A 246,265-nucleotide genomic window follows, 5' to 3' on the forward strand; every position below is an offset into this window, starting at 1 on the left:
AATATTCTTCCCCTGGCCAAAATGTTCACTAATGGTAGCATTTGGATCATGCACACGAAGTTTATGCATATTAATCTTACTAAAAAAATTCGTGAAATTCTGTCTTTAGGATTGTGAGTTATGGCCTTCGGCCGAAACACGTTAGTGTTAACCTTTGAAAAACAAGTGATTTTTCCCATGGCCCAAAATTTCTCTAGTGCTAGCATCAGGATCTTTGCACATTAAGTTTGTTAATATTAAAATTATAAAAAAATGTTTCTATATTTTTTTGCCATCGGCAAGAATTTTCGTGAGCTATAGCCTTCGTCCAAAACACTTGAATATGAACCGTTTGAAAAAATGTTAGATTTTTTCCTTGGGCCTAAAATTTTACTAGTATTAATATTGGGATCTTTGCACATTAATGTTCACAATATTACAATCTAGATAGAAAATTTTCATCATTTTTTGCCACCGGCCTAAACTCTCTTGAGCGATTGCATTCGGCCAAAACCAGTGAGTGTTATCCTTTCAAAAACACATTATTTTTCCTCTGATTTCCACTACGGTTAACATAAGGATCATTGCGCATGAAGTTTGTGAATTCATGAAATTTTGCATCCAGGTTTATCAATTCTGAGTTACAACCTTCAACCAAAAACACGTGAGTATTAACCTTTGGAAAGAGAGGCATGATTTTTTTTCCTCAAGCCAAACTTTTGCTACTATTACAACTATGATATTTGTGCATTAAATTTGTGAATATTAACAACAAAATAAACAATTTGGAGAGTTATAGCCTTTGGCCAAAACATGAGATTATCAACCTTTGGAAAAAACCTAATGATTTTTTCACGGGCCCAAAATTTTACTAGTATTTGTATCATGATCTTTTGCAGATGAAGTCTGTGAATATTAACATTGTGATAAAAAAAATTCTTATTTTTCGCCATCGGCCAAAAATGTCGTGAGTTATAGCCTTCGACCAAAACCTGTGAATGTTAACCTTTGAAAAATAAGTGTTTTCCCCATGACCCAAAATTTCACTAATGTTAGCATCATGATCTAACACTCACGTGTTTGATTGTAATGTTTTTATTGTAATGTTAATATTACAATTTTGTTAATTACAATAAAAATTTTCTGTGGTTTTTTGTCATCGGCCAGAATTTTTGAGACATAGAGTTCGGCCAAAACACGAGAGTGTTTACCTCTTAAAAAAGCATGAATATTTTTCCTCAAGTAAAATTTCCACTAGTAGTAGCATTAGGGTCATTGCACATCCAGTTTTTGAATATTAACATTGGTACAAAAAAATTTCATGAAATTTGCCTCCATGTTAAAAAAAATTGTGAGTTATTGCCTTCGGGTGTTTTCCCCATGGCCCAAAATTTTTCTAGTGTTAGCATCAGGGTCTTTGCACATTAATTTTGTTAATATTAACATCACAATAAAAAGTTTTCGTGGTTTTTTGTTACCGGCCAGAATTTTTGTTAGCTATAGCCTTCGGCCAAAACCCGAGAGTAGTAACCTTTTAAAAGAGCATGTATATTTTTCCTCTGGCCAAAAGATACATTAGTGGTAGCATCAGGACCATTGCACATGGATTTTTTGAATGTTAACATTGGCACAAAAATTTTATGAAATTTTCCTCCATGTTAAAAAAATGTGAGGTATAGCCTTCGATCAAAACACATCTACTGTAAGCATCAGGATCTTTGCACATTAAGTTTGATAATAATAACATTAAAATAAAAAGGTTTTATGGTTTTTTTTCATCGGCCAAAATTTTTGTGAGCTATAGCCTTTGGCCAAAACCCGAGAGTATTAACCTTTGAAAAAAGCATGAATATTTTTCCTCAGGCCAAAATTTTCACTAGTGTTAGCATTAGTATTGTTGCGCATGAAGTTTATGCATATTATTCTTACTAAAAAATTTAGTGGAATTTTTTGCCTCTAGGCTATAAAATTGTGAGTTAAGGCCTTCGTGCAAAACATGAGTATTAACCATTGAAAAAGTCGATGATTTTTTTCTTGGGCCAAAAATTTTGTCAGTGTTAGTATTGGGATCTTTGCACATTAATTTTGACAAAATTAACATTTAGATAGAAAATTTCTTATTTTTCAACTGTCCAGCCTTCAGCCAAAACACGTTACTGTTAACCTTTGAAAAACAAGTGATTTTTGCCATGGCCCAAAGATTCTCAAGTGCTATCATCAGGATCTTTGCACATTAAGTATGTTAGTATTAACATTACAATCAAATGCTTCTGGTTGTTTCTCATCAGCAAGAATTTTCATGAGCTATAGCCTTCGGCCAAAACCCGTGGTGATTTTTTACCTGGCCCAAAATTTCACTAGTGTTATCATCAGGATCATTGCATATGAAATTTATGCAAATTAATCGTACTACCGAAAATTTTGTGAAATCAGTGTGTGTGAAGTTTTCGAATATTAACACTGGTAAAAAAATTGTGATATTTGCCTCCAAGTTAAAAAATTGTGAGTCATAGCCTTCGGGCAAAACACGTGAGTGTTAACCCTTGGAAAAGAATACATGTATTTTTTTCCAGACCCAACATTTCACTATTGTTATCATCAAGATCGTTGCACATGAAATTTATTCATATTAATCGTACTACCAAAAATTTTGTGAAATTTAGTCTCTAGGCTATAAAATTGTGAGCTAGAGCCTTCAGCCGAAACACGTGAATATTAACCATTGAATAAAAATTTTAGATTTTTTTCCTCGGGCCTAAAATTTTACTAGTGTTAATATTGTGATCTTTGCACATTAATTCTGAGAATATTACAATTCAGATAGAAAAATTTCATGATATTTTGCCATCGGCTTAAACTCTCGTGAGCTATAGCATTCCGCCAAAACCAGTGAGCTATAGCCTTAGGCCAAAACATGAGAGTGCTAACCTTTGGGAAAAAAAAACCTCATGATTTTTATCGGGCCCAAAAATTTATTAGTATTAGTGTCAAGATCTTTGCGCTTGAAGTTTGTGAATATTAACATTGTGATAAAAATTTTCATGATTTTTGCCATCAGCCAAAAATTTCGTGAGCTATATAGCCTTTGCCAAAACCGGTGAGTGTTAAACTTTGAAAAACAAGTGTTTTTTACCATGGCCCAAAATTTCTCTAGTGTTAGCATCAGGATCTTTGCACATTAAGTTTGATAATTTTGACATTACAATAAAAAGTTTCTGTGGTTTTTTGCTATCGGCCATAATTTTCGTGAGCTATAGCCTTCAAACGAAACCCGAGAGTGTTAACCTTTGAAAAAAAGCATGAATATTTTTCCTTGGGAAAAATTTTCACAAGTGGTAGCATTAGGATCATTGCACATGGAGTTTTTGAATATTAACATTGGTACAAAAAGATTTCATAAGTTATATCCTTCGGCCAAAACATGTGATTGTTAACTTCAGGAAAAAAACGCATGTATTTTTTCCCTCAGGCCAAAACTTTTGCTAGTATTAGAATCGAGATCTTTGAAAATAAAGTTTGTGAATATCAACATACCAAAAAAATTGTCAAGACTTTTTGCCATCGGCCAAAATTTTCGTAAGCTATAGCCTTCGGCCAAACCACGTGAGTCTTAAACATTGAAAAAACGAGTGATTGTTCCCCATGGCCCAAAATTTCTTCACTATTGTTAGCATCAAGATCTTTGCACATTAAGTTTGTGAATATTAACATTACAATAAAAAAATTTCGTGGTTTTTTGCTATCAGCCAAAATTTCATGAGCTATAGCCTTCGGCTGAAACTGCCTCTAAGTGTTAAACTTTGAAAAAACACGTGATTTTTTTACCTGGCCCAAATTTTCACTAGGGTTAGCATCAGGATCATTGCACATGAAGTTTATGCATATTAATCTTACTACAAAAAAATTCTTGAAATTTTCCCTCTAGGCTATAAAATCATGAGTTATGGCCTTCGGCCAAAACACGCGAGTGTAAACCATTGGAAAAGGTGCAAGATTTTTTTCTCAGGCCCAAAAGTTTACTAGTTTTAGTATCAGGACTTTGCACATTAATTTTAATAATATTAACATTAAGAGAAAAATTTCGTGATCTTTTGCCATTGGCCAAAAATTTCGTAAGGTATAGCCTTTGGCCAAAACATGTGAGAGTCAACCTTTAAGAAACTAGTGTTTTTCCCATGGCCCAAAATTTCTCTAGTGTTAGCATCAAGATCTTTGCACATTAAGTTTGTTAATATTAACATTATAATAATAATTTTATGTGGCTTTTTGTCATCAGCCAAAATTTTCGTGAGCTATAGCCTTCGGCCAAAACCCGAAAGTGTTAACCTTTGAAGAAAGCACGAGTATTTTCCTCTGGCCAAAATTTTTCACCCGTGGTAGACTGGTAGCATCAGGATCATTGCGCATGAAGTTTTTGAACATCAGCATTGGTAAAAAGATTTCGTGAAATTTGCCTCCAGGTTAAAAAAATGTCAGTTATAGCCTTCGGCTAAAACATGTGAGTGAACCATTGGAAAAAATAGATGTATTTTTTCCTCTGGCCAAAAACTTTGCTAGTATTAGATTTGAGATGTTTGAAAATTAAGTTTGTGAACATTGACATAACAAAAAAATGTCATGATTTTTTTCCATCGGTCAAAAAATTTGTTAGCTATAGCCTTAGGTCAAAACTCGTGAGTATTAGCCTATGAAAAAACGCGTGATATTTTTTACCTGGCCCAAAATTTCATTAGTGTTAGAATCAGTATCTTTGCACATGAAGCTAATGTATAACAATATTACTACAAAAAATCATGAAATTTTGCCTCTAGGCTATAAAATTGTGAGTTATAGCCTTCGGCCGAAACACGTGAATATTAACCATTAAAAATTGCAAGAGTTTTTTTTTCTGGGGCCCAATCTTACTATTATTATTAGTACCAGGATCTTTGTGCACTAATTTTGAGAATATTAACATTCAAATAGAAGATCTTCATGATTTTTGCTATCAACATAAAATTTCGTGAGCTATAGCATTCGGCCAAAACCCGTGAGTTTCATCCTTTGGAAATGCATGATTTTTTCACTCTTGCCAAAATTTTCACTAGTGTTAGAATAAGAATAAATGCGTGTGAACTTTCTATATTAACGTTAGCACACAAAATTTCGTGAAATTTTGCCTCCCTGTTAAAAAATTGTGAGTAATAGGCTTCTGCCAAAACACGTGAGTATTAACCTTTGGAAAAAAGTATGAGTTTTTTTCACAGGCCCAAATATCTTCAAGTATTAGCATCGGGATCTTTGTGCATTAAATTTGTGAATATTAACATTACTATAAAAATTATTCATGGTTATTTGTCATTGGCCAAAAATTATGTGAGCTACAGACTTCGGCCAAAATACACGAGTGTTAACTTTTGAAAAAAGGAGTCGTTTTTCCCCTGGTGTTACCATCAGGATCTTTGCACATTAAGTTTGTGAATATTAGCATTATGATAAACAATTTTTGTGGTTTTTTGCCATTGACAAATATTTTTGTGGCCTATAGTCTTCGACCAAAACCCGTGAGTGTTAACCTTTGAAAAAAACATGATTTTTATTATCTGGCCAAAAGTTTCAATAGTGTTAGCATCAAGATAGTTGCACATGAAGTTTGTGAATATTAATTTACAACAAAAAAAAATTCATGAAATTTTGCTTCCAGGTTAAAAAAATTGTGAATTATAGCCTTCGACCGAAACACGTGAGTATAAACCAATTGAAAAAGGCAAGACATGTTACCTAAGGCCCAAAATTTTACTAGTTTTACTATCAGGATCTTTGCACATTAATTTTGAGAATATTAACATTAACACAGAAAAAATTTGTGATTTTTGCCATCGACCAATGATTTCGTCAATTATAGCCATCCGCCAAAACACGTAAGTGTTAACCTTTCAAAAAAGCGTGAAACTTTTTTCCTCTACCTAAAATTTTCACTAGTGGTAGCATCAGGATCATTACACATGAAGTTTGTGAATATTAATGTTGGCATTTCTCACGATCACATATAAATCTACAAGAGCACGGAATACCATTGTACCAATTCCCCTTAGAGTATTCCAAAGGTATCGAACACGAGGAATGTGTGTGTACTATCTACGATCAAGATTCGATCCAAGGACAAAAACTAGGATAAATAGTCTAGAGAGGATTCCTTGGTGAACACTGACTTACTGAAGACCAGAATGGACCAATGTGACATTGACTCAAGAAGGTAGACAAAAAGGCCAACTATAGAAAAGCCAAGCTGACTGAATGAAATACCGCAGTTCACTCTGACTCCGGTTCTTCTAAAAGGCCTACTGACCTACCGGTGAAAAGCTCAAAAACAGAGTAGTTTATACACTCCAACAAGGGACCTTGCAATTGCACATCCATGCCAAATCCTATGTGGGTTGCCAATTACACCGTACAGATACTTGTGAGCAAGCCAATGATACAAGGTCCATGCCACAAAATCAATTCCAAGAACATAATAATAAGAACCCGATTTCTACTGATTTCTTAGCAACGGACCAAATTGATTATTCCTCATTCTCAAAAAAAGAAAAAAACTTCTTCCCCCCACCGCGCTTACGGCTCTATACTGGTCCCCTTCGGTCAAGTGCTTGTGCGTGCTCTTACCTACCGTAGGACCTCCGTCCTATCTCTTTTAATTAGTTAATTAAGTTAAAGGTAAGACTATATCGAATGCTTCGGGCACCAGCCCTCCCTTGGTCTGTCAGGCTGAGTCCGGCCTTGAGCTCTATGATGTACCCGAACATGGAGGGATACGAAGGACAGACAGGGCTGTCACCACTTGCCGTCTACCTCATTTTTCGTGGAGCACACAAAAAATAAAGGTAATTTCTAACCTAGACACCATGCCTAAGTTATTAATTATTACTCTAGTTTTGCGCAAGAATTTTCTTCTTTATGCAGAGTCCTAGTACTAGAGCACTCAACTGCACACTAAGCAACGAATCTGCACTGATGAGAACATATCTCACTTGAATAAACAAATTAAAGAACATAAAGAAACTCGAACACTTACTTTGATAAAGGAAGCATCCGCCGAGGTACAAGCGAGAGAAGAAAGCCGACAATCCCGGCTTTCTCTCGAACTCCGTTGGAAGAATATGCCGACACTCCGGCACTCCTCCGAAAAAAATTCTCAGAAAAGTTCTTCTGCATATGTGCAGAATGAAAGATCCTTTGAAACAAATAGTTTTTGTTTGGTTACAAACTTTGTAATAAGGCTTTTTCAGGTACGATTGAGTGCAGATTAAATCAGTGGATCAGTTTGATAGGACAATAGTCAAATATATGAGTCTTAATTGGTTCCAAGTAGACTTGAATTTATAACAGTAGTACAGTGCAGAGTTAGCGTCAAACTCTTATAATACAGTCCACCCCTAGAGAGTGTAACCATGGTGATGACAATATACAGTAGGTGCAATGGAGGACAACACTTGGGCTGTGGATACACAACTGTTGGTGTGTTGTAGGTTACAAGTGAACTGCATTATCAGATACAAAGTATTGTATTTCTGGTATTGTCTTCATGATATCTCAGTACATCAATGGATGCGTACCATATTGAGATTAATCTTTATTATTCACATTGGAGTAATCTCTCTAACGTGTTTTTAAAGAACTAGTAGTAGTAGATTATATGTACGTATACAAAAAGAGTCACCGCATTAGTTTTTCCATCACCCCTTTTGACAAGCCACATATATCTCATCTCATCAGCAATTAATTTTGATGCTTGTGAATGATGTATATTTCAATTCATCTTCAGAAAGCTCAGGGGAGAGGAGGCCTTGTGAGGCCGCTTTGTCAGATCTTCAAATAGGCGCATTGCTTCGCAGTCAAGTCCTCCAGCAAACTATACACCATGCAAACAAACAGTATTATAGCACATGAAATGTCATGATCATCCATCAGCTTGGTATACGTTGTTGATAAGTACTCCATTAATTACCTGGTGAACCCTGTAGGCGAAATGCACAGTTTGAGCAAGGAGAGCCTCACCCCCTGTTTCCCTGTCTAGTTCCTTGAGGGCTCTCTTCACGTACACCTTTGCAAGCTTGAGTGATGCCAGCCTCATCTGCTTGGGATTTCATGCCTTGTGCCTTAATAAAGAAAGAAACGAAGCGAAATGAGAACATGGCTAGTACCTTGGAAGCAATCCCTGAATCAAGCATCCAGTCAGTGGGTATCCTCAATTCTTTGTATGACGGCATCGCCAAGCTCCTCAGATTCACCAATCTGCTCATGCTCTTCTCCAGCCTGACATCCATTTCACAAGCATGTCAATTTCACAAGCAAGCAGATGAGAAGTGACATATCTCATCATAATGACATCTTGCAGAGCTTTTTTGATGTAGTGTATACTTATGTTGCAAGGCTGATGTCTTGGTGAGAATAGCCTCACAGGAAGTAAGGGTGGGGTCGTCATTGGGAGGGTACTTAGAGATCTGTGTGAGAAGAGAGTTGAGATGGCCTGGAGTGCATCGGCTTTTCTCTCTGGCCAGCTGAAGTGCTTCAATACAGCTGTCTCGTCAGACTGAAATGGATCGATCGTTAATCAATAATAAGAGGAGCAAACAAGCAAAGGATGAAAAGAATTTATAAGAAGGAAGGAAGAAAGAAAGAAATGTAGTCCACTTACCAGAGTTGATAGTTGTTGGTCAAGCCAATCCACAAAGGTGAGCACTTGGTCCACATCGGCGAATGTAATTTGTTGGAGTTTAGCGATGAGATGGTTAATCAACCCTGCTTTTGCTTGTACGTCTGCTTTGATCTGCAATGCATGCCCCAGCCACCGGAAACAAGGCAAGTAATAATCCTCTAATTAGGCAATGGAGGTCTATCAATCTTCGGTAATGGAAATCTGATCACACATAATGACTGACCGCTAACAAGTGTGTGGATCGGTTCTGCAGTTCGCCAACAATGCCGGAGGCAGCGATGTTGGTGTTGAAGGAGTTGTACATGTTGACCAGCGCCGTCGCCTTGGAAGGCCCTTGCTGATTTCTTCTACTGCTTTTACTGTTACCATTAGTATTAGGAGGTGGTGGCGGCGGAGGTGGCACAGGCACTCCCTGGGGAATTACGGTAGCACTAGTAGGAGGAAGAGGAGGCGGCGGTGCTGGGGCTGGCTTGGGGGGAATACTCGGCGCTTGGGAGTTTTTGGCTGCTGCTACCTGCTGCTGCTGCTGCCAGAGCTGAGCCACCGTGCGGTGCGCGAGGGCGAGCTGCTGCTCCAGCTCCTCGTTGCGCCGTCGTAGCCTATCCACCTCCCGCCTCAGGGCCTCCGATTCCGACTCCGATTTCTTCTCATCCTTGCTGTTGCCGCTCGCTCTCACAGGACTCCTTGCCACGGCTGGCCTAGTCTTAGCCGGTGGCGCTGCCGCTGCCGCTGCTCTGGAGGACCTGGAGGCACCACCGCTGCCGCCGAGCAGCTGATATCTTTGGTTGATCTGCATACATGAATTGGTGCTTTGGTTGGCATTGGCAATGCATGGAAGACAGTCTTCTCTCCTACTCTACTCTGGCAATTATTTTTTTCTTTCATGCAATCAACATTGCAATCATATACTCTAGCTAGCATTGGATGCTAAAGCCCACTATAATACCACTAGTTACTACTCCCTCCGTTTTACAATGTAAGTCATTCTAGCATTTCTCACATTCATATTGATGCTAATGAATCTATAGATATATATGTCTAAAATCATTAGTATCAATATAAATGTGGAAAATGCTAGAATAACTTATATTGCGAAACGAAAGAAGTACAAGCAAAGCTATTGTCTAAAAAAAGATTGACTAATTAGATTTTGGCAGGACGTTTGACAAACATGACAAACAGGCTGGAGTAGCTGGAAGACTAGTATACGTAGTCTTCTAGGCCATGTGAGATCAACCACCTAAGCAATTAACCAGCTGAATTTACTACTGCTACAGTACTGCGTAATTAGAAGCAAGAAAATTGAAAAGGTAAGGGAGGAGAAAGTAGCCAATGTCTAGTTTTTATGACAGCTACAATAACAAACAAAAAATGGCAAAAGATCCTACTGAACATTTTGACGACTATCAGTTGGAATATAATTTGAATTGTACAGGTCAAGTTAGCAAAGCAAAGTTGTACTCCCTCCGTTTCGAAATGTTTGACACCATTGACTTTTTAGCACATGTTTGACCATTTGTCTTATTCAAAAACTTTTATGAAATATGTAAAATTATATGCCTACATAAAAGTATATTTAACAATAAATTAAATGATAGAAAAAGAATTAATAATTACTTGAATTTTTTGAATAAGACGAATACTCAAACATGTGCTAAAAAGTCAACGGCGTCAAACATTTTGAAACGGAGGGAGTAACTATTATCGGTTGATAATGATAATTGTTTGCCCAGTATTGCTGAATGCTGGCCTTGAATGCCATCTTTATTCTCTTTCCTTGATAGCTGACTGAATCAATCTTGTCAATTAATTTTGTACTTTAAGCAATGGCACAATCATGAAGTACAATTGTTCAGCTGCCTTGCACTAAACAAAGTCGAAGTTAACTGACGAGAATAGTAGAGGGAAATAAATCATCCAAGAAAGAAGACATATTCGATAAAGATCACAACCAAACCATCATAAAAAAATTGCAGCATGGAAACACAAGAAAAAAAAGGGGCAAATACTTACAGGAGATCATATTAATATTCCCAGAAACATGGAGAAAAGGAAGCACCTGAATTTCGCAGGATGCAAGACGAGCATCTCCGATCCAAAGGAAATTGGTCTGAGACCAGAAGAGTGGAGAGGTGCTGCTACTTATAGCTAAAGAGAACTAATTGCTGGAGGCTGAAGCAGTGGAGCTGGACAGTGGGAATGTAGGTAGCACATTTGGATCCTTTAAAGTGAGGCCGAACAATTCAATACAACAATCTCGTATTTATGGAAAATAATGCTAAGCTAGCTAGCTCTTGGTGGAGTGTCCCAATACCCTACCTTCACATCACTTGCAACCAACCCAACCCAAGGTTCCAAAAGGACCAAGTGTCACGCTACAGATTCTTTAACTAGTAATTCACTTCTTTTCTGATCAAAAATTATAATTTCTTTTCTGATAAAAGTATACAGAGCCTTTCATGTTCAAAATATTAAGTGCTGGCCTTCAATTTGTTCTGGACCTACTGCAGCTAACCCTGAGATCCAAATAGTTTCTGAACATGACACGACCGTTTACTTTTCCAAAACTGACCAGCAGAATTTTCGTTTAACTGAACATTTGCAGCTTGCTAGATTCCTATATATCCAATTGATGTGCGACCAGTATTGACTTATATGGAATTGAACTTATTCGTAGTATAGAATCAAACTACTGAACAAGTATTGGGTTAACAATTAACAAATCTGATGTGGAGAGTCCATTGCAGTCAGCCTTGGACGTTTGGCAAGAACAATACTCAGTAGATACATGGAAAACAGGGTAGGTTGGTCAGTACTAGTAGGTATGGTGAGTGGGGCAAGTAAGCAAGTGCAAGCAAACACAAGACTGGTAGTATATATATTGAGAGGATCCCTTATATGCCACTCTAAATTAACCGGCTCCCTTATATGCCACTTCAAATTGGCTTCTCCCTTCTATGTCACCGGTTTAAGTTTCTCCTCCCTTTTATGCCATTGCCGTCGGTCCACCGTCAGTTGACCGTTAACTTCATTGTAAAAAAGACGCATTTGCCCTTTAGAATTAGTATACAACCAATAATAGGTATTTTAGTACTAATATAGCTACTGGATACAACATATGAAAATTGATTTTTTCTGCATCACATGCAATTTTAGCCATTACCATCACAAATAAATTTTCAATGTAAGCATGAAACATGCAGTTTTCCAACAATATTTTTAATATAAAGAGCATTTTTCACTGGTTCTGACAAAATTTTGTTCACTCAAAAAGGATTTAAAATAAATTAGTTATGATTTTTTGAAGTTTACACATTTTTTAGTTGAGAGGGCATATTGGTCATTTACGAAAAAACTAACCTTTGACTAGTGGTGGGAGTGGCATAAAATGGTGGAAAAACTTAACTAGTGGCATATAAGGGAGAAGCCAATTTTGAGTGGCATATAAGGTAACTGGTCAAATTCTAGTGGCATATAAGGGATTCTCTCATATATATTTGTCTTGATGTTGAGAGCTTTGCTTAATTAAATCTCAATCATCTGAAACAATCTCACTCGTGTGACTTGAATTTGGCTCTTTTGATTCGGGCGCCTGTATTGCTCCTATGGCTAAGATGCCTCATGCCTTCCAATTCCATGCCACTCAACTTTGTCTTGAACTTCTGCGCTTCCATGCTATCTACTGCTCCCGCACCATATCACGCAACCACATCCGGCAATACAGCCGGCAACAGGGGCTCAAAAGTCAAAAAGAGGCATTTTTTTTCTCTTTCTTTCTTCGGTCACTCAAGGAAGAAGGGTCCCCTCGGCCCTCGCACGCACTGCAACAGCTATTGACCGGTCATCTATCAAGCTAGTTTAGCTAGTTTAGTTTCTACTACTACCGTTTCTGGTTATAAGACTTTATAGCATTGTCTGTATTCATATAGATGTTAATGAAGACACACATATATATCAAAATTCATTAGAATGTGGACAATGTTAGAAAGTCTTATAATATGAAATGGAGGAAGTATTTCCTAGTTCCGGCCCAACCTGCGCGCCATACAACTTGGCCGAGTGAATTCCCTAGCTCTTTACATCGTTTTAATCACTCTGTTTCCAAAATTGTTCCTTTCATCATGTATGCCCATGCAAGCATTGAAAACGAAGCTGCCAAGGACCAGCCATTGGGGGAGATTGAACGCCAAGAATTGCTCGTGGCTGGAATGTCTGAACCAAACTCAGAACTACTGGCGGAGCCTGAGCCATCCGGGTTCAGCACTGATGGACCTGAACCAGATAACGTAGTAGGAGTAATAGTGGATGATGCCGTAGGAGTTGTCAATGCAGGATTGTACCCAGACACGGAGCTGCAAGAGTAAACACAACATTTCATTGTTTTTAGACTTAAGGGCTTTTCAGCCTCAACTCTCAAACTCTCTTAATAATATATATTAAAAGGGCACGGTCAAGCACTAGAGTGTTCATGTTTTCAGAGTTGAAATGATTTTCACCTTGATGGTAACGACATTGACGATGCCAAAACACAGCTTCCTGAGCCTGCAAAGGAAATATACACGCATAACATGATCTTTACAACACCAACATAATGACATTGAAATGAGAGGAGATCAATCCTTACTGGGATTGACATTGACAAGAATTGCCGTCCCCCCAAAATCGCAGCTGGAGGTTGCAGGGCTCCTCTGGTAATAGCTGTTAAAAGCATAGGATGCATGCGCACCTAAGGTATTTGGATAATAACAAGTGCCTGATGGTTGTATTGCTAAGCAATCTGCTCCTCCAATGCCGCATGCGTAGTCCAGTGCATTCTGAAGTGCAATATCTGCTGAGTCAGCCTTGGCCACACACCATAGTTGCTGCCCAGAAAGACCTGGGGCAGTGGGTGGAGTTGTGGTGAGAGCAGGAGGTGGCATGCTGATAGCAGGCGTCATTGGGTTTGATGTTGGGTTGGTTAATGATGCAGAAGGAGGAGAGGTTGAAGGCGTCGGTAGCGGGTATGCCGCAGGTGCAGGTGAGGTGGAAGGATTCACCATTGAGGGGGCAGTAATGGGTGTAGGGAGAGGATTCAAGGAAGGAATTGTGATGGTAGGGTTTGTGGAAGGAACAGTGATGATAATTGGTGCTGGGTTTGTAGATGGGACTGTGATTGGCATCGTTGGATTAGTTGCCTGTTCTGGATTCAGGTCATCGTGGGCAGTTTGTTTGCCTGCAGTTTTAACTAACAAATAATTAATTAGTCATTGAGTGTCATCATTAGCAAACCAAAGGCTTTTATTATGTCCTGATAAAGCTCAGGTCAGCCTTCTAAGATGTACTAGTACAGTAGTACTTAATCAAAGAGTAGTCGTTTTTTATTAAAAAAATCAGGACATAATTTGTAATACCCATGAGTAGGAAACGGTCGTGATTCAGGCAATTAAAAAGGACTAATGATCCATTAGGTGGGATGTGGGATTGAACATAGATAAATTAGATTTCCTTTCCATGCTCTTGTACTATTCTACTAATAGTAAGAAAAGAGATGAAATAGTGTTATGTCGTGGTTCCCCCATTTCATTGGATGGTATATTATCAAATTTCTCTTTCAAACAAGACCAAATTGTTAATTTGGTCAAATCCAATCCCTCGTCACGCTAAGCTCTTGCAACCAAACAGGAATGTACAAGTCGAAATACATCTAAAACTGGTGTAGGATTAAAGGAATGATGAAAAACCCTAGTCATATGCTAGCCAAATGGAAAAGGGAAAAACATGGGAACAGAAATGAAGATCTGGCCTTGTGGACGCCAGCAGCAACTGTACAACACTGATAGTTCATACACACTGAACTGAAGTCTGAAGGTGCAGATGGAAGCAGAGGAACAAGCACACAGACCTGAGCAGCAGGGAAGCGCGTGGGAGATGATGCAGGAGCAGGAGAGGAGGAGGAGGAGGAGGAGGGGGAGAAAGAAGAAGAGACCCCATCTCCTGGCCATATTTGTGCTGTGTTGCTGGGAAGCTCAAGAAATACGATTTGGGAGTGGAGAAAGGGAGATAGGGGGGTGGGGAACCGGCGTCGGGCAGGTGATATGACTGAGAGTGTGTGCGTGCTTGCTACCGTTGGTTGCCCTTTCGGCCAGGGAAAGTGCAAAGGGTTGGTCAGTCTGCAGTCTCCACTCTGGACTGGAGTTGCAGCCTTGCAGGCGTCCAAGCCAGGATTTTTTTAAAAAATATGTTATTATTTCACTGGTTTTATATGAATACACACGATTGAAAAGAATTAGGAAAGGCAGTGCGCACAATCGCTCGACGGGGACGCGAACTCGCTGGCCCCGGAATCTTTTTTATATTTTAGACCATTTAAATAAATAATTTTAATAATATACTCCAAGAAATTATTTTAAAAAATGAACATTTTCGCCACGCCACCTGTGATGGCGTGACTAAACTGAGCTGCCAAGTGATTGGTAGTGGCATGGCAAAAGGTGCCCCGTGGCAGTCGTTGCCGTTGACAAGGTTAATCGGAGCCGACGTGGCAGGCGGGCGGTGGTTGGGCTTGCCATGCCAAGCTCGGTGGCATAACACCGCCACGCCATCCCGCCTGGCGTGGTGGGGGGAAATATCTCCCGATCGCCGCCGCTGCCCCTTTCTTCCTCCTTCCTCGCTTCTTCTCCTCCCCACTGTTCTCTCTCTCCTAGCGACGAAGAAACCAGTGCCCCCTCCCCAAATCCATCCAAATCTACTCAAAATCCGGTGTTTTTGCTCCGATTTGAAGCTCTTTTGAGTGGGAGCCCATCCCGTAAGGTATACCTCCTTTTTATCGTTTTCTCTTATTTTTTGCATGTATCTATAATGTTTAGTGTTGAATGTAATGTGATTGAAATATGTGGTAATGAGATTCATGGGGATGGATCGGAGTAGATCGAGGTGTATTTTGGAGTAGTACTCGTTTCTGTTAGAGTTATTTATGTGAAAATACGGTTTTTTATGATATGGTTAAAAGTGGGGTTAGACATGGGATAGCACGAACACGATATTTTTAGGTTTTTGTGATTATGTAGCATGTTGTGCTTATTTTGGTGTAGAAATAGTTGTATTCCGCCGTTGTATTGTTCCATAACTAGTGCTAATTGTGAATATTTAATATTCGCCGTCGTTGATTCATTGCCACAGACAAACCCGTATCGTTCATTTATACGATGATTTAGCTTTATTATCGTATGCTCCTAATGGTTTTTGCTATTGTATGGTTCACGAATCGAAAAATAATGGATCTATTTCATTTTTATTAATAAAGTTGCTTTCGCATCCTACTACATTTTCTTCCTTCTACTTGCGTTCTTACTTCTCCATCCTATCACGACATTGTTCCAACTAGCATTCAAGTGATTGCTTTGTGATGCCTGATTTAGTCATTTCCATCCCTGCAAATTGCAGTGAAAATAGGGAATAAGGAATCGACAATGCTTGAACCATTCATATCTTCAAAACATAAATCAAGTCCATCAAAACCGCACAAAGTTTTCTAGGAATACCTCACAAATACCGCAGATACTTTATCCGATCTTTACCCATTTAGTACCAATTTTCTAAATACAAACTTGGCACGTTTATCATAAACAACAATGGTCATGATATTAATAAAAATATTCCTAACACATGAAATTTTCTTATCATATTTTTTTTCTTGAGAAATATAAAATAGTTGTGCCTTTTGCCCTGCCATGCCAACAAGGCGGGCATGGAAGTAGCCACGTCAGCGCCCGATTGGCCTTGTCAACGGCAACGACTGCCATAGGGCAACCTTTGCCACGCCACAACCAATGGCGTGGCAGCTCAGATTGGCCATGCCGTTTACAATGGCGTGGCGAAAAGGTTTATTTTTAAAAATAAGTTCATGAAAGGTCTATTATTAAAATTATTTATTTAAAAGTTCTAAAACAAAAAAAATCTCTGGCCCCGCGCGAGTTCGCTTGGCTGGACAGCGAAATGCCTACTAAATTAAATGTTGACAATGAATTTGTTGTTCATTAAATGCTAATAACACTAGAAATAACCACCAACTAATTAATTTCTAGTGATGCTAATTAATTATTTAATCATGCAATCCACAGTGTCACGAATTCGCATCCAACCAATTTTCTCCGTGCGAAGTCGCGCGCTTCGCGCGAATTTGTGATGATATCATGAACACATTATGGGTTCACGCACTCACCGTGCAAACTCACTGCGTGTAACATCCTGGCCCAATTACGATTTGGCCTGTATGGCCCATGAGAATTGGGTGCTCATGTTGCTAGTTTAGCAAGGCTGGAACCAACTTATAAGGCATTGTCCCTCCAACCATGTCACTCTCGGTTAACCATTTTATACAAAGCTAGGACGAAAGTGTAAATGGGGTGGTATGTGTAAGTGGGCTTGCCCATCGGATGGGCTGGCTACGCGGTTCTGGAGGGAGGGGCTGCGAATTCACACCCCTGTTTTCGGGGAGCGTGCCTTTGTTCATAGCATAGCCTCTAGGTAAATCTAGAGTGTATCGGCTATTGCTCCGATACATTTTTATACTAAGATATCATTATAAGTTAAATATATTAAACAAGAATCAATCTATTATTAGGATAACCTAAGTAGATCGATATCGAGCTTAGTGAGATCTTAATATAAATGGCAGATTTAGCACATCAAGTAAATAGATAAAGAACAAGATAGCTAAACTAGGTAAGATCGGCTGAAACTCCGATGCTATCTCTATTAGCAATCATGAGACATGTTAGAGATTGTAGTTCTAAATATTACTTAATATATCAAACTTAACTGATGCAACATTAAGTATAAAGAGAAACATAAGATCTAAACAAACCAATAAAAGCCTTTTCAAGATGGTGGATATACTCCCTCCGTCCCAGAAAGAAGCGATTTCTGGGAGGGGGAGGATTTATCCCACAAAGAAGCGATTTCAGCAAAAAAAACAGATACTCCCTCCGTCCCATAATGCTGGACGTCCTAGGATAGTTAGGCCAAATTAGTGTTGTGTGAAAATGACTATTTTGCCCTCAATTTATGGGATCGGTGCTAATCATTTGGATGCTTAAGTAGGAGTACAACTAGTATTAGTACACTGCCACAACTGTTAAAAAAGAATATTTGAAGCATCCAATTAATGCTGGGTGCTAGCATCAATACTACAGCTTGGAGTATACACCTAATTTGAGTGATATGGCAGTGTGTGTTTTTCTAGGAGTTCGCTAGTGCGTGCTGTTGGCAGAGGACAGCGTCAAGAATTATGAGACTTTTGCTTAGGAGCAGAATGACCTCCTTTCAGGGACGAAGGGAGTATTTTATCTGTGTTGCATCTACTCCATGTGGGCCATAGTACTGGGCGGCGATCTCTCTCTCCTCTCACACCACAGAAACCTTATCTCTTCCCCTTCCTGGAATCGCCGCCTCTCTCTCGCTTATTCCTCTCTCTCTCTCTTTCTCGTTCTATCTCGTCTCTCTCTCTCTGTCGAGGGAAGACCCTCAATAGCGGGAGGTCGTGAGACCCCCCTTTCGTGAGTTCGGCTGGGGGAAGAAGCTCACCTCTCGAAACCACGTATCCGTCCCTAGGGCTACTAGTTAGCTTGCACACAATCGAATTATACAGGTTCGGGCCACTGAGAAGCATAATACCCTACTCCTGTATTTGGGATTATGGTTAAGTGTTACAAGGGTTCCTCAACTCCGGAGAGCACTCTCACTCTTCTTCTCCTAGAGTTTAGGCCTACTGAGAGTCGTCCTCTTTCTCGGTGAGCAAGGTCCTCCTTTTATATCTCAAGGGGATACCACATGCACTGCCTCTACCTACCCTTCTTTCGAGTGGGGACCCACCCTATCTTGACCGGAACTTGACCCGTGCCTTCGCCTGGAAGCTAAGCCACAGCTTGTCCTTGAGTGGGGCCCAGCGCCGTCCCTCACCTGATACGGGGGACAGCCCTGTCATTCCCTCATTAATGGGTGAAGACTTGTGGTGGCCGCCGTCCGAATGACCCTCCGATGGGACGGGTCATACCTACCTCCACTCCGCCGGAAGCAGACGCGACGTGGGAGCACGGTTGTCGGTCCAGTCAGATGTGACCGGCGTCAGGCCGGTCACAGACCGGTCATTCTTTGATTATGGCGTGTCAGTTTAGCACGCCGCACGTCTACCTCACTGCATTAAATGAGACAGGGGGCAGTTGGGGCGTTGCGCGCATTAATGGAGGCTCAGCCTGGGCCCCCTCCTCGCTCGCTCCCCCCGCCAAATGGCGGCTGGGCGAGGGCCTCGGGGCAAAGCGGTGCAAGGGCCCAAGGGGCATGACGTGGCACCCCGAGGCCCCGACCCCCCCGGCCGCTCCAGCGGTTCGCGGACTGCGGGGGCAGGACCAGGCTGTAGGGACACAAGACAGGATAGGAAGGTAGATTCCCCATACTTCGCATACCCTCGGGCCTATATCTCCGACACTCTCGTTCCCAAATCTTCCCCTCCGCACCTCCAGATGCCAAATCGAAGTCGCTTGGATGCAGCCTCTAGGATGTGGTGGCAGACGGCGATGGTGGAGGCGACGGGTGGACGCAGCATCGGCGTCGGCGTCGGCGGCGGCGGTGGCGGCGTTGGCGACAGGTGGATGCGGCCTTTGGCGTCGGCGTTGGTGACGGGTGGATGCGGCGGAGGCTGAGGCGACGAGTGGACGCGGTGTCAGAGGTGGTGGGATGCGGCTCCATCAGCGTCTGCGGCGGCAGAGGTGACTCCTGGATGCGGCTCCATCGGCGGCAGAGGCGATGAGTGCTTGTGGTTGTGAAGGCAAACTACACTGCATACCTTTTTTTTCTAAGCTGTGTTCTTGCTATGTTCCTGCTTGTGAATTTAGAGAATTTGTTTTCTCAATTGGAGAAATGTTCTAGAATTTGCTTTTGGCAAGTGAAAAATTTCAAATATTTTTGCATTTTTTATCTTGCCACAGATGCCTTTGCCTTGGGTGAGAGAAACGACAATGATAAATAATGCAGTTGCTGAGGGTATTTTCGTCTTTTCACAGTAGTACTAAACCTTCATCAGGGACCCAGGAATCGTCTCTTTCTGGGACGGAGGGAGTACTATATAATCTAACTCGGCGATATTATCTAACTCTATCGGCTGATTCTTACTGAAAAAAGCTAGCCGACAGGATCGGATAGTAAGGTCGATCTAGATTATATAGCATATATGATACCTCGACGATTCACATAAACAAGATTAGAGTGTCATAAAGATGTAAGCACTAATTCCAATAACGCAAGCCGTCATAACAAGCTTTACCTCTCATCGGAGATCGAAACCGATGCAGCTCAACTCGAAAGCAAGAACTCGTCGAAACAATGAAAGTAGAAAAAGGTGGCGATGCGCCGAAAGTGTTATTGAACAGGTGTTAATTATTTACAAGGTATCGGGGTCATATTTATACCCAAAATACATAATATGTCCACATCGGACACGACTCCACTTCTATTACAACTCTAAAATACGAACAAGTCCCTCAGGCAGACTCTTACCAAAAATACCTATAAGGAAACTACTAGAATATCCTAATTAATATATACAATTGCCTCCTTCGGACTAAATCCATGCCTGGCAATACTTTTACAATGTCTCAATCGATTCCGACAATAATTCCAAAGTCATCTTGCTAGAATCAGCTACATCGGCTTCTCCCTATCCAATTCGGTATAAGCCGATGCAGACGGTAGCCGATACGTGCTCCGCTTCCGATAATCACGAAATCTTTCCAAATCCGCTTCGGCTTTGACTCCAAATCCAATCTATGGTTTACCAAATTTGGTCGTTAACACAATGGTATACTTATGCCAATTTCTACTAAACATGTATATAACTTTTTTCTTCAAGGCAGCAGGTGTCTGCCTAAAAGCATAGAGTAAAGCAGCGTTTTTAATAATTACTTCAACGGACGTCCACTCGGTTATCATATATCAACTAAATAATGTAGGGTTTAGGGTTTATAAAAAAATCAAAAAATGATACGGTAAATTAATATGTAATATATTGCTCAACAAACAAGTATAAATTGTAATAAAAATAATAATTTTGACTGTGAATATACATATACCAATTAAAGTTTATTTTGTTATTGTTGTTACAACTTGTAGAAATCGAATTTGACCATACATGTTTATGGACTGATATATTACATATTAATCAATTTTTTTCATAACAATTTAGTTGACATGCGATAAACGGGTGGACGTCCACCCGAATGATTAGAATCCCTCTCCACTCTTAGGGTCTGTGACATTCCGGCCTAGGGCTTAATAGGATTAATAGAATACTCATATCAACAAGTTGCAACTTCTTTTTCGAAAGCCGATCTCTAAAGAACTCTGAGATTAAGCATGCTTGGCCTAGAGCAATTTAGGGATGAGTGACCGACCGGGAAATTCTTCTCAGGTGCACACGAGCGAGGACAAAGTATGCAGAAAAGACTTGTGTTGGTCTGTGAGGGCAGTCTATGACCTATGAGAGCTGCCAGATTTAAGCGGGCCCGGCCTGGGAGAGGGTCCATGTTTCGAAGGGGAAAAGTCGAAAACCGTAAAATTTTGAGATTTCAAGCAGGGACATAATCACGTTTCGAGGCAAATTTTGAATATATTTTGAGAAATTCAAATTTAAAATAGTAAATTTTAACAAAATTCCATTGGAATTTGCTAAAAAAAATGATGGAAATTGAGGTACCACCAGTGTCAGTATCCGCCCACCCATGGGAAAGGTAAACTCTCACACTTCTAGAGAATGCTAGCGGTAGAGAGACAATGTTGTGGTTTTGGTCATTTTTGTTTATTCACTTTTACTATGCTAATATTTTATGGACTTAGAAATTTTATGGGTGTGTTTTAAAACATTATAAATTTTATGGACTTTTATAGCAATTGGTTTATTTTTTATAGGATTAGAAGAATTCCCAAGTTCCATATGAGCCCTTAATACTTTATGATTTTCATGACACCCTACCTGTCCACAATATTTTGCCTTTGCTTTACTAGTATGAAGGCATATCAATCCTACTTTTAATCATACACACTTCTTAATATGAGTACACTGGTCCAAAAGTTCAAGTAAATACACATGGAAAAAGATATGTATCTATTATGTGTCATCCATGCAAATGTGTGATAGTTAAAAAAGAAAAAAAAGAAGGGAAAGCTCTATTTCTATCTCTTAATTAGAGTAAAAAAAACTATATTTACAACATGAAAAATGGGTATTTTGTAAAATTTTAGGAATTTAACATGTTTGAGTATACAATTATGATTATCCCTTGGATTTCTTGGTACATCTTTTTCTCAACCCCTTTGCTAACTTTCTTAGTATATTTTAGAAAACCCTATATTTTATTGTCAGTGTGGTAGAAAATCACAGGTATGGTCACTTGTCGCATATAACCACGGGTTTTATGGTCTCAATTTTGTAAACCCCATCTTTATTTAAATCTTGATTAATTTAACCATATTTGAAACGATATCTTTCAAAGTAGCAAACAGTTAAACTACCAACCTTAGTAAAGAACTCAATAATTAAAAAAAATTCAAAAAAACTATGTTTTAAAGTTTTATAACTAATTCGCTCAACATGCATAAGAGTAAGGTTTGTGAAACTTTACAACCATAATACATGGGGTTATGTGCCACCGGTCATAATATCTAGGGTTTTATGCAACTTTGAAATAAAACATGGGGTTTGCTAAGTTTTACTCCTTTTAAATTGGTTTGTTTCTTTTTCTCATCAAATGATTCGACCAAAGGTTCATTAACAACTTTCTAAATACTAGCTAATGCCCGTGCTTTGCTACGGATAAAAGGAAAAATATCACAATATTTTCTAAAATAAATCAATCATATTGTACATGAAATGTGTTACCCACAATTTTCCTATAGGATATAGGGCTATCCATTTTTTTGACTGAATAGGGCTATCCATTTAGATTCAATTGTTATGTAATATTAAGAAGTAGGAGGGGTGGTAGGTTCAATGCCACCACCATTGGAGTGAGTATAGAATCTTGGTGTGCCCACTTGTATATGTATGTATATGTGCCAAAGGAATGAAGCATGTCATATGCCACTTGTATGCTATTTATCGCCTTTGGAAGTTGAGCTTGGAGATGCTGAGACCAAAAAGGATGGCAAACAAGGTGGGAAACATGGCCAAAATTATGGCTGCTAGTGGCAGTAGGTCACGGTGGAAACCGAAGTAGTCCTTGATGAAGGCGGCCACAGATTTAGTCTCTCCAAATACAGAAATCTCCTTCTCATGCTCATCCCCAAATTGTGTGGTGAAGAAAACGTTGAGTGTCCATGACAATGGGGAAGTGTAGTACAGCCATATCCATCATCTCGGAATTTGCTGCCATATCAGTAAACCATATATTTATGCATTTTTTTAATGCTATGTATACATACTTATATTATTAAGCAATAATTATTCAGGTGAGATGATGGTTTTGCTTACTGGTGCAGGAACGATGAAGCCAGACATGAGGTTCTGCAGGGTGTAGAACATGGATGCCAATATAGATGCCACTTGGATATTTGGGGTGAGTGCCACTATCATCATTCCCAAGTAGAGGAACACTACTACAGATCCGGGCTTCAGTGACGGGTCATCTGTGACGGGCCAACGCAACTCGTCAAAGATGAGTCATCTCTGACGGGCCAAAAAAATATCCTCTTCAATATATGGCTACCAGGGAGGACCCGTCACAGATGTGAAGTCATCTGTGACAGCTTGCACTTGTAACCCATCACAAATCGTCTGTGACGGGTCACAACCATGGCTCGTCACAAATGACATGTCATCTATGACGGGTGTAATATTATGAACCATCACAAAAGAGACCACTCATCTCTAACGGGTCTTTAACTAACACGTCACAGATAACGTTATCTCTGACGGGTGGTAGTTATGACCCGTCAGTGATGAGTGAAAATTCAAATTTTTAAATTTTGCAAAAAACCTCGGATTGAAACATGTCCTATATAAAAGTTGTAGCTCTCAATGATATCCACAACTTTATAACTAAAAACATTTCTATTAGAGATCGTTTACATCCCCGAACATGCATTACAAGTGATCAGATCTACTTTTAAAAACAAAATTTTGAGTTTTTTTTCAAATGACATGGATGGATACATGCCCCGTATCAAAGTCATAGAACTCAACCAGACCTACAACATTATAATTGAAAATATTTTCATTTCACAAAATTTACATGTTATAAAGTGAGATATATTTTGAAAAATGAAATTTTGAATTCGTCAAACAACATCGGATGAAGATATTTTCTATGTAAAAGTTATAAAACACGATGAGATCTATAACTATTTAGTTGATAATATTTTCATTTGAAGTCATTTAGGGTGTTAAATATATGTTAAATGATTCAGACAAGCATAGACAAAATAATAACATTGGGTGAGTAGTCAATATGTGTTGAGTAGGTGAGTTGGTAAGGGAGCTCTATATGGAGGTTGAGGTCTTGAGTTTGAATCTCACGTGTAGCATGCAAGTTATATTGCGTGAAAAATTGTGAATTTGTAGGTAGTGATGTGTAACCATGTATAGGATGGCTAGTAAAATTCAAAATATTTTTTTTAGGTTTTTTGTTGCATTTAAAATTCAAAAATTGTATTTCTTGCTTTGTCATCAGTAACGGGTCGTAAGTTACAACCCATCAGAGATGAGTCATCAGTGACGGTCAGGTAGTTACGACACGTCACTGATGACTCATCTGTGACGGGTGACAAGTTTTAACCCGTCAGAGATGACTTATATACCGGTCAGAGATGGGTTATCTGTGACGGGTGTTTCATCCGTCACAGGTGATTTTGTCATCAGTGACCACTAATCACTGACCAAGACCAAACCCGTCAAAGGTGAGGGTTTGGGCCCGTCAGAGATGACCTGGTCCGGCGTAGTGGAAGTACAGCAGCGTGCACGCTATGGTGTACATGAACCAAAAGAACTTAGCTGCAGTCCATGCATACCCTATCATCGGATAAGCTATGAACATGATCAACAGTATTTGCACCAACACATAAGGGATCTCCATTGCAACCTACTCCAGCCAGCCCCAAGATGCAAATGAACAACAAATAGAAAGTCATATTAAGCCCAAGCATAATACAACTAAGTCTTGTACATATAAGGTTAAGGTCTTGAGGATATGAGATACCTGTGCCAAGGAGTAGGCCCAAGGAGAGTACATTCCTGCAAACCTCTCCCTATAAACGATAGAGCGCTCAATGGAGACAAACGGCATCACCGATTGGCAGTTATTGATGCCAGTAAAAAGAGTGGTGCCGTACAGGCACCCTAGTATGGTGAATAGACCTTGTTGGTCATTTCTACCCACCAATGAAACAAAAAAAGAAATTAAAAAAAAGGATCAATACAAATCATATCAATTATATGCATATGAACATGCTTCCTCTATATATGTTTATCAAGGATGGACATAGCGATGGTTCACAATACATACATGTGGTTGATGTCGCCTTGCTACCAGAACAATGCACCGAAGACAATGCAGGAGATTGTTATGAATACAATTCGCACTAGGTTGTAGGAAGGACTTCTCCAATATGACAAACACTGCTTCCAGATGCAAGCTTTTAGTTGCTCCCCAAACCTCTGTGGAAACCGTGTTGGGAAATGGAGATCACTCGTGCCTAGAGCTGGTTTGCTCAAACTCTTCACTAGAGCATCCTTGTCCCTTCAATAACCAATTACTTACATCATACCAAGTTTGTTTTTCCCACAGGTGAGAGTATTGTTAATTATACAAGTGGCGTGATGACACTCTTAAGTATCATTTGGTCAATTATTTTATCAAGACAGCTCTTGTTAATTATGTGTAACTTGTTTTGGATATGTAAACGGCGCTAGATCCAAATGTGATGGGTTTTTAAAAACTTACTTGCACATGGTTGATTCCCTGTAAATTTGGGCAAATTCTACTCCCAATTGAGCTTCCATAGATGCACAAGTAACTTCGAGCATCCATGTTGATGGGTTGTAGTTATCCTTGATCTTGGGTACCCCAGGAATTGTCTGGAAAATCAAAGAGAAAAGGTTAGGTACTCGATAGTGAAAAGATATATTCTTATTCCATGGTTCAAAAGAAGTGTGTTTATGATTATATTGCACGTCCCATCATCTACTACAGACATTAGAAATCATGGCATCCAAAGAATAGATTTTTATATGACACGCAATATATATGTAATGTGCAATGTACATTGGAAATAGTGATGCTTGGAGAAGGGAATTGTAAGAATAATGTGACATAAATAAAATACTTCTTGAAAATACAAAAAAAATATATATTTATTAAGGAAATCAAAAGATTCACATTGCTTGCCTCATCATATGCAATGTACATTGGAAATGCAACATCTGGATAATGGATTTATACGAACAACTCGCTCTACATATACAATGCCTACTATACCCAATTATATATATAGATAGAGAGAGTTGAGGGTGATAATATGTTCACCCACGCCCATTTAAAAACCTTTATGGCTGTAAAAATGTAGGAATACGTGTATTGTTGTAAAACTTTTGTAGGAAAGTATTGCATCTTTGCATATGTATATACATTTGTGGTCAACTTGCCTCATAATTATGCACACATATTAAGGATTTAATGAAATATAATTTTGTAGTTTAGACTTAATATATATTAGTTTGGATCCGTTGTTGGACATGCACACGACGCTAGATAGAAAATAATGGACTGGAAATGTAGAGAAAAATCATAACTAGTGATTAGTCTGTAACTTCTTGAAAACATAGGTCATGAAAATAATGAAAACAGATGTAGGTAGCTAGGTCAACTTTAATTGGTTTTCATCACATATATATGAATGGTGATACGAATCAAATTTTATTTAGCTAGATACTTTTATACAAGCAATATACAAATGAACAAGTTCAAGTTGTCAATTGATACCTCGAAATAGTGGATGACGTTACATGAATGGAATCCAAGAGGCCCAGCATATATCAACTCTCCACCCCTTTTCATTAGCAAAAGCTAAATGTATATTTAAGCTAATTAGTTATAAGGTATTTCACTTTTATTTTACTCATGCAAACTAAAGAATTTTAATATCACTAATGCACATAAATATACACAAAATATCTCCCGTTATTATTGAAAAAATATGGAAACTTCATGCTTAACTTCTCCAACACCATGAATAGTTAAAAAGGTTATAGTTGTATGCTCTTGGCCCATCTATCTACTATAGCAAATTAAGAAACTTTTGGTAATGAAGACATGTAGAGTTATCAACATGATGTTTTTTTGTCTAGAAAAGTAAATGAATACTCCATAGAAGTTGTAACTTGAAATACCCCTAGATTATAATCATCTTACATGTATTGTTGATGTAGTAAGTTTATGTACAAATATGTATCATATTTTTTTTCTTCATATCTAATATAGTAATAGAGGGCATGTGTAGTTGAACAAGTCTGCTAAAATTCCTATGAATAATTAATGTAATGTATGACCACTTTAAAGCGTATTTTTTTAATTCCATGAGAGCTATTCTTTACACTTCATAGTTAGTCCTAGATAAGACTATTGAGCTATGTATGCAACACAATAACTTGAAAGTACCTCATCAAAGGCCTCAAATATTTCAATACTTGGTTGGTGAATGGTGCACACAACTGTTCGACCTGTGTCTGCGACATTCTTCACCTTGTGCATGACAATAGCAGCTGCTCGTGCATCCAAGCATGAATATGACTGAAGGATTGGACACAAGCTCCACTGCAAATAGTGAGACGTTTCCTTTGCTCTGTAGATAGCCCACTTACCCCCGGTAGTCCTACTAAAGCATCTCTAATATCATCCAACTCAATTGTTTGAATAACTTCATTAACAAATTCCTATGATGGCAAAAAAAATATGTGTTAGCTCATAGTTCCATCTCAATTATGCAATATTACATTGCAATAATATTTTTATATTGATTTACACATGTATATTTCATTTTTTATATATTTTGTTTTAACAATGAAATAACTCACTCTTCTTGTTTTTGAATCGACTTCTGTTGGTAGCCGCAACCAAGCTGAATATGCAACTGACTCCTCCACTGTGATTTGTGGGGAATGAACATTGGTTTGTTCACAATAGCCTGATATCCTTGCAAAAGTTTGTTGAATTTTAGGATAACCTCCTACTCGTATATCTCCTTCAATAACACCACCAGTTTTCCTTCCAGCAAGAACATCAAGTAGAGTTGTTTTTCCTGCTCCAGTAACTCCCATGAGTGCTGATAGAACCCCTGGTTGGAAAGCTCCTGTGATGTTGTGCAGTAGTTGTAACTTTCACTCCTTGTAACCTTGCTCCCTCATTTCCTAAATTGAGAATACACTCAACATTGATTTCAGCCTATTATACTTCTAAATATATGACTAGCCATGAAGCACATGCTAATAGAACAAGTGAATATATTGCTCTCTTTGACTACTGAAATTCATAACAGTCAACAACTAAGCATGATTTTCTTCCACTAGTAATTGTCTTGACTATTAGGAGTTTAGAATTACCACGGGGGTGTCTACATAGTAGTTCACATCTTGAAATGATATTGTAAGTGGTGTGAAAGGTAACACCATTGTCCCTGCACAAGATCACATTATTGATGTATTTAATATGAGATGCATTTAGTCATAGAATGTATAGATTGAACTAACCAGTCTTGTTAGGTGCCAAAGCATTTCCTACTTGTAACTTAGGCATCCTATTGTCCATGTCCTTGGACATGTCTTTGCTTCTTCGATCAAATGTGGCAAACTTATCACGAGATATAATTGCTCGGGAAGTTCCTGGAGCTGAGGTCCATATGGTATCAGAATAATGCTTGAGAGAATGGAACTATTTAAAAACATCAACAGGGGCATATGCTTTGATAAATATGGATAGTGAAATGCTCCGGATGTATTATTTAATGTTATTTCACATATCATACTTACGTTTCATAATGGTCAAGCCAATGGCATAACCTACATTAAGCAACAAAATAAACCCAACCAATGCACCGACGGAAATCCAATAAAAGTAGCTAGAGAAGTCTAGTCCTCGATCCATTATTACCCTCCTTCCAAGTGTTACACCAGACGTTGTGGTCTAATAACATAGAAAAAAAACAGTCTTTTCATGTTGGAATCTAAGTAGAAGGTACTCACCTTATCTAAAAGATAGGCTAAGGATGCAACAACACGTACCTTTAGCCATCGTGGTGCCAAAAACTCATTTACTGTTAACCCTATCTCAGCATATGACAATGGAGAGATCCAAAATCCCCATTTTAGCCAATTAGGCATAGATGCTGTAAAATATGGCACACACGGTGTTAATTAGCAATGATTGTTTAATACATAACCATGTACACAAGAATTAGTAGAAATTCCAAATGATGTCTTGTTAGCATAGTAGGGCTTATGGAAAAGAGACAGTGGCTTACGTCGAGGAATGATAAAGCCCCCAAATAGAAGGATGACTAGAAATGACATGGTACCACCAACTGAACCAACCACCATTGTTTGACAGTATGAGGCGACACATCGAAACAATGATAATGATCCAGTGTGGACGAGGAATAGAATGAGGAGCTGGCGGAAAAATCTAAACACAAGAATTGAGTATGTTAACACACAACATAGTCATTGCATCTTAAAGATGAGGTAATATGAATAAACACTAAAATAGAGTCTAGATAGTTTTATATAAGGAAATCCTGTAGTCTTATTTTGGTAGCCAACATTATTGAAACCCTAATAGTAAAAATAAATACACCTATGCATATCTTGAATAGACTGAAAAAATGTTTGCCCTATATATGGTGGCCGTAATGTTTAGGTGACAGGTGACCTCGTAGGTATGAAAGGTTCACACATAAGAACAACCGAAAAGAGTTGATAATACAGTGCAATCGAATACATACTTCATGTGTACAAGACTTTTACAATAGAGTGTAATTTAACCTGGATGCTTCTGGAGTATAGCCAATGAGGTAGTAAGATATTGATGTCCAAGTTATTGACTCAACTAAAGAAACTGGAATCTTTAGTATAAAAGCAGGTATTGCATAAGCCCACGCCGGATAGAAATAGTAGTCTCTTTGTTTGTAAAAGACGGGAAGTCTGGTAACTGCCATAGCCAACTCAGGGAAACCATTAACTAAAAGAAGGAGGAGCGCATAGAAGAGGGAACCCATATAATAGTCAGCATGGGCCCTATCGACCCCCATATGTGTCCGTAGAAACACTGTCCCAGTAATAACAGCAAGTAATCCAAGCTGAAAAGAACATGTAATATGTTAATTTGTTGAGAAAATGCAAAAACTAAAGTTTTGGCTCATCCAAATTTTAAACAACTATATTATATACTACTCCGTCCCAAAAAAGACCAATCCTAGCTACGAACCTGGACACACATGTTTCTAGGTTCATAGCTAGGATTGGATTTTTGTGAAATGGAGGGCGTATTATGTAAGATATACTCTTCTAACAAAAACCTCAATTCCTTGAAAAAATAATAATGCCAAAGTTAATGTAATTCATGTGTCAATTGAAATATAGGAAGAATTTTAAATAAATCAAATTTCAACTAGAAACCTTGATATATTACAACCTCCATTGTTTTTGGTGTTGATATAGTACTATATGTAGCCTAAATTGTGCATAGTAAACATGAGAAAACATAGCTACGTAACATTGGGTGTAACATCATAAATCAGGTGTCAAAAACTGGATGTTTTGTATCATAGAATGTATTCATCTATACTCAAAACTATGAACATTTGAACTGCAATTTTCTCCAAAAGAGATATTTCTACTTCCTTACTTGAACAGTTTTTGTTATGTAGATGAAGGCATTTCTTCTCATGAGAAGGATTTCCCTTGCAAAACATGCCTTGAGGAGATCCCACTTGGTTAGTGAGTAGATATTTAAGGACAATGCATTATTGTGTCCTTCTGATTTATCAAAGCAAGCTCTTCAACAAGATTTTGACCAACTTGAGATGCTTTAAATTTCTCACAGAAGTGATCAACAGTAACAAAGTTGTATGTTTCCTCAGTATGACTCCAGTATTGTTGTTGGTCTTTCTTAGACAAAACCTATACGTAAGTTTAGAAGATAAATAATAATCGGAAAGTCAAAGACACATCATACTAACCAATACTCAACTGCTTAATATTAAAGAGTTGTATCTTGAACTTGTACCAACATTATAAGTACATTATACAAGATGCAGAGACTAATTAAAAAAGCATGTCTCTATAAACAATGGCTATTTGGAATACTATAGAACCTAAAATGTCCAATTTAGTTTATCCATATTGCATCGGACGAAATCCCTAAGTAGGACAAATGACATGGCAGATTATATTAGAATTATGGAAGCTCAAATATCCACTTCTTATCATGCCTAACTAATTATTTAGATAAAATGCATGGCCCAAGTGTCTTGTATTCCTCCTTTTCTTTCTCCAATATCTTATCAAATAAACCATTAACTCTTGTTGTTTCAAGTTGGGGAGCTATACACACCAACTCAAATACACACACTTAAACTTCAAGTCATTAATTTCCAACAAGTACTTGATGCTGATAGTGTTCATTTTAAACAATCTTCGCTGATTAGTAAGACTTTTTGAACTAATTGTACTTTTATCATGTACCTCCTGTAGAAAATCAGCTGCTCTTTTTCTTTCCAGGCACTTGAACCCGCATGATTCAAAAAAATTCATAATGCAACTCTTAGACCCATGGTATGCAATTTTTCCTTCAGCCATCAAGATAATATCATTAAAAAGATCATAAGTCTCTGGTGCTGGTTGAAGGAGAGAGACCAGTATGGTAGACTCTGAGATATGAGCCACTTGTTGGAGGCAAGAAACAATTTGGAAGGTGGTAGAGCTGTCCAACCCGGTTGATATTTCATCCATGAAAAGTGCTCTTGAAGGTCCAACTATCATCTCCCCTGGTTCCAAGACGATGTTTCAATATAAATAAAACGAAAAAACAAGCATCTTGCATTGAATTAACAACTTGACTTGTCCCAAAAAAAACATTGAGCTTGTATGGCATAAATGAAGATAACCCTATTCCTTTTGTTTTTTGTTTGGAAAAAACTTGCTGGCATGATACCTTTAGTTTGGTGGCTAGCATACATGTTTTTATGAATAGAAAGTATACACTGCATGTATTTGTTTTTTTATTGGAACACTACATGTATTTGTTGGTTAGCTAGAGTGTAGTTATATATATAGTACTATTATGTTTAGCATTGGAATTTACAAGGGTGTAGATCCTCCCATACATAATTGCGGAATTTTAGTTGTTGAATTGAGTGTTTTAATTTAATTACTACTATATTTCAATTGAGAGATACAAACGCCATCCTGGCATTGGTATATATATACGGTTAAATCACCTGTGGTTAGTCTCTTCTTTTCACCACCTGAAATACCTCTTCTCATTATATCTCCGACTATTATGTCAGCGCAAATGTCAAGTCCCATAATCTATTAAGCAAGAGATACATTATACATAAGGTTAAAAGTTATGTATTAAGATCCATGAGCATTGATCATTGGACTGAGCATTCTTCATTGGACCAGTTACCTTCATAATGTAATCTGTCTGCATGCTCCTTTCTAAGCCTTCCACAGATATTGCCTACAAAAATACCTAATTGAATTGTAATGGTAAAGCTTATGCCATTTAGATTACAAATGGCTAAACACCAAACTATTTTTTCCAACGCCAAACTGTATGAGGAAAATGAGACAAGTTTTCACTGTTGTTTAGATACACTATCCAAATACCAATGTGTTGCAATGAAATTTAAAAAGTATATTATAAGTTTTAAATTTGAAATGTCTTATAAAATTCCTAAACAAATATCAGTTCATAACATATTAAGCAACACACACAACTATGTATTTGTCCTCAAAAGGTCCCTTCAACTCGAGAGGTGGTGGGAGTGGCAGAGTCACCACCATCATTATTAGCTTCTTTTACACAATAGAGATTACAAAAGAAAGCATTCCTATAACAGAGACAAGGAGAAAGAAAAAAACAGGAATACATGAATGGGTGGTTAGTGTTTACCTTCATATATGTATCTATGTCAGGGTCAGGGGTAATCCCTGCCTCCTTCTCCCTCCTAATGACTTCCTTCATGATCTCTAGTTTGCACAAGAAAAATAACGACACTTGGTTAAGTTGAGTAAGTAAACAAACATGAGACAGATAATTAAATGTGTTATATGTACCTGCTCTAGTGCCAACACCCTGAAACCTTGCAGAGAAGTCAAGTGTCTCTCTGACAGTCATCTCAGGGACATGAAGATCATACTGAGAAATATAAGCTGATGTCTTCTCTGGAACAAAGGTATTCAGATTGGTCCCATTATACTCAACTTCGCCGGTCACCTGCAATGCAAAATGCATTATGCAATGCGGTGATAATACAGTGAGTAGCCGATTATTGATGATCAAAATATGTAGCTGCTGGTAGGCTGGTTACTTGTGATTAGATACTTAATTGGTGGAAGAATCACATGCAATTGGCTGGGAATGAAGAAGTAAATAACCTTGAGATTTTTGTCGAGCTTTCCTGCAAGGGCGAGCAGGAGGGTGGTTTTGCCGCAGCCGGGAGGCCCAAGGAGGAGGGTCAGCCTGCACGCAACACATACATCTGGATGGATCGATCACCTCGCCATGACCATGAGAGGCTTGAGGAATACAAGTATATATACGACGACATATATACCTGGAAGGCTTGAGGATTCCGGTGACGTCGTTGAGAATGGGGATCCTTGCGTGCCGGCGGCTCAACCCCCCGCGCGGTGGAGAGCACGGTGTTGAGGAGCGTGGGCAGCGGCTTGCCGGAAACCACTTGGCAGTCCGCCTCCACGCGCACGTTGCGCCACCGCACCTCCACCGTCGGCTGCCGGACGCCCACCCTCTCCATCCTCCGCCGCTGCTTCCGGAGCAGCCTCAGGTTGTCGCGCTGGATGTCGGCCACCAGTCTCTCCACCAACACCCGCCGCTCCGCCGCCCCCAGCCGCCGCACGTCCACCGCCTCCGACGACAGCACCGACGTGCGCATCCTGTCCAAGGTGGGTAGCCTCTCGATGGCCGCCCATGTCAGCTCAGCTTCCTCTTCGCCGTCCCCACGATGATCCCAGCGCAACGACGACGACAAGGACGACAGGCTCCTGGTTGCCGCAGCTCGCAACGATGAAGGCACTACTGATGCTTCTGCTTCTGCTTCTTCTCGTTGTTGCTGCTGCTTCTTCTTGTCCTCCATCTCAACCACCTCTAATTGGCTCATCTTAATTTCTGGATGCTGCTGCCGCTCAACGTTGAGGAGACTGAAATTTCAGTTGCACAGAATTAGTTATACTGATGATTGTTGTTGTCTTGTTGACAGCCAGCATCGATCGACGTCATCCAACTATACATAAAAAAACACGTTTTGCCCGCAGCTGGTCTGCGCTTTGCTTGCTCCAGAGCAACTTCCATTTTCTTCCTTCTTTGTTGACAAAACGACAATTAATTGATAACATAATTATTATGGGCATATACATATTGTGTGGACAAAATACAAACCACTCGATCGATCGATTTGTATGATGGGGCTACAGGTCAAATTAACAAGTTGTGTCGTCGTCATGACACTCATCTGGATGTGTGTTCCTGGATTTTTCTAATCGATGCTATTGCTAAGCTAAGCAATGACGCCATCCGCACATGCATGACTCCTACTACGAAGTATTTCCATATATATACCGTATATTTCAGGACCAGCTAGATGCATGCATGATCTAAGCCTAGATCCATGCGGTCATATATCTCAAATTAGCACATGCATGCACGCCTTGCATTGTTCGTTCCTGAAAATTAAATCAAACTTATGAGATCAGTGGACTTTTCAAAACTAGCTACTTAATAATATATAAAACATACACATATATACATGGATGCCATTTTCCAAGTTGAAGTCAAGCACTGTACTGTATGTACAAGCAAGCTTACATGTGAAGGAAAATGGTTGGGTTGCACTTGAAGACTTGATAAGAGTGATCGCCAGCTCGGACAAAGCTCTTTGGAAATTTAAACTCTAAAATTCTCTGTATCCTGCTTTGAAAATGAGTGATCTATATTCTCCTTAATTTGCCTCACAAATTTAGGTGGGATAATTAAGTTCGGTATGAAACTTTTCTCCTCCTTGTAACACTTCATTCACATCAATCAATATACAGTATATAAAACACATAATTGTAATTTCTAATCATAGTAATATATATACATGCATATATTATTGACGCCCGAGGTAAAAGCAGATCTCCACGGAGGAGTTGGTCAACCGAATGTCTTCTCGCTGCTGTAGCACAAGTAGAGGAAGCCATCGCCCTCATCTTTGTATGACTCATACACACTGCCCATCAGCTGAGCTGCAGCCACAACAAAATTGTATGTCTGAAGCTTCAACAGAGGATCAAGCGGGACCCAAAAAACACTACTTCATATGCAAAACTCACCAGTCTGGGGCAAAGTGTTGTTGACAAACACAAACAACGCTGTCCCTGGAGACAAATGTAGCCTGGAACGAAGTATGAAAATAAACTGCCCAACTGGCATGTTACATGGAACCAGGTACCTGCAATTACCACTGCTTTTTAGGCTTCCAAATTCAACCAGCTTCTAAGAACAGGAGACTGGCTACTTACTTGCGCTTCTCCATTTCTGGAAGATTACTCCTCGAAAATTTCTCAACAATGACCTGCCAACATAGATACTAGCATGTTAGCATAAAATTCAAGCAACACATAGACAAACTAAATAAGGGTTAATTGGATCCATGCCATTAAAAATATGTTGATTTCAAAATATACTACTAGTATTCACGTATTTGGAACTGTGCCATTATAATTTTACACATATTTGAGATATACCACTAATTACCCCTTGGATTCATTTATGAAAAAAATTGAACCAACCTGCCCTTTTCCCCTTCTTTCCCTTTCTCCTTCCTCCTCTCTTCCATGGCGTGAGAGACAGGCGATAGTTCGGCAATGGCAGCGGCAAGCGTGACCAACAATGGACATGGCCACCGCAGCCACCATCTCCTCCCTCTCCGGTGCTCCTTCAGCCGGGATGTCCATGTCTCCCTCCACCTCGTGCCACCGCTGGTGTCCTCCTGCGCGGAGCTCCACACTGACGACAACGTTGCCATGGGGCCCACGGTCCCCACCGCCAACGGCATCTTCCTCCAACTACCCCGACAATGCAGCTCCTCCCTCCCCTAGTCCCTCTCTGCTGCTGGCAAGGTGGAAATGGGGAAGATGGAGGCCGACGCTTGATGGAGATGGTGACGATGGTGTCCTAGATCCGTCCGCCTCTCCTCGCAGCGAGGAGCCCTGGGCGGTGGCGACGACAATGCCAAAGCAGCAAAGGACCAAGGAAAGAGCGGCGAAGAGTGGCCACTTCTCCTCTCCGGCGAGCTCCTGCACCTCCCTCACCACGCTCGCAGCTGCCCGATGCGCCATCATCGCCTCCTCCAGTCCAGCAACTGCCTCCTCCACCTCATCACCGATGACCACCTCGACGCCCGACGCAGCAAGGACGGCCTTCGTGAAGAGCACCGGTGGACCTGCACGGTGTTGTCTAGCGTCACGAGCTCCGGCGGCGAACGCAGATGGGTCGACCCAATCGGAGAGCAGCAGGGAAGCATCGCCAACAACGGGATTTGGGTCTAAGAGGAGCATGAGCAGAGAAAGAGGAGAGGACAAGGGAAGAGAGAAGTAGAAGATGAGGGCATTTTTGTCTAATACATGCAAAAATACGTATCTTAGTGGCATCACTGAGATTACAAACAAGCAACAATGGCATCGTTACAAATACGTAAATAGTAATGGTATATTTTAAAACCGACAAATTTTTAATGGTACAGATGTAATTAACCCAAATAAGGAATATGGCCTTCAATTAAGGGCAGAACGAAAAGTAGTCGGTGATTTAGTCTCACATCTCATCAGTTTCAGTGTATTTCCATGGAATTCAATGATTCATAAGGTCCATCTAGTACTTAACAAACCAATTCACAACAGAGTTGACTGAAGCTAACTTTGCTGAAAAAAAAGGCTGGCAGTGAAACTTAAACTATTTATATCTAGGAATACCGCAAGAATGGTGTTCCATATATATGATTTTGACCCTGAATCCTGATTCACTGTAACATAAAACAGCTAAGAAATATAATGGCCAAGGTCAACAACTCGCAAATAATAGAAGCCACCTACCTACCCTTTTTCATTTTGTACAATGGTATCAAAATAGAAAGTGTGTGATCACAGCCTTGTTGGTAGATGAATAAAAATAGAATATGTAATGAAACAGCACCTCCATCCTCTTATTACAAGCTAGATAATATTACCCAAAACCATGGATCGCATATACGCTCTGCCATGAAACTGCCACACGCAAATGTGCACTTGTGTTGGCAAGAACTACTGGCTGACACAAAGGAGAACCATATACAATGTCTGATTTTTGAGCAATCATCATCAGTACGGTACGGGTAAAGCTCCTATCCTGAGTTTCTTGTGCCGCTCAGGAGAAACTTGAACGAATTTGAATAACATCTAGAACAATCACATGATTATATGATGCACTATTGTGACACAATGATGAGTCTCATACTCCAATGATATGTTTATAGAAGTGCATGTGAAGAAGAAAACATACAACAAAAGAATCACATGCCGCCATAGCAGTCGGCTGGCACGGGTGAAGGGAATAATCGGGTGTTGTGTGTGTGTTTTTCTGTATGTTGGGGTAGCAGCAAGCAGGAGGAATTTGCAGTGAAAATTGATAGCAGTGATGAAGCATCAAAGCATAGGAGAAGAAATAGTACAGGGATCCTGTCGGGGTAGGAGGCGATCATGGCGGCCGACTCCTTGGCCCTCTCCTCTGTAAACAAGAATTCGATCTGAGTCAATACTATCCATGAACATGAATAGTAAATCTGAAAGGAAGGAATTGAGGAGTAGTAGCTAGGAACTAACCCAAGGTGAACTCCTCCTTGAAGGGCCTGGGCTTCATCTCTATCTCTAATTCAAATGAGCCTCTCTCGTCTTCTTCCTTGATGCGAATCTCTCTGTAGCTAGGGTTCGCTGGTTGCTTGCGTGCTGGTTTGGCTTTGGATTGAACAATTCGGTGGATAGACGTGTAGACTCCAGAAGAAGAGGAAAGGACGAGAAGAAGAAGAAAAGAAGAGCAAAATAAAGCCCAAAACAAAAAGGAAGAAGAGCCCAGCCCATGTCGTGTCGTCTTCCCCGGTCCGCACCCAACCCAAACAAGGAAGAGAAAGCAACTCCGCCTTCCGCCGCCGCCGCCGCAACACCAAGAAGATGGCGGCGGACTCGCTGGACATGTCCCTCGACGACCTCATCACCAACAAGTACAAGCGCCGCTCCCGTCCAGATCCAGCGCCCTCTGCCCGCCGCTTCCACTCCCGCGCCGCCACCCGCGCTGCTGCCGCTCCCTATCACGCCATCACCTTTCAGGTATAGTTTCTCTTTCTTTTTCTTGATTTGTCGCCCGACCCGACGACCACGATCTACTCACTAGGGTTTCTGCCTAGGCGCCGCCCACGGCCTACACCCACCCGACGCCCGTCGAGACCGGCACCAAGCTCCACATCTCCAACCTCGACTACGCCGTCTCCAATGAGGACATCAAGGTACCACCACCCGCTCCTCCTTTTTCTTTTTCTTTCCCCCCCCCCCCAAAAAAAAAAATTTACTATAATCTCAACTCACCGTACCTGGATAGCTGCATTTACCTTTACTCTTATTGAATTGTCATCTTTATATTCCTCAGCTCCCCCATCTTTTCATTTCACCAAACCAATTTTGCTTATTATTTAGGGTACACCCCTACACACACTCACAACTGAACCCTTTTCTTATGGAAAGGAAAACCACAGCTTTCTTCATTATTATACTCTTAAGCCCACCTACAATCCTCAGCTTTGTATCTTTCCAGACATTTAGAGCACTCATTAACCTTTTTCACAATTTATTTATTGTCTCATTCTCACTAAATTGCTCTACAATTTGCTGCTTACTTTACTCAGGAACTCTTCTCTGAGGTTGGCGATGTCAAGCGTTACTCTATTAACTATGACAAGAGTGGAAGATCCAAGGTTCCAAACCCCCACCTTTCCTTTTTCTTTCACTTAATATGTGTCACTCTTTTTATGTTAAAATGCTCATTATTCATACCCTGTTTTGCCAGGGAACTGCAGAGGTTGTATTTTCCAGAAAATCTGATGCCCTGGCTGCTGTTAAGAGATACAACAATGTGCAGCTGGATGGCAAACCTATGAAACTTGAGCTCATTGGTATAAATATTGAGCCACCACCACCTGCTATGTTTGGTTTCGCTGCACCAGCTGGATACTTCGATTTTCCTCCCAAAAGGTTAGTAGCTTCCATATACAGCATTGTTTTTCTCTCCCCATGAAACAATTAACTCTCAAAATTAACTGCTAAGGCCTTGTTTGGCACAGCTCTAGACAGTAGATTTGAAGTTTGTATGATAAATTATAGTGGTTTAAAATTTTAAAATTCATCCAAAATGTGAAAAAAATGATTTAACTAAATGTTATCAATGTAATCGTAGATCCATGAATTTGTGAAGCTAGGAATACCCAACTTCTAGAAATCTTGGATCCTGAGCTGTGCCAATGAGGGCCTAAGATAAACCTGCTCTGCTTTGTAGGCATAGTCTGTAGTAGTACATAGTTTGATTATTACCTGCACAAATAAGTACCAGCTGATAATGTCTGCCAGACAGAGCTTCCCCGGTCACCAGTAAAGTTTGTACAATGGGGTTCTGACAAGACTGAACTTCAAAAGCGGTTCTTCTTGGAAAATCTTGCCGTACTTTTGAGACAAAATTTGAGTTTATGCCAAGATCTGATGGAAATATAGAAAATTTTAGACGAAGTAGATTCTCCTGGGACTCAAACTTGTGAGCTCGCATTCAGCATGATACCACCAATCTGCGTTAGATCTTGCAATATGGTTTGTTTGTTAAATTACTCAAACTACCTATAAATCCTGAAGTAACTAGCCAGGTCTTCTTCTTAGGTAGTCTTGAATTCAAGATAACCAAATTTTACCGAAACTAGGGGATATTTCGAACCTTGGATACAGTGCCACTAGACTGCCTTAAAAGTCCAAGCAGGATAGGATCACCTGAGACATGTATCCCTTGTATTTATTAAGAATCACCTGGAAACCTTGTTTCTTGCCTCAATGTTACCTGCAGATAGTATGCCCTGGCCCTATTACAGTTTCTATCAAATGTGGAGTGAGACTGAACTTGAGTATATCCAAATACCATTTTAAACTGTTTACTTTTCCAGGGAACCATTTAAAATTGTTTTGTTATATGATATTATGAATCAACAGAATTTGCACTGTGTTTTTTTAAGCCTAGTTTGTCAGGAAGATTCTGAGTAAAACATGTCCAGTGCTGAAATTTTCAGTGGACCTGGCAGGGGTGGAAGAGGATGGCCTCGGGGCAGGGGTGGATTTGGTGGGCGTGGTCGGGGTCATGTGGGTCGTGGGCGAGGGAGGGGAGACCGTGGAAGTCGGAAGATTTCTGCTGAAGACCTGGATGCTGACTTGGACAAGTACCATGCGGAAGGAATGCAAATGAGCTAGATGACCCTCATGCTTTGTTGCCTTGCCTTGATTGCATTAGGTAGAGACAGGGGGACAAACTAGTAGGCCTTCCTTGGTCTCCTTGTTAGTATTTTGTAGGGATAGATGCAGACCAACATATGTATACTTTGTTTAGATGGTGTCATAATTTTGAGCAGGGAATGGCTAAGCTTAACCTGGTAGGTAGAAGCTAGCTCATAATATGTAACACGGAGGGAGCACAACTTTGAACTTTTATAGCTAGTGTTGAACTTTTAGCTAGTGTGGGACTGTGGGTTGATGGACACACAAGCAAAGCAAGCATGCAGCTTGGCAGCCTGGCAAGAGGATTGAATTGATTATGTGCTGTTGTAGACAAACAGAATAGAGAGGTACAGTAGAGTAGATGCTAATGAGCGAGGAGTATGAGGTCGAGCATGTAGGCCTCCAGCTGGAGGGCCTCCTTGGCCATCTCTCCCATGCAGAACCCAATGGAAGCCAATGCTAATGCTACTCCTTGATCTTGCTGCTGCTGCTGCTGTGACAGGAACGACCGCACCAGCATCTCTGGTGCATCCTCGTCGTCACAGCAACAGGTGTCACTGCCGCTGCTGACCCGGATGCCGGCCTCCAGGTCCTCCTCGTCTCTGCTGCTGCTGCTGCTGATACGACTGAGTCGGAGGAGGAGGTCGGCGCTTCGCTCCAGGGATGCGGAGACGAGGCAGTGGAAGCGCTGCGTTGCATCCTCGTCTGCTGCTGGTATTGGAGTTGGATGTGCCTGTGTGTAGAGGTAGAGCAGCTGCGCCATCCTGCCAAGGCTCCCCGCCACCTTGTGGTAGCAGCTCGCCGGGAACGGCGGCGACCACGGGAAATGGGGCTCGCCGGCAGCCTCTGCCACGCATCTCTCCAGCAGGGCCACCTGCTCCTGCACCGCCTTCACCTTCACTTTGGTCGTCGTCTGTCGTCCCCGACTGAAGCAGCCTTTGAGTGCGGCGAGGCAGCGGTCGAGCTGTGCCGTGGCCTTGGTGGACGGCCTGGCGGCGGGCTGGAAGACGAGGTCGGCCACGATGATGCAGGCGAGGCCTATGAAGGTCTCCACCAGGCGTGCGACGGTGAAGGCCATGGGCGGCTCGTCGTAGCGGCGGCCAACGATGATGATGCCAGACACCGCAGCTGCTACACCCCCAGCGCCAGCGGGGCCGTAGGCACGACTGCGCTTGAGGAAGCCGGCAGTGAGGATGAGCCAGGGGAGCAGGGCGAGGAAGCGCAGCTCCATGCGATCGATGACAAGGCAGGCCAGCGCGCCATATACGGATCCGAGAGCGGTGCCGTGAGCACGCGCAATGGCGAGAGCCCAGGTCCACTCGCGGCCGGTGGCCATGGTGGTGGCCACGACGAGCCCCGACCAGAAGCCGTGGTCGCTGCTGAAGAGCAGGCCGAGCAGGACGGCGAGGCCCAGCGAGAAGCTGCACTTGGCCGCGGCCACCAGCCTCCTCCTCATGGTGCTTCTTGTCGTTTGCCGAGGGCACTGGTGTTTCTTCTTCCTCGTCTGCTCCGGTTGCTCTTCATCGTCGTCTTTTGTTGTTGCTGCTGGGATCACCTTCACTTGGGAGGCAGCAGCGTCTGAGTGTGCAGACACAGACAGCAGCAGCTTAGGTGGACGTTGGGGCGCCGGATGAGATCCTTGGAGGAGGAGATCCAAGCATAAGAAGAAGAGGAAAGGAGCCAGCTGCTGCTGCTGCTCCAGAGCACCAACAGAGACCGGCGCTAGTTTGGCCATCTCCATGCTGCCTGTGCCTGTGTTGCTGCAGCTGGGAATGCGTTTTGTGAGCAAAGCCAGGCGTACATGGTCGGTAGCGTGCTGCAGCCATGTTGGTGTCGTGCAGATGCTGCTGATAGTGTTAGTGTTAGGCCAACATGGCTGCTGCAGCATGTGGGTGCAGGCCATCTCCATCCCTCGCAGAGGCATCTCGATCAACTCGTGCAGCCGCGCACAAGCTTGTTCGTCGTCGTCATCCCACCTGCTGCTGCACCACCGTTTCAGCAGCGCCGGCATTCGCTCCCACTGCAAGTCACCCTGCGCATATGCATATAGTTACTTAGTTAATACTAATTAATTTTAGTATAATTAACTTGTAATTAATCCTACTAGCTGGGTATCGGTATCCTAGCTAGTGCGGTTGCTGACGCTTGCTTTCTGACTGCGCCGGATTCCTTGGCTTCTAGTGGATTCAATTCATTCTAGATTTCTAGTACGTCCTAGTTGGTGGCTTGCAGCTCGTGGGGTCACTCACTGCACTAACTAGCTAGTGTGACTCGCATCTCTTTTCGGCAAGGGCCATGGGGTAAGATCTCCTCATATAGTATCACTCGATCATCATATCTCATATGTAACTAATTAGCACTACTAGATTCCGACGACTCTTCTTCGATCGGGCCATCTGCATGCATGCATCTACTATCTGGAGTATACTGATTTGCTGAACGCATATAGTATACATACTTGTGCGGAGCTTATGCGGCGGAGGAGGAGGGCGCCGGCGGAGGCTGCGCGGTCGGCCTGCGACATGATGCACGCGGCCACGCACTGCCGCCGCCGTCTGCGGCAACGACAAGATGATGCTCTCTCCTCATCATCACCTGCAGCCTCGTCGCTGGAGAAGTGCAACTGGAAGGCGTCGGCCAGCAGCCTGACCCTCTCCGCCGCCACCTCCAAGTAGGCGAGCCTCTTGTCCGTGGCGTCGCGCGTGGCCAGCCTCGGGCAGGGGAGCAGCACGCCCAGCAGCGCCGCCACCACCCCGAGCGCCGTGCACGCCACCACGTTTGCCGGATGCAGCAGCACCGCCTCCGACCGCATTCTCTCCTCCCTGAACCTCGCCACGTATATGATGATGATCTGCCCCAGCGCGATCCGCTTCGCCACCGTCCCCGCCGACCCCGCCACCGCCACCGCGAACGTGCTCAGCGCCACCACCGCCGTCGTCGCCAGCACCGACTCCCCGGCGCCGGTGCGGTGCGCCAGCCAGAGTGGCAGCACCGATGGAACTGCGCCCATGGCCGTGGCGTGGACCGCGCTGAGGGCGCCGCGCAGGGAGCTGCCCAGCGTGGCGTCGGTGACTACGATGACGGTGACTACGTAAGAGAAGGCCGGGAAGGTGAGGTGGCGGCGGATGACGAGCGGAGCGTAGATGGAGGCCACGCCGACGATGGTGCAGGCCAGGGCCGAGCGGAAGCCCGTGGCGAGCGAGGACCGCCACCGCCGGCGGGGCTGCAGTACGTCTGGAAGATTATTGATCTGCCTCTCCGACTCGGGCGGCATGATAATTGGTTTATGGACGGCGCCGCCGGTGGTGGCCGCCGACGACGGTGGCATTCTTTCTGATTCTAACTATATATTAGTCGCTTGGCTTGTCTGGCTTATTAGTTACTTATTGGCCCATGCATGCAATGCAATGCATCGTTTGCATCGTACGTATATATATAGGATCGGTGCGCGTCAGCTGCAACTGCATGCATGCCATCTTATTGATCGACCTGTTACTGCTAGGTCTCTGCACGTATCGATCTGTGCTCCAAATCAATTTATAAATTGTAAAATGGAAATCAGCCCGCAGCGTATATAAATAAATTAACAAGAGTAAAGTAGGAGTTTGTTTCTTTCAACCATAATTAGTGGCCACTCTTGCCACTCCACTGCTTTTGGAGCTAGCTAGCTGAGCTCATCGATCCTCTATGACATGTATGCATGCATCCATATTGATGTCGATCGGTCATCTCCGTATACTTTATTTTGTGTAGTGTATGAATTACAAGGAAATTAACCGTGCAGTGCCTTCCACCTGGACGCGCACGGCCGGAAAGAAAAGAAAAGAAACGCACGTGTGGATGCTAGCAGCAGGTCATGCACGATACATATATGGTACTTCTATAGTGTAGTGCGCAACTGCGATGCGGCGAAAAGATCGCCGATCAATACAGTATAATCCAAACAAGAAGACCACTGGAACATTGTAAGAGACCATGCATCTCTGACTCCTGAGGATCAATGCACGGCCGCAGGAGGGCATGAAAGGTTGAAATGGTATATATGCATCTCACACAGTCGTACTCCACCATGCATTAATTATCAAATCTTGCAAGGTTAATTAAAGAGCTAGCGCTAGACCTGCTTAATTAATTACAGCATTTTTAAGGGTCAATAAAAAAATACTCAAGTATCATCTCAGTCCCCTAGCTCACAGAGTCAGTCGTCATCTCTCCCCGATCCCTCGGCGTGCTCTGTGGTATATATAGTGACCACAATCTCACGGTGAGAAAAGTGACCGAGCAATATCATCTACTGAATGTTCCACTATATATCCTAGCTAGCCGTACGTGCAGCAGTAGTGCGTGGTGTAGTACCCCTGCAAGTAGTACGTACGTTACGGTCGATCGGTGACGGATGGCCCTAGCTGCAGCCGGAACGGCATGGACAGCATCGATCGATCGCACGTACGTACGTATAGGCAGCTTACTTTGGCCCTTCAAGTGCGTGGAAGGGGCAGGGCATGCTTTGTGAATGCCCAATTCGTTGGTACCTAATTTCTTCCACTGCATCATCTACACTACATATACTTGTTTTTGCACGCATGTTGGCCGGCATACCTAGAACAAAAGTTGGTTAAAGCTATTTATCGATCGATCGAGCATCGATTCCATGAATTTTACACACACCCACACACATATATACGAGCAGCTGCTAGTTTTGTTACCATAGTGCAACTTGCACACAAAATGCTAGCTCCACACTTTTAGTGCAAATCCCATAGACATGTTAATTGTGGCTAGCTCTGCTGATCTCATCGCAATTTAATTTGCAGCGTGTTTAGGCCATCTTTGTTTAGACTTAGCCTTATTGGCTTAGACTTTTAAGTCAGCTTATTGGCTTATATATATGATTTATAAACCGGGAGATTTAATGTCCTAAGTTTAATGGTGGAGTCATACATCTACCTCACATAAGCAAAAAAAAAACTTCTCTAACCTAGCTTTTGGCTTAATAGTATTAGAGTGACTTATGGCTTAAAAAAAGTCAAACGAATAAGCTGCTTGTTTGTTTAAGCTTAGACTTTTCAGCTTATAAGTTGGCTTGTAAGCCTAAATAAAGAGGGCCTTAGAGTTATAGACTATTCATTATTTATCATGCACTAATCACTTAGGTATATACATATGAACTCTTTTAATTTCAATCCAGCTTAACTGTTTAAAAAACAATTAGTTATAAATACGAGCACTGTTCGAGCACTGCCCAATCCGTTTGTCCATGGACCATCCCAACGCCTAACGTGTCGGCACCGCACGGCATCAACCAACGGTCTCAAGCACTGATGACCGAGCAAAGATAAGAGATGGCGATGTAGCATCAGCCATTGGTGTAGGAATAGAGCACGAGGAGCTTATTGGCGATGAGCGCGGAGGCCAACATAGTCATTAACAAGGAGGGAGAGGCGGTGTGGTCACTAACGAGGAGGAAGAGGCCACAGAGTATGTAGGAGACTGTTAAGCACGCAGGTGGCAACGACGACATATGCAGGAGGAAGCAGAGCATATCCTAACCAGACCTTAACCCTAGTCCTTAACCCTAGTCATCTCCGACTGTCTGTGCGAGCACTTTTTTCTTATTCTTTTCTTTTTTGAACTGTTTGAGCCATATATAAGGTTAATGGACTAATGATCCCTTCTGGCCCATGTGCCTAAAATAGACCCATGCTAGCACGACACAACCCGTCTTCTTACTAGGCCATGCCTAGGCTCCGACCACGGGTCATGGGCTAGCACAACACAACCCATTTCATTAGCAGTACAAAAAGAACCCATATAGTGTTAGGCCAGCCTGTTAGTTTTTCCACCTAGTATGGAAAAAGGGTGTTAATTTTAAAAGGAAAAAGTACGAATTACCCCCCTCCCCGGAACTATTGCGGTAGTACGATTTACCCCCTAAACTACAATAACGGACATTTGACACCCCAAACTCTTAAAACTGGACGAATTACCACCCTAACTCGATTCGAAGCAGTTTTTATCCTACATGGCACACATGTGGCGATACAGTCAGCAAAAACAAATAAAAATCGGTGGGGCCCACCTGTCAGCGCTTTATTTTTTCTCTCCTTCTCTGCCCCCCTCTCCCTCTCTCTCTCGATGTGAAAAGAGGAAGCAGCTGGCGGGCGGTGGGCAAGGAGCCAGGCTGGGGCGGGTGGGGGCGGAGGCGGGTGCCGGCGGCTGGCGGGCTGCGGGCGGCGACGAAGGCGGGCAGGGGCAGAGGCAACTGGCGGGCGGAGGGCGCGGCGGAGGCGGCTACCGGGGGCGGAGGCGGCTGCAAGCGATGGGCGAGGAGCCGAGGCTGACGGCGGGCGAGGAGCCGAGGCTAGCGGTGGGCTGAGTAGGCTGCGCCGATCTCCATCCCCGTGAGCTGAGTAGGGGGTGCCACCGTCGTCTGCTTCCGCCGCATCCAGGTGAGCACCCATTCACCACGCACACCCTCCTCATCTCGCAACAACGACTCCCGACAACTCCGGCTATCTCCCAGAGTTCGCCGCTCCCGCCTCCGTTTCCCGCGCCGGTTCGTCGAACTTCGGCTAGGACGGTCCATATCTTCGCTGTCGGGCCACGTGTCTATCCACAGAAGCCTTAGTTCATTTTTCCTAGCGTGCCACGTGGCCTAAAATACTATGAGCCACCAGCAAAGAATTATCTTCGCTGGTGGCCGACCTAAGGCTACCGCAAGCGGAGATACTTCTTTATTGGCGGTTGCGTTAAGTCCGCCGCCAGCAAAGACATGTCTTCTCTGGCTGCCGTCCTAAGGCTACCGCCAGCAAAGAGTTCTCTTTGCTGGCGGGCGTTCCTTTCTCGGCCGCCAGCGAAGATGCGTTTTGGCTGACGGTAAATAACTGCTGGCGAAGATCTCGACATTTTCACTAGCCTTTGCTTTGTGGCGGCTGCGATTTCCGCCAGCGGAAACCGAAAATGGCCGCCACGAAAGATGGTTTTCGTAGTAGTGCTGTGTTCTGCCCCAACTTGGCCTCTGCGGCATGCAGCCGCCGCCTGGCAAAGCCCTCCACCACCGGCCACAGGTGCCGACGCGGCGCCTGCTCCAGCCCACCGCCGCCCGTCCTCGCGCCGCCGCCCACCTCCCCGCCCATGCGCACTGCCCCGTGAGAGAGAGAAGAGAGAGGAGAGAGAGAGGAAGAGGGGAGAGGAGTATGACAGATGGGACCCACATTTTCTTTAATAAATAAAATGCTGACTGGATTGCCACGCGTACGCCAAGTAGGACAAAACCGCTCCGGATTGGGTCGAGGTGGGTAATTCGTCCTGTATTGAAAGTTCGGGGTGAGTAATGTCTTGTTTTCGGGTTTAGGTGGATAATTCGGTCGACCGCGATAGTTCAGGGGGTAATTCGTAATTTTTCCATTTTAAAATTTAGGACCTTAACTAGCTTAAGGTCTAGCTGGTTAGTGGCTTACTTTATTGTAAGTATGACAAGGCATATAGAGTGTAGCTAGGCAAAACCTTAATCAAGAAACTTTGGCTCAATTTGACCGACATGTGGGACAATGATCAAACAAGACTAAGTCTAAAAGTCAATAGCATTATATATTTTTTTAAAAGGATATATGTAGTATAGTAAAGACATACATGCTAGTAAGTATAGCAGCTAGCTAGCCATATTATATAGTAGGTAGGTGATCACTATGATGTTTGCTTGCCGCAATGGATGGTGTCGTCGTGCTTGGCCTTGCGCTCCGCCTCGAAAGACGTACTTAAGTCGTGGTCCTGCACATGTGAAGCGGAGGTGGGGGATGTCCTGTGGTGGAGCCAGTCGATGATGTCGCGGAAGACGGCATCGATGTTGTGAGGGAGTTCGCCGGAGGTGAGGGCGTGCCACATGCCGGTGTAGAGGTGGAAGGTCTTGTCGGTGGTGGAGGCGGAGCGGTAGAGGAGGTCGCTGACGGAGGGGTCGGTGACCCGGTCGGCGGCGCCGTGGAGGATGAGGAAGGGGAGGGAGACGTGGGGGAGGATGGTGGACTCGATGAGGATGCTGACGCGGAGCAGCTCGTAGGCGGTCTTGAGGCGGGGCCTGCCCTTGTAGCACAGTGGGTTCCCTCGGATCTCGTCTCGCTTCCCCTGCATCCTGTATGCCAGGTCGATCACGTCATTCGTCGGCACCACCCGCCACGTCGGTATGATGCTTGTCATCACCTTCAGCACGCTCACCACCATCGGGTGCGGCCGCATCTCCTCCGCGATCTGCAACCACGCATTTTACTAGTATTCAACCACATGCATCCATGATATTTGAGGCAGTCAGAAACGTTTCCTTGCGTTGCGTTAAAAGAAGATAATAATCTGAAAGTGGCCGGCCGGTAGGTAGCTTAGAAAATGAGAAAGAGACAGCCTGTTCTGTTATGTAGTATAATCTAAATATCTAATCTAATCTTGGGGACGCATATGTAGACTGAATGATTCGTGGATGGCATGCATGTGGCGGGCAAAAAGAAAAAGGAAAAGTCAGAGTCAAAGGTTAAGATGGAGTTGAACGGACCTTGCACATGGGGGCGACGAGAATGGCGCCGGTCCAGAAGTCGGGGCGCAAGCGGTGGAGAAGAAGGGCGACGGCGCCGCCCATGGACTCGCCGAGGAGGAATCTGCGGCGGGGGAAGGAGGCGGTGGCGGTGGAGAAGAAGGAGTCGCAGTCGCGGACGAGGGCGTCGAGGTCGGGGACGTAGCCCTGGAGGCCGTCGGAGTGGCCGTGGCCCTCGTAGTCGATGCCGTGGACGGCGTAGCCCGCCCTGGCCAGCCGCTCCGCCGTGCCGCGCATCGTCACGCTGCACTCCACCGCGTACCCATGGCACAGGCAAACCACGCCTCTACTGCTCTCCTTGGGAATCCACGCGCAGGTGAAGAGCCGCATCCCTCGCGAATTCACCACCCAATCCTCCGAGTAATTGTACCCACCCCCATCGCCGCCGCTGCTGCTGCTCATCGATCGATAGATATTCCTGCCCTGGCTACTACTGCTACTACCACCACGGCACCACCTGGACCTGCACCTGGCTTAGCAACTTAATTAGCAGATGCAGCTGTAGAGGGCAGAAGTGCTACCAAGGAAGGAAGGAAGGATTTAAAGGCAGGCAGCTAGCAGCCACGGCCGAGCCGAGGATTGAACAACGAATTTGAAACAGAGTAATTATAATAATCTACAATCCTTCGTTGAACCCGCCCGCGCGCGCGCGGATAATCAATTAATTAATTGATCGTTTTAGAACGTGCACGTAACACGTCGCGTGCAACATGTGGACACGTACGTTTTGGGGGCGACGACCGATCCATATATAATTCCCTCAAATTAATCAACGACTTCTATATATTATCGATCTCGCTCTTTATTGGTATTTCTTCTTCTTACTTCCTTAATTAACTTAATTTGGCCCTCAGAAAATTACATTACATACAGAAACAATCTATACTCCACAAAACTATAGGACGGACGTATTATAGTATGGCAAAATCTAAATCAAAAGGCCTCTCGTTTTAGTGCTAACGAGAGACCTACCTAGATATTAACTGTAGTACTAGTCCCCATCAAGTAAGTATAAAATATATTTCTATCACCTATGTTTTAAATAAAATTTTCTTTTAAACTATTCATCCGATTTATGATCCGATTACACGCGGTTGTGTTTGTAAGAATTAAATCTTTACAACAAGATCTCACATGATTATATTTTGATGAAAAATTACAAATTACTTTTATAGTATATCTAAATTACTTTTTAGACATATAAAAGTAATTTCAGTAAAACTTAAAAGTAATTTACATATATTATAGAAGTAACTTAAGACAAAAAGGAAGTAACTTTGTCATGACATTAAAAGTAGTTCCATTATGGAGGTAAAAACGTGAGTCAATCTAAAAATTAAATTTAATCAGTACAAAATATGGAATTGACTAAAAAAAGATAATAAAATAAACAACTCACAACATTATGATTGTATAATAAGTAATTTAATCAAATCGAAAAGTAATTTATATATATGATAAAAGTAACTTACATATATAATAAAAGTAATTTACAACATATATATTTTTTTATCAAAATATAGTCATGTAAGATCTTATTGTAAAGATTTAATTGCAATGAATACAATGGTGTAATCGGATTATAAATTGGATAAATAATTTAAAAGAAAAATCTATAAGAAGAAAAAAACATATATCATTTGGTGTATTAGTATGCAATCATGTCTAAGATGAGTATCTGGTTAAGAAAATATAGCATACATCAGACTGCTTGATGCATCTCTCATGCATTCATTTATGACACGTCTCTATACTTAAACTTTCTACTATACCTGCCTATCAACATCGATCGCCCGCCGGCCTGTATATGGTTGATACGTATCTTCCACAACAGAAAATCAAATCCACGTCTCGTTCTTCCAACCGCACAATAGTAGCACGAGCACACACAAGAGGGGTCCGTCCGATGGCTCAATGGATTGTATGCTTAAGGGCATGTATAAATGTAGAGTCTAATATAAGCTCTCTATATTAATTAATGTTACTATAGACTATTCTCCTACAATGGTAGAGACAATAAGATTTCTAAACTACTCTATTAATGAACTAAATATTTTTAGAGTAAACTGCATATTGGGTCACTATTTTTACCACTCTTTCAGCTTGGACCAGGGGTATATCTACATTTTCGTATTTGGACTAGGTAAATTTACAAAAGTTTCACCTTGGGGCTGTTCTCAGACCTACAGCTCCCTCTCTCCTCTTTGTGCTCTCTCACTCTCTTTATTCCCTCATTGGATGCTGGGTGGGCTCAAGATGCAGTGTAGCATGAAGCTGTCGGTCGAGCTCGACTTAAGTGAGGCACTAGAGCTATTTGGACTAAGGTCGAGAGTTGAGTTGGGCTCAAGGCTGAGCGCGGCACTGACGACAGCGCGACAGTGCTCAAGGTCATGGTCAAACGCGTAGTGACGCCAGTGTGGCTTGGTGGACGCTTCCAGCCAATGCCGATGCTGATCCATCCATTCACCGACGGACTAACCATCCATTCATTTGTCTCGGACAAATTGACCTCCACGCTGTTGGGTACATGGCAGGCTTGCTGATCACCTTCCTAATGGAGAGGATCAGCCGATCAAGCCGTTTGCTAGCCGGTTCGTCACATTCCTAATGGGGCAGCCAGTGCAGTTCGGTGATGGTTAATTTGGGATATGGAGAATAGGAAGGAGAGCTAGAGATAGAAGAACCAGCCCAAAGTGAAGCAATGGGTAAACATAAGTGGTCCAAAGTGAAATTATTTGTTTACCCCTAGTCCAACTTGCAACAATAGTAAAAAAAAAGAGGCCCAAGATGCAATTCACTCATATTTTTATATTATACTTCTTTCCTTTTCTACACCCCATGCAACAAACTTTTCGTTAATAAATGCTAAGAGTCTACTCTAAGCCGTTGTCATGCATAGCAACGATGTTTCTCATTAATTCCCTCTCTTTCTTCCACTTTACCAAAATTACTTGCATGATAACGAAGAGAGCCCGTCATTAGACACCATTGTACATGCCCTAACACCCCCAGCTTGCTCACAAAATTTTAGCACAAAAGAAAACAATCTATAAAATATGCATCACCTATCGACTTTACTGGGGTGTTTGCACACGCCATGAGCAAGTTGAATGCCTCTCCCTGAAAACAAATTACCCTAAAATCAATTACTACTATACAAATGATTTTTGCAAACAACTAAAACATATTTTCGCAAACGGCTAAGTGGCCCGCCCCTCCTATGTGTTTGTAAAAATTAGCATTTTCCTAATCGGATAGCGCACTCTCACGTGAAAATCCATGTTCGCATGCGTATCTGAGACCGCATCCGAAAATCTATTTATGCAAACAGACAGGTTAGAATGCCCAAGTGCAAACTTTTTCAAAAAATAAATAATTCTATACTTAATTAAAAAAATGCTTAAGCTTTCCGTATCCCGTAATTATTTTGGTCGTCTCTTTTTCTTCGCCACTTTTCTCTTTTTTTCGCCTCTTGTTTTTTTCGCCGCTTTTTCCTTTTTCTGTTCCCCTCGCTTTTTTTTCTTCGCCTTAATTTTCTCCATCCGCCCTTTTTCTGTCCGTGGTTTTTTCGTTTTTTCTGTTTTTTTTTCGTTTTCTTTTTTTGGCCTTACTTCTTTTTTTTCCATCACTCTACATTGTTTTTTTACACGTGGGTAAGGATTCATTTTTGATGGTTTTTTTTGCCGGACGAAACACTAGCACCCGTGCGGCCACAACAATCTTTCTACCCATACGTTGCCTCCTTCAATTGATTGCAAAAATGATTCCCCACTACCCCTCACTATTTCCCATGATTTTATTTTTTACTTTCAATTCCGCTTTTATTTACTAGATTGATTCTGTATTTAAAAGTCACCTTTTTGTCCCGTGTTTGATAGATTCGCTCCAATTTTGATAAAAACGGAAAGAGCATATTGACTATATAAAAACTCTCAACCAATTTTGGGAGATCGAGAAAGATTCAATCAGATTTGATGGAAGGATCGATTCTAGCATTTTACGGGCACGAGACGTCTTCCGAGATTGAAGACGGCAGTCAACTATGCGAGTTGGGTCTACATTTTCACTTGTAGGCTAGGTCAAAGAGAGACGGGCTAAGCAGAGGGAGGTAACGGGTTGGGCTAAGACTGAAAAAGGAAGGAGGTAGCGGCCGGGCTGGTCTGGGACTGAAAAGAAAGGAAAAAAATTGAGCTTTTAGGCTTTTAGCCCAAAACAAAGTGAGACTGAAAAGGAAGGAGGTAGTGTGGCTGGGCTGGTCTGGGCTGAAAAGTAAGGAAATGGACTTTTAGCCCAAACCAAAGAGTATAATGTATGTGATTCAAAAATGGTTTTACCCGTTGCAACGTATGGCCATTTTTTCTAGTAAACACAAATGATTGAAAAACGCAAGCCACCTCCATCACCGCACGAATAACAACATCGTAGAAATTCCAAACATTATAACAACATCGAGGTACTATATTTATTAACGAGGTTAAGTCGAAACGTATATTTCTAGGACATTGATTAAGAACACTCCTCCCCCGATCCAATATAACTATAGTGTATCAGGGTGTTAATGAACCCTCGATCAGGCCGGCATCCAGTCGTCCCTCGACTATGCTACTATCGTCATGCAGTTAGAAAAGCTAGTGTGCCTCTCTATTTAAGAGAGCATAGAACAAAGTCCAACTCTGATTCATTCTATTCTACGCATGTTACCCATGGTGCTGGTGTCCTTGACCGAGGGCGCATAGAGTGCAAAACCAGTGGCCTCCAACGGCGATGTGCCGAAGCCTGAAAACACCTGGAGCCACATCGTATCGGGTGGTGAGGGTGAAGATGATTGCGTCGATGCCGATCGAAACCCTGTACGTGAAGATACACCCCTAATGCCCAACCCAAAAGGTTGAACCAAGTTCCCATCTTTACCTCCAAAGGAAAAAGTCCACCGCCTTGCTGCCACTAAGAGGACTTGAAGAGTGGGGGGCGGGGGGGTGTAGTGGGATAGAGAAGGAAGGAGGGAGAGAGGTGGGAGGATGGTTTGTAGGCCCCACTCTATTTGTTTAAAAGAGAAATTATGACTGGGCTACCATGTGGATGCCATGTTAACAAATGCAACTGTCAATACTGCCCTGATTCACAAAGGAAAAAATCTATTTTAACTCGTTGGGTATGATTCGTATTCATCAACCGTAAACCTGGTATAACGACTACTCCCAATTGGTTGGATCGTAGGGCAATGATTTACTTCACGGGCGAGGTCTCTAGTTCAAGTCCAGGCGTTCTCCCTCCATTAAACATAGGAACTTTAACCCCAATCCAGGGTCAAACAAAGATACTTGTTAGCCTAATCCCATGTGTACCCGTAGCCAAACTGGGAATGAATTTTTTGCTTTTTCACTGAAGTACTCTTGCTTTTGAACTCAGCAAATCCCTCCTTTTCCCGCAACAAAGTTCTTTAGTAATCCGGGCTAACTTTTGTCCATAAACCCCGCGTAAGAAGTAAAATGACAAGGGAGGACAATTCTTATAATATACTAGTGGACAAGCTCCAGGGGAATAATCTCTTTCTTATTTCTTTCCCATGAAGACCAGGAACGGGCAAATCAAGAATTTTACTTCGAATTCCGGACCTCAACATCCTGCTACTCATGGTGTTTCATGCTAATTATTAAAATCGGTGCAAAATGACTCACATGGCAGTATTGACTCTCATTGTTTCTAAACGTGCACACGTCACGTGCAACATGTGGACATGCGATCCATCCATGTCAACTCAAACCCCTAATTCAGTTCTCTCAAATTAATCAACTACTCCTCCCATATACAACATTATCAGTATCCCGATCCATCTTTTGATACTACAAGCGAAACGATACTGATCCCACCTAGTATCCGAATTTTCATACTATCTTGATCTTACTATTGATTTTCACATGATCTTACGAAATTTTAGGTAGTATCCCAAAACTACGATCACTATAATCCCACCAAATATTATTTAAAATAAGGTCGATTAAAAATAATATGAATAAATATGCTCAAGTTTACATAAAAACCAATTAAATTTATCAAAATCAATATTATATGCTTTAATTTATAAACATATTATCTATAGATATTATGTAAAAAATATGCACTTTCTAAAATCTGATAATCTGATAGTATTCCGATCCTCGATAAGATGATATTACAAATAAAAAAACAATTCTACCTAGCTAATATCTCCATACTTATTACCTTGCTGGTTCTCACCAGAAAAACAAACAAACAAACTATACATATTCTAGTATGCATATTGCACCATCCCAACATGTACGTCCCTAACCGCCTAATATAACGTCGACCTGTCACACTATAGAGCTAACACTTGATGCATCTCTCATCCATAAACATCTCTATACATAAACTACCTCTGTTATATATGCCTATCAACATCGATCGCCTGTCGGCCTGTATATAATTATAATTAAGAAAAAATGTCCATTATATTTTTTCAAACTTTTTCACCGAAACACTTAACCACCTACACAATTTCATGGTTCATTTTTACCCCCATATTGTTAAAAATGGTTTACCTTACTCCCTAATGATATTTATCTTGTTTCGTTTCTCTTTATATATGTCATATTTTACAATGGAATTTCGTGAGATTGATACATATGCATTATAACTTATCTCTCAGCATTTTCTAGAATCTTTTAATCGTTGTTTACATAGGTTGGAAGCTTTGAGACCATTTTAAACATAGAGATTTTAAATTTTAAGCAAATAGTTAAGAAAAATTTTCAAACTATTTTAGAACTTTGATAATGGTCTCATGTATGGCTGTACAACATTTAAGCAACAAAGAAAAGAAAAATAATTAACCAGTAAAGTGAAAAAAATTAATAGTTTAGAAATAAAATGAACCAAAAAATAGTTTAGGGTTAAGTGATCCAATGAAATAGTTCAGTGTAAATTAGATTTTTTTCTATAATTAACATGGTATTATCTTCATAAAAATTCTACAACAATAGAAAGTCAAATCGACATCTCGTTATTCCAACCGTTGAAGCTACGGTTACATGACCACAGAAAAAATTAGAAAACAACCTATCTAGCCACCCCCCACTAGAGTGTTTGTAAGGCACCATGACCAAGATTGAACTTTGAATATATTTGTCCCATTGCTTCGGACAGATCAGCCACGGCTGTGGCTAGAAGAGAAAGATACATGTCAAACTAGTCCAGTGCCCCTGTTTGGAAGATTAGCCCAGGGCTAATTTTAAGAGCTAATGTTTAGTCTTAAATTAGTAGCCTAGGGTGATATGCTTGGATCCATAGGCTAATTGAGGGCTAAAAGGTGGAGAGAGAGTAAAGAGAGAGGAGAGAGAGAGAGAGAGGGAGATATGGCTATTTTTTATGGTCCCCACAAAAAATTAGCCCCATTAGCACCCCTTGGAGGGGCTAATATTTTGAGGAGGGCTAATTCACTTTAGCCCCAAATTAGCCCATATGTTTGGATCCTTAGGGGCTAATTTAGAGCTAAAAGGTAGGGGCTAATAATTAGCCCATGGAACCAAACAGGGCCCAGGTCCTAGCTGTCAAAAGCTAGGTATCTAACCATAGATGGCCATCTGGGCCGCCCGGCACGGCACGGCCCAAGCCCGGCGGTGCCTGGGCCGAGGCTTGTCGGGCCGGCACGGCCCGACCGATGCACCGGGCCGTGCCGTGCCAGCCCACGGGCGGCATACACGGCCCAGGCATGGCCCAATACTAGTCGGGCCGTGCCGGGCCGGCCCGAAGGCACGATGGGCTATTGTGCTGCCTCACAGAAAGAGTCTATTTTTGATCCCTCAACTCTGTGGGCTGTGTTTAAATGGCTGGAAATAAGTCTATTTTTGATCCCTCAACTCTGTGGGTTGTGTTTAAATGGCTGGAAATAAGTCTATTTTTGGTCCCTCAACTCTGTGGGTTGTGTTTAAATGGCTGGAAAATAAGTCTATTTTGTATACCTATTTTCTTGGGCCATGCCTTATACGATTATATAAGTCTATTTTTTGTCCCTATATTTTTTTTATTTGATCGGGCCGTGCCGGGCCGGCCCACCGTGCCGAGGGTGCAGCCCAGGCACGGCCCGGCTGTCGGGCCGGGCCGGCACGGGCACGACCCTAGTCGGGCCGGGCCGTGCTTGGGCCGGGCCAAAATTGCGGGCTTCGTGCCGGGCCGTGGGCCTCGGGCCATATGGCCATCTATATATCTAACCAACTGCATCCTAAAACTCAAAATATTAAAAAAACCATACCATCATCCATTAGCAATTATTACATCATAATTCTCATGCAAACATGCTATGTCATCTATATTTTAATATATTCTAAAGCTTTAAAATACAAGCATGTTAAATTATCATCCCACATAATTTACACAATATTTCAACACACATTACTTTCAATTTTGAATTACATATCAATCTATATACTATTTAAATTATCATAAACCACATCAACTTAAGTGGTTTATAGCCTTTCCAATGATCAATCATAAATACAAATTCTATAAGCTTACATCATCTAGTTATATTACACGTTATTTCTACTATTATCATATTAAACTCTTGCAACAACCCATGGGGTTTCATCTAGTATATCAAATGAGCGTCTTAAAAGAATTTTGTCCCCCACTAGAATTTTGTCAACTGAAATACTAAACCCTGGGGGTGTGACTGTTAGAACCAAATCAATCTACTTCTTTGGCTAGTTTGTGCAACAGTTTTATTTGACGTGACATGTTGACTTGACCACCATAGCTAATGTGGTACAATTTTATTTAAAAAATGATCGTGGGGCCCATATGTGAGTGAGGGTTCTGTTTCCTCTCTCCCTCTGCAGTAGTGAGGCAAACAAAAAATGCCATTTGTCATACATGTCAGATGGGCCTCTTCTAGGGCTAAGGCAGCGCGAGGTTGCCGGTGGTATCGAGGGGGGCTAGTGAGGGTACCGTCGGGGTAGAGAAAGATTATGGAGAGAGAGAGGGGAAGGGATCCTAGACCCTGAACCGGTAACGACCGCTCATCGTTGTTATGGGGGCTGCCATGGCTTGGCATTGGAGAATGAGTAGTTGTTGCCTAAGCTCCACATGATAATCAGGGAGATGTGAGCGGCCACAGCTACACGAGGAAGGGCTCCAATGCCCTCTGTGTTGCCCCGTCTCGGTCCTCTCAGTATCAATCTGAGTACCCAGCCGTCTCCCCAAGATTAATCTTCTTAGGTAGCGTCAATCTGAGCGCCCAACTGCCTCCTCGATATCAATATGCTTGGCCCGATGTCGATTTGCATGCCTAGCGTCCTCTCATCACTGGTCTATGCTATGGCAATGTTACAACAGTATGATAAAACCATGGTCGAAACTGTACGGGGATGCAAAGTGAACTGGTTTTAACAATTAAGGAAAGCTTCAGAACCATATATTGATGCCCGGTTCTATATCAGTGGGACTTACCATTTTTGGCCGTGCCATTCGGGCTATACTCTCTTTTCTAGTCTAGTTTTCTGGCCGTACGATCCGCGCGAGATGATTTTTTTCATGGCTGATGCGCAATCAACCGTGTTGGTGAGTGATGTGCGAACGACTTTGATGCCCGGTTCTATACCAGTGGGACTTACCATTTTGGCCATGCCATTCGGGCCATACTCTCTTTTCTAGTCTAGTTTTCTGGCCGTACGATCCGCGCGAGATGATTTTCTGGCCGTGCGATCCACACGAGATTTGAAAAAAAAATCTGTACGCGTGTGCTTGCAGGGGCTCGAACCCAGGGTCTCCATCCTGGAAGCCATGCGTGCTAGTCACTTGATCTGCTGCATGTATTTGAAAAGTTAAATGAGTTACATTTTAGTTATACTCCAGTTACACCCTAGTTACAACTACAGTGTAACTACATTGTAACTATTGTGTGACTGCACTGTAACTATATTATCATCTCTATATAATTTAGATATAATGTTACATATATTATTTTAATACTTATATATGAGTTACATTATAGCTATAGTGAAATTATATTGTAATTATACTATCGTTAAATTTGAAAGTTTTCTCCTTAAAAAACCTTCGACAGTTCTCTATATAGTACCTTTTTTTCTATAGCATGCCGAATCCAACGGGGACAGCCCAGACCCTTGGGCCTTGTAGCACACATGCACGTTTGTTTCATTATTCCAAATTGCATTTTTGTTTGTTTCAAATTCATATATACAAACTATAAAATTTATGTATGCAAAGTTTCCTCAGAAAATTGATTCTTCTCAAAATTATATATTTATATAAACGTTTTGGTGTAATAAAATATATGTATAATGGGAAAAAAATAGGGTTAGCTTATGGGCTGATGGCCCGTAGAACAGGAAAACACAAGTGGGCCATTCTTTTTCTCTAGATGGGCTCACGGGCTCACTGGGAAGAGGTAATTAATAAATAACCTAATAGTGCTCTTGTGGAGCCCCACCTTTATTTTATTTTAATCCTAATAGATGATAACAAGTCAACATCTCGAGAGACTGATTTTGATTCACTACTAGGGCATGTTCAAAGGTAGCCTATGATATATATAGACTCTTAGTTTATTTGGATATATACTATTCTCTCTTACAACGGTTGAGAGGACAAAATACTCTAATAATTAATGCACCGAAATAAATTTTATTATTTTTCTTTCCTTTTCTCTATCCTGAATTAGCAAAGTTTCATTTTATAAATGCTAAGAATTTAAACCATTTCATACATAAGAATAATGTTAATTTCTCTCTCTTTCCCCTCTCTCTCATGACTCATGTTAGTCAGTAAACTTATTTGGTTAAGAACTTTAATAGTCTACTATTAATCATTATTGTATATGCCCTTACAACTCCTTTTAAGTAACGGCAATTAAGAATCAGTCTCATACAGAGAATAAAATATGACTATTTAGCAATCGATGTGTTGACAATTCAATGTAATCTGGGTAGTCAAAACGAAATAATTAAGAGTCCAACAATGAAGGAGTCCTGTTGCTACTTCTTTTTTGCTTCAGACGGTTGAATTGGTAACTGAAATGGGAAGAAAACTCCTAGCTTAATTAATTAGCTTGTTGACTGAAAACCACAAAGGAGCTAGTAATTCAGTTAGTACAATCTATAGGCTTATTTTCAACCCTGATTGTGAGAACAAGCGAAGCATTATGTTACGTAGGGTAGCATATCCTATGCACACAAACTCTCACGTGTACACACGTGCACACCAACTAAAAAATATCACGAAAAAATCTAGAAAAATTCATACATGTACTTTCAATAGTATTATACCTAAGGATAAAATCTTAACCTCAAATTCATTATATTTTAGCTGTAACAAAAAAACAAAAAATCTAATAGTTTTAGGGTTGTAATTCTGTCAGAATTTTGTCTTTTTTATTACTCTCTATGTAGAATACATTTGAAGATCCGACTTTACACGTAGATGTAATACTATTGGAAGTATATGTGTATGAATTTTTCTAGAATTTTTTTGATAATTTTTAGTTGGTGTACACGGTGTGTACACGCGAGGGCATGTGTACATAGGATACGCCCCTTTACGTAGTACAGTTATCGTCATTGCAACAACCACAAGGAAATTAATGTTATAGCGGTACACAATATAATTAGGAGTACAAATATGATGGTTCGTTCTGCTTATATTAATAATGTTACTAGCTAGTACAATGAGGTAAGTAGGAGTAATAATAACAGAGCACAATCATGCATCATCATATATATGAAATCAAAATTAGTTTGCTAGCTACGCTACTCCAGAAACTAACTGATGCAAGACAAGACTCAAGAAGAGTCAGCATGAGCTAGGCGTTGCAATAATCCCGCCGAAGAGTGCGGCGATGATGGCGTTGACGTCCCCCGGCGTCAGCCGCAGCGTTGCCCCGTGCCGGCGGTACAACATCCTGTACTTGGGTACCACCGCCGCTGTCGCCGCCGCCCTCAGCACCTGACCCATCTCCTCGTCTGCCGCCACCCACTTCTCCTGCTTCGCCACCGCCTGCATCACAGCCTCCTCCACCTCCACGCCGTCCGCCGCAGCGATTGCCTTGAGCACCTTGCCCCACGCCGCGCGCACGTACGCCTCCACGTGCCGCCGCGCCGCATCTTGGGCTTCACCGTCGTCGTCCCCGAGAGATGGAATTTTGGCCACTTTCCTGGCCACGTAGTGCGTGTTGTTCGCCATGAAGAGGTGCCTCAGCGCCGCCTCTCGGTAGCTCCCCGCCTTGGCCTCAATTTTGCGCATCAGGACCTGCACCAACCAACCGATGGACCACGATCTCTCCGGCGATCCCTGTTGCTGGTTTATGCGGTCAAGGGCTCCCTCGTAGTCGGCCAGGAAGACGAGGTAATTCATCACGTAGCGCGTCAGCGGGTGCACTCCGCCGCCGGCCACCGTGGCCTTGGACGGCTCCTTCTCGATGGCCACCTCCAAGTTGGCCAGCGCTCCCCGCGCCGCCTCACCGGCTTTGAACAGAGCAGAGCAGCCACGCTTCGCCACCTCTGACCTGTCACCGAACACCGACATGATTTCGGGCAGGATCTCGGTGAGAGCGTCGTGCACGTCCAGCACACGGAACAGCCGCTCCGGCGCGCGGCGCGCTCGCGCCACCGCGGCCTCAGCGACGTCCAGGAGATTTGCTGCCTGGTTGTTGGCCACGTCCTCGAACACCGCGTCGCCGACGGAGGCGTCACCGGCGAATACAGTGTCGCAGAGCTCCTTCTCCGCGGGGAAGACGGACGAGAAGGCGATTCGTGCCGCGGCGAGCCAGGACTGTATGTTGTCGTCGACCTGCTCCCAGGTAAGCTTGCTGAGCTGCACCTGCACGGTGGTGTGTTGGCGGCGGAGCGTGGCGGCCAGCGCTGCGCGGCGATGCTCCTTGAAGGTGGAGATGCACTCCTTGCCATAGCCGGCGGACATCATGGTGTCGGCGAGCGCACGGAGGCGGTCCCGACTGCCTGCAGGTGGTGGTGCGAGGAGTCGTGGGAGCTCGAGCTGAAGCCTCCGCATGGCCGTGTCGAGGAGATGATGGGCCTGGACGAGGCCGTGGCCGTTGTGGGCGTTGGTGGGGTCGGAGGCGAAGAAGAGCATGGCTCGGTGGAGGTCGGCGGCGGCGCGGAGGAAGTGGTCGGCCTCCGGGGAGGAGGCATGGAGGAAGAGAGAGGAGTGGTGGTCATCAGGATGCCACTTGGAAACCAGCGTGGCCGCAGCGGCGATGGTTTCCTCGACGACGGTGGTGGACAGCGTGCGGCGGTGGCGCTGCATATCGCCGATCAATCGACTCATCATCTGCTCCGTTGTTGTGGCGGCTACCAGAGCTATATACTCGACTCGAGATAGACAGGTACTCCCTCGCTAGCAAGCGTGTTTGCAGTCAGCAAATTTGTTTCTTGCAAGTAGCCCCTCTTGTTATCTTGGTCTTGTTGTTTGATCGGGTCAAGCTCAAGAATTTTATTTTCCTATGTGGCCGGCAACGGCAAGAACGTACACAACCTAACAAACAATCAGCGAAGGATCATTCTTTCCGATGCTGCTACTTGGTGTTTTTTTTTCTTTCTTAATTACTAATTCTTGTTTATTTACGACAAAAATATATTACACAGTATGATGAATGAAAGAGTTGAGTTGGTTGATAAGCACGAGGAAGGAAAGTAACACAGTTGGTTGCCCTAAATTTCATTACAACATACACACAAACTAGTAATAACAGAGTAGGCATAGGACTCATTTTCATTACAAGCTTAGGCCTGATGGCTGTTATCGGGAGGAAAGAGTCAACTTTCCATCTCGAGTTCATTGAGGGAGTCAAGGTGGACTTTGTCCATATAGGGAAAGGCCCAAGGGCTTCTCTACCCACTGCCTATATACTCTCTCCGGTTTCATTTTAATTGACGTTTTGGACAATGACACGGTTTACAAGATACATCTTTTACCTTATTTTTCTATTATAATATATATAATAAATAAATACATATTTATTTTTATTATAGTACTTTAAAAGACAAATCTATATATGTTGTTCTAGTTCCTTTAAACTAAATATTTTTAAAGTTATTAATAGTCTAAATTATAAAAGTTTGACCTCAATCTTGTCCAAAACGCCAATTAATATGGAACCGGAGGGAGTACATATCTAATGGAATCCCTCCGGCCGCCACTGTCCACCATGGCGCCCGCCAGCTTCTTCTTCGACCTCAGCATCCTCCCCTCTCCCCCCTCCCTGCCCGCCAACAACTCCAAACCTACCAACACTAGCGCAATCGCCTGCGCTTTCGACCTCAGCTACTCCGGCATCATGCTCGTGATCACCCTCAACGTGGCCTCCTTGTTGATGATTCTCATGTACCCATTGCCTCCGCCTCCCTCCACCCTCGCCGACACTACACACGCATCACCCTCTCCCTTGACTCCGCCTTTGCCCTCGCCCCCTCCACCTCCTGCCTCCTTCGCATCTACACTACTGGAGAACTGATCTGTGCCCCGATGGCAAAAATCACATTTGTCCTGATTCTAATAAGAACCATTTAAACCAGAACTAAAGAATATCTTTAGGCTCGGTTCAAAAGCCCAACGCCACTTTATGATCTTCACCAACCGGGACTAAAGATCATTTTTAGTCCCGGTTCAATTGTTGTTAGGAGGTGTCAGGCTACCGAGGATCTTTAGTCCCCGACCGGGACTAAAGATAAACACTTTAGTCTCGGTTGTTTATGCCAACCGGGACTAAAGATTGTGCACAGAGAAGGGAGAGACGCACACGTCACACCCTTAATTATAGCGTCGCACGGCCTCCTCGTCCAATCTTCTTCGCCCTCCCCACTCCTCTCCCTCCCCCTGGTTCTCTTGTGCAGCGCTAAGCAGAGCAAAGGTAGTGGAAAGAAACAAGATGAGACTAGAGGTAAAGCAGAGTTACATCGGGAGGAGAAGAGGAGAGAAGAGGAGAAGGAGAGGAGAGAAACAGAGCGGAAGAACCTACCGTGGCACCGAGGTTGCGAGGGAGGGAGATGCAGGGAGGGCCCTTGACGCTAGAGAGGTACCACCGTTTCTTCGTTGACCCATGGGGCACCCGCCTCACCATCGACCACCTCAACCATGGGGCAGGAGGGGAGGCGGCAGGTGGTGGTGCATGAGGCGGCGGGAACTGGAGGCGGCAATGATGTGGAGCGACGTCGGGTAGATCTATGATGATTTGTGATTTTTTAGATGATTTGTGAATTTGTGGATGATTTTGTTGTTGAGTATGTTCATGCAATTGATTTGTAAATTTGTGTATGATTTTGTTGTTGAGTATGTTTTTTCGATTTGTGATGTCAAATTGATGTGGAGATTTGGGGATCGATGTCGGGAGCAACTCAATGTGGGGGCGTTAGTGAGTTTGGCTCGAAATCAATATGCAAGTAGAAAAAACAATGAAAAAAAAGAGAAATACCTTTAGTTCGGCGTTGGTGAGTTCTGGTTATTTTAACTGGGAATCTTTAGTCCCAGATTGGGCATCCTGGTTTGCAACCTGGGACTAAAGGGGTTGCAAACCAGGACTAAAGAGGGTATCCCCAACAGTGCTATGACATCGTCCCCGCGCGCCCGCTCACCAGGCCACCTTCGACCACCTCTGTTAGGCTGCATTTCACCTCTGGGGTCGTGCTCGTGCCGACCCGGCCCGACAGCCGGGCTGTGCTTGGGCCACTCCCTCGGCATGGTGGGCCAGCCCGGCACGGCACGATCGGAAAAAATAGTATAGGGACGTAAAAGTAGAGTTAATTAACCATATAAGACAAAGCCCAGAGACAAGAGGAGTACAAAATAGACTTACTTTCCAGCCATATGGACACAGCCCACAAAGTTTAGGGAGGATACATAAACTTATTATGTGGAGAAGCACAATAAACTGTCGTGACTTCCGGCCGGCCCGGCACGGACCGAGTCTTACTGGGCCATGTGTGCAGACTGTGGGTTCGCACAGCACGGTTCGGCGTGTAGGTCGGGCCGTGCTGGGCGGCCCATTTGGCCATCTATACTTTGGTACCACTGGGATTGGGAGGCAACCGAACCGAACTGGCACAATCCATTCTCCCCACCTGTAGTGGCACAGCCCTTCGGGAGGAGAGAGCAAAAGGAGAGGCGAGAGAAATTGGCGCGAGGCTGCTCCCTCCCTCCTCTCGACACGGCAGTTGGGGCGGTGCCGCGGCTTTCGGCGGCAGCATGGCGCACAGCAGCGGGGGTGACGCAGCACGGCGACGGCGGCAGTGTGCATGGTTTTCTAGATTTCTGTGGAAGGTATCCCAAACCCTAGTTTCGACCTGTGTGATAGTTCAGACTTCGAACATGAATAAATACATATGTACTCGACATGGAAGAAAATGAAAAGAGAAAATTAAATCCCCTATATATGTTACTTGTTATAAAAAAAATATCCCCTATATACCACTGAAAGTTCATCATAAGACCATATCACTTCAATCTAAAAAATTATTGGTCCATACATTATCACTTTAATCTTTTCACTCAATACAACTCTTGGTCCATACATTATCACTTTAATCTTTTCACTCAATACTATGTATCATAATCTTTATATATACTAACTATATTTTCTGGATAATTATGCACTTTCCAACGGTGTATGTGCAAATATTTGAAAGCACACACCTCACCAGAAGTAGAGAACTTTGGTTATTCAGGTAGTTGTCACTGTCCTGTTGTTTTGTCTTAGATAAATAGATATATATCCAAGTTCAGATAATGACAATTTCATATTGTGCTGAAATTGTTCAGATAATGACATGAATTTCTCCCTCGGATTTGGTTCATTTTTCTAAGGATTGATTGCTTGATTGTTGGTTAAAATCACGGGAGAATGGCAGTATATTATGGCTGTGGTTGTAGTCTTGTAGATTTCATTTCTGGTCATGTTACTTTCATGATGCTAATTCATCTTATCATTTGTTCTTTTGAAGCAGAGAATGTTTAACCGGCTTTGCAAAGATGGTGCCTTGTTAATCCATGTGAGGGGGAGGGGGACGGGGAGCGGGATGTTACTTTGTTTTTTGTAGTTTGTTTTTAAATATATATCTAGGGGCTGAAATAATGGTTTTAATGAGGTCGGATATTTCATTCTTTTAGAATTTCCATGAGTTTTATTCATTTTTAAGATGTGATACATAGCAGCTTATGAGTGTAGAATGATAGATCCAATGACTGAAAATAACAGGTCTATCGATTGAAGTGCAAAATGAGATGTTTTGTTTTTTCATAGAATTTCAAGTACATTTCTTAATTTTTAAGATGTGATGGGTGATGGCTTGCACCCCAGAGGATATTTAACGTACATATTTATAATTACTAGAAAAAATACCCATGCGTTGCAACGGGTGATGTCTATTTTAATGTTATTATTGTTATATGATTTAAGTAAGATAAAATTCACTGTGGGAGTTCGCTTGGATATATACTTCCTTCGTACTCGTAAAGGAAGTCATTTTGGACAGCGACACGGTCTCCAAAACACCACTTTGACTTCTTGTTTCTATAAAAATATTTATTGAAAAGTGATATATGTATACTTTTATGAAATTATTTTTCAAGACAAACCTATTCATATAAATTTTACATATTCAAACTCAACAATTTGAGAGTTATTCATGATTTATATTCCGAAGGTTTGACTTAAACATTGTCCTAAACGACTTCCTTTATGAGTATGGAGGGAGTAGATATTTAGAAAATCCTTCTGTATTACCAAAAGTGAACGTTCTTAAAAACCGACTCTAATACGGATATGTATTTCTAAAAGCAAACGAACTTAAAACCCGACTCATACACGGATGACGTACCAAAATATCGGTAAAAACATATTCAATTTTTATAATAGTAGAGATACGTGGAATGATTTAAGATGGCATAATTAGTCAATTTTCTTTATAGTGTTTTTCGACTGCCACGCTAGTATTTTAGTTTTTTTACCTAGCAAAATATACGCAATACAGGTCTTGAAGTATTTATTTAATTACAAATAAAAACAATACAAACGAATTTAATGCTGTATATAAATTGAGAATCATGATTATTTAGCCATTTAAAATTTATATTATTTTATAATAAGTTGTTAGAAAATAGGAGAAAAGGAGAGAGCAGGGAATACATATGTATGTACGTTACATTGGCATGTAAGGTAGAAGGGAAGGGAGCAATCTTTTTTGAGATAGATCTAATAGGCCCACCAGTTGGTTTGAGTTATCTAGCTAGTATTCCTTAAAAATTAATCTAATAGTTAAAAATAATGGGTCTACTGATTTAAGCGAAAACCAATGGCGAGCTATTTTTCTTTTTGCTTCTAATTTATTAGAGCACCACATGACGGCTTAGGAGTGTTTGTAGAGCGTCACGTGGCAGTTTGAGAGCGTTTATAGGAATGTTAATAGAATTTTAGTATATAATTTATATATGTATGGTATTTTAGTTTTTTTAGCCTTGGTGAAAAAACTTATATGATGATTAATATGGAATAGAGAGAGTATCTCTGGTTTATTTACGATAAAAGTATATGATAATAAAAAGAGTTGGTTGATGAACACAAGGAACATTGGTGGGACCACCATGATTCATGGATACTCAAATGAGTATCCAAGATCTTGGAAAAAAGATTATATATATGAAGCCTATATTTAGAATGTGTATAGAAAAAGATAAAAAAGAGGCCTATTCATTCAAATATTAGGCTTTGGGTTGTAATTTTTTCTTATTCCTTCCCATTTCGAATACCCAACCTCAAAGTCCTGGACCCGTCCCTGATAAGGAAGGAACACAACTTTTCTTTTTTAAGGAAGGAAGGAACATAGGCCCTGTTTGATTCAGTTTAAGATTATTATAATCTGGATTATTAGAAGTATGCTGAAACAAACAAGTAGATTATTATGCTGGATTATTATAATCTATAAGCCAGATTTCTATAATCCAATAATCTCCTCTAAAGGAGCTTTTTTCAGATTATTGAGTGGTTAAAGACCCACTATCCTTACCCTTAGATGCCTCTAATAATCTAGAGAAACAAACAACTCGTAGCTTATTTTCTGTTACCTTATTATAATCCAGCTTAGAGTAATCTAATTTAATAATCTAGATTACAATAATCTTAAGTTGAAACAAACAGAGCCATAGTTGGTCGCCCTAGTTGATTGTTTCTTTCGCTATTTGCTGAAACATTGTTTTTATATAAGGTAAAACAACACCCGATCTAAACGAGTGAAACATTTTCCCCTCCGGCCTCCTTACCAGGGGCGGGCCAGCTATGATTCAAGGGGTATTTAGATATATACCCAAGATTTTTGGACAAAAAATAGGTATATATGCTCTATAATTCGAACGAGTCTACGGCTCGGGCGTCTGATTGGTTTGGAGAAAAATTGGGCGTTGACGTCAGCATGACGTCAGCGCTCGATTTACGTGCAAAACTATTTTAAACTGATTTTTCTCTTAAATTACTTATCCAATTGTACCATTAAATTCGTTGCAATTAAATCTTCAAAACAAGACCACACATGGATATATTCCAACAAAATTTTTTTTAGCTTATTATTGAATTATTTTTAAATGTTGCACGATGTTCCACCAGGTATATCGGAATTGTTTCACTCACTGCAACATTTGATCCATACATAGTGAAACATTATAAGTACACTAGGTGAAACATTTTTCGATGGAACAAAAAATAAACCGAATTCCCTTAATAGGAGGGTTTCCAAAATATTTGGGTTTTTTTGTTATAATGGAGTATTTCAGTTCACTGCAACATTAGATCTATACATAGTGAAACATTGTGAATACACTAGGTGAAACATTTTTAGTGTAAAAAAAAATAAACCAAATTTACTTAATAGAAGGTTTTTAAAATATGTGGGTGATTTGTTGCAATGGAGTTGTGTGTGTGGATAAGTGGTAGGTGAGGATAGGGGATATGTGGTGGAGCCCAGGTGCGCACGTGATGGGGGGAGACAATTTTTCCCCCTCCCCCGCGCGCCGAAGTTGAGCATTCTCGCTATACTTCGTATATGTATTCAAAAAAAATTAAAGAAGAAGCCTTAACTATTCATTTCATTTGGGCCTTGTTTCACCATTTTTTCCTATATTGGGCCCAAATTTCCCACTCCCGTCCCCTTGCCTCTCAGCCCACACTCATTTTGGGCCTTAACTCAGCCCAATTCCCATTTTTCGCTCCCCGACGGCCCAACAGCCGGCACATCCCCATTCCCCAAACCCTAGACTGTGCAGTGAGGGCGTTGGAGCGGCGGCGGACTGGCGGAGGGCGGCCGATTCGCGGCGACCGGCGTGTGCGGCGGCGGGCGGCGGCAAGCCGGCGACTGGGCGGGGGCGCGGGCGCAGCTTGGCGGCTGCAGCAGCCAGCAGGGAGGTGGCGCGTCCCGGCGTCCGCGTCAGCGGCGTCGCGGCGAGCCGCGGGACAGGCCGGCAGGCAGCGGCTGAGCGGCGGCCAGCGGCGCGTCGGCGGCTCGGGGCCTCGGGCGGCACCGCACGGCCGGCTGCCGGCGTTGGCGTGTGCGGCGGCTGCCGGCTGCGGGGTGCGCGGTCGCATCGGCGGCAGGAGGAGGCGAGCAGCCTGCAGCCGAGCCCCTCCTGGGCTCCTGGCCTCCTTCACCGTCGACGACCGCGAGGAGCTCCGGTAGTCCGGTTCGTCCTCCTTCCCCTATTCCCCAGCTTCCTATTGACTGTTGTTTGGTGAAATGGATTGGGAACTAGTACAATTCAGTGATTTAGTATAGTTGCTTGCTTGCTTAGTTTGTAGAATTGTAGTTGCCTAGTTGAGTATTTGAGTAATTGAGTAGTGGTCTACTGGTCTAGATGGGGCAAAAATATTTGAATGATTGTCTAGTTACATTCATTGAAAGGGAATTCTTTTTGCAAGCCAAGGACAAGGACATCATCGCTTATTTTCAAAATATCAAGCGTCGAAAAGTTAATCTCTAAATTGTAAGATTTCTTCCCAATTTATCAATTCCTATCATTTTTGTATTCCATATGTTTGAGATGTTGGCATTTTGATATGTTTACCAATTTTATGTTATATACACTATATATTATAATTATTAGTGTGTTATACTATACAAGCTAATTTTTAGGCTTTTAGGTGTATGAACAAATTTTTTTTCCTCTTCCCATTTCGAATACACAAGTTAAAAAAGCTGGGCCCGCCACTGCTCCCTGCCCCTGCCCCTGCCGACCTATGCTCATGTGAGGTCAAGTGCTAATTGGTGAATTACAACTATGACATCAAATGGATCTATATTTCTATCCACTATGATTCCTGAACAAGTGAATTAGTGAATGTGCCGCCCCTTCCGGCTATGTGAGGTGAAGTGCTAACTGCTAATGGGTGAATTAGAACTATGAAATCAAATGAATCTATATTTCTATCAACTTTGATTTTTGAACAAGTGAATCAGTGAATGTTCTGCTGACTTGCTATGAACTGTGAAGATGGTAGTGCCAATTGGTGAATTAGAACTATGAACTGTGATTTGTGACTTCTTCTCCAAAGTTTGTGACATCATGGCTAACAATACGTAAGCGTATACTGAAGCAATGACATTGTAGTTTTCTATTTATTTGTAAGATCTTATGTATTTGAACTATCTATATTGTAGTACTGATGTTTTCTTCCATCCTTGGAGAGGTATATACCTCATAATTTGAGAGGTAAAAATTAAACCTGTTTAACTGGTTAGAAAACTAAGTTTATGATTAGCACCGACGAGACTATTCTAGTTGTTGTGGGGTATATAAAGGTATATATACCTCATAGTGTTAGTCCGGAGGTATATACCTCTTCTTAATTAGCACAAATATCTATACCTATAAAAAATGTAGGAAAATGTCACAAATTTCTATAAAGATAAGTTTCCAATCCTATTCCAACATGTAAGATTAATTTTGGTAACTCCTTTTATGGATAGGTATATCTCAAATACGAGGAGGTATATACCTCTCCAAGGATGGGAGAAAACATCTGTAATATTTGCATATTTTAACTTGCTTATTAAGTTAGCCGACTATTGTTGTTATAACACTATTGTTATATTGTTATATTTCTAATTTTGTATCGCCCTATCACTAACTTTGAACTTTTTTATAAAATTTTGGTATGTTGTATTAACCTGCAATTTTGAAGTAGGACTTCCCAAGGAAAAATTCCTAGCTACACCACTGTCTGCCATGGCACTTGCCGGCTTCTTCGACCTCAGCATCCTCCCCGACGACTCCAAATCTACCACCACCAACACTAGCATAATCGCCCGTGCCCTTGACCTCGGCTACTCCGCCGTCGCACTCGATCACCCTCACCGTGGCCTCCTCGCTGACTCCCATGCACCCATTGCCTCCTCTCTCCTGCTGCCGCCCTCTGCCTCCCTCCACCACCGCCGACATCCCTTCCTACAGTACACGCGCATCACCCTCTCCCTCGACTCCGCCGCCGCCTGCGCCTCTGCCCTAGCCCCCTCCGCCGCCCGCCTCCTTCGCACCTATGACATCGTCGCTGCGCGGCCGCTCACGCAAGCCGCCTTCGACCACCTCTGTCATGCCACATTTGACCACCTTGATATCGTCTCCATCGACTTCTCCCACAAGCTGCCCTTTCGCCTCAAGCTCCCCATGCTCAAGCTTGCGCTGCAGAGGGGCCTGCACTTGGAGATCGCCTATTCTCCCCTCATCGCCGATGCTGCTTCAAGGAGACAGGCCGTAGCCGAAGCCAAGGTTGGCCATCTCTTGCTCTTCCTTATTATCTTCATATATCTCTCTATATCGTAACACTAATACTTAGTTCCTTAGTAACCAAAGCCTTTTCATCTTTTTTCAGCTCTTGGTGGAGTGGACTAAAGGAAAGAATCTCATCATCTCAAGTGCTGCTCACACTGCTTCTGAAATTAGAGGACCCTATGATGCCATAAATTTATCTTCTTATTTGCTTGGCCTTTCTACCCAACGAGCCAAAGCTGCTCTATCCGTCAACTGCAGGTCACTTGCACATCTCTTATATGATATCCGGAGCTTATTTTAGAAAGCTAGGCAGTTTAGTCTGAATCATGATGCTGTGCCATGTATTCTAAGCCATTTGTTCATTCTCAGGTCACTGATTTCCAAGGCTCTGAGGAAAAAGCACTTCTACAAGAAAACCATTAGAATCGACAGGCTGTTACCAAATAAGCAGTTGAATTCAGCAAACTTCAAGCTTGCTGACTGGATTGGTTGGGATCCTATGCCTCATGAAGTAGATCTGCTATCTTTGGACGTTAATCCAGAACCTTCTTCCGACAAATATGAATTGCTATCTTACAAAGGAGAACCGCAATCTCTTGATATAAATCCAGAACCTTCTGCCAATAAAGATGAACTACTGTATTTACCCATAAATGCTCTCACCGAAGCATCAAGTCATGTACCTTATGATGGTGATGAGTCCCTCTTTGTCGAGCAGCAAGAGCAGTTAAGCCATGGCAACGAAATCATATTCCCAGTTGAAACTCAAGAAGGGCCTGTGCAAGTTAGCAGAGGTGAAAGTCTTATGACTTGTGTATTGTCTACCTTGCCAGCATCTTGTGAGCAGCATAGTGTTGCTACCAATTTGGATAATCCTGGAAACAATGAAACTGTTATGGCTCATGATGTGCAGACTGCTGCTGTCTCTTCCTTTGATCTGAAAGGCATTGAGAAACATGTTGAATCTCTGCATGATGCTATGGAACTAGATGGTACAGAGTCAAGTAAAATGAACCTCATTGCAGATTTTACCGCTCCCTTATCTTCTGATGATAGCTTGGTGTGTTATGCTATTCCATGTAGTATGGAACTTTCTGACACGAGTGTCGTGAATAAGTGCCCTCACCAGTCTACTGGCTTCCCAGATTATGCTAAAGCTTGTACAGAATGTGACTCTGGGTTGACCTCCTGTGAGAGGGTTGATAGGATATCACAGGATCATGACATTCTTTCTGGTTCCAGTATTTACTCTAAGAATAAGGACCTCTACTCTTACAGTGACATCTCAGTTTTTTCTGAGACTCACAAAGATTTTGCAGAACCGCTAGAGTTGCCTCCATGTGGGAAAGATGATGAGGCGCCACCAGATCTTGCAGCTCAATTGCACTGTAATTCATGCAAGGATGTTATGATGCCACCGCAAGTTATAAGCGATGAAGTAGAGCCAGTTGACAGAGGAGCAACTATTTTAGTGGAACATACTCCCTGTGGTCCAGAGACTGCCTTGACTGCTTTTCTTTATGATAAAGGATCCATTGATACAACCAGTAAAACTGATGAGTTGGCAAAGCAAAACTCAAACTCTCTGGAGGGAGATGTTGCTAAAATACATGAACAACTACTAAACTATTCTTATGCTAGTGGTGAGGTGGAGATATCCCTAACTAGATCAGGTAAGATATGAAGTAGGCATTGTTAAACAGTTTGAATTTGTAACCTTTTGTGTTTACTGGTGACTATTCTTGAGATTTTTCTAATTATGAAGGCTATTTTGTTCTCTGTCATGTCCTTTCATGCTTGCAGCTAGTATCAAGTCAACAGTGAAATGATTCACTAGGTTTTGAGGAAGATCAATTTAAGGGATCTATTGTTTCATTGTGTTTGAACTTAGCTTAACATGTATTAGTTTATATTAGAAGTATTGAGCATTGATTTTAGTATGAAGACAATCAAAGAAAATTGAGATTTATGCATATCTTTTAAGCATATCTGAAGTTTTGTTGGTTTTGCAGAAAAGCGAACCAAAAAATTAAGGTCGCAACATCCGATTTATGTTCCTTTCTTGGGCTTCCTCAAGTCTGTGTCCTTTAAGAAGAAAGCATCCAAGGTAAGAAGCCTGTTCGTTTTTTTATACCAGATTATAGATTATGTTGAGTCATGAGGGATATTGCTAACATATGTGCACGCTGAATCCTGTATCAGGTATGGTTTTTTGAGGATACCGCTAAACACGAATTCCTTGTCTGTTATCAGTGTGATATGAATAATGAAAAACAAGAGTTGGTACTTGACTTCTTTTTATATTGTATTGATAGAGATATTGTTGCTTGAACTGTGTGACAGGATACTCTTTATTTAGATAATTACAAACTCATGTAGTTATAAGTTTAATGTGCCATGATGTCACGTGGGAGCTGTTCTACAACCATAGCCAGTCTGCTTAGGTAGGCCTCTCGAAAGTCAGGTTTGGCTAAGACTAGGTAACCTTAGCTCTAGCTCTCTGCAGGCTTGAGCCAATCTAGAGTTGAACAAGCCTAAGTTGAGGTTTGAGCTTACATAAGCCCGAGGTGGACTAGATGAGACTTGATAACTATAAAGTTTTAGGTACTCCAGCATACATAGGCTTGAGTTCAGCTCTGTAAGGATAGTTCAACTTTAAACACACATGCATGAGCATATCACAAGGCTATAAAACAGTACTACCTCCGTCCAAAAATAAGGGATTTTTCCCATATAATTACTTGGGTAAAATCCCTTATATTTTGGGACAGAGGTAGTATATATTAGTGTTATGGTATAAACATGTGATTGAAGACTTATTGAGCGAACTGCATGCTTAGCTCAATGAGTGCTTGAGCCTGTTTTGGGCTCAAGCTCAGCTCCACTGAGTCTGAGTCAAGCTCGCAATGCTTGTGAAGTCTGAACGCTCATTTGACAGCCCTGCCCAAGAGGAATGCATCCTTTATTTAACCAAAAGTTTAACCGGACCATATCAGATTAGTAGCATTAAAGTTCCAGTTAAGTCATCCTTTATTTAGTGTTCAAAGGGTGGTGTTTGCTTAATCTTAAGTACAAGGTTAATCAGACAATTATGTCTCCCTGTTCCTTATACTGTCCCTCCCATGATTTCCTAGCCACAGCCGACAAGACCGATGCAACCTGGTCCTTGCTCATCATGTCAAGAGACCACAACTATGTGCTGTGTTCTTTGTTCCAGGGACTGACAAATCATATTTTATCACGTATTGATTATGGACGTGGTACTGCCCTATTGTTACCTACAAAATTGGATTCTAGTACGCGAAATCTTAGAAAAAAAAGCTCTGATGATGCTGAAAATATGGCATCTGGATCATAATATGAATCTCGTGATCTCACTACTTTTTCCCTCCCTTCTGCTAATTTTTATGGATGCAGTTTTCAAGACAGTGTAGACCTGGTGTGGCTTGTTTAGAATAAAGATAATTTTTATTTAAGGCCGAAGCGGGTGAACGTGTAGCTGGTAGAGCACCCAGTAGAAGTGCCACCCGCCTAGGGATTGCATCCTGGGAGCCACATTTGTGCTCACCTCCCTGTGCTACAGTTGCAGAGGGTCCCAGGCTAGCAAGAGCATGTGCTGGTGAGGTTCCTGCCTGGCTAGGTTTTGATGGGACCCCTTCTTAAAAGCTAAGTCAAGGGGGTCGTCCTTCCCCCTTGATCAAGGTTTTTTTTTTTTGATTTAATGCCGAAAGAAATAGAAGCATGAATTCAGTATGCAGTTTCAATCTTTCAGATTTGATATGGAAAAGGTTTTAGAGACCATGAAAGCAATAGAAGGCCTCACCCCCACAGATGCACCCAAATGAAGATGTGGAGACTGAACAAATAATTATATCATTCATGCCACTAGACTGAGGTCTTACCAGCCTTCATCAATGTCGGGTCTCATTTGCCTAAGATCATGACATTTGAATTGACTCATTGGGTGTTCCTAACTTCACACTACATACGAATAGTGTTGTACCTTAAGATACCTGTAGGAGTAAATTAGTGAAATTGCTGACTTTTTGTCTCTTAATGCCAATTCTTGGTACAATTGCATTTCTGTCTAGTCTGTTACTCAATTCTGTAAATTCTTTATACATATCAACATAACAATTATTGCTTTCCACTCATGCTATAGTGGTGCGACTATTCTTAGAGTTGACCTACAAGAAGAAAAAGTAATATCTACAAAAACTGCACACTATCATAATAGTCCCACTTGTTTTCACTATCTTTACCCCCACCTTTCCTCTTTCCCTCTCGCCTTTTGAATTTCATAATTCCCATCTACTGATTCTTGTAATTTCTTTTTCTGTGCACCTAATTATCAATGCTTAATTCATCTGATAGTGATGGTGCTCTTAATTGAAACCAATGCAGGTTACATCCAAAAGGAAATCATAGCAACTGTAAGAACTTACAATTTAAGAATTTTGCTGCACATGAAAGGAAAATGAATCTATATGCAAGGTTACTCCGTGGTGCCCTTTGACTTTATCCTGTCGGGTTGGCTAGGCCTACTTGAGGTTGGTCGAGCTCAGTTGTCAGGATAAGTCAACAACTCAACACGCGATTCTTAAGTGGGCTACTGTAGGGATTAATCAGAAGCTGTGCCATAGCAGAAGGCAGACCTGTGGTGGATTTAGGACACTTCCAGTTACCTCACCAACAAATTGCCAATTGAAAACTGCGTCCTGGATCTAGAGCAGCAAACTTCTGTCCAATAGATGGTTGAAAAACAACACAGATTCCTGTGGATCTCTATCTTGTAGGCTGCAATGTTCAAAGGGGACATGATTGTTCCTCACCAAAATCTTGGGAGATGTCACTTTTGAAAAAGCTTACCATAGGATTGCTGCGGACTTTGGAGGGAGAATCTTATCGAGGACCGTCTTTTATACTTGTATCTAATCATGATCAGCATTCAGTGAGCTTCCTGCGCATCTTTATTTTCATTTATCCAATTTTGCATATCCTTGCCTTTATGACTGTATCCGAGCATCCTATCGTTAATGATCAGGGATGACAAAACCTTGGAATCAGCCAAATTGGCATATCCAACCCCAGAATAGTGAGTTTGGATTCTTGCAGCAAAGTGGTAGGGCCTGATGTTAATTTGTGGTGAATAGCAATTTGAGCAATAGTGCCAGTGTTGAACAATGGCATATCCCCTGGTGTACAGCAGGGAATATGCATGGTTGAAGGATGTGAGTGGAAGAGGTAGGAGATATACCCAACTTGTCCATGTCTCCTTGAATGGTCTGTACTGGCTGCCTTGGCCGTAGTGTTGGTGTTGAGATTGCCGGGTAGCTTGTTGATTGTGGCACTTTTTATACTAATCGATTGATGAGATAGATTCTCTTTACGAGAAAACTTGTATTGATTAGTTGCTGTTGGGCTGATGTATGTGTTGTGCGCAACAGCGAGCTTCCATTCTGTCTGTCATGTAGGAGTATGCTAGTGGCAGTGGTGGCTATCAGTCGTTTTGATGCTTGTACTAGTACCTTACTAGCCTGCATACCTTTGACATGCCAGCTTCCTTCTCAACATTGCAAGGAAATACAGGGATATGCTATATACATGCACGATCATCAAATCATACCCTATCACAAAGTGGAGCAGCTCATGTCAAATCAGGGCTTAACCAAAATTAAGAGTTGACTCCTTTGAAGAGATCAGATCAAATTGAAGAGAAGCTATAGTGGCAGTGGAAGTGGAGGCCAAGGCGGCCATATATAAATGGCCTGATCAATGTATCTACCTTCACGTACGTACCTGGACTAACTACCACAATGTATCATCATCAGGGCTGGAGCTCATCATCATCTTCGTCGTCGTCGCTCCGCCGGGTGTTGAGCACCGGAGGAGGCCTGGTGGAGGAGGAGCGGCGGGAGCGCATTGACAAGTACCGGAGCAAGCGCAATCAACGCAATTTCGACAAGAAGATCACCGTAACTCTTTCATTTTAATCATCAATTAACACAGATCCTTCTCTCTCATTACTTAGCTAATTAATGTGCATGGTTGCTTTAATTAATTGCAGTACGCTTGCCGGAAGACGCTCGCGGACAGCCGGCCGAGGGTGAAGGGCCGCTTCGCCCGTAACTCCTCCGACGACGCTGCTGCTGCTGCTGCAGCTCAAGTCGAGGTGTCGCCGGCGACGAATAATAATGTGCCGGAGTGGTGGCCGGCAGTGCAGGAGGCGCTGGCCAGGCAGGAGCAGGAGGCGGCTGGCCTCCATCTCTGCGACACCGCCGACGATGACCTGCTAGCCGCCTACCTCGGCGTCTCCTCCATCGATCTCTACTCACCCCGCGGCCACTGATCGATCCATTCAATCATCACTGCTACTCTGCTACCTACTCCTACCTCTTAAAACGGTTCAATTTACTCTGCTATCTACTCCATAGATATTTTACCCCTGACTCGCAAAACGGTTCAATTTACACCCTCAGTCAATATAGAGGTGGTTTAAGCCTATCTGGTATTGAAAATTAATGAACCCATATAAATTGATATTAATGACCCTCCACATGTCAGTATATTTTCACTTAAAAAACGATTTTCGCAAACACCATGTTTTATTTAACAAGTGGGTCATTAAAATTTCACTTGTAAAGATAATGAGAAGCTCCTGTGGTCTAACGCATAATATGCAAAAAAAAAAATATATCTAAGAAGGATCGCGTGTGAAAATTAGTTTATGCAGGTGCTTCTCTTAGGTGACAACCCGCGAAAATCGAATTTTCATAGACGGTCACCTAACAGGGCTGCCTGCAAAAACAGTCGACATCACTAAAAGGAGGTCCAACACTGACATCACCTCCATGTAAGTCACCAAGTAGCGTGCTACTTCCTCTTCCTCATCTCTCTTCCGCTCTCTCAACATATAAGCTCAGATCCAATTGATCCCTCAACCCTTCTCCCTCCGTGGCTCTCTCTCCCTCGTATCTCTTCCGCTCTCTCCTCAACAGCGTGCCTAGAGCTCATCATGGAGGCGGTGGCTGATAGCGTCATTCAAGGAGGAGATGGCTCGCGGTGTGGTGGTCGTCACCACCACTATCGAGCCCCGTCGCAGCCTCCACCGCTCCCCGCGTATCGGATCTGAGAGAGGGAGAGGGGGTGGTGGCGGTGGGGAAAGGGGAGGAGGGAGGAGTGGGGAGAGGGAGCTGGGACTAGGCGGCGGTGGATCCGCCATCGAATGGAGTCACCACTGCCAGCTCCGCCTTCGAACGCTGCCATGGAGAAGTCGTCGCAGCTCCTCCCCTATCAAGTCGTTACCCTTCTCATCGGGCTCAGCCGAGCCGCTATCCTCCCCACCGCTGACCCCCATCACCGCCACTACAACCCCCGCCGCCACCGGTGGGGCGGGAGGGAGGAGAAGAGGGAAGCGGTGGTGGCTGGAGAGGAGGAGGCGGTGGGTGGGTCTGGAGAGGAGGTAGCTAGGTGGCAGTAGGTGGTGGTTTTAAATGTCTTCAATTTTTTTAGTGGGGTGATGTTTTTCGCTGGTACCTCTTCAGCAGTTGTCAATGAAAATTGATTTTCGCTGGCTGTCACTTAAGAGGTCCGTTTGTAAAAAAATTGCTATTCACACAAAAGCAAACTCACACAGTGAGTTTAGAACCAAAGTAACAAAACATTAAGCAAACACAAACCAACAGACACCAACACAAAATAGAGATCCCATAACTGCTGAATTCTATCTGCGAACCTCCACCCAAAGTTAGGGAAGAGCTGCATAATCGTTGACTCAATTTTATGACATGCATCATTAATTAGCTTGATATCTTATTTACACCTTTGTATTTGAGCCCAACACCAGAGCCAATACGTTATCCTGAAAAGTACTTGCAAATAAGATTTTGATGGTGATTTATCAAGAATAATATCATTCCTACTAAACCAAAGAGCTATAGATTTTGATGGTGATTTATCAAGAATAATATCATTCCTACTAAACCAAAGAGCCTAACATATAGCGGATGCTCCAACAAGAATAAGTTTCATAATTTTTTTATCAACACCCAACACCCACTAGCCAATTCCCAAACATATATATGAGATGCTACATTTCATGCATGCTCTTTCATCCCTGGAGCTCTTGTTGATCTTATGGCATGATCGAGTCGTTACAAACTCAAATTAATACAACAAATATGCAGTGAAGTTTGGGGTAATTACTTGCAGTGACGTGTGTACAACTAGCTGTACAGTAACTGCACAAGAATGGAACATGTGGTACGTTTTAGCAAGCACAACTGTTAATTAGCTGCTTACACCTGTAATGCCAAATGGAGCCAGCTAGTCTCTCTCTCTCATCATATATACTTATAGGAGTATATGCATGGTGGGCTGGCAACAGACTATCGAATTCGAGCTCGGCAACGTGTACGTGGCTAAAAAACAAACAAGATTTAAACTTATTACCTCGGTGACAATTGAACTAGCCAGCTACATGCATGATTATTCACGAGAAACGTACTAAGCAGCTGGTTTTAGCATTTTCCATTTTATATATGTCTATAAAAGCTTGCCAAAAGCCAACAGTAGACACACAAGTAATGAATTGAAGCAAAGAGATCGATCGATCAATCGAGAGAGAACAGCAGCATGCACCATTCGAGCCGGTCTTCGTCTTGGCATGGCATCATCAGCTCGCCGCCATTCCATTTCCTGCAGCTGCAGGGGAGGTACAGCGCGGAGGAGCGGCGGGAGCGCATCGAAAGGTACCGGAGCAAGCGCAGCCACCGCAACTTCGGCAAGAGGATAACCGTAAGTATTTCATTACTACTGGTTGAGCAGTTCCACTTGTTAGCCTGAAGATAATCTTGTGCATTTGCAATAATTTGTTTGCTTTCAGTTAGTAAGTTTGAATTCTTAGGCATAGGATGCTGCATGCATTGTAACGGCTGTCCCAGGAAGTTTCAGTCTTGGGCAGCTGAGCTTTTCCCGTTTTTCTGTTAGTAGCGATGGAACTGGATCTGGAGCGTGGGATGGCGCGTTCAGTCATTTGGATCCGGTGAAATCGGTGTTTGTTATGCATGTAACAACCTCACAAGATGAGGGAATAAAATTGAAGAGAAATCAGAAAAGCTGCAGGTGGTTACGCAGCACCAAAAAAAAAAAAAAAACTCTGTTCTTCGTTTCAGTTCTTCAGTTACTGTTCACGTCTGAAAAATATTCAGAGATTGTAGGTTAGCCACTGATCGAGAGCTAAGCGAGGGGTTTTTGCTGACAATTGGTATTAGAGCGAGGTTCCGGTTCCGCTTTTGATGTCGTCGGATGGGCGCTACACTCCGCCACCGAGGCGTGGTGGAAGTGGCGGAAGCGGCGGCGAGCAGGGGAGCGGCAGCGCAAACGGCGCGACGATGCCGCTGGTGCCGCTGTCCAGAGATGGCGGCGCGACTGCGAGGCTGCCGATGCTGACGAGGACGAACTACCCCGACTGGGCACTGCTGATGCGAGTGAGTCTTCAGGCACAAGGGCTGTGGACGGCCATTGACCCCGGCTACGCGGAGAACCGCGAGGATCACGCGGCTCTCTCTGCCATACTCCAGGCCGTTCCGCGCGAGATGTTGCGCGGGCTGGCGAAGCACGACACGGCGAAGGCGGCGTGGGATGCCATCAAGACCATGCGGGTCGGTGTCGACCGCGTGCGTGAGGCCAAGGAGCAAGGGTTTCGCCGACAATTTGAATCGATGCGGTTTAAGGAGGGAGAGAGGCCGGAGGAGTTTGCGATGCGGCTCACTGCCGTCGTCGCGGACATCCGTGACATGGGCGGAGTCATGGAGGACGAACATGTTAACTAGAAGTTGCTGCGTGTTGTCCCTAAGAAGTACAAGCCGGTGGCAATCTCACTCGAGCAACTCCTCGATATCAAGACCATGGCCTTGGAGGAGCTCGTCGGGCGGTTGTCCATGATCGATTCGTACAGCGACGACGAGGAGGTGAGCGGCGGCGGCAAGCTGTACCTCACCGAAGAGCAGTGGGAGGCACGCGTGAAGCAGCGGGAGCAGGAGGGCTCTGGCAGTGGTGGCAAGGGCCGCGGCGGGACTGGTGGGCAAAACCGAAAGACGAAAGCTGCCGGACGTCCAAGGGCAAGGTGGCGGCCACTGGCGGAAGCGGTAGCCGGGATATTTCAAAGGTGAAATGTTTCAATTGTGATGAATTTGGTCACTATTCACGGCAATGTCGCAAGCCGCGGCGCCAACGTCGTGCAGAGGCAAACTTGGTGCAGGGAGAAGAAGAGCCAACTCTGCTCATGGCGCATGTCATGGGGGTGTCGCTCGCCGGGGAAGCGACACTAGACCGAACACCTAGCGTGCAAGAGGTACACCTCACTGAGAAGAAGGTCAATCTTGACCATGATGATGTCGGTGAGGAAGACAAGGCCGGTGACTGGTTCCTGGACACGGGAGCCACAAACCACATTACCGGGGCGCGCACGGCGTTCGCCGAACTCGACACCGGCGTCGTCGGCACGGTGAGGTTTGGAAATGGCTCAGTAATTGAAATCCGGGGACGCGGGACAGTGGTGTTCAGGTGTAAGAATGGAGATCATCGTTCGCTGGAGGGGGTGTACTACATCCCTAAACCGCGCAAGAACATTGTGAGTGTCGGCCGGCTCGACGAGCGCGGCTACGACTCACACATAAGGCACGGCGTCTTCACGCTGCACGACCCGGATGGTTTGCTCCTGGCCAAGGTAAATCGGGATTCCAGCTATCTATACGTACTTAAGCTGAACATGGCTAGTCCGATTTGTATGGCAACAAGTGGTGGCGAGGCGGCGTGGCGCTGGCACGCACGTCTCGGACACCTGAACTTCCAGGCACTTAGGAGGATGGCGCACGGTGACATGGTTCGTGGGCTCCCACGGATTGATCATGCGGACGAGCTATGCGACGGGTGCCTTGCAGGCAAGCAGCGTCGCGCGCCATTCCCGGCGGAGTCGAAGTTCAGAGCGCAGACGGTGCTCGAACTAGTGCATGGCGACCTCTGTGGTCCGATCTTGCCGGCGACGCCGGGCGGTCGGAAATATTTTCTCCTGCTGGTTGATGACATGAGTCGTCACATGTGGATTCGGCTCCTCACTTCCAAGCACGAGGCAGCGACAGCGATCAAACAGTTTCAGGCCGGTGTGGAGACGGAGACCGGTCATAAGCTGATGGCGCTGCGTACTGATCGCGGGGGTGAATTCACCTCCGTGGAGTTCATGGAGTATTGCGCCGATCATGGTGTGAAGCGCCAGCTCACGACGCCTTACTCGCCATAGCAGAACGGTGTCGTGGAGCGCCGGAATCAAACTGTGGTGGCCACGGCGCGTTCCATAATGAAGGCTGCCGGAATGCCAGCTCACTTCTGGGGAGAGGCAGTGGTGGCGGCGGTGTACGTACTCAATCGATCATTGACTAAAAGTCTTGATGGGGTGACGCCGTATGAAGCGTGGCATGGTCGCCGACCTACTGTCGAACACCTGCGTGTGTTTGGGTGTGTGGGCTATGTTAAGACGGCCAAGCCAAACTTGAGGAAGCTCGACGACCGTGGCACAAGGATGGTCTTCATTGGTTATGAGCAGGGGTCGAAGGCCTACAGGATGTACGATCCGGTGGCGCGGCGCGTGTGCGTGTCGCGAGACGTCGTGTTTGACGAGACGACGTTCTGGAGCTGGAGCGGCTGCGAGGAGCATGAAGGGGATGCAGACGCTTATGTGGAGTTCTCGGTTGAAAACTACACAACGCCGGTTGATGTGAACCACAGTTCAGATGCGGCGACATCTCAAGCTACCGAGGATCCATCGTCGATCTCGCCCAATTCGGTGGCGACGGTGACATCTGAAAATGCACTGGATACCCAAGAAACAGCAGTAAGTCTGCCTACTGGAATTGAATTCTGCTCTCCTCCAAGCAATGCAAGCGAGGGCACTGATGAGGCGCCCAGACGATACAAGACGGTGGCAAACACGCTCGCCACTACGACGCCCATCCTCGATTTTGACTACAGTGATGAACTGATGATGGCTGTTGAGGAACCAGCGAGCTTTCTGGAGGCTGAGAAGAAGGGTTGCTGGAGAAAAGCGATGATCGAAGAGATGAAATCCATTGAAGGAAATCATACGTGGTCACTGAGTGATCTGCCACCAAGCCACAAAGCCATTGGTCTGAAATGGGTGTTTAAAGTCAAGCGTGATGCTAAGGGCGAAATTCTGAAGTATAAAGCAAGATTGGTGGCAAAAGGATATGTACAACAACAAGGAGTAGATTTTGTTGAAGTGTTTGCTCCGGTGGCTAGAATGGAGACAGTGAGACTGCTTATTGCAATGGCTGCTCAGGAGGGGTGGCAGGTTCACCACATGGATGTCAAATCAGCGTTTCTGAATGGTGATTTGGAAGAGGATGTTTATGTGCAGCAGCCACTTGGGTTTGTTGTTGAGGGTGAGGAAGGAAAGGTGCTGAAACCGAAGAAAGCTCTCTATGGTCTAAGGCAGGCACCCCGAGCTTGGTATGCCAAGTTAGATTCTAGTCTTGCAGGTCTGAATTTTGTCAAGAGTGCAACTGAGAATGCAGTATACACTAGAGGGCATGGTGATTCAAGACTGGTAGTGGGTGTATATGTGGATGATCTTATCATTTCTGGGCCAAGCTTGAGTGAAATAATCAGGTTCAAGGAGCAGATGAAGACATTATTCAGCATGAGTGATCTCGGGTTGCTATCCTACTATCTTGGCATGGAAGTGAAACAAGGTGATGATGGGATCATGATGACTCAAGCTGGTTATGCAAGGAGAATCCTTGAGAAGGCTGGAATGGAAGGTTGTAATCCTTGTCAAGTTCCTATGGAACCTAGACTCAAGCTTAGCAAGGGAGAACCTGGGGAGTGTGTAGATGCAACAGAATTCAGAAGCTTGATTGGGAGTCTTCGCTACTTGGTAAATACCAGACCAGATTTGTGCTATTCAGTTGGATACGTCAGCCGTTTTATGGAGAATCCCACTTCTAAACACTGGGCTGCGATGAAGCATGTACTGCAGTATGTGGCTGGTACACAGAATTTTGGAATTCAGTTTAGCAGGAAGAAACAAGAAATTCCTCAGCTTATTGGCTATAGTGATAGTGATATGGCTGGGGATATCAATGATAGGAAGAGTACATCGGGTGTGCTGTTCAAATTGGGTGAAAGTTTACTCAGCTGGCAGTCACAGAAGCAAAAAATTGTAGCCCTGTCTTCATGTGAAGCAGAGTATGTGGCAGCCACAACTAGAGCCTGTCAGGGTGTGTGGCTAGCACGGCTAATTGGCGAGCTGCGAGCTTGTGATCCTCAGTGTGTAATTCTGAAGGTTGACAATAAATCTGCTATCAATCTTTGTAAAAATCCTGTGCTTCTTGATCGTAGCAAGCACATTGACACAAGGTTTCACTTCATTCGGGAATGTGTAGATCAGAAACGGATTGAAGTGGATTACATCAGAACTGAGGAGCAGATTGCAGATGTGCTGACAAAACCTCTCGGCAAAAATCGTTTTCTAGAACTGAGAAGGAAGTTGGGAATGGTTGAAGTATGAATGCATCAAGATTAGGGGGTGAATTGTTAGCCTGAAGATAATCTTGTGCATTTGCAATAATTTGTTTGCTTTCAGTTAGTAAGTTTGAATTCTTAGGCATAGGATGCTGCATGCATTGTAACGGCTGTCCCAGGAAGTTTCAGTCTTGGGCAGCTGAGCTTTTCCCGTTTTTCTGTTAGTAGCGATGGAACTGGATCTGGAGCGTGGGATGGCGCGTTCAGTCGTTTGGATCCGGTGAAATCAGTGTTTGTTATGCATGTAACAACCTCACAAGATGAGGGAATAAAATTGAAGAGAAATCAGAAAAGCTGCAGGTGGTTACGCAACACCAAAAAAAAAAAACTCTGTTCTTCGTTTCAGTTCTTCAGTTACTGTTCACGTCTGAAAAATATTCAGAGATTGTAGGTTAGCCACTGATCGAGAGCTAAGCGAGGGGTTTTTGCTGACACCACTACCTAGTGTATATTATTTGATAGAAAAACCTCCTAATATATATCTCAGATAATTGTGGACCTTTAGATTGCTTTAAGATTCGTGCCAACACCTTAAACCCTAACCCTTCTTCCTTCCTCCTCACTCCCACTGCCGCCGCCATTGCCATTCCTCCTCCAATCCTCCCCCATCTCCTCCACTCACCTCGATGGCGCCGGTTGAACCTCCCCTCCTCCCCGCCTCTTCTTTTTCTCAAGCTGCTGGCGGTAAGGTGTCCCCATCTCGTCATCTTTCCCGTTTTCGGTGGCTTCCCGCTATATGAAACACCACCACCGTCCCCGTCTTCTAATGACTTGCTCCACTTTGTCCTCACTAGCAACATTATTGGCCCACCGCCCGCCACCGATTCTAGGGCTTCAGCGGTGCCATCGCCGCCTTGTCAACGAGTTGCCACTTGGTACCTCCTACGGTCATCCCTCTAAGACCGGATCAGATTTTTATCCCTCTTTGCCCTTCCTCCACCCCTAACCTCATCTAGAAACCTAAACCCTAACTCGTTGGGTTAGTGTTAGTCGTTGAAGTTCGTTGCTTGACCAGGCCCCGCCTATGCCTAAGAGGAGGAGGCCTGGCACGAAATGTGAAGCATATCAGAAGGTTAGAAATGTGCAAGATTTTGGTCCCAATTTTTATTATAACATGATTTAGGAATTCCGTAATTAGTACTGCATTAAGTATTCTTAATTGTAACATTGCAAAGCTGATCATGTGTACGTGCATTAATATTTGGTATTCATTGATCAGTACGCTTGCCGGAAGAGGCTTGCGGACGAGAGGGCGAGGGTGAAGGGCCGCTTCGTCTCCAGCTCCGGCGGCAACGATAATAATGCACCTGCACATGAGCTGCCGCCGTCGCTTGTCAATCTCAGCGATGGTGGTGCTGCTGCTGCAATCATCCCAACAAGAAGTGTGCCGGAGTGGTGGCCAGAAATGCAGGCGTCATTGGCCAGGGATGAGATGTGTGGCGGCGCGGGCATGAATCTCCACCTGTGCGACGCCAACGAGATGGAGCAGGTTGCTGCCTACGTTGGCGTCTCCTCCATGGACCTCTGCGCCTACCTGCACTGCTCATGGCCGCCCGTCTAGCTAATTAGCTAGCTAAATCGCATCGATTGATTTTGGTTCGTTGTTATAAATTCCTCAATGATCTAGATCGGCACCCGACTTGCAAAATTGATCTGTAGATCAAGCAGCAAAGGAACATTTTGAAGAAACAAGCAAAGCATTCATTCGTTCCCTTATTTTTGTCTTGTTATACTATTTTGTTAGTCCAACGTGTTGAATAGTGTCGGGTGAGAAGAATATATAAATATTAGACACGTTATATTAAACCTCAGGGTAGAGGAGGTATATAAGGAAACGGGTCTATTCAAATCAATTCTATCATAAGATATCTTTTACTACCATATACTCTAACATCCCCCACAATACAAGCGTGAGCAACACAGACGCTTATATTAGAGAAAAATCCCAGGAGAGTGCTCAACACAGATGATAGCCTTTTGTGTTGTAATCGATGTAGCTAAAGTGAAGGGTAAAACGTAGCCATGGTCGATGAAGCCATGCATAGAGTAGCTGCGGTCGAAATGTAGCTGAAGTCGGTGGTGCTGATGACGAGGTAGCCGAGCCACAGGACGCACAAGGGGCATCGTAGAGTGGTCGTGCGTGCGCAGGATGGCTCCAAGGACCAAGGTGTAAAATGATGTGCTGAAGACAAAGATGGTGACACTGGAGAACAAGGTATCACACCAGGTTTGCCAAGCCTAGGGACAACTCGGGAAGATGCACACAATGGTGCTGCCAATACCGTGCGCGCGAGGTTGTCGACCAACTTGAGTATTGCACTAGTGTCGAAGGGGACTAGCAAAGAAAGCCTCAGAGACGGTCGCAGTGCATAGAGCGGCATAGAGGAAGTAGTGTCGGTGCATCTTGCTGTTGTTAGAGTCGAACAAACATGTTTGAAGAAGAGACAACGCTGGTAACGTTCGTAATAAATAACAAGAAGGTCCCGAACTAGTATAAATCCTTATCATTTGTCTGCTAGGTACAATCTAGCGTACACCATAGGATCAGCCGATTAGGTCATGGCCCTACAATTTGCACGCATTCAGCTTGGCTAGCGCACTCAACCAGGTAACTTCCCAATGGGGCCTCCAAATATGTGAGTGGACGTGAGTAAGCCAAAACTCACATGTACACTCCTCCACCTTATCCTCTTCCACAACAAAACCCTCCTCCTATCCTCTACACGTGATGTACCCCATGTACCCCATTGCATGCGCCACTGTTGGTTGACGCCCGTTTCCCGCTGTGTTGACCCTGCCCATTGCCTTTTCCTGACCACAGCTAGCAGTGCCACTGCCATCTCACCATCACTCAGTTCCCAGTAAGACACTTTCACAACCATCTCTCTAAACACAGCCTCCCCCCTTCCCTGTTCCTCTGGCTGCCCCTCCAACCCCCACTGGTCCACCCTGGTAGGGAACCCTAATCCATCTAGGCTTGGGCAATAATGGTTGTGCCGCATTGGTGCTCATGCGCGTCCTAGCTGTAACGCCCCAATTTTCATTCAGAATTAAAAATCATTAAATAATACATTTTGTAGAAATTAAATAAAAGTTAAAGCAATTTAATCAAGTGAAATTATAGAGGAAATTAAAAATTCCTTTAAAAATCTTATCCGGGAATATTTTGTAATATTCTCTGTGCCCTAATAAACTCTCTGAAATTTCCCGTGAATTTTCAGAGCTCAAGAAGTAATTATAATAATACAAACACCATTTAATCAATTAAATTAAATTGTAAAACAAATTAAAACTTCCCCTTCCTCCTTTTTGGGCCGCTTTTGGCCCAATCCCCCTTCACCTCCCGCAGCTGCGCACCCCCTCTCTCTCCCTCAGGCCGGCCTATCCCTCTCCCTCGGCCCGGCCCTTTTGCCTCCCCGCGCAAAGTCTATTTTGCCTCCCTCCTCCTCCTTCCTCCCCTCGCTGACAAGTGGGACCGGCGGTCCCACCCGTCAGCTCTTCCCCTACCTCTGGCCTCCCAAGCCAAAACCGCCATGGCCGCCTTCTCCCCATGTCGTCGCCTCCCCCGCGCCCACTACGCTCCCCTCCCCCGCGTCGCCCGTGACCGCCACCCACCTCCTCCACTCCGCCCGTGCGCCGCGCCCGCAAATCGGCACGGATTTGAATTTCGAATCCGCCGCCCTCTCTCTCTCTCTCTTCCCCCGCGTTGCTAGCCGGTTGCCGCCCCTCTCGGCCACGATCTCTCCTCCCCGAGCCTATCAAAAATGCTCCCCAGGGCAGCCTCTCCCCTTCTCCCCATTTGCCCGAGCTCCCCACACCACCTCCCATGCTCCCCACGCTACCCTCCATCTCCGCCACCCTCCGCTGAGCTTCGACCGCACACCACCGCCGCTCTAGCCGCCGCCACCACTAGCTCCGCCGCGCCTCGCCGCATGCCGGCCTTTGCTCCATTTCCCCAATCCGCCACCGAATCACCACCTCCACTGCGAACCCGAGGCCGCCGCCGCATTTGCCGCCTCCCGCTCGCCGTGGCTGCCTGATCCCCCTTTGGGGCAATCTGGGCCATCCACGTGGCCCCTCGGTGCCACCCCGTGTCAGCTCCCACGTGACGCCACGTCGGTGCCACCTCCGCCCACCTGTCCGCCATGGCCACCACGTGGTGCACCCGCAGATGGTGTGCGCGTGAACTCGGTCCACCGTGTGCCCTCCCCCTCACCGACAGGTGGGGCTGCGTGTCGGTGCCACCTAATCCCCTCGGCTGACGCCATAAATAGCTTTAATTGCGCAATAAATTCGGTTTAACTTCTAGAAATCCATTTAAATGGCTCAAAACTTCTAAAATTGAGTTGTTCAACTTGCAAAATTCATCTAAAATTGAGCTCTGCATGTTTGTTTACTTTTCATCTATTGTTAACTTGATTTTTATTAGAGTTTTTCCTCGTTTTGCATGCCAGCACGTAGATTCCGCCGTTTCGGAAGTCCGTGGTCGCGAGGAAAGAGTTTAGAAGATTATATTGAAGAAGCAAGGCAAGTCACACATTCCCCTTGAGAATGTTGATTCTAGTTTATAAATGTTTTATCGTTTTCAAATAAAATTGCATGTCTTGCTAATTACGTGGGATCATGGTTTTACCTATATGTTCGTTTGTGCCATATTACTTTATGTATGTCCTTTGTCAAACTTGGGTAATAATTCGACTAGCTTGTGTTACTTAAGTTGACCTAGCTAGAACTATAGGATTAGCCATGCTTAACTACCACTAGCTCACATAATGGGATAATCACATCATTAGACATCTCGTATCTTGATGAGCTGCGTGCTCAAGACATCCGATCATGTTTCATTGGTCGTAATTATCCAAATAAAACACGACTTAATGGTGGGTTGTGGGTGCATGGTTTTGCTAGTCGCGCCCATGGCAATTAAGGTCCGGTTCACGGGATGAACTGGAATACTTACTGCGCGTACCACAAGCGGGAATGGGTAACTACTTGATCTGTAGCTTTCCTCTAGCTGACGTACCCAGGCTAGAGTGGGCATGATGGAGTATGGATGGGCCCTGCGACGGCCTTTGCTGCTTCCGGATTCACCGTGGCACGGGGGGGGGGGGGGCTGCCTGTTAGGGCAGGGGCGAAACCTGAGGTGTGGCATCTATTGGTCCGAGGAAGTTATATAAAGGGTCTTGTCATAATCACTCGACATGGTGACGTGTCTGGCCGAGCATGGTGACACGCTGGTGGATTGTGTCTTGTGGGTACAGTTGTGCACCTCTGGCCAGAGTAAAACTATTTGAATAGCCGTGCTGGTTATGGGTGATCGACCAGATTCACCGTGATTAGTCCCATCCTTAATAATTGGTTAATGAACTAGTGTAATTCAGGTGGTTTGGTTGGGTCTGTTCAACGTGGTGTAGCGTTGATCAGTGGAGATTTAATATTACCTTAATTAAACAACTGTTTTACCGTTTTCAACTATAAATGCTTTACAACTGTCTTTATGCAAATAGCCACAAACCTCCCTTTGTGCCCCATTGCATGAGTGCATCATTGGTGTGGCTTGCTAAGTATGGTGGTTGCACTCAGCCATGCTATTGTTCCCTCTTTTCAGAAGTGTAGAGCTTCTGAGCTGAAGACGAAGTTAGAGGATCAAGGCTCAGACCCCAGTTGAGTTTTGTCTGTGGAGTGGAGCTGAAGCCTCGCTAGGATCGCCTTTTTCTGCTGCTGTTACTTTCATTTCGATGTGAGGACTAAGTGGGACCGGCGGTCCCACCCGTCAGCTCTTCCCCTACCTCTGGCCTCCCAAGCCAAAACCGCCATGGCCGCCTTCTCCCCATGTCGTCGCCTCCCCCGCGCCCACTACGCTCCCCTCCCCCGCGTCGCCCGTGACCGCCACCCACCTCCTCCACTCCGCCCGTGCGCCGCGCCCGCAAATCGGCACGGATTTGAATTTCGAATCCGCCGCCCTCTCTCTCTCTCTCTTCCCCCGCGTTGCTAGCCGGTTGCCGCCCCTCTCGGCCACGATCTCTCCTCCCCGAGCCTATCAAAAATGCTCCCCAGGGCAGCCTCTCCCCTTCTCCCCATTTGCCCGAGCTCCCCACACCACCTCCCATGCTCCCCACGCTACCCTCCATCTCCGCCACCCTCCGCTGAGCTTCGACCGCACACCACCGCCGCTCTAGCCGCCGCCACCACTAGCTCCGCCGCGCCTCGCCGCATGCCGGCCTTTGCTCCATTTCCCCAATCCGCCACCGAATCACCACCTCCACTGCGAACCCGAGGCCGCCGCCGCATTTGCCGCCTCCCGCTCGCCGTGGCTGCCTGATCCCCCTTTGGGGCAATCTGGGCCATCCACGTGGCCCCTCGGTGCCACCCCGTGTCAGCTCCCACGTGACGCCACGTCGGTGCCACCTCCGCCCACCTGTCCGCCATGGCCACCACGTGGTGCACCCGCAGATGGTGTGCGCGTGAACTCGGTCCACCGTGTGCCCTCCCCCTCACCGACAGGTGGGGCTGCGTGTCGGCGCCACCTAATCCCCTCGGCTGACGCCATAAATAGCTTTAATTGCGCAATAAATTCGGTTTAACTTCTAGAAATCCATTTAAATGGCTCAAAACTTCTAAAATTGAGTTGTTCAACTTGCAAAATTCATCTAAAATTGAGCTCTGCATGTTTGTTTACTTTTCATCTATTGTTAACTTGATTTTTATTAGAGTTTTTCCTCGTTTTGCATGCCAGCACGTAGATTCCGCCGTTTCGGAAGTCCGTGGTCGCGAGGAAAGAGTTTAGAAGATTATATTGAAGAAGCAAGGCAAGTCACACATTCCCCTTGAGAATGTTGATTCTAGTTTATAAATGTTTTATCGTTTTCAAATAAAATTGCATGTCTTGCTAATTACGTGGGATCATGGTTTTACCTATATGTTCGTTTGTGCCATATTACTTTATGTATGTCCTTTGTCAAACTTGGGTAATAATTCGACTAGCTTGTGTTACTTAAGTTGACCTAGCTAGAACTATAGGATTAGCCATGCTTAACTACCACTAGCTCACATAATGGGATAATCACATCATTAGACATCTCGTATCTTGATGAGCTGCGTGCTCAAGACATCCGATCATGTTTCATTGGTCGTAATTATCCAAATAAAACACGACTTAATGGTGGGTTGTGGGTGCATGGTTTTGCTAGTCGCGCCCATGGCAATTAAGGTCCGGTTCACGGGATGAACTGGAATACTTACTGCGCGTACCACAAGCGGGAATGGGTAACTACTTGATCTGTAGCTTTCCTCTAGCTGACGTACCCAGGCTAGAGTGGGCATGATGGAGTATGGATGGGCCCTGCGACGGCCTTTGCTGCTTCCGGATTCACCGTGGCACGGGGGGGGGGGGGGGGGGGGGCTGCCTGTTAGGGCAGGGGCGAAACCTGAGGTGTGGCATCTATTGGTCCGAGGAAGTTATATAAAGGGTCTTGTCATAATCACTCGACATGGTGACGTGTCTGGCCGAGCATGGTGACACGCTGGTGGATTGTGTCTTGTGGGTACAGTTGTGCACCTCTGGCCAGAGTAAAACTATTTGAATAGCCGTGCTGGTTATGGGTGATCGACCAGATTCACCGTGATTAGTCCCATCCTTAATAATTGGTTAATGAACTAGTGTAATTCAGGTGGTTTGGTTGGGTCTGTTCAACGTGGTGTAGCGTTGATCAGTGGAGATTTAATATTACCTTAATTAAACAACTGTTTTACCGTTTTCAACTATAAATGCTTTACAACTGTCTTTATGCAAATAGCCACAAACCTCCCTTTGTGCCCCATTGCATGAGTGCATCATTGGTGTGGCTTGCTAAGTATGGTGGTTGCACTCAGCCATGCTATTGTTCCCTCTTTTCAGAAGTGTAGAGCTTCTGAGCTGAAGACGAAGTTAGAGGATCAAGGCTCAGACCCCAGTTGAGTTTTGTCTGTGGAGTGGAGCTGAAGCCTCGCTAGGATCGCCTTTTTCTGCTGCTGTTACTTTCATTTCGATGTGAGGACTAAGTGCCTCTTATATAAGTATTTTACGCTTTATTTACGTTTGGATCTGTATATTTACTTATTGTTTTGTGTACCCTGGCTGATTCCTGGACAGAAATTTAATATACAAAATAGTCTGAAAATTAGCAAATCAGAAGTTTATCATAATCCATTTATAGGTAATGAGCGTGCACTTGGTATGCCTGTCTCTTGGGTAGCCAAATAAAATTTCTACTTCCCAAGTCTCTAAATATAGTTTATTTTGGATTGCGGACTATATTAAGAAAGTATGTGAAATAGAATTAGAGATGGTACGTGAATTACTTAAAATGAGGAAGTACATGGAGAAATTTAACCGGGATGGCTGTGATTTGTTGAAAGGAGGGAATAGATAGAGAAGTTATGTTATGTTTTGGGATCGATAAACTTTTGACGCTAAAAGTTACTATTATTCGAGTAACTTCAGACTTTCATAATGTAATCAACATAATGATGGCATTATTATCAAGGAGTACTACACTAGCTCTAGTGGCCGAGTAGACTCCTTTGATCCCATGCGCCTGACTCTCTCTCTCTCGAACTGTCACTCATCTGACTGGGTAACAGTTTGTCTCCCTAGCAAGAGTCGCGCTGCTGATCGATTTCAAGCGAATTCTGGTTGTGTGTAGTTATTTGGGTGTAAAGTTTTTAAAGTATACGGACACACATTTGAAGTATTAAATATAAATTAATAATAAATTCCGCTTATAAACTGCGAGACGAATTTATTAAGCCTAATTAATCTATCATTAGTAAATGTTTACTATAGCATCACATTGTCAAATCATGGCAAAATTTGGGTCAAAATTTTGTCTCGCAATTTACATACAAACTATGCGATTGGTTTTTTCTATATTTAGTGCTCCATGCATGTGTCTAAATATTTGATGTGACTTTTTTACCAAATTTTTTGAAATCTAAACAGTTGGGCAAACATGCACAATCAATTAATGTACCTGCAGACATGGAAAACCCTTAACTTGTTCACCTGTAAAGCGAGCGAGCTAATTCATGGAATGTGTACTGCGTACTCCAGCTATATACTAGTAGCATGCATGTTGCTAGACTGTGTCAGTGTATACTAGCTAGAGATCCAGATCATCCAGCCCATGCATGAACAGGTTAAGATCTTGAGTAATTTATAAGTCCAGATGTACGTCTAATATTTAGGCTTTATTTAGATTCAAACTTTTTTCTTCAAACTTTTAATTTTTCCACGTCCATCAAATGTTTGAACATATGCATAAAGCATTAAATATGGACAAAAAAAATTAATTGCACAGTTTGCATATAAATCGCGAGACAAATTTTTTAAGCTTAATTACACCATGATTTGACAATGTGGTGCTACAGTAAATATTTGCTAATGATGGATTAATTAGACTTAATAGATTCGTCTCGCAGTTTACAGGTGGAATCTGTAATTTGTTTTGTTATTAGTCTACATTTAATATTTCAAATGTGTGTCCGCATACTTAAAAAAATTTTGGCACACGAAATAAACACCGCCTTAGTTAAGAAAGGCCTAATTTTTGTCATATATATATATATATATATATATATATATATATATATATATATATATATATATATATATAATATTAAACGATGTTCATTGTATATGTATTACTACTCCATCCGTCCCAAAATATAAACACTTTCGGACTTTGACATAGTCTTTGAGATGCTACTTTGACAAACGATATCTCTAAAAGTAATATGTTTTAAATAAAAAAATTTGCATATTGTGATAATTTATTTAATGATAAATCTAGTAACATCAATTTTACATAATTGCAATTTTAAATAAAAAGATTTGCATATTGTGATAATTTATTTTTTATATTTTTTCTATTAATAATCAAAGTTACAAATATTTGAGTTGACACTATGCTAAAAATGCTTGTATTTTGGACGGAAGGAGTATATCATACATATGAATTGATAGTTGTGAAGTTTATTAATTACCTCACCCCTCCATTTAGAAAGCTAGTACGTACTCCAGCCACGTATACCTCCTCTCATCAATCCTCACAACTAATTGATAGTCCTTGAGACTCTGTTATGTAACTAGCTTGGCTAAATCTCAGTCAACTCGAGCATGCTAAATATTCTTGATACGAGGGCCTAGATGATGTATTCAGCATTTCTATACAACATGGAGAGACGTCAGTGGGAGAGATCGCGAGGAAGGGCTACCATCGAAGACAATCTTGACTTCCTCAACAAGCCCTTAGGAGAAGTCTTTCTTGGCAACATTGAGACCAGAGCTCCATCAAAGAAGAACATTTTGAAAGGAACACCAAAGAAGAACATTGGAATATGTTTTTGAGTTGGGTGACGGTGGGAAGAAGGTATTAGGTAGTGGGGGGTTTAGAGGGACTAGACTAATCTTTACCTATTATAAAAATTAAAGATGGATTCTCTACTAAACTGATTTTTCGTACGTCATCACTTATCCGTGTCGGTCTTGTTCTCGCAATTAGCGCCACAAATTGATATCGTTCTGCACCCTACGCGCTCGCGTGATACGTCCGATACCCGTGTCCTGTACTCTCCCTGTCCCAACATAAATCAACCTAGCTCGTACTAGGATATGACACATTCTACTACAACGAATCAGGACATACTCTATGTTTAGATTTGTTGTACTAGAATGTGTCACATCCTAGTACGGGGTTGGTTTATTTTGGGATGGAGAGAGTACTCAGTACGCAAGCGGAGGACTCTCACAGGCTAGACCCAAGGGCCCCCCGATTTGTAGGCTCCCCATGTTATCTGTGTGTTGCGAGGTTAATTTTCCTAAATTCAATGAATTGTAAATGATGTTGCATGCTTATATATGTAAGTTTTGATATGTACTTATTGCTAGTGGATGATGTGGTATGTTTGCAACTTTGCATGTTTTGAGCTTAGATCTAGTGGGTTAGGTATAGATCTCACAACTCATAGCAAGCCGGCACTTGACCTTAATTTCACATTTGCTAGCTAAGTACTAATTGAAGAAGTGTCATGCATATGCATGAAATTAATCGATCAGAATTGCATTGAAGTAGGTGGTGCAATGGGCATAATGCAGTCAGCAGGAAAAGTATACATACAGGCTATTTAACTCATCAAACAGGTCCATAAATTAGGTTTTGAATGGCCTCTAGCTGCATGGGATCAGAAGGAAGGAAGGAAGATATCGATCTGGGGAGGAGAGATAGAGCAAAGAAAAAAAGGTATCGAGATGACAGATGGCATGAACTCGATCTGCAAGTTTTTATGGCTCGAGCGGCATATATATGCAGCAATATATTGAAGGCCTGGCAGCATCTGCTAACTGCTGATGAGACAGTGCGTAGGAGTATACTAGAACAGTACTTGTTTGAGTTCAAATTAAAACCCCTTTCTTTGTCGAAGAACTGCTCTAACTCATGACAACGCTCGTAGTGGAAGGAGCGGCACATGTTCAGCCACTACACATTTTCAGTGGCTATATCATCTAGCATTCTGTCTGTTTTGGGGATTTTAGGCAGCTACATCGAGAACGCGCGATATGTGATGCAAATACCAGCATATAGCTAGCAAATACAACTTACCTAATTGAAATAATATACACATATAGTCAATTGCTGGGAGGTCATTCTTCAATTTGTGTCAGTCAAGCGTGCATGTAATGTATGGGTGGGCCTTCATCAGAGGGTCTAGTAGTACGTAGGAAAAGAACAAAAAGAGAGTGAGAACTGAAGGAACTGTAGAGATATATAGGTGGTGTCTCTCTCCATCATCACCTTATGATGCAGTACCCAATAACCAACTGCAGCCTCAAGGCAGAAGGGTTGTGTTGTGCCTAGCATATATATGCATATGAATGCATTCCCCATTACTCTCTCTCGTAGCTTGGTGTAGTACGTACTACAAGCTATAGCTAGCAGGCAGGCAAAACTTTAAAAACACATGCATCCTCCTCTGCTGTCTAGTGTAGTTGAAGAGAGAATTGAAGGGGCATCGATGATCGATCGCATTCAAGATTTCACTTGAATGCCGGCTAAGGACAACAGTGTGCATGCAATTACGTATATATAGTATCGATCCTCTTGCACCCATGCATCCTGTCCCTGTCCCTGCTAGCTAGCTACATGCAATTGCAGCGATCACTGCCCTCTTCCATTCCACACTACGTACTCTCTGACCTCTGAACGTCTAGCCATTCATTTAACATTAACTAGCACCACTGCACTGCGCTGCAGCTGTGGTACTACTGTTTGTCAATTCAACGTAGACGAAGAGAAAAAAGTACAGCTTAAAGCTGGAACGGAACCTGTGAAATTTACATGCATGCGCAGCGGTCTAACAGCAGCTCATCTAAATTGGCTACTCCACGTCTCAGTTTGGATGACTATCTAATAAAGATTCCTTTTCTATATTTCTTCCTACTTCAACACATCATCCATATCATCCTTATTATACCCTTCATATCGCCTCTTATATATTTTAATAATACTAGAAAAAATACCCATGCGTTGCAACGGGTGAAGTCTATTTTAATCTTATTAATGTTATATATGATTTAGTTAAGATGAAATTCACTATGGGAGTTCGCTTGGATATATACTCCCTCCATCCACAAAAGTTGCACCTATTTCATATTTGAGTTTTTTCAAATAAGTTGTTCCTATTTGTAGTCTTTATGCATTCAAGACTTAAATGAAGAGATAAATTAAATGTTTTATTAGAACCCAAAGAGTCATCTAAATACTCATTGGTTACATGCTTGCATTCACTCCTTGATTTTGTAACATCCAAGGTGATTTAATTTCTCCTTGGTATTGGTGTCAAAAGTAATATGTGTAACTTTTGTGGATGGAGGGAGTATATTTTTACAAAATCATGAGCTATAGTTAGGAGTCTGATCGTCTCAAGTTAGCATGCGAGTTTTTTTAAACAGATTTCTTATATGATTCCTTATGTATTACCAAAAGTGAACGACCTTGAAAATCGACTTAAATACGGATATGTATTTCCAAAAGGAAACGAACATAAAAACCAACTCATACACGGATGACGTACCAAAATACCGGCAAAAACATCTTCAATTTTTATATATTTTAATAATATATTGTAACCAACTTTTCTATGTACGTGTTTTTTTAAAGCCTGGATTAGTTAAAAGAAACAATGTATCACTATTCTCTAGACATGCTTCACTGATAGTTACTAATTTAATCTCTCACATATATGGATGGTTGATTAATAAAACAAGTACTACGTTTACTATGAAAGCAAATAATAATAATAATAATAATAATAATAATAATAATAATAATAATAATAATAATAATAATAATAATAATAATAATAATAATAATAATAATAATAAAAAAGAAGAGATAACGCCTTTCCCCAACCCCAGTCCCCAGCCGCATAGATGTGTGATACTGCCGATGCGGCTAAGCGGGCGGAGCGGCGACCGAAAGCGTGCGCGGAGGGAATGTGCGGTGGGAGCGGCGGCGGAAGCAAAGGGGGAGGTGCGGCGGTGGAAGGCGGGCGCAAAAATTGGAGGTGCGGTGGGAGCGTCGATGGAAGGAAGGCGCGGAGGGGGAGGTGCGGTGGGAGTGGTGGCGGAAGGCGCACGCGGAGGAGGATGTGCGGCGACACTGCTTCTACTCCGACTACCTCCACCAGATCCTGTTGGTACCACCACTCTACCTCCATTCCCCAACCTCTATTCCTGAATCTGGGAAGGACGTGATTCTGATTGTGGCGCGAATTTGATCCGAAGGAAGACAGTTGTGGGATGGTATAAGGAGAGAGAAATGCCAATTTGACGTTCCTCTCTCCAGGATGGTGGATGCGCTAAAATTGGAGGCTATGATGGCGCATCTGCTGGAGCCCCTTTTTCTTCCCCCATATGTTATTTTCGGAATGGCGTACGTGATAGAGGAGCTGCTGGGATGCTCTACGGAAAGAAAAAGAAATGAAATAGTGAAGCGGACATATATACCAGATTCCAGCTGCTAGCTCGATCCGCTAATTACTAGTGAGTTAAGAGTCTAAATTGCAGAAATTGAATCTTAGCCTTACCACCACTGCTGATTGCGGAATTAATTTTGTACTAAGCATTAATTTTATGAAGCCATTGAACTTGCCTTTGATCTCTCCTTCCATCCTTTATTTTATTTTCTTCCTTCTTGATGCATATATTGCAATATCCGCCTGCTCGAGATTGCAGGAGATCTGTGGCTACTGATCACCAGCTTGATCAACTAGTGGTCACCGATGGGTTGATGTATTCGGGAAATTTAACTATTTGCCACTATATTAGGTTTGGCATGCAATTATACAAATGCCCCTCTTAAATTTACTTTTATTTTTCTCTCTAAAGAACTGGTTTAGTAACTAGTATTTACTACTTTTCTTCACGTGGCATGCCAACGTGATAACCCACGGTGAAAAATGTGAGATCCACTCATCAGTACCTTTGATTTCCTCACTATACGATCTTTTTTCACGAGTAAAGATCCCACACTGTTTTTCACCCTAGGTTGCCATGTTGGCATGCCATGTGGGCAAAAGTGGTAAATAGTTAAGAAACCACCCCTTTATTAAAGGGGAAAAAATAAAAGCAAATCTAACAGGGTAATTTGGATAATTGTCAAACCTAATAGTTACAAATAGTTAACTTAATTTCTCGATGCATCATGTAGACAACATCCTTCAGTGCATTGGCGGCGACACTGGTCAGGGATCGCCTCACGAACCCCTTCCTGCGCTTTGAGATAGATCGAGCTCTCTATGGTTTAGGGTTTAGCGATAGAGACTTATGTTTCATAGGCCTTCTCTTGGTGTCTTAACCCCATATAAATGCATTGGTGAGACTCAGGGGCCAATTTTGATTAGGAATCTAATTAGTTGTTACGGATCACAACAACTTTTTTAATCTCTTATTTTCTTGTTGGGAAGAAAACCGGTGGAAAATTGTATCTCCCCCATTTTGTATGGATACTAACCAATAAGATCAACCAACAATTAGGAATCAAACAAACAATAACCCAGCTGGTGTTGTACTACGAGGTATGCATAGCTCATGTATTAAAAAATAGTAATCCTTGGAGACAAATTCGTTTGATTCAATCAGGTTCCGGTAATTTCTTAAACTTGAAATATACCTCGGAGAAAAAAAATAAAAATAGTAACTAGTTGAAACTATATATTATGGTTATTTATTCTCTTTAGTTTTGTTGATAGCGGGTCTTGTTTCGTCCCTTTTATGATTTACTATCATGTTTTTATTTGGCGTTATTTGAAATTTTGAATATAGTTAGGTTGTGTACGTGCACCTAATTAATATCAAAAATCCTTATACACGGGCGTCTGATGAGAGAGAAAAATATCATGTGCCCGCGCGTCTCATTTCGCGTCGCTAGGACTCCCCACGCCTCCCTCGCTCGCGTCGCCTCCTTTCCCCCGTCGGCGCCACCTCCTCTACACGAGCTCCCTCGCCTGTGCTGCCTCCTCTCCCCCGCCAACCTCGCCTGCGCTGCTTCCTCTCTCCCGTCAACCTCGCCCGCGTCGTCTCTTCGTCGGATCCGCCACTGCATTTCTTCTTCCTCGACGTCGACGGCGGTTTCGTCCCCGTGGTGGTGGCCGACGCGGAGGATGATGCATGCGCGGCGAGGTGGCAACGACGGCGGCGGTGGTGGTGGAGGAGGAGACTCGCCGGCTCCCTCTCTCTCCCAGGAGCACTCCCTCCTCATCTCCACCGCCCTCCCCCTTCTCCTCCTCTAGATTCGGTTATGAGGGCGGTGGAGAAGATCAATGCGGGCAACCCTGTGTTTGTCAGAGAGGAGGAGATGCAATCTAGACCAGGTTCTATGTTTTTTGTGTGTTTCAGCTAGTGTACTCGTAATGTTCATTGTGTTTGGATCAAATGTTGCAATGGATATTTTGATAGGGTTTCATATTTCTATTTTCGACATTCAGGTTTCGTTGATATTTCGATGGTTCAAAAGCAATGTTCAGCTAATATACTCATGATGTTTCTTTATGTGTAGATCAAATGTTGTAGTGGATTTTAGATAGTGTTTAATATTTTTATCTTGATGTACACTGGGTTTGTTTTGTTGTACATAGGGTTTAAGTATTTCAATGGCTTAGATCGTTTTGTTGCATATGTTAAACCAAATTGTTTCATCTAGTGATCTCACCGTGTTTCAATTTTTTTAAGAACTGAAACATTCTTTCGCTAAGTGCTGAAACATTGTTTTTATAAATAATGGTGAAACAACACACTGATTTTTTTGGAAAAATCTGGCGCCCAATTTGTAGACGCCTCCAATTAATAAGTGCCTGAATAAGATTTTCCACTATCCAAGAAATCATAAACTAAGTAAATTTATATATGCTGGCTAGCTAGCTAGCAACTCCGGCCTATATATACATAAGCAGCTTATCAGATAGCTCTACCAGCTGCAACGACTCGATCTCATCATATCGTGTCACTCGCGCTAGTCACGCTAGATCGAGTGCTAGTGATCCATCGATATTCGATACATATATATAGAGAGAGAGAGAGAAATCGTGTGTAGGTACGTAGCTGAGGAGGATGCCTCAGACCCCTTCGACGCGGTGGTGCCCGACGCCGGAGCAGCTGATGATCCTGGAGGAGATGTACAGGAGCGGCGTGCGAACGCCCAACGCGGCAGAGATCCAGCAAATCACGGCGCACCTCGCCTACTACGGCCGCATCGAGGGCAAGAACGTCTTCTACTGGTTCCAGAACCACAAGGCCCGCGAGCGCCAGCGCCTCCGCCGCCGCCTCTGCGCGCGGCACCAGCAGCAACCCTCACCGCCCTCCTCCACGGTGCCTCCGGCTCCCACTGCTGCTGCTGCCGGTGCCGTCGTGCAGGTGCACCCCGCGGTGATGCAGCTACACCACCACCACCACCACCATCACCCATACGCTGCGGCCGCCGCTGCCCAAAGTCATCACCTGCAGCAGCAGCAGCAGCAGCAAGCTGAGTGGCCGGCGGCGGTGGACTACTGCAGCACTGCATCGGCGTCAGCGTCGGCAACTGCTGCTGACATGGCGATCCCGCCGTGCTGCCGGCCGCTGAAAACGTTGGAGCTGTTCCCGACCAAGAGCACCAGCGGCGGCCTCAAGGAAGATTGCTGCAGCAGCTCCAAGTCCTCCTCTTGCTCCACCTCCACCAATTAATTACTAGCAGAGAGTAATCCTACTTCCACTCTAAGCTAGCTAGCTGCTAATCACTTAGATCTATCGATTTAATTTGTTTCTGCGGCCATATGCGTTAATTCGTACGTACGTACGTGTGTGCCACTGCCAATATGCATGCCACATGTGTGTCGGCATATCGTTCGTTTCGTTATCGCTTCCTCGATCGATTACATATTTGATATTGTTCTTAAATTAGTTTTAGCTATCTAGGTTAGTCAATTTCCCTCGACTCTTTATGTAATCTGATGAGCTAGCTTAGCTTCTTTGTGTACCAATGGACTTTGCTGATCAATTATCTATATATCGCTTGCTGTTGATTGACTTTTCGTTTTCGACACCTAAGGGCCTGTTTACTTCGCGAACCAAAATTTTTGACGTGTCACATCAAATATACGAACGCATTTGAAATATTAAACATAGATTAATAACAAAACAAATTACAAATTCTGCCTAGAAACTGCAAGACGAATTTATTAATCCTAATTAATCTGCCATTAGCAAATGTTTACTGTAGCACCATATTATCAAATCATGGCGCAATTAGGCTTAAAAGATTTGTCTCGCAATTTACACGTAATCTTTGTAATTAGTTTTTTTCTATATTTAATACTCCATGCATGTGTCCAAACACTACTAAGTGATCTTTGCCGAGTGGGGAAAAACCACAATTGTCCCGGTTTGGATAGGAACTAGTACTAAAGATCATTTTTCGTCCCGGTTTAAAACTTTGATGATTTTTAGTCCCGGTTGGCAACACCAACCGGGACTAAAAATCATCTTTAGTCCCGGTTTATTCAATGTGACAGGAAACTAAACAGGCTGACAGAGTGAAAAATTTTTGTTTGAAAACTAAACAGGATTTTTGCCAAGTACCATCTCGTCATTCTATAGCTAGTCAATTAGCCGATTCATATGACATTTCAATTGACTAGCTATATAAGGACGAGATAAGTTTCTATTTGACAAATTTATTACGTATAATCCTGACTGTTTTTAAACAACCATTAGAAATAACCTATACTAATCTCTAACGGTTCTGAATCGAAGACTTTAGAGAGATCACATGGCATCTCTAATGGTTATTGACCTTCATGGAGAGGCCAACAGTATGATATCACATAATCACAAATCTTAAGCAATACAAATGTATGGCAATTTGACATCATGCATGGATGATAACCACTCGCAGATCTAAATCAAAATCATCGCGCGATTGAACTAGAACAATTAATATCACACTTTCAAACATAGGAAGATGAACTGTAGGGCGTATATATAATTATATATAGTAATGTCATATATTCATGTATCAAAATATAAGCTTGCACAATAACTTGACACCAATTATATATGGATCTTAACAAAAACCATGTTGCAGCTATGATCAAGCAGAACAACCAAACTGATGATAAATAAATGAATAGAAGTTACACTACTACGAACATAGTTTTTGATGGTGACAAAATCTGGTTGTGCAGGCGGCCGAGCCACCAGCCTCTAACAAATTAACTACCAGTTCCACAACCGTCTATGAAAAATAGATTTTCAGAAGCGAGTACTCTAAGGAGACCGCTTGTGAATTGATTTTCAAATGCGATAGTCTAAAGAGATATGTCCATGCAAATGTCTTTTGGTGCAAAAGAAAATGGAAACTTAAATCTAATCATAGCCCGCAGAATCCCAAATTCACAAATTCGCCAAATCCATCACGGTGCCCCTCTGCATGCAATAGCAGCTGCAGCCATGCGACGATGTCCTCACCATAGTCATTGTCGCTGTCGTTGAGTCAAATGCCTCGTCGTGGTTGTCATCACCGAGCCACCATCGTCGCCGAGGGGGTTGACGAAGAAGGGTAAGGAGGCAAAGCGAGCAGATTTGCCACTCCCAAGACCATGGGCGCGCTCAGTGGTCGAGTCGCTAGGAGGGAGGGAGAGGAGCAGTTTGGCGGTGGTTGACAGTGGTGGCGACATGGATGGAATAGAGCGAAGGAGGAGAGAATTGGGAGAGAGGTAGGAGACTGCGCGACTCATGGATGGGCCAGCGCATTTTATTACCGCTCCTCAATTTGCATAGGCCTTCTCGCTAGGAGGCTCTCACCTGTGAAAATAAAGATATTTTCAAAAAAATAAAGATATTTTCGGGCGGTCCTCTTAAATGCTCAATAGTAAAAATCATTTTTAAAGGTGAGTTTAGACCACAAGACCTTCTCAGTATTATTACCAGCGTAATTTTAATGGTAGAGATAAAACCCATTTGTCTGGGAAAATCATCTTTCATATTATTAACTATTAAATTTTGACAAGCTATAGGTATATGTCACTAAATAAATGAAAATCATGTTAGGACTCTGTGCTGAACACACAAACTGATAATAAATAAATAGTACTCCATTCGTTTATAAATTTCATACATAAGTCATTTTGACTTTCCCCAAAGTCAATTTCTTTAGCTTTGATCAAGTTTATAGAAAAATATAGTAACATTTTGAATATAAAACAAAAGAAATTATCAAAATATATTAAATGTTAGATTTAATAAAATTAATTTGATGCTATATGCGTTGCTATATTTTTTCTATAAAATTTGTAGATTGATTTAAAATAGACAGAACAATTTATAATATATATGGAACAGAGGGAATGGAAGTAACATGGAGGAGGCGAGATCGCTGTGACGGTTCAAGGTAGCAATTGGGCATGTGGTTGGAGATGGCCCACAGGCATATGGCATGGCCAATTTTCACATATATATATATATATATATATATATATATATATATATATATATATATATATATATATATATATATATATATATATATATATATATATATATATATATATATGCATCCAAAATTCCCCCATCTAGGCCGGTAGCTAGAGTTGCTACCAACCTTCCTCTAGGAAAAAGTGAACTTTAACCCCCTCAACTATGGTCCAAATATGATTCATGCCCTCTAAACGTGAAACCGGGTATATCGACTCCTCCAACTATCAAAACCGGTGCAAACTATGTCCCTCGGTGGTTTTGGCTGACGTGGAACCTACATGACGGTGTTGATCGGGTTTTCATCCTATGTTGCGTTGACATCGCAACCACGAGCTCTCTTCACCTCGCATGGCTCAGCGGGGTGGTGTGGAGCTAGCTCGACGGTTCGGAGAAGCTCATGGTGGTCCTCCTGTGCACTTCATCTAGGAGACGGGTAGAGGCGGCGGCCAGAGAAAGGTGAGGAGAGAGGGTTGGCCTAGAGGCAATGGGCGGGCGTCGTAGAGAGGAGGGGCAGAGGGAGAGGTGGTGGGGGAGAGGAGAACGGCTACCTCCATGGCTGAGAGCTCCGCCTAGCCATCCGAGGCAGTCGCGGTGGTGGAAGAGAGAGGGGAGAGGCGGTTCCGCCGAGCTCGTGGGTGCGATGGCGCGAGGCAAAGATAGAAAGGAGGGAGGATGACATGTGGGCCCATATATATATTTTGTATGAATGACTGTTAACAACGGAATTTTGCATCAAACTCAGAGAGGAAGGAACAAAATCGAAGCAGATTTGGTGCAAGATCGAATTAGATTTAGAATCGGACTACGCATCGGCTGGTATTGTATCGGCTGGAAATAGAGTACAGACTTGGCTTAGCCAATATGGCAAATGACTGATACGATATGACTTGGGCTCGGTTTTGGCCTAGTTTGGAATAACCGCCATCGCCAATTATAGATAGAGCTCAATTAAGGCAATTGTATATATTAATTAGGGTATTTATGTCAGTTTTTGTTAGAGATATGGTAAGAGACCGTCATGCGGTCTTGTTTGTATTTTATCTTTAGGAAAGTTTGAGTCATGTCTATAATGGACTAAGCCCTTGTTTAGTTCCCAACTTTTTCTTCAAACTTCCAACTTTTCCATCACATCAAAACTTTCCTACACACATAAACTTCCGACTTTTTTCTTCAAACTTTCAATTTTAGTCAAACTTTCAATTTGAGAGTGGAACTAAACACACCCTAAGCTTGTATTCGGGGTATAAATATAGACCCCAGATCATTGTAATAGAAGACAACAAATCCAATACAACTTTGGTGCATCGCCACCCATTTGTTCTTCTTTTCGGCGACTTCTCTCAACAAGAGGTAAGTCTCGATGGCTTGTGCTATCGGAGCTATTATGTCACTTTAGATGTTTTATCATGACCCATCTGCTATCATATGTCTTAGTTAATCTAGTCTTAGTATCTCGCTTTAGCCCTATCAGCTAGTTCTCACTTTAGGGTTCTCGCCGATATCGGCTAAATTGTCTTACTATATTAGATTAGCTAAGGCATCCACCATCCTGAAAAGCGTTTAATTACTTGATTGTTTAGACTTTAGGTTTCTTTATATACTTTGCGATGCATCATCCCTAGTCTTGTTTTGAACCCTAAAAACTAACCTGGAATTAATCATAATTAAGGATAGTATCAGAGTTTCAGCCAATCTTACCTAATATACATGCTTCTTTACTAGTTTTATGTATATTTACCACTTATATAGACATATCACTCCAATAAATATATCAAGTCTAGATCAGTATCGTCCGGGTTTGCAAACTTGGTAGTTGATTGTTATTTGATATATTTCTATAGATTTATTTGTTTATATAAGCTTGTACTAGAGTATTAGCTAGTAGATTATCTTTATTTACCTATCTTGCTATAAATATTGTTCCATTGGCTATTTCTATAGTATCCTCTAAAATACGTTTGATAAACCAAACAAATGATATTACTGCCGATGAGGCATATTTAGGGTTTGTGCTTAATTTATATTTCAATCCATTGCCGATCTGGTTCAACTACATCGGCTGGGATCACTAACGATATATCATCGGCCTATCGGCCGATTGGCTATCGGCTGACTCACTCTATTTATTGTTTTCCTTGCTGGTTTCAAGATCAAACCAGCCGGCACGCCCTTAACACACTCGAGGCTAGCCTTGGACCTGCACTGGGATTAAGTAGATCTCCCAGGCCACCGTGTTTTCCGTCAACAATGACATATGGGTCCCACATATTTTTTAAATTCTAATGCCACAGAAGAGCCACATCAATGCCAGGTAGGATGAAGACAAGGTCAACACCTCCACGTCAGTCAAAACCGCTCGCAAAACCACCATGGGACATAGTTTGCACCTGTACTTATAGTTGGAGTAGTCGATATACCCAGTTTCGCGTTTGGAGGGCATGAGTCATACTCGGAACATTGTTGAGGGAGTTAAAGTCCCTTTCTCTATATATATGCATAGTCAACAACAACGAGGCTCGAGAGAGACTACTTTATTCACGCTGGTTGGACAGGTACTTATGGTTCAAAATTCCTATGCGGCACAAACTCGCGACGTAATGAAGTCGCGTGTGTGCTCTGCCCCCTCTTTTTTTCCCACATGTTTTTTCTCAGGGTTCGATGAGCCTCCAAGCACAAGGGCACAAGACTTTTTTTTTCAATTTCAATTTCACCGTGACACTGATAGATATCGAAAATTTCACATTTTGTTCCTTTTTGAAAACTTATTTCAAAATAGGTCTAGCCGAAAACTATCATAAAAAATGGACCCCAACCTCAGCGCTAGGGCTGATGGCACTGAGCTCTAGCACGCTGCTTAGCGCTGAGGTAGTGACGACCGTCACAGGCTGTCGAGCAGGAGACTGGGCCTACAAGCTGACGTGGCAAAGGTCACCACCCGCATCTGTGCTGACCTCCCCAACCTCAATGCCAAGCCTGTTGGCGCTGAGGTAGTGAAAAACCCCTCTACCCATGCCCATACACTTCTCCCTCATTTCGCACAATCAAACTAGGGTTTCTAAGGGCTCTTGGCAGTTTCGAAGGTGAGTTCACTCCATTCCATTCCATCTTCTCATTTGTTGTGTTCGATTTGTTCCTCCTCCATTAACCTTGTTGGATGTGTTGCTATGGCCCTTTGTATTCTATTGCCTTAGGGGAGTTCTCCAAATTCAAACCTTGATCAATTTTGGATGAGACGATGATGTTGTTCTATCAGCGTTACCTTCTTGGGGGCATTGCCTTCGAGTTTTTTCCTTCCTGTTTTGCTAGCTCAGGACACTTGGGTGTGGGAGAGCAACGATGACACCCTTGTGATAGAGTCAGCGTTTTCGTGCTTTGGTGTAGCAGGTTCATCTTCTCAGGGATTGTATGGTTGGTTTGTTTGTTTTGATAGTGTCAGAGTTTTTAATAGTTTTTCTTGTAAATTTAACTAATTATCTTAATTGCAGGAGCTACGTTCCTTCGGAAAAAAATATGGGTACGATTTAATGTATGTTTGCTTCTATCTCGAAGAATAGATAAGGATGCATATGTAGGATTGTAGGTATATGAATTGAATATAATGTAGATGCATGCATGGAGCGATGGATGGCAAGTGAACAAGCCAAATTGGCCGACAACCTGGCATGGAAAGCGATGAAGTTGCTCTCTTCTCGCCAATCGATCGATGAGATTTAGCGCTACAGTATTATATTCTTACCATGTTGTCTCACAATTGGTTAGGCGGCTCCATTATATTTGTCTAGTTGCTGCATGTATGAGTATATCACCGGATTAGTAATGCACAAAAGTTTTTGAAAAGAGAGATTGAGGGTTTTTGTTTTATAGATTCAACAGAGTACTTCAATGCATAATATAATAATTATCTTACTAATAATATAGTAAAATTTAAAAACATGCTTTTTAGAATATGTCAAACAGATACAAAGTAGCCAACTAGCCATCTGTCTTACTTTTAAATTTGTCATTTTAATTAAAACAGACGTAAAACATTTTTTTCTCTTTACTTAATTTAGTATTTGGCACCACGATGCAGTATTTATGCCTGAATTATATATTTGGATCACGATAAAACTAAAATGTCACGGCCAAACCCATCTCCCTGATGGCAGTGCCATCGCAGCGAGCGGACGCCCTTTGGCGCTGGTCGTGCCAAGATCACCTCCACCGCTTCGGTCGAATCGGATTCCGCTATCCAAACTCGGCCGTTCTCTGCCATAGTCAATCTTGTTCCCTGCCGCTGTGGTCGGCTGACTGCTCTTCGGTCGCGAGGGACCGGATCTTGTTTGACGTGCCGATGGTCGTTCCCAATCTCGAGGGCCGGCTGATGGCACACACTCACTACCATCTTCGAACGCGGAGAACGCCATGCTACGCACCTTCCTCGCCAGCTGCTCTAGGCCTCTGCTCCTTAGGCTGCTCCCACTACCCCTGCCTCCGGCGCCTACCGTTGTGGTTGTAGGGGTAGTGCCGAAACTCAGCAAGAGGATTATGGCCAAGCTCGCGACCGCTAGCCCGAGTCACACGGTCTCGCACACGCAACACAATCTGATGCACAAGCTCAGGCTGGTGCCAAAGAAGGGTCTATTAACGCTAGAATTTGGTAAAATTCTTTAGTGGATTCGGTTAAGGAAAAAGTAAAATCAGTCGATGGAAAGCTTATCCAGAATAGACAAGTTCAAAAAAGAATCATGAAGACCATGACATGGTAGCTTCATTTCTACCATATAATTTACCAACTGCAGTCCTACAAACCTCATTCATCAAATCCGATGATCCAAATTCATCGCATCCAACACCTCAAATCATCCCACGTTTCCCCTCAGCTGCTCACCCCCTCTCACTCCGCCCACCCGAAAATCACTCACAAAATCCCCATCCTCACCCCAATCATCCCCGATGCCGCCAACACATCGCGCCACTGTCGCCCTGCCATCTCCTATCCCGGTTCTCTCTCCCGAACACCCCAAACCCTAGAACTGTCATTATCACCGATCCATCAAAGCGCCATCCTCCGCCATCACCGCTGCGCCATCTCCTGAATCCCCATCTGCCGTACCATCTCCTGAATCCCCATCTGCCCCCTCAATCCGTCATCGTCGCCGTCGAATCCCCATCTCTCTCCGATCCTCCCTCATCGCCGACACTGATGATGGGGACACTAATGTGTTGTTATGTGGTAGTGCATCATATCGAGAATTTGTGTAAATAGGATAGAACATTGGAAATCTAGTGGATTCTTTATTTTTTTTTAATTTAATATCAAAGCGAGAGTCCAAACTATATACAACTTGGTACTTATTATTTCTGAAATTTATAATTATTAAATTAAGAAAAAGGCTAAATTGGGAGTCCAACAAGAGAACAAATAGGCAGTGATTAATTCCAGTTTTGAGAAATTTAAATCATGGAAAATATATAAATTATACTCTAAACCAAGTATATTGCGAATTTCAGAATTATTAACCATGAAAAGACTAAAATTTCGACTCCAAATTGAGGACGACTCAATACTTGTTTCTTCCGAATTATGAAATTATTAAATCATAGACCAGCTATAATTAGCATTCCAAACCAGGAAAAAGTCAATTTCTTCAATTAATGGCAAATTTTATAACTATAAATTCAGGAAAAATTTATAACTGAGACTTCAAGCCGAATGCAACTCAATACTAATTTTGGAATCATTGAATCATAAAAGCTAAGTATAATTGAGGCTCCAAACCGAATACACAACTTTTCAATTGTGAATTTCAGATTTATTTGATCATGGAAAAAGTAGGGTTAATTAACACTAGCTATAAATTCAATGCATACAACTCAATATTTATCAATTATGAATTTAAAAGTTGTTAGATCATGCAAAAGCTAAATTGAGGCTGCAAATTAATTAAACTAAGTACAAGTTTGTATACTTATAATTCCAATTTTTTTGAGGAGAACGACGGCAGGAGATCTGCCGGAATTTAAATTAGGGAAGGGCGAAACCTAGCAAAGAGTTTACAGGAACTATAACAAAGAGGAAATACAACTTAAGAAGAAAGGAGGATCAGGGGGGCTTGAAAGCAAGCCTGCGCAAGTCCATATCTTGTTTAATAAGGTGTGCTACTTCACCTACTGTGAGGCAAGAATTTTGAAAAATTCTTCTGTTTCTTTCTAGCCATATATTCCACCAAGTAGTTAGTAATGAGCCTCTGATCGCTTGCACTTGATCTTTGCTTCCCACAGGGTTGGCTCTAGTTCACCAAGTTTCAACATGAGGGGGGGTGGGGCGTAGCCAAAGGGCCCAGATTTTGAAATTGGCAGATTAAACTCCAAGTTTGTCTAGTAAAAATACACTCATTGAGCAGGTGGTTTGTGTCTTCAAAAGAACAAGTGCAAAGGCGGCAAATCCAAGTGCACGGCCAATGTCTTCGAAGTATATTTTGTGCTGTGAGGGTTTTTTGATGAAGGACAAGCCATCCAAAGAATCTCATTTTGGGCTCCGCTGGAGCCTTCCAAAGTGAAAGAAAGTCAAGTTTTGCAAAAGAACCTTCAAATTGGTAGAGATACGCACTCTTGGCTGTGTAGGAACCGTAATCAGTCCAGTTCCAGGTAATGTCATCCGGTTCTTGGGATAGCGAGGCCAATTGAATTAAGCCTCCTAGCTGTACGAGCTCATGAATTTCCTCCACGGAAGTAAATTGTCTAAAAGAGGCTAGCCATTTGTTGTCTGTAAGTTCAAGTTGCACAGATCTTTGTTTTCTCTTCGCCAAGCTAAAACATCTTGGTGCAATGTCTTTTGGGAAGCGATTTTGTAGCCAGCTATCATGCCAGAATCTTGTTTTGGCGCCATTTACAACCTAAATAGTTGTTGCAGCTTGGAAGAGTCTATTGCCGGATTCGTCACAGGGCAGGTTCATGCCCACCCAAGGCTTTTCTTCCTCCTTCCAATTAAGCCATAACCAACGAAGATGTAATGCCCTGGAAAAGCGTTCTAATTCCAGGAGACCAGCCCCTCAACCTTCGGTTTGCAGACAGTTTGCCAGCTAATCAGGCTATCTCCCGGGTTAGAGTGGTCTAGATCTTCGCCTTTCCACAGAAAAGATCTTCTGAAATAAAATTAAAGTAAATACTAAATCGAGGAGGCTTTGTTTTGGTGAACTATAAGTACTAGATAAGTTATGCATTTTTAGATGAAACGTGATCGAGTATGGATGTACAGTAGAGTATCGAGTGTCCATGCTGTACGGCTGGTTTCACTAATACTCGTCCGTTTCATATTATAAGGCTTTCTAGTATTGCCCATATTTATATATATGTTAATAAATCTAGATATATATGTGTGCCTAAATTCATTAATATTTATATGAATGTGGATAATACTAGAAAGTTTTATAATATGAAACGGAGTTAGTACGTAGTACTGTACAAATTACAAATTACAGAAGAACGCCTCGCTACTAGCTAGCTATAATAATTGTGGACACGCCCACTCCATATACATGTGCCTCTCTTGTCCTGTATATATGTCCTTTTTAATGTGTGAGTGTATAATTAATTAAGCAGTGAAGTGAATCGATCTGATTAATAATTAATTCATGGATGGATCCATCGGGGATATACTGAATTGTTCAAGACAAGATCGATAAATTAATTGAGCGGCGGCGGCTGGGACTATATATAGAGAGATAGAGAGAGGGGCCTGGGGGGAAAAGAAGAGGAATTTAATTATAAGAGGAAGAGGGAGAAGAAGAGCTTAGGTACAGGCTCCAGTAGCTAGCCAGTCCAGTCCAAGAGATCGATCGAGAAACAGAGGATCGGAGAGGAGGAAGAAGGAGAATCCAAGTACTGGGAGGCAATTAATTTGAGTTGAGATCGACTTGAGAGCTAGCAGAGGCTCATCTCATCTAGGCCAGCAGAGGCTCTTCGCTCGCTTATTTCATCCATGGCTTCCAAAGGTATGTACTACTAGCTAGTATCTTAATTTCTATCTATATCTATATCTATATATGCTGAATTTACTGAATTCGATTGATCGTACGTTTGTGGACCGATTTATCGATCGGTTAATAATATACTATAAGCAGCTAGCTGGAGTAGCTTAATCACTACTTTGAGGAAAGAAGTAATTAATTTGCTCAATCGTTCAATTCTTTCTTCGTTAAGCAAGCATGTAGAATATCTAACCTACTCTCTCTATATATATATATATATGCAAAATTAAGCTGACGGGCAGGGTGATTTTGAGGCCAGCTCTCTGCTGCATGCATATATACTCCATATAACTTAATATGTACTAAATATTTTTCTGGTATATAATAGTACTTGTGGATTTACTAGCTAGCAAGTACTCAAACTAATGTACTTAGCGAGTGTTTACTGTGCTGCCTGCAGTAATACTCCTAATTAATAGAGAGAGCTAGAAAGCAGAGAGTGATAGGCGGAGGTCCCTCAGGCGCAGGGTGAGGGAAAGAAATAAAGTGCAGGATTATCGATGGATGTGCCTTATCCAATATAATCGCCCAATACATCCGATATGATCCTCATGTATTGGTTGGCCAGATTATTGTATCAGTCGATCGATCGATTCCCCATGGCCATGCATAATCGATTGTCCAGATTCATTTCTATAATTTAAATAAATCTTTTTGAAACAGATCGGAGTAGATATTCGTGCCTCGCTCTACTACAACATGCTGTCCTGTCCCGTAGTACATCGATCGATCAATACTTGCTAGTGATCTATCGATATCAATAGCTAGGCAGCCGACGACGACGTTTCTGTGTGTTGTCCCTTTTACTAACTAATTAGCTTCTTAATTAATAATTTATTAATTTGCACCCACTCCTCATCGTTCCATCTCCATCGATATCATCATTAATTAACGGTGAAAATTAATTTTTCAGACAAGCTAGTACAGAAACTGATGTGATCTGATCTGATGGATAAATATAAGTAGAGAAACGATCGATCAAGACCTGCATCTGCTGCAGGCAGGGGCGAGCATCTGAATCGATCAAAGCAATTTGCATATCTACTACCTCCGTCCCATATTACTTATCTTTTTGACTTTTTGTTTGTCAATGTTTGATCATTCGTCTTATTCAAAAAATTTTAAAATTATTATTTATTTTGTTTGTCATTTGCTTTATTATCAAAAGTACTTTACATACTACTTTTTTTTATATTTGCACTAATTTTTCAAATAAAATGAATGGCCAAACATTACAAATAAAAAATCAAAAACGTCTATTATAGGACGGAGGGAGTATCTATCTATATGTCTATCCGATCGATCCCCAGCACTATAGCATCAGCATCATATCAGAGCATATATGCATGTATGGTCCATGCATGCATGATGAATATACTCATACCCTCCATCATACCGTACGCACAGAGAATCCAATTCCATCGTCTCTTTATTTCCACGGTGTGGTGTATAATTTTTTTATTACATACATACTCGATCCGTATTTATTTAATATAGGGTTGTGTTGCGTTTTTAATTTTATATATATATATATATATATATATATATATATATATATATATATATATAATTACTCCACAAGTGCAAGTGGAATGGAATAGTGAACAGGATCGATCGGAGCAGCTACGAAAGCTACAGTTACGAGTAGATAAGATCACTGCAGTAGTACACATGCAGGCCACACAAGTGAAGTGATGACAGCCAGAGATTAATTAACTAATTAATTAACTGCATTCATGCCTAGCTTGGCGAGACGAAAACTTGTCATGCTTGCCTCTTGTCTGCTATTTGGTGGCATCAATCAATACCGTATATACTACTCCTAGGAACGAGGACTCAACAACTGTATGCCCTCCGTAAAAAAAAAAAAAAAAAAAAAAAAAAAAAAAAAAAAAAAAAAAAAGACAAACCATGAGTTTGAATCTGGACATGATGAGTTTGTCTTTTTTGGGACAGAGGGAGTATATTAGAGTACACGTAATGGTAAAGTAAGTTGCTCTCTATAAAACATATACATCTCAACAATAGACTAGATTAATAGCAAACCACCTCAATAGTATGTCTACATGGGTATCTATAGCTCTCTAATACATTGCCTCGTTTTTCTCTGTAGAGTATCTCCAGGTTAGTAGATAGTTTTGCTCTCTCTCTTCATTTAATCTCTTTCAAGTAGGAAAATATGCTGACATGGATCTCTTGTAGAGAGCCTATAGATAACCATTACGGGTGCCCTTAGAGCAGGTACAATAGCAGGCTATAAGCCAGCTGCAAACATATTTTAAGCAGATAAATAAGGAGAAAGAATAGCAGCGGGCTACAGATTTGTAGCCAACTGTAGCACGGACTCCAAGACGCAGTGTGTGTATGACAGGTGGGACTAGATATTAATAATGTAGTATATAACTATTGTATAAATGAGCTATTAGATTGACTATAGATGAATTGGAGTTAGTAGTTGGCTACACTATTAAACTTGCTCTTAGAGCAAGTTTAATAGTATAGCTCACTATTGGCTCCACTTCATCTATAGCCAATCCATACAATAGTTGCTTACTATACTATCAATATATGGTCCCATCTATTATACACACATTGCGTCTTGGAGTCCGTGCTGCAGCTGGCTACAGATCTGTAGCCCACTGCTCTTCTCTCTTATCTTTTATCTCATTAAAATATGTTTGCAGCTGGTTAATAGTCTTTCTATTGTACCTGCTATTACTTCTTATTAAGGTTCCAACTAATTAAATTGTAGTACTCCTACTGTAGTGGAGTACCATATTACTATATCTTAACATACCGTGCCTAGGAGATAAGTGAACAATAATGATCGATCCCCATGTGCTCAAAATCAAAATCATGACCTAACTTCGCGTGAGGTTTTGATAAACTAATTAATATTAACCAGACCTAAGCAGTGTCCACTGTATATGTATATGTAGATGCTGGTAGATTTTCTCTCCCATCTCTACTTTTTTTTACTTGGCTTAAATAGGATAATCTAGTACTTATTAAGCAATACAATTCAAATCTATTTAATTATAGACTCCTATTCTTTGGGTATTTTATACTTGATAATTTGCTAAAGTAGCTTTACGGATTCATCTATTTAAACACGATACATGATGTGCGAATTTATCATAGAATTCAAATATATTCCAACTACTTTTTTCAAATTAAATTTCTAAGGTATGCAGTGTAATAGAATCAGATTCATTGGATAGGAAGCAATGAATGACTCATAATCATTTGAAAGTAAGGAAAAAAAGAGAGACGAGTCCATTTTACATGTCAACTTTCGTCAAAATAAAAATTCATCCCTAAACTTCAAAATTGGATACTATTTATCCCTTAGTTTTTAATACCGTTTTCTTTTGAAAAGTATGTACATCATTTTTTTTATATTTTTTCTCAATCATTTACTAACTTTTATAATTAATATATATTTTAACCTATTTGAATCGGTCAAAAGATGAAAAGTAAATGGTTGAGGGATGAATAATGTCTGGTTTTGAAGTTTATGAATAAATGTTAGACTTGATGAAAATTGGAGATGTAAAGGGATTTTTCTATTAAAAGAATATGCGATTTTGACATGTACAAATGGATAAGCTCAGGCCGGCACGTCCATTGCGGTTTCACCAGAGCCAATCCATCTTGCAAGATTCCAATGAAATAGAGGCATACATGGAATATATTCTGGAGACTGTGAAGATTTGAAGATGTTACAGATAAGATGATTTGAACTATATAATTCCAGCTACGTAAAAAAGCTAAGACAATGATTATATATGAGATGGTAGCATATGTGAAATGGTTTAGTGAATACTTAAAACTTTATTTAGGTGTTTGGTTAGGGAGAGAGAGAGTGGCGATAATTATAAGGGACAATTGTTTATTTGACTTTGTTTTGAAGCCTAACTACCAATTTGACTCTATTTTTTCTAGTTTGCTTATTTGCCTGCTTTTCGAAAATGAACACTCCGTCTGACCTGTTTCTACAACACCGTTAAGAGTTCATTTTAAAAAAGAGGAAAAATAAAAATCACATTTCATAATGACTAAAATACCCTCCAACTCTATCCTCATCTAACCCTTTTCTCTCCCGGTCTCTCTCTCTCTATCATATCCCTTCTCTCTCCGGCGAGGGAGCTGTGGCGGGGAAGGTAAGCGGCAGAGCCGGCTGGTGGAGGGAGGGACCACCGGCGGCAACGGCGGGCCATGGAGGGAGGGGATCCACGCCGGCGCCAACTTGCGGAGGGAGGGCGGCTATGCCGACGTGGATCAGCGGCAGCGCCGGCTGATGGAGAGGGGAGCACCGGCGGCGGCGGGGGGCCGTGGAGGGATGGGATCCACTTCGGTGTCAACTCGCGGTGGGAGGGCGGCTGCGCCGAGCACGGATCCACGGCTGTGCCGCTGGTGGAGGGAGGGAGCACCGGCGGCGGCGGCCGGCCGTGGAGGAAGGGGATCCGCGCCGCCGTCAACTTGTAGAGGGAGGGCGGCTGCGCCGAGCGCAGATCTGCGGCGGCGCCGGCGGAGTTTCAACCCATAGGAAGTCCACCCCTGCTGCTTCCAGCCCGCCGGCGAGGGGGAGCTCGTTGTCCAGGCCAAGCAGAGCAGGCCGATGGCGTGGCCAACGCGGGCGCAGGCGCTCGAATGGAGGGAGGAGGTGGCAGCGGCAACGCCGGATTCGCCGACCGCAGCTCGAGATCCACCGCCCGGACTTGCCGCCGCCACTCCTCGTCGTCGTCGTCACCAGGGCCGGCGCCGGCTCGCCGTCTCGACTTTCGCCGCCTCTCCCTGTGGTGGATCCGTGGAGGAGAGGAGAAGAACTTGCAGCCGCCACTCCTCGTCGTCGTCGTCGTCGTCACCAGGGCCGGCGCCGGCTCGACGTCTCGCCTTTTGCTGCCTCTCCCTATGGTGGATCCTTGGAGGAGAGGAGAAGAGAGAAGAGAGGATTGGAGAAGATAGAACTGACGGGTGGGTCCCACATGTAATAGGGTCAAATGAGTAAGGGCAGAAGAGACATTTTGTGCTTCAGTTAACACCGTTAGACGCCCTTAACGGAATAGGGTCATACCGTGTCTTCAATTTTGAAAAGGAGGATCAAATAAGCAAACCCTAAAAAGTAGGGTCAAATTGGTAGTTAGAGTTCAAAACAGGTTCAAATAAGCAATTGCCCCTACTTATAATGTCAACTAGTTGATACCTCGCGCTTTGCTGCGGGATATATGGATGATTGCATGTTATACATTATAGAAATGATAGATGTATATGTCTAAATAATGTAAAAATGGTGTGGAGGTAATGATTCGACATTGCTTGCGTATTGAGTTCTAAAAATACAATAAAATTAATTATAAATGATATGTCATGTTTGATGATATTTAAAATACTCTAGATAATAATTACCAGTGGGTGATAATGTGGCACGCTTGCATGTGATTTAAAATACTCTAGATAATAATTGCTAGTTGGTGATGATGTGGCACACTTGCATGTTGAGTTTTAGGAATTAGTGGGCATCAACTACATAGAAAGTATAGTTATAGATGCGGGCACACCCAAGGCAATTTGAAAGGGGGTTATGGTAGCTGTTATGAAGAGGGGAATGTATCATTGCAGGAGAAGATTCTAGTGCACTGATTTTTTTTTTACTAATGCCTTATTGTAGACTCATAGTTACAGAGCATATGATAAAATCGTCATTCTATAATAATGCTCGGTGCTAACTTATCTCTATCAAACTATTATTGAATGATTTCAGTACTCCTTATGTATTCATTATTCCCATGCTTGATAGTAGATTGAATTTCATAGTGAAGCATTAGTAAAAGTTGCACAAGTTTTTTTTAAAGGAAAAACAAAATGATATACTGTTGCAGGCACAGAAGGAGGCCATGGTGGCGTGGAGAGAAAGGAGCAGCAGCAGCAGAGGGGTTACCAGCTGCCCCGTGACTCCCGGGGATCACTCGAGGTGTTCAACCCCTCATCCGCTTCCTCCTTCCGCACTGCTGCTGCCGCCCCCAAGTCCGCCTCCCCCTTCCTTGCTATTCCCGACAGGGAAGAGGATAATGTGGTGGCACAGCAGCGGGCAGCAGAGTGGGGCCTCGTCCTCCAGACCGACCACCACACAGGCCTCCCCCAGGGCGTCTCCGCACGACCCTCCTCTGGCTCTGCACGCACCAGCTCTGAGGACAACCCACAGCAACAGCAGAGCGCCGCCGCCATCCCACGGGTGTCGGAGGAGCTACGGGCGGCACTATCAGTGTTCCAACAGACGTTTGTGGTGTCTGATGCCACCCACCCCAACCACCCCATCATGTACGCCAGCGCTGGCTTCTTCAACATGACCGGCTATACCTCCAAGGAGGTTGTCGGCAGGAACTGGTTCGATCCTCACACACACACACATAAACACATCAATCCAATTATTCAATTAATAATCAATTGTGTGTGCAGCCGCTTCCTTCAAGGCTCTGGCACCGACCCCCATGAGATTGACAAGATCAGGCAATCCCTCGCAAATGGCTCCAACTATTGTGGCCGCATCCTCAACTACAAGAAGGACGGCACGCCATTCTGGAACCTCTTAACCATTGCCCCTATCAAGGATGAGGACGGCAGGCTCCTCAAGTTCATCGGGTCAGCTATTTTCCCATCACGTTAATTACATACATCACATAAACAGATTATTACATTTCAGCACCATATTTTTATTTGGCTGTTTGCATTGTTATTCCAGGATGCAAGTGGAAGTTAGTAAATACACTGAAGGGAAAAAGGATACTGTTGTTCGTCCAAATGGACTTTCAGAATCACTCATCAAATACGATGGTACTACTAAATGTTTATCTTCTGCTACAAAAGGGTTTTATCCATAAGGTCTTGGAAATTTACAACTTTTGGTTTCAAACTAAAAAAGAGAAAAAAATCAACAATTAATATTTACAGCTCGACAGAAGGATCACGCCCGTAGCTCAGTGTCTGAGCTCTTGTTGGCTCTCAAAAATCCACGCTCATTGTCAGAATCAAGCAATAACACCTTAAAAAGAAAATCACAAGAATCCCTAAGCATGTCAATGAGCGAAGTTCCTAGTAAGAGAAGCTCTGAAAGTGGATCTCGCCGAAATTCTCGTAGCGGAACAAGGAGCTCGCTTCAGAAGATCAATGAAGTACCTGATCAAGTGAATAGAACTAGAAAATCTGGTCTGCGTGCATTTATGGGGTATGCATACAAGTCAAATTATATAACATGTTGTTTGCATTTATCTTGTTTGTCTTACTTAATTTGTACATGCAGTTTTCTTGGTATGGGCCATGGAAGTGTAGAGAAGAACATGCTGAAACCTAGAGATGAAGATCCACTGATCGATAGTGATGATGAAAGACCTGAGAGCTTTGAAGATGAGTTTAGGAGGAAAGAAATGAGGAGGGGTATAGACTTGGCTACTACACTTGAACGTATTGAGAAGAATTTTGTCATCACAGATCCAAGGTTGCCTGATAATCCCATTGTAAGATCCATATGGAATCTCTTTTACCTCTTACACCGCACCTGTTCTTTTTATTAATATGGATATTAAATTTTCATGAATGTATGTTTTGGTTCATATTTCAGATATTTGCATCCGATAGCTTTCTGCAATTGACAGAATACAACCGTGAAGAAATATTAGGGAGAAACTGCAGGTAATGATGATCCCATCTTGCCCCTTTTGCTGCACAATTTACTGGAAGGTTTTTAAATTTTATAGAAAATTTCAGGCTTTTGTAAAATTTTTGCACTTTAACGGTATAAGTTAGCTTTTCATGTAAAATACTAGTGAACAACTTGCCTGGTGCTTTCTTCTGCCCTTTGTGCAGGTTTCTTCAAGGCCCTGAAACTGATCGTGCAACAGTTAGGAAGATAAGAGATGCCATAGATAACCAGGCAGAGGTCACAGTTCAGCTCATAAATTATACAAAAAGTGGTAGGCTACTCGTCACTTGTCTGCATGTTTTTGTTCTCAACTTATAAATATAATAGGTAGTTGATACCCCGCGCTTTGTTGCGGGATATGTATATGAATACATGCTATACATTATAGAAAATGGTAGACGTATATATTTAAATAAGGTGAAAATGATGTGGAGATAATGATTTGACATTGCTTGCATATTGAGTTCTAAAAATATAACAAAATTGTAAATGATATGGCATGTTTGCATGATATTTAAAATACTCTAGATAATAATTGCTATTGGGTGATGATGCGGTACACTTGTATGTGGTTTAAAATACTCTAGATGATAATTACTTGTGAGTGATAATGTGGCACACTTGCATGTTGTATTTTAAGAGTTAGTGGACATCAATTTTATAATAAGATAGGATATGTCTTTTCACAGTAAAGTTACCTTCCCTTCATTACTTCATTACTTGGACAGGTAAAAAGTTTTGGAACCTCTTTCACTTGCAACCAATGCGTGATCAAAAGGTACTATAGTGACAGACATGGGAAAAGTTTCTGCTGAGTTATTCAACATATTTGTCTACAATTCTTTTGTATGTAATTTGACATGAGTCCAATTTGCCTGTGGATCAGGGTGATGTTCAGTACTTTATTGGGGTTCAATTGGATGGAACTGAGCATGTTCAGGATGATGCTGCAAAAGAGGGAGTCGTGCTGGTTTGTATCTTGAAAAATCATATTTGTGCAACTGACAAAAGCAACACAAATAGATATGGGCAGTCCCATTGTCATGTTATGTTTTGTAGTCTGATGCTTCTGGAGTTTTATTAAGAACGAAGGCTATGTTCATTTGCAAGAGTTGGAAACACAGCTGTTGCGCACGGGAAACGGAGCGGTCCATTAGCACATTATTAATTAAGTATTAGCCAATTTCTTTTCAAAAATGGATCAATATGATTTTTTTAAAGCAACATTCGTATAGAAACTTTTTGCAAAAAACGCACTGTTTAACAATTTGAATAACGTGGGCATGGAATACAAGAGAGATGGGTTGGGAACATAGAGAAAAAAACTCAGCCTAACTGGAATTGCAAAAATGCTCTATACCCGAAAGTCAAAACTAGTGCTACAGAACCTGTGATACATCTCACATATTATAAAATCTAATCTACGTGACTAGCATTCTCTTCTGGAAATAATTAATAGTTTTCTCTTATCTTTTCCATTTTTTAACACGTTGTTTCATTTTTCCTCATAATTTACCCTTTTATGTCTCCATGAGTGAGTGAATTTTGATTAAAATTTCTCACATTAGATTACTGTGTCAATCCTGCCAAATTGTTTGTGAATATTAGTGACTAATTGCACCAAATTTGGACAAGGCAAGCCTAGAAACACTGCATGAGTAAACGAGTTGTTGCATTGGTCCGGATAAACAAAAGTTGTTGCATTGGTCCGGATGAACTAAACAGTTCAATGTTTACTAAACTTTGCTATGGACCTTCAACTTTATGAAAGCATAAAAGCATAGTTTGTTGGAAAAATAAACTGGAATGTTTATGTGCCAGGTTAAGAAAACCGCAGATAATATCGATGAGGCTGCAAAGGAACTCCCGGATGCTAATTTGGTCAGATTAAAGCATCACTCTTTGATTCATCATATATGTGCTTGCAGTTCTAACAGTAACCCATGCTCACATTCAGAGACCGAAAGATCTATGGGCTAACCACTCAAAAGTAGTCCTGCCAAATCCACATATGAAGGATACTGCATCATGGAGAGCCATCCAAAAGGTATGATTTGACTATAGTTCACTGAATTCGCTACGCAAACATCACTTTAAGGTTATTGCATATAGCAGGCTCATCTTTTCGCTTATGCTTATCAGCCAAAATTTGAATTTTCAACCTTAAATTCGAAGCCGATTTTGAGGTTTTTTCATCGAAGTTTATTTTTCAGCTTTTGCTTTTAGATCACTAAGAACATGTATATAAAAGCTTCATTTACAAATTACTTTTCATTTGCAAATATGTCGTTTGGCTTATTCCGTAGATAAGCCAAACAATGGGGTTGTAAGTGTCATTATCTGGACAAACTTGGAAGAGTTATATATCATTATCTAGACAAACATGGGAGAGTGATTTACATGTCAACCTCTATGTTTTAAAAGTGTCATTTTAATCTCATCACTATTCTGTTGTAGAATACAACAGCCTTTATAGAACACTAGTTATTTGCCTACTATATTATATGCCATCACAGCCAGGAGATTTATACTGATGTATAATACAATAGCCTTTACAGAATATTAATAACTAATATCTCTTGTAGGTTCTCGAGAGTGGTGAAAGTATTGGTTTAAAACATTTTAGGCCAGTAAAACCATTAGGATCTGGTGACACTGGAAGGTAAATCATTTCATGGTTTGGTTAAATTGGATAAACATTGAATTGTTGCCTTTTATTGCTAATACATTTGACTCATTTTACAATTGTTGTTTCAACAATGTGTATTATGATTGGAATTGAAGTGTACACTTGGTAGAGTTGTTGAATACAGGAGAATACTTTGCCATGAAAGCTATGGATAAAAGCATCATGCTTAACCGCAATAAGGTTTGATGCTTGTTTCACCTTTTAAAATGTATACATTTTTTGTGAATAAAAGACATTGTTTATACTTCTAGTTATGTCTATTGCATTATATCTCTGAGTACATTATAATGTCTCTAGGTTCACAGAGCTACTGCTGAACGCCAAATCCTTGATCTATTAGATCACCCATTCCTTCCAACATTATATGCATCATTTCAGGTTTGCTCTATCAATAATCTAGCTAAGATGTCCTATTTATGTATAATCATTTCCATTTCACTCTATAATGTGGAAGCTATCCCTATTATCTAGTCTTAATACCCCAACATAGCTATAGAAATCTTTTTGCAGTACATCAGTTTTATGTGGTATTTTCTTATGAATTTTCCTTTTCAATATATGGCAGACAAAAACGCATATATGCCTCATTACTGACTACTGCCCGGGTGGTGAGCTCTTTGTGCTTCTAGATAATCAACCTCTGAAGGTTCTACATGAAGATGCAGTCAGGTCATCATTTAAACTATTGTTTTCGCTTAGTTCTGATGGGATGATGTGTGTGGCTTTGTTTTGAACACACGTTGGCAGCATATGTGCTAATCATTGTGGCAAAGACATGCTACTTTGATCTGTTGTGATTTTGTTTGATTCAATTATTGTATGAGAAGACAATAAGCATTTGTATAATACTATTTCATTGTTCACAGGTTCTATGCTGCCGAAGTGGTTGTTGCACTAGAATACCTACATTGCCAAGGTACATATACATCATTGTTGATAACTTGCATGCATTAAAAATTCTCTTATTTCAATGATCATCAATATATCTAGGGATGCCTATCAACTTTACATAAAAAGAACATGGCCTTAATACTCATAATTTATCCACTTTGACTGCATGCCATACATAAATATTGAACCATAACAGCACTTCTTCAATACAGTTGAATCCTCACAAGAAATCCATGCATTTACTTGGTGGGTAATAGATGTCTTGTCTCTTTTTGACAATTCATGATATTTAGTTGGAAAATAGTTACTCCCTCCATTTCAAATTACTAGTCGTGTAGATTTGTCCTAAATCAAATATGTTTATCTTTGGCTATTTTTTTAGAAATCTATGTAGTTTAACATGTGAATTACTCCCTCTGTCCCTAAATATTTAACGCCGTTGACTTTTTTAAGCATGTTTAACTGTTTGTCTTATTCAAAAAAATTTAAATAATTATTAATTCTTTTCCTATCATTTGATTCATTGTTAACTACTTTTATGTATACATATAGTTTTACATATTTCACAAAAAAAATTTGAATAAAACGAATAGTCAAACATGTTTAAAAAAGTCAACGGTGTCAAATATTTAGGGACAGAGGGAGTATATAGTATGAAAGTATTTGTCATGGTGGATCTAAAAAATATCAATCTTATTATGTCAAATATTAAAATGTTTGACTTAGGACAAACCTAAAATGACGAGTAATTTAAAACAGGGGGAGGACACTACTTCTAAATGTGTATTATTTCCTTCTTTGTCTTCAGGTATAATATACCGAGACTTAAAACCAGAGAATATCTTACTTCATAGAGATGGGCACATCTCCCTTACAGACTTCGATTTGTCTTGTCTAACATCTTGCAGACCGCAGGTAATAATTTGATAAATCTCTTCTCATAAAAGTAATATTAATTCATGAACCTCTTTCTCTTCCAAAAAGAATCATAAAACGTCACAATTATAATGCGCTAATGAGAAAATGAACCACATTTGATTTAAATATGAGTAGTAAAATTCACTTGCAGTATCACTGCTTGCAAGGAGGGTGCAGTTTAGTCACTCATCTTGCAAATTGCACAAATAAGTCACTCATCTTGCTTCGATGGTGCAAATCTTACCAAATACATTGTCACATGGATTATTTGTTTTTGAATTGGAGGTCATATTGACCTAACATCATGCTTTTTTTAGCCATTTGGCAAGGCAAGCATTAAAGTTACAAACTAATACTCATTTTTTTCCATGTATATGCTACTACTCCCGCTGTCAATGAACACGACCATATTGTGCTTGTCAATCAATAACAAAATTCATCTTTAATTGGATTTTACTACTGGTGGTATTGCACGTTCTCTTATTTATGGATCATGTGACCATGTTTGCAAAACAAATTAACATAGAGCATAACTTCATTGCGAACAACCCACAAGGCACATGTTTTATGTGCTTTGCACCCCCTAAAACAAGATGAGTGGCTTGTTTGAGCATTTTACAATATGGGTGACTAAATTGCACCCACCTCACAAGTTGCGGTACTAGCGTTGCATTTTACTCATTAAACATGCTTTGCTCATCGTGTGGTAAGTTTTTTTTTTTTAACAACAGTATACTAATCCTCAAGGGATAGCACATATTATTATACTAGTGTAATATTGTTTTCAATCTATCGTACACTTCAGCATGTATGTCAATAAGTTCATTATCATCCCAAGTTACAATAAGTATTTTTATGTTATTTGGTAGGTCTTTCTTCCCGAAGATGCTGATGAGAAAAAAGGGAGAAAAAACGGGAGTTACCCCATATTTTTTGCTGAACCTATGCGAGCATCCAATTCATTTGTTGGCACGGAGGAGTACATTGCGCCTGTACGTGCATATGGTCTTCTAACTTACCTGTTCTATACTGTTTGGCAAGCTTTTATTCATTCCCAATATTTCATCTTTGGTACTGAGTCTGTGCATCCTTGTCTGTTTGCAGGAGATTATTACAGGAGCTGGCCATACAAGCGCTGTTGATTGGTGGGCTCTAGGTAATTCTTCCACCAACAATATAGTTATCTTGTTAGACAGTCCTTGTAGTCTATTCAATTACTGTGAATAAATAAAGTATTGAAAATTAAAAGGTGAAAATAGTTTAGAACACCATTATCATATCATGCATGGTTACATTACTGTATCAGACATGGTTATGGTTATGAGGTGGTGGTAATGAATCTATTTGTTGATTCAGGGATTCTTCTATATGAAATGTTGTATGGTTATACACCTTTTAGAGGAAAAACGAGGCAACGGACATTTGCTAATATCTTGCACAAGGATATCAGATTTCCTGCTAGTATATCGGTAAGTAAATCAAGCGTCATTTTTTTTAAGTTGGAGAAGTTAAATCGGTTTGAGTTTTCAGGTCAGCCTAGCGGCGAGGCAGCTAATGTATAGGTTGCTACATAGGGATCCTGCCAACAGGCTAGGGTCCTACGAGGGAGCCAATGAGATAAAAGGACATCCCTTTTTCCGTGGTATAAATTGGCCTCTTATACGCGCCACGGTAACGTAACTAGCTATATCCTGCTGCTATACATGAGTGTTTAATTTGGATGATGAGATCCTAATGTAGAATGTGTGTGTGTGTGTGAATGAAATCAATAATGCATTGTAGGCGCCTCCAAAGTTGGAGATCCCACTATTTTCCAAGGATGACATGGAGAAGAAGGGACTAGTAACAAATAACCGCACGGATATGTTCTGAAGACCCTGATGATGATCTTCAATAAAAGAGAGGGACATATATTGTTGCTTGCTTTGCGTGCGTAGGCCAAGATTAAGATTATGTCATGTAAATATGTAATGTATCGTACAGACCTTGTTGTGTTTGAACCTAGTATGCGATCCATCATCTTAATAAGATGCAATGCAGCGCAATGTGTGCCAGTGAACAGTAATGAGCTTGACTTGAGTTTATAGTAGTCTAGTATAGTGAGTAGAGGAAAAAAAGAGTAAATTGTATTGACGGTACGTAAACTTGTCAAGTGGGTGCAATTTAGTATACGAACTTGTAAAACACTCATTTGGATGTATGAATTTGTTTGATGTGTGTGAACCAAGACCAAAAGAACACGACATGGCCAAGTTTAGCAAGTTAGACGTTGGTTAGGACATGATGTGCACAGGCATAAGACTGATACAGGGGCGGGCCCACTTTAATTCATGGGTATTCAAATGAATACCCAAGATTTTGGAAAAAAAAAGTACATATATGAAGTTATATTATTCCATATGTATATATAGAAAAAAAAGGAAAAATACTTATATCTATTCAAAACTCAAAAGAAGCCCAAACTGAACCCTCCCACCACCCAACATTTCAGGCCCGTTGGCCCAATAGAAAAAAAAGGCCCAATTCCTCTCTAACCCTATCTCATCTCCTCACCTCCCTCCCCTTCCCATCCCAGCCGCCACGCCCACGCGTCGCCAGCCGCCGCACGCGCCATCCCGGCCGCCTGCCCACGCGCCTCGCCCGTCCTCGCTGTCGCGACGTCGCCGCCCGCCGGTCGCGCTGCCCAGCCGGCCAGCCCACCAGCCGTCTGCGCGCGCGCGCGCGGTGCGCCTCGCCGTCGCCCGGTCGCCGGCCGCCCACAGGCCATAGCCGGCTCCGCGCCTCGCGCCTCCTCGGCCCTCGCCGCTTCGCCGAGTCGCCGGACGCCGGCTCGCCGCCTCCGCGTCTCCGCACGACCGCACCTCGCGCCCGGCGGCCGCCTGCACGCCTCGCGCCCTCGCCGCCTCCGTCCTCGAGACCTCGACAGCAGTCTGCAACGGTGAGTCGCCGAGTGCCCGTAAGACATGCTATATTGGTAAACTTGACTTCCGTTTTTATTATTGGTATTTTTATCTTTCTCCAAACAATCTTAAGCCTTATTAAACATTTTATTGAATAGGCCTTATTAAACAATCTTAGGCCTTTTTTATCTTTAGCTAGAAGAAATTAATTAAGACGAGATTTTTTTCCCCCTCTCTTTGAAATTTGAATGAATTCAAAGAGAAAACGCTAGTAGTGACCGCCGCAACTTACTAACGTAGGAGAGGACAAGGAACAGGATGAGTTTGCCCAGGCTGAGGGCACAGAGGTGGTCGATGAAGCATAACGCGTACCACGTTCCTGAGCAAATGCCACTAGATGATCGATGATCAAGAACAACATATTAAAACCCTAAAAAAAGATGCCGTCAAAAAGGCGTGCAATTTGATCACACCATTTACATGGATTATTCTTCTCATCGGATGTCATGCATTGCAATTTGATCACACCATTTACACGGATTATTCGAGATAATATAATTTCAGTACAAATTCAAAGTCTTTTTTCCCGGAGAATATAATTTCAGTACAAATTCAAGTACTAATTAACTTATTGACAAGGCATTGTCGACGAGCATGGCGACGCCGTTCGCCGTGGCGCGCAGGGAGGCCGGCAACGTGTCGTGTAGGCGTTCGCTGCTTCGAGGCGGAAGATGTAATGGTCCTTCCTCCAGAACCGCATAGCCAGCCCATCCGACGGGCGGGTCCACTTACACATACCACTCCACTTACACTTTCGTCCTCGCTTCGTGTAAAAGGGTTAACCCTGGAGTGATATGGTTCGAGGGAAGAGGCCTTATAAGTTAGTTCCACCCTTGCTAAACTAGCGCACATAGCTCTCATGGTATTAAACATGCGCACATAGCTCTCATGGGCCACATAGGCTTTGTCCTAATTAGGCCAGGATGTCATAGAAGTAGACACGGATGACATGGCCGGCGGAGGTGAGTGAGGTTGCCACAGTGTTGGCGGCATCGGCGGTGGCGGCGGCGGAGCAGGAGTTGGAGTTGAAGTCCTCTTCGTTGACCTCGAGTTTGCGTGTTGTCCTTGACCTCCTCCCTCTCCGCGCGGTGGAGGTGGTCTCGGCAACATCAGAGTTGCTCTTGGGAGGAGCTCGATGGCAAGTGCATGCTCAAGAGCGCCTACAAGATGGCCATGGCGGCGTGCTCTTGCTGCTGCCACGCGATGGTGGGGATGCCGTGCTACCTCTGGCGCACGTTGCGGAGCACCAGACGCGTGCGCCGTGTACACTGCCATGACGACGACAACGTGGAGGAAGGAGGAGGAGGATGGGACAGCTCATTGTCAGACTTCGCCTGGAGCTCTAGCAAGGATGAGGAGGAGGAGGGCTCCACCTCCACTGAAGGTGGGGAGTACGGTGGCCACGGTGGCGGTAGAAGGGAAAGGAGGAATCAAGACCAGATGCGGCGGTCTCTGCGGCTGAGACTGATGAGCTTTAGGTGGGTCTAACTATTTTTTATTTACTTGTTTGACTGACATATGGGTTCTGCATGTTTTGTTTTAATTTGTTAGTCTTCAATTTTTCTCTTTTAATTTTTCTTTTTAGGTCAAACTACCACGTAAGCGTCACGTCGATGCCACGTGGGATGAAGACCTAGTTAAAGGAGCCATATAGGTACCATGCTAGCAAAAACCAGGGACAATACTGTTGAGAGACCTTGTTTGCACTCGTTTTCGTAAGTTGGGATGTTGTATCTGCTTATTTGCGGTCTATGAACGAATTGGTAGGCCTGAAATTGGGCTTTGCTCTCCCATGTTACTTGCATGAATAAGTTTACTTTAAGTCCCTCAAAAATTGTTGCCAAGTCTGTAATTCGTCCCTGGACCTCAAAACCGAATACAACACATCCCCAACGTACAAAACCAGTGCAAGCGAGATCCCTCGGCACTATTGTCCCCGGTTTTGGCTGATATGGCGCCTATATGGCTCCTATGACTAAGTATTCATCCTAGGTAACATTGACATGGCAGTTTGATCTTTAAAAAAATAAAATGAGCAAAATTGAAAACTAACAAATTAAAACAAAACATACAGGGCCCATATGCTCCTTTAATTTTTCTTTTTAGATCAAACTGACACGTAAGCGTCACCTCAATGCCACGTGTGATAAAGACCTAGTTAAAAGAGACACATGGGCGCCATATCAGCTAAAACCAGGGACAATACTGTCAATGGACCTTATTTGCATTGGTTTTATAAGTTGGGGATGCGTTGTATCCGGTTATGAGCGTTCTAGGAAGACTCAGCGACAAAAATTGGGATCTAAAGTGAACTTATTCGTTACTTGCATAACAAAATGTTATGGGCTTCATCTTGTCTTGTTGTTGCTAGTACTTTCTAGAGCACTCGGCGTGGAGGGATGGCAGCGGCAGCTCGCTTGCTGCCGGTGGCGGCGAAGCGACTAACGACGACGGCGAGGGCGAGGCGCCTCTCCACCTCTACCTCGACGTCCCCACCCGCCACTGCCGTACTCTACGACCAGCACGGTCCGCCTGACAAAGTCCTTAGGGTGGCTGAGCTGCCGGCGGCGGAGATCGGCGAGCGCGATGTGTGCGTGCGGATGCTGGCCGCCCCCATCAACCCCTCCGACCTCAACCGCGTGGAGGGCGTCTACCCTGTTCGCCCTCCCCTCCCTGCCGCTGTCGCAGGCTACGAGGGGGTCGGCCAGGTCCACGCCCTCGGCGGCGCCGTCGATTCCCGGCTCCTCTCCCCCGGCGACTGGGTCATCCCTTCTCCGCCCTCCTTGGGCACCTGGCAGACCTACATCGTCAACCCAGCCACCGCCTGGCACAGGGTTCGCTCCGATGTGCCTCCCCAATACGTCGCCACCGTCACCGTCAACCCACTCACCGCGCTCAGGATGCTCTGCGACTTCGTTAACCTCGCCCCTGGTCTCCTGTCACTGCTTTCTTCTCTTTTCTTTCCCTGTAATTAAGTCTCACCCCTAGCCCTGGATACGTTTGTTTCAGGTGACACTCTTGTCCAGAATGGCGCTACCAGCATTGTCGGCCAGTGCGTCATTCAGCTCGCCAAACTGCATGGTCTTCACACCATCAACATCATAAGGGACAGGTATGTATGCCTACCTACACTACATCAACGCATTCTGCATCCAAGCTACCCAATTGATGATGACTACGCTAGCATCTCCATAATTTGTTCTATAGGCCTGGTTCACAAGAGGCCAAGGACAAACTTAAACAGCTTGGAGCAGATCATGTGTTTACGGAAAGCCAGCTAGACATCAAGAATATCAAAAGCTTATTGGTACTTCTCCCTACAGGCCTGCATTTCCGTTTCTTAATTCAACCTCAAACTACCTACTTGTCCACCCTTTTTCATAATAAATATATGAACTAATGTGGTAAATTGTATTTACTCACTCTGATACTGTTGAACCAGTCCCCTGTATTATGGAAATGCTTCCACACATGGATGATCCTTGTAGACGCTTTTACATTTCTGCTAATAGAAATGGAGGGGTACCCACCCTTTTGATCAAACAAAAAGAAACTTGAAATGCTTGGGCTCCTAATTAAACTTAGTCATGAGTTTTACTGGAAGCTATTTTGCTGCTTCACAGCTAAATGTTACAGTGCTGTTTCATTTAATTAATGGGAGTGCCTCGCACTAAACAATTATCTAAAAAATTAACAGTAAGGAACAGGACAATCTCAACTGTTTCATTATACTGCTGCTATTTTGTTTACTGTGGTATCAGGGTGCTTTGCCAGAACCTGCATTAGGGTTGAATTGTGTTGGAGGAAATGCTGCTTCTGTCATACTGAAATTTTTAAGGTAGTGCTTTAAACATGAACAAAATTCTGATTAGAACCGTCTTTGTCTTCCACATATATTTATAAACTCTCTCTTTAGGCAAGGTGGCACAATGGTGACATATGGTGGAATGTCCAAGAAACCTGTTACTGTTTCTACTTCATCTTTCATTTTTAAGGTTAGTACATCAGATCTTTGGTCCTTAACAGTGGTCGACAGGGTTTCTAATTTCATATGCAATTTACTCCAGTTGTGTACTCTAAATGTTTATACCAATCTACTGCTTGAAGCTTCTGGCATCGTAATACTAGACTAGTCTAGAATTAGAATCAGGGGCGTTTGTCTCATAAGCACAAGTCATAGGGGCGGCTTTGTTAGACGACTGATCAGTGAACACAAGAATTTGTTTCTGCATCAAAAGTATCACCTGTGATATCATAAAGTTTTGAAACATCATGTAGTTCCGAAAGAAGAAACCCTGCATGGAAGTTTGAAAGACCAATCGTTTCTTTGTGCTACCATGTATCATGTCGTTTATGTCAATTACTTAGCATGGTTTTCATAGACAGTATTTAACACAATGCTATTTTGTTAAGTAGGATCTTTCCCTAAGAGGATTCTGGCTACAGAAGTGGATGAGTTCAGATAAGGCAGAGGAATCTAGAACAATGATAGACTACCTGTTGGACCTGGTGCACGAAGGCAAACTTAAATACGAGTACGTAATGCTACTCTCTTCTTGAATTGCTGTTGGATTACACAGAATGAAACAAATGTAGGTCCTATCATATATGAGGGAGAAATGAATTGTTTTCGTACAGGATGGAGTTGACGCCCTTCAGTGACTTCCATTTGGCTCTTGATAAGGCACTCGGCAAACATGGAAGCCAACCAAAGCAGGTTCTCAAGTTCTAAGATAATGCAAGGACAACGGATGAGAGAGAGCTTGTATTACAAAAACAGGAGTAGAAAAAAGGATGTAAACAGTGCATGTGTGCGTGGCTAGGGGATCGGTGGCCTCTTTCAGTAGTAGTTACCAGGCTGACTTGGGAAGCGGCAATATGTTTTGCGGTGATTGCAGCGGATCTCTGTCCAATAATGGCGGATCACTTCACTTGAGAGTAGAAAGACGTAGTATATCACTTCACTTCAATCCCCCCGCGCAATATGACCTTGTGTGGTTGTAAGTTCTGAAGTGGTATTGATTACCGTCCGATCTGGAGAAAGAAAGTTTTCACTAGATTATCGTCACCGATTATTTGCTCTAAGTTTTCAAAAAAAATTCTTAAAAGATTTCTTCTGTATTGATTAGACCACTTGTTTTAAAATATTTAAGTTTATTTCTTAAAATATATAATCTATCCCTATGATCAAGTAGATAATATCAAATAATCAAACTGTCTAAATTGCATTAATTTCTGAGTAAAATAAATAGTCAAATATCATATCCAAAAGTAGCACTATATATTTTCATTCAAACTGAGGAAGTATGTTTGGCAGGCACAATACAATTATATAAACCTATATATACTAATCTTCAAAAAGAATTTTCATTTAACACGATTGAAATAGCTTGAGCCTTATGAAAAAGAGAAAAATGTTTAACGCGGCTAGTGTAAAATCAAAATGAGAAAACAATCACGCTCAGTTGTTTTTATGTTAGATTTAATTCTTTGACTCGGCTTGGGCACTCTTATATGATAACTCCGTTAGTTTTAAAAGGTAGAGATAATTTACTCCATGCTATTGAGCTTTCCCAGTTCAACGATTTGCTTAAAAGGTAGAGATAATTTACTCCATGCTATCGAGCTTTCCCAGTTTAACGATTTGCCATCGACATTGTCTCTTTCTACAATATATCGATGACTTCGTCGATGGTTGTATAATATTTTGAGCCATTTAAACAAAAATACCCTTAGAGGATTGATTTATCTAATTAGAAGTTTTAAAAAAATATGTAACCTCCTTACACAACATGGAAGTTTCTATAAGTTTCATGTTATTTTTGGCATCTTTACTTTCTACAAAAATATTTTTGTATGATATATCTCATAGAACAGATTCTCTTTAAAATGTACTCGAGCCCCCTTAAAAAAAAGAGAAAAATGTATTAACGCTCATGTGAAACCAAAATGAAAACAATTGAAAAGAAAAAGAAGATGAATGTTGAAGCAGGAATGAAACCCAAGGACCCCCTCCCTAGTAGATGCGATTGAGAGAGGGGGCCCACCTGTCTGTCAAAGACAGGACGCAGCCGCAGTGCCCCCCTCTCTCTCTCTCTCTCTCTCTCTTCTCTGGCTCCGGCGCCGCCTCCCCTCGTTTTCCGAGAGAGAGAGAGAGAGAGAGGCAGGCGGAAGGGGGGATGGACGACTACGCGCGGGAGATGATGGAGCTCAAGACGCTCGTCACCCGCACCCTCGAGAAGAAGGGCGTCCTCGCCAAGATCAGGGTACAAATCCCCCATCCCTCTTCTTCTCTTCTCTTGCTCACCTTTCTGCGGATCTGACTCACTACTTGCGGATCTCAATCTCCGGCCCGCCGGAATTGCTTCTCTTCACTGTTTATTGCTTCCTCTCACCTTCGACTTCCATGCGCCGCACTTGTTGAAGGAATTTTCTCGTCTTGACAAAGTCTACTGCTCTATTTAGGTTTCAATTTGTTAAACAAAAAGGGATCTCACGCTTGCCCTACTTTTGTTTGCATTGTCAATTAGAGTGCAAAATGTTGATCTACACACATGCCATTCCTCGTGTGCCAAGATTCTAGACATCTGCTATTTAATTTTTTTTGTTAAATCTATGTCCGAAATTTAGATAATAGTATTATCCTTGAGGAAGGAAGTGGATAGCTCTACTTTTCCTCATCTGTTGAAGCCAGGTTATAAAGCCATGTGCTCTCTTCAGTTTCAAGAACCATTACATTACATTACATACGAAAACCCTCCTATTACCATAAGGCGTGATCTTGTCTTGCACTCTTGCTTGAGTAGGCTGAGCTAAGAGCAAGTGTGTTCGAGGCCATAGAAGAGGAGGATAGGGTAGTGGAGAATGATGATGGTGGGAATCCCGCTTTGCTTGGTAGCTGCAATGACCGAGCTAAGCAGCTGCATGCTTCACCATCAGGTTTGCCTTCTTTTCTACCCAGAAGTTCAGATTGTTTCCCATGCTGCTTCAAAAATAATTTATCTCATATGTATGATTCTCTAGATTCCTTTTTTGGAGATTTGTTTTCATACCATTCTGTGAATTTGCAGCTTGCCAAAATGCCACCATTGTGCCAAAGTAGCATCTTTATTCGCTTCATCTTTCTCTTCTACGCTTATGAAAGAACCTTTTTTCTATCCTGCTGATGATTAGTTAGTCTTTGCCTTTCATTTCTGCTGCATAGTTTCTTCTTCGGTTATAATTGATTTACGTCGAACATTTTCTACTGCTCTCAGGTAGGTTATTAACAGCACTTGTAAGTGAATACTTGGAGTGGGCCCAGCTAAGTCACACGATGAAAGTTTATCTGCCTGAATGTAATCTGGTAACAGTTTGCCATATCTCATAAATCTTGGATGGATATGTCCAAAATCAACATCTGCTAATGCTGCTATTGATTGTTGGCTGTTGCATTTGTAAATCAGCCAAAGGACTTCTGGAAGAATGAATTAAAGGATTTTTCTAACAAAAGCGGAGCTGAAGGGAGCAGGAGTGCTGAAAGTGGTCCCATGCTTCTAGATGTTCTTGAAGGATATCTCAAATATGAGGTACTCTTGCTAACTCAGAGTCTCAGGCAGACAGTATATAAATGTATATGGAAATCTTTCTGTTTATGGAATTTTGATTTGATTAAAATCCCTGTGTTGCAACAGGATTTTAATTAAAGAAAATTATTATTAACCCATTATTACCATCATTTCCTGCATACTTTTTTCTTTTAATAAAATGTAAGGAATTGGTAATGGAGGTGGTTGACATGTGGACCCTTTGGTCCTACTTGACCTTTTTCTTTTTCAAATAGTAGAGAGTTGGTGGTGGGAGGGGTGGCAGATTCACCACTCACCACCACCACTACTCTCTTTTATAAGAGTAAGTAAAGATATCCACATTTTTCTTTCGCTGTTCTTGAGCCCATGAATTAGCTATCAACACTTCTATTAGTGATACTAGTAAAATGTCCTTGTGTTGCATAGATTTCAACTAGCTATACTATGTATAAAATATAAAATACAATAGATAAATAATTATCGCTAAAACTTATTCACTTGATTAAATGAGACGAAATGAGCACCTATGTATACTTGTATACAGATATACAATACTTTTCTATGGAATTTCTACAAATAATACACACAAGGCTACATATTTTTTAACCACGAAAAATCTAGAGTGAGGTGGGTGTAGAACCTATCATAACCCCAAACTCTCTGTTTCTCTTACTCTTCTAAAAGAAAATGCATTTTTACATATCTTAGTTTTAATCTTTATTTGCTTATATTGCCTGATTTTGGTTACTTGAATTGCTACATTGAGCAGAATTTGTCTCAAACAAGGATGGCTGGTACTGGTAGGAGAATAATCAATTCCGAGTCGGATCCGGCTCTAAATGCTGAACATAGGAACACGAGGAGGCCACCGTCGTCTTCTTCAGTTACAGGCTTGCCTCCTATGGGAAGGTAACAGCTTACTACTATTCAGCTATTCAATTTGCAGATATTTGTTGTTTCCTCAAAACACAGGTAACATTTCCTTGCAACTCGCAGGCCAATGCCATCGTCACAGATGTCAGGTAAATTATAATTTTTTTCTCGGTTTGTTTATTTTATGCTAGAGTGCTCCTCTAAAGCTAGCGCTTTGGACATTCAGACCGAAGAGGGGGGTCTTCGGCTTCCAATGCAAGGAAGGATGAATACAACTGGAGATATGATGCTGATGATATCTCTGAAGAAGTGTTGCGAGCATCAAGTGCTCTAGAAAACGTCCAGCTAGACCGGAAAGCTCGCAATCTGACGACTTCTTGGAGGTTGGAACTATTGCCTTTCTTCTTTGCACCTTCCCTTTTTGCCTGGCCATTTGTTTCTGATCATAGAATATCTGTTTCCAGGCATCCAGGCGACGGTGCTGAGTAAAATCGGAAGGTGGGATGGGTCCAATTCACCATTGCGCTGCTTGGACCCCCTTGGGCCATTTGTATCGTTTTGGTTGCTGCGGTGGGATTGTGCGCTTGCGTAGAAGAATGCTCAGTGTTGATCATGCCTACTGTACTCCTAGCTCATTTGTTTATGCACCATATATGGGATTTGATTTCTGCTGGACAATCTTGTTCTTGTGCGTATAATTTTAGTTGCGTGTAGTTTCTAACAAATTTGCTTTTGCTTACATCGGGAATTCTTGTTACAACGTGCATACAAACCTGCCCTGCAGCAGCAGTTCTCTCCAAATCCAGTTTCCTGCTCCTCTTGTAACTCCTTTGAGCAGCATTCACTTATTAGTTGCCAACAACAATTCCCAGCGGTATCATTTGATAAAACCAATTTGCACATAAACAATGTGTTAAACCAAGATTCTGGAGTGGTTACATTTCAGTTTTGTCACAGTATCATTTGGTAATTTATGCCTAATCTAGCTAGTAGAGTGACAGCACACTAGTTCGGAGGCCTAGCAATTGCCTATTAACACCTCACTCAGTTCACTGACATTATTCCCCTTTTTGTTTTGTTTGAGGAGTATACCACGTTAACATGCCAATAATTGCTGCCAATGCTACTGGTATTGTTCCAAGATGAGTAGATTGATCTCGAGATTATGCCTTCCCTCTGATCATCCACGTACTCGCGCGTGCTGCATCTCTAATTACTCCTGCAATGCACATCCAAGCACTTAACATCGTAGCAACACATGACACAAACCTATACTATGTAGCACTGATTGACAATTTTCTTACAGAAAATACAAAAGGTGAAGCGACAATTACATTTCAGGGGTTAAACAAGTGTACTAACTCCAAACAAGCACAGACAATCGCAAGTACGACTGCATGTGTTCTTCAGCATATGGAATTTTGAGCGGACTTATATACACAAATCTGTATCTCTTTTTCTTTTTTTCATATCAGTAAGTTAACAAGGCAGTCCTTCCTAGTTTGCAGTTACCTCAACCTTGATATACAGTGGCATGGAACAATTCTTGGATGAGGCATTCTAGGGCAGCTATTTTCATGTTGCTGATTTTTTTTTCCTCTGAATAGATTAGTCAGCAAGGTCCTACAAAGTGCATGAATTTCACGACATAGATTGTCAACTTTACAGTGAATGAATTCATTGCCAATCAATACCTATTCAGCTATCAACATTACTGCTTTTCCTGAACATATTCAGCTACCAAATGTGACCCTAAATTAATTATATTATGCGGTTGTGCCAGAATTCTCTTACATGAACCATCATGAAATCTCACTCCAAAACGGAAAAGCCTAGGCACACGACAATTTCACAGCAATCATCTAAGAGTGTCCTCCAAGGAGGCTGTGGGTCTGTAACGTAAATATCATAATATGCTACTTGATATTTTAAGCAACCACTTGCACATTTTTGGCACAAAAAAACATTAGTAAGTTCTGAATGAAAATTACAGCATAAGCATACCTTTTCTTGCAGTCACTGATCTCATTACCATTTCTAAATCCATCCAAGCAGTGACAGCCACCTCTTAATGCTTCAACAACAGCATCAGAACCAATAGCTTGGTCACATCCTTCTAACTTGTTTTCTAATCCAGCATCATTAGTGGCAACCAGAGTCTCCACACTTGTTGATAATGTTGGTTTTCTTGGAGGATGAGGTTTGGGGTGGTTGTGCTCACCGTTGTATACAATTTCAGCAATCCGGCCATCTGGTGTCATCTCCACCTTTCTCTTGACAGGGCATGTTGGGTGAGTGCACTTGTAGTAGCTCCGTGGGAACTCGCTCCCTTTCACTTGCTTCTGCCCATACTTCCTCCAGCTGTAGCCATCGTAGGACAAACTGTTCTTCGCACTGACATTTGGCTTCCTGACACTCTGGGACACTGTCAAATTGTCCCAACAGGCCCCCTTTCCTGTATCTGCTTTCTTTTGATCGTATGCTGTATGTGTTCCACTGTCTTCTAGCTAAAAAGTTCAGCATGTTGTTAGAAAATGACCATATGATCATGTCAAAGGTAGGTTCAAAATAATCTAATGGACAGATGTATAATTATAAAAAGCATCATTTAAAAGAAGGTGCAAAATTATGTAACTGTCAGAAAGAAAATGAAATTTCTTTCCAGGAAACAGAGAAGTTGAATTTCGTGTCGAACTGACTCTGGTTGCAGCAATTTCTGTCGATGAATTACTCAATGGGTGTGTGAATCGCGTTGCCTTTGGACGCCTTAATATAATCTCCTCCAGGGAAGTAACCCGAGGAGAATCAATAGCAGTGGAGTCTTCCTGGAGCATTGAGAAGGACCTCAATCTGGAAGAAGGCCTGGAAGCCACAGGCTTCACAGCAGCAACCTTCTTGTGGCTTTGCATATCGCACTGGTGAAATTTTTAGCACAGTTTATGTACCAAAGTGAAATGACAAAGAAAGAAGGTAGAATAACACAAAATTTATGAACACAAGTCATGGATGTGCTCCCCTCTGCTGCTACCTGTACGTGGTGAATGAATAAAAGAGAACAGAGGGAAACTCATAGTGAGCTAGATGTAAAACTGAGGAATTGACCAAAAAAAAAAGAAGAGAAGAGTGATACTGGAACAAAATAGCATGCATGGAAAAAAAAAGTGAATTTATGCAATCTATAGCTGAATTTTGAAGCCTGGTTGAGACCAAGCAACAAAACATGCAGAACATGCTGAAGTAATAATGCTTTATTTCAAGATGTTTACTTGTTTTCCTCTTGTGCATGTACAAAGCAAAAATTGAGAAAGGAAGAAGAATCATAGTTCACATACCCAAGTCCCAAAGTCTTGTGCTGTGACAGGCAGACTGGTAGATGCAATCGAAGGGTGAGAAGGAAGTTGAGTTGAAGGGCTGATAAGGAGAGGAGAAAAGGAAGATAGTTAAGGATGCATGTATGACTGTTAGGTCCGGAAGTGGTAGGTAGACTGGCAGATGCCAGATAGCTGCCCTCCTTGCTGCAGTTTACCAAATGCAAATACCAATGACTCGGCTCATCTAACATTACTAGGTAATGTACCAATTTAATCTGTGGATCACAAAAACATAAGATAAGACCATGAGCTCCAACACTGATTCAACCATATACTCAAGTAACTTGCAAGCATAAGCACAGTAGCATTGTTGCATTAACCATAAACAGCAGTAATAAAGAGTATTTGAACTGATGAATTCTGCAAAATGGATTACTACTTACTTACACAAGACCTAGTATAGTCTACATGTCCTTGTTGCAAGCTCAGGGGAAAACAATCACCGCAAGCACAGAGACAATTAAGCTCTCAAGAGCAGCACAGAATGAATCAATAGCTAGGACTGTTGGTTGCTGTTGTTGTTCTATATGGATCACAGAACATAAGGCTATGAGCTCCAACACTGATTCAACCATTTATACTCAAATAATAGGCACAATAGCATTGTTTCATTAACCATAACCAACAGTAAAGAGTATTTGGACCCCAAAATTCTGCAAAAAGATTACTACACAAGACCTGTTCTATTTGTACATGTTGTTCTTGCTGTGCTCACAGAAAACCATATATATAATATCAGTAAGAACACGAAGACTACAAATAAGTTGTGAAAGAGCAACAGCTAGCTAGCACGAATGTTGGTTGGTGGTGGTGTTGTTTTGGATGAGGGTATGGATGAGCTGCAGCAGCTGGGTCCTCATGGCCTTGACGCTGTCGGCGTTCACCTCCCTCTTCACGGCCTCCAACCAATCGGAATCGGAATTGGAATGGCGGGCGCGGGTGGGCCACCAGTTGCAGATGGCCCTGGCCACCGCTAGCACGAAGACGCCGCAGTCGTAGCCGTTTGTCTGCCTGGGCGTGGGGCCCTCGATGAGCGGGATCGCGGAGGCGGGGAGCAGCGGGCGGAGCACGGCGGCGAGGCGGCGCGCGGAGGGCAGGTTGGTGGGTGGGAGGCTGTCGTGGTGGACGAAGCGGGGGCCGGAGACGGCGTTGGAGTTGTCGAGGACAAGGAGGGTCCAGTGGGAGCCGCCCTCGGCGTGGGAGACGTCGGGGTTGTCGTTGACGGGGAGGAGGACAAGGCGGCGGGAGGCGAGGCGGAGGGGATCGGCGACGGCGGCGACGGAGGCGGGGTCGGGGAGGTTGGAGAGGAGGTAGGGGATGGAGGGGGGAAGCAGGAGGAGGTCGTCGTCGGCGTCGTGGTCGGCGGCGAGGTGGGCGAGGTAGAAGGCGATGATTCGGTCGTTGAGGAAGTGGGGGCCACGGAGGATGGTGAGGTCGCAGCGGAACAGCACCACGTCGCCGTGGCTCAGCACCCGCTCCTCCTCTTCCTCGCCGCCGCCGTGTGCCATCGCCGGTGGGGTGGGCGGAGGAGAGGGAGACAAGGGGCTCGCCCGCCGGATTAATTTGCGCGTTCAGGCCAGGGGATATCCCTTAACTCTCTTCGGAATAGTATTAATTAATTAATCTCTCTAAGGCTATGTTTAATTCATATAATTGGGGACAAGTTTGGGGAAAATTTGTAGTTTGGAAAAAAAAAGTTAGGAGTTTATGTGTGTAGAAAAGTTTAGGATATGATGTGGTGTGATGGAAAGTTGGGAGTTGGGGGAAAGTTTGATGTGAACTAAACAGGGCCCTAAATACCGTGGGCTCGTGGGAGAAATAGCGCACCACGTCAGCCAATTTTTGCAAAAACAGCCCTACGCTTTTATAATTAACTATTTGCCCATATATTAATCTCTCTAAATGCCGTGGGATCGCTGTAGATCCGTGCAGTCTGTTTTATCATTTCGCTGTTGATCTCAATCATATGTTTTTATTTAACAACTAACTCATTTTTCGGAGAACAACGAGTGGGTTTGTGAGGTAGCTTCAACATTTGTAACACATAATGTAGCTTAGCAGATAATGCAACACGAGAACGAAAGAACATGTAACGAGATAATCCTTATTCGTGTGACAAAACAATATAATGTAGATACTTCATTATGCTATATAAGGATTCCTCTAGTAAGGACAGAGAGCTTTTCAGACTTTATAAAAACTGTGTTTGATTTTGTTTTTTTATCGATTATTTGATGTACACATGCCCTTGATTCCAGTATAACTTGGATTATTATATGATTACTTTGCGTCAACACTATGTGACAACTAATAAGATGTTTGGTAATAGTTGGATATAATTGAATCACTGCAATCATCTTAATGCAATATGTTGACACTATTACCTGATTAGGTACTTAGCCAAAGTAGAGTAGCTACTATACATTAACACATAGTGCATGTTTGGATCATGCCCTGACAAATCACGCTTGAGCAAAGCATCATTCCCGAGCGTCCAATTTCGTACGCCTATAGCTAGATACACATGTCTAGACAAGAGCCCCAGGTCAGAGCACTATCCAAATATGACATGTACTCCTGGACATATATAAAGATCCCATCTCTTGGAAAAAAAGTTAATTGCACAATGGCTAGGTATATTTACAAAAGTTTCATATTGGATCACTCTTTAGCAAATGTTTTTACTTCGGGTTAGGTAATCTTACCTCTAGTGTAATTTAGACTTGTTATCTCCATCTTTTCATCTCTCTCACCTCTGGCTTCCTATATTTGCCACCATCATTGTCACCCATACTTTAGAGTTGCTCGCTTAGCCCATGCCATCCACACTTTGAGCTCGAGCTTTGTGTTGCCGGTGGCCTCTTGAGCTATGTTCATGTGCTGCGTCAATGTTTATTTTGAGTTGAAGTCCCCCGGCACTGTGGTGCTCATGCTTGAAATCCATATGCGCTGGCCCCTGATCGGGCACAATCTCTACTAATATTAGCGGTTAACATAGACAATGGGGAGGACAAGAGATATGAATGGGAGAAAAGGACTTTCAAAGCAATGTTATGTTTTAAATCTTGGAGATAGCATAGTTGATGCCTTTTCTAGTCATCGAGCGAACAAGCAGTTCAAACCATGGAACAAAGTTGAGAGAGGGGGGCTCGATGACTTGGAAAAAGGGAAGTGAGTCAGAGTTAGCAATAATAGCACGCAATGGATGATTCTTGATGTAGCATGATTTTGTACTCATAGTGGACGACAACACCGTGGCGGTCAGGAGCAACACATATATGTTTTTGTTGGGAGCACATAAGATAATGAAAAATAGAAGTGACGAGGTAGGAAGGAAGAAGATAAGTGGCTAACATGTGAACCACCAGATCAAAATGTAAATGTGGTAACAATAGGTAGCAATAAAATAAAAATATTGGAATATGCAACTTACTTAAAAATAAAAAAGAAAAAGATAGAAAAAAAATAAGATGAAGGCACAGGAGGAGGAGATCCGGGTCCCTCCCTCCCTCGTCTTCTTCCTTACTCGTTCCTTCCTTCCTCACCACCACCATACGCGAACACGACGACACCAGCCAGCAAGCAGCGGAGGAGAGAGAGAGAGAGAGAGACTCCATAGACGGCCATCGATCGTACGCGACTCCCCCCATCCATCCATCCACCCGCCGGCGCCCCCTCCCTCTCATCGATCGATCGATTCCCACCGCCGCCCCCGTTTTGACCACCTACCTAGGGTTTCCCCCATCGGAATGTGAGTACTTCGCCCTGATCCCCCCCCTTTTCTGATTGTTGCTCCAATCAATCCACTTGGGACCATGGACTCTTTGGATTGGATCCTCGATTTGATAGGATCAGCCCCTTCGCTTGCCCCCCCACCCCTCACTTTCTCATTTATTCGATTTGATGATAGGAAGCTTCTCTCTCTTGTAGCTTCTTAGTATTAGGGATTGATTGATTACACCGTGTTACTACAGATTGTTATTCCCACAAACAAATAATCTCATGTACTACTAATAATATTTTCTTTCTTGTCTCCTGCCGCTGAATTGCTCCCGCAGGATGACCATGAGCGACGATGGAGACCGCACCTGCCCGCTCTGTGCTGAGGACATGGATATCACTGACCAGCAGCTCAAGCCCTGCAAATGCGGCTATGAGGTTTCTTCCCTTCCCTTCCCTCCCCTCCCCACCACTCTACTCTCCACACCCCCTTCCATTCACCTCCCTTTTGCATCTCCACTGCAGATTTGTGTCTGGTGCTGGCACCACATCATTGATATGGCTGAGAAAGAGGACACTGAGGGCCGCTGCCCCGCATGCCGCACTCGCTATGACAAAGATAGGATTGTCAAGATGGCTGCCACTTGTGACAGGTCCCTCCATCTCAAACCGTCTTTTTTCCTTTCACCTCACTAACTGCACTGACATGCGAAGATGGCCGCACAAGAGCTTAGGGTCTTCAGTTCAACAAAACGAAACATCACCCAGTTGTCGTAAATTGTGGTTTGCAAAGCGCCATAAGCAACTTCTTTTACCTGTCTATCGCATCGGAAATTTTGTACTTATGCTTCTTTTAATGGAAACAGGACGGTAGTGGAGAAGAATGTGGACAAGAAACAGAAGACCCAAAAGGTCAAGTCAAAGGCCGCGGTAACTGTGGAAGCTAAGAAACATCTTGCTAGCGTCAGGGTTATCCAGAGAAACCTCGTGTACATAATTGGACTACCTGCAAATTTATGCAACGAAAGCGTGAGTACCATTTTGTGCACAGACAGATTCTTTTCAACTGAGTAATGTGTATATTTTGTTTCTCACCTTGGCAACACAATTCATTTTTTATTTCAGATACTTGAGCGCAGGGAATACTTTGGTCAGTATGGCAAGGTTCTGAAAGTTTCAGTTTCTCGGCCGACTGGGGCTCCTTCCCAGCAGGCACCAACAAACAACAGTATCAGCGTGTATGTTTATGTGAATCTCATGCCACATGTTTATGATGTTTCTCTCATGGATAAACATGACCTATTATTTCAAGTGATTAGATATATCTTACCGTATGTACAAGTGGTGTTTTCAAGTTATGCTCTCCTGTACTTTCCAAGCCTAGAGCATTTAAGCATAGGTGATTTATTGTTGAGAAATTATATGCTTAAATATAGATGAAAATGATGGCTAATTCAAATATGATATGTCCATGTTCTTGCAATTAATTTCAGATTTATATTACCTACTTAACAGTATGATTTGACTAAGGATCATTAATTTCCATATCCATTTGTGAATCAGTGAATGCCACACCTAGCAGCCTAGTAACCAAAGCAAAAGATGTAGATTTCTAGTGTTGAATAATCAGATAAATGCAAACGTGACTGCTTCAGTCATATCATGATTATTATATTAACTATGGTATGTACTAATTGTATGTTTACATCATAAGTCTGATTGAGCTCAGAACCTTTGCATATGCAGATGTCAGGTATTTCATAGAATTTACCTCAAGGATTATCAAAATTTTCCTGTCTGAGCACTTTGTAGTTCTTTGAATGCAGCTCCATCTTTCTCTTAGGAATCCTCAGCATTGACTGGATCCATGTAGATTCCAAAATGTGAAACTTAGATTGTATATAGAATGCACTGTGTGTGTTGAAAATGGGCTCATTATTGTGATGTTTTCAGATATATTACATATGCCAAAGAAGAAGAGGCCATCAGGTGTATTCAAGCTGTACACAATTTTGTTTTGGAAGGGAAAGTGTTAAGGTCACCCTCTATGCTTTGTAGCCTTATTGCAGCAGTTTTTTTTACATAACGCAGTTAACCTAATAGTTAATGGTTTGTTGCAGAGCGTGCTTTGGTACTACAAAGTATTGCCATGCATGGCTGCGGAACATGGTATACTCGTTGCTTCATCCTGGCAGCTTTATTTACCATTACTCTACCTACTGCCATCCTTCTGAGGGCTTTTTTCTTCTTTTTTTTAGACCTGTGGAAATCCAGATTGTCTCTATTTACATGATGTAGGAAGCCAGGAAGATAGTTTCACTAAAGATGAGATAATCTCAGCATATACAAGGTAAGCTGAGCTCGTTGAACATATGTGTGGAAAGTTCCACTGTTCCTTATTATGCTTGCATCTGTTTTATTATATCAAAGGCACTGTGCCAGTCCTAGCCATATGTACTTTTTCCCCTGCCAAGCCTACTGCTACTGTTACTATATAATGCTCTTCTGTTCTGAGAATTTGTAGTCTATCAACTTTTCCCTATACTATGCATGAATTATTATGCTTTGCTAAATGCTAAGATTTTCAGTAGTTCTGATTGGTGCTTTTGACTCATCATCTCTCGTTCCTACAGGAGTAGGGTTCCCCAAATGGCGTCTAGTGTTTCTCAAAGACGCGCAGGGACTGTATTACCTCCTCCAGCAGAAGATTTCTCATATAGTGCAGTGGTTGCAGCTAAACATCCAATCAAGAATGGAATAACTGTATGTTTTTTATACTGAAAAATCCATTGGGACACTGGACATGCTCATTTCTGTTTGATTTCATGCTGCTACATTAACTGGTCTTATTTTGTACAGAATACTGCAAATCAATCCAGGCTTTCGCCTCCAAACAGTAGTTCTGGGAGATCCACACTTCCACCAGCTGCTTCATGGTATGATGCTGCTTAGGGTCTCATGATATGTTTTAAAATGTGAATTTGTTGCTAAAATTTTTTTGGTATGAGCAGGGGGCATCGCGATTTGAATACCAGGACAACAGCAACTGGGGTGGCATCGTCACAATCTCTTACTAAATCAAAAACAGATCCTCAAAGTAATTCATTCTCAAGTTCTTCGACTGTTTCAAGTACAAAACTACCTTCTTCATGGAATGATGACACAAGCACAGTTCCGAAAATGATGGAAGGACGAGATAGTTTGTCTAAAACCTTGAAGCCATATAAGCCTGGTATTGCAAAGGAAACCCAAGCTGTAACATCACTGGAGTCATCGCTTGACATAGACTTCTCTACCATACCTTCAGCTTGGAACGATGATGATGTCACATCAGATGGCATGTCAAAAGGAAGTGATGAGAAGCAGGTTGTAAATGACAATGGAAAGTTTGAATGTTCAGTTTCTTCAAAGCCAGCTGAATCAGGGCATCTTACATCGAAGTCAACGACATCACCAAAGAAAGACATCGCAGTAAACAGTACCAGGCAAAGTCCTCTAAATTGTGTATCAAGTCCATCGATTTCTAAATCAGAAGTAAAGGATGGTGATGGTGATTACCAAGTAACCAACATGGCTTCTAAAACATCTACTTCGGTAATTAGAAAGGACCAATCTAATCAAGCAGCTATTGACACAGCAACCGAAGATACTAGATCTGAGAGCACGGATATTGATAGGCTGTCTGTTGGAGTATCTTCAGTAACATTAAGCAGAAAAGATGGGGTTCAAAGTATTGCCGAAAACCAACAACCGGATGCAATCCTAAGTACTTCAGTTGTGGTGCCCTTTAGTCAGAATTTGAAACTTGCTGACAGTAATGATTCTACATGTCAGCCTAGTTCAGATAAGCATCATGATTGGTGTTCAGATATCCAGAGTAGTGTGTCTCCTCAGTTAAATGACATAGAAAGTTATGCAGTAGCCACTGATAAATCTCATGGTAGAGTGCTGGATGCTGCTGATCAAGCTTCGTCTTCACCATATGTCCATTTCCCTAACACGTCTCCTATTTCACTGTGGAATGGTAAAGAAATTAACCATACATCAACAAGTGATAGAACTTCCACAATGATGCAACCTGGGCTGTTATCTTCAGTTGACAGCACTTCTACCATGTTAAATGGACATCAAGAAGGGCTAGGGACTATATATGCACCTGGTAAGGTTTCTGAACATCCTAGAATGAAAAACCATCAGCCTGGAGCAGTTGGTGCAGTGAGAATTGATAACATAGGCAGTTTTGACAAGGCTGTAAGTGTAAATAAGGATGAGAGCAGCATAATTGCTGATATTTTGTCTTTGGAGTTTGATCCATGGGATGAGTCATATTCAACGGCTAACAATTTTGCTAAGATGCTTAGTGCATCTGAAAAGAACGATGTGCTTTTTGATGCACCTTCATGGAAAACAAAAACCAGCAATAGTGAGTCTAGATTTTCATTTGCTAGACAAGATAATCAAGGAAGCTTCCTAGATTCATCTATGAGAAATTATAAAAGTGAGCAGAATTTCAGTTTGCTATCCCAGAATTCTCATGGAAACATTTATCAGAGTGGCATTGCATTTCAATCTCCTGAGGAAGGTTTCGCAAAGAGCAACTCTCTTACTATGTTGGATATGCTAGCTACCGGTGAGTAGTATGAAGTTATATTACGCTGCTTGTTTATTAAATTCTTAATGAACAGTGAGATGCATTTTAGTACTGCAGTTAATGTTTTTATTTTAATATTTATTTTATATATTTGAGGTAATATTAATGTGTCACAAAACAAATAGATGTGTTCGCTAGGATACAGAAGGGATCCAATGTTTGTGCACCCATTCCCCTCTTTTAATTCAATGTTGGCAATCTTGTAACATATGTGATTGGGTTGTGGAGCTATTAAGTATAAAATGCACTGTATTTTTATGTTGAAGCATTTTAGTAACTGATGTTTTCACCATGGTACTTCTATGTACTTACAAAAAAAATGCTTTTTCAGGCACATCAAAGCCTAAAGTATCCGCGCCTCCTGGATTTTCAGCACCAGCAAGAGTTCCTCCTGGGTTTTCTTCTGGATTTTCATCCCATGAGGGGTTGAATCCACCTCCAGGATTTTCATCTCATAATGGGCCTAATCCCCCTCCTGGATTTTCTTCTCAGGGTGGGTCTAATCAGATCTATGGTTCGGCATACTCAGGTTTGCTCTCTCTCTCTCTCTCTCTCTCTCTCTCTCTCTGCTTCTCCTAAAACAATTTCAGTTTCTAATAAGTTTGCAATGTTTTGCAGAAACTCGCCCATTTGATTATCTTTTGGGTATAAATACTAGCCATTATCAACCACAGTTAGCTAGACAAACAAGTGATATAGAATTTGTTGATCCTGCTATATTGGCTGTGGGTAAAGGGCGGATGCCTGGAATAAGTGATTCAGGGTTGGAGATGAAAACTTCCCATACTTTTCCTTCGCAGTTGCAAACATCAAATGATCCAAGGTTTCAATTACTTATGCAGCAGAACGTGCCTTCCCATCAAAATGTTGGATTTGCAGAACATGTTCAAGATGCATTCAACCCTATGAATGATAATTATCTTGCATCCCGACTTATACCTCAGAACCATGGTTCTCTATCCTCTTACACACAGATGTCACTCCAACAACCTAGAAGCTCACATCTTACAAATGGTCATTGGGATGGCTGGGGTGATTTGAGACAAGGGAATAATGTTTCCATGCCTGACATGTCAAGGATGTTATATCCAACTGAAGCAAACAACTTCCACATGCTGGGTTCAAATGATCTGTATAACAGAGCTTTTGGACTGTGATTATCTTTGGGAGATGCGACTTGACCTATTACCGAGCTAACTTGCACATTTCTCAGTTCTTGAAATTGATTGGTTGCACAGGCTCAAGATACTCAACTTGGTGATTGTTGAGCTTGTGGATTGGCGCATGAGTGTTTATTGAAAGGCATTGGATTCAAGTGGACCAGCATGAAACTGGGTGTGTAACCAGACGTTTCAAGCACCAGGTTTGTGTTTCACCATTCTATTCACTTCTTTTTTTACTATATTATTATATGCATGGCTTGCTACCCCTTGTCCTGAATAGGTGGTGTGAGTTATCTTCTTATTGCATTGGTTAGTACTGTTTGTGCTTGGTCTCTTCCATTTTATTCTGGAATTTGTTGCTGTGTTTGTTCTGGAATTTGCTGGCAAGTTACTCACCATTTGCCTCGTTTGGTCATCAGGTTCTGTTTTGGGCGAAAGGATATATATGTCAGATGCATCCATGAGGTTGTCCTTCAAGTTTATATATACTTGTGGTGGAAGCTGACTCGAGAATATATAAACCGTTTAGCATTTGCTTCTTCTTTTTTTGCCGTCATGTGGAAATATTTTCTTGGTTTTGGCATAGTAAAAGCGTCATTTTGTACATGATACGTTACTCGTTGCTAGTAGCTTTTGTGGTGCACATGAGATTATTTTGTTGATGGGTTTGCTGAACCAAACGTAAATGGCTATATGGTACCAGGCCAGCTTATGCTGAATTGGGTGTTGTTTGGTGTTGAATCAAAAACAAGGTCGAGGAGTACTTGGGTGTGCTGTTAATAATATCAATTCATTACAAAATCTCTGTTCCTTTTTCCTTGGAATTGTTCCACTAGGATGGCAGTTTCATTCAGGATTTCGGATGCAGCCTGAGCTGCACGGCCTGTACCGTTCAATCTGAAAGGAAACGCTCCGGTAATCATATCATGTGTTCGGCTAATAACCGAATTATTGTGGAAACCCAGACGTTGGACAGTATTATGAATCGATCTTGTTTTTTTGGTCGTTTTTGATACAAGAATTCGAGGGGGGACAAGAGAACGAGAGCCAATGTAAGAATGAACGAGAATGAATTCACCCAAAGACAAATTCAAAAGTGCACGACGACCTGAAGAAGCTCAAGGACAAATTCACCCAAAATTTGTTGCTCGGTGGCAAATCTAAACAAGTCATGCACAGCTTGCTTAACCTATCAACGAATATTAGAAATATAGCATTAGAAGAGTCCGTAATCCGTATGTGCTACCTCTACCTGAGACCTGGGCGCATGAGCAGCTCATCGAACGAAGCATTCTGCTCCAGGTCTTGTACGCTGCCTGTCGTGTTGACGGCTTCGGAGGGAGACGTCTTGGACATGAGGTGGTGAATGCTGGAGGGCAGCTCCCGTTGCAGCTCGATGGCAATGGCGTCCTGAATCTCCTTGAGCACCTCCGAGATGGACGGCCTCAGCACCCCCTTGGGCTTCACGCACATCGTCGCCACCTCCGCAATCTTCCACACTGACTGCAGGTCGTACCCTGCGTCTAACGACTGATCAATGATGCCGTGGATATCCCCACTCTCCATGTGCGATCTAGCCTGCCAATTCACAACTCTTCACTCAGCATCTTTGTCCGCGCCAATTGCTCGGATATCTTTGATAATTCACTATCAGGAAGAAAGACTAAATGCAAAGTTCATGTATCATCATAAGACCTACTACTTCTTACCCATTCAACAATGTTACGGCAGTGGAGCCCAAAGTTGTCATTTGAGATTGGCTCATGGCCTGAGATTAGCTCAAGTAAAATGACACCAAAACTGTACATATCACTCTTCTCTGTTAGCTGCTGCGAGATATAGTACCTACGAGCACACGCAAAAAGGGTGAGCTTGGGGAACACTTGGCATCAGATGTTACAAAGGTATATAGCAATTCAATTTGCAAGGCCATTGATAACAAGAATAGACTTCATAAATTTCAGGAAAGACATGGCCTTACTCTGGGTCCAGATATCCAACTGTTCCTCTAACTATACTTGATACATGAGACCCGTCGACAACAGGTTTTGACAAGCCAAAGTCTGCAACTTTTGCTCTCATGTTCTTGTCAAGGAGAATGTTACTGCTCTTGAGGTCTCTGTGGATGATAGTTGGGGAGCATCCTGTGTGGAGATACTCTATTCCTGATATTTTATTTTTTTTTCATGGAAATGAAAGACTTCAGAATCTTTGAAATGCATGTTGGTAGAATAATCACAGGAAAATTGTACACGAGGAAGGGAGGGAGATAAACCTTTTGCAGCATCTTCTGCTATCTCAAGACGCTTGACCCAGCTAGTTATTTTTACATCATCAGGGCCTCCTGTCAAAGTATGATAAAGTTCATGTCAATCCTGAGCCTCAGTGTCAAAGAATCATGCACGAGCTAGACAAGTAGACAAAGCCGCAGCTGAGCCTTGATTTATGTGTAGCATGGAAACTTCTCAAATCTTGACAGTTTGTATTCAGTTTTTAGTTAAGACTGGAAAGAAGTAAACATCAGAACAGAAAAGAAAAGGCTTATACATCAGTGAAGATCCTATAAGTTTTTCGGAACACGAATCCTTATCCAAAACTGGAAAAAGAAAACTCAAGCATGAATTTGCTGTATTATCTAGGGAAATATCAGGTGAAAAGTACCAATCCGATAAAATCGTGGAAACCACTGCACAAACTATGCATATGACTTCAAAAAATTTCTCAAAATAATTACTGTATGAGGGGAGGAGATAATGAGATACCATACGAAATCATGGAGACCCTAATATTCTAAAATATAACTACACATGGAACATTTACTTGTAGAAGAATCATTCTCTACACAACGACAATTTGGTGTTGATTCTGCAAACTAGATTTATCATCAGATGGTAGGACCATAGGAACTTACCACGGAGGTGCTCTTTTAACGTCCCGTTATGCATGAATTCATACACAAGTATATTTTTACCATCTTGCTGGCTGTAACCAAGGAAGCTCACCAGGTTTCTATGATGAATTCTTGAAAGCAATGTTACCTGAAACATAAGTCCGTCAGATACTATACTACATAGAGGGTGAGGGTCCATAGGATGTTCCAAATAGAAAATGTTCATATCTTATACTACTTAAAATAAATTGAGGTTATAAAGTATATGTAACGCAACATGGTCACATCCCATTAGTGTAGGTCTATCAATTAAGTAGGAAATGAATGTGTCCCAGAATATACTGGGCTTCAGCTTCAGCTTCAAGGTTTCAATCTACCAAGCAGTGATAAAATTAGCAATAGGTACGCAAGTTTTATTTATATCTTAAACTGTTAAACTGTGAAAAACAGCCCATTTTGGGCCGAACACAAAGCCTTTTTGGGCCCTGGGTCAACACTCATTAAACTGTGTGCACAAAGGTTAAAATTCATCTGTTTTTGGCTAAAGGCTACTCATGAGTAATTGGGTCAAAGGCTAATATAGATGCACTTTTGGGCCCAAGGTTGACTCACGAAGTTTTGGGCTGAAGGCAAGTTGTAACGCGTGTTTTTGGCCCCAGCTATAATACTTGTGCCCAAGACTAATACTCATGTGCACTTTGGCCAAAGGCTAATAATATTCATATGTTTTTGGCCCAAATTAATACTCACAAAATTTTTGGGTTGAAGGCTATTAATCATTTGTTTTGGGGTCAAAGGTTATAATCCATACATTTTTAGCCCCAAGGTTAATAATCATGATTTTTTTGAGCAGAATGCTAACATTCATGTGTTTATAGGTCTAAGGTTGAGGTTGAGTTCTTTTCAGCAACTTGAAACAACAACTTCCTCGGTTTCCGTCAACACGCTTCCCAAACTGCTAAACGATGCGTTTTGTGAAATATATAGAAGTTCTTTAAAAAAAATCAAATAAATCCATTTATTAAATTTATAATAGTTAATACTCCCTCCATCCTCAAATGTAAGACATATTTCTTTTGTCACCAAGACAAAGGAGAAATTAACTCATCTCCCATGTAACAAAATCAAGGAACTATATGCATGCAACCAATGAATATTAAGATGGTTGCTTGGGTTCCTGTCAACAATTAATTTAGCACATGAAGACTCCAAATATAATCATCTCTTTTAGAAAAACCAAAAAAAAAAAAAGCCTAACACCTTTGGATGGAGGGAGTACGTAATTAATTATGTGCTAATGATATGCCCCGTTTCCGAGCTGCGAACCGCTGCAGCCAAACTGCTGGTTCGAACTAGCCCTAAGACTAAAGAAATTATGAGGCAAAAGCTAATATTCATGTGTTTTTTGACCCAAGGCTAACACTCTTGAAATTTTTAGACGAAGCCCAAATTCATGCACTTTTGGTCCCAAGGTCAATACTAATGAAATTTTGTGCCCAAGGTTAATACTTGTATGTTTTTTTGGTGGAAAAGTAATACACCTGTGTATTTGGAGTAAAGGCAAATATTCTTGTGTTTTTTCAGCTCAAGGATGATATTCATGACATTTTGAGTGAAGGTAATATTTATGTGATTTGGGCTCGAAGGTAATATTCATGTGTTTTTAAGCTGAAGGCTAAACAATCATGCATTTTTGGCCCAAGCTAACATTCATTTGTTTTTGGGCCCAAGGTTAATACTCATGTGTTTTTGGACCAAAGACTTAATAGTTGTGTAATTGAGGTGAAGGCTATAGTCAACCATTTTTGGGCCCAAGGTTAATTTTTGGCCAAACGGGAATAGTCATCCATTTTTAGCCATAGTTTAATAGTCTTCATATTTTAGGCCGAACGCTAACACTTACTGTGTATGTGATTTATATTTCAAGAAAATATTATAAGGCAAGAAAAGAAACATACCTCATTCAAGAATTCTCGGATGCCTTGATAGGAGTCATTTGTGAGAAGTTTGACTGCGATTTCTCTCCCATCTGTAAGCTTTCCATAGTATACTATGCCAAACCCTCCCGAACCAATTCTTCTGTCAAATTTGTCAGTAGCATCTTCAATTTCAGACAATGCAAATCTGTGCGCCGATTCCGTGGCCACTTCACTGAAAAATGAGCCTAGCTTTTTTGCTGGTGCCGCAATAACAACAGTTTCTGGAGACACAAAGTAATTACTACGCGACCATACACCATACCAGATATGCCCAATGAGCTAAAGAATACGCACCGTCCGATGATTTCTTCTTCCTTTTGCATGTGAACAGGTAACAAACAATAGCAGCAACAAGAATCAAAATGGCCCCAACCACAGCACATACAATAATTACTATAGTGCGGCCAGTGTTACTGTGTCCCATGCGAAGGTCACTGTTTCCTGAGAAGCTGCATACAGGTAACAGATCAGAACAAACAGCACAATCCTATGCACAAGTTAGGTACTCGATTTACATGGGAAACAAATATATACTTTCATCGAAGGTAAATGAACCTTGCTAAGCCACACTGGAGTTCATATAGGCACAAAAGTATGCACTGCTCATATCAAATGATTAAGCTATGCTTAAAGAAAAAGCTACACATACTTGAAAATAATGCTCTTTTTGAAAAGCGCTTGTGGGACCTCTCCAGACAGCTTATTGTTCTGAATATACCTGTGAAGGCTTGGATCAGTAAGGTATTTTCGTTTCAATACAATGAATAAAGCAGTAAAATGAGATAAAATCTATAGCGATGATGCATGTTGAGGTCTTGAGGATCATAAGAACAAAATAACAGCACAAATTCATATTTACTGCACTTGCAATACAAATAGCATGGGGGTGGAAAGAAAGTGTACTGAAGCGTATAACTTACAACTCTTTCAGGTTAGGTAGTTCTCCCAAGGAAGGTGGCAATGCACCGGTTAATTGGTTGTCCTCAAGGTGACTGCAGTGCAGACACAAGCACCCTAAGTGCTAAATTACAAGAATAATGTTTCCAGGATGCACTATCAAAATAATGGGAAACTCACATATATTGCAAATCATGGCATCCAGTGAAATCAGGAATTTGACCAGTAAATGAGTTACCATCAAGCTTTCTGAATTTGAAGAAATAAATTTATCAGAAAAAAGCCAACTACAAAGAGGGGAGAGCAAAAAATAAACTATTCTGATCTTACAGTTCAACCAGCCCCGATAGCTTCGTTAATTCCACAGGGATACTCCCTGTAATGTTCTTCCCTGACAATGAGCTGCAAGAAATGATCCTTAGATCTCAAATGTTCAAATATTGAGCACAAAAACTCAAAATTGAAGGCAGATTGACAGGATCATCTTACATTGAAAATATCCTAGGTGCTGCCTCAGAACTGCATTGCACCCAAGACCATGATGCTGGTAAGCAAGGGTCACCACCCTCTTGTGCCCAACCTGCTTCTGGATACCGTGAGACCAAGCTGGCCATAATGTTTGCTGTCAATATAACCAGAAGCCCAAATTATAACACAGTAGGTGTATATTTCCATTTATTCTACAACACAGACAGACAGACAGACAATTGCTTACCATCTTGAGATCCCACAGAAATCTCTATATATTTGTAGATCTCCATGGCATTCAATATAGGTCCCTCTGACGAATCATTAGTCTTCTTGAATCCAAAAGAGAAAACAAATGGAAGTGGAATATTTGTGTAGCCTGGTTCATATAGACAATACTTTCCCTGAGCATTCTCTTCCACATCAACAGTTGGTTTACTGAATTCTGGCTTGCCTGGAATGACTAACTTAAATTTCCTAGTTTGATTTGGGGCCAAATCTTCAATTTCTGCAAAATATGAGACTCCCCATGCATTTCCTGGGAAATCTTCCAAATCAATCCGGTAGGTCAAGGATCCATTTTTGCCAACAACTGCAGTTTGCATGACCCTTTGAGGTGGTTCTTCGTTGGTACTGACGAATATGGGTTTTGTAGTTGATATTCTCTCCGTCCCCGGAGCAACATCGACAAGGTAATTTGCTCGCCTCACTAAATCAGACTCCCATATTCTATCAAATGGATCATCAGGATACCTGAAAACATCATCAACAACAAATTCTTTAGCCAGATATTGTAACGAAAGTATGAACAGTGGTGCTATGCAGCAGTAGTAGCGCATACCTGACTGATGCATTGCTTTCAGCACCAAAATTGATCCTTGCAGAGAGTCTAAGAAAGAACTGTTTTTCATCAGTGGTGTAGTAAAGGGAACCGTTAAATTGGCGAAGCTCGAGAGTAGAAATAAAGGGCTGTCCAGTGCTGGCATTAGAGAGGCAAACGCTGAGTGTTGGAGCAGCAGCGAGGATAATCGCCTCCTGGACGACTGGGGTGGTGGCATCATCAATGACAACGGTGGTCCATGGGGTCGGTCCAAGGGAGAGATCAAACTTTGGGTAGACATTGCTGTTGTCGAAGTTGCCGTAGAGGAAGGTTGCTCTAACAAGGTAACGTGTTCTGTTCCTGACATTCATGGTGTAGCAATACTTCCTGTTATCTGCTGGAAAAGAGCGAACGGTGGTATATTGCTGCAATTGTTGATTTTGGAGCAAGAGGTTCGCTTCCTGGCCAGCAGAGACAAACTTGGCATCAGAAGTCCACTGGATCCCAATGCCATCCGTGTAATCATCGTCTCCCCCACAATCCAAGCTGATGAAACCTGCATGCAACAAATCAAAGATGGGATTTTCTTTTAGAGATTTATATTTGGAGATGGATTTGATTTCCCTGCCCTGAAGCTGAAGCGGGTGCAGCGAATGGTAAAGAAGGGTGGTAATCAGTGAGTTCCAAGAAAAAGACGAGAGTGACTGACCAGGCTGAGCATTGGAGAGCGAGAAGGCGAGGAAGAGGAGCACAAGAGCGGCGGCGGCGGCGGAAGCAGACGGCATCTGTATTGATGATGGATTGATTAGCACAGCCGCGGGTGCGGGCTGGTGAATCAATCCATATGCTCCCTCCTTGGAACAAGTCCTAAAACAATAAGGAAAATGATTGAAATTTTGTTGGTAGTTGGGGCTGGGAGAGGGGCAATCACCAATTCTCTCTCTCTCACACACAGGCAAGAAAGAGCTCAACCAGAAACAGCAAGGGGAGTGAAGAGAATACCAAACCAAGCACTAGCACGCACCTTGTAATTGTAGGAGTATTCCAAGAAGAAGAAGAAGAAGAGCAGGAGGAAGGGGAAAGAAGAAGACAGGAGGGTCCCAATCCCAGTCTCCTGCTCTCACTCACAGCCAGCCTCTGCACCCTCTGTCTCTGTCTCTGTGTTACTAGTAATAATCTTGGAGAAAAGCAAGCAAGAAAGAAAGCAAGCAAGCATGCAGCAGATGTAGAGGAAAAGCAATGGAAAAGGTGAGAGAGAGGAGAGGCCAGCCTGAGCCTGCTTTGCCTTTTTTGCCTTTGCTGCGCTTTGGAATGGAGCGGAGCTGAGTGGACCACTACACTACCTGTTGCTACATCTCTGTGACTCTGTCATCACTCATTTGGTATGTAACTGTGTCTCCTGTATGTAACTACTAGAGTAATTAGCTTAACCTCCAAGCTCAGACTTTAAAAGGACTTCTCACTTAGGAGTATAATAAATCCAACACTACCATGAAGATTGAGGACCTCTGTTTTTCCAACTACTACAACAAACTGGACTACCACCAACCAAACAGCATCTTCTATAACTACTTACTACTGCTGCTGCACAAGAACATTCTAACAAACTGCAACTTTAAGTTCTAAACTACTACATTAAACTACCATCAGTTCAGTTTGTCTGTTGTTAAGCATGTTACAGTTTAGCAATCGTTCAATCATGATTCATGAGGCTCTGTTTCATATTCGGTGGTTCTAGTACTGCCTCTGGACTATTTGTAAAACAGACCCTAGAATCCAACGCAAAACAGACCCGGTTCATGAAAAGTTCCACCCAGTCTACCATTGGATGGTCTCTTCTTAAACCATTCTGGAAAAAAAAGGCAAAATATATTCATTTTCAGAAGGATATAAATTTGCTTTTGGTGAGGAATTTGACTTTTTAAATTTACATGCACATGCTAGTTGGAAGTTAGCATTTTTACAGTTTGAATGGATAACCTTGATAAGTTTAGAATTCTATGTCTAGAAATATAATTTAGTTTCCTGCAACATGCTGATTAATGAAAAGCAAAAGGTTGGGGCATTGGGCTATAATTTGGTCGAACCATATGATCGAAGCGAGAAAATGCAATATATGCATGGATTCGGTGTGAGACTGGGACAGGGCTCAATTTGGGTTTTTTCCTAAAGTCAGTAGCCAGAGGACCCACATATATAGATCATCAATGCAGCTAAAAAGCTAAGCTGGAAGAGGTTGACCAAACTATCAATTATATATATGCAATTCTAAAAGAATGAATGAAGAAAGAAAAAGGACAACCTACTTGGATCATGCATGCATGCAGCTAGCTGCTGGTACGATATTGTGCTAACAGTAACAGATGGAGTATATATACATGTATATCATACTACGTACATGTGTGTGAAAAAGAGATATATAATGAACACACAACTCACTCGAGTCGATCTGCAGGGGACGAGAAGATTAAGGAAGGAAACAAAGCTACTACCCTCCTAACAATTAATACTCCCTCCATCCAAAAAAAAATCACTTCTAGATTTGATTCTGAACATAATATGCGTTTACTGTATATATATATATATATATATATATATATATATATATATATATATATATATATATATATATATATATATATATATATATATATATATATATATATATATATATATATATACTCGCTCTGTTACAATGTTGGGATTCTTTGCAATCCTGTAAGGGCAACACCAATGTATATAGCTAAAGAAGTCCGTATAGATGGGACCTACATTTGTGGACTTTAACTATTGCAACATTCACAATGTATATAGTTAGTAAGTAGTAGTAGGAGGAGAGAAGAAATAGAGACAGATGATATATTTTATTCTATATGGGCAGCCCATATGTTTATGGATGACTTTTGCTATTTCTCTCCTATGGACTACTTCCACAATGTGGTTAGGTAGCTGAATGTATTATTTTATTGACTATGGACTGGTTTTGAAGTACATTGTGGATGCCCTAACAGAGGTAGTACGTGATGTGATGATACATTGATAGTGATTTAGTGAAGCGGCAGGCATGCAGCTACCAAATCTCCCCTTCTTCAATGGTTGTTCTTCCGTTGCTCACTAGCGGTGTGGCGCCCGCTCCCCTCTTCTTAGGTGCTCCTCCCTTCTTAGGCTAGGCTGCTTCCAGTCAATACTGGGGAGCTCCTTGGTTCGGTAGGGGTGGCGTGCGGAGTTGGTTTCCAGCGTCCTGTCTCGCTGGTCGTCGGCCGCGCCGTAGGTTTGCTGCAGCTGGGTTCCTATGTATGAGGTGGTCTCTGGTCGAGCTGCAGTGTGATTGACTGTTGAGGCGGAGTCGGAGCTGCTTGTCTTGCAAGCTCAGCAACGATGACCCTCAACAGACGTCCCGGCAACGCGGCGAGGGTTTGGAGGTGGAGCATTTTGAGAGAGCCTCGGCATGAAAACCTTGCCTAGTGCTATCCTAGGTTGATGATATCGATGCCTATGGGCACCGTTTACTCCTTGAAGGTATCGTCATGCTGGCTCTCTCTTCCTTTAGATGAAAACCAGGTTCCTTTCGGAATAGGCATTGACAGCATCCTTGATGTTGTTCCCTTGTTTGAGGCTTCGCTCAGAAGGTTTCTGCTCCACTAGAGGATGTTTGGTGGTTCTGGAGACCTCGTTTGCATTATGTTGTCGAAGCTGCTTGCCTTTGGTAAGCTCGGTAACGACGACTTTTGTGAGGTATCAATAGTTGCTTTCTTTTCCTTTTCTGTATAGGTTTTTGCCGGTTTCCCGTTTAATTAACCGTGCTTATTCGGTTTTCGAGCCCGGTTTTCCTTATTAACTAGGCCAACTCTCTTCTTCCATAAATTCCGGCAGTAGAAACTCCTACCGTCTGTTCCTCGAAAAAAAAAGGATATATACAAGCTCGTATATATAAAGTCGAACGACATGCGTGCAAATGCATTGTAAATTTGTAATACGGCCTTACAAACAATAGGTTAGTTGCATATATATATACATACATATATATATATATATATATATATATATATATATATATATACACACACACACATATACGAGCCCTCCTCCACCGCCTCCGCGCCCGCCAAGCCCTCCACCTCCTCGACGCCAACTCCCTCTCCCTCGCCTCCTCCGCCGCCGCCCGCTCCAACAACCCCCACCTCGCCTATTCCCTCCTCCTCTCCATGCTCCGACGCGGCCTCCTCCCCGACCGCCGCGCCTACACCGCCGCCCTCGCGCGCCTCCCTCCTTCCCGCGCCCTCCGCCTCTTCGACGCCCTCCTCCACCACCTCCGCCACCACCACAATAAAACTAATTCCCTCCCCGACACCGCCGCCTTCAACGCCGCGCTCAGCGCCTGCGCTGACGCCGGAGACTGCATCCGCTTCCGCCACCTCTTCGACCAGATGCCCGCCTGGAACGCGCCGCCTGACGCGCTCACCTACAACGTCCTCATCAAGATGTGCGCGCGCGCCGGCCGCAAGGACCTCGTCGCGCGCGTGCTCCACCGGATCCTCTCCTCTGGTCTCACCCCCTGCGCCACCACGTTCCACTCCCTCGTCGCCGCCTACGTCGGCTTCGGCGACATCCCCACGGCCGAGAGGATCGTGCAGGCCATGCGCGAAAGACGCACCGACATCTGCTTGCTGTTCCGGGCTGTCGCGGACGACCACATAATCAGCCACGACCAGCAGAGCTGTGTGCTGGAGGACATCGTCAAGCCGTGGGAACAAGACGAGGTGCCGCTGCTTCCCAAGGCTTACCCGCCCAACTCCAGGGTGTACACCACGCTCATGAAGGGGTACATGAACGCCGGGCGCGTGGAGGACGTGGTGGCCATGCTGCGCGCGATGCGGCGAGAGGGAGAGACGTCGCCAGCGAGCCGCCCCGACCACGTCACCTACACCACGGTCATCTCCACGCTGGTGGCGGCCGGGGACATGGAGCGAGCGCGCGCCGTGCTGGAGGAGATGGGGCAAGCAGGGGTGGCAGCCAGCCGCGTGACATACAACGTCCTCATCAAGGGCTACTGCCAGCAGCTGCAGGCCGGAAAGGCCAAGGAGCTCCTCGCCGTAGACATGGCTGAGGCGGGCATCCAGCCCGACGTGGTGACGTACAACACGCTGATCGACGGGTGCGTGCTGACGGACGACAGCGCGGGCGCGGTGGCGCTGTTCAACGAGATGCGCGAGCGGGGCATCGCGCCGTCGGCGGTGAGCTACACGACGCTGATGAAGGCGTTCGCGGCGTCGGGGCAGCCGAAGCTGGCGCACAAGGTGTTCGATGAAATGGAGAAGGACCCGCGGGTGGCGGTGGACAGGGCGGCGTGGAACATGCTGGTGGAGGCGTACTGCAGGCTGGGGCTGCTGGAGTCGGCGAAGAAGGTGGTGGAGAGGATGAAGGCGCGGGGAGTGCAGCCGGACGTGGCGACGTACGGGAGCCTGGCGAAGGGGATCGCGGTGGCGAGGCGGCCGGGGGAGGCGCTGCTGCTGTGGGAGGAGATAAAGGAGAAGGAGGTGGACGGGGAGGTGGTGGAGGCGCTGGCGGACGTGTGCGTGCGGGCGGCGCTGTTCAGGAAGGCGCTGGAGATGGTGGCGAGGATGGAGGAGATGGGGGTGGAGCCCAACAAGGCCAAGTACAAGAGGATGTACGTGGACCTGCACTCGCGGATGTTCACCAGCAAGCACGCGTCGCAGGCGAGGCAGGATCGGAGGCGGGAGAGGAAGCGCGCCGCGGAGGCATTCAAGTTCTGGCTCGGCCTCCCCAACTCCTACTACGCCACCGACTGGCGCCTCCAAGACGACGGCCTCAACTAACACAACACCCTACTACACTACTAATGATAATGTTAAATCTTAACACATGTTTTATGTACTACTCCTACAGTCCATGAAGCTACTTGCTTCCCTTGCTCATCTATCATATTATTAAAGAAATAGAAAAAGGAATCTCCACGTTCGCTCTCATGGCCTAGAAATTCTCACATTAATCAGAGAAAAAGAAAAAAACAAAATCCACATAGAAATACAATTTAAAAATAGCTGAAATTCGAAATTAAAAAATAAGGAATATTAGAAAAGGAGACTAGAGTCCATATAGAAATACAATTAGAAAATAATAGAAATTCGGAATTAAAAAAATAAGGAATATTAGAAGTAGAGTATAGAGTCCATATAGGAATTTAAAACTAACTAAAATTCAGAATAAACATAATAAAATGAAAAGTAGTGTTTAGAGTCCGTATAAAAATACAATTTACAAATAACTAAAATTCGAAATTAAGAAAAACATGGGAAGAAGAGTTTAAAGTCAATATAGGAATACAATTTAGAAGTAACTGAAATTTGAAATTAAAAATTAAAGGATATTGAAAGATGAGTTTAGAGTCCACATACAAATACAATTAGAAATAATAAAAATTCAGAATTGAAAAAAGAAATATTAAAAGACAAGTCTAAAGTCCATATAGGAATATATATAATTTACAAATAACTAAAATTTGATATTAAAAATAATTAATAACTAAAACGTATATAAAATACAATATGAATATTACACATTAATAGTTTCGTAAAGTTATTGCAAAATTTAAAACTATGTTGTCATTGTAATATATTTTAATAATATAATGAGAAAATATATATGTTATTATATGAGAGAAAATATAATGGTGCTAGCTGCGCAATATGCGCGGGCCACTATGCTAGTTATGTATAACTTCATAGTAAATTGTTTTTCAGCAAAAATAAACATAAACTGATAGTGATAGGGGGTAGCAACGCTGTTACCGAGGAGCCGGGACGAAATGGAACAAGAGGTTTCCCTTTATTGATTTGTTAGCCAAGCGTTTGCCTGGGACGTGGTCCGAACGATGTTCTACAAATTTGGCAACCAAATAACAGCAAAATGAGCGCAAGTAAGCGCAGTGGCAAGGCTTGTGAATGTCTCATGTACAAGGTTAGCCAATTACATGGAACAACAGGACCAACTTGTTGCGAGCAAGGCTTCGTGTTGTGCTCTGACCTCAAGACAAGTCCAAGGCCAACGATTTGATTGCTGTCAAGGGGTATCATCAGTCACTTGTTCTGACGTTCTTGGAATACTTGGTACAGTCGAATGGCCCAACATCTTGAGCTTTCCGTTTAACCTGCACGAGATCACACCATCACAAGGAATGGCTCTTCATCAATCAACCTACTTAACTTCACTTTTGTTACCATCAATGGCAACAACTGATCCTACGCAAAAAGAACCAGCGATGCATCTTCGTTTACTACATGTAATGCATAAACTGACTGACTGAAACAATAAGGCAAACGCTCTACATATGTTTGAAGAAATTTCATCCCAAACTTCTAAATTTCAGAAAGGCATACCGGTGACCATGGACTAGGTTCTGGAGCAGCTTTGTCGGTAGGAGAATTTTGCACAGCGCCCGTCTTCTGTTCCAAAACTTCCTGCCAAAACATACGTAAACTCAGGTATAGGCCTCACAGCAGAAGACTCAATCAAACTTGTACGGCGAGGTAAACTTCAGGTAAGCCGATTAGGTGGCAATTCATGTTGCATATCATAAAATTTATTTGAGGGGCATAAACCGAGCTCGACCTCTCCTAAGAACACTGGACTGGGCCCATACAAATAGAACAAAAACAAGCAGTTGTGTAAGACACACGACAACCTACTCATGTAAATTACAATCTGACAAGCTCAAAATGTCCATGATGCAAGTAAACTGACCTCTCCAAAAGCTTCCATGACAGCAAGCCATTCTTCTGTAAACGGTACCAAGTTTTTTAGATGATCTTTACTTATGGTATTTGTTCTTGATTTACCCACTGACTTAATCCTCCTGCAGAAATATAAGAATGACACGCTATCAATGCAATATATAATTGTAGATGACTAACTTTGTATATTCAAATATTCGATGCAGACATACTCTATACTTGATGCACCCTCTGAAGACGACAACTTGGTGTCAAACTCAATTGTATCTTCAGTATCTTGTTCTTCTGATAAAATAGGTCGTCTTTCCTGGGTCGAACAGTGATGTGATTCTGTTCTACCGTCAGCTGTATCTACTTTTTCAGTCAAATTGCCAGCTAGTGCCTTTTGATCTACACGAGGTGAAGGCGCTGCCAGGTTCATATGTGAACATTCTGCACTCCTGTAATCATGGTCACATTCACCCCCTACATGTAACAGGGGAGGTTCCTCCACAGTGAATGCATCATCTGTATCAAGCTCCATTTCACTATCAATATCTGGTCCTTCTGATGAAGTAAGCTGAACTTCACTACACAAAGAAGTGTTGGAGTCTAACTGGCTGTATGCTAGAGATGGTTTTATGCCTGTTGAACTATCAAACTGTGGCATTTGATCTGTACAATGTACAGACTGAACTAGCATATTCTGCTGATGGCAGGAATCGGATTTTCGCAAGGAATCTGTAGCTGAAGTGCAATTGTTGCCTTCTGATGAACAAACTGTACCAGATGTCTCTCCAGAAAGTGAATTTTCTATGTCAACTGCTGTTTCACCATTGTCAGACTTGCTTTGAGAATTGAGATCATTTGGGGTGCACCCTGGAGAAGAAATGCAAGATGTTGTCAAGTTCCTCCCCACGGTAGGTTCGCTCGAGGAGCAAATGACTTTAAGAAAGCAAGAATCCTCAGCAGGCTCAATGCTTGAGCAGCAAATAGCATTAAGATCCTGTCCGACAGACAGCGCAACACTGCACTCATTGGGCATGATATTTCTGCCACCATCATTATCTCTAAAACTCAACTCTGTAGTAGCTCCATTTCCAGCCAACGAAAAATCATCATCTGGCATTTCTTGATAATTTATATTCCCTGATTTTTCTGAGTATGGTACAGTACTTTCTGATAAGGATTGCTTCAGTGAACGAACGTTAGTATCCTCAACACCAGGTAGAGAAGAGGCCAAGACATTGGGATCACGAGTGGCAGGTTGCACAGGAAGACTGGAAGCAGCAGAGAAATTGGTTGGCAGCTGCTTTGTTAGATGGAATCTGCTTTTTGGATCCACAGGCTGTTTATACCTGGGGGGTTTTACAAGTGATGAAATATTTCCACTAAAGCACCTTTCTGGATTTCTTTGAGCATTGTCACTATGTGATACAGAAGCTTTTCCCTGAAATAATTAGTCAAAAATGAGGTATTGAGATTTTCACAAAAAAAAAACTCATGAAACATAGGCATACACTTTGTAGGATGGCCAAAGTAAAATTTCTCCAAGAATGAGAATAAAATTTTGTACCAACTCAGACATACATTTTGTAGGATGGCCATCTCTTGTTTCAAACAATTTTCGCACCACCTCATCATCCAGTAACCCACATATGCAATTATTACATACAAATCATTCACCGTTATTTTTTTAATGCGCTTTCAGGTAATTAATTTGTAACGTCTGGTTAGATGCAAGTAAACACTTAACGTGCAAGAGAAATATATTGGTACATCAAAGTAGCTGCAAAAATATCACGTTATTTTCATATCACTGAGAAAACAAGAAACAACATTAGTGAATATGTATGAAAGAGCATAATAGATCACCTGAGTGAAAAAGCCAACTGAAGGTGAAGGCATCCGGAGAGCAGATGGCTTAGCAGATATTCGTGCAGGGGCGACAACAGAACTGGAGGGGTTATCTTGTGAATATGGTGAAAAAGTTTCACATTTCCCAGAACCATTGGTTTCTTGGCAGATGGCAGTAACAGTAGGCACCTGTAGAAGTAAATAAGCATGTAACATCCTTTGTAGTTTTAAGGTTATGATGTTTTCAAATTCATTCAATATCATATATAGGGGCAAGATTTGAGATCTTGAGTGGTATCCAACAAAGTCGCAGCGATAGAATTGGCAGTGCTTCAAATAACGGAGGTGTACTAAGAGTTTCCCCTCGATTAAATGTAATTGATGCTATCACTCACCATGTTCTTCCCTATGGTAGGTCCAGAAGATTTAATTACAGATGAACGCTCAGTCTTCGATTCAAGTGGGAGCCCCTCTACTTTATGTGTACGCTCACTTGTAACTGAAAAATAGTGGCGTGCTGAATTAGTTATAGTGACATGCAAAAGTGCTGAAACCTAAGTTATATGTCAGGAAGATTTCATTGGTAGAGTTGAGGACTATGAGCAAGATTACCTGTAGCTGGCCTTGTTGTTGGTTTGGGAACATTTGTCACAGATGAGGTACTTCTACTTCTAGAGACCACAGAAGGAGAAGGTTCAGACTTCTTTGGTATCCTTTGTATTTGAGCTGTACCACTTGAGTTTGGCACTTTTTTTGGTGTATAATTAAGTTAAGACTAACAACAGCACAGTAATTAATAAGAGTGAAACTTATGAAAAGAGTATTAACCAGGCAATGGCATGATTCTGTTAAGAAAAAAAAACAAGACATATCCAATAATCCCAGAATCTCCATAAGGATATTTATATCCTGCAGGTGGTCGTGGAATGGACTTTTGGACAGCTTTTGCTGACCTTTTATCCTGTGTGCCCTGCAATTGTCCAGAAGAGAACGAGAAATTGCATGAGCTTTAATCATAAGTAAGCAAAATGCTATGTGATGAGCTGACCGCGGGTGCTTTTCGTTCATCCTGCTCAGAAGCTTTTGAGGAAGCAAACAACTTCCTTCCCTTGTTTTCTGCGCTCAAACATTTTGAAGGAAATTTTCCACGAGAATTCTCTCCGACTTCCTTGAGCACAGATGTATTGCTAGATTTTCCAAACCTAGACAATGGGGAAAAGGTAGAAGAAAATCCAGAGGCAGGGCTCCTAGTTGCCTTCACTTGGGAGCCAGTAAGCATAGAAAGCTCCGTGTTATCCAAAACGCCTGCCAGAAGCATAGAGGTTTTTCAGTTGCCGGAAGCATTTAGTAGCTGTGAAAGAAATCTTGTACCTTGTTCAGTGAAGAAAGCAGGATTCCATGCGATGCTTTTTCTGAGATTGAACCCCCCTGCAGGCTTGTTCTTCCTCTTTTTAGAGGTAGCCGCGCCTTTGCCTTCGCACGGGGTTTGGCAATCCAAGACATGGTGTCGATTTTGGGAGATATTGTTCTCTTTGTTGCCTGTCCATGAAGATATTATTAGAGAAGTAAAGCTTATTGGATACCTGGAAAATCAAAGTCCAGGGCAAACCCTAGTATGTGCAAATGCAGGGGGGGGGGGGGGGGGGGGGGGGGAGCTCACCGGAACCGGTGGCTGCAGGGATGCGGCACGGCGAGGCCATTTACATGTGGATTGACGACTGAGCGTGCCAGTGAGATTGAAGAAATTTACTTTTTGTTTGTCCTTTTTGGATACCTGGTATCACAAGAAATGGATTCGATTTCAATTTATAGTTGAATTGAGTCAAGAGGAATCGGTTTGAACTGCCATTTTTTTTACATGTTTGGTGTCCACGTGAAGTGCAAATTTTGCCTTTCTCAAACAAGAGCAAACATATTGTGTTTATCAATCTAAATCACAAGAAGATACTCCACTAGATAGAAAGGGGGCAATTATATATATAAAAAAAAGGAAAAGGACCCATAGGCATGTTGAAGCGCCTGATGTAGCGGAGAAGATGGCCGTAGTGCTTACCCACGGAGTCGTGGACGAGGGCAGTGGTGAGCGGAGATGGGGATGGATCTGGCTTGTAGCGGAGGAGGCAGGGAAGGAAGCTGCAAGGAGAGGAAGAGGAGAAGGTGGCAAGAGGAAGACGAGGAGATGGAGCAGGCGGGTGGCGGAGGAGTCGAGGACGACGCCGTCGGCGAGCGGAGGCGGCGGCGGCGACGGCGGCGATGCAGCTCAGTTGGATGGGGAATTGAAGTTGAATTTTCTGGAGAAGAAACCTCGCGTTGCCAGCGGGAAATGAAAATCTATATCGGCCGCTAATCGGTGGGCCGGCCCAGGCCCAACCAGCAGCGGTTTCTTTTTTCTTTTTGGAAAAAGTACACCAAAGGTCCCTTGTCATCCTTAGGTGGTTTTGACCCCGGTTTTATCCTATGTGGCGGGTGAGTCAGCGTGGCCCCATATGTCAAGACGCCACGTTATCATCTCTCTCCCCCTCCTCTCCCTTCCTCATCCTCCTCTCTCTCTCTGGGCAAGCCGGCCTGCGGTGGGGAGGAGGTCGGACGGCCGGCCGGCGATGCGGTGGCAACGACACGGAAGAAGGGGATGGAGGCGGCGGCGGGAGCACGGGGGAGATCGAGCGTCGACGAACGACGCCGTCGTCGTGAGGAAGGAGGAGGCAGGGGGAAGCGGGTGGCGGCGGTGGTGGTGGAGGTCGCCGCGGCGAGGGAGGAGCGGCGCACGTCCTCCTCCTCCTCGAACCTGTCGTCATCGTCCGCCATCGCCCCGCCCTGCTCCGCGCGGCCGGCTTCGCGCGAAGTGTGCGCCGATCGAAGGCGGCCACCGTGGCGTGCTGCTACTGCTCCTGCGAGAACGCGAGGTGGGGCGGCATCGCCATCATCTCGAACGACATGGGCGCCGCCACGCATAGTACGCAAGCATCGTCGGCAGGTGGCGGACCTGCGAGGAGGCGGCGTTGGGGAGGATGAAGGAGCAGTCGAGCGACGGGAGCGCGTCGATCGCATCGAGCAGCAGCGGGTCGATGAAGTCGGAGATCTCGTTCATGCCGACCCACAGCCCGTCGACGAGGAGGGTCCACCGGAACAAAGACGAATGCGCGGACGTCATCAACTCCTCTCCCGCCACGCGCCGTCCACTGCCCGCTACGGAGGCCGCCGACTCCTCTCCCGCTTGGTGCCACTATACCTGCTCATCTGGGTAAAGGCCGCCGCCGCCGCCGTCGTGGCGCCGCCCCCGCCCGGCTGCCCACGCGTTGCTCCTCCTCTCCCACCGCCCGTGCGTTGCTCATCCGCCGGCCGCTCGCCGCCCCTCCCCCGCCGTCCGCCCGCAGATCCTTCCCCCACCGCCGCCTCGTGGGCCTCGTGGGCGGCGGCCGGTGGGGGAGCCCGCGTGCCGCTCCTCCTCTCGTCGCCCACCCGCAGCTCCTCCCACCACCGCCCCCGCGTCGCCGCCCGCCGACGCCCGACGCCTCTCCCGCTTCGCACGGCCGGCATCGCAGAATAGAGAGAGATGAGAAGGGGAGAGTAGAGAGCAAAAGAAAGAGGAGGATGATGTGGTCACACTGACATGTGGGTCCATATGGGTCCTACGCTGACTCAGCCGCTACATAGGATAAAACCGGGGTCAAATAGTACTATTGAAGGATCTGAATGTTAGTTGAGGGATGTCCGTTGTCTGGTTTTGTGGTTGGGGACGATTTTGTAATTCGATGACGAAGTTGAGGGACCTTGGGTGTACTTTTTCCTTTCTTTTTTGGTTTCTGAGTCTTCTTTTTGAGAAGGAAGAAAACGGCAGAGGGAATTGAGTCGATCATGTCCGCCGCCGACGACCTCGCCGCCCTCCACCACCAGGTCTCGCTCGCCTCCTCCGCCGCCCTCTCCGCCTCCGACCACGACCTCGCCTTCCACCTCCAGCTCTCCGAGGCCATCCAGGCCTCCCTATCCTCCAATGCCGCCGCCCCATCTCACCCCGCGCCACCGCCACCGCCACCGGAGGAGCCTTCCGACGCCTCTTGCGCCCTGGCAGTCCACGCCGCCGACCTCGCGCGAGCCGAGCAGGACCACCGCGATGCCCAGGCCTGCCGCGCCTACCACGCCCGGGCCGCCGCCTCCGTCCGCGTCGCCGCGCACAACGCCCTCTTCGCGCGCGACCTCGCCGCCATCCCGGAGGACAAGTGGGCCCACGACGGCGACTACTTCGAGCGGCCCCTCCCCCTGGAAGGAGGCGGCGCGCTCTTCCGCGTGCTGTTCAAGGGCATGGCGAGCAGGGAGGTGGTGGGGCCGCGTGACCGTGACCCTGGCGTCGGGGTGCTCGCCGTCGCCATCTGCGGGCCAAGGGGGGAGGTGGTGCTCCGGATACACAAGCCCGTGCAAGCGCAGGCGCAGCAAGGGCGGATGATGCTGGAGGCGATGGCGCTGGTGGAAGGCCTCAATGCGGCGCTCGCCCTCGGCATCCGGACCCTCAACGTCCTCACTGACAACAAGCCGCTGCACAACCATGTACTGTAGTAAATCATAGGAAAAAAATACTTCTTTTTTCACCCTTTTGAGGTATATTTTTGCTCTTACATGTACCATATTTTTTTAAACTTTTTTCTTTTGTTTTTTATTTTCCTATGCGTAAGGGTAAATTGAACAAATTATATAGATTATGCATAGGAATGTGACATGGCATGTCCATGTAGCGATTTTGGTGGGACCAAGGACTATATTAGCCCACATGATAAATTTAAAGGACTTGTTTGGACAATATGAAAGATTAAGGACTAAAATGATCCAGGAGCGAAACTTTAGGGACCATATTAGCTATTCTCCCATTATTCAATTATTTTTCGTCTATCACTGGTCTTGTTATGATGTGCACTACATGATTGTTGATAGATACAATACATACAATCTGGTGTTTATTTCCTAATGCTGTTGGGAATTGGGATTGCAGATGAGTGGAATATGGCGCCCAAGACAGAAGAGGCTTGTGGATTTGATCAATGAGGCTTTCTCAGCAAAACAGAAATTTGAGCAATCTGAGATCCTGTGTGTTGCACGAACCCAAGTCAACTATGTCACAAAATTAGCAACAGATTCTCTGCATACTCAAATTGCCAAAGCTGCTGTTGTGAGTGCTGGCAAGGAGAAAAAAGAGAACTGCACCATCTGCTTGGAAGACACTGACGTCTCTAAGATTCATGCAGTTGAAGGCTGCGCGCATCGCTTTTGCTTCTCCTGCATGAAGGAGCATGTCAAAGTTAAGCTACTTCATGGGATGCTCCCAGCTTGCCCACAAGATGGTTGCACTACCAAGCTAAACTGTGGAGGGTTCAAAGATGTTCCTATCTCCACGGTTATTACCGATCATGGTGCAGCGTATCAGGGAAGCACAAATTCCTCCAACTCACAAGATTTATTGCCCATATCCCAAGTGCTCAGCCTTGATGTCCATGAGAGAACTGATACATCCAATGCAAGAATCATCCTCAAAGTACACTCTTGTTGATGCTGCCACATTGAGGAAGTGTGTCAAATGCAGTGGCTCTTTCTGCATTAGCTGTAAGGTCCCATGGCATCATCAGATGACTTGTTATGACTACAAGAGGAGGTACCGCCATGCTCGTCTAGAAGATGCCTATCTACAGAACCTTGCACAGCAGCGGTTATGGCGTCAATGTATCCGATGCAAGCACATGATTGAACTAGCAGAGGGTTGCTACCATATGACTTGCGTGTAGGTGTTTTCTCCTCAACCTTGAGTCTGCCATCCTCATATTATTATTACCTTTACTAACAATTCAACATTGATATGCCTCCAAAGTCTTTGATACTTCCTCTCATGTGCTAATGCTCAGATTCACTTGAACGTTTCATTCATCCTGTTCATGCTTGTTGCAGGTGCGGCTATGAGTTCTGCTACACCTGTGGAAAAGAATGGAAGGAGAAGAAAGCGACCTGCTCTTGTCCACTGTGGGATGAACGCAACATTATCCGTGATGATCCTCAAGGCAATGCTGCTATCCATGATGATCCTGAAGATGAATATGATGACTACTATGATGAGGACGAAAATAATTACTATGTTGGAGAAGGCCTTCAGTACAATGTGGATTACCATCGTCAGTATGATGGAGGGGACCGTCACCATGGCCACTTCTATCAATACAATCGCTAGTGTCAATGCCGTCTTCTACAGCTACTCATATCTAGTTATTAGTACAGTAGTTGAGCAGGACAATCCCCGTACTTTTCGCTTTATTTTTACCTAGCCATCCAATGTTGCTACTTCAAGGGTTCCGTTTTGTGCCAGACATTAACCTTTGCAGTTAGCTGAAGTAGACGAATGTTCTATGCTCAAGGGCTCAATCCTGGCGAGCCTGTTCAATTGCCATGCTAGTTTAATGGATATTTTCATCATAGCATGCTCAAGCTTATCGTAACAATGTCTCTGATATCTTTCTAATGTCACAAATAACTCACTGTGTGTAATTCATGGAATTGTCACCACTGAGCTAACTAATCACGAGGAGGGCTAATGAATATGTCATCAAGGCTCTGGATTACTATATGCATTCACAAGTGAATAAATGAGTTAAGTGGAAAGATTAGTACCTAATGCCATGAGAAGATAGTCAATAACATGTACCTAATGCCAACTTTCCTTTTCTCGGATCCAATCCCAAGCAGTGGGAAATTGAACTATTTGCCACTTTTAGATTGGTCAATTATCCAAATGCCCTTTTAGGTTTGCACTTTTTTTTCTCCTCTTAAAAGATGTCTTCTTAACTATTTGTCACTTTTACCTACGTGGCATTCCAACATGGCAACGGAGGGGTAGAAACTGGTGTGGGGCCCACTAGTCAGCCTCTCCTCTCTCCTCTCTTCGGTACGGCGTGGCGCCGTACCACGCCCACCACCACCGCTGTTCCACCGGCACCATCGCCGCAAGGGCCCCGTCCGCCGCCGCTACGCCTCCTCCGCCAGCTCCACCGCCGCGAGAGGCCCATCTGCTGCCACTACGCTTCCTCTTCCACCGGTGCCGCTACACCTCCTCGGCCGTTGCTTCCACCGCCGCGAGGAGCCCCTCCGCCGCCATCTCCACCGCTGCTCAGCCTTCATCGCCGCCACTCCAGCCTGACGATGCGGTCACCTTCACCGTCGCCGAGCACGACAACGCTGGCGTCGACGAGCTGGCCACGGATGACCCGAGGGAGGTTGCCAAGATTGCGCCGCTCGTGCCGGCGCTCCCGTAGGGCGGCGCGGTGCTCGCCGTGTAGGCCACCGTGTTGTTGGGGCCGGCGGCGCCGCGTAGCCTCGCCCTCGGCGTCACTGTGCACCACGCCGCCTGCGACGGCGCGAGCGCGACGCACTTCCTCCACACTTGGGTTGCCTCTGCTCCGCCGCCGGTTGGATCCTCACTAGCTGCGACAGTGCGGCACTGCGTGGGGTGGCTACGACACCCGGAGGTGGAGAAGAAGGAGAGGAGAGGGGCTGACGGGTGGGGTCCAAGTTTCTTTCCATGCAGGCACGACATGGTGGCACGCCACGTAGGAAAAAATGGCAAATAGTTAAGAAATCATCTCTCTCCAGTGGCAAATTATTAAGAACAAACTTATTAAGAGGGACATTTGGATAAGTGGCAAACCTAAAAGTGGCAAATAGTTAAATTTCCCGAGAAGCGGCGAGTGGATCAACAACAGACACACAAAAAAAACAAAACTTTTACTATCTCCGTCCCAGTTTAGTTGTCACTTTGACTTTTTCTTTGTAACGTTTGACCATTCGTTTTATTTAAAAAATTAGTATAAATATAAAAATATTGATAACAAAGCAAATCTTAAACAAAATAAATAATAATTTCATAATTTTTTGAATAAGACGAATGATCAAAAGTTACGAACAAAAACTCAAAGGGACGAGTATTTTGGGACGGAAGTAGTATCTATCACATTCTAGTACTATGGTAGTACTAGGCTTTACTTCTCGGTTTTCTTAAAAATCGACATATAGCACTCTAAAAAACGCAGATTATCAGCTGTTTCTCTACCAAATAATTTTTTCATATGCAAAGCCATGGGAAAAAAAGCAACACGCCTCTCGCTCACTTTTTAGATTGATTAAATCCAAGGGATGAAAATTGTGTGTTGCGCCAGATGGAACGATTCAGATCATCCGTGTCCAATCCCCTCCTTCCTTTTTTGCATAGTGGAGTAATGCGGATCGGGATTTGGGAGTAACCCTATGTTTGGTCTATTTCCCAACTTTTTCTTTAAACTTCTAACTTTTTCATTACATAAAAACTTTCATACACACATAAACTTCTAACTTTTTTATCATATCGTTCTAATTTCAACCAAACTTCCAATTTTGGCGTGAACTAAACACACCCCTAGTTAACATCCTGTGGCGACGGAGGGGGAAAAAAATAATAGGAGATGGGCAGCAGCGCCAAGCTTCCTTTGGTGGATATTGGGGAGGAGGAGGAGGCGTTGGTGTTTGAAGATGAGGAGAAGACCGAGCTGATTAGGGTGCAAGACTTCCGTCGCGTCTGGGAACATCGCTTTAACAGCTAAGGGCATCCACAATGCTATTATTTGGTAATAAGTAATGCTACTACTTAACTGCAGCAACTGTATGTCCCATGCGTTATACGGAGGGACCTATCCCAAGATATGCTCGCCCCGACGATGCCTTGCAGATCCTCTCTCTCCAAGTGATAGAAGCAAAAGATGGTCTTAACTGGCCGCTACATGTCTATGGCTTGGTTGCCACCAGGGATTCTGTAGATCAAAAGCGCAACCTTCTTTTCAAGCGCACAAGGGATAATTGTTAACTTCTGACTCCACAGGTTAGATATCTTGTAATTTCCTCTTAACTTTATTGTTTCTCATTTTTCTTGGAGCTTGAAGTCCTCAACCTACTACAATTTCTACTAGTAGATTACTACTGTTATATACACTAGTTTGTATAAATGTGTTCTCTTTTTGGAGATTTAGTGCATTCACAGGCTGGTTGCACCTAAACTGTCAATTGGAGGCATGTTTACAACTCTTCTTTGCACATAACTCATTGGTACAAACTGAATTGATAGAATCGGCACCACTGGTATACCTATACTTCTTTTAAAAGAAGGCAATTGTGGTGTTCGCAGTGAATCTTCCTATTGCAGCTTTATATAAATTGATAATGTTACCAACAAACAAATATAATAGGATTGCCACATATATAACCAAGATGGGCACTCCCTGTTGAAAATAAATGAATAACATATTGCGTGCAAAACATAGATTAATTTTGTTTATGTTAGGCAATATTTTGTCATTCTTTCTTCCTTTGGTAGCAAAGTCAGGCATTTACCTAGTCTATGGAAATAAAAGATTGTGATGGACACTATATGCTCTTCAACTGAACTTAATATGGATTGGTTGCATACTGGTTCCTTTTTATGCGGAAGGAACTAACAAATCAACTGATCAATTGGTTGTGATGCCTGCAGGATTCATATTTGCAGTTAACAGGTCCATCTCGTGCAGTTTTGTTAATTGATCCAGTTACTTTTGAAGTTGACCTAAAAGTAAAGGGCAAAACAGAGACCGGTGACAAAGTGTTGAGCTTGAGGGTCTTTACGCACCACATGGCTCCCTCATATGTAAAGTATTCTCCCATGATCCGCAGATGTTTGTCCAGCAAGCATAGTGAGCTTGAGTTGGCATATGTTGTACTCGCTGATACAGTTGAAGCCACTATGGTTAGTGTCCAAGTTATTGAGGGGTCATGGCCAGATCATATGCGAGGACTAGTCGTTTGCCGTACCGCCAGCGTAGAGGGAGGGGATTCCGTGTTGCTTGATTCTCGAGATGGAAGAATGCCTATCAATTGAGCTTTCAAGGCATGTGGTTTCTGTGGAATCAAGGGGAAAGCTGGCTGTTGACGTGGTGGCCTCGCAAGCCGACAAGAGTTCAAATATCGTTTCGAGAGGCAGGGTTGTTTTCACTCCTGAAAAGGCTGGGAGTAGTAGTGGTGTATTCAATCTTGGGTTTTGTAAGGTGGAAGCTCGTGTTTGTTGGTCGCTCCTGGCAACAGAGAAGCAAATGCGCTCCGGTCGTTGATCAACACAGTACACCAGAATTTTGACTTCTTGCTTGTACTGTTTGACCATTCGTCTTATTCAAAAAAATTTAGAATTATTATTTATTTTATTTGTAACTTACTTTATTATCCAAGATACTTTAAGCACAACTTTTCATTTTTTATATTTGCACAAATTTTTTGAATAAGACAAATGGTCAAACAATGAAAGCAAAAATCAACCCCTTATATTATGGGACAGAGGGAGTATATGGAAGCAAGACGTTGAACTATGCTGTCATGTATCTGCCTATAATTTATACCTCATTGTATGTTAAAGACGGTTGCAGCTAGTATGTTAATTAAAATACCATGATGCTTGTAGGTGAACTATTATTCTAAGGCAAAAATAAATGTAGACAGGTATTGCATCACAGATTAGCTACTAATAGCTCCTATACAAAGCAATGCGATCACTTAACCAAAAATAGGTGGAGCACAAATCCTTCAGCAACATCCCCTAAAATATTCGTTCAGATTAGCTACTAATAACTCCTATGCAAGACATTGTAAATGCTCAACCAAAAAAAAAACATGGAGCACAAATCCTTCAGCAACATCCTCAAAAATATTTCATTCATATGAGCTATTAGCTCAGGTTTACAGTCACGTGACGATGAATGTCTGGTCTGCTTGGTTTTAACTTGTAATTACACCACATACATGTTGATATGATCAGCATGCAGTTATCACATGAAAGGGCACCAGCATAGCTAACGATTTCTAAATCATCACATGAACAGGTGAAAAGTAGTAAACTGCAAGATATAGATTACACAATCACATAGAGTCAATGTCTGTCTTCAATCTTCTACAGCTACTAATATCTACTCCCTCCGTTTCAGGTTATAAGATATTCTAACTTTGGTTAAAGTCAAACTGTTTCAATTTTGACTAAGTTTGTAGGCAAATATAGTAATATTTACAATACGAAATTAGTTTCATTAAATCAATAATTGAATATATTTTCATAATAAATTTATCTTGGATTGAAAATGTTACTACTTTTTTTACAAACTTGGTCAAACTTAAAGCAGTTTGACTTTAACCAAAGTCAAAACATCTTATTTTTACCTAGCCATCCAATATTGCTACATGCTACTTCATGGGATCCTTTTTGCCAGACATCAACCTTTGCAGTTAGCTGAAGTTGAAGGGCTCAATCCTGGCGAGCCTGTTCAATTGCCATGCTAGTTTAATGGATATTTTCGTCATAACATGCTCATGCTTATCGTAACAATGCTGTCTCTGATATCTTTTTAACATCTCAAATAACTCTCAGTGTGTAACTCATGGACTTGTCACAACTGAGCTAACTAATCACGAGGAGGGTTAATAAACATGTCATCAAGGCTCTGGATTACTAAAGAAATAACAACAGATGAAGTGAACTGTGCAAGAAAGGGCAGCACGTCTACTCCTGTAGTTCTGTCATCTACTATACAGTGGTATAATAAAGGCCTATGGTAATGGGAATTCGACAAATTTCCCTCTGTTGGGGAGGATGTGAAGGATATAAAAGGACCTAACATTTGGTACATGTATCACGAAGGCAATGCCAAAAAATGGTTCTAATTCTTTGCAACAAGGGCAAAAACATTTCTGTTGCATGGCTTGTCCTTTCTTTACACCATATAGAGTAACCAGGTGAATTTGGATCTGTCATCCTCTGGAACCCACTGTGGTTCTCTTCTCATGTACAGAGTCTGTGGAGTCACTCTCAGTTTGGATCATTGCTTTCTTGGCGAGCTCATAGCCTGCAAAGTTCATTGCTCCGAGAGGAGCAATCCAGAAGAAGCGGGGGATCGCACCCTTGAACAGTCCGAGAGGTCCCTCATTTCGAAGGATGGAGAAAACTATCAACTGCATGGAGACTGGGGTGCCTGGTGGAGCAGTCATCATCCGAGTCTTCATCACATCAAAGGGAGTTGTGACAACTGCTGCAAGCCCTCCAGACAACGCTCCCACTGCAATAGTTTCCCATGGTTCCAAGTCTCTGTTCAACACATGCTGTGCCGCCTACAATAACAAGAGCATATGACATGATCATTAAATTCGTCAAGGCACGGCATAGTTCTGAATCTAATGGCATTGCAACAGAACTAGATATTATACAGATCTCAGTCCATTAAAAGAAAAGGTTCAGCAACTTCCCCGTAACTATATTTTTGTATTTTGTATATCCAGTCGAACAAAATTAAACTTCTTAAGAAAAATAGTGATCTGAGAAAAAGAATAGATGCAGAAGAAAACAAAACAACCTTACTGCGGGCAATCTTCGAGGAAAATAAAACAAGAAAAAATAATTCAGTCCAAGGACATCATTGATAGGCAGGTGGATAGAAGTAAAACTCCATTGACATGCCATTTCAGATGCATGAAATTCAAATATGCAGAACAGATAATAAGCTTTACATTAAACAAAGGCAGCTCACTGCAGACCTTTCAGTCAACAAAATATAGATGAAAGAAAACCAATTTTAAGGTACAGTCCAAAGAAACAATAAGAACTCACAATACCTTTTTAGCTTCTGCATAAAGACACATTCCAGCAACATAGAAAGGAACCTCTCGGCAAAGAGTGGCTCCAGTGCCTCGGAAGAAGCCCTTTGGACCATCTTTTTGCATGGTACCAACAATGGCCTCCCCTACATTATTGAAGATTCCAGCCTGCAAACGCTGCTTAAGAACCTCACAAGGTATACGGACTGCTGTTCCCAGGATGGTGCTGCAGAAGGAAGAGAGTGATTGCACCTGTGAAACAAACATGTCTATCATCAGATTTTCATATAAGCAACATTTTCTCAGCCAATATACTAGGTCAAAAAAATTTAAGTTCATTGAGGCAGACAAGTTTCATGGTGACTAGACTCAGCTCTCAATTTTCTGAGAATAATTAGCTCTTGATGAACTAAGGTTGGTCAAAAGCCATAACTAATGTAGCAGAGGGCTTGACACAGGTTACATTTTCTGTTGTTGAGACTGACAAGGTGGGTATGGGATTCCACATACCCATGCCAATGACACAGTGAGTAGCACATGCAAAATTTTGCACAAGGAATAGGAAAGCACACCTGAATATCTGGAAGTGTTGGAGCAACACTTTTTAACACAAGCTTGCTTGCCTCAAATATTCCTGTTCTCAAACCATGGCTGCAAATGGCAGGATGTGAATTTGCAGCCTACATTCAAATTTGCCTCTAAAACTCTGAATTGACACTAACCTTGAAAACTGACCAAGAATTGCGGGGATAGAACCCCGATAAAGTCCTCGGAGCCCAATTTGTGGAAGTGTTGATATGAGATCTGGAAATGAAAGCGAAGATGCTTGGACACGTGTCTGATACAGTTTAGAAAATAAAGAGCTTGAATCAGAAATATCCATAAAACTGTTGAATTTCTCAAGCAAAAAAAAATCCATTAGCACAAAATCTAGCAAGTAAATTGATTATCGACTTTCTAAAAAAAGTAAGGCAAGTCCATTGCAGGTAATGCCTTGAGTGAAGGGAGATCATTCATAGAGGAAAAACTGAAAAAAGAAATAGTAGAAATAAAAAGCTCCTGCCAGTAGTATGCTTTGTATAAATTTCTATTTGATTGCATCCCATGATATTCCCATGGAACCTGCTAGAAGCAGATGGGGTTTGTCATAATTATCTAAATTTTAGTGTGTTGGATTTTATTCGCTCTGTCATTAAGACATCCTCTTCTAACAAATGCCATCAAGTGAACGCACTGCTGAATCAGTGCTATCGGTTAAGTTGTTTGCACTAAAAGGGTTAAAAGGTAACAAGTTTGTGTACCTTCATTGAATCAATGGGATGCATCACGGAAGTAGAAAGTGCACTAGCAAGACCTCCAGCTAAAGCAGACTTCAGAACACTCCCAGCTGATATCTCTACCGGTGGGGGAACAGCAACCAAAGTAGCAGCTTCAAACCAAATGTTCCTAAATGCATTCGCAAGTGAATAAATGAGTTAAGTGGAAAGGTTAGTATTTAATGCCATGAGAAGATGGCCAAGAACATGTTATTATTTTTCATGACTGGTCAGATATTCGATTTAGATGAAGGAAAGGGTTTGTGTAATGGTTCAAAGATGCAAACATGGATTCTAACGCAAGACATCAACATACCGAGGGTCATCTTCAAGGCGCTCTGAAGGAAGCAGGAGCATGAAATTGCGAAAATGGCTGTAGGAGATTGATTCTTCTGAATCCGCATTTAGGTACCGCAGCATGGCAGCAGCATTATCTTCATTGGCCGGAAGGCCTGCACCTTTTAAAGATGTGAGAATTTGATTTTTGTGAAGTGTCCCAGACTTGCTCAAACATAGGGTGGTGTATGCCCGCAATATTGTTGGCTCCTTCTGCTCCATCAAGGATAGAAATTGTTTCCACCCAATTGATTTTGAAAACAAGTTACTTCTGGTGCGCCGTAAAAAATCCCGAGCATACCTCCTTGGCAATCGCCTCTTTCTCATTGCAACTTCAAGGTCTTCCAGGGTGACTTGGCCATCACCATCTCTATCCAACTCCTCAAAGAATCGCTTTCCTGCAGAAGCAAGAAAAAAGAGCTTAGGATAACAACATGCAAGAATCACCTCTATCCATTTCCAATAGAACAATAAAGTAACATTATCAGAAATAATATTTCAGCGATATCAATGTCAGACCAACATCATCAAGCCAATCTTTGGAGCGCTAGTTATCTGTACATAATTGTAAACCATTTAACACAATAAAGATCCATCGGGAATTTGTCTTATGCATATTCTGAATATGAAGAGTCTGAAGTAGTGAATATGAACACATAAAAGAAATAAGATACTATGATCATGTTGTACAGGAAGTAGTATGGTTGAGAGCTGCTAATATTTAAGTAACATGCAACACGCATTTTCTCAGTAAAACCAGAAAAATACTGAGTAACAGAAAACACCTTACAATAAATCTGCATACTTGAAGAAAACCAATATGAATAGCTTTGAAAGAAAATTGGAGGCATGCCAAAGAAACTAAATTCAGCATTTATGGTACAGTTGTTACAATTGGTGACCATCTGATTAGCATCACAATGTTATCATCTTATTAGATGTCATGAGACAACAATAATATTGTTCAAACTGAGGTATAGCTTTGCTAAAAGGTACTCCAGGTCTAGAGAGTCAAAAGGGAAAGGATATAAATCAACTTTAGGCCAGTATTGATTAACAAACGATGTTACAGTGCATAAGGCATTTTTGGTGATGGCAGAATATGACGGACAGGTTGGATGATGATGATGGTATGTACCTTCAAACTCCGCATATCTGAAGAAGTCGTGTACAGAGAAGAGCTTCTTCTTGTCTGGATGAGTATCAGGGGATGGCAAGGACCTGGCAACCAGGTCAATCAAGTCGGTGAGTGAAAGCGTGGAAAGTGTGGAGCGTAGGCGGTCCACAGGGATGTTGAGCAGGCGAACAGGCAGTGTCGACCGTGGAGAGTGATTAGCAGCAGTGTCAGTGTCTTCCTTGTCCCCAGTTTGAGCTGGAGTTGGAGGTGCAGGGGAGACAGACGCAGACGGTTGAGGCGGTGGGGCAACCTTAAGCTTGGCAAAAGGCAGGTTGGAGAGGAAGGCATCAAAATGGGGCTTGTTTGCATGGATGAGTAGGGTGTGGAAGTGGTGGAGAAGATGGTTGTCCAGCAGGTTATGGAAGGCAATGCCAATGCAGAGAAGGAGCTGGTGCGGTGGTGGACCTGGTGGTGGTGGTGGTGGGTGTTTGGTTCGGCGGAAGCATGCCCTAGTTGTGAAGGGGGGGGATCTGTGGATGAAATGAGCTACTCCAACTCCAAGAAGATGGAGGTCATCAGAGTAGTGGGGCTTGGGATTGGATCCGGGAAAGGGAAGGTGGAGGTGGGAAAGGGCGGCGCGGGCGGCGGCGAGGAGGGCGTCCAAGAGATGGTCGGAGCCGGACATGCTCGTCTCGTCAATCAAAAACAAAAGACAAGCTAGAGGATTTGACGATCGAGGTGGTGGTGGTGGAGGATCCGTCACGGCATCGCTACTGCTACTGGCCTACTGCTAAGCTAAGCTTTTGATGATTATATAGGAGGAGGAGGAGGATTTACGGCGGAGCGGAGCCGGAGGAGGAAGAAGAAGAGGCGACAAGGAAACGAGTACGGGAGGTCGAGAAGCTGCGACCCCATCAGCAACACCAATAATAAGCAGCGCTCAAAATAAATGAGAAAAAAAGGAAGCACTACACTATACTCCTATATACTAAAATAATAAATAAATAAATAAATCCAACCCACCCTACCCAAAAAAAGGGTAAATTTCATAAAACTACATATATTTTGCACAATCTATCACAAAATTACATATTTAAGAAATTGTTTCACAAAACTACATACTTAGTGTCTTCGTTTATCAGTACTTTGCACAATATATCACAAAACTACATATTTAAGAAATTGTTTCACAAAACTACATATTTAGTGTCTTCGTTTATCACAAAACTACAGGTACTTTGCACAATATATCATAAAACTACAAATTAAAGAACTTATTTCACAAAAATAGAGATTTAATATCTTCATTTATCACAAAACTACATATTTAGTGTCTCCATTATCATAAAACTACATATTTTAGCATTATTAAAACCTGTAGTTTTGTGATAATGGAGACACTGAATATGTAGTTTTGTGATAAATGAAGACACTGAATGTGTAGTTCTATAATAAACGAATACATTGAATTTATAGTTCTCTGAAATAAGTTCTTAAATATGTACTTTTGTGATAGATTGTACCAAGTACGTGTAGTTTTGTGAAACAAGCTCTTAAATCTGTAGTTTTGTAATAAATTGTGCAAAATATATGTAGTTTTGTGAAATTTACTCTTTCAAAAAATACAAATACTTTGACTAAATTATCACAAAACTACATATTTTAGGGTGATACTATCGCAAAACTACATATTTAACACTAAATTTCTCACAGAATTACAGATTTAAGGTGGAGTATCGTAAAACTAAATATTTAGTAATAAAATTGTCATAAAACTACATATTTTCCTATCCTTCAAAATTCCTATGATTTTCCTATAGGAAAAAATCCTGTAGGAATGAAATCCTTCAGAATTCTGAAATATGTAGTTTTGTGATAACTTTGTTATTAAATTATGTAAAACCCTATTAACAATGAAATTTGGTAAGCCTCGAGGTCATCATCGGCTTAGAGTCGGTATCGGCTTTAGAGTCATGTAATCGGCTGATGGAAATTATCAAGTCGTCAATAGTTAGATTCTTACTATATTGGGTTAAGGAAATTAATCAATTAAAGGAAGTTTATCTAGAAGAGACCGAGTTCAAGGAGGATACGGCATGGCACTTTATCTATTAATTATGAAGAGTTTATTAGTTTCCTTTTATCTTTAGGAAAATATGTTTAGTGTCCCATAAAGACTTTATGTTTTCGTTTTATCTCTAGGAAAGTTTCTTTCCTGTCCAACGAGGACTATTGTACACTCGAGGGTTATTGTAAACTATCTACCCATGGGTATAAATATGTACACTCGGGGTTACTGTAAACTATCTCCACGATCAATAAAAATTCGGCGCATCGCTGTCCTTTTTTTTTTACTTTTTCGACGAGTTTATACTTATCATGGCTGTTGCATCGGCGGAGCTAGGGCTTTGACACTCTGATCTTGTCAATGTAAGCACCTATCTATCATCTATCTTAGTTAATCTAGTTGCTAGTTCAATTTACTTGTATCAGTTAAGATTCATTTTAGGGTTTATACCGGTATTGGTTAAATTGCTTTACCAGACTAGATTAGCTAAGGTATCTACCACCTTGAAAATCAGTCAAGAGTTTAATTGTCTAGATATTATGGATATTATGTTTCTTTTCATACTTTGCGCTGCAGCAACCCTAGTCGTGCTTAGAACTATAACCTCTAACCTGCTTATTAATTGCCAAAAAGGGTTTCATCGGGGTTTTCAGCTGATGAGTTATCTATACGTTGCATCGGCTTATAAAGATTACATACAAATTGGATTTTACCGATCGCAACAAAGGTTTCACTCTTTATCTAATCTTGTGGATTTAGTGACATTGGACCTCCAGCTGATGTATGCTTTAACCTTCGGATCAATGCTTATTCTATTATATTTGTTAGCCGATTGGTTTCTACTGGATTATTATTGACGACCAAATTTGGTAAGATATGAACAAGGTTCGACATTGGAATTGAGGTGGATTCGGCAAAGAGATGGATTCGAAGAACAAATTATGCATCGGCTGCGAAGGCATTGGCTAGAGTCTGCATCGGCTGACTAGACCTCACCACACATCAACCCCTTGCAACCATTTCAATCACCACACATCAATCCGACAAAGCCCTAACCATCACCACACATCATTCCAAAATATAGGTTCTCAATTCTATAAATCAACATGAACCAAATGGAGCAAAGATTAATATGTCTCTTCCGCACTACATCCCCACCCACATTATCCAATTAACATCCCAATCCGAGCCAAATATTATCAAACTACGGTTGGAACCAAAACAATGCGAAATATCCAATAAAACATGGGGGAAATTAGGGTTTCTAGAGGAGTTTACCTTCTCAATCGATCCCCAACTCAATCCCGACGAAATCCCCTTCGATTTGAGTGGATTTGGGGGAGATTTGGTGAGAGGAGAAGAGAGGACGACGAACCCTAACGCAACCACAGTGGGGAAGAAGAGAGGAGAGGCTGGCTGGGACGGCCTCGGCCGGCCTCTAAGTACCCAACCTCAGCGCCAGGCCCGTTGGCGCTGAAGTTTGGCATCTCAGCGCTGGGGCGGTTGGCGCTGAGAATGGCCAGCTTAGCGCCGATGCGGTTGGTGCTGAGATAGCTGCCACGTCAGCTGGGGGATCGGCCTTGCCGCCACGGTGGCACGAGGTCAGCGCCAGACCCGTTGGCGCTGACACACCCAACCTCAGCGCCAATGCGCTTGGCCCTGAGCCAACGGTCTATTTTTGGTTAAAGTTTTTGGTAAGGGTTAGTTTCGAAATAAGTTTTTGAAAAGGGTCAATTTGCCAAAAAAAAAAGGGGAAGGTTCTTTGGGTAAGTTCGGAAGAGGATACTTGCACGCAAAAATCCCTAAAGGGAGGGTTTTTATGAAATTTGTACCACCTACTTTTTGCAGAGTAAATATACACTAAGTAATAAAAGGGGGAAGGTGCGGATTGGGATTTTTGGGAGGGGAGGAGAGGAACCCTAATCCTGTGGCGGCAAGCGGGCGGCGGAGGTGGAAAAGAATTAGGAGTCGGAGAGGAAGATGGCCAGCAACATCAAGCTTCCTTTGGCCGATGGGGAGGAGCGCTTGTCCTGTTGCGGCGAGCTGTTGGCCATGGGGAAAAAGTTGGAGGAAGCGGTGACGATCAGCGGCAAGCTTCCTTTGGAGGAGGGGATGGGGAAGGGGAAGCGGCGTCCAGTGGTGGCGGAGCTTGAAGATGAAGAGGAGTTTAAAGATGAGGAGTTGACTGAGCAGATAATTGCGCGAGACTTCCGTGTCAGCTGGGAACATCGCTTTAGCCCTCGCTATTCCTTCCACGACACCAGTAAGCCCTTTAATTTCCTTTCTAGTTTCTTTCAACTTCTTCCTCCGCAATCAACAAGTACTAGGGATTGTTTCTGCAAATCTATCTATCTATGCCCTTTAATCATGTTCCGTATCGCCATTATATTTTACACACACACACACACACCCCATTAGCTCGGATTCTGGCCGGTTCGTGTTCTATTAACATCTTGTTTTCTTTTATTTTGGGGTCAACAGATTGGCATTTAGTATGTGAAACAAGTGTTAGCGTTTCCTAATTACACTCAATAAACCCATTACAGCACAAATCCTGTCAACCACATCATGATACTAGGGAAAAAAAACAAATTTGGACCAGACCCGATAGATTATCTGGCTATGTGCCCTCTTGATGGGGTATAGATTGTCCAGGCGGCATAAAGCCAGTGCTTGGCAACGACAAGGTGGACTAGTTTTGCCCCCTTCCTTTGCTCATGACGGAGGGAGGAGCTTTTGCGGTTGCTAGTGTCAATGAGAGGGCTTGGAGGTGGAAAGGCGGGCAATCTCTGCATCCCCCGATGTTTCAAGCAACGAGGAAAAACTTGAAGCTAGTCTTCTAATATTTTCTTTTTGGTTGTTTGTTTTTCTGTGTATCTCGGTTATGAGATGTGGAGTGTATGGACTTGTTTATCCTTTGGCCGTATGTCTGAGCAATTAGAGTCTGGATTGCTGCTATCCATTAGACCATTATCTAAAAAAAGTGCCCTCTTGATAATATCGACCAATTCTATTTCTTATATATGTTGGCACAAAAGCGTGTCAAATAATCCGTATCAGTAGGAACCAATTTGTTTTTTCTTCACTTAGCACCATGAATGAACTCTGGCAGAATTAAAGTGGATTATCAACTTAACGGTCTTTTCTTTTTCTTTATTTCTTGCTTTTCTTTTCTTGCCACTACTTGTCTGAGCAATAACCTAATTTCATGTCTGTTTATCTTACTCCTCATTCTCAGCAAGATTAATGTCTATATGTGTGTTTAACTAAAATTGGATTTGAGTCGAACATGGGACATAACAGTATATAACGGACATGGTGCAATCAGCATCCACACTGCTATTATTTGATAACAAATATTTCTACTACTTGACTGCAGCAACCGTATCTCCCATGCGCTATACAGAGGGACCTATCCCAAGATATGCTTGCTGCTGTGATGCTTTGCAGATCTTCTCTCTCCAAGTGAAAGAAGCAAAAGATGGTCTTGACTGGCCGCTACATGTGTATGGCTTGGTTGCCACCAGGGACTCTGTAGATCAAAGGCATAACCTTCTTTTCAAGCGCACAAGGGATAATTGTCAGATTCTCACTCCACAGGTATGTCTTGTAATTTCTTTGTACCTTTTGCTGTTTTCTCATTTTTCTTGGAGCTTGAAGTGCTCAACCTATTCTACTAGTAGTAGATTACTACTGTTCTGTACACTTGTTTGTATAAATGTGTTGTCTTTTTGGAGTTATTAGTGCATTCGTAGGCTGGTTGCACCTAAACTGTCAATTGAAGGCATGTTTGCAGTTCTTTTTCCTTATCACTCTTATTTGCACAGAATTAATTGGTACAAACTGAGTTGATAGAACTGGCACCACTATGACCTATACCTATACTCCTTTTGAAATAATCCATTCGTGGTGTTGGCAGTGAATCTGCTATGTCACCTCTTCCTAACGCAGTTTTCTATAAATTGACCTCTGATGTTAGTTAATATTACCAACAGCCAAACATAACAGGATTGCCACATATATAACCAAGATGAGTACTCCCTGTTGCAAATAAACGAATAGCATATTGTATGCAAAACATAAATTAGGTTTGTTTATTCTAGTCAATATCATGGCATACTTTCTTTTATTGGTAGCAAAGCTCTTGCATTTACCTAGTCGATGGAAATAGAAGTTTGTGATGGACATTGTATGCTCTTCAACTGACCTTAATATGGCCTCGTAGGAAATACCTGTTTCTTTAATATGGATTGGTTGCATACTGGTTCCTTGTTATGCGGGAGGAACCAAGTTTCAGTAATAATCAATTGGTTGTGATGCCTGCAGGATTCACACCTGCTGTTAACAGGCCCATCTCGTGCAGTTGTGGTAATTGATCCAGTAACGTTTGAAGTTGAACTAAAAGTAAGGGGAAAAACAGAGGCTGAGGATAAAGTGTTGAGCCTGACGGTCTTTATGCACCACACGGCTTACCCATAAACGAAGCATACTTACATGATCCGTAGATGTTTGTCCAGCAAACATGGCGAGCTTGAGTTGACATATGCTGCACTTGTTGGAACAGTTGAAGCCACTATGGTGAGTTTCCAAGTTACCGAGGGGTCATGGCCAGATCATCTGCGAGGAGTAGTCGTTTGCAAAACTGCCAGCGTAGAGGGAGGGGATATTGTGCTGCTTGATTCTCGGGATGGAAAAATGCCTATCAATTGCAATGGTGCCATTGAGCTTTCAAGGCGTGTGGTTTCTGCGGAATTAGGGGGAGAGCTGAGTGTTGATTTGGTGGCCTTGCAAGCCAACAATAGTTCAGAAATCGTCTCAAGAGGCAGGGTTGTTTTCACACCTGACGAGGCTGGGAGGAGCAGTGGTGTATTCGATCTTGTGTTTTGTAAGGTGGAAGCTACTGTTTGTTGGTCGCTCCTCGCAACCCTTGGGCAAATGCTCTCGGGCAACCCTTGGGCATAATGCTCCTGGCAGCAGACGTTGAACAATGCTGTCATGATCTATTTGCCTATAATTTCTGCCTAATTGTATTAAGACGGTGAATCTGTGTAGTCGAGTTGCAGCTAGTGTGTTAATCTGTCTGAATATTTCCAAGGGTGTTTCCTTCCTTTTGGTTGGTATTTAGCATCATGTTATGAGGGATCTGATCAATGTTATTCTGTCTGTCCTTGCTTGAGATGTTAATGCGATACTCGTTTGTAAATGATGATGGTTGATCTTATATGGAGTAGAAACCGCGGCTGCCTCTCTACTCCTAGTTGAGTAGTAGTAGTAGTATTAGTTATTTTGTGCTGCTGCATGTTAGTCTTTGATGATGATAAGGGGAGTAGTAGCTAATGGTGTTGATAATAGAGAAGAAATAGTAGTAACGTTTGGGTTCGGTTGGGAGCTGGAGTATATCCGTGGTGGTGTTTGGGGTGTGGTATTAGTATCTCTACGGTATTCACCTATTCTTATTCGTCTCTTGTCTCCTTTCTGTTTTTATGAAATGAAAAAATCTACTCGTGTATCGCTGTATAGGAGGTGGGCTTGGAAATGATATAATGGGCCGTATGACGGCCCGCGGCCCGTCATATCTTGTTTTGTCTGCACATGCTCTCGCTCTCCGTTTTCTGGTTTCCGAGGCAAAACCAACCGGACAGAGCAGAGCAAAGCAGAGGAAGAGCAGAGCAGAGCAGGGGTTTTTCATTTGCAGTGCACACCTCTCTCTCTCTCTCTCTCGGCGTTCATCAGTTCCATCTCCTTCTCCGATCGATCGCGAGGCCATGGCGGACCAGCAGGAGGCGCTGGCGGTGGCGCGGAGGATGGCAGAGCAACGGGTGCGGTTGCACCTGCAGCGGAGCATGGGTGTAAGGGTTCTCCTCCTCTTTTTCTTCATCTTCTCCTCCCCCTCCTCCTCGTTTCAAGGGTTTTCTTCTTCCTCCTCCCGTACCTGTTCGTGTTTCTGCTGGCGCCCATGCTTCGATTTTGAGCCCCTCCAAAGCCAAAGATCCAACTTTTACGTCCGGCATAGCCAGGATCTATGGTTTTGACAACCTTTTTCGCCTCTTTATATATACACCCGCACCGCGCTAGGGAGGGATCTTTGTGTTGAGATATTTATCAGTTGGTCTAGCCACAATATTGCATTGCATGGGTATTCTCGTTTTTGGATTTGAAAAGAAAAAGAGCAATCTTTAATTCCGTATGCATGTTTGGTATCCACTTGAGAATCCGCCATGGACGTACGGTCATGTTGGAGGTACTCCACTCCAAGGCGAGAGAGAGAGAGAGAGCTTGCTTTGTATTGGGCCGATTGTTGTTTAATTTCAATCAGGTTGGTTGGTGGGCTGGTTGGATGAGACAGATCAAGGCCAGGGCCCAAGGAGCACACCTAGCTTAGCTTGATGATATATATGGTCACAAGGATCGATCGATCTTTAATTTGTGTGGTTTGTTTGCTGGCTTTGCCAAGAGCATATACTCCATCTATTAGATTGATTGAGCACACCACGTCTTGTATGTAGTAAAATTTTACAGTTTTCGATTACCTTGGTTGGGAATTGGAGTAATGTAAAATTAATCTTTGTTTACTGGAGTAGCGCTACGCTGATGCATTGATTGTTTGTTTTAGCATGCAATTAATTCCGAATTATTTATTAATGGTGACCGATCGATCGATCATGGGATGCAGGATATTAACAAGCATCGCTATAGGATCTCAATCGACGCGGGCAGGGAAGAGTTCCTAGGATTGATGAAGAAGAGGCATCCACTACCGTCGACGGCATGCTCGTCACCCCACCTGACCTCAAGCTTGCAATCCCGGCCGGCGAATTTGGTCGTCCCGAGGATAGGCAGACCTTCCACATCGTTGAATTGGAGAATCCACAAGATCCTACTAGTATGTACGTGCAGCTCCTCTTCCGCGAGACAGATTTGTATTTCGTGGCCTTCCGACCGCTTGCTCCGGGTGTTAACCCAGACAGCGCAAACGGTTGGTTCCATTTCAAGCAAGCAGAGCCTATCATACCATCCTTCCTCAACTCCCACCAAATCAACTATGGTTACGGCTACATTAATGCGTACGTACTTCATTCCTTTATTAATTAATTTTGGCTCATGCATACTGCTGCTTCTGCTTCTTATGTCAATTGATGATCGATCTAGTCCAGTACTGTAACTAATTTGGAGTACTACACTACTTACATAAGTATATATATATATGTGCTATACCTGTATCTGACTGTATGTATGTATGCATGCATGCAGTACAAACTACCAAGTCGGCACTGGCTGCCTAAGTGACATCTACTTTTGCCTGCGTGAGTTCACTCCTGCAAATGCTAGGCTTCAAAGTCAACAGAGGAGGAGAGTACTGATGGTTTGCGGCCTTATGCTGTCCGAGACGCAGCGATTCATGCAGATGAAGAGGGAGGTGATCGAGAATATCCATTCAAACAATGGTGAACGTCAAGACATTACTCATCTCGATGGGCTGATTCATGATTGGGGTGTTGAGAGCAATCGACGCGTAGCTGCTGCTGACCATCAACATCAACATGGCGGCGGCGAGGCTCCAGCAGCAGCAGCAGCTCCAGGCCAGGTAGTGGACTATGGCCTGTGGGTGTTGAAGTACAACCCTTACTACGTTCTTCCGCTCATCAGGCGCCAGCTGCAGCAACACCCACAGCCGCCGCTCACGCGGCGTCAGAAGAAGCAGCAGCTGAGGCGGCGGTTGCTGCAGCTGCGGCTGCTGCAGCCACATCAGCATCAGCATCAACAAGCCCTTTACCTTTAGTCGATGGATATGCTGCTTAAGTCTCGATCGTCTGGATTAATCCTTCCAATTTCTGCTGTCTTCACTCTTCACTGCGCGTTTTGCTAGCAGCAGCTACTCTTCTTTTGTGCTCCCCAAGCTGGGAAATGATGTAATCCAGAGAGCTGTGCTGTGCTCCTTTTTTGCTTTCTCTATCTCTAATTAACAACTATCTGGTTTCCGTCCATGGAAATAGGGGGGACTTCTCATCCATGGTTATACTAATCAAGTATCCTGATTGCGTAAACTACATCTTCTTGATAGTTACATAACCTGGAAGAGAGATCCCAATCACTCACTTCGAGCTGATAACAAGAACAGCTTGAACAGATTCAGCAAACACACGCCAACCCTCATTCAATTAGATACTACACTACCATTGCGATTGAACTTAATATATGAAAGAAAGTGTTATATACTAAAAACAGCCAGTATACGAATTATTTTCGGAGTTAATTAAAATCCAAACCACCTCATTCAAATAGAGCCCCTATTGCGGGTAGGGTTTTCAATTTCAATTTTGGCCATTTCAGTAGAATTTCACCATTTTATGAACCGGAATTTTCTGAAATTTTGACTAAATTCATAAAAAGTTGAAAAAAACCAAAAAAATTCGGCAAGATATCGACTTCGCGCGGGGCGCGGGAGGGGGGGGGGGGGGGGTTCAAGAGATGGAAGTAACCTAACCAAGAAGCGGCAAGCCGGCAATATGTTCTACTTTATTAATGCCAAGTTGCCAACTAACAGATGGATACAATCATCAAGATGCAAAATGAGCAGATAATTTCCGAGCATCTGGGAGGGGGTATCCGCTGTTGTTATCATCAAATATCGACCTTGATATTATATCAAGACTTCATCTCGAAGTACCATTATTTGTCCATAACTTCTTCTTATCCTTGAAACTAATAAACCATATAATCCTGATTGCGCAAACTACGGGGCTGTTTGGTTGATGGCCTCAATTTGACACACCAAACCTTAGGCTTACCACAAATTCTTAGGCTAGTGTTTGGTTGCGTGCCAAAGTTTGCTATAATTGTGGCCACACTTTGTATGGCTTGCCACAGTTATGGCAAATAGAGTTATGGCAAAGTTAGCCTCCATCCACATGCTCTTGACAGTTGACCTTTGTAACTTTGAGCTGATACCAAGAACAGACTGTACACATTTAACACAAGCCAGATTGTACAAATTCAACAAAACAAGCCAAGCATCATAGACCAGTAGGCAAGCCGCACTACAATACAATCATGGAATGGCGGGGCATTTGGATCAGTTCAAATTTGAATTGAACAAAAGGAATTAGTGCAAAAGAACTCTACCCAAACATGCCTTAAGATAAGTACTAGCACATGTGAATAACTCAGGCAGGAATTAAAATACCATGATGCTTGTAGGGTAGCTATTATTCCAAGGCAAAACTACAGTGCAGGCAATTATTGCATCACAGATTTGCTAGTAATAGTTCCTATGCAAACATTGGGGTCGCTTAACCAGAAATACGTGGAGCACAAATCCTTCAGCAACATCCCCCTAGAAGATTCATTCGTTCAAGCTATTAGCTCAGGTTTATGGTCATGTGAGAAGGAATGCCTGGTCTGCTGTATATATGTTGATACATGTAACTAGGCCATATATATGTCGATACAATGAGAATGCAGTTATTAGATGAAAGAGCACCAGACTAGCTACGATTTCTAAATCATCAAATGAACAGGTGAAAAGAAGTAAACTGCAACATATAGATCATTATACAATCGTACATAGAGGAAGAACTCTAGTATAAGAGCAAAGCCTGAGGTAGCATTATTATGAAGCCAATCAGCATTAATAAATGTACTAGTAGGAATAGAAAAGCTAGTAAGATGCATCAATGAAAGTAGTGGTAGAATTGAGAAGCATCCTCAAGGAGAAACGCAGTAACACTAGCCATCCATCCCAAAGAGGCGCATTTTGCAAGCCCAAGTAATTAATTGGCCACAATTGTTTGAAAGGTAAGAAGAAACAATAAGGGCACCATAAACTTGAACTAGGGTATATTGCTTCGCAAATCAGCTCAAATTTGAATGCAACCATAAGAATTAGTGGAGAAGAACTCTATCCAAACATGCCTTAAGATAGATAACACAAGATGTGAATAACTTAGGCGGCAATTAGATACCATGGTGCTTGTAGATCAACTATTATTCAAGGCAAAAAAATTCAGTGCGGATAATTATTGCAACACAGATTAGCTACTAATAGCTCGTATGTATATAAAAAAAAAATAACGAATGCTCAACCTAAATACGTGGAGCACAAATCCTTCAGCATCTGCGACGTGCCACCTTTGTTACAGTTAAATATATCAAGCCTTCATTTTGAAGCATCTCTTTTTTCCCCCATAACAGAACACAGAACACATGAAACCATAAGCCCATAACCTCTCATCCATTGTGATACTAATCAACCGCGTAATCCAGATTGTGCGACCTACAGGTTCTTGACAGTTATATAACCGGGAAGAGCTCCCAGTAACTTTGAGCTGATAACAAGAACATATATTGAACAACAAAACAATCCAAGCCTCAGAGCAGTTGGCAAGTCACCGCAATTTGAGTAAGCCACTTTGCTCACAGTACCATTGTGATTGAACCTAATGTCAACAATCAATTTTTTTTAAAAAGAAAACATTTCAATCTGCCATATTTCAATGGAAGATTGCTTCATAAATCAGTTCAAGCAATGGAATCACTACATACATGTAAAATTCTACTACTGCAGCTAATCCCAATCAAGAAGAAACCAGTTCTAGTTCATCAATACAAAGTTGCCAACTAACAGATGGATGCAACCAGTGCAACCAGCGAGATTCAAAATGAGTGGATAACTTCCAAGCATCTGGGAGGGGCATGCCCCCCCTGTTATCATCAAATATCAATCTTGAGAAAAGCCTTCATCTTGAAGTACCTGTTTTTTCCCCAAAAAAATAGAGCATGGGACACCAAGTCAAGAACTTCTTATCCTTGATACTAATAAACCACATAACCCAGATTGAGCACACTACAGGGTCTTGACAGTTGACATAACCTGGAAGAGCACCCAGTTGTAACTTGAGCTGATACCAACAAAAGTTTGTACAAATTTAACAAAACATGCTAAGCATCATAGATCAGTAGGCAGGTCACTACAGTTTGAGCAAGCAACTTCGCTCACAGTACTATCGTGGCCTAGGGGGGCATTAGGATGGTGAATCACTTCACGATTCAGTTCAATTTTAAATGAAAACGTAAGAATTAGTGGAAAAGAACTCTATCCAAACATGCCTTAAGATAAACAGCACGTGTGAATAACAGGCAGCAATTAAAATACCATGATGCTTGTAGGTCAACTAGATTAGCTACTAATTAACAGTTCCTATTGCAAAACATTGTGATTGCTTAACCAAAGTTATGTGGAGCACAAATCATTCAGCAACATCCCCAAAAATATTCATTCAGACTAGCTACTAATAGCTCCTAAGCAAAACATCGTGAATGCTCAACCAAAAAAATATATTGAGCACAAATCCTTCAGCAACATCCTCGAAAAGATTCATTCATATAAGCTATTAGCTCAGGTTTACGGTCATGTGACAATGAATACCTGGTCTGCTTGGTTTTAACTTGTAATTAGACCACATACATGCTGATATGATCAGCATGCAGTTATTACATGAAAGAGCGCCAAAATAGCTACAATTTCTAAATCAGCAAGTGAAAAGAAGTAAACTGCAAGATATAGATTACATAACCGCACATAGAGGAAGAACTCTAGTACAAGAACAAAGCCTGAGCTAGAATTATTATGAAGCCAATCAGCAGACAGGGGCACTCAACTACTCAATTAAATGATGCAAACTAGTAGCATACAGATGCAGTAAGTAATAAATGTACTAGTAAGAATAGATGAGCTAGCAAGATGCATCAATGAAAGTAGTGGTAGGATTGAGAAGCATCCTCAAGAAGAAAAATATAGCAACACCAGCAGTCCATCCCAAAGAGGCAGATTTTGCAAGCCCAAGTAACTAATTAGCAACACTTGTTTAAAAGAGGGTAAGAAGAGAGAGTAAGGGCATCATAAAGTTGCACTAGAGAAGGTTGCTAATTGCTTCAGAAATCAGTTAAAAATTTGACTGAAACCATAAGGATTAATGGAAAAGAACTCTATCCAAGCATGCCTTAAGATAGATAACAGAACATGTGAATACTCAGGCAGCAATCAGTTACCATGATGCTTGTAGATCAACTATTATTCTAAGGCAAAACAGTGCAGACAATTATTGCATCACAGATTAAGCTAAGAATAGGTCCTAAACAAAGCATTGTGAATGGTCAACCAAAAATACGTGGAGCACAAATCCTTATTACCTCAGGTTTAAGTCATGTGAGGAGGAATACCTAGTCAGCTTGGTTTTAACGTGCAGTTTTAAACCATGATATTATCGAGGATGCAGTTACTAGATGAAAGAGCACCAGCCTAGCTACAAGTTGTAAATCATCACAAAACCCATTTAAAAAAGAGGTAAACAATCGCTAGTAGTACTGGAGCAAAGCCTGAGCTAGAATTAATATGAAGCTAAAAAGTAGACAGCAAGACCCAATTAAATAATGCAATTTAGCATACAGATGCAGTAATGTACTAGTAGCAATAGATGAGGTAGCAAGAGTAGAATCGAGAAGCATCTGAAGAACAAAAGATGTAGTAACACTGTAGCAATCAAAATCCCCAAGAGGCACATTTTGCAAGCCCAAGTAGGAGTGATTAATTAGCCACAATTGTTCGTTTGAAACAAGGTAGTAAGAAGAAACAAGAGTAAACTTGAACTAGGGTATAATTGGTTGGCAGATCTAGCAAGCAAATTCATCCCTCAATAAAAGCTACTACTCCATTAAGGCAACGAGAGCTTAGGTTTGTCTATCTTCATACACAAAAAAAACATGTCGGATCCGATCCGATCTGATCTGATGAGAGAGAAAGTAGGGGAACAAGAGAAAGGGGGATGGATCAGGCGGAGGCGGAGGCGGCGGTGCGGGAGCGGTAGAGCTTGCCGAAGACGTGGAGGGCGGTGACGAAGCCTATGAAGCAGAGGGACATGACGAGCACCATGGTGGGCGAGAGGCGGAGGCCGGGCGCCTCGTCGGTGTAGAATCGCAGCATGTTGCTCCCGCCGCCACCGGAGAAGCCCCCGGAGCCGCCGGCGGTGGAGGCGCGGCGGCGGCGCATGCCGGCGGCCGCAGCGGCCGTGCCGCGGGGGCCAACGGTGGCCGGGCGGGCGGCCCCGGCGGAGGCGCCGACGGAGGACTGGGACTGGGAGGAGGAGCGAGCCATGGCGATTTGGGTGGAACTGGAAGAGAGGGAGACGAAGACGACCGACGACGACGACTAGTAGTACTAGTACTATGGATCTCGCAAGCGAGCTCCGTAGTAGTTACTACTCACCAAGGGAGAGAGGGACGAGAGGAGGGCCCACTGCCCTGTCATACACCCACACCTTCTCTCTATCTTGTCATCACTTATTAATTATTAATTATTAATGATGTACTACATACTTATTATAGTTAACTATTATATGAATTAGCTATTAGATTGACTATAAATAATTTGGAGCTAGTAGTTGGCTATACTATTAAACTTGCTCTAACCATTCCCATAAGAAGAGTATAGATGCCCAAATGGGCCGCTCGGCCTAGCACAGCGTGGGCATGACTGGGCCCGGGTCGAGATTAGTTTGGTCAGCATGACCCGACATACATGTCAAGCCGGGCCAGCCCATGGGTTGTGCCAGTGACCTAGGCACGTTCCAATAAGATTTGGGTCGTGTCGGCCAGTCCAAAGGCACAGCCTATTATGCTTCTTCATGGAATCAGTCTATTTCCCCTCCCATCTCTTTAGGCCATATCTTATATTATATGGCTAAAATAAGTCTATTTTGGACGTGCCTTATATGGTCGAATTAAGTCTATTTGAGGTCCCTCACTTATTTTTCTTCCCTGCTCATTGGATTGTGTCATGCCGAGCCGGCCCACCACGCCAAAGCATCGGCCCAAGCACAGCCCAATTGTCAGGTCAGGCCAGCACGGGCCCGACACCAGTCGTGTCGTGCCGTGGGCTATGCTGTCGGGCCTCAGGCCTTATGGCCATCTACAGAGAAGGGGTGATCTCATAGAGTAATCTACTATAAGCATTATACGTAATATGGCTGCTAGAGAACGGTATGTCGTTCGGACAGGATACTTTAAGTTATTGACATCATTGTTGATGTTACTATATATGTATCTGGTATCATGTAATATCTGAGTATCAGGCCTGATACCATGTATGTACCATGTCAATACTAATGTCACCGTATAAATACGTGGTACCAAGTACGATACTAACATGTTACCTGGGTACCAGGTTCATAATTATAGGTACCAGGTCTGATATCTATAGGTACCAAAGCATTATGATACCACTAAAGTATTATCGCAAGAAACACCCATACAACATGTAGAAGACTCCAAATTGAACCCCATGAGCAAACCTACACAGGAGCTTAGGGTCGTGAGCCCAGATATGGGTGTACGGATCCACACCTCGAGAGGCCTTGTCCTTGATAACGGTGACCTCGTCGACGATGACCACCTCCTGGAACATGACGAGCAGCTCCATGTCCATTATTTGCTTGGGCACGTGTCCCACAAACTACTTGACACTCTCTTCCTCTACTCCACCCATGCCACCACCACACCACCACCAGCGGGGACGATGACGGTAGCTCCTTCCACGCCCAACGCACCAACGCACCACGGGCGATGGTCGCGCCAGACGCACCACCCACACGGTCAGCCACTGCCGTCGCCTCCGTGTTCATGGGGGTGGTAGTGAGAGAGAGAGAGGAGGGAGTGGAGGGGAAGGGGAAGAGATAAATTAAGAGGATAAGATTGAATATGTGGACTAGATAAGAGAGAGAGAGTGGAGGGGTACTGTAGTTTGTATGGCACTATATATATTTTCAGTTATCCCGTCCCGACGGTAACCGGTCTTGTAGTATTTCTGTTTTGAAAACTCATGCATTTATTGATGTAGCTAAGTTAAACAGAAAACTCATGTATTTATTGATGTAGCTAAGTTGGAGTATACGAGTGGTTGCAATGCATCGAGCAAAGATCTAGACATGGATACATCCAGTTTTGTAAAGAAGCCCCTTAACAATAGACTAATTACACTTTTAAGCTACATTTTGCAGAGAAGGACTTAGAAAGAATTGAAAAAAGCAATCGCGTCCTCCTTCTTCGACTGCTTGCAACGTCAACTTCAAGTTTTATTCCGGCAAAACTTGAAACAAGGTGAGCTGCATACGATTGATCCACTGCATAGTCTCAAAAGGAGCCTCACACATCTGGGGTTCAAACGATAGCTTAGAAATCAAAATTTCAACCATACCACAGAAGATTTCCACCGAAGCATATGCCAAAGAAATACGCAACAACAGTTCCAAAAATCAAACCTAGATCCATAGCACCGGCAAAATATGTGAAGAAGTAAGGAAACTTCATAAGAACCTGAAGACCATACCCAAAAGGGGCATCCATGCATAGGAGGTTGAGGTCAACTCGGTTTGATTCGACACCATTAGCCACCTCATGAAGAATTTTTGCCGAAGATGAAGAAGGCCTCCACCCTTGGAACGATCTCGCCGAAGATGTTGGTGTAGACCAGCGCAATCTCTCCTCATGCAGATCTAGAGGCACCCCAACTAGCAGGAAGGATGTTGTCGACGTAGCGACTCGCCTACGGGATCAAATCCCACAACGAAATCCACGATGACAATACCGATGACCAGCAACTGGAAAAGCACAGACAAACAAGAGAACCCGACTAAAGCAACTAGTAACTTACCCGTGCTAACGCTACGGTAACATTCGGTAAATGTCAACCTTTAGAGGCAAATAAGGATTTTATCCCATAGCATTTGAATAAATAATAAATTATTAAACTTACATTTTCATTCATAAATAAAATGAGTAAGGTAAAAGTTAAAAAAACCGCAATATCCATCCAACAAGGTGACAGAAAGACAAATCCAAAAATAGAAATACATTCTCAAGCTCAAAGTCTCAAACCCGCAAGACCATCAGAAACATAGATGCAATCCAATGATCCATAGTCTGTTAGGCTACACGCTATCTATTCCCCTCTTCACATCACTTTCAGCAATGCATACATATATGATGGGGAAATGAGAAAGTGGAGTTACAAATAGATTTCAACCGATTCCAGCAGCATATCCAAATTACAAATTCATCAGGGAAAAAAAAAAGGATTCGAGGGCCTGTCTTGCTCACAATTTCCATCATAGGAGCAACTTCTTCTGGCCACAGCATACATCATACCCTCTTCACTCCATGTTTGCCATCCTCACCGGGCTTTCTGTTCATCCACCGTGGCAAAACATACCTCCGATCTTTCACTTTTCAAACAAATATTGTTCATGAGAACAAGAAATGCATAATTCACACTGCCTGATTAAAGTTGTCATCAGAGGAGTTGAGTTCCAAATTAGAACGATCCTCGTACTCACAGATATTACAAACAATTTGTAACTCTCACTGATATCATGTTAGGACTCCGTTTTAGGTCAGAACAACTCTTCTACTCAAAGTTTTCAATCAGAGGAGTGTGCTTCAAATTATAACATGTTCAGTACTCACGTATTCTACAATTTTTTTAACTCACTGATCAAGCTCTACTAAACCAGAGGGCTCTGTTTCAAATTAGAACAATTCATTTACTCATAGATTTTGTACAAAAAATTAGCCCTAATCAGGAAGAGTTATTATTCCTTGCATGGTTATAAATAAATATGGCCAAAAAATCTCTGTGGTACTTCAATAGTGCTGTAGAAATGCATCAAAAGGGAAGATTCATACCTTATCACAGATTTCCCAATTACTCCCATATCAAGTTATCAACCATATACATCCAATGACATGCAAATTGCAAACCTGCACACATTCAGATAACCAACCTGGAATAGCAATATGCCTATCTTCATTGAGATTTGAGTCATTGATCATGCAGGAAACAATGTATCTGAATAGGAAGAACCAAACTCAGTTCCACTAACTGCAAACAAAAGTAGCACGAACTGATCTGCATAGTACTAAATTCACCAAAACAAAAGGGAAAACTGCAGCATGATAGTATTCATTAAGCAGGATATCCATTCCACGTGCAGTATGCAAAAATGACCAAAAAAAAGAAAAAAAATCAAATTCAAAATTCTGAATTTTAAATCAGAATTTATTTGGGCAAGGAGTAAAGAACAGAGAGTTGCACACGTCTGAAATGAAAAAACTCACTGGACCTTACTATGCAGTGTCCATGTAAAAGGCTGTTTCAAGGAGAGCCTTGACCTAGCCGCAATCTAGTAGTACTCTTTTCATGCAAAAATCCTAATCCTAAGAACCAAAATACCAATAAAACCAATAAAATCTTGAATTTAATTCCTAGGATAATTTATCTTACTTCAGATGTGAAGTAACTGTAAGCATGGATTTGGATTTTAATCTGACATTGTCCTAACTGTACATGTACTTCAAGATGTCATTAATCAAGGACTGCACAAAATCATTAAATTGCATGGTATTGGTGATAGACAAATTTGCTGTACCATATATCTATAATCATCATTCCTGTACATCTTACCAATGCTTCCCATATTATCAGTAATCAACAATATAAAATAGGTTGTGAATATCTGAAAATATAATACATAAAGCACAATAGAAAACTTCAGGAAAAGTTTATTTGAGTAATATTACATATATTTTGAGCTATTAAGATGTGAGATTTGTGTCAAGTTTCATATATATTCAGCAAATATACCACTGGAGAATTGATAACAGGAATTATTGTAACTATAAATGAATGCTAGCCCAGTTATAACAGGAATTATTGTAACTATTGATCACATATGAGTGCATCAGGTTAAGAGTAAATTATCTCAAGGTGTACAGTAGGATCCCTCAAAAGCATCACATATGACATCAGGCGATACTAAAAGTATATACTTAGCAGTCAAGCATAGATTCAACACATTAACTTAAGTATCGGAGAGTTCAACTAAACAATAGGATTTAGTGAGCTGAGTACAGAAGCCATCTTTCTCAAAATACAATGCACTATAAATTTCTTTCCCATGAGCAGATTGTCAGGAGCACATCCCATAGGTTTCTCCTATAAGTAAATTTCACAATCTGTTTTACGGTGGATGTGGTTGTTAATTTGTACAAGGAATATTTAATCATCTGTAGATTTTGTTAATATAAAGTCTACTGTACAATCCTCTGATAAATTATAAGTAATCTAAGCACTGTAAATTTGCAACAAAGAATTTTTATGTCCAGGACAATATTCCCTAAACTTCGGAGGCTGCTATCTGTGAAAAAAATAACTATATTCAATGTCACCATTCTACTTTGATGTATGCCAAACTACTTGTTTCGTATAAATGGGATTATAATATAAAGTGGTACTGCATTTTTCTCATAGAAAGATTGCAGTCCCAAAAGTTGGAGCTGCAATACTATGTCCAGAAATAAGCGTGCAATCTTATGAAATAATGCACAATCAGTATAGTGCTGGGCTGTTATAGTTAATGTATGGGTTAGCAAATGGTCAACATAAACATAAAAATAAAGGATCGAACTATGTTTGGAGCATCAATTTGGACGTTTGGCATCATATCAGCTTGTCCCGAGTCAAGGAATACATGCAAAAAAAACTTCTAATTTCACAGGGAAAATGTTCATTCTATACTTCAGACAGATCATACTGCCACAGAAGAGACCTATTGAACGAAATTTCTATTTGGTGATGTCCAGCAATCAAACGCCATAAATGTTTTTTTGTTTACCTTTTCTAGATGGGAGGGGAGCGGCGATGAACTCGGTGGCGGCGCGGAGGCGGCCGTCGAGGCGGAGGTCGGCAGCGGAGCGGAGGAGGGAGAGAGGATCGGCGAGGCGGGCGTCGGCGACGTTGATCCGGCGGCGGAGATGCGGCGCGCAGGTGGCCGTCGAAGCGTTGATCGGTGCCGGAGCGGAGGAGGGAGAGAGGATCGGCGAGGCGGGCGTCATGGAGAGGCGGGGTCGGTGGTCACGTCGACGGAGGGGGAGGCTGCGACGGCGCTCGCAGAAGGAGACCGGCACGCGGGGCGGCGGCGGCGGCGGCGGCGGCGTGGTGTTAGAGATTAGGTATGCGTGGCAGGGGTGCGCGAAACGTCGCCGTGACGGGCGCACGCGTTAAAGAGGACTCGGAGAAGAGAGGTGGATCTGATCTTGATCGTTCGATCACGGGTAGAGGAATACGAGCCGTCGGATTTAATGATGAAGTATAAAGGATGTAAGACGCAGTTGGTGAATTATAGGGTAGATGAATTATAGGGTAGATAGATGATAACTACTTCTATAACTATGGCGTACAACCCCTCTTCCACCCTCTGCTGCCGGCGAACAACCGAAGAGGAGGAGGAAGAGGAAGAGGGGTCAAAGAAGGGAGAGCGCTATTGTTGGGAGATTCTGGGGAGCTCGAGACTATTATAAAGACCTGCTATAGGCATTGTTATTTTGTATTTCTTCTTCCTTTTGTCATATACTATTAATAATAGCAAACATGCCCGTGCGTTGCAACGGGTGAAAAAACGCAATGATAATATACGTTTTTCATTCATAACCATGTTGACGACAATCAGAAAATCAGAAAATTGGAACATCTTAAATGTAATAGCCCAATCTCAATGATGGCAACCTTACGATGTTTGCTTTACCTAAAATAATTGAATTATTCATACAACAACATGCATATAATCTAAAATATTCTTTTAATCTCATTCTTGCAACCAATCAAATCCTACACTGCCTCGTATGGTCAAGTCTATACAAAATAGAGTCACTGAGCACTCTTCTCTAAATAACAATTAAAATATGTTTATTTTATAAGATTATTTCCATATAATATGTTATCAAGAATAATAGCTATCCCTATACTTCACAAAAATAGTATGATAATTGCCTATAAAGATGTGCAGGGTCTCCACTACATGAGAATAGTTGACAAACAAAAGTTGTGTAGAAGATGAAAAAAAGTGGATAGAGCCTATCCCTATCCGACCAAGTGTCCATCAATTTAGCATTTTTTTCTAACAGTTTTTTTCCTCGTATGCTTTTCTTTTTGCTTTTCTAGAGACGATGGAAATATTTTTTTCTCGCGCGTTTTTTTTCGGAATATGGAACCTTTTTTCTAGCACGTTTTCGTTTTCGTTTTCTTTTGCGCTTTTTTCGGCATTTTTTTCTTCACGCGTTTTTTAAACCGTTTATATTTTCTCGCGCATTTTTTTTCTTTTTTAATATACGGTAGAAACTTCTCTAATAGTTAGATTATATTAGATTAGAGATAAAGAAGATATATAAACGGAATACTAAAACGACGAAAAAAAATTAGACTTTTTTCCACCCTTTTTATTTTTTTCTCGTGCATTTTTTTTACGAACGGTTTTTTTTACCACTTTATTATAGTGTCGGACCTTTCTAGATATAAGAGGATTCGATTTTTTTTACCGCGTCACATATAATTTATTTTTCTTTGTAATCAGACTTTTTTTTGTCCTTTTTTTACCGCGTCGACGGAGTCAGATTCGTTTCGATTTTTCTCTCCCCCCCTTTTGCCTTTTTTTTATCGGACAGATTTGTTTTTTTCGCCCCTTTTTTTATCGGACTTTTCTTTTTTTGCCCGGTTTTTTTCGCTCGGTTTTCTTTTTTCGCCCGGTCGATTTTTTTACCGCGTCACATATAATTTCTTTTTCTTTGGAATCGGACAATGTTTTTTTATTTTTTTCGCCTTTTTTTACCGCGTCGACAGAGTCGGATTCATTTCGATTTCCCCCCCCTTTTTTTGCCTTTTTTTGGATCAGACAAATTTGTTTTTTTTGCCCTGTTTTTTTATCGGACTTTTTTTAATTTTTTTCGCCCGGTTTTTTCGCTCGTATTTTTTTCGCCCGGTCGATTTTTTTTACCGTGTCTCGTATAATTCCTTTTTCTTTGGAATTGGACAATTTTTAAAAATTTTTTCGCCCTTTTTGTATTGACTCGTTTCGTTTTTTTCCCGCTTTTTTTTGTCCCGTATTTTTTTTGGATCGGACTTTTTTTTTCTCCCTTTTTTTTCGCTCCGATTTTTTTGGATCGGACTATTTTTTAGCCAGGTTTTTTTTCGCTGGTTTTTTTTCCGCCCGGTTCCTATTTTTTTGGGTCGGACAGAATTGTTTGTTTTTCGCTCCTTTTTTTTACCGGACATTTTTTTTTCTCACGTTTTTTTCACTCCGTTTTTTTATCGGACTTTTTTTGCCCAGTTTTTTCGCTCAGTTTTTTTCGCCCGGTTTTTTTGACGGATGCTAGTAATAATGCCCATGTGTAAGCGGCTTGTTTTTTATAAACAGTGGTTTTTCCTTTTCCTTGCGCGATTTTCTCAAACCATTTTTCAGAAATGTGACATTTCTTTCTAAAAGTTTTTTCATAGCATGTTTTTTTTCTTTTTTTACTGACGAAGAAAACCATATTTTTCTCTTTTTTTGCTTTTCTTTTCTCGTGTGTTTTTTTGCCTGTTTTCTCGCACGTTGTTTTTGCTTTTTTTTTCGAATGTTTTTTTCTTTTTTCCAATACAAGAGAATATATGACGAAATAAAGCTGTCGACGTTTGATGGCTCGACTACGGTATTTGGACAGTATGGGGATCGTCGGTGCTAAGATATATGCGAGACTGAGGTAAAAGAGATGGGGACAGGAATTTTTATACAGGTTCGGGCCCCTGAGCTATGAGGTAATAGCCCTACATCCTGTTGGCCGGAGCCGATGTTGCTTTTTATTCACCATAATCACACCAGTACAATATGTGGGGTAGCCTATCTAATTGTTGTCGACATGGCGGTCTGAAGGTCTGACTCGTAGTCGACAACAGGGTAGCCTTCCTCCTCGAGCTCGCGCCCGACGGAATCAGAGACAGTGCTAGATCCCTACGGCCGGCCTCTGAAGGTACCGGATAGGGTCGATCTAGGCGTATCTCTGATGTCGATATCCGGCGGCTTGTCTTGGCGTATATTGGCTTGTATGTTGTCTCGTGTATTGTGTTGATTGTCTCGTCATGGTGGGTGTTGATCGTGTTGATCGTCTCATCATGGTTGTCCCCCTGTCCTCCTAGGGGGGCTTGTATTTATACCCATAGGTGTCCCCTTGTCCAAGTAGAGCTAGGGAAACCAATATGGATACAATCCGAGTAATCCTTGTCGTTTCCATGTAGAACTCTGGTTGTCTTTCCTTATCCGGAACTCCTCCTATATCCGAAGGTTGCTTCCGTATAGGACATGGTATGTTGTGGATCCTGCCGAGATTTAGTCAACTAATAGTATTAGGTATGTGGTATCCATAACCCTGACAAAAGCCATGTAGTAGATGGCAAAAAATCGATGATCCTATCCGACTCAAGCGTCCATCAATTTAGCCTTTTTCTGAAAATTTTTTCAAAGCGATTTGTTTTTAAATAGACGGTGTTTTTTTCTTGCACGGTTTTCTCGCAAGTTGTTTTTGCTTTTTTTTCGAATGTTTTTTTCTTTTTTCCAATACAAGAGAATATATGACGAAATAAAGCCATGTAGTAGATGGCAAAAAATCGATGATCCTATCCGATTCAAGCGTCCAACAATTTAGCTTTTTCTGAAAAATTTTTCAAAGCGATTTGTTTTTTAATAGACGATGTTTTTTTCTTGCGCGGTTTTTTAAAACCATTTTTTTTAGAAATGGCGTGTTTTTTCTAACAGTTTTTTCCTCGCATGTTTTTTTAAAAAAATATTTTACCGACGATGGAAATAATTTTTCTCGCGCGTTTTTTATTTTTTTATTGAAGATGGAAAACCTTTTTAGCATGTTTTTTTGCGCTTTTTTCTGACTTTTGCCTCACGCGTTTTTTTTAACCGTTTTATTTTCTCGTGCATTTTCTCTTTTAAAATAGTTAGATTAGATTAGAGATAGAGAAGAGATATATACTGGTTAGAAATCGGATTTTGTTTCACCACTTTCTTAGGGAATCGAACGAACTCTTTTAGATGTTTTTCAGATTTTTTTTGGCCTTTATGAATCAGACATTTTTTTCGTTTTTAAAGGAATCGGATCTAGTGTTTTTTTCACCACTTTTTTTTTTGCCTTTTATATAAATCAGATTTTTTTTTCCGTTCGGATCTACAGTTTTTTTCACTATTAGGGGAAAAAGACTTTTGTTGTTAATGTTTTTCTTTATTTTCTTTTTTGTGCGGCTTTTCTTTTTCTTTTTATGCACCTTTCTACCTTTGTTCTCTCTCTTTTATTATTTTTTTAACAAAAACGACCTAAAGTACCTTATTGCAAGATTATAGGGACCCAAATGTAAATATAAAAATTACAGGGACTCAAATATAAATATAAAAATTACAGGGGCTCAAATGCAAAAGTACAAACAAAAATAAAAATCATATAAAAATGGAATGCTATCTACATGTAGGTTTCGTTTTTGCAAACAATCTTCAATCCGGCACATCAATTTTTTTTCAACAACGTAGGGAGAGCGCTATTGTTGGGAGATTCTGGGGAGCTCGAGACTATTATAAAGACCTGTTATAGGCATTGTCGTTTTGTATTTCTTCTTCCTTTTGTCATATACTATTAATATATAGTCCCACTTGTCATAAACACATTGTGTCTTAGAGACTGTGCTACAGCTGACTACAAATATGTAGTTCGCTGCTCTTCTCTCTCATCTTTTATTTTCTCGATATGTGTTTATAGCTGGCTTATAGTTTGCTATTGTACCCGCTGATCTTACGTATGTATCGATTAGTAAAACAGGTACGTACATGTTGCTGGCTGGCTGGCTATCTATTTAAATAGTCGGTTGCATATATGGTGTGTGTTCTGCCTTGTTGGTTAAGCTCAATCGCTCATCATGAAGCAACCACACCAGCTAGCGTACGTGAAAAGAGTAATAAGTAATTATTGTAGACTTATGATATGGGCTATGTAAATGGGCATGCTTGGGTTGGAAAGGAACAAAAAGGAAAGAAGAAGAGTTTGCAATCGGATCGGAAAACCACCCTAGGGTTCGTCTCACTCGGATCGATGGCGGCGGAGAAAACCAAGCAGAGGCGCGGAATTGAGGAGAGCGCGAGGATGAGGGACAAGGGTCGATTGTCCGACGAGACACCGTCGGAGGAGGGCCACGAAATCATCCGTTTCCGCCGCGGCTGGGAATCCCTTTACTCCCATCCACACCGATCCTTCGATGCAACCAGTCAGTCAATTATTCTTCTATAATCCCATCCCATCTCTTGTACTACTGGAGTAGCATGCAGCTTCTAATTCCAACAATGTGAATTAACTCAATTCAATTCAATTGGTAGCTTTCGCCCCGATGCGCTATACACATGTACCCATCCCAAAGTACGCGGACTGCAACTACGGTCTGCAGATCTTCTCCGTCAAAGTCAACCAACTCCTCCTCAACGAGGAAGAGGAAGAGGAAGAGGAAGAGGGGCTCCACTGGCCATTGCACGTCTATGGCTTGGTCGCCACCAGGGACTCGCTTGATCCTAGGCGCAATCTTCTTTTCAACCGCACCAGGGATAACTGCCAAATCCTCACCCAACAGGTACACTACTCACCAGTTTACTAGTTCAGGGATACTTGGACCTTTTCCAATGCATTTTAATTAATCCACATTTCACATCTATCAGTATGGCCATGTTTAGATCAGGGGTGTAAAGTTTTGGCGTGTCACATCGAATATACGCACACACATTTAAAATGTTAAACATAATTTAATAACAAAACAAATTATAGAATCCGGCTGTAAACCGCGAGACGAATTTATTAAGCCTGATTAATCCGTCATTAGCAAATGTTTGCTATAGCACCACATTATCAAATCATGGCACAATTAGACTTAAAAGATTCGCCTCACAATTTACATATAATCTGTGCAATTAGTTATTTTTCCGTTTATATTTAATACTCCATATACATGTGTCCAAACATTCGATGTGACAGGGTGTAAAATTTTGTCAGGGGATCTAAACAGGCCCTATATCTACTAAGAAAGATATTTTGGCCTGCTTCCTTGTTATTTTGTTAGAAACCAGATGTTACCTGATTGATTAAATTGTGATGGTTGCAGGATCCATTTTTGCTGCTAACAGGGCCAACTCGTGCTGTTGTGCTAGTAATTGATCCTGTGAAATTCGAAATCCAACTAAAAGCGAAAGGCACAAGTGAGTCTGAAGACAAAGTGCTCAATTTCAGAGTCCTTGTCTATCACCATGATTATTCTTTGGCAGATCCTCCTTTCATAGTTCGGAGGCGTCGCCGTTGCAAGAGAAGTGAGCTTGAGTTTGCATTTACACTGCTTGTTCGGTCAGTTGAGGCGACTATCAGTGTCCAGGTTGTTGATGGGTCGTCATGGCCGGATGATTTGGGAGTACAGGTTGCTGCCCGCACGGCCAGTATAAGTGATGAGGCCATCAAGCTACTTGATTCTCGATCTGCACATGGTGGTAGAGTGCCCATCTGCCCTGACGATGGTGTGATTAAATGCCACTGACATGTGGGGTACACTATTTATTTTTCGGATATAGATTTTCATCTCTCGAGGGGATATCCCCTTATTGTTTGTATGTCATCTAAATAGTTATAAAAAAATTGACAACATAGATTGTACTCCTTCCATTTCATATTGTAAGATTTTTTTGGACTTACCTAGGTTCATACATTGATGAATGTATATGTTTTCTATATGTGTCTAGATTTATTAACATCTTTATGAATTTGGGTAATGCTAGAAAGTCTTACACTGTGGAACGGAAGAAGTAACAAAAAGAACAAATTAAACTAAAAATAGTTATCGACTTATCGTACATTCATATTTATATTTGTTATTTTTGTTACAATTTGTAGTAGAAGTTGAATTTTAATTTGCATACTTGTAAAGTGATATATATATCATATTAAGCTATCTTGCCAATTTTTTTAAAATTTGTTGAAGACTATTTAGGTGACATGCACGAAACGAGGGAATATTCCCTCGAGGGATGAAATCACTTTCCCACTTTTTACTGATTGGAGTGTCGTGTAATCGCCACGTTCGACACAACATGGGATGAAGATGAAGTCGGCAAAACCACCTTAATAGTGTGCCTGGTTTTAAAAGATGAGGGATGTATAGTAGACATTTTCCAATAAGATGGAAGGAGAGCGTTGCTTGGCCCAGTAGATGTGATTAGGGCCCGTTTCTTTCTAATTACGTCCGTTCCGTTCGGTGGTGATGGAGTCCGAGGCGAGAGAGAGATTTCCAATCCGAGCAGTACCACGCACCCACGCGGGCTCCGTCAAATTTCATCCAAAAAAAAAAGTGTTTCCGCCCGCGCGGCGGCTTCCCTCAAAGAGATCGATCGATCTGATATACTCCCTCCTTCCCTAAATGTTTGACACCGTTGATTTTTTTAAACATGTTTAACCGTTCGTTTTATTCAAAAACTTTTGTGATATGTGTAAAACTATATGTATACATAAAAGTATATTTAACAATAAATCAAATGATAGAAAAAGAATTGACAATTACTTAAATTTTTTAAATAAGACGAACGGTCAAACATTTTTAAAAAAGTCAGCGGTGTCAAACATTTTAGGATGAAGGTAGTACTTAGTATATGCTTGTGGATTATTAATTGTTTCATGGCAACGAGGAGAGGGGATCGAATAAAGAAGAAGAGTAGTACTAGTACTAGTGACGACGGGGAGAGGATGATGAGGGATTTATTGATGATGCAGCGATTGGAGGTGGAAGAAGAAGAATCCCAAGAGGAGGAGGATTATGAGATTGTGATGTTCCGCCGAGATGGCACGGTCGTAACTTTGGCTCCTTCGACGATACCAGTCAGTATCTACATCTTCCTCCTCCAAAACCCTAGATTAATTAATTTCTATTCTAGCGATTAATAATCCTTATCAGACTATATATAGTTAACAATAATGGATCCTATATGCAGCTTATCCGGCCATGCGTTACACGTTTGGACACATCCCAAAATCAAGTTTTGTTGGCTGCGACAGCGGATTGCAGATCTTCTCAATCAAACTCCTCCTCCGCAACACCAGCACAACAGACCATCAGCTCCAGTGGCCACTTCATGTCTATGGCCTCGTCGTTACCAGGGACTCTCTTGATCCTAGGCGCAACCTTCTCTTTAATCGCACTAGAGACAACTGCCAAATCCTTACTCAACAGGTATATATTATTAACCTCTTCTTCTTAATTCAAGTCCATTAAGAGGTTGATTGACTAGCTCATATGTATGCTCTTAATTGCAGGATCCCTTTCTAGTGCTAACAGGACCGTCTCGCGCAATTGTCTTAATTGATCCTGTTCAATTTGAGGTTCAGCTCAAAGCAAAGTCCAATAACAACACCCTGCATGATCATCCTGACCAAGATCAAATTGTTAACTTTGGAGTGGTGAATTCTGGCTATCTTCCGGGCCCAACGAGTCATTGCATCGGCAAGCGAAGTGAGGTCGAGTTCGCAATCTCAGTGCTTGATCGGTCAATTGAGGCCACTATCATCAGTGCTTGATCGGTCGAGTTCGCAATCGTCATGGCCGGATCATCTCCAAGGAAGGCTTATTTCCCGTACGGCCAGCACAATTCATCAAGAAATCGTGTTACTTGATTCTCAAAAACAACAAGATGGAAAAATGCCTATCGATGATGACGGCTTCATTCAGCTTTCAAGGCGTGTTGTTTCGGTAGAACTGGCTGGCCAACTCATAGTTCAAGTGCTGGCTTTCAATTCCCAGCAGCAAGTAGTTGACAATGACAACGACAACAAGAAGGATGAGATTGTTGCAAAACACGAGATTGTTTTTGATCCTAAGGAAGCTTCATTGAGTGTGGAGACGTGTGAGCTACAACTAGGAGGAGGAGGAGGAGGAGGAGGAGGCCCATGTAAGCTTCAAATCTCTGTTGCTTGGTCTCTGGTCGATAGGCTTCCCCCTGTTGGCTATTTCTAACTTACCCATTTCGATCGCTGCCATTCCAAATTTCTATCATGCTAGCTAGTATATCCATTCAGACAATCATATATATATTTGAGACACATATAGTTCCAATTAATCTTATAAAAAAAACTGGCTAATATGGCTATTTGGGTATCGCCCCTGTTTGATTTGGCTTGTGATGGTTTGCGTATTTTGGGGGTGGAATTTCACGAATCCGATTGCCGATGTTGGGTTTGTTTTGGGTTTTTGCGTCTGAGCTGCCGCGTTCATGGGGTGATTAAGGGCAAATGCTGCGTACCTGTCTCTCTGGTTCATTAACAATCTTTCCTACAAAGGCCATATACAAGTAATTATTCAAAAGAAACATTGAAGGAAATAACCTGTATAATTAGTTGTTGATGGGTAGAGACCTGTTTGAACCAGAATAAAGATGATGATCACCAAAGTAAAGGTTGGCGACATGGCATGTATGTAATATATGATTATATATTGTGAGATGCAAAGAAGATCTGGGAATCACATTTTGTGCACAATAAGCTGTTCAAGTGAGTCCAATCTTTGAGTGATGTTCTGTGTTACATCACTCTTGGAGTGTTATGTAATTAATTGTTCTTCAGATTAAGGCACAAGTAGTATCTGACATGAGGTTCCTTTTTTACGTAAATTTGATTTGCTCACTGCTACTTAGCTATACAGGGTGAAGAAAGAAGTGCGAAATTTCCGAATAAAAGCAATTTGTGCTTGCTTGCATAGTGTGGACATGGCCCAAGCTCTTTGGACTGTTGGTCTGGAAAATGAATTAAGTCCCAATAGTTCAGGTGTTGGACTGAAGGGATTGGGTTGAATGCCTCCTTACATAAAGGAACCTAATGGTTACTGTTTGTGACTTTTTAAGTTCCACACAATTATTTAGATGTTCTATAGTTCAGGTGTTAAGAGTAGTGTGATGATAATGTAGGGCGAGTCATATTAATTTTTCCTCTACTGAAGTGCAATTTCTAAGATAGTTCCACGCTGCATCCTTTCTTTTTAATTTTCATGCAACCCAGTTTAACAACCAAATTTAAGAAAGTCATAAAGTTGATTTGGTTTCAAAATGGTCTTTAGTTCTGTAGAAAGCTTTTTTTTTTTTTTGGTGATGCACTGATGCTACAGCAGTAACAGTAACTATCTAGTCTTCCTCACAAGCAAAAGCTATATTAGACTTTGAGGCACAATTTGTACCCCTGGGCTTAATTTTTAAATACTGCGCTCCTTTTCGGAGAAATGGAGTTGCATAAACACTGATCGATGCATGGAATGTCATAGTTTACATCTTTGAGATTTGGCACAAGCGTTTGTGAACGTTGCAGCCAAGGTTCGATTCCTGAACTCCTTACCTTCCGCCTGGATTAAATGAAGGGCCGGAAATATGTGGCTCTTCCTATCTTAATTCCATTGGATGGCTAGCTCCTTCTAGCCATCCCAACAATACTTGTGTAGTTGAATCAATAATGTACTATAACGATGGTGAATGCAAGATTTTAAATTGGAAAAACTCATCCTCTCACAACCTATCACATCTAATTAGCTTTGTTTCCGTGTACGTGGTTCCTTTAGATAATTTAGCTCTGTTATGATATTCTATGGGTCTCCCCATAGTCGAGTCCTCTCGTAGGTTGGCATTTTTGCTTTCCTAGTAGGTTGGCATGCAGGTGGTGAATCTAGTGGCGGTGGTTGTCAGAGGTGGTCGGGAGCCAGTGCCCCGAATCGACGGCCTTGGAGGCGGCGGCCAGAAGCTGGCACCCCGAATCGACGGTCTCGGCAGTGACAACAGTCGGGAGCCGATGACCCCAATCGATGGTCTCTGCGGTGAAGGTCGGGAACCAACGCCCCTATTTGACGGTCTCCTTGACAGCAACATTTAGGTAGTGGCACCACTAGTAAAAAAAACATTTTTTTCTAGACTGGCGACAGAGTCAGACGGGGGCGACGAAGGCTTTCGTGGCTGCTCGGCACTTGCAGTCGCGAGCCAGATGTTGGAAGCCCCGGCAGTGGCAGCAACGCACCAGGAGACGGCACGAGGCAACCTGGTGCAAGGTGGAGAGACAGTTGAAACACCGGTCGAGAAGGTCCGGTGGGATGCCGTGAGCTCCTAGCTGCGCCAGTGGCAAGGAAGGACATGGCCGGCAGCGGCGGCCGCCCGGATGCCACCCCTCCAGAGCTGGGGGCACAGCCCCGAAGAGCCCCTCGAAGATTTCAGCCGACAGGGGTAGTTGTCGAGCCGGCGAGGTGGATGACTGGCGCAGAGGCGGCGGTTGACAAGCCGACAGAGACGGACTGCGTCGCGACTCAGCGCAAGTGGAGGGCCACAGCGTGGTGGCAAAGGAGCACGTCGCAGTGGGGCGACCGGGGGCAGGGAGGGTGGCCGTGCCAGCGGCGACCGTCGTGCCACCTCTAGGTAGGAGGGAGAGGGCGAGGGTGAAGGGGAGAGGGAGACGTAGAGGAGAGAGAGGGATGGCGAGAGCTCGACCCGGGCCACGCTGTCTGGCCGCTCCGCCACCTCGTCGTTGGTGGCGCCCGCTAGGACGGGAACAACAACGACAGAGCGGAGAGCCATGGGGTGACCAACGCGGGCGGCTGCGGTGACAACCGGGGTCGGAGCGGCGTCCGGTGCAGGCTTAGGGCCGCTGCCGCCTGGCCGGCTGCATCTCGGCGATGGCGGCGGCGACGAGCCGCCTTAATCGAGCAAGTTAATTTACACCGGGGATTTTACCAGGGGTTAACATGTGTATGTTTAGTGGAAATATCAATCCTATGTGTACCGGGAGAATTCCAATTCTCTTTTAATGTGGTTAATCTCCAATATATTTTTAAGTCTAAAACAAAGTCCATGCGACGCGCACACATGCATATATATGTATCTTGGTTTGCACTTATGCATGCACGTTCATCACAAGAGTTCTACCGCCTCCATCCTAAAATATAAGTATTTTTAGCTATGAATCTGGATAACTATGTGTCCAGATCCATAGCCAAAAGTGGCTATATTTTGGGACGGAGGTAGTACTATATTATTATACGTGACCTTTTTCTTCCCTAGTTTTTAGCAGTCACTGTTGATTAAGTTTTCTTCTCTTGACTGGGCCTTACCATTTTCATCTATTTTCGCAACCACATAGTAATATAGCTATGTCATGCGGTTTGGCAGCTTTGCATACATCACAAATCAATGGAAAGTGGAGGGAAAAGAAAGAAAAACTAATATAATTAACCTGAAGATCGATCGAGTATGGATTCGAATGATAATGGCAACGAAGGAAACAGCAGGTGCCTTTTGAATGGCAGGCAGGCAGCAAAAGTCTCAAAGTGATGGACGATGAATGGATCCTGCAACTGCAAGTGACTTTACCATGACATGACACTAATGCTAATGCCCAATGCACCGCAACTTTGCACTAAAAGGTTAAATTAAAGCTAGCTATGAAGAAACGATATACCCCTCCGTCCCAAAAAAAAAATCCAATCCTAGCTATGATGCGTGTCCAAGTTCATAGCTAGAGTTTAACTTTTTTTTAACAGACTAGTACATATTAGTGCCCCCATATATATGTACGTGGGGCCGGCTATCTGCAATCTTATTGGTGCATGATAAATGGGAGGATCTCTCTATTTATATATCATCAAGGGCAAATTGATCCAAGTCACTGGATTCATCGTCATCAAACATGATTCCATATGTGTGTAGTTTGTACGTACATACACAGGTGGTCTTCGATCTTAATTCTTCTTCAGACTTAGCTAAAGCCCTGGTCTTTTAATCGATCTTCAATATATGCATCAAGCGACCATGCACAAATGTATTCCTATATATCGTGCACGGGGAGTTAACATATATTCAGATTGTCATCTATAAATATCAGTAAGATGTAGATGTGTCTGTAGCCCAACCACACATGAAAACAAGATTTTTGCACGTAGTCACCTAAGCCGACTGCATGCGAAAATAATTTCGGCAAAAAAAATAAAAATCTCCTGCCATTGAAGCCTAACCAAATGTTTCAACTCCACCTAAAAATAAGTGGAGCGGACTAGAATATATGCTCTCACAAAATAAATTAGAGATGTAGAGCGGAGGGTTCGGTTTGCTCCACAACTCCACTACAGACCTTAGCTGTTGGAGTTAAATTTAATAGTTGGAGCCCGCCAAACCTTAAAATTATACACTTTCCTACCTATATATATAAGTATATACTTGTATTGATTGTATTTGATACGATATACATGCAAGAAGCATATATATGCTTTGTCAGCTGCCACCAGTAATACATGCAAGAGAAGAAGTGGAAAACATTTGGTCAAGGGTGGTGGTGATGAACAAACGCATATACCAGTTACATTATTATTGGTAGGGGCCGTATATATGCTGATGCTGGCTGGTGTCATCGTCTCAATGGGTACACATCGATGTGTAAAAAGTTAGGCCTAAGCTTCTACTTTAGTATCAAATCATAACAACATAAGATCGCATATTAAACATACCATGTACTAGGTCTTAAAATATAAGAATTTTTTACTCGAACATAGCATCCGAGATGTTACTTTGACTAAAAATATCTATAAAAATAAAAATAAGATGTTTTAAATAAAATAGTTACATATTATGATATTTGTTTATTGATAAATTTAGTAACATTAATTTTACATAATTTATTTTTTATTTTTTTATTAATAGTTAAAACCAAAAATTTTTGATTTGTCACTATTCTTAAAATGCTTATATTTTAAGACAGATGGAGTATTGTAAATCTAGATAAAGGTTGCTATACTTTGAAAAAAAAAGTATATAGGCCGATGTATATATACCCGCTATAATAATTAATCGATAGGAAGAGCATCCATCATATATGGACTATATATGGAGAGTCCATATATGGAGGCTGTGAGTCTGTGAGCAGCTGCATGAATGTCGTTGCCAAAGGGACATCATTTATACATGCATATCTCTCTTTATTATCAGCTTTATCGTTTGGCTTATAAACCAAACAACATATTTGTAAAAAAAATAATTTATGAATAAAACTTTTATATAAGTATTTTTTTATCTAAAAGCAAAGACTAAAAAATAAACTACGATAAAAAAACCCTAAAATCAACTTCAAATTTAAGGTTAAAAATTTAAATTTTGGGTGACAAACATAAGCAAAAAGGCGAGGCTTTATGTATATTGATCTAAGTAATTCTTTTCCTATCAATCGATTCATTGTTAAATATACTTTTATGTATACATACGGTTTTACATATTTTACAAAAGTTTTTTTAATAAAACGAACGGTTAAACATGTTAAAAAAGTCAACGGCGTCAAATATCCAGGGACGAAGGGAGTATAATATATGGATGCCCGCAGAGGCCTCTCAATTAATGAGGTCAGGAAAGGCATTTTAATTCCCTTGCAAGAAAACCTGACTAATCAGGTTCGTTTGAGTCTTTCTTTTCACCGGCCTGACGAAAGCGGGACAAAACTTTATTAAGATAAAAGAATAACAAATTAGCAAGGGGCAAAGTTGTTGTGGAAAACATAAAAGCACAACCAACACCTTTCCCGACATAACCAGAAAGGAATACTAAGAGAGTTTAATAATATAGTCAACTGCTATCTCTAAATTTAACTATAGTCAATTTAATAGCTAATTTATACAAACATATACTACACTAGTAATATTTGGTCTCATCTGTCATGCACACATGCAGCTGACTATAAATCTATAACCCATTGCTCTTCTTTCTTCTCATTTATTTTTTCGATATATGTTTATAGCTGACTTATAGTCTGCTATTGTACATGCTCTAAAAATATTTACACATCCATCTTGATCAACTCAGCTTCGCACCGAATCCACGGCTGAATACTACATTGCTCCTTAGGATCAAATATATCTACGTAAATACAAATGTGTATTTAGTGGTCTAACGCATGCCTGCCTGAAACAGTACTGTGTGAGCGTGTGCATTTTGATCTATGTTAATTGTTGCAAAATAACAAGTATTCCTATTTATATCTTCAAATAGATGCATGGCTAGCTAGCTAATTTTATGCATTCCAGTATTTAATCACTTTAAAATGGGACCCAGAGGACTGGTATTAAAACTTCTCTAAATGCCCAGCAAAAATAAACATTTGTTAATGAAATTAATTTACATAGCTGAAAGACCAAGAAAAGCTATAGAGGGGGGTGAATATAGCAATTCAAATCTTGCCCCCGAAAATACTCATCAAGCCTGATTTCTCAAAATCCTTACTAGAACTGCGGCTATTAGAGAAGCCGGATCTAGAAAAGAAGAGAGAATGAATTCCCGAAACTAGAAGAGAGGTGAGGAGGAGATAGCAAAACTCATCATCGCAAAGTTCAAAATGCAAGGGAATTTAAATTGCGGAATTTAAATGAACAAAGCAAAAACGAAATCCTTCAAATCATTTCATTCATAGGTGATGCAAAATAACCGCTCAACTAGAGCAAACATACACCTTCAGAGGAACATTAACACAAACATAAAATCTCTCGGACAAACACACTCCAAACTAATCCTAATACAAAAGCCTCTCGGGCTAACACATTCCAAACTCACACCGAAAATCTCTCACCGAGCATCTCAAAAGGATTACAAAAAGAGCACCTCCACCGTTGCATCCATCTCTCTATTTATAGCCTAAGACCCCTAAAACATTGTCTCAAATACCCCTAGGGTGAAACCCTAGCCTTGATGTAATCCTGGTTGTCCATTGTTCCTTAGATCCGAAGGAAGCCTCCTGGATAGTCGCCACGTCGTTGATCCGCGCTCTCCACGTCGCGCGCCCTCGTGCGATCCGCGTGATTCCACTTCAAGTCAATCAGCGTGCACCGATCCGTGTCATGCTCCTCCAAGCCAACGCATCCGCGCCACGCGTCCCAGAGAGCGTGTGCCGCTCCTCTCGCGCCTGCGCGCCATCAGTCCGAAGCCGCCACGTCGCCGTTCCTCCCGCCGAGCCGCTTCTGCGCGCGCTCGCGAAAACCATGTTCCTGCGCGCTCCATGCGAAAAAAACCACGTGGGACCCGGTCGCTTCCTTGACGAACAGAAGGCCGCCACGCCTCCAGATGCCGTACGATCTCCCGCTTCCGCGCGCGCATGCACACGCCTGTGCATTTGCCGAGCCGAGCTGGGCCATCGTCATGTCTAGGGCCTGCTCGGCCTGGCCTTCACCATCTTGAGTCAGCAACGTGCTTGGGCCGGGTTGGTTCGGCCTTCCTGCCAACCGAACTGCCAGCCCACAAGCCTAGTGGCCAGCTCCTGTTGGTCTCCGTGCCATTCAATCATGGCAGCACACGTGCACATGATACATGCTAGCTATAGTAAGCCAAATTACTGTAGCAGCAATGCACTCAGTCTTCATGTCCTTGCACAGTCCTCTTCTCCTTCCAATTTTCTTCGCGAATCCGATGCTTGCACACTTGACCTTGTGAAGCCCGTTGCAATGACCTCCTCACACGGTATCCGTCCACCGTGTGCAACCTTGTGTCCAATCTTGTCACCCGGCATCCTTGATCGTTCTGGACCTCAACTCCTCCCTGAGTCTAGTCCTGATCCGCCGTTGACTAAGATTGACTCCGATCACCTGCACACACATGAACCAAACAACCGTTGACTTGGCACAGATGTTGTAACCTGACCAATGTTAGTCCACGCACACATTTCTTGCACTTCCAGTACTTGTCAATTTCCCATCACAAAGAACTAAAACCACCCATGGTTTCACAATAGCATGTTTTGGAATTTCAGAATTTATCGCTATATGTCGTACTTATCACAGCACAATGATCAGATTTCATCATAGCATTATTTTCCGATTTCATGAATCAGATTTTATCAGATTTCATCATAGCGTTATTTTCCAATTTTATGAATCAGATTTCATTCACAATAAGAGTTTGCTAAGGGGAGGGGAGAGGGGAACCTCTTAGCAACGGGGCCGACGGCTTGAGGACGGAGGACAGTGGCAGCTACGGTTGCCTGCTACCCAACCCAGTCAATGAAAATGAAACTTGATCCCCCGCACGCCGCTGCAGCCTCCCCTCCAGCCGCCGCACGCCGGGCTACCGCCTCCACCTCCACCGTGACCGACCCCGTGGCCGCCGCCTCAGCCTCCGCCGTGGCTGACGCTGCCGCCTCCGCCGGCTAGCCGCGGGATCCCATGGTCGGCGACTGCCGTTGTTTTCACCTCCGCCGCCTCCCCTCCCGCCGGATCTGGCAGAGGGGAGGGCGCGGCCGCCACTGCCGCCTCCCCTCCCACCGGATCTGGCGGAGGGGAGGGCACGGCCACCGCTGCCGCCTCCGCTGGCCAGCCGCCGACCGTGGGCAGGCGCCGTTAGACGGCGAGAGAAGGGAGGGAGAGAGAGGACAACGAGAGAGAGAGAGCAGAGGGAGAGACGTGAGAGATCGAGAAGGGGAGGGATAGATAAGGACGCGGTGGGTGTGGTGTGCGGATGGGCTCGGCTCAATGCTTTAGGTGCCGGTTTTTTAAAAGAACCGGCACCTATAATATAATATGTGCCGGTTCTTTTATAAAACCGGCACCTATAGTATAAGTGCTGGTTCTAGCATCCTTAAAAGTGCCGGTTCTATATTTTTTCTACCGTGGAGAGGTGAGAAAAGCTTTATAGGTGCCGGTTTTAAATGAACCGGTACCTATGAGCCGATCTCTATGAGGGTTTTTATAGTAGTGCGTACATCTTGTGAATATGATTATACTTTAGGTTTCCAGTAGTACTAGTTAATTAAGTTAAGTAGCAAATTAACGACACGCAGATGAGATCTCAGAGAGAAATAAACCGCCGCATGAACAGTGCGGAGGTCTTCCTAGCTAGTGTGTACTATACTATTATATAGCTAGCTCCATGTGTTTGGTCAATTGTGCTGAAAGCAAACCCGCTTACATACTTTCGGTCACTTTCATAATAAACTGCAAATTAGTTGAACATATATAAAGTGAGGAAAGGAAATAGTAACACTACAAATTAAGTTCATGAGCGAATTGTGATCACCTTAGCAGATCGCAATAGCAAGGTGCTAATTGATCACCTTAGCTCAACTGGTTAATGAGCTTTCTTGTGATGAAACATGCGTACGCGCGCGGGCTTAACACAGATACCCTCTTTTACACTAATTATTTTTTAGCGGTAAACATCGCGATAACAAGGCACGTTTGTGTGACTTCACTAATATAAATATATGCCGGCTCGGTATATCAAGATTTTGATCATTAATTTCTTAAAATTTTATATAGTTCAGCTCCACAATATGTTTTAAAATCCAGCATGAGAATAATTTATAATTCACATGTGAAACTATATAGAAAATTGATAGTAAAAATTAAGTATATTTAACATATATAGAACAAAAAGCTAAAACAAGCTAAGTAATTTTGGAATATGCATGCAATGCAACGATATAATCCAACAGCTAAGCCCCCTCTCATGCATATATTGCGTGCGTTATGCATATCCTCCGTCCTTCTCGAGTTGACAAAGTATAGTTGATTAAATTTAATTGGTTCAACATGTACAGGGACGTCCACTGTACTCATGTCACAATCAGAGAAACTTAAGTACGTAGGAGTAGTATGTATTTACATGGGCAGCAAATTATACGATCCGTAGATTTAATTAATTAATTAGTACTCCGTAGGTAGTTAGCTTAAAGTTAGAGCCTGTTTAGCACAGCTTTACCTCCACCTCTCTTGGAGTTAGAGCCCACCTAAACAATTTTAGTTTCACCTAAAATGGGAGTGAAGCTAGGTGAAGCTCTCTCATAAAATGAACTAGAGAGGTGAAGTTGAATTTAAGTAGCTCCACAATTCCACTCCAGACTCAACTTCTAAAGTTAAATTTAGAAGTTAGAGCTCTACCAAACAGACCCTTAGTATATCCATACGACGGACTGAAACTAGAAGATACGTATGCACGTTAAATTAACCAGTGTGCATGCCTGTGTACGATCTGTATGTTCGACCAACGGCGACCGGCCGCGGCCGGCCGATGCACGAAGCTGCCCTGCAGGTAGCAACAATAATACGCACACAGCAGGGGCGGATCCAGCATGGGGGCGGCGGGGTCTCGAGCCCCCACTACTGGCGTGAAGACTATGAGAGCCCCACGAAGACCGCATTAAATTTTTTTTACCGTAAGTAGATGGGAGAGGGACTGTAAATCTATCTAATTTGCTCAGACCCCACTGCTATTTCTTTTTGGATCTGCCACTGGCACACAGTACATATATATATATATATACGTACGTACTGTACTATACACATGTATGTACGTTGACTTATATTGATTGGAGACATTATTATGTACTCCATCTGTTTCCAAATGTTTACCGCTGGTTGATTCTATTTTGACCTAATCAACTAGTACTCCATAAAAATGGAAATTGGAGGGAGTAGTGTGTATGCATGTGTGATCACTAGCGAGCTGCACACACACACACACACACACACACACACACACACACACATATATATATATATATATATATATATATATATATATATATATATATATATATATATATATATATATATATATATATATATATATTATGTCACCTTCAAGCAAAAGTGCGTGTCTATTTCGTGAAAACATTTTTACGCAATTGAGATCCCCTGCTGTACCGTTTACTGATAGGTGGATCCGAGAGGCTGTGAGGCCCACATGTAAGTGAGTAGTACTGCAGATAACCTGCATCTATATATGTCTAGATTCATTAACATCAACATGAACGTGAGAAATGCTAGAATGACTTACATTGTGAAACGGAGGGAGTAATACAGTAGCCTATGCGGTAGAACATATTTTGTTAGACACAGTAGCATCTAAACTTTTACCGACAGATAATTGTCTTCTTTTTAGTGTTGTGGTATAGCGCTAGTTAACCACCTCTATCATATTAGCTAGTGCATTTTATATACACCTTGATCACACAGTTTCATAGTTTTATCAAGCTAAACCTCTCACAAAATACCTCCTAATTAAGCACCATAGAAAAACCCAAAATCTTATCTTAAAAATATTTTCTGAAACAAAATACCTGCCATGCATGTTGACCATGTAAAATGCGCCGCTGCGGAGTGGGTGAAGATTCTAACCTGACGGTGCCGTGTGCCTCTATCAAACCACGAGAAGCCAACCAGTAAGGAGTACTCCAACACCACAATTATTTTTAGTTTTGATATTTGCTTTATGCCAAGGGCCCAGCGTCCTTGCTAAAATCGTTTGTATCGTTATGTTTTTTTTCTATGAAAGATTGTTATTTTTTTTCACCTCTATAAATACACACGCGTACATTCTATTGATACGAGCGTCTTCGAAAAACAAGGCTGACATACTTTGAGATTAAAGGAGTTATCACGGTGACTAGTTGATGAATACGTTGCCTGCCACTGAATGAAAAATAATAGCAAGTTTAGAACTAGAATCAGGTGAGTAGGTTTAATCATAGGAAATATGACCAGTTAAGCTAATTTCATCTCGTGGAAAGATTGTTATTTTCTATAGCCAAATACGATATATTTTATTGTCTCGGTCATATATATGCAAGCAATACCATTTTTTCCTAAAAGGATATTAGCATATATTTTTTCAACTTCTTATATATGTCTTTTTGGTAATTAAGATAAATGAAACTGATAATAATTATAACCTTGGTAAATTACTAGTAATTAGTTAATTGATCATCATTTATTTTGGTATTAAAAAGAGGTTGTCCATGTTATGCGAAGAGGATGATAGGTAGCTAGGGCCAAATGCATGTCAACATCGATGGCTTTTGGACTATAAAGATGTGAATGCGACGCTTGTGGTGAGCGGTCAATTGGTGGGAGTGGGATGGCTTCTTTTGCCCAATCATTCACATTCATCTTGTCCGTTGTATGAGTATGTATGTCCCAACCTGACAATATATATCACATTAATAATTTGAATATAACAAAAATATGACGTATACTATAGACTCGGAAAGATTTACGATATTTTGTGTTGTTGATGTGAAAGTGCGTGTTTGAAAAGGTAAGAGAATATATACAGATAGATGGAATCACATCGGTAGCCTAGCTTTTTACCACAAAAGTTATATTAGTGTGGGATCGAATAATAACTTAAGTATACCTCCTTTTCTATATAGTTTGTTATATCAAAAGGCTAGGCAGGCAACAATACTAAAAATTATGCAAGAGAATAAATTAGATTAGATTAAAAAGAAGAGATTATGTGATGGGTGTCATTTTCGTGATGAAAGGATATGTAAGTGGAGGATGTGCGTGGAAGAAAAATATGTGGAGGATGCAATTGGTTCATACTATGGATTGCCAGGTGGATACGCAAGAAGATGGATGTAGGCAATTAACAAAGAGGATGCGCCACCGGCTAATTCCATTCCAAGGATGAATGATGGACCCTGGATAAGTGGTATATCTGGTCAATCATGATTCACTAATACTACTAGTACCACTTAAGAGTCCAACCAAAGAAAAATCAAATTTTTAATTTTTAAATTTAATTTTAAAGTTGATTTGAAGATATTTTCAACATATTTTTTTTAAGTATTGGCTTTTAAATCGCTAAGAAGACATATATAAAAGTTTTACATGTAAATTAGTTTTTATTCCTTAATAAGTTGTTTTGGCTTATTAGTAAATATATGGGCAATTGATGAGACCCTTAATTTTTAAGCTACTCTTTTTATCCTAAAATAAATAAACATAATACGAGATATTATTTTTAGATTTATAGTATTTGAATGTGTCACTTTGTTTTTTTTTAAATGGCTGGATGATGTATCTAGACAAGCTACACCGATAACAAACTGCTAGTTTGAGAGGACGAAACTATTTAAAGATGCCATCCATTGTGCAGTTGCAGCGATGGTTGCCGGTTAATAGCTACTCCAAGTTGATAGTACTATATCTTTCTGCTACACTAAACTTGATCATGGTGGGGCCCAAAAAGATTTAGTGTTAAGCTACTACTGATCGAGCAAGCAGGAATTTTTTTGATTATTCGGTTTGGACTTTGGACTAACAAGAAAGAAAAAGACAAAAGATGCTTATCCGTGAAAAGGCCCCTTTGACAGGTGACTCAAAAGCAAACCTTTCCCTTTCCTTTCAACTGGCCTTTTATTTCTCCTTTTTTGTTAATTTCCTTCCGACAGAAACTAATTTCTCCTCTTTTAAATTAAATTCGGGTGGGGTCACCTAGCCTCCAATCGACTCGTGTCGACCAGCCACTCATAAACAATAACTAGTACGTTCTCTGGATCTTCTCTCTCAAAGGTTATGTTGCCGCTATATATTTACAAGTTGAATTATTACTTTTATATGCTTCTATACCTAGATCAATGCCAATAAAAAGCACTCAAGGTGAGCATACCTGGTTTTGTCTTATTCTGTCCAACCCATTCTTATCTTGTATAGATGCTTATCTCAACTTTTTTGTGGCATGTGATAATTATTAACAAGGCAATTGCTTTGTTATATCTTAAAATGTTACAAAGGTTTTAACCTCCTTGTGTAGAATTTTGGATCGCAACAAACCGTTTATTTCTATTTTAGCTATCAACATAATGTTGATCTAGTTTCACTAGCCCCGTCCAAAATATAACTTGGGTTCTCAATATATATATATTAATAGCTTACGATAAAAAAGTGTCACTCTTCTAGTTAAGAGCCTATACTAAAGACCTAGTGAGTTTCAAATTCCCTAAGTTTAATCTAGTTATGACAACATACGGTTGAAAAGTCATAACTGGACAATCAGACAATTGGGAACAATTTAATCAGCTTTCAAGCCATTGTTATGGTCACGGCTTATAAACCAAAGTCAACACTCTACTTTTAACAAACCAAAAAAGCTAGGTTAAAAAGTAGAAAGCAACAAAAAAAAACCCATAAATCAATTCTGAAATTCAAAACTGGTTGAGTTTTCTTTTGTTAGAACTCAGAAAAATATATTAATTACTCCTAAATTTCATTGTTTTTTTTCTTGAAGGGTAAGGTTGATGTTAAAAGTTGTTTGCCAAATGTTAGAAAACATTTATCAGCAGTGCTAAGAAAATAAGAAAATGAGAGAGCATTCTATACCTATAACTGGTGATGTACTCATGTCCACATTGTTAATTAATTATATACATACTCCGTCCTATGAAAAAATCTACTGGATGTCTAGATTCGTTGTATTGCAATATATAACATCTAATTGTAGATTAGTTTTTCCTGGGACGGAGGGAGCAGAGAGCAACGTGGTTCATTGCACGCACAAAGATCCAACTTCTCATTTTGTTTTGAGAGTGTCACTTGTTGGTGGGGCCACAGCCCACATGATGCATAGTGCTGCCAAGTGGACGTACTCTCTCTATCTCTCATCGCCGGATCCATCTAACGCTCTCTCTGCCCAACCTTGATTATTGCTCTACGCACTCGTGTAGCATATGGAAAAACTATATTGGCTCTGTTCTAAAATATGAAGATTTCTGAAATTTACACCGTGATTAAGAATATAGGTGAATTAAATGTGATTATTTGTGATTGGTTCACATAAGAAAATAGGTGGAGAAATTAAATAAGTGCATTATTGTGATTGATCGAGAAGAGAAAATATGTGTAGAATGGACACATTTTGACTGCCAAAAGTTATAGTACAAAAGGAGCAATAGATGTGTTGGTTTATAGTTGGATCAGAAATTGAGTCAAATGATATACATGAATTCATATAGCACTATCACATAGTCGCTACAACGAGAACAAGTACTATTTGTAGTATGTAGTAGTGGTTTAAATGGCGTGATGGTAGTCTAAAAGTATATGGGCATTAGGCAAAACTGTTGTCACCATCATTGCCAAAGTTTTGAAAAAAAAAGATAAACTTTTGCTTACATAGATTTCAAAATAGAAAAAAAAAACAGAACGTGATGTGCAGCTGTCGAATAAAAGAAAAAAGGTACATGGAATATAACTTTAGGGAAAATAGCAGCTCCATTGTTTGGTCTTCAGTCATTGCCAAAATTTGAGTATGAAAACTTAGTTTTAGAGTTACTTTTGGTGTTTTTTCATTGTAGCCTATTTTTCAGTATTAGTTTATAAGTCACTAAAAACACAAGTATAAATAGTTTTATTCATAAATTAGTAATAAGCGTTACGATTTATAATTAGATGTCTATCACATGATAAAGTTAAAATCTCATTGACTGAACTCTCAAGTCTGAAGATATATAATAATTGGTGGTAGAACATGTTGCCCCCCTTTTTTTTTAAGTTTTTCCTGAGGGTCTTTCATTAGAAAAGAACAATGATGCATGTATTCATTCATTCAGGGGGAAGGAAGAACACAAGCAGCACAGCAACAGTAGATTGACTATAGTTGAGCACAACGGTAAGGCCGTGTTTAGTTTTTTCCCTATTCCTAATTTTCTATCCCAACAAAAACTTTCCTACACACGTAAACTTTCAACTTTTTTTCTAAACTCTTAACTTTCTTCAAACTTTTAACTTTTTTCAGGAACTAAACACACCCAAGCTGTTGATAACCAAGAGAAGAATCTACGCTGCACTCCACTTGTGTTGTGCTGTGTATGTTGCCAATGTGTGCACTGTGAAGAAGAAGCACTCACCAAACTCGTCCACTCCCAGCGATAGTATTTATGGTGGCCCCTCACCAGCTGCAGCACATCACCTGATTGCACTGCACTGCTCTTGCTTTCCCCCTCCTGTTGCAGTTGCAGAGTACAGCAGCAGCATCAGCATCAGCATATCTATCTACCTATTCCTTTTTACTCCTCCTCTCTTTATACTCCACTAGTATTTGTCAAATCTTTATTTTTCTACTATACTACTATTTCTCTTTTCAAGGGAAAAGAAAAGAAAGAAGAATATATGTTGAGCAGTGAGGGAGATTTGGAAGTATAAAGAGACAGACACAAGCTCCTCCTCCATCCTCAATTCCTTCCTTCTTTCCATTTATTTTCTTTTATTTTCCCAAGAGAAAGAGGGTGAGGAGGCTCCATCCGCGAAAAGCTACTCGACCAACCCACCTGCCACCCTGCACTTTCCGTTATTCTCATTTCAACCCTCGCATTTTTTACACTCCGCTCCCCATGCCCTGTGAAAACTAATTACAATCCAGTCCTTCACCGGTCAGCGATGCCCACTCCGGTGGCCGCCGCGAGGCAGTGCCTCTCGCCGGCCGCCGTCCCCGCCCTCGACGCCGCCGTCGCCTCCTCTCGCCGCCGCGCCCACGCCCAGACTACCTCCCTCCACCTCATCTCCTCCCTCCTCGCCCCGCCCGCACCTCCCCTCCTCCGCGACGCCCTCGCCCGCGCCCGCAGCGCCGCCTACTCACCCCGCGTCCAGCTCAAGGCCCTCGACCTCTGCTTCGCCGTCTCCCTCGACAGGCTCCCCTCCGTCTCCGCATCCTCCTCCTCCTCTGGCGCCGCCGACGAGCCCCCCGTCTCCAACTCCCTCATGGCCGCCATCAAGCGCTCCCAGGCCAACCAGCGCCGCAACCCGGACACCTTCCACTTCTATCACCAGGCCGCCACCGCCCAGACTCCCGCCGCCGTCAAGGTCGAGCTCTCCCACCTCGTCCTCGCCATCCTCGATGACCCCGTCGTCAGCCGCGTCTTCGCCGAGGCCGGATTCCGCAGCGGGGACATCAAGCTCGCCATCCTCCGCCCGGCTCCGCCCATGCCGCTCCTCGGCCGCCTCCCCACGCGCACCCGTCCGCCGCCTCTCTTCCTCTGCAGCTTCGCCGCCGCGGACGACGCCGACGTCCCTTCGCCGGCCGGGAATCTCGCCGGCGCGGGGGAGGAGAACTGCCGCCGCATCGCGGAGATCCTCTCCCGCGGCCGCAACCCCATGCTCGTCGGCGTCGGGGCCGCCTCCGCCGCCGACGACTTCGCGGCCGCCTCCCCGTATCGTATCATCCATGTCGACCCCAACACCATCGACCGCTCAGACCTCGGCGTGGCGGCGGCAATGGCCAGTGCCACCTCCGGCCTCATCATAAGCATCGGAGACCTCAAGCAGCTGGTCCCCGATGAGGACGCGGAGGCGCAGGAGAAGGGGCGGCGGGTGGTGGCGGAGGTGACGCGAGTGCTGGAGACGCACAGCAAGGTCGGCCGCGTCTGGGTGATGGGGTGGTCGGCAACGTACGAGACCTACCTCGCCTTCCTCTCCAAATTCCCCTTGGTCGACAAGGATTGGGACCTCCAGCTGCTGCCAATCACCGCGGTGCATGCCGCCGCCACCGCTGGCCCTGCTGCTGCTGCTGCTGGACTCATGCCTCCGGCAACCACTGTTGCTGCCTTCTCCAAGCCAGCTGCAAGGTCAAGCCTTTTCTCTTCTCTTCTCTTCACTTTTGTATCCATGAATTCTTTATGCATAAGATTTTATTACCATCCATTTGCTGACTGCCGTGCTTTCTTTATTGTCAGAATGTTTCTTGGATAGTAGTGTATCTGATTAGGTGTGCTAGTACGATTTGCTTATGTTCTTTACTAATTTCATTTTTTTTAAGTGTTGATTTGTGTGCTTTGCCCATTGTATGGATATTTTTTTCAACTTGTGCAATTGATTTAGTGTACTACTGTAATTAGAAGCAGCATAGGTTGTTAAAAAGGCATAAATCTAGAAAGGTTTGTTTTCTTCCACTGCATTTTTTTTAAAAATGTTTTTACACGGTCAATGATGTACAACCGTTTTTGTTTAATGCGATGGTTGAGTTATGTTCTAAGTGCCATGTTACTCCTGTTATGTTCTTGTTGAGTTATGACCGATTCAGTTCTGTTAAGTACGACAGGAGTTGCTGGAAATTTTCTCTTCTCAGAAGTGGGTTCCTAATGTGTTGTCATCAGAACCTTCCAGACCAACTTCCTTCTAGATGCTCTGCTGTTAGTCACTACCTGTGTTATTTACTGATTTCTCAGCTCTTTTTTCTTTTTTGCCTTTAGGATATTTAATGGGATTTTCTTCTTATAAGCCTTTTCTCTGTAGTCCTATTCTTGTAATATTTTTGGATTTTATTACTACATATGTGTGGCCATGAAGGAGAGGTTCTATTGCCGGTGCAGAATCCATATGCATACACATTTTGAACTGCTTGATAAAGAGAGACTAAAGTGTAAAAGTAAAATAATACAGCTTGTGTACTAAGAGATGCAATTTCATGGTAAAAGAGTGGTGCTTCTGCTGCAGCACATCTGTTCTTTACTGCTGTAATGCTCAAATTGCTGATAGTTTGGGTCATATATGTGGGCAGAGATTATTTGTCATTAATATGTAGTATCACCTATAGTGAATTACCTTGATGCATAGGGCTAGTGATTTCTGTCACAACATAGTATTGTATGGCATTTTATTCAGCTGTAGAAATGTTAATGCTTAAGCGTTGCTGGTATTAATGACAAAGTGACATATACATAACTCCAATATAAAGCAACGATATGCTTGTGTCTTGACCTCATAGTTTCAAACTTGTTATTGCAGCTTGATGGACTCCTTTGTTCCTTTTGGAGGCTTTCTCTGTGATAACTACGAAGAGAACAGCCTGACAGCAAATTCATGCCCACAGGCCCTGCGGTGCCAGCAGTGCAATGATAAATATGAGCAAGAAGTTGCAACTATCATTAGCGCAAGTGGCATTACAGCTGAAGACCATCACCAGGGAGGTCTTCCTTCCCTGCTGCAGAATGGCAGCATGATGGGTCCTAACAATGGATTTGATCCAGTCAAGGTGTGAAGCTACCTATGTCTTTTGGAACATTTATGTTAAGTACTGAACGCAGCAAGCACTGCTTGTTGATAGATGAATAATTTTTGGTCGTTGGTATAAAAGATGCACAGTTTTTTTTCAGTGCAGGCTAGAGATGATCGGATGGTATTGAATTCAAAAATATTGAATCTACGGAAGAAGTGGAATGAGTACTGCCTGCGGCTCCACCAAGACCACCAGAGGATCAACAGAGATCCTTACAAACCATTTCCGCGCTATATTGGTGTTCCCACTGACAAAGAAAGATCAGCAAATTCAAGCAAAGGTTCTGAGTCAGTTGGGGTTCAAAAGGATGTTATTAAACCTTGTGCGGTGTCTGCTGTACATTCCAGCTCAACTGCAAGGCCTATTTCATCTCCATCTGTCACCAACAAAAGAAATGAAGATCTTGTATTGAACCTTCAAGCCAGGCATTCCAAGAGTGATGAAAACCTTCAAGAAAGGGGCATGCAATCCCAACATGGCACCCTGTCGAATGTTGACAATCCGGATGATCATGTCTCACCATCATCTGCTGCACCTGTGGAAACTGACTTGGTTTTGGGCACCCCTCGAGAGTGTAGTTCGAAAGGTTCAAGTTCCACCTGCAGTAAACGTGTAGAGGATTCAGAGAGGTCTGTCCATCTGGTACCCAAGAAGGTGGATGATTTAAATCTGAAGCATCCACAACTCTCTGTTCAACCTAATTCCTGCTCCTGGAGTTCCATAAATGTTGGGAAAACATCACACAGTACACTACACTCAGTAGCTTCAGGAGGCTTCTCTGCCTTTGGCCAATGGCAGAAACGGTCACCTCTTGCTGCACAAAATTCTGATCTGAGCAATTACAAGCTACTTGTTGAACGCCTGTTCAAGGTAGTTGGAAGGCAGGAGGAAGCCTTGAGTGCTATTTGTGAATCCATTGTGCGGTGCCGGTCAACAGAGTCGCGCCGTGGTCCTAACAGGAATGACATCTGGTTGTGTTTTCATGGTTCTGACAGCATGGCCAAGAAGAGAATCGCCGTGGCACTTGCAGAGCTCATGCACGGCAGCAAAGATAACTTGATTTATCTGGACCTAAACCTTCAGGATTGGGATGACTCCAGTTTCAGAGGGAAGACTGGCATAGACTGCATTGTGGAGCAGTTGAGCAAGAAACGGCAATCTGTTCTCTTCCTTGACAACATTGATAGAGCTGACTGCCTTGTTCAGGATAGTCTATCTGATGCTATTAAGTCTGGCAGGTTCCAAGACATGCGAGGCAAGGTGGTTGACATTAATGACTCGATTGTGGTTTTGTCAAGAAGCATGATACAGGGCAGCAAAAATGGGTTGGAAGAGGGCCTTTCATTTTCTGAAGAAAAGATTCTGGCAACTCGCGGACATCGACTGAAGATCCTGGTTGAACCGGGTAGGGCAATCACCAGTGGATGCCCTAGTGGTAAGGTGGTAGTTTCCCCAAGGCATTTTCTCACCAAAATTCAAGCATCTTTGTGCTCTGGTTCCATCAGCAAGAGAAAGCTCAGTATTTCTGATGATCAGGAAAAGCTACAAGAGTCGCCAAGCAGTTCAAAGCGACTGCACAGAACATCGAGTGTACCATTCGACCTGAACCTCCCTGTTGATGAAGATGAACCCCTTGATGCTGATGACGACAGTAGTAGCCATGAAAATTCATATGGCAACACAGAAAAATCCATTGATGCCCTTTTGCATTCGGTTGATGGATCAATCAACTTTAAGCCGTTTGACTTTGATAAACTTGCTGATGACATGCTGCAGGAGTTCAGCAACATACTCAGGAAAAATCTGGGTTCTGAGTGCATGTTGGAGATTGATGTTGGTGCAATGGAACAAATACTTGCCGCAGCATGGAAATCAGAGGAGGATAGGAAACCTGTGCCGACCTGGCTGGAGCAGGTTTTTGCCAGGAGCCTTGACGAGCTGAAGCTCAAGCGTAAGCATGTGAGTAGCTCTACCCTTAGACTAGTGGCCTGTGAGGACACAGTACCAGCAGTGAAAGGAGACGGTTTAGGAGTTTTGCTCCCGCCAAGAATAATTCTAGATTGTTGATGATATTATCTGTATAGGGATCGCTGTAATTATCTGTAGTCCACAATAGTATAGCATTATTTGTTGGCTAAATAAGCTCTAGTCTAGCTGATGCATTGCCTTGGGTTCTCTAATTAGCTACTGCCATTACTGTCATATCATTTTCTACCTCAGGGCCTTTTCCAGATATATGGGCATCCGAATGTATATTGGTTGTAACTACTATGGATTGTCAATATTTGATTGTTCTATATATACATGGACACATGGTGCTCAGTCAGTGTACTTGTGTGGTTCATGCTGAAATCCACAACTGCAAGGTTGCTTACATATTTTGTTGGCCAACTTGTATATGTGCTCTCATCTCGTCTTAATTTGTGGCAGGAGTTGATTGCTACTCCAATAACTACGTTTTTATTATTCCTGAATGATGCTATCATGTACGGTAGGGTGCCGATGATATTATAGAGACCTTATAGTTAGTTGTTCAATGGTCCATAGAAAGTTACATAAGCATAGTACTTGATGCGCCTACTTGCATTAGAAGCGAACTCGAATTGGATGCTAGTAGTAGCAGATTTGTGATTTGCTAGACTCCAATGCAGAAGATTCCAAACAATCTGATGGATGCATCCGTAGTCACTCACACTAGTCAGTATCAACAAAAGATGAACTAGGCTGTGAAATCCCAATAGTAATTCAGTTTTGATCATCATGATTATGCAAATAAACTCCATTGTGAGTGATTCAGTATGGAAAAATTAAGGTGCAGAGCTTAATTCGGATCATAATTGTCTGCTCAATGGCGCATACAAACTCCAGACATTGAATTGCCTGGCGAACTCCAAAGGGTTACACGGTATAACTTGGACACTTTCAGAACTAGTCAAAACTGAACGACCCGCTAGCTACAACAACAATTGGACAATGCTTGTTTAGTGATCTGAATATGGTGATCCAACAGATCAATGAATCCCTGTGTTCTGCAGGGCCGCATGCTTTTGAGCAGGTAAGTAGCCCTTGCTGCTTATTATTTCTCTTTCTTTCAGCAGTTCATGCTATGATGGATATGCTATCTATCAGGAAAATAATCCATTCTTCGCTTACTAAGCTACTAGTACACGGTGACTCCAATAATTTTCAAGTTAATTTTTCACTTGTGCTTAGCATCTTCGGCCCAGTCAGTGCCGTTCAAGCTGTGATCTGTTTGGTAGTAAACAACATCCCCGACGTCGCTGACAAAGTGATCAACTCTCAAGCTCCTCAGCAGAACGCCAAACAGGTGAAGTGGCAGCGGACCTGACTTCTCTGGCTCCCTGTAGTATCTACCCAGCACTGGTCTTGCTGCCTTTGTCTGTTTTTTTTTCCCATCAAAACAAGGCAATTGTTTCATTACTCAGTGAACTTGGTAACAGTGCACCGTACATACATACTATCTAGCAGAGGTGAATAATGCTGGCGGTGTACTTACTGCTTCTACGAGGTGATAATGAGGAATTTGGGGGAAAAGGTGGTGGATGACATGGGTGCCAATGTCATGGTGGATGTTGTTGATCCACCCGTAGTCCCGATCCACCGTTGTCAGGCCACCGCGGAGGTAGCTCCATTCCTGCAAATAGTGGTCATTGCCAGATGTTCAGCCCTATTTTCAGTGTTTGTAAGCAGAACTTAATGAAGTATAGAGTGAGAGGAAGTATAGAGTGCTCATAGGCTGCACCCAACTCAATAACCTACAGCAACTTTTCGGGCCCCTTTGAATCAAAGGAACTATGAAGGAATTTCATAGGATTGAAATCCTACAGGAAATTTTCCTATGTAGCCCTTTGATTCAAAGGATTGAAGTTTTCCAAATCCTACAAAAATCCTAGGGAATGGCTTGTTGCATATAGGTTTTGAAGGAAACTTAGCAAGAGGTCCAATCTCTTGGTAAAAATCCTTTTAGCCTATCTCTCTCATCCGATTCCTGTGTTTTTCCTGTGGTCCAATCAAACGATCATTCCTGTGTTTTTCTTGTGTTTTGCAATTCTCTGTTTTACACTTGCATTCCTATCAGAATCCTATGTTTTTCCTATTCCTCCGATTTTTTATTCCTACGATTCAAAGGGGCCCTTCATGCTTTATTCTGGAAAAACTATGATTCAATCAATACAGAAAAAAGATATACCTCTCCACGATACCAGGGAAGGTCATTGTGACCGTGGTGGTGCAGATAAGTCACCAAATCAAGCCACATCACGAATACCTGTTTTGAATGCAGGCAACACATATCAGATATCTAGCTTTTGGGTACAGTTTCAGTTAGATATCCCATAAATATGATGGAGTTTCTTAAAAGCAAAAGCAGAGGAAGTGAATAATCAGGTAAGTGTATCTTACAAGATATGGGACACCGTATAGCATGAGCACCGGAACAGGGCCAAACACGCACGCCAAGGCGACGAGCAACGAAATCATGATGCACCAGCAGGTGGTGGAGACAATCACGTCACTCTTTTCCTTGGGGCTGAACAGATCGCTGCTCGGCAGAAAGTGAGATCCGGTCTTGCCCGGACTTCTGTACCACTGCAGCATATTCAAGTATCCGTATAGAAGATTCAGTTGTCTTTCTTTCTTTCTTTTGGGGAATACAGATTCAGTTCAGTTTCAGTTGAGTCATTCATTCAGCACAATTGCGTGGAGTTGCCGGGTGAGGAGGACATTCAGAGACTTACGAGGTAGACAGGGAAGGCAAGCAATGTAAATGGTAATGTAAAGCGCAGTTTCTTGGTGCGTGTCTCCAGCTGCCAGTACAATTTCTCGGTGATCTGCTCAAACAAATTGCAAAAACATATATAAAAATATAAGCAGATCATAGAGTACGTATCTATATGTTGAGAGCCAGCTTATATACAGGTGACAAGCAAAACAAAACTCATTCAGCCTCTCGTTATTCAGTCAATAAAGCTGAGCAGATGCTTATGCTACCCGGGCGGCCTTATTCAAATGAACCTACAACTTAATTAGCATATATATGTTATGAATCAAATCACGTGATGTGTAATATGATATTCGATCTGACGCTGAGCTACGAATCAAAAAGTGATCCGAATCGCATCTGGGATCCCTGGTGAATAATTTAGCAGCAAAGGCACGTGAGCCAGATCTACTGTCTCAATCTTGTTGGTATTATTACCATTCACGGACCACAAAGGCTAGCTGATATTTTGCAACAAGCAGGGTGGATCGTTGTGGTCTGCTGCAGTGGTCATGTGCCCTTCTCCATCTGTATTATTATTATTAATGCAATTGCAGGTGAGCATGTCGCATAATACTTACTGTTCGTTTGGCTGTCCTGTCCTTTCCCGTCCTGCCAAACGCCCCAGTTGGACACGCTAGCGAAGAATACGGAGTATATTTGCGAAAGTCATATATATGATAGTACTAGTAGTACCGCGAATTAAGCAAATGTAATTGGTGTATCTTTTTCAAAAGGGTTGTAATTGTTGTACGGGCGATGGATTGAGACAAGCATAATTAAGGATAGTACTAGGAGTGGAATTAAGTTGAGAAGTGCAAGCAATTGTAGGATGGGCGAGAGATGAGAAGAAATTAAGAGAGGAGGTGATCAGAAGGAGTGACAAACCGGGTGCCAGGACTCGTCCCTCTCGATATGACCGTGGTTCTGATGGTGTGTTCTGTGGCTGATCCTCCTGCATATGACATTATTAATATCAATCAGATGGTCAGATCGGATGGGTCAACGAGATGAATTAGCATAGCAGTGATGGTCCAAGATGGTAGATAGATTAATGAAGCAGTTGCTATGCTAATCCAAGACTGAGCATTGCCTAATTGCACATATCATGTGAAGAGATTCTCGATTTGACAGGACAAGCTAGTTCCACATATATAGGATGGAGACCCGAATATATATATGTGCTCTTTTTTCAACTTGCTTCGCTTGCATCTACTATGCTTTTGCCGTGTGCCGCGCGTGTGGTAAAGCAAAACTTTTTTAGTTTCTAACTAATTAATTGGTTTCAGAGCATTAATTTGGTAGGTGTGCAATAGAAGTAGGTAGGTGAAAATAAATATATATATATATATATATATATATATATATATATATATATATATATATATATATATATATATATATATATATATATATATATATATATATAGAGAGAGAGAGAGAGAGAGAGAGAGAGAGTATAGGAGGAGTTGGTACCATCCATGGTAGGGGACGAGGATGAAGGAGTGCAGGAGGTGGCCGACGACGTTGTTGAGCATGGCGCTGTCGGAGAAGCTCCCGTGCCCACTGTGTTTGCATGCTTTTTTCATGGAGATCTCGATGGATTGATGCATATATGAGAAAAAAAAATGGAAGCGATGAATGAATGAATAGAAATACCAGTCGTGGCCGAGGACGAAGAGCGCCCAGAACATGGTGCCCTGCGCCGCCCAGTAGAGCGGCCATGCCCACGCCCATGCGAGATCGATGGAGGAAGCGGCTGCGGCGAAGAGGGCGGCGACGATGAGGAGGTCGCGGGCGACGTAGGAGAGGGAGCGGAGGGGGGTCTTGCGCCAGCAGTGGGCGGGGATGGCGGCGCGGACGTCGCCGATGCGGAAGGGCGGGGGCTTGGCGGCGTCGAAGAAGAGACGGGCGTCCTCGGAAGCCTTGCAGTCGGCCTCCTGGGTCGCCGACGCCGCCATTGCCGCCGCCGTGTCGTGGTGGATCTGATTCCGATTTGTGATTTGTGAAGCTTTGGCAGCGAGGCGAGGCGGAAAGGGAGAAGAGACAAGAAAGAGAAATTTGAGGGGAGGTGTTTGGTTTGTGCCTGCGAACGCGAATGCGATGGATGGGCCGCAACGCAAACCCAAACCCAACCCAGGAAGGAAGGAAGGAAGGAAAGCAAGCTCCTCCTCCTGTGCTGTGTGCGGCCTGCCCCCTTTGCTTTGCTATGTCCCTATTTATAGGCCTCCTCTGCTCCTTCCTTCCCATTTCATCACCACACCACACGCTTATGCTTTTTTGGATTCTCTTGCCTCCTCAATTAAACCGTCCTCCCTCCATCTCTATTCAACAAAATCCATACTACTATTTGTTACTACTCCATACTCATTTGCCTACAATACTAATAACATATATGTAGCGCATTACAGCTAACCAGCCCCATACGTAAAACTAGCTAGGATGTAATGTAAAAAAAAAATATGAGCGGACTAAAATAGACATGGGGAGGACCGAACTGTTTGGTTGCTCGGTTTCTCTAGCGCTATGCGTGGACTGTGGGAGGAGTAGATAGCAGCAAGGTGACTCCCCTTTACATTAGTAAACAAGTACTCTTTCCCCCTCTTCGCCACATCTTTAAAATTGATCACTCCATCTGCATCGTTGTTCAGTGGCACCCACATATCAACTGATGGTGACATGTGGGAAAAAATAAATTTTGGACTAATAGTAAAATTACACTAGTGTAACATCCTGAAAATTCAATACAATAAAAATCACTAAAATTTTGAACTTTTTAAAATTTTTGCATCATGCTGGATGTTATGGTTGCTTTTACTTGCCAAACTATAAATTGTCACAATGGAAAATTAAACTAAAGTTATACAGCTAAGTAATAATTATAATAATAAGATATTTATTATGAACCCCATAAATATTTACGCACGAGAAAACAAAGCCAGACAAAGGGAAGGTTAATTACCAATTTAATTTATGGATCAAATATTAAATACTTGAACCATGTGATGCGTGCCATGAAATATAAGTACACATGAAATGATGATCACATCAATGGCCCCATCTATAATAGAGCATCTCACTAGAATATATAATTAATATTTGAAACACCTTATCAAGCTCCTCATAGCATGAAAATCACTCATATAAAATAATGGTCATATAAATAAATTAGGCTTTATACATAAATAAGAATATGTGAGTGTTTAATTAAACAATTAGATAAATATTGTGCCGAGTCTCAATTTACTATTTATAGAATAAATAGATTGAACCTATCCGTGTAAAATATATTGCTATACAACTAAACTTGACCAATCTGCTAATGTATTAATCATGACAAGTCGTTATATTAAATTTAATAGTACCCCAAAGTCTTCAAAAATATATAAGTTCACCTTAGGGCCAATAACTCAAATTAATCTAAAAAGAATTCATTTGTGCGAAAAATAAATAAATATGGGTAATATTAATCTAGGGTGAATTCATTAGTTAAGATAACACAAATATTGAGTAAAATGCATATATGTAAAATTAGGAATTGTGGATTCAAATTTATATGGAAAATACACTAAAATCGGGATAAATAGGAAAAGTCACTGTTCATTGCGCCTAAGGTGTTCGATGTGGTCCCTAGCCTTCCCCCCTCCTCTCCCACCTCTGCCCCTAGCCGCCCCGAGCCCGCGCGTCGCCGCCTCGCGCCGCTCGCCCGCCGCGCCGCCGTCGCCATCGTCGCCGTCGGCCTCGAGCCCCGTGCCGCTGCCTCGCGCCCCGCGCCGCCGCTGCCACGTTGTTGCCGCGCCGTGCGCCCGCCTGCCGCCGCGCGCCCGTTCCATTGCCGCACCATCCGTCGCATCGCCGTCACCGCGCGTCGCCGTCCCGCGCCGCGCCGCCCGCCCATCCCATCGCCGCGTGACCATCCCGTCGCCGCGCCGCGCACCCGTCGTGTCACCGCTGCCGCCCGTCCCATCGCCGCCTGCCACCGCGCGCCGAGCCCCGCGTCGCCCCGAGCCCCGCGCCGCCATCACGTCGCCACCCATCGCGTCACCACCGTCGCGTCGCCGCCCCTCCCCTCTCCTTCTTCCCCTCTTCCCTATAAACACCCCCACCCCTCTCCATTATTTCCCACTCCATTCCTTTCTCCTCTCCCTCTTCCCCCTTCTCCACGCGCCGCCGTCGTCGTGCCGCCGCGCCGCCGCCACAAAGTCACCGCGCCGCGCCGCGACTTGCGCCGCCGTCGCCATCGTTGCCGCCGCGCCGCCGACCACGGTGACGCCGCACCGCACCGGGTGCCGCGCCGCGTCCTGCGCCGCCGTCGCCGTCGTCGCCGCCACCGCCGCCGCCGGTGAGCCGTCTTTCCCCCCCCCCTCCACCTCGCGCCCACCGCCGTCACCGCCCGAGGGAGAAGCCGAAGAAGAAGAGAAAGGAGCCGGGAGGGAGAGAAGAAAGGGAAAAAGAGAGAGAGGAGAGAAAGAAAAGAAAAGGGAAAAGAGAGGAGAGAGAGAAAAAGAAAAGAAAAAGAGAGGAAAAAAAAAGGAAAAAGGAGAAAAAGGAAAAGGAAATAAATAAGAAATTAGGAGGATTTAGGAAATAAAAATGGTCGGGGTTAATCATAGATTATTTTTGAAAATTCCTCGAGCGTAATAGTATTTCGGTCGAAATTCCGAGTTAATTATAAGAATATGTGTCTTGATCAGATTAGATTAAAATTGGTAGTAATTTAGATATAATTAATAACTAAACAATTAGATGAATTCTTATAGATTATTATAGATTATTTTTGGTAATCTCTATAAGTCATCGGTTCACGGTAGAAATTCAGATTTAATTACTAGGAATCTTAGCCGTGTATTATATCGTTTAGTCATAGACTAAATTAAATTGTATAATATTTCTAGGATTTCGTCCGATATTTAGCTCGTAATAGAAATTTCTAACCTATTATATGGATATAATGCTCGGGAAGAGTAAATTAAAAACTTATGACAACAAAATAATTATACCCGCAAAATAGTTTAAATCGAAATTGGGTTTGCCGTAGTTCGCAGATAGTAAAGTCACTGTAGCTTGTGGATAAGGTTGTATTATAAATAAATGAATTAGGGACAGTACCATTTCGCAATTATTAGAATTAATTCAAATTTGAATCTTTACGCTAGCATAACTTATTCATTTCAGCTCCGATTTGAGTGAAACTTGAACCTAAATTCATCTAATTTCATAAGCTTTCCAATGATATATAATTCACTATTGTATAAAATATATTTATAAAAATTAAATAATTAATATCAAGATGATGCATAATAGTCAACTTAAAAATATGCTAATAAATAAAATTAGTATTGTACAGCAGAATAATTATCTTTAATATGTTCTGTCACTGTAGCAACCACATAAATTAAGTATAATCGATGTTTGAAGTTAATGGATATATAGGAAAATATTAGTGCCATTTATTAATCTATGTCCAAATATAATTAAAACCCACGACTTATTAGTTATTTAAATAGAGTTAGCCTTATAATTATTAGGTAAGTAAAATATAGATACACATAGATCGGTCCTAAGCTTGTTTATGGCAAATAATAACAGAGCTAGTGTGATTAAATCACCTATATGAAATTAATCAACGACATATCCCATATAATAGCATATAGTGGGAGAGGTGAGCAACCCTTAGTTAACCAAGCAGTAAATAGAAACTATTCAAATAAATGATTCAATATATTAAGATATTGTGCACACATATATTGTACATCCCATTATAGATATATGGTATCGTATTAATTTGCTTGTTGCATATATTAATTTAGAGGGAGTATGTGACGAACATGAATATTAGATAAATACTAGTTATACATCTTGTCCTCGTATAATTACATATCAACTGTAAATTTGGATTATTCATTGTAAAATTATGTGATGGGATAATCCGTAACCATAATATGATTAACCTAAACAATTCTAACATACAAAGCATGGGTAATTGTTAACCTTTTATAATTTATTTTGACAAGTGAAATATGTACATAATTAAATTAAAGCCTCCATTAATAAAATAATAATACAAATGATTCACAGTAATTATTTGACCGATCCAAAATCCATCCGGCAACAGAACCTCTAGTGTATAACCGTTCTATTTAGATAGATGCATGTGTAACCATAATCCTTCCTTAGCCATTAGCTAGACTGAACCACCATGACAACAGAAAGACTAAGAAACCTTAGCTCTTAGCTTGATTAGAGTCCATTAGCAAGCGCGAATAATATGAGCAACCCTAGGTTCGACCTCAGCAAATATATTTTGTTTGTGCATATTTGATTGTTGCTTGAATATTGGTTTTTCTCGCGTATTATAGACTTTGTGTATCGGTTAGTCGTGAGGCAACGTCTGCAACTTCCAGGAGGTGAAGGTTGATCAAGATTATATCGAGAATAGGGATTATCCTGAGCAGGCAAGTCATCACTATTCCTTGAACATATTGATCCCAATTGCGAAATTGTTTTGTTTATAAATAATATTGCATGCAATGATGAACATCCTACTTGTGATTATGCCATGCCTTGATTATTGTTTACCCTTAAATCTTTGTAACCATGTTTACGTATGAGTCCCTAGTCAACTATGACAATTGCTTAGAAAGGCTATTCTAGAATCATGCATACTCATATTTATCAAATGCTATATGCTTGGGCAATTACCTTTGGGAAGGTAATTGAGATGCGGCATGTGGAGACATGAGCGCCACATTGCCATGATGTTGATGACATGATTTGTGAAAGTGGAAATAAAATTAAACAACTGTTTTCGACTGGGGCGGACGGAGGATTTGGGTGGTATCTGGAAAAGGCTAGTACCGTCCCCGGTCAATTAAGGACCGAGCCATGAAGTTAAGCATGAAACGACCCCCGTACAACCGTACTTCTCGAATGGGTATAGACCTAGCGGATTAGATAGCTGAGCGGAGGCAGTATCCCTGCATAGATGGTTCACCCCTGAGTGAGGCAGGTGCGCTACAATGGGACAGCCGTTGAGGTAGGGCCGAGAGGCGTGCCCTACATCGGTGTCGCCATTGGTAGGACTGCCATGAGTGTGTGAGAGAGAGAACTTAACTTGAACCATAATTTAATATGCGTGTGAGACTTCTCTTTCCCGGGAGCGCCAGAACTCCTCTCACTGCAAGAAACATGGACGCCTAGAGTGCATGAGGATTTAAGTTCATGGAGCGGGTACTGCCAATGCGAGGTTATCGAAAAGCTTTGCCGTGACGCGTCTCATGTGTTGGGACGAGGCTCATGTGTTGGGCAGTCGCGGAGTGCGGGTAAAGTGTACATCCACTGCAGTGTGAGTAAACCAAATCTATTCGAATAGCCGTGCTCGCGGTTAATGAGTACCGGGACATGTATTACACTTGGCTAGACTCTAAATTCTTAACTTGTGTGGGATGGGATATTGCATGGTGATTTTTATGCTGATGGAGCCACTTCCTGAGAGGAGGGAAGGTGGACGTCCTCAGAAAACCATGACGACTCAATGGCGGGAAGCTATCCTTGGGATCACAATGGATGGTGGACAGAACCGTCGTTGTTTAATGAGAACACTGGAACTAAAATTTGATCAGTCTATGATAGGTCTTAGGCTTGTGAAAATATTTGCAAAACGCAGCTTTATGCAAAAGAACCTAAAACCATTCCTTGAATACCCTCTATCATATGCATTGTTGTTGTGGTGGCTTGCTGAGTACGGTTGGTACTCACCCTTGCTATTTATATATCTTTTAGGAGAGTGTTGAAGAGAATCCCTTGTTGGTACGCTTGCGTATCCCACAAGATGATCGGAGTGCGGTCTTGTTCTAGGTCTCGTCCCCAGTCGACTGCCTGTGGCATGTTAACCGGGCCCTTATATTATTTAGTCTTCCGCTGTTGTTCTCTGATAGTTGTTGGCCTACCTGGCCCTAATGTAAGTGTTTAACTCTTTTAGCCTAAATTCATTCGTGATATGTTGTGATCCAACTATGTATGTGTGTACCAACTACTGATCCAGGGATTGGTACGGATAAACACAGAATATTTCCGATTTTCAAAATCGGGGGTCTACAACTAGTCACTTGCTATTTATTATTTTTTTTCCTTCCAGGTTAAGTTGTGTTTTGACTTGAGATTTAGTGGTAATATAGTCCATGCTAATACTTACCTCCTATAGTTTTCTTTTATAAATTTAGAAAACTTTTAGGTGTAGGTTTTTTTAAAAGATTTTCACTAGGTATTCGCCCATGTTAAAGTTGCAAATTTGAACACCTAATATTTCGGAATGTTGGATCAAGGAGACGGTTTTAGAGGGATACCTTGTGAGCCAGTGGAAGCCTGGAAATGGGTGGTTGTGCGGTAGGGTGGCGAGGTGGTGATGATGCTGCTAGTGGTGGACGCAGGATTTATTGGTTATGTATTCACTCAACAATTGTAGGTGTCATGTGTGTAGGGTTTGGTGGGCTTGGGTTAGGGGAACTGAGGTTGTGAGCCGATAGCGTAGGAGTGGATTTGTTGAGAAAATGAAAGATAAAAAATATAGTATTAAACCTCGTCAAGTATATACATAATTAATAAAACATATATTAAAAAAATTGAAAACTTTGGGTGTCCATGTGAATACAAGGAATACCCATTGCTTCGTCCCTACGTTGCCTCGCCCTCGGTAGAGCAAGAGGGTGGTTAGCTGATGTTGGAGACAAAGTTGATCACCGGTTGGAGTAGTTAGGAGGCAAGGGTGGTGGTTACAGATCTGGCAACATGCATGAGCCTCCAGAGGCCAGAAGGAGAGGCAGAGCAGGGGAACTCACATAGCTGAAAAAGAGAGGAGTGCTGACCGCGGTGGAAGAGGAGGGAGGGAGGCGATATGATGATGAGGGAATAGTTGGGTGTGCATTGGCAGACGCCAGCGTGCCAATGCTGGTAAGACAAAGGGCAGCGATGCGTAGATGACGGGTTGCGGTGCAATGGGATATAGGGAGGCAGGGAGGAATCGATCACAAATGTGTGAGAGAACAAAGATGTTTATAGTTGTTAACAAATTTAAAACAATCTCAACGTTTAAGGTGGCAAATAGATAAACCCTTGAAGTGCTATAATGACAATGCTTAGGTTGTGTTGTTTTCCCTTCTTTCCCAACTCATCTTCCTCGTTTTTCACACGCACACTTTCGAAACTACTTAACGGTGCGTTTTGCAAAAAAAAAACTTTAAAAATCATACTAATCTATTTTTTTAAAAAAAAGATAATATTAATTAATCATGCGCTAATGAGTCGCTTGGTTTTTGCATGCGTGGAAGATTAACTCCCAACAACATGAAAAGAACACAACCTTAATTAGGCTTGAGATTGTAGCTAAGCTAGCTTACGTAGGATATAACACGCATTTAAAGGTATAAGTGGCTAACCCACAAAATTCACTTATAGACAAAGATAAATGAGTTAATGGCTTATTTTATCCTATCATGGGCAAATCTAGGGGCATCCAAACAAATCCTAACCCAGTACATATATATGCATATATGAAAAGAATTTTTTGAAAAAAAAAAGCTTGAAAAAAAGCTCTTTTATTAATATATTGTTATGATATTTGATCAATTTATATTTCTAACTTAGTTATATTTAGGGTTTTTAAAATAATTATATAATATAAGTTAGACCACCCATATAAAATTACTAGATACGTCACGGTATAAGTGAGTTTTCTGGGTTTGTCACTTACACCTTTAAATATATGTATGTGCACATAAGCATACATCTTTAATCACGATCCCACACGATACACTGCCCTATCATTTGGCTTATTTAGGGAGTAAGCCAAACAACATATTTACAAATGAAAAATAATTTACAATTAAAATTCTTATATATACGTTCCTAGCGATCTTAAAAAAATAAATTTGATAAAAAAAACCCTAAAATAAACTCTAAATTTAAGATTAAAAATATAAATTTAACATAAGTATATGCCAAAAGATAAGGTTGACATTATTTCTCGATCAGACACGGTGGCCATAATAAATTAACTTAAAAATGTCGGCGATGTACTGATAAATAGAACTCATGTGAAGACGTGTTAGATGGATGGACACGCACACAATTGGTTGATCGATCGACAGCTAGCTACAAGTATGTATATATATATATATGTATATATATATATATATATATATATATATATATATATATATATATATATATATATATATATATATATATATATATATATATATATATATATATATATATATATATATATATATATATATATATATATATATGGATGTCGTATGTATATTATATACTACCTCACATATTTTAATATATGACGCTGTTGACTTTTTATTTAATGTTTGAATATTCGTCTTATTCAAAAAATTTATGTCATTAGAATTTATTTTATTGTGACTTTTATCATCAAATGTTCTTTAGGTATGACATAGATATTTTTATATTTGCAAAAACTTTTTGAATAAAACGAATGGTCAAACGTTGGTTAAAAAGTCACGGTGTC

General features: G+C 42.4%; 28 protein-coding genes, 1 long non-coding RNA gene and 1 pseudogene across 55 annotated transcripts; 16 read left to right on the forward strand and 14 right to left on the reverse strand.

Annotated features, from left to right (window-relative positions):
• Window positions 1-7,338: 7,338 nt before the first annotated feature.
• On the reverse strand, window positions 7,339-9,485 carry LOC136353857 (INCREASED PETAL GROWTH ANISOTROPY 1-like protein 2; annotated as a pseudogene).
• A 3,128-nt stretch (window positions 9,486-12,613) lies between these two features.
• On the reverse strand, window positions 12,614-14,718 carry LOC136354059 (pectinesterase inhibitor 10-like). Of its 4 annotated transcripts, none has more exons than XM_066305662.1 (4): window positions 14,559-14,718; window positions 13,404-13,889; window positions 13,174-13,219; window positions 12,614-13,029 (listed from the first exon to the last, which is right to left on the reverse strand). In XM_066305662.1, the coding sequence occupies exons 1-4, from the start codon at window positions 14,656-14,658 to the stop codon at window positions 12,768-12,770; spliced, it is 894 nt and encodes a 297-aa protein (XP_066161759.1). In that variant the 5' UTR covers window positions 14,659-14,718; the 3' UTR covers window positions 12,614-12,767. The 4 variants fall into 4 exon arrangements, with proteins under 4 accessions (XP_066161759.1, XP_066161757.1, XP_066161758.1 ...); XM_066305660.1 differs by having other exon boundaries at window positions 13,302-13,889; XM_066305661.1 differs by having other exon boundaries at window positions 13,404-13,901.
• Window positions 14,719-23,502: 8,784 nt separating this feature from the next.
• Window positions 23,503-34,183, reverse strand: LOC9268937 (ABC transporter G family member 41-like). The gene is given in 25 exon segments (XM_015771142.3): window positions 23,503-24,783; window positions 24,901-25,072; window positions 25,207-25,440; window positions 25,645-25,778; window positions 26,683-26,766; window positions 27,358-27,478; window positions 27,480-27,517; window positions 27,519-27,632; window positions 27,774-28,106; window positions 28,299-28,372; window positions 28,446-28,583; window positions 28,725-28,878; window positions 28,977-29,080; window positions 29,216-29,376; window positions 29,736-30,049; window positions 30,598-30,740; window positions 30,743-30,872; window positions 31,437-31,738; window positions 32,192-32,282; window positions 32,383-32,436; window positions 32,872-32,948; window positions 33,036-33,195; window positions 33,357-33,441; window positions 33,536-33,604; window positions 33,606-34,183. Coding segments are annotated over 25 exon segments (3,945 nt in total). The 5' UTR covers window positions 34,100-34,183; the 3' UTR covers window positions 23,503-24,618.
• A 723-nt stretch (window positions 34,184-34,906) lies between these two features.
• Window positions 34,907-38,084, reverse strand: LOC4349525 (autophagy-related protein 8D-like). 4 transcript variants are annotated; one of them, XM_066305048.1, is made up of 6 exons: window positions 37,836-37,985; window positions 37,685-37,740; window positions 35,769-36,421; window positions 35,499-35,551; window positions 35,310-35,428; window positions 34,907-35,222 (listed from the first exon to the last, which is right to left on the reverse strand). In XM_066305048.1, exons 3-6 carry the CDS (start codon window positions 35,931-35,933, stop codon window positions 35,131-35,133), a joined length of 429 nt encoding a protein of 142 aa, XP_066161145.1. In that variant the 5' UTR covers window positions 35,934-36,421; window positions 37,685-37,740; window positions 37,836-37,985; the 3' UTR covers window positions 34,907-35,130. The 4 variants fall into 4 exon arrangements, with proteins under 4 accessions (XP_066161145.1, XP_066161144.1, NP_001410048.1 ...); XM_066305047.1 differs by having other exon boundaries at window positions 35,769-36,523; NM_001423119.1 differs by lacking the exon at window positions 35,769-36,421 and having other exon boundaries at window positions 34,910-35,222; window positions 37,836-38,084.
• A 9-nt stretch (window positions 38,085-38,093) lies between these two features.
• LOC4349526 (THO complex subunit 4A) lies at window positions 38,094-40,766 on the forward strand. Of its 3 annotated transcripts, none has more exons than XM_015762237.3 (5): window positions 38,094-38,336; window positions 38,414-38,512; window positions 38,909-38,977; window positions 39,070-39,254; window positions 40,313-40,766. In XM_015762237.3, the coding sequence occupies exons 1-5, from the start codon at window positions 38,181-38,183 to the stop codon at window positions 40,503-40,505; spliced, it is 702 nt and encodes a 233-aa protein (XP_015617723.1). In that variant the 5' UTR covers window positions 38,094-38,180; the 3' UTR covers window positions 40,506-40,766. The 3 variants fall into 3 exon arrangements, with proteins under 3 accessions (XP_015617723.1, XP_015617724.1, XP_015617726.1); XM_015762238.3 differs by having other exon boundaries at window positions 40,328-40,766; XM_015762240.3 differs by having other exon boundaries at window positions 40,340-40,766.
• Window positions 40,618-43,872, reverse strand: LOC9272298 (uncharacterized). Its single transcript, XM_015760587.3, has 2 exons — window positions 42,988-43,872; window positions 40,618-42,561 (listed from the first exon to the last, which is right to left on the reverse strand). The coding sequence occupies exons 1-2, from the start codon at window positions 43,855-43,857 to the stop codon at window positions 40,894-40,896; spliced, it is 2,538 nt and encodes an 845-aa protein (XP_015616073.1). The 5' UTR covers window positions 43,858-43,872; the 3' UTR covers window positions 40,618-40,893.
• Window positions 43,873-48,094: 4,222 nt separating this feature from the next.
• Window positions 48,095-49,617, reverse strand: LOC4349527 (caffeoylshikimate esterase). Its single transcript, XM_015759868.3, has 2 exons — window positions 49,069-49,617; window positions 48,095-48,773 (listed from the first exon to the last, which is right to left on the reverse strand). Exons 1-2 carry the CDS (start codon window positions 49,507-49,509, stop codon window positions 48,216-48,218), a joined length of 999 nt encoding a protein of 332 aa, XP_015615354.1. The 5' UTR covers window positions 49,510-49,617; the 3' UTR covers window positions 48,095-48,215.
• An 11,150-nt stretch (window positions 49,618-60,767) lies between these two features.
• On the reverse strand, window positions 60,768-62,425 carry LOC9269642 (exocyst complex component EXO70B1). The gene has a single exon (XM_015760582.3). It carries the CDS (start codon window positions 62,422-62,424, stop codon window positions 60,934-60,936), a length of 1,491 nt encoding a protein of 496 aa, XP_015616068.2. The 5' UTR covers window position 62,425; the 3' UTR covers window positions 60,768-60,933.
• Window positions 62,426-69,369: 6,944 nt separating this feature from the next.
• On the forward strand, window positions 69,370-78,403 carry LOC4349529 (uncharacterized). Of its 12 annotated transcripts, none has more exons than XM_026021109.2 (8): window positions 69,370-69,816; window positions 70,052-70,116; window positions 71,315-71,898; window positions 72,002-72,159; window positions 72,271-73,574; window positions 73,914-74,008; window positions 77,733-77,876; window positions 77,969-78,403. In XM_026021109.2, exons 3-8 carry the CDS (start codon window positions 71,359-71,361, stop codon window positions 78,248-78,250), a joined length of 2,523 nt encoding a protein of 840 aa, XP_025876894.1. In that variant the 5' UTR covers window positions 69,370-69,816; window positions 70,052-70,116; window positions 71,315-71,358; the 3' UTR covers window positions 78,251-78,403. The 12 variants fall into 12 exon arrangements, 9 of the variants coding, with proteins under 9 accessions (XP_025876894.1, XP_025876893.1, XP_066161470.1 ...); XM_026021108.2 differs by having other exon boundaries at window positions 71,318-71,898; XM_066305373.1 differs by having other exon boundaries at window positions 70,057-70,116.
• Window positions 78,404-78,541: 138 nt separating this feature from the next.
• LOC136353953 (uncharacterized) lies at window positions 78,542-87,230 on the forward strand. The gene is made up of 2 exons (XM_066305378.1): window positions 78,542-80,697; window positions 86,720-87,230. Exons 1-2 carry the CDS (start codon window positions 80,536-80,538, stop codon window positions 87,059-87,061), a joined length of 504 nt encoding a protein of 167 aa, XP_066161475.1. The 5' UTR covers window positions 78,542-80,535; the 3' UTR covers window positions 87,062-87,230.
• Window positions 87,231-102,012: 14,782 nt separating this feature from the next.
• LOC107276476 (WUSCHEL-related homeobox 3) lies at window positions 102,013-103,087 on the forward strand. Its single transcript, XM_015761276.3, has one exon. It carries the CDS (start codon window positions 102,146-102,148, stop codon window positions 102,755-102,757), a length of 612 nt encoding a protein of 203 aa, XP_015616762.1. The 5' UTR covers window positions 102,013-102,145; the 3' UTR covers window positions 102,758-103,087.
• A 10,242-nt stretch (window positions 103,088-113,329) lies between these two features.
• Window positions 113,330-127,991, forward strand: LOC4349531 (phototropin-1B-like). The gene is made up of 23 exons (NM_001423125.1): window positions 113,330-113,523; window positions 119,442-119,946; window positions 120,019-120,201; window positions 120,302-120,393; window positions 120,511-120,784; window positions 120,860-121,073; window positions 121,178-121,248; window positions 121,423-121,529; window positions 121,987-122,036; window positions 122,145-122,228; window positions 123,080-123,139; window positions 123,216-123,305; window positions 123,844-123,920; window positions 124,043-124,127; window positions 124,245-124,325; window positions 124,513-124,616; window positions 124,814-124,863; window positions 125,647-125,753; window positions 126,626-126,748; window positions 126,861-126,912; window positions 127,113-127,225; window positions 127,287-127,427; window positions 127,539-127,991. Exons 1-23 carry the CDS (start codon window positions 113,511-113,513, stop codon window positions 127,626-127,628), a joined length of 2,766 nt encoding a protein of 921 aa, NP_001410054.1. The 5' UTR covers window positions 113,330-113,510; the 3' UTR covers window positions 127,629-127,991.
• A 358-nt stretch (window positions 127,992-128,349) lies between these two features.
• LOC9272332 (enoyl-[acyl-carrier-protein] reductase, mitochondrial) lies at window positions 128,350-133,784 on the forward strand. 4 transcript variants are annotated; one of them, XM_066305379.1, is made up of 9 exons: window positions 128,350-128,694; window positions 130,302-130,370; window positions 131,088-131,647; window positions 131,726-131,828; window positions 131,924-132,023; window positions 132,478-132,554; window positions 132,633-132,711; window positions 133,133-133,251; window positions 133,355-133,784. In XM_066305379.1, the coding sequence occupies exons 3-9, from the start codon at window positions 131,116-131,118 to the stop codon at window positions 133,446-133,448; spliced, it is 1,104 nt and encodes a 367-aa protein (XP_066161476.1). In that variant the 5' UTR covers window positions 128,350-128,694; window positions 130,302-130,370; window positions 131,088-131,115; the 3' UTR covers window positions 133,449-133,784. The 4 variants fall into 4 exon arrangements, with proteins under 4 accessions (XP_066161476.1, XP_066161477.1, XP_015617290.1 ...); XM_066305380.1 differs by having other exon boundaries at window positions 131,098-131,647; XM_015761804.2 differs by lacking the exon at window positions 130,302-130,370.
• Window positions 133,785-134,741: 957 nt separating this feature from the next.
• LOC4349533 (protein TONNEAU 1a) lies at window positions 134,742-137,835 on the forward strand. Its single transcript, XM_015762177.3, has 8 exons — window positions 134,742-134,982; window positions 135,523-135,655; window positions 135,973-136,061; window positions 136,162-136,284; window positions 137,054-137,193; window positions 137,281-137,306; window positions 137,384-137,540; window positions 137,622-137,835. The coding sequence occupies exons 1-8, from the start codon at window positions 134,896-134,898 to the stop codon at window positions 137,644-137,646; spliced, it is 780 nt and encodes a 259-aa protein (XP_015617663.2). The 5' UTR covers window positions 134,742-134,895; the 3' UTR covers window positions 137,647-137,835.
• A 1,138-nt stretch (window positions 137,836-138,973) lies between these two features.
• On the reverse strand, window positions 138,974-142,088 carry LOC4349534 (uncharacterized). Its single transcript, XM_015762178.3, has 3 exons — window positions 141,321-142,088; window positions 140,490-140,568; window positions 138,974-139,664 (listed from the first exon to the last, which is right to left on the reverse strand). The coding sequence occupies exons 1-3, from the start codon at window positions 142,034-142,036 to the stop codon at window positions 139,086-139,088; spliced, it is 1,374 nt and encodes a 457-aa protein (XP_015617664.1). The 5' UTR covers window positions 142,037-142,088; the 3' UTR covers window positions 138,974-139,085.
• A 1,935-nt stretch (window positions 142,089-144,023) lies between these two features.
• Window positions 144,024-150,863, forward strand: LOC4349535 (uncharacterized). 2 transcript variants are annotated; one of them, XM_026021515.2, is made up of 14 exons: window positions 144,024-144,279; window positions 144,587-144,686; window positions 144,774-145,031; window positions 145,115-145,277; window positions 145,374-145,486; window positions 146,202-146,285; window positions 146,369-146,417; window positions 146,507-146,598; window positions 146,882-147,011; window positions 147,108-147,184; window positions 147,260-148,878; window positions 149,231-149,428; window positions 149,518-150,262; window positions 150,482-150,863. In XM_026021515.2, the coding sequence occupies exons 2-13, from the start codon at window positions 144,604-144,606 to the stop codon at window positions 150,054-150,056; spliced, it is 3,405 nt and encodes a 1,134-aa protein (XP_025877300.1). In that variant the 5' UTR covers window positions 144,024-144,279; window positions 144,587-144,603; the 3' UTR covers window positions 150,057-150,262; window positions 150,482-150,863. The 2 variants fall into 2 exon arrangements, with proteins under 2 accessions (XP_025877300.1, XP_025877301.2); XM_026021516.2 differs by having other exon boundaries at window positions 144,774-144,901.
• Window positions 150,864-151,115: 252 nt separating this feature from the next.
• On the reverse strand, window positions 151,116-158,310 carry LOC4349536 (probable LRR receptor-like serine/threonine-protein kinase At1g67720). 2 transcript variants are annotated; one of them, XM_015761473.3, is made up of 16 exons: window positions 158,141-158,310; window positions 157,826-157,983; window positions 157,138-157,672; window positions 156,544-157,049; window positions 156,318-156,450; window positions 156,159-156,230; window positions 156,009-156,077; window positions 155,852-155,923; window positions 155,581-155,649; window positions 155,226-155,380; window positions 154,911-155,152; window positions 152,974-153,100; window positions 152,338-152,406; window positions 152,044-152,227; window positions 151,772-151,907; window positions 151,116-151,640 (listed from the first exon to the last, which is right to left on the reverse strand). In XM_015761473.3, the coding sequence occupies exons 2-16, from the start codon at window positions 157,899-157,901 to the stop codon at window positions 151,311-151,313; spliced, it is 2,775 nt and encodes a 924-aa protein (XP_015616959.1). In that variant the 5' UTR covers window positions 157,902-157,983; window positions 158,141-158,310; the 3' UTR covers window positions 151,116-151,310. The 2 variants fall into 2 exon arrangements, with proteins under 2 accessions (XP_015616959.1, XP_066161284.1); XM_066305187.1 differs by having other exon boundaries at window positions 158,119-158,257.
• A 2,871-nt stretch (window positions 158,311-161,181) lies between these two features.
• Window positions 161,182-163,280, forward strand: LOC4349537 (pentatricopeptide repeat-containing protein At3g09650, chloroplastic). The gene has a single exon (XM_015761475.2). The coding sequence runs from the start codon at window positions 161,322-161,324 to the stop codon at window positions 162,951-162,953; it is 1,632 nt and encodes a 543-aa protein (XP_015616961.2). The 5' UTR covers window positions 161,182-161,321; the 3' UTR covers window positions 162,954-163,280.
• Window positions 163,281-163,943: 663 nt separating this feature from the next.
• LOC4349538 (uncharacterized) lies at window positions 163,944-169,010 on the reverse strand. Of its 3 annotated transcripts, none has more exons than XR_010737394.1 (13): window positions 168,757-169,010; window positions 168,364-168,477; window positions 168,075-168,242; window positions 167,752-168,008; window positions 167,605-167,673; window positions 167,316-167,460; window positions 167,099-167,202; window positions 166,722-166,892; window positions 165,080-166,296; window positions 164,878-164,989; window positions 164,514-164,594; window positions 164,108-164,284; window positions 163,944-164,013 (listed from the first exon to the last, which is right to left on the reverse strand). XR_010737394.1 is itself a non-coding variant. In XM_066305189.1 (13 exons), the coding sequence occupies exons 2-13, from the start codon at window positions 168,401-168,403 to the stop codon at window positions 164,210-164,212; spliced, it is 2,361 nt and encodes a 786-aa protein (XP_066161286.1). In that variant the 5' UTR covers window positions 168,404-168,477; window positions 168,757-169,010; the 3' UTR covers window positions 163,944-164,209. The 3 variants fall into 3 exon arrangements, 2 of the variants coding, with proteins under 2 accessions (XP_066161286.1, XP_066161285.1); XM_066305189.1 differs by having other exon boundaries at window positions 163,944-164,284; window positions 165,080-166,126; window positions 166,205-166,296; XM_066305188.1 differs by having other exon boundaries at window positions 163,944-164,284.
• Window positions 169,011-170,543: 1,533 nt separating this feature from the next.
• Window positions 170,544-173,176, forward strand: LOC4349539 (E3 ubiquitin-protein ligase RSL1-like). The gene is given in 4 exon segments (XM_066305190.1): window positions 170,544-171,245; window positions 171,685-172,050; window positions 172,052-172,467; window positions 172,632-173,176. Coding segments are annotated over 4 exon segments (1,746 nt in total). The 5' UTR covers window positions 170,544-170,558; the 3' UTR covers window positions 172,909-173,176.
• Window positions 173,177-178,193: 5,017 nt separating this feature from the next.
• On the reverse strand, window positions 178,194-183,029 carry LOC4349540 (calcium-dependent mitochondrial ATP-magnesium/phosphate carrier protein 1). Its single transcript, XM_015759648.3, has 7 exons — window positions 182,154-183,029; window positions 180,996-181,413; window positions 180,665-180,809; window positions 180,086-180,201; window positions 179,936-180,014; window positions 179,382-179,615; window positions 178,194-178,880 (listed from the first exon to the last, which is right to left on the reverse strand). The coding sequence occupies exons 1-7, from the start codon at window positions 182,815-182,817 to the stop codon at window positions 178,524-178,526; spliced, it is 2,013 nt and encodes a 670-aa protein (XP_015615134.1). The 5' UTR covers window positions 182,818-183,029; the 3' UTR covers window positions 178,194-178,523.
• A 3,070-nt stretch (window positions 183,030-186,099) lies between these two features.
• LOC4349541 (uncharacterized) lies at window positions 186,100-189,403 on the forward strand. Its single transcript, XM_015759794.3, has 3 exons — window positions 186,100-186,463; window positions 187,580-187,800; window positions 188,527-189,403. Exons 1-3 carry the CDS (start codon window positions 186,181-186,183, stop codon window positions 188,677-188,679), a joined length of 657 nt encoding a protein of 218 aa, XP_015615280.1. The 5' UTR covers window positions 186,100-186,180; the 3' UTR covers window positions 188,680-189,403.
• On the forward strand, window positions 188,695-189,403 carry LOC136353954 (uncharacterized). The gene has a single exon (XM_066305381.1). The coding sequence runs from the start codon at window positions 188,695-188,697 to the stop codon at window positions 189,160-189,162; it is 468 nt and encodes a 155-aa protein (XP_066161478.1). The 3' UTR covers window positions 189,163-189,403.
• Window positions 189,404-190,873: 1,470 nt separating this feature from the next.
• Window positions 190,874-192,211, forward strand: LOC107275909 (uncharacterized). Its single transcript, XM_015760588.3, has 2 exons — window positions 190,874-191,264; window positions 191,452-192,211. The coding sequence occupies exons 1-2, from the start codon at window positions 190,969-190,971 to the stop codon at window positions 191,978-191,980; spliced, it is 825 nt and encodes a 274-aa protein (XP_015616074.1). The 5' UTR covers window positions 190,874-190,968; the 3' UTR covers window positions 191,981-192,211.
• A 4,548-nt stretch (window positions 192,212-196,759) lies between these two features.
• LOC9271333 (protein transport protein Sec61 subunit beta) lies at window positions 196,760-197,383 on the reverse strand. Its single transcript, XM_015759875.3, has one exon. It carries the CDS (start codon window positions 197,348-197,350, stop codon window positions 197,027-197,029), a length of 324 nt encoding a protein of 107 aa, XP_015615361.1. The 5' UTR covers window positions 197,351-197,383; the 3' UTR covers window positions 196,760-197,026.
• A 2,701-nt stretch (window positions 197,384-200,084) lies between these two features.
• Window positions 200,085-203,280, reverse strand: LOC9267189 (uncharacterized). The gene is made up of 3 exons (XR_010737796.1): window positions 202,923-203,280; window positions 200,935-201,097; window positions 200,085-200,474 (listed from the first exon to the last, which is right to left on the reverse strand). It is a non-coding gene; the product is annotated as an uncharacterized lncRNA (long non-coding RNA).
• Window positions 203,281-208,122: 4,842 nt separating this feature from the next.
• LOC4349542 (uncharacterized) lies at window positions 208,123-209,878 on the forward strand. Its single transcript, XM_015761188.3, has 3 exons — window positions 208,123-208,372; window positions 208,482-208,729; window positions 209,255-209,878. The coding sequence occupies exons 1-3, from the start codon at window positions 208,201-208,203 to the stop codon at window positions 209,675-209,677; spliced, it is 843 nt and encodes a 280-aa protein (XP_015616674.3). The 5' UTR covers window positions 208,123-208,200; the 3' UTR covers window positions 209,678-209,878.
• A 1,012-nt stretch (window positions 209,879-210,890) lies between these two features.
• Window positions 210,891-212,281, forward strand: LOC107276603 (uncharacterized). Its single transcript, XM_026021546.2, is given in 4 exon segments — window positions 210,891-211,008; window positions 211,122-211,360; window positions 211,444-211,644; window positions 211,646-212,281. Coding segments are annotated over 3 exon segments (924 nt in total). The 5' UTR covers window positions 210,891-211,008; window positions 211,122-211,132; the 3' UTR covers window positions 212,141-212,281.
• A 15,841-nt stretch (window positions 212,282-228,122) lies between these two features.
• LOC136353955 (protein DWARF 53) lies at window positions 228,123-233,271 on the forward strand. The gene is made up of 3 exons (XM_066305382.1): window positions 228,123-229,515; window positions 230,675-230,921; window positions 231,048-233,271. Exons 1-3 carry the CDS (start codon window positions 228,332-228,334, stop codon window positions 233,010-233,012), a joined length of 3,396 nt encoding a protein of 1,131 aa, XP_066161479.1. The 5' UTR covers window positions 228,123-228,331; the 3' UTR covers window positions 233,013-233,271.
• A 415-nt stretch (window positions 233,272-233,686) lies between these two features.
• On the reverse strand, window positions 233,687-237,756 carry LOC4349544 (fatty acid desaturase DES3). Its single transcript, NM_001423127.1, has 8 exons — window positions 237,385-237,756; window positions 237,202-237,291; window positions 236,614-236,680; window positions 235,703-235,795; window positions 235,368-235,553; window positions 235,156-235,233; window positions 234,463-234,600; window positions 233,687-234,345 (listed from the first exon to the last, which is right to left on the reverse strand). Exons 1-8 carry the CDS (start codon window positions 237,684-237,686, stop codon window positions 234,145-234,147), a joined length of 1,155 nt encoding a protein of 384 aa, NP_001410056.1. The 5' UTR covers window positions 237,687-237,756; the 3' UTR covers window positions 233,687-234,144.
• Between the last annotated feature and the right edge of the window lie 8,509 nt (window positions 237,757-246,265).

The sequence above is a fragment of the Oryza sativa genome, chromosome 11, assembly GCF_034140825.1.
Source record: "Oryza sativa Japonica Group chromosome 11, ASM3414082v1".
Classification (NCBI taxonomy): Eukaryota; Viridiplantae; Streptophyta; class Magnoliopsida; order Poales; family Poaceae; genus Oryza; species Oryza sativa.

Coding starts and splice junctions, on each gene's coding strand:
- LOC136354059 (XM_066305659.1), bottom strand. CDS start 14,658: ATGGCCAGGAGATGGGGTCTCTTCTTCTTTCTCCCCCTCCTCCTCCTC. Junction 13,220..13,301: donor TCTTGTCAATGTCAATCCCA/GTAAGGATTGAT, acceptor TTTCCTTTGCAG/GCTCAGGAAGCTGTGTTTTG. Junction 13,030..13,173: donor TCAATGTCGTTACCATCAAG/GTGAAAATCATT, acceptor TTACTCTTGCAG/CTCCGTGTCTGGGTACAATC.
- LOC4349525 (XM_066305048.1), bottom strand. CDS start 35,933: ATGGACATCCCGGCTGAAGGAGCACCGGAGAGGGAGGAGATGGTGGCT. Junction 35,552..35,768: donor AAAGAAGGGGAAAAGGGCAG/GTTGGTTCAATT, acceptor CTATGTTGGCAG/GTCATTGTTGAGAAATTTTC. Junction 35,429..35,498: donor CCAGAAATGGAGAAGCGCAA/GTAAGTAGCCAG, acceptor TGGTAATTGCAG/GTACCTGGTTCCATGTAACA.
- LOC4349526 (XM_015762237.3), top strand. CDS start 38,181: ATGGCGGCGGACTCGCTGGACATGTCCCTCGACGACCTCATCACCAAC. Junction 38,978..39,069: donor ACAAGAGTGGAAGATCCAAG/GTTCCAAACCCC, acceptor CTGTTTTGCCAG/GGAACTGCAGAGGTTGTATT. Junction 39,255..40,312: donor TTCGATTTTCCTCCCAAAAG/GTTAGTAGCTTC, acceptor AAACATGTCCAG/TGCTGAAATTTTCAGTGGAC.
- LOC9272298 (XM_015760587.3), bottom strand. CDS start 43,857: ATGCCACCGTCGTCGGCGGCCACCACCGGCGGCGCCGTCCATAAACCA. Junction 42,562..42,987: donor GCCGCATAAGCTCCGCACAA/GTATGTATACTA, acceptor GCATATGCGCAG/GGTGACTTGCAGTGGGAGCG.
- LOC4349527 (XM_015759868.3), bottom strand. CDS start 49,509: ATGAGCAGCAGCAGCGGCGGCGATGGGGGTGGGTACAATTACTCGGAG. Junction 48,774..49,068: donor TCGTCGCCCCCATGTGCAAG/GTCCGTTCAACT, acceptor GCGTGGTTGCAG/ATCGCGGAGGAGATGCGGCC.
- LOC9269642 (XM_015760582.3), bottom strand. CDS start 62,424: ATGAGTCGATTGATCGGCGATATGCAGCGCCACCGCCGCACGCTGTCC.
- LOC4349529 (XM_026021109.2), top strand. CDS start 71,359: ATGGCACTTGCCGGCTTCTTCGACCTCAGCATCCTCCCCGACGACTCC. Junction 74,009..77,732: donor TTAAGAAGAAAGCATCCAAG/GTAAGAAGCCTG, acceptor TATCATCATCAG/GGCTGGAGCTCATCATCATC. Junction 77,877..77,968: donor ATTTCGACAAGAAGATCACC/GTAACTCTTTCA, acceptor AATTAATTGCAG/TACGCTTGCCGGAAGACGCT.
- LOC136353953 (XM_066305378.1), top strand. CDS start 80,536: ATGCACCATTCGAGCCGGTCTTCGTCTTGGCATGGCATCATCAGCTCG. Junction 80,698..86,719: donor ACTTCGGCAAGAGGATAACC/GTAAGTATTTCA, acceptor TTCATTGATCAG/TACGCTTGCCGGAAGAGGCT.
- LOC107276476 (XM_015761276.3), top strand. CDS start 102,146: ATGCCTCAGACCCCTTCGACGCGGTGGTGCCCGACGCCGGAGCAGCTG.
- LOC4349531 (NM_001423125.1), top strand. Junction 125,754..126,625: donor TAACATCTTGCAGACCGCAG/GTAATAATTTGA, acceptor GTTATTTGGTAG/GTCTTTCTTCCCGAAGATGC. Junction 127,226..127,286: donor GATTTCCTGCTAGTATATCG/GTAAGTAAATCA, acceptor TTGAGTTTTCAG/GTCAGCCTAGCGGCGAGGCA.
- LOC9272332 (XM_066305379.1), top strand. CDS start 131,116: ATGGCAGCGGCAGCTCGCTTGCTGCCGGTGGCGGCGAAGCGACTAACG. Junction 132,024..132,477: donor AGAATATCAAAAGCTTATTG/GTACTTCTCCCT, acceptor CTGTGGTATCAG/GGTGCTTTGCCAGAACCTGC. Junction 133,252..133,354: donor GAAGGCAAACTTAAATACGA/GTACGTAATGCT, acceptor GTTTTCGTACAG/GATGGAGTTGACGCCCTTCA.
- LOC4349533 (XM_015762177.3), top strand. CDS start 134,896: ATGGACGACTACGCGCGGGAGATGATGGAGCTCAAGACGCTCGTCACC. Junction 136,062..136,161: donor ATCTGCCTGAATGTAATCTG/GTAACAGTTTGC, acceptor TTTGTAAATCAG/CCAAAGGACTTCTGGAAGAA. Junction 137,307..137,383: donor GCCATCGTCACAGATGTCAG/GTAAATTATAAT, acceptor TTGGACATTCAG/ACCGAAGAGGGGGGTCTTCG.
- LOC4349534 (XM_015762178.3), bottom strand. CDS start 142,036: ATGGCACACGGCGGCGGCGAGGAAGAGGAGGAGCGGGTGCTGAGCCAC. Junction 140,569..141,320: donor ACCACCACCAACCAACATTC/GTGCTAGCTAGC, acceptor TCTCCTTATCAG/CCCTTCAACTCAACTTCCTT. Junction 139,665..140,489: donor CACAAGACTTTGGGACTTGG/GTATGTGAACTA, acceptor TGAACTTTTTAG/CTAGAAGACAGTGGAACACA.
- LOC4349535 (XM_026021515.2), top strand. CDS start 144,604: ATGGAGACCGCACCTGCCCGCTCTGTGCTGAGGACATGGATATCACTG. Junction 144,687..144,773: donor CCTGCAAATGCGGCTATGAG/GTTTCTTCCCTT, acceptor TCTCCACTGCAG/ATTTGTGTCTGGTGCTGGCA. Junction 149,429..149,517: donor CTATGGTTCGGCATACTCAG/GTTTGCTCTCTC, acceptor AATGTTTTGCAG/AAACTCGCCCATTTGATTAT.
- LOC4349536 (XM_015761473.3), bottom strand. CDS start 157,901: ATGCCGTCTGCTTCCGCCGCCGCCGCCGCTCTTGTGCTCCTCTTCCTC. Junction 157,673..157,825: donor GCTCTCCAATGCTCAGCCTG/GTCAGTCACTCT, acceptor TGTTGCATGCAG/GTTTCATCAGCTTGGATTGT. Junction 155,381..155,580: donor AAAAAGAGCATTATTTTCAA/GTATGTGTAGCT, acceptor ACCTGTATGCAG/CTTCTCAGGAAACAGTGACC.
- LOC4349537 (XM_015761475.2), top strand. CDS start 161,322: ATGCTCCGACGCGGCCTCCTCCCCGACCGCCGCGCCTACACCGCCGCC.
- LOC4349538 (XM_066305188.1), bottom strand. CDS start 168,403: ATGGCCTCGCCGTGCCGCATCCCTGCAGCCACCGGTTCCG. Junction 168,009..168,074: donor TGCTTTCTTCACTGAACAAG/GTACAAGATTTC, acceptor TGCTTCTGGCAG/GCGTTTTGGATAACACGGAG. Junction 166,893..167,098: donor CTACCATAGGGAAGAACATG/GTGAGTGATAGC, acceptor TTACTTCTACAG/GTGCCTACTGTTACTGCCAT.
- LOC4349540 (XM_015759648.3), bottom strand. CDS start 182,817: ATGTCCGGCTCCGACCATCTCTTGGACGCCCTCCTCGCCGCCGCCCGC. Junction 180,810..180,995: donor CGCCTTGAAGATGACCCTCG/GTATGTTGATGT, acceptor GAATGCATTTAG/GAACATTTGGTTTGAAGCTG. Junction 180,202..180,664: donor ATCCCATTGATTCAATGAAG/GTACACAAACTT, acceptor AAACTGTATCAG/ACACGTGTCCAAGCATCTTC.
- LOC4349541 (XM_015759794.3), top strand. CDS start 186,181: ATGGCCAGCAACATCAAGCTTCCTTTGGCCGATGGGGAGGAGCGCTTG. Junction 186,464..187,579: donor CTATTCCTTCCACGACACCA/GTAAGCCCTTTA, acceptor ACTTGACTGCAG/CAACCGTATCTCCCATGCGC. Junction 187,801..188,526: donor GTCAGATTCTCACTCCACAG/GTATGTCTTGTA, acceptor TGATGCCTGCAG/GATTCACACCTGCTGTTAAC.
- LOC136353954 (XM_066305381.1), top strand. CDS start 188,695: ATGATCCGTAGATGTTTGTCCAGCAAACATGGCGAGCTTGAGTTGACA.
- LOC107275909 (XM_015760588.3), top strand. CDS start 190,969: ATGCTCGTCACCCCACCTGACCTCAAGCTTGCAATCCCGGCCGGCGAA. Junction 191,265..191,451: donor GGTTACGGCTACATTAATGC/GTACGTACTTCA, acceptor GCATGCATGCAG/TACAAACTACCAAGTCGGCA.
- LOC9271333 (XM_015759875.3), bottom strand. CDS start 197,350: ATGGCTCGCTCCTCCTCCCAGTCCCAGTCCTCCGTCGGCGCCTCCGCC.
- LOC4349542 (XM_015761188.3), top strand. CDS start 208,201: ATGGCGGCGGAGAAAACCAAGCAGAGGCGCGGAATTGAGGAGAGCGCG. Junction 208,373..208,481: donor CCGATCCTTCGATGCAACCA/GTCAGTCAATTA, acceptor TTCAATTGGTAG/CTTTCGCCCCGATGCGCTAT. Junction 208,730..209,254: donor GCCAAATCCTCACCCAACAG/GTACACTACTCA, acceptor TGATGGTTGCAG/GATCCATTTTTGCTGCTAAC.
- LOC136353955 (XM_066305382.1), top strand. CDS start 228,332: ATGCCCACTCCGGTGGCCGCCGCGAGGCAGTGCCTCTCGCCGGCCGCC. Junction 229,516..230,674: donor TTCTCCAAGCCAGCTGCAAG/GTCAAGCCTTTT, acceptor TTGTTATTGCAG/CTTGATGGACTCCTTTGTTC. Junction 230,922..231,047: donor ATGGATTTGATCCAGTCAAG/GTGTGAAGCTAC, acceptor TTTTCAGTGCAG/GCTAGAGATGATCGGATGGT.
- LOC4349544 (NM_001423127.1), bottom strand. CDS start 237,686: ATGGCGGCGTCGGCGACCCAGGAGGCCGACTGCAAGGCTTCCGAGGAC. Junction 235,796..236,613: donor GGGACGAGTCCTGGCACCCG/GTTTGTCACTCC, acceptor TTGTTTGAGCAG/ATCACCGAGAAATTGTACTG. Junction 235,554..235,702: donor TTGCCTTCCCTGTCTACCTC/GTAAGTCTCTGA, acceptor AATATGCTGCAG/TGGTACAGAAGTCCGGGCAA.